General features: G+C 47.8%; 3 protein-coding genes across 6 annotated transcripts; 2 read left to right on the top strand and 1 right to left on the bottom strand.

Moving 5' to 3' along the window:
- The first annotated feature begins 6,248 nt into the window (after positions 1–6,248).
- On the top strand, positions 6,249–38,723 carry CAPRIN1 (cell cycle associated protein 1). 3 transcript variants are annotated; one of them, XM_064162969.1, is made up of 19 exons: positions 6,250–6,932; positions 7,203–7,405; positions 16,441–16,503; positions 18,255–18,341; positions 18,828–19,066; positions 19,177–19,259; positions 21,610–21,747; positions 22,588–22,640; positions 22,727–22,813; positions 27,770–27,925; positions 28,758–28,866; positions 29,702–29,763; positions 31,603–31,713; positions 32,253–32,405; positions 32,603–32,753; positions 33,867–34,061; positions 35,143–35,243; positions 36,055–36,118; positions 37,462–38,723. In XM_064162969.1, exons 2-19 carry the CDS (start codon positions 7,205–7,207, stop codon positions 37,524–37,526), a joined length of 2,118 nt encoding a protein of 705 aa, XP_064019039.1. In that variant the 5' UTR covers positions 6,250–6,932; positions 7,203–7,204; the 3' UTR covers positions 37,527–38,723. The 3 variants fall into 3 exon arrangements, with proteins under 3 accessions (XP_064019042.1, XP_064019039.1, XP_064019040.1); XM_064162972.1 differs by lacking the exon at positions 31,603–31,713 and having other exon boundaries at positions 6,249–6,932; XM_064162970.1 differs by lacking the exon at positions 22,727–22,813.
- A 6,028-nt stretch (positions 38,724–44,751) lies between these two features.
- Positions 44,752–68,299, top strand: NAT10 (N-acetyltransferase 10). Of its 2 annotated transcripts, XM_064162966.1 has the most exons (29): positions 44,752–44,940; positions 45,603–45,694; positions 46,475–46,646; positions 46,938–47,060; positions 47,432–47,493; positions 48,947–49,061; positions 49,171–49,224; positions 50,221–50,328; positions 51,133–51,266; positions 51,666–51,759; positions 52,093–52,191; positions 53,066–53,202; positions 53,683–53,807; positions 54,105–54,255; positions 54,684–54,780; positions 55,507–55,623; positions 56,041–56,142; positions 56,745–56,819; positions 57,422–57,538; positions 57,700–57,833; positions 59,711–59,759; positions 60,334–60,427; positions 60,519–60,629; positions 61,996–62,168; positions 62,851–62,970; positions 63,927–64,025; positions 64,431–64,504; positions 66,746–66,829; positions 67,869–68,299. In XM_064162966.1, exons 1-29 carry the CDS (start codon positions 44,833–44,835, stop codon positions 67,963–67,965), a joined length of 3,117 nt encoding a protein of 1,038 aa, XP_064019036.1. In that variant the 5' UTR covers positions 44,752–44,832; the 3' UTR covers positions 67,966–68,299. The 2 variants fall into 2 exon arrangements, with proteins under 2 accessions (XP_064019036.1, XP_064019037.1); XM_064162967.1 differs by lacking the exon at positions 49,171–49,224 and having other exon boundaries at positions 44,753–44,940.
- Positions 68,300–74,055: 5,756 nt separating this feature from the next.
- ABTB2 (ankyrin repeat and BTB domain containing 2) lies at positions 74,056–216,182 on the bottom strand. Its single transcript, XM_064162968.1, has 17 exons — positions 214,935–216,182; positions 131,817–131,963; positions 127,867–128,077; positions 101,282–101,434; positions 95,490–95,655; positions 92,605–92,694; positions 92,088–92,189; positions 90,007–90,103; positions 88,654–88,789; positions 86,062–86,288; positions 85,169–85,347; positions 84,120–84,225; positions 83,922–84,024; positions 83,201–83,291; positions 79,150–79,218; positions 78,222–78,335; positions 74,056–76,204 (listed from the first exon to the last, which is right to left on the bottom strand). The coding sequence occupies exons 1-17, from the start codon at positions 215,797–215,799 to the stop codon at positions 76,007–76,009; spliced, it is 3,054 nt and encodes a 1,017-aa protein (XP_064019038.1). The 5' UTR covers positions 215,800–216,182; the 3' UTR covers positions 74,056–76,006.
- Positions 216,183–267,359: the final 51,177 nt, after the last annotated feature.

The raw sequence follows: 267,359 nt of genomic DNA, 5'->3' as shown, positions 1-267,359 counted from the left end.
AAGTGGAAAGAGGGAGTCTAACATCACTCTGGTGCTTCAAGTAACATTTTCCTTTGGCCAACTAGCAATTTTCATCCTAGCCTGATTGTGAAGGTCCGTGATCACTGAAGATTCACGGTAACCACAAATTCTTTCCTTCCTGCATATTTTTCCATACAGTTCAGTATTCTTTACTTTCTAGAGCAACCATTCAGGCTCCTCATAGAAGCTCTGAATGCGTGTCACAGAAAATGCTAATTTTTCATTTCACAGCAGAAAGCAAAGCTGAGGAAGAACCAGGTGACCCAGTTATGGAAATGGGGCAGCTCCAAGACCAAAGGACATATTAAGGCAGAGAACACGCCACAGACAGTGATGACAACATGCTTGCATTGCTTTTTGAATAATTAATAGCTCACAAGCCTGTGTCCAAGGAAGATTTGCATGAAACATTATTTACATACCTCTTTTTCAAATGTCACTTGCAGCCTGTCTTACAAACCAAACACCCTGGCCCACAGACACGCGTTATTGAATGCTTTCATGTTATTACTCTCTGTTTATTTAAAGACTGTGTCTTCTTGTTTGTCTGCCTTTCTCCTCAGTTATTACCTTCACCATCACCATCACTATGATCACTTTAAACATCAGTCTGCATTTCAAGCAGGCTGAAGCACCTCAGAAAGTTGCCTCAGTAAGAATTTTACACCAAATTCCTGGGTTGGGCAAGGTTCTTGATGAGTATCCCCAAGATTGGTTCTACATCACGTGCTTTGCAGAGCTAGATTTTGATAGGGGAGCTCCTCACGGCCGCTGATGGGACACACAGTGCGAACCACTCTCTGCCAAGTAACAGCACTTTCAAAGTCTCGAGGTTCGGACCAAAGTAGCTCCTGCCACAGCACCAAGCACATCCAGCACTGCTCTAATGACATCAGCCTTCACTGACTTCCTGGTAGCGATTTGCAGTCCCCAACTAACTGGAATTTGGGGGTCCTCATTCTCCAATCTCATCTTACAGCTTCCTCCAGCTCACTGTTGGACTGGAGCTTTCCTCTTTTCTAGCACCTGTCCTTTTCACTGCTGCCAACCACAGGTCTTGGCTCTTGCCCTCAGCTCTTTCTAGCTAGGTCTGTAAATGGGGTGTGACACAGATGTGGTGATGCAAAACCAAACTTAGTGGTGGGTCTGTGAGTGGCTGACATAAGCCTGCTTCCATGTTTGGAACACTTTCTGTTACCTGTTGGGAAAACCGTTCGGTGGAGCGCTATGGGAAGATGACTCTTTGTTCACCAATATGGTTAGATGGTCAAATCCACTTTATTGCCGTGATGCAGTGACTTATATGCATTCTAGCAAGAGGCGTGCTCCACCAAGATTGGTTACAGTCAGAGGGTCCAGAGTTACATGTAAGGTGTGCATAGGTTAACTTATCACAACATTCTAAGGGTCAGCCTCCATCACCACCCACTCCACCCCCCTCGGTTATCTAGTCTCTGCCCACTGCAGCTGTGTTTGGGGTGCTCAGCTGTTTACATCTCGATTTCCTGGCCTAGCTGGGAACCAAGGACGTTCTCAGCGCAGGTTGCTCATGTTTATGAATTTATGTCCTCGACTGGTGAGAAATTCTTCCACAATTACCCAGCCAATTGCATGCCTTGATCATTTTTCATGACATTTCCCAGCCTTCATCCTGATGACAACTCTCAGTTACTAAGTAATTAAAGCACAATGTAATTAATTTTACTGTCACTGCAATCCTTAGCATGTAGCATGTTGTTATTACAAAACCTTAGTCACTAATGTCAGTGAATTCAAATGTATGCTTTTTTAAACCTTACAGCTATATGTTGGTCATCATTGCTGCAATCCTCTGACAGAAGGCCCTTCCCAGTTTCTTGCTTCCTCAGCTGCAGCAGGGTCTCGGTCTGTACATTGACAACCCTGAAAGCTGCTCAGTCACAGTATCACAGTATCATCAGGGTTGGAAGAGACCTCACAGATCATGAAGTCCAACCCTGTACCACAGAGCTCAAGGCTAGACCATGGCACCAAGTGCCACGTCCAACCTTGCCTTGAACAGCCCCAGGGACAGCGACTCCACCACCGTGAGTTCAGATTCTCCCAGGCTCCTGTTCCCAAAGAGGACTCCTACTCTGGACTGATACTGCTGCAGGTACAGCTGTACTCCAAAGTGAGTTGTAACCTCAAAGCCACATAAAAGCTATTGTTAACTCTTCTTCCTTACTAGTTTATACGTTGCCATTTTATTCCTGAAACATACTTTGGTTTGTTTCTTTTTCTAATCATCACTCTTGACTACTAAATCTGGGAACTGGTTGGTGTTTTCTGTACACCACTTGTAGAATATGATCTGCTTTTCAACTGAAGCTGCAATTACTTCTCTTCCTTAATGTTGTGTTCTCAGTGGCACCTGAAGTCTCAACATTCATTGAGTTCAGCCAGGGAATGAGTTAATAAATAGATCTGTGACAAGAGAAAGGAAATTGCATTTTAGTCTTAAAGATTCTGCTAAAAAAAACAAACAACCCAAACCAACCACCTGACCCAACAGAGAATAAATAGAAGTTATTCATTATATTATTCAATTATATTATTCAGAAGAGCTCTGAGTGTAGATGGGGAGCAGTCATGGCAATTAAAAAGAGAATGTGATGCACTATGGGTTAAGAGTTCCTGGTTTGGGGGACAACAGAACATAAAAGCAGGGTGGGAAAGCTGGTGAGATATAGAACTGGTTGTGTTTTGAAGAGGTGGGTAACAAGAAGATGGAAGGAAAGAGGGCTAGGGGACAAGATTTGGGGATACAGGAGCGTGTTGTGTGCTCTGATTGCCTGCACAGGAAAGAGGAGACACGGATCATCCCTGAAGCTCATAAGGAGCAAACATGAGACCTCACTCTGGCTTGGAAGTAGCCAGTGTAGCAATCTTCTCTCTTTCTTTCTTTTTTTACCCGGAGAAAAAACACTGGGTAGGGAACTTGTAGTACTTGCCCCTAGGATCTTCCCCAGAGGGAGCAGTAGGGCTTGGCCTGGTTAAACATCCATGAGAAGATGGGAAAAGAGAGGAGAGGTGAAATAGGAAGGACTGGGAAGATGTGTCAGGGGTAAAACAAATGAAGATCAGAAAAACCCTGCCTACTACTTCAGTGAGGAGGCTTTATGGCCCCACAAAATAGTTCTACAACAGCTAAGCCCTGATTACACGAATAAACTTGAGACTTTCTTCCCCTGCACGTTCTTTTCCATGTAACTGGTTATGTGTGTTTTAAATCTGTTTCTGGTTTTCCCTTGAGGGGCAGAAACTGAGCAACAGACAGAAAAGGTGCATTCAGACTTTCCAACTGAAGCTGATATAAAATAATGGTGAATGAAAACGCACAGAGATCTAGCATGAGAGATGTTCCCTGGAACATGAAGAGCAAAGCTAAGTGTCTTCTAAACCTGAATGCCCACACTGCCTGTCAGGAGGTGGACAACTTCCTAATCTTGAGCAATTTTGTGGTCTAAAAGCTCACATTTATGGAAACACTACATATGGGAGGACTTTCTCTCCTCCCTTGCCTTTCTATAGTGGCTAAATGAATGTGACTCCAAAATCACCAACTCCAGAAGTGACTTTTGTTTCCAGAGCCCACGAACATGACACACAAAGCCAGTTCTCTACAAATCAGGTATGATCTGCATCATTATAATAATGCTGGTGTAATTTCAACCAGCTAGCTAACATCAAAGAAGTCCTGAATCCAGATTTACAGGGAGCCCATAGCACACATGGCATGTAAGGGGGTACTTATCTCTCAGAAATGCAAAAATATCTTTCAATAGAGACCCACATACTAATGATGAGGTCATCATGCTAGACATTGCCAGGATAAATCTTATTCACATATCAGAAGTGGTTCAACACTTCCTTAAAGTAAAAAAGTTGAAGTCTCAGCTCTTCTTTGAGGGAGAAGAAATTTTACATAAGGTTCTCTCTTTCAGGCATTGAAGTACGAAGAATTTGTGCCACTATTTTCAGATGAATGGTATGAAAGAGGTAGATGAAGATATGAGAGCATGATCTGCTTAAAATTATCAGCTTGTTAAGCATTAAGTGGTACTGCAGGAGTTGAGATTCACTATGAAGTACAGTTTGTGTGAAAGCTGTTTTCAAGTGAATGTTGGAATTACAGAAGTCTTCCCCAGCTGACAAAATAGGAAACTGCATGTACTTCAGCTGCTCCCAGGCTGCTTCAAGAGGCTCTCCAGTGTGGTCAAAAACTGGGTAGACACAGCACTTTGGGACACAGTTTAATGGCCATGGTGGTGTTAGGTCAGTGGCTGGATTTGATGACCCCAGAAGTCTTTTCCAACTGAATCAATTCTATGCCTCTGAGGGTCTGGAGATCTGGATTGGAGCCTGCACAGAGTGATTACAGCATCGCACTGGTAATGAATTATGCTGTAACACAACAGTGACAGGTATTTTTGGTCACAATGTTCTAAAAGTCTTATCCTGTGGTAAATAACAAATCTCTGGGGTTTTATGTGCAATATCAAAGTCCTCTCACTGCAATCCCTATGTAAGGTAAGTACTTAATGCTATGCTTACGCTTTAGCACCTAAACTTAGCAGCAATCTCATCTCTGGCTAAAAAGATATCCAGTGTAATCATGAAGAGCTGTGATGTAGTAATTCTCATGTAACAACTGCTCACAGGAGCAGTATTTTCATCACACCACACTCAAAACACCAAAACCCCCCCCTTTTTTTTCCCCCAAATTGCAGGGGTTTTTATCTCTTCAGCAATACAGGTTTGAAACACAGACTACTTTAAGATCTTATGACTTGGCTGGAAAATCACTTGAGCTGTGGAGTACTCAGAACTAATGGAGAATTGCAATGGTAACATAAGACAAAGAAGAAATTAAGAAGAGCTAAAACAATTCCATGTTATTTTCAAGTATAGTATTTTGTGGTGAAAAAGCCTCAATATGCTTCACATGTTCATGGAAAAAATGCATTTGACTTGAGAAAAATGCAGCATCAATCCCTGTGTAAGGGGCTTGGATAAGTAAACACACTAAATCCTGTAAATACAGTAGCATTAACAAAACCTTCTTGGTGAACTGTCAAAGAAACTGACTCAAAATATTTGAAGGTATTTCTTTGAGACATCATTTATTCAAATGGAATAATTGGGTTGGGTGACTTATTACACTTGTCTTATAATCTGTTATGCAAAAGCAGTGATTTGGAAAGCAAATAATCCAATATGAAATGACAAAGCATTAAGCTACTACAGAAAATGCAGCTCAATATGTGAATATTTGAAACACAGATAAAACTCAATTTTTTACAGATGGAATGGAGGGAAAAAAAGTTTGACCGCTCAACACTAACTACTACAGCATGTGGTCAAAAAAAGCATTTTCTTGCTGCATTATTAACAGGAATTAACCCCTGGGAAGCAAGAACCATAATGGAAACAAGGGCCTGTGACTGCATGTAGGGATTTGGAGAGGAAAGGTGACAAGACATCTCTCTCTTGGCGGTGGAGAATCATAAGGTTGGCCCAGTTGTACAATAAACAATCAACTGAAAGGGCTGTGTGGACCCACGATTAAACAGATCAAAGAAAAATTCAGCTTTAAAAACTAATGCTACAAATATAACCTTAAACTGGTATGACAATCCAAACTTTCATCTCCAAATTGCAATTACTAGGAATTTCTGGAGCCTTGTATTCCTGAAGCTTCTCACTCATTCATTCTAGAAAGACAACTGAATGAATACTAAAACATTTCCAATCTTATTTACCTCCCCAGTGGGCTGAAAGCAGCGGCATTTCACTTTCAAGCTGTATCTAAGGTGTAGTATTCATTCAAAATTTTCCTTTCCTTCACAGAAAGACCTGACGCTACCTCAATACGTTCTTAAATAATTCATTACTTATTTGTTGTCAGCATAGAAGGGAAAGTCCAGTGTCAGACACAGTGCAGTATGGGGTCACATAAATGTGTAGTAAAACTACAGCCAAGTATGTTATGTAGTGCTCAGGGATCGTATTTGAAGAGAGATTCACGTACCTCTACCGCATATGCCAGTATGAAAAAACACGAGGCAACTGTTTCCAGTCATTGAAACACAGTAATTAAGGCCAAATTACACCCGTGGCACGCCATCTCCCCAGAACACTCCCACGGTTTTAGGGACGTGCCTTGAGGGCGTGAATAGGCAGAAAATGTCTTTATTATTAGAGTCGAAAGGGCCTCGCTCCTGTGAAGGAGAGCGCGGTGCGACGGGCTCCACTGAAGGGAGAGCCTTCACCGCGTCACGCTCATCGCCTCAGCGAGGCAGGGGCCGGCAGCGCTCCGCTCCTCTGAGGCGGCCACAAGCAGCTCGACAGCGCTAGCTGTTTCACAATCTGCCCAACATCCCGTGAGGGTGGTGGGGAGAACTGGCCTCGCCCCACTCCACCCGCGGTGAATCCCGGCTCGCTGCGGAGCTGCGGGCGCAGCTCGGACTGAAGCGCCACCGGGCGGAGACCTAGGGCCCGCCGCCCCGCCTGGCTATTGTGTCCGGCGCTTAGGCGCTCGCTGCGTGCCTGAAAGACCCGCCAGAGACGAGTGTGGAGACGGCGCCGGGGCTCGGGAGCGCCTCCTCCGCCTAGGCAGCGTCGGCACCGCAGTCACCTGGCGTGCAGACTCAGGCGTTCTCCGAAGACACTCGGAAGCAACGAGGACCCCACGCCGCTCGCTCCCGGGCCGCCTCTTTGCCTTACGCGCCGGCGTGCGCGCCCTCGCTCTCTCCCTCAGTAGCGCGGTGCAGAGGTAGCAGGAGCAGCGCGGGCGGCGGGGCCGAGTCGGCTTGAGGCGGCCATTCCTAAAGCGAGAAACGCGGCGCACTGAGTTCCCTTCCCCACCCCTGGGCCAACTCACTCACACGGTGAGGAGGGCTGGCGAGACCCTCTGGACCCCGGCGGGGCGGGAGGGAAGGATCTAGTCGCGCTCGGGGGAAGTGACCGTTGGTGGGGCGCGAGCCGCTGGCGGCGGGAGGGTGCCGTGTCACGTGACCCTCGCCCGGCGCGTCCCCGCTGGAGGCCGTTCCGTTCCCCGGGCGCGGGGGAGCGGCGTGCGCGCGCCCCCCCGCGTGTCCCCTCTGGCGGCCCGTTCCCCGTAACGCGCCCCCGCGCTCCTCTCTCGTTCTCGCACGCAGGGATGCCCTCGGCTACCAACAGCACAATGGCGAGCAGCAGCGGGAAAGCGGGGCCGGGTGGTGAGGCCGCCCCGGCGGCAGCGGCGGCGGCGGCCCCCCCGCAGACAGCGAGTGGTGGCAGCATCACCTCGGTGCAAACCGAGGCCATGAAGCAGATCCTGGGAGTGATCGACAAAAAACTGCGCAACCTGGAGAAGAAAAAGGTGCTCTCCTGTCCCTCTTGGCTGGCTACCGTGGGTTGACTGCCCGTCCCCACTCACCCCCAAGGGTGGGCGCTGGGCCCCTCGGACACCCACCCTTCTCACCCCGGCAGATCCCCGCTTTCTGGCGAGCCTTGCCCTCAGCGTCGGGTCGTCTCAAGGGACGTTGGACAGTCTCATCCCTATTTTCCTTTCTTCTCCTTGTACCAGCGAGACAGCGTCAGGTCCCCTCGGCTGTACCCTCCTCCCCTGGGTGAGGGGAGCCTGCGGCCTGCTCAGGTTGTTCCTGGTGTGGCCCCCAGGGGCCGCCCGCTAGAAGGTTCTAGAAGGGCGAGCGCCTCTTTCCTGGTCTTTGGCCTTTTGCCGTTCGGGGGTCCCCCGGCCCTTTCTGTCGGCCGCCCTCTCCAGCGGCCCCAGGAGCCAGCCAGGCGTGACACCTATACTACTCATCTGCGTGCGGTGTTGGCAGGGGCAGGCGGGGTCGCGGCTGTCGCCCACCTGTACTCCCTGCGGGCCGCAGCCCCCGCCGCGTTCCCCGCGAGACCACTCAGCCGCGCGGCTCCCTTCCCCCTCCCTTCCGCCTTTTGTTTCCCTCGGCGGGGCCCACTCCAGCCTTGCTTTTTGCTCGCCGCAGGGAATGGCTCTTCATTTCCCTGCTTTTCCCCGCCAGCTCCCCGCCGCCGCCTCGGGAGCATTCCCCGTTCCCCGCCCCGGAGCGGTTAGCTGCGGGCATAGACTGCGGCGGGCCGGGCTCCCTTCGGAGTCCGTGCACATGGAAGCGGGAGCTAACATGGCGGCGGCGGAGGCAGGCTCAGCCTCTCCGGCGGAACTGCATTGTGCGAGCAGCCTGCACAAAGCCGAGGGCCGCCGGCCACCCCACCCAGGGATTTTTACATCTCTCGTTTTTCATCGCCTTAAGTTCACCCCTTTAGGAGTCTTAGGTCAGCTGGAAGCGGCCTTTAAGGATTTATTTTTGGAAATAGCAGCTACTAAATCCATGGTCCTTGGATGGTTCGAGTTGTGACAGAAGAGAAGAAGGGTGTCGTGGTTACTCACGGTTTATGTGGCACCCACTCAGTGCTTGCTGTTGCTGGATTAAATTTGTCTCGGCTTTCCAGCCTATAGAGCATGAGGTGTCCATCAGTGTACGTGTAGCCTGAAGATTTGCTTCAGAACGCAGTCCTGCTAAACTCAAATTAGTGAATACTAAAATAGAACTTTGCCCTAAAAAAAAATTTGTGTTGAACCCCTAAATGTGTTTTTGCACTTAGAAGTAAAGAGTCACAATTACTATTCCAACCAGCACTTTAGATTGTAATGGCGTTGACTAGTATTCTGTATTTGTAGGGAGTGCAAATATTAGCAGTAAATTAAGTCTGTACAATACAAATGGAACAAGCTGTGCTTCACCTGTGAATATGGGTAGAGTGTAGTTTCCCTCTTAAAAAGTTGTTGTTGAATTTTCTTGGCATTTAAAAATGAAACGACAAAAAGCAGCAACCCAGGAACTTTTGAGTAAGTTTAAGAATTGGAGGGTCTTTTCTCGATCCTTGTGTGAACAATGTTGTGTGTAGATAGGACAAGATGCCTGTCTTGGCATTAATACATGTGAATATACACACACAAGAGTGGTGGTCCTCAGCTGGAGAAAGTTTTATGGTCTCTATGTCTCCAGTTGTTTCAATACAGTAAAGTAGTTTGAATTGATTGTTACATCTAACATGGAAAAGACATTAAAAGTACTTTTCTATGATGTTCAAAGCCTGTTTTAGTAACTAAGATGAGCAGATGGGCATTCTTCTCATCTAGCTTGCACTTTGGAAGTAATAGAGTAAGCATTTTCCTATTGGTGTTCAGGTCAGCTTTCCCTTCTGTTTACCTTTTAAAGTAAGTAATTTACACCTAAGTTACACATGGCTTAGTCTGCGAATGGACATTAGGTCAACTTTCATCGTATCTTAAGTTGGAAGGCTGTGTGGGAGGCAGAAGAGTGAAAATTGGTGATGCTGGTATTGTGTTGTTTTCGGGAGGAGCTGAGTGTCTACGGCTGCTGTAGCCACTTTTGTAACTGGTGTTTTATTACTTGGTAAGTTTACTTAACTACACAAATTCATTCATTTTCCTTTATTTTGATTTTTTTTAATGAGATTTTTTTTTTAAACTACCCAGAAAGTAAAATAGTACTGGATACTGCACAGACAGTAGGTAAAACCCAGTAAATTTCATGAAAAGTTGAGAATATCTAATCCTTTCTTTGTCAGCAGCTGATAATAAAGATGAGTAGAGGTGATTCTGAGAATTCTGTATTTGAGAATAGGTCCAAAAGTATACTTGGCTTAGAGACATGCTGTTGAAGGATGAAAAATACCTCTTTAAGATTTAAATGGTATGTGCATATTTTAGTTGAGAGATAGGCCTTTGTTGAAGAGATGAGAAAACCTCGAAGTAAATTATTCAGTGTCATGTTTCCTTTTAAACTGTGAGGAAAAAATTACATGACCTTCCCAAATACATTACATGATTTGAAATCATAATATGTACAGTTTAGTTCTATGACATTTTTAAAGCTTCTGTAGAAGCCAGAAGTAATAGAGTTAGTACTAGAATTAGTGTAACTTGCGTTGAAATTGAATTACTGTTCATAAGTTTGTGTGAAAACATGGTCTTTTTGTGTTCTCTTCATCCCTTTATGCTTGGAAATGATTGGAATGCTATCTTGTTTTCTTCCTCTCTTATGTAACTGGGTATTTGTGTGTACCTGGAGGGGGGCAATTGAGAGGTATTTCCTCTACAAGACCTACACACAGGCAACTTGAATCTATGTTGGCAAGTTTAGTTAATTTAAAAGTTGTGTGAACTCCTGTCTAGGTTCTTGCTAGATGTTTGATGTTAGAATCCTACTGGCTCTCCAGGCTCTCTAGGAGAAAATAGCTTGGTAAGACCATTTTCTTCTCCCTGCCCTTTCTTCCTTTTTTTGGGATTGGGTGGATGTGGTGGTTTTTGTTTTATTGTTTATTTTTTAAAACTTTGCAAATTAAGCCGGTTTAGTGTAAATCAAACATGACACAATGACAAACGGAAAAAAAAAGCCCCACAAAGTTATTTTTTCCTTTCAACAGCATGAGCTGTGTAAAAACAGTTTGTAAACCACAAATATTCCATCAGAGGTACAGAATACCTCAGTTGCTAACACTTAGTTTAAGGTAGGGGCAAGTGATCACAAAAACTAGTCTTGTGCAACTGTAAGTCTGAAGTTAGCTTAAACTGCTTGACGTGACTGAGCTTGGTGTGTACAGTTGAAGAGATGGCACATTGTAGCTGTAGCTAGTAACTTGAGATGCTGTTGCTTTATCAGCCTGTCTCTGCAAATTTCCAAAGAAATTACACATCCTGACTGGGTTGAAAAACTAGTATTTGAAAAATGCCTCTGTCATTACACAAAGAGTCTTCATTTCCTATAGGAGACAGTTACAGACTGGTAGTGAAGGCTGAGCTCAGTTTGCTGTTCTTGAAAATGCAGCTAAGGATAGCTGGGAAGCACCATGCTTCAAGTTGCCAGTTAGTGGTACCACTCCCAAGCGCTTTTGCACCTTTGTGGTGGCCACTTGGATGTTCAAGGCTTGTGAGCATCTGCAGAAGCTCTCCTTGTGAAGCTTGGTTTCAAATTTATTTTAGAGATTAAATGTAATTTTGAAACCAAGAAATAAGTTTAAAACTTTGCCTTGAATCTTTAATTAAAACCTCTGTTGGGGCAGTTTTGTATAACAAAGCTTCACCTCTTAAAAAACAAGCAGAGTTACCTGTGAAATTGTGTTTGATACTCTGTGGTTTCAGGTTGCTGTGGCTTTATGTAGTGTAGGGACTGTTTCTCATGGCAAGTTCTGTTAATTAGATACATGAGAAGTCCTACAAACCATAAAAGCTCTTCTAGTTACTTAAGACTTTCAGCTATTACTTTGATGTTTTTGTTGCTTTTCTTTCACAAGAAAATACAGCACAATGCATTAAAAGGCCATTTGGTGCTCTAGAACACTGTTCTTGTTTCAAAATTCCACTGCTGTTGTAAAAGCAACACATTTTGAACATACCTGGTGTGTAGAACAGTCTAGGGCTCTTGCACTGTAGTGAACTGATAAATTCATAGCGTTTCTCTAGGAAATGCTGTTAAAAAATGCTGTTAAAAGCATGCACAGGTGCAGAGGTTCACTCATCTGTGGCTTCATTCCATTCTGATTACTGAAGAAATGTTCTTTTTATCTGTAGTTAACTAACTTTAAAAGGTTTTAAGTTTTGCAAATTTGACATCTCCATCAGCACTGTATTCTTTTGGGGGAGAGTGGGGGCTGCTGACTCAGCTGTCAGTCTGGCTGCGTGGCTGTCCTTGCTGGCCTGTGGGAAGGGTCAGGAATGCTGGTGAGCAGAATACCCCTTTTGTGATCAGTGTCCTCTGGGATTAGCTGCAGACTCAGAGCTGGTTTTGGTCACTAACTAACTCAGTGTGGAAAAAAATATTTTTTTAATAGACAGTCAAACTTGTCAGACTTTTGAGGGTGAAAACAACCAACAAACCAAGACTATTTACAACCATTACTCAATAAATTCTGTTGGAACAGATGATCTGTAAGTATTTAGTGTTCAGGAGTAGTGATGTTAATGCCTCATATCTTCCTGGTGGTAACTTGGGACCGAAACAGCCTCTTGGGACAGATTTTAGATAGATAGGTACCCAGTAGTGAGGGTTATAGCTGTGGCAGTTCTTAAGAGATTCTGAGACTCCATGTTTCACTAAGCCAGTTTAAGATTTTTACCAATTGAGGATTTCTCTACCTGTTTTTCTGAAGTAATGAGAAAATGTGTTCTTTTTTTTTAGTCATTTCTAGGCAGTCTTGGTGAGGAGTTAACCTAATGAGTGAATGAGTGGTGGTGGAGCAATGTGTGAAAATAAAGCAGGTTAATAGACTTCTCTTCTGTAGCTTGGCTTTTGTTTTAATGTAAAATGTACTAAGCTGCTATTAAAATTTTGGGATTAATTTAGGTGCTTGATGGCTATTAATCGATGCACTTTTTGAGACCTGTCAGAAAAGACATCATAGAAGCCCTCTGCATCTTTTCTTTGCTCCTAGTGAAGTGTGCATTCCCAAATGCTCATTGAAGCTGTTGCAGAGGTTGCAGGCTTGCTTCCACCTTGCAGCTTGTCACAGTACTTGTGCTGCTGTGACTGGTATAAACCAGTGCATTGAAATTATGTGGTTAAATACAGTGCCTCACTCCTGCTCCTGGTCCCCTTTTTTAAGGGTTATTTTTAATCATTACTGTGATCCAGTTAATAGCATAGCACTGTAAATGACTAACAGCACAGCTGAGTGGTCAGACATACTTAAACACAGTATTGTCTGTGAAGCTTATGTTGTGTAACGTTTTATTTTCACTTTAGGATGATGTTTTTGAAAGAAATCAGAAGACTTGTTGAAAACTTAAGTGTGAAGGGAAGATATTTTTTACCATAATAAATTAACTCGATTTATTATTCCTATTAAAACAAAATCTAGGGCATACATAAGCAGTGAACAATCTCTGCCTCCCCCTGCCCCACTACCCTCTATGTAGTCCCAGGGAATTCCAGAATACTTGCCTTAGTGGACGTAGCTGAAGTGTGGTGGCTTATCTGCAAAACTGGAATCTGCTGTCTCATGAGCTATTTAGTAGATGATTTCTGTGCTCACTTGACCGCTTGATTTTTTTTTTCTCTGCTGATTCAGCTTTTACAGTTTGAGATCTGTGTATGTGATGAGTGAAGATGAAGTTGTGTAAGGGCAGGTAGAATTAAGGTCTTTATTGCTTGCAGACACTGCAGTAGTTGCTAAGCAGGAATGTTACTGCAGTTACTTTACAGCACTAATGCTGCTCTGAGATTGTTGTTAGTCAACAGAATGAAAAGAAAGCATTTTCCTTCTTTAATACTTCTGTGTCCTGCAGCATTTGGACTTTGCTTTGTCTTAAAGGTGATGGAGAAATGCTCACTTGGCTCTCAAAGTCTTTCTTATAACCTGTAACTATATATTTGCTTGTTCTCTGCATTGCAGCTGAAAGGGCTTCCTGTATGTTTTTACCTTTCTGATATGAATGTTTTTAAGGGAGAAAAAATGAAGAGAAGTAACTTTCTCTGTTCCTAAGAGTTAGGAATACGTACATTTTGGGTTTTAGTTGATACAATTTAATAAAAATTAACGAATTTACACTAGACTTCAGAATATTTGAGCATTCAAGGAAAAACTTAGGAACTGTTTAAATATAATATGGTAATCTGAAGATAGCCTTGCTGCATGGAAACAGAGTGCAGAAACAACTGTAGCTATTTAGACTATTTTTATCTCTTCCTCATGCCCTTAACCACCAGGATGGATTATATGAGTGTTTTGCAGTGAAATTTTGCAATACATTGTTTTCATCAAAGTTGACCTAAGTAGTGTTCTAAAGTTTATTGTTCTGTCCTGTTATTCCACATAGAATCCACATAGAATCAACCAGGTTGGAAGAGAGCTCCAAGATCATCTAGTCCAACCTATCACCCAGCCCTAACCAATCAACCAGGCCATGGCACTAAGTGCCTCATCCAGTCTTTTCTTGAAGACCCCCAGGGACGGTGCCTCCACCACCTCCCTGGGCAGCCCATTCCAATGCCAATCACTCTCTCTGTGAAGAACTTCCTCCTAATATCCAGCCTAGACCTACCCCGGCACAACTTGAGACTGTGTCCCCTTGTTCTATTGCTGGTTGTCTGCGAGAAGAGGCCACCCCCCACCTGGCTACAATGCCCCTTCAGGTAGTTGTAGACAGTAATAAGATCACCCCTGAGCCTCCTCTTCTCCAGGCTAAACAGGCCCAGCTCCCTCAACCTCTCCTCATAGGATTTGTGCTCCAGGCCCCTCACCAGCTTTGTTGCCCTTCTCTGGACATGTTCCAGCACCTCAACATCTTTCTTGAATTGAGGGGCCCAGAACTGGACACAGTACTCAAGGTGTGGCCTGACCAGTGCTGAGTGCAGGGGAAGAATAACCTCCCTTGTCCTGCTGGCCACACTGTTCCTGATGCAGGCCAGGATGCCATTGGCTCTCTTGGCCACCTGGGCACACTGCTGGCTCATCTTCAGCTTACTATCTATCAGTACCCCCAGGTCCCTTTCCTCCTGGCTGCTCTCCAGCCACTCAGTCCCCAGCCTGTAGTGCTGCTTGGGGTTGTTGTGGCCAAAGTGCAGAATCCTGCCCTTGGCCTTGTTAAATCTCATCCCATTGGCCTCTGCCCACCCATCCATGTTAGTTTGACTCTTTCTGATTATGAATTTGTGTTGGAAAAAGGATCATAAAAACTGTTACGGGTCTTTTGTAGACCCTGTTTAATCTTACTCTATTAGCAGCCTATTCAGTGTGCAGCCTCAAAAAAATTGCATCAGTGTGACCAAGGGAATTTTAGTCTGCAGCATGAGAGTGACTCGAGCAAGTGGAGACTTTAAAGCATGTCTTTTGTCCAGACAGCAACTTGCTTGTAGGATTTAAGCTACCTTAGGTGTTGGAGGCATTGGTTAACACTGCAGGCTTTGCACTAAAGAATTGCAGTGTTTGAGCTCCTCACTCTCCGGGCTTCACAGCTCTGCTACCATGTCTTAAATCATCAAAACTGCCTCTCTGATTGTCCAGCCACACCATCATCTATGCTTAGATTAGTACATAGAATAGTAAAATGACCTGATTCCCTGTTGTGGTAGATTTCCAGTATGCCAAATGATTTTTAGGGCTGGGCTATTGGTATATTGTAAACCGAGGCTGCTGCATTTGACAGCTCTTAGCCTGCCGGTGTCTATCCCCATCATGAAATTCCCAGTTTTGTATTTCTGGAGCACAGGAAGTCCTTTCTTCAACTGTCTAGGCCATTACTGGTTCTGATGAAGTGAAAAATGAAGTAGGTTAGTGTTGAATTTCCAAAGGTGGCATGGGGTGGCATCAGAAGGACCAGTCTCATCAGGGTGGTTATGTGTTTAAGTGATACTGGGCATCAAATCCTTTGTAAGAGGAGATTTCCTGTTAAACTGTACAAGACTGTGATCTTTCCAAAAGGTCTGAGGTCAAACACGAAAGTTCAGTTATCCTGAAAAATACCAGTAAAATGTTTTAGCTGAAATGTCCTGGATCAAAATTATTAAAGAGCACCAGAACCTATTGGTAGCAAATACAAATTCTGAAACAATGTCAACATCAGGGTTTTAGTCTTTCAACATTATAAAGGAAGCATTTGTTTACTTTCCTTTGCATGTTGTTGTTATACAAGATTGGGAAGATAAATGTGAAGGATTAATTTTAAACCTTTGATTTTAACAAGATCAAGGCAGATTTCATAAACACAGTCTTATAATACAGCAGTGGTGAAACCTTGGAGCTGAATAGTTAGGTGTCTTATTCTTAACAGATGTTGCTTCCTTTCTAAGAACCTTTGTCCATAACCTGGAGAATCTTCATCACTTGGTCTTGCATAAGTTTTGCCTCCTTTTTGCTAATGTCACAGATCTGCATTGTTTTGTGCTTAAGCAGATTAGAGCAGCAGATTTTGCTGGAAATTAATCTAATGATTCTTCATTACTTTCTCCCCATGAAAAATAAATCTCAATGCTCTTGAACAAAAATATTTTAGAGCTATTCATGTGAAGTGTGTTGGTGGGCACAAACAATTAGAAGCTCGTTTAAAGTCTTTAAAGCTGTATTAACCGATGCAACTGCGAAAAAGTTCTGAATCTTAGTTGCATTGACAGTTGTTTTTTGCAGTTGTAGTTTTGGTGCTGTAGTGATCTAGTGATGATAGGAGCATTTACATTACTTAGACCAGAAGTCAACTTTTATCAGGTATTATTTCTACATGATAGTTGCATGCTTATTTGATGTGTTACGGTCTGTATGTAGTGTTACAGTACTTAATTTTGTTAGCACAAGCAGAAAGAAGCACTGCACTGGTTTTTGGCTCCTCCTAATAGCGTTTTTCTTTCTTTTCAGAGCAAACTTGATGATTACCAAGAACGAATGAACAAGGGCGAACGTCTGAATCAAGATCAACTGGTAAAAAGTGGAAAAAATACTAACAAGATGAAAATATATTGTGATTTGGTGGGGAAGGAGAGGGTGAATTTCACTTGCCTCTTCTTTGTATTGAAAAACAGACCTTTCTGAACTTTGACTTTGCCTCAGTTTTTTATGACCTGAAATGTCACAGTTTTTCTGTTAAAAATGGAAAGAAGAGGCAGAGGAACCTGTTGTACTGTTTTATGTTTGTTGAGATTGGGTTGTGAATAAGCTGTGGTGAAAATTGGCATGTGTTACAACTTAGTACTGTTGAAAGAAAGAAATGACACCTTTGAGATTCTCTGTACACCATACTTTTCTTCACAGAAAATGTGCCCAGAGAGAACTTAAGCAGCTTAGTCACTTGGAGGTAGCCTGTAAATATGGTGCAGAGATGGAGTGTAGACCAAGGGCTCTGAAAGTAAGCTATGTCCTTGTGTCTCTCATGTCTGGCAGTGCAGCAGATCTAAACCTGGACTTGGTGCGTCTGTGCTACACCTCTCCTTGTTGTGGCTGGTTCTTAAAGTAGGTTGTTGCAGAGCTTGACTCAACAGCACTTTTCCAGCTCTAGTAAATATAATGCAAGTAGCAAATTGAATTTAATTGTGTGATGTAAACATCAACATTGATAGTAAGAGAGATTACCAGATGCTCAGTATTGTTGCTGATTTGTAACACTGATTAAAAAATGAAGGGAAAAGAATGTACCCTACAACTGTTGCAGCTGTTCACAATTACAGGAATGAGCTGCTTCACTTGGTCCAAGAGATCTCCACATCTCTCTGGGCTCTGCTTTGATTTTTGTGTGCCAGCTGGAAACTGGATCTGTGTGGCTTTATCTTTGATGCCACTTTGTGAAAATAAACCACACTAAGTTTTTTCTATAAACAGAGAAGGTAACTGAACTTACACGTTGAAAAGGGAAGTGCATTATGGAGTTTTTTGAAGATGACAGCTTGGTTGGATAAATGCTGAAAGTGTTTCTTACTTTCACTTCTGCTAGTACAAATCAGTTAAGAATGGTAAATTATGTAAATCATCTAATGTGTATATGTAATATGTTTAAGTTTTCTAGATAGCTATATTACTAGTGGAAACTCTTAAGGGGGAAAAAAGCAAATCCAATTAGTTAGTTGCTTTTCAAATGAAGCAGAATCTTGTCTTTTCTTTGACTTAGTTCTTAACCAGGAACATAGCCATTACTAATTTTGTCACAGCAGCAGTGCGTCTCAGCCATTTTCCCCCTCCAATTTGATTATCTTTAATTTCTCAGTACTGCAAAGTGGGTTAGGGAGTTTGGATTGCTTTGGTGCAAATCAGAATATTAGATTTAAGAAAACAGCAAATTACAAAGATTTCTGGAGAAGGGAACGTTATGCTCTATAGCATTTTGACTTGGCTCTGACTCAGTGCATTCAGTTCTCAAGTCTTTATCTCTTGAGCAGCCAGTTTGCTCTTCTCCCCTATTGCCCCAGCCTGCCAACTAGTTGTCAGAAACTAGCTAAAGCCAACTATAAAACAAGTACATTGTGCATGTGAGCATATAATATACATGCTTGTCTAAGAATCTAAAGCCTTTTCAGTATGTTGGTCAGTGAAGATCAGAATTTGAGTAAACATTGTTGAAGTCCCACTCAAAGATGCCATGTCTTGCTTAGGAACTACAAACCTTGGAATTTGTTTGCTGGAAGTATATACTTTGTTCTGGTTTTGATGATTGACTTTCTGTTTTTTAACTTGTATCTTAGGATGCGGTGTCAAAATACCAGGAAGTGACAAATAATCTGGAATTTGCTAAAGAACTGCAGAGGAGTTTCATGGCTCTGAGCCAGGATGTAAGTAAAGAGCAAGTGGTGCAGTGTGGGCTATCCAAACACTTGGGCTATAAACTTTCTCACTCCTACTAGACACAGTAGTTGCTTTATTTACAGAGGTAAAACGCTTATGATTTCTTGTATGTTTGGCTGCTTTCTTCTGTGCAGTCATTTGTCAGGGTCTCTGAAGGCTTGTTTCCAGAAGATTTTTCTAATGTCTTAGAACAAAGTGTGTGATAATTTTCTGACAAAGCATGTCATGCTATCGTCATGCAGCAGTGTGGACAGCCACCTACTGCCAATAAGAGCATTTTCTTAAAGTGATTTCAAAGTGCTGCTGCTTCTCTGTTTTGGCAAGTGGCTAAGAGGTTTCATTTCTTTATTACCATAGGATATAACCTCAGCAACTGAAAGAATTGCAAGTTCTCCAGGGTTCTTGCTGTTTTAATTGCAAGTACAGTTTGAAACAATAAGTTTAAGCAATTAAAAATCTCTTACTTGAAACAGATCCAGAAAACAATAAAAAAGACAGCTCGCAGGGAGCAGCTGATGAGAGAAGAAGCTGAGCAGAAGCGTTTAAAGACTGTGCTAGAGCTGCAGTTTATTTTGGACAAGTTGGGTGATGATGAAGTGCGCAACGACTTGAAACAAGGCACAAGTGGAGTACCAGTGCTGACAGAGGAGGAACTGACGATGCTGGATGAGTTTTATAAGCTGGTGTACCCTGAACGAGACATGAACATAAGGTCAGCTTGCAGCAGAATGCCATTCTTTATAATTATCAGTCAAGGATATATTTGTACTGAGGTAATTGGAAGACTTGGTGAAAAATTAACTCTAATAATATTTTTTTAAGGTTGAACGAGCAGTATGAGCAAGCATCAGTTCACCTGTGGGACTTACTGGAAGGGAAGGAAAAACCAGTTTGTGGAACAACCTGTAAGTAGGCCCTCTGTATTAAGAGATAACACACTGAATTTGTGCATGAAGTAAATTACGATGTCTGTTATCAGAGAACTTTGGCACTTAATTACCTTTATGAATTTTTAGAGTAGGGACTCTTCAGACCTTAGCTGGTCTGTAGCAATGTCCTACTGAAGTATGAACTTAGTACCGACTGAAATATGAACATCTTATGTATTTTTAATTTCCTTTTTTTTCATTGATACAGCATTACTCAGTATTTAAGCTTAGTGCATTCCTGCTATTTCAGCAATGTTTGGCTGCTGCTGGTGCTTAGCAGCAGTGCTTTCTTTTCCGGAAATGTGTGTGAACAAGGAGCTTTGTCGATAATGACCTAATCCATAAACTGGCATGGCCTTATTTAGTGTCATGTTCTGCTCCTGTTTATCTCCTGCCAAGAGTGTTCTGGTTTTGCCCTGATTTGACTGATGAGCTCCATGTGTCAGGGCATGGTCATGCAGATGGGCTGCTGTCTTGTGAAAATTTCCATTTCCACAAATGCATGGACTCCTACTCTAGAACTCAGGAACATAACTCAGGCAGGCACTTGTCTGTGACTTAAATCATGGGAAATTTTTGTGGTCTCTTAATTGAAAATAAATAGGAAAGTTTCATGGAATCCTTATTCGTAGGCAAGCTGGCTAACAACTTTCCCTTTAAAAGAAACAACCCAAGTATCTTTATTGTGTGGAGTAATACCGAGCTGTTGAAAGAGCTTTTTGTTTTCTATCTGTAGAAAAGGAAATGATAGCATTAGAGTCATTATCTAACCTGCTGTATTGCGCAATAATACACAGCAGATTGTAAGATGCTGTGGCCTTAATGGTAACAAGATTTTCCTTGTTTGTGGCAGAACTTCAGACTATATTATTGAAATGAAATTTTCTTTGTTAGTATTAATACTTGTTCTGCAAGAATGCAGTCTGCTGTGGTTGTGACATTAGGCCTTTGTGAAAGCAGAAAGATAGATCCAACCCGGTTTTATAGAATCATTGAATTGCTTGGGCTGGAAAGGACCTCTAAGATCAAGTCCAGCTATCAACCCAAACCCATTAAACTGTATCCCAGACTGCCATGTCCACACGTTTCTTGAACACCTCCAGGGGCAGTGACTCCACCTCCCATGGAAGCATGTTGCAATGTCTGACCAGTGTTGCAGAAATTAAGTTCTTGACTTCTATCCAACCTAAACCTTCCCTGCTGCAATATGAGGTCATTTCCTCTTCTTCCATCACTTGATACTGGAAAGAAGAGGCAAATGTCCACCTCACTACAGCCTTCTTTCAGTTAGGGAGTAGTGGGCAGCCTGGAGATCTCTCTTCAGCCTCCTTTTCTCCAGACTAAACAATCCCAGTTCCTTTGCTGTTCCTCACAAGGGTTTTTTTTTTCTCTTCTCCAGACTCTTCTTCATCATTGTTATGCTTCTTTAGACACCATAGATAGAGAAAAGAATATACAGGGGTAGTTTTGAGGAGAAGGCCAGTATTTTGTGGTTGGAGACCTCATCAGTCACTCTTACTCTGTGCAAGTGGTCTAAATATTGTATCTGGATCTCAGGGTGAGCATTTGGTGATGTCATCGGCAGCCACTGCTGGTCTGCTTTGTCTTACAGGGATGGATGTTAATGTCTGCCTGTGCTTTCCCTGTAACTGTTGATTTATGCAGCAATTCTCACCTCCTGGACTGGCATACTGAGCTGACCATTCCCAGTCTACTTTGTTTTTTGTTGGCCTAGACAGTTGGTTAAGCTGCATTGCCAGAGCAGCTGATTTGTTTTGGGTTAAGAAGTCAGAGCATCTGTCAGAGGAACTGAGTCAAGTTTGTGCTTGTTTCACTCACAAGGGCTGTTCTGAGCTACTTCACCTCAGACAAGGAATCTCCATGAAGGTGGTAGCTGTGTAAATTTGTTGGTGCTAACAGTTGTTTTATATGTTTTGTTGTTTTGAAATTGCAAACAAATTAGTTACAGCTGAAACTTCCTAAACTGAAAACTAAGCAGCCATAGATCTTTGAAATGGCAAGAATGAAAGTATGATGATTAAATTGATAGACCATATCTCACTTAGAAGTGTTTCAGAAATGCTGAGGAACACTGTGCTCTTAATACTCTGTTTGTCCTTTGGATTTTTCTGAATAGAAGTGGATTATTTGTTATTTTAATACAATCTCATAAGACAGAAGCAATTCTCTAACACTAGTGTCCATGGACTAGCTTGGAGTGGCATCTTCCCAGTGAAAGTGTAATAAAATGTATGTGGGAACCTTGGCAAAGGAGGAGAAGGTGACTGGGACTGAGTTACTGTTAAGCCTTTTTCCATCTTCCTAGATAAAGCATTGAAGGAGATTGTGGAACGTATTCTTCAGACTAGGTACTTTGATAGCACCCATAACCATCAGAATGGATTGTGTGAGGAGGAAGAGGCAGCACCCACACCTGCAGTAGAAGACACCGTAGCAGAAGCTGGTAAGTATCTTAAGACACCTGTGACTGTCGTCGTCAGTTACCTTCTACTGTCTTGTCTCCAGATTCACCGTAATGACTGAATTGCTAATGCAGGTTTTGTAATTGCAAAATCTGTTAAAGTCCTGATGTTTTTTTCTTCTGAAACATGCTGCTTCTTAATCTACCTTGTCACATAGAATTGTTTTGGTTGGACAAGCCCTCTAAGATCAAGTTCAACCATAAGCCTGATGCTACCATGGCCACTAAACTCTGTTCCAAAGTGCCGTGTCCACTCATTTCTTCGAACATCTCCAGGGACAGTGATCCCACCACCTCCCTGAGCAGCCTGTTCCAACGCATGATCACTTTTGCAGGAAAGATCCAATCTGAACCTCTCCTGGTGCAACTTGAGGTCACTTCCTCTCATCTAGTTGCTTGACGCTAAAGAGACGAGACCAATGCTCACCTCACTCTAGCCTCCTTACAGGGAGCTATAGAGTGCAGTGAGGTTTCCCCTCTGCCTCTTCTTCAGACTAAACAATCCCATTTCCCTCAGGCACTCCTCACAAGATCTGTTCTCCAGACCCCAGCATGAGGTTTGTTTCCCAGGCCAGCAGAAACTTAACTGTACAACTTGGCCATATTAAGGCTCTTATTTCAGATCTAATTACAAGCTCAGCTGCTTGAAAATGTGTGGCAAAGTTGCTTCTTCCTTACTATAAATGAGGAGTAAATGTCTGTTCATTCTGTTCTTCTTGCATGCTGATCTAGAACATTTCTTAAAGCAAATGTTTCTGATAAGCGTCTTTTGTCTTCTTGGTCCCTAAGGTGTTTTTTCAGTGATTTCTGTTTTTCTTACAGAGCCTGATCCAGTGGAAGAATTTACTGAACCAACTGAAGTTGAATCAACTGAGGTATTATTCACTGGAAAGATTTTCATTTTGTATAGCTTTAATGCCACTTACTTTTACTTTCATACCCTTTCTTATTTTTATTTTAGTATGTAAACAGACAATTCATGGCAGAGACTCAGTTCAGCAGTAGTGAGAAGGAACAGGTAGATGAGTGGACAGTTGAAACGGTTGAGGTAAGATCTTATGTACTGCAGGTAAAATTGCAATCCCTGTTTCTGCTGACTCAATTCATGATAGGTTTCAGCACTGCACCCCTCCTCCCCTAACACGTACAGAAATACATTTAAGCAGGCTTGGATCACTACTCTTTCAATTACATGTTTAGCTCATAAAGACTTCAAAGGAAAACTGCAGAGGCCAGCTAAGTTTGCAGAGACCTTACTCTTGTTCAGTAGTGGCTTGCTTGGGAAAATGGGACTTATGTCTTGGGGTCCCAGACTTAAATTTTTTACTGTTTTGTTTGTGTGGGTTTTTTGTTGTTAGGTTGTTTTTTTTAGGGCCTTTTGGTGTGGGTGTTTTGTTTTGTTTTGTTTTCCCAAGAGACTTCAGCTGCCAATACAGATCTGAAGTTTACCCACAGAATTATCCAGGTTGGCAAAATCCCTCAGGGTCACCATGTCCATTCTATAACCCTACTCTACAAGATTCACCTTAAACCATATCCTGAAGCATCACATCCAAATGACCCTTTAACACACCCAGGGTGGGTGACTCCACCACCTCCCTGGTCAGTTCATTCCAGTCTGTGACCACTCTGTCCATGAAAAACTTATGTCCAGTCTATGCCTACTCAGTCTTAGCTTGAGGCCATTCCCCCTTGTTCTGTCTCAAGTTATCTGTGAGAAGAGACGCACACCAGCCTCTCACAGTGTCCCTTTAGGTAGTTGTAGACAGCCATGAGGTCTCCCCTCAGCCTTCTCTTTTTCAGACTAACCGTCCCCAGCTCCCTCAGTTGCTCTTTGTAAGATTTATTCTCTAGACCTTTCACCAGCTTTGTTGCCCTCCTTAGAGCATGGCGTAGTTGTTGTTTTTTTGTTGCACAGCTCTGTGGGGAGGGAGCTGGAAATTAGTAATTTAATATCTATTCCAGAGTTCATATGCACATAATTTGATGTTAAACTGTGCTTGTCTGTGATCTGTGCTTACAAGAACTACAACTCTTCCAAGTACTGAACTTCTTACTGCTTCAACTGATTGTTCACTTGTGATGGCTGTGATACATTCCCAGTCTAGTAATTTAGACTCTAGTTGTAACTGTATGTCTAAGTCCATCATTGTGTTGTACTAGAAATTGTGTTCTTCACATACAGGAAGGAACAAGTCCTGTGGAGTCATTCATGTGTTTAGTTTGGAACTTGAGTTGCATCCATCTGTTAGGAATAGCTATGAGCCAGCATCTTTGAAGTGCTGCAGACTTCACTTTTTGATTAACCTCTGTGTCTGTCCTGCTAAAGCAAATTCCAAGTGGTCAGATTTCTAGGCTCTCTTCCTTGGTATTTTCAGGCTCTTCTAAATGTGAAGTGCTCATGATTTGTTTAAGTGGCAAAAAAACAGCAATCATTTTCATCTCATATGCCCCCTTGATTTTTATATTGTCTGGCTGAAATTGATACCAAGAGATTTAGTCATACATAGGGTGGGTGTGAATCTTGGTCATTACGTGAATGATCTTGGTGATATCGTGTCATGGCATTCATTCCCCTACTTAATCAATAGCAGTGATACTTCAGGGATTAAGAAATCTTGTTAAAAATTGAAGAAAGTCTCCAAAACCACATTGAAGTTGTGCTGGATTTGGCTATTCTTACAAGACACAGTGTATTAAAGGCAATACCTTTGTTGGTTTCAGTCTGTCTAGAATTACACCCAAATTATATCTGTGTTTTTGCCAAACGTCCAAAGTAGCTCAGAGGCTCAGTTCTCTAGTTTTTAATCTAGGTAGTATGAATGAAGGCACATGTTTTCCACACATCTTTGCTAGCCAACTTAATCTGGATTTTATCCACTTTGTATCCATGGAACAATGCAGAGAATATCTACATCAGGTATCCTTTCTTTTTCAACATTCTTTTCTCCCACAGTGAGCAGTTCAGAAAAAAAATTAGTGTTGCAGACTGCTTCCTTGTAGTGAAGTTGGTTTTTTTTCTCAGATGATTAAAAAGGGGAACTTGAGAATCAGTGTCTTTGAAATAACTCTTGCTGTTCTTACTGGCACCAAAATCTCATTTCTTATTGGAACGTAACTGAATTGTTCTTAGGAAAGATGCTCTTCAGCCCCAGGTAGTAGGTGTCAGTAGTAAGAGTGTGAGTGATCACATTGAATTTTGGAAGCTGATAATACTGTGCAAGAGAATGTACACACAGAGCTCCACAAGTTTTGACAAAGAGCGAGGCTGTCACAAGTCAGCAGCGGTTTTCAGTAACCCTTAAGTAGATCTGATAGCACTCCACAGAGATCTGGAGCGTGTGTTTGTAGTTTGAGAAGTGGTCATGTCTCTCAGTGCCATTTCTCTGTGGGCCTTCTGTAAGTTTTGAACTAAAGAACTTGAGAGTTGTTGAAATGTGTTTTCATTTGGATGATTCACTGATTGAATTTTGGTGAAGTCCTTTATTGGTCACAATGGTACTTTGGAGATTTTGCTGTTGTCTTGGGTTTTGGGGGGAGTTTTTTGTCATTTCTTTAGATTTTTTTTTTCAATTCTTTATATCTACTTCTTTTATATTAAGTACCTGAATCTGCTGGTATCCAAAGTTCTCCATCTTAGATTAGGGGACTTTGAGTCCTGTAATCTAAGTCAAATTTTGTGTAGGATTGAATGCATTCTGGCAGTCCCAGAACAGCAAGTCCATTCTGCTTGGTTTAGGTTTCATTAAATTTCTCTTTTTACCTTTCATTCTTTGCCCCTTGGACTTCTCTACCACGTTACTCTCCTCTGGGCAGCTGCCTGCTGAGAATGTCAGGGGGCAGAGTGGCATAAAGTGACTGCAACTTGAGTCAAATACTGTTCTGCAGAAGTTCAGCTTCCCTAAAAGAAAAGTTTCACCCTGCTGCTGTGCCCCTAGAAGTGGAGATGTGTGGTTGGGTAATAACTTGTTTTTTGAATAATGATCCTTGTATCTGAGTAGTCCCTGTACCTTTATCATGCAGCATACTTAAAGCTGTTAACTTTAGAGCTACATCCTATCTGTTGACAACTTCAACATACAGAACTTGATGGTTTTTGTAGCAGTTTCACCATACTGTGGTTATAGCAGGTCAAAGTGCCTGGTAGCGATAATCAGACTAAAAGTGTAGGCCCTAAAGAGTTCCTTTGGCCATTTAAAAAAGCTTTTTTTTCTCTTGAGGATACTGAATCGTTATGAATGACTAGGACTTGAAAAGCTGAGTGCCAGTACCCAAATAATGGAGGACGTTTTTGGTAATAATTATGTAGGTGATGAGTAGCTGCTGCTTTTGTCTTGTCATCTGCCTTGCTTTTGGTCTTTCATTTTAAGACTTTGTCACTTGCAAGAGATATTGAATTACGTTCTCAGAAAAAACAATAATTGCCACTCAGGCCTTGATTTTTCTGGAGGCTTTGTGTTTATGTTATACAGCAGAGCAGTTTTGCAGGGTGGATAGTCCTAGGATAGACTTCCGTGGGAATTATCAAATTGCTTCTTTTTGTTTGACTAACAGAGGAGATTGGTGTCTGAGTAGAATCCTGAAGAATGTGGGTTGTAGTTGAGTTTAAGTTTTTCTTTTAGAAGTCTTTTTTTTCAGTTGTTAAAATCTACAAAAGGCTAGAGTTGGGCATGGAAAGAGTCATTGGAGTTTGAGGCAGTTATGTGTGCAAAGTCACAAACAGCTGGAAGATGCTTTAGGTTTCTTTGCGAAATTCAGAGGAGATTTGTGGCCTTTGAGGGAAGATAGAAGGAAATGAAGTTCAAAGTTCAGACCTGTGATTATAGAACTGATCTAAAGCAGGACAGTTTTGTTACTTGTCCTAGCTGCTGTATAAAAATGTCTTCAGTTCCTATAAGAAACCAGATGTTTTACATAAATGTTGAACTTTGAGGTGCCTATGTACTAACTACACGGCTGTAAGCTAAGGCTTGTTTATCTGGAAGGTTAGTAATAATTGAAAGCTTATGGGAATAAAGAGAAGAGATAGACAAGTTTTTGACAGTGAGGTTCTTTTTAAAGGACAATTGTTGACAAGAAAGCAAATTGAAAATGGCTCTCAGTGTTATGAGAGTTGCCTAAAGAACAGAACTAGTCAGGGACATAAAATTGTTGCTTTGTGCAGCTCAACCATTGTGTTAACTGTCTGTCTTCAAGTTACTTGGTGATGGATGTTCTTAGATGCTCATATTCACCTTTCCTGGTTGCACTGCTGTCTTTGGTAAGGTGACATTTAAAAGCACATTGCTGTTCATTATACCTTTGTTTATCTGCACCGTATTGGAACATGCCCAGTAAATTTGAGCTTTCTTGCCTGCTATGAGTTGTGCTTCTGGGCTTTTGGTGTCCTCCCCCAAAACACAGTCTTGCAGTGTTTCTGTCACACAGTGTTGCCCATTGTTCTCTCAGATCAGCTGGCTAGGGTAACATTTGAGAACTTGGGTCTAGACATGGCCATGTAAGTATGAAATTTTTAAATCTTAAGAAAGAGAAATTCTGACTGTACTTAAAACTTATCAACCAGATAGGAGAAGCTTGTTCTCCATCTGCATATAGCTCAGAAACTTGCTCTTCTCTGGCTTTCTTTAAATTTCCAAATGTTGGTGAATTTCTGTCTCATCCTGCTCTAAAAACATCCCTGTAATTGTAGGACTGCAGTGGTTTGGGTTGGAAGGGACCTTAAAAATCATGACGCTCCAACCCATTGAACAATTTTTTTTGGTGGTGTTGTTCCAATGGGGAATTAAGTAGATGGAGAGAAAACAGTGCAGTCTGAACTTTGTAGTCCTGTGAAGTGCTCAGAGCAGTAGCTGGCCACCAGTATTGGCATGGCTGTAGGAGGATCAGGTATTTTTCTTCACAAACATTGCAGTGATTGATTGCATCCATGATGAGTTGGGCAGTAGCTCTTCTGTGCAGTTTTGTCTTAAGCTGGAATCTCAGTTGGTTGCTTGTGTCTCATTAGGTTGTAAATTCGCTGCAGCAACAGACACAAGCTACATCTCCTCCAGTTCCTGAACCTCACACACTCACTACTGTGGCTCAAGCAGATCCTCTTGTTAGAAGACAGCGAGTACAGGACCTTATGGCACAGATGCAGGGCCCCTATAACTTCATGCAGGTATGATCAATACACCTTACTGTGCAGCTGGAACCAAAGAAACAAAATAGCACTTTCTGACTGTTAATCATAAAGAGTCTGCTGTAGTTTACTTGAAGGATAAAATGTTCTTGCCAAACCATATGGCAATATCCATTCGAAGTCTGCGAACCTGTGTTCATATCAAAGAACAGTTAGACTGATTCTTAGCTTCTCAGTCCTTGTTTGTACTGCATCTACAGAGAAGGCAGCAAGTAGTGCCTGTGTGCTATAGCATTCTGCTTCAGTGGGACCAGCTGTCAAATCTCTCTTCTGTACCAAATTCTAAAGCTTGTTATATAAAAATTCTACAATATCTGAAAGGCTACTTGTTGGATTGATTCTTGAAGGTGCTCCTTCAACCTCTGAAGTCAGAAAACCTAGGAAAGAGTTGAGGTAATGGATTAAATCAGAAAAAACTTCTTCTGCACTTCTAGAAAGAACAAATAGATACCTTGGTAACAAACAATGCATGCTCTTCTTGGTTGTTTTTTTTTGTCTTCCTACAAAGTGTTAATTTAGGATGTAGTTCACCACCTATTCTGTCTTGCTATTAAAATTTCTCTTTGGTTACCTGTTTGTCAGATAAGTTCTACCCTGCATACCTGGGCTCAGGTTTTCTTGTGATAAATATATTTTTGTATATTTATTTATATTGGAATTTTTATTGATTCAAATGTATGGCAAGCCCAGCAATTGTTTAACTGTAGGTTAGGCTTCCTTTATTGTGACTTGACCATTTCTCTTCCAAATGTTACTATTTTTAAAGTACAGCAAATTTGGTTTGATTTTCTTAATTGATTTATTGTTTCAGGACTCTATGCTGGAGTTTGAGAACCAGACACTTGATCCTGCCATTGTATCTGCACAGCCCATGAATCCAGCACAGAATTTGGACATGCCACAAATGGTTTGCCCCCCAGGTTTGTAATGGCAAATCCTAATCAAATACTGGGGAAGTCTGCAAGTCATCTGTTAGAAGCAATTAATTTACTGCTATGCAGTCAAAGGCTCATCATGAGTGATCACATGCTACTGTGTGGTAGACTGTGCTTCCTCAGAAATGTGATTGTACTTTGAAACCATACTACTAGTAGACTGTGATTCTCACTTGCTTCTAGGTTTTGACTGGAAATGTGGGATATTCAGAACTTTTTTGCTCAGTCTTAGAAATTGCTGGATTATTTTGCTCAACTGGGCAAAAATGTGTTTTGCATAGAGATGGTAATAGCTTTGCCTTGCTAAAAACATAATCATCTTCAGTTCCAGAGCCTCTAATACAAGGACATGAAACTGTTAGAGCAGGTCCATAGGAGGGGCGTCTGCATGATCAGATGGCTGCAACACTCTTCTTGTAAATGCAGGCTGAGATAGTTGAGGCTGTTCAACCTGGAGAAGAGAAGGTTCCAGGGATACCTTAAAGCAGCCTTAAAATGTTTGAAGTGGGATACAGGACAGTTGGGGTGGGACTTGTTACATAGGCCTGTAGTGACAGGATAAGGGGTAATGGCTTCAAACTGGAAGAAGCTCAGTTTCGATGAGACCTTGAATGGGACTTTGAAGAGTTTGTTCTAGTGGAAGGTATCCCTGACCATGGCAGGGGACTGTAACTAGATGGTCATTAAGGTCCCTTCAAAACCACTCTGGGATTCTTTCATTTTTACAACAGCCATGCTTACTTGAGTTAGATGAGATGGTGATGCTATTCTGTAAAAGGTTTGATTATACTATGTAATAGGTGAAATTCTTTTACTTCAGTTCATGCTGAGTCAAGACTTGCCCAGCCTAATCAAGTTCCTGTGCAACCAGAAGCTACACAGGTAAAACCTTTAGTTGGTTGTGTTCTGAGTTTTGGGTTTGCTTGCTCTGCTGCACTGGGACTTAGTTGGTAGCTATGTGAGAGAGTCAAAGAGCTGAAGTTCTTGTTATCCCCATCAGCTCTGTAGTGTTGTCGCTCTAGCATTATTGGGTGCTGTTTCAATACTAGGCAGACATTGCCCATTTTCTGTACTGGAGTCTTACCAGGCATTCCCCTGTTTGGAAAACTGTCAGGTTCAAGACTGAAGTACCCGTTTCTTGAGGAAACTGCAGTGCTAATTAGAGGCCTCTTAAAATGAAGGACACGGAAGCAGTTGCAGTTTGCAGTGCTCAACTTCAGTGGCTTGGTGCAGACTCCTTCAGATTGTGCAGCTCACTTTAATCTTCAGATTGAGTCTGTGGATGTGGTTTTTCACAAACTCGCTTTCGCACATCTGCATTTAGGTTGCCATCGCTCTAAATGTGTGTTCTGTGTGACAGTGGTGAATCTTAAGTGCTTCAGTCATGCCTGAGAGGAAGACTTTGGGGCACTGCTCTGTGTAGTCTTGTGCTAGTGTGGCACTTAAGAATTCCCTGTGCGTTCTGTTTGAGATGGGCTAAGCAGCTGACATGTCAGTCTTTGCCAGTAGTGCTCTCTTTCACATGCAGTGATATTCTTAATTTAGATAGAAGCAATTTATTATATCTTATCTTATTTACAATAGAAATGCTAAAAATAAAATAGCTTGGTTAAAGGGCAGCTAATATCTTTTCAACTGGGGGTTAGACCACAACTAGACGTAATGGACTACTATACGGTTTACATTCCACACTTCTACTGTTCTGTTAAGAATTAGTCCCATGTGCTTTCTTGGGATAGTATTTTAAGACTGGAGTTGTAGAGCAGTCAGAATGAGTTAAAACTGCTTTCAATTGCTCATTCCCACAATTTCCCATTTAAGTATGACATCTCTAAACTTCCTTCTGCAATGTGTAAATGATGCATTCGTGTGTCAGTTCTTGGACAAAAGGGAATGTGTTGGATTTCCCCCCTCGAGTCCTCTACGTACCTGCTGAAATAGTTGCTCATCAGTTTTGGAGATGTATATTTTTTTTTGGCAGAGTTCTTTCTGCATGACTTTCACCTTACTGTTAAGGTGCTACTGTCTCTTAGCACCTTATTATATTGTAATGTGAATATTGTGTTATAATGTGAATTATTCCAGCAGATTGTTGTTATCTTCCTTGGCCACTGCTGCCAGTGATTCTCTTGGGAGTATTGCAAGTAGTAGCTAAAGTTGTCTCTTTCCTTTTGAATGTTCAGCAAGATGATACAAACACACGCATCAGTTAATATCAGTTGAGTCTTAAAGTCCCTGATAGCCTTAATGCAGAGTGCTTTGCTTTGGTGACCAGTTTTCTGTAGCCTTTGTGTAGTGGAGAAGAGGAGTAAAGGGAGCAAAGAAGCAAACTCAGTCCACTGGAAACCAGCACTTCTCCTTTGCTATATGAGCTTGGAGTTCTCCCATGTATTCTCTCTGTTTATTTCTCACTCTTTCCCCAGCATTAGTTGTACTGTAGTTGGAGTTGTGTAAGGAAATGAGAAGGGTGTTCTGCTGTAAAAGCAAATATATGTCCAGCTGATCCAGAAATAGCCACAAAGTACAATCTGCCAGGGGGTGGGTGGGTGGTGTGTGGATAGAATATATGTCAGGATGAAGTGGTTAAACCTCTGCTTGCTGAAGGACTTAATTTTTATGCTGGAACTAGGGAGTACCATTTGTTGCAGAGCTCTCTGAATCTTTTTTACAAAACTGTGAGCATCAGCTGACTTTTGGGGCTTTGGGGGTTTATTTTGTCAGGTTCCCTTGGTTTCTTCTACCAGTGAGGGATATACAGCCTCCCAACCCATGTATCAGCCTTCTCACACAACAGAGCAACGGCCACAGAAAGAATCAATTGACCAGATTCAGGCAAGTCAGCTTCCCATCCCTGTGGAATTATTTTCAGATGTCATCAAATGTTAGTCTGTGTTTCCCTGAAAATAAAATTCTGGAACTTTTACCTGTGAATAAGGCTGATTCAGTTCTGTTTAATTCAAAAATTTTGAGTCTGTCTGTGACCAGTAAGTCCTTCACAGTAAGACTTTTAATTTACAAGAGTGTCTCTTCAATTAGAAGTAGCATGCCAACATCAGCAAATGAGCATCAGTCGTCTTGTCTTAAGAAATGTCATTTAATTTTTAACATTGGCTAGCAGGTAGCCCAGAAATTTGCTCATTTTCCCTTCTAGCTTTTTCTAGTTGTGCTTCAAGTTCAGTAGTTAGAAGACACTAGGGGTTTTTTTCCTCTCCCATTCTGTTGTTGTGAATGAGGCTGTTGAGCTGAAGAAGAAAGTACTCGTTTATTGAGGTGTACCTGAGCTCTGGTTGCTCCATTTAAAATTAAGTTTTAAAGCTGGTGTTTTGATGTTACTCAAAAGCTGCTAAAGTGTTGTTTGTTCTATTTATTAGGCTTCAATGTCACTGAATGCAGACCAGACCCCATCATCATCATCATCACTTCCCGCTGCATCACAGCCACAGGTGTTCCAGGCTGGATCTAGTAAGCCTTTGCATAGCAGTGGAATCAATGTTAATGCAGCTCCATTCCAATCCATGCAAACAGTAAGTAGTAAATGACTACTGGATCCCTTTATTTTGGTAGTTAGTCCTTTTGTTATGCTGACACTGGAGTCAGTCATGGAATACATAAAATAGTCTTTGGTTAGTCATGTGCCTCAGGCTTTTCAGACGTCTTTACATGATGTGGTGAAGAATTGTTAAAAATGAGTTGGAGCAGAGTTATTTTTCTAACCTTGTAGGTGTTCAACATGAATGCTCCTGTTCCTCCTGTTAATGAGCCAGAAACCCTTAAGCAGCAAAATCAGTACCAGGCCAGTTACAACCAGAGTTTCTCCAATCAGCCTCACCAAGTAGAACAATCAGATCTTCAGCAAGAACAACTCCAGACAGGTAAATTAACAAAACCTGAAGTCTCAGTGGGACAGCTGATCAGGCTATGAAGTCCTAGAAGGTGTAGCAAAGCATGTCTCTGATGTTCTAGTCTTGTCGTGCTTTACCCTGACATTTTAAAAAGGAAATGAGGAAGCTAGAATCAAGAGCACAGATGAGGTCAGGCTCACCAAGATCTAGAACCTTTTGCTAAAATCAGACATAGATTGAATACAGCAGTCAAAATGTTTTCCAGTGTAGTAGATTAAGAAAAACAACTGTCAATGGTAAAAATAAGTTCTTCTGCCAGCATGCTCCAGAGCTTCCTCCTGAGGTAAGATGTGCAGTTGCAGAGAGGAATTTTGCATGGACAGACGACAGAGTGCTGACTGAAGGTGAAATAGGAGAAAAAGGATCGAGCTCTTTCCCTGTAACTGATTATGATCTTGGAATTGATTTTCCTCACAAACTGAGATTCTAGAGTGGATGAGAAGAGGGAGAACCAGGTCTTCATTGTTAATCTGTACATTTTTTGAGCTATATGCAGCAAAAGGCAGAAAGTCTGGAGAATGCTGGCATCAGAGGTGGACTGTGCAGTGCTCAGTGCTTCACTCACTGTCACAGTCACAGCCTCAGTTCTGTTAAAATGTGTCCATCAATCTTGCCTTCAGCAACACAGCTCCACCTCACAGAGAAGTTAGGTAAGGCAGACAGATGTTCCTTAGTGGCTTTCTGCCAGTTCAGAGGGAGAAAGTTACAGAAATAGGTTAACTTACTCGTGCTGTGTGGTGTTTTGTTTTTTTCCAGCTGTGCATTGTCGATTTTTAAAGGGTTTGAAACAGCACGGAAAAAATGTACCTGCATTAGCAGTGCTTGTTGCTGAGCTTGTGCTTGAGACTTCTTGACTGAATTAAACCAGCTCTGTACCACTTCTGGGTTGTTTCTAATACTGGGGAATATTTGAATGGTAAACTCAACACTCAGTCCTGCAAGTCGTTTTTCTTGGAATGGATGAGCATGTGTTGCTGTGCCCAGTGACATTGCAGAGCTTTGAGTGTTGAGTTTGAAGTGAGCACAGATGGGAATATAAACATACACAGACCTCTGTACCTTTTTCCCCTAATTCTGCTCTAGTGGTTGGTACTTACCATGGTTCCCCAGACCAGAGCCATCAAGTGGCAGGTAACCACCAGCAGCCTCCCCAGCAAAACACTGGATTTCCACGGAACAGTCAGCCTTACTACAACAGCCGAGGAGTGTCTCGTGGTGGATCACGGGGTGCACGAGGCTTGATGAATGGTTACCGCGGACCAGCAAATGGATTTAGAGGTAAACAGCTTTGACTGCCTTCTGGAAACACTGTGGCAAGGTACCAAGGGTTACTGACCTACTGTTGGTTTTGTACTCTAGTTGTATCTCTGTGAGAGACCTAAACTTGGAGTAAAAATTCCTTTAGCTAACTTGTAACAACTTAAATGTCGAGTGTTCGATTGTGCTTCCTAACAGGACATAAACAAGTGTGTTTTTTCTGTTCTGTGCCAAAGGCCTGTGATAAGGCATCTGCTGCAAATATGATCCAATGTGGAGCTCTATCCAGAATTTTACAGCCGTCAAGTGAGGTATTCAAAGGCCAGTTGATACTCAGATGCGCTAGAGTTCTGTGCCCCATCCTGTTGAGAATAGGCTGAATAATGTGGAAATAGTGGAGCAAAAAAGACCCAGGAGTCGTTAGTTGGAGAGAATTAAGAGGCACCAAGAATAAAAAACTCTCGTCCTTCCTGGAGGTGGCTGCCAGTGTTACAAAGACGTGTCTGTTAGAATGGCCAAGGGGAGAGAGAGACAGGTTTCTTCTTGGGTATTTTGGGCTTCAACTTTTGGACACTCCAGTGTCTGCTTTTGTCACATTCTTTTCCTCGTGTGGTTGGTGAGTAGAGAAGAAACCTATGTAGTAAGATGCAACTGATAGTAGTAGCAAATGCAGTGATCACTGCATGTCTGGTTGAAATGAATGTGGATTCCAAGTGTTAGATGCTTGGGACTGGAGCCATCCTTGGACATGGTTCCCAACACTCAGAAGAGTCTCTGCTTAGGAGCAGCTTCTTGCTTGAGGAATGACTCTTATGGCCTTGCAGGTCACAGCTGTTCTATCTATATCTTGGTGTTAGCTTTGGATTGTGTGTTCTGTAAATTAAATCTCAAGTTACTGCAGAAATGCACTGAATTGCTGTCTCCTCCCAGGTCTACATCTTTCTTGCAGTAATGTTGGCACTGATGTTGCAAACATTTGCTTGACTGCAGGTAGACAGTGCTTTATAAAGGGTTTTTTCCCTCTGATATACATGAAATGCTGGTACTGTTTTTCTTTGTGGAAGCATGAAATAACGGTTCTGAATTGTACCCTGTTCTTCAGGAGGGTATGATGGCTACCGCCCTTCCTTTTCCAACACTCCAAACAGTGGCTACACGCAGCCCCAGTTCAGTGCTCCTCGGGATTACTCCAACTACCAGCGGGTAAGGTTCCACCATGTTGTGACAGCCTAGAAGTGGGGGGAAAAAACCCCACGCAGCTGTCAGTGGAAGTGCTCAAATCTATTGATCATTTTCTGAGGGTTTTTTAATTACTTCCAAAGACAGAAATGTCAGGTACTAAGTGCATCCTCAGAACCTGAATTTTAAGTGGCTGGATGTAATTAGGAAGCATGTTCTGTTTGCCTGCTTGAACTCTAAATGAATTCGTCTGGTAGCCACAGCAAGGTTGAGTGACTTGTAAAGAATTTTTTTGTGAATGTATTACTCTTTTCACAGCTTTGTGAGAAACACTTAGAGGTACTTAAGTCCCTTGCAATTCTGAAACTGATATACTGACGTGTTACTCTGAGCTCTGTTCTGAAGGAAGTTGGTTTAGTTTGCTGACATCTTAGGCTGGAAAATGTCTGCATATCTCCAGACAAGTATTTGTAATCAAATGAGATAACAGATTTAGATCCTGCTGTTAGATAATATCACTTAATTTATTGACTGATCCTTCAGCAAATTAATCTGCTTGACCTCTGTGTAGTTTGAAAAATGTGAATGACATGGCTCACAACTGGAGAATTTGTTATTGTAGATTTTATTAACCCTGTTAGGTATTAATAGGAGTAAGAATTGACTTTTCTAATATAATTTAAAACTGTAATAAAATGCTTTGTGTTAGTCAGAGGTGTTCTCTTGGTTTGTATTATTTCAGAAGCCCCTTACTTTACTAGCGGTTAATAGGTTCCTGGAGCATAATAAAATGCCCAGGTTCTACATTGTAAGTTTTTTTATTTCTTTGCTTCAGGATGGATATCAACAGAATTTCAAACGTGGCTCTGGACAAAGTGGACCTCGGGGAGCTCCTAGAGGTAGGTCCTGAGTAACAAATAATAGGGGTTGGACAGAAATTTTTGATCAAACTTCTGACCTTTAGGATATAAAAAGCAACCCTGCTCCTTATTCATCAGGTTACAAGTGAAGAATAAAGTTACTTCTCAGACCCCATTGCTTTTGAACAGCCTCTTGAGGTCCATTCTGACTTGAATCATACTGTAATCCTTTGAATTCCTGTTGGAAGTTGAGTTGGTTGTTGAATGAGAGATTCTTTTAACAAGAAGTTAAGCCAACAATGCTTTTGACACTAAGCATAACAGAATTATTTAGTTGCCTTTTATTAATGAAAGCCTTAGGAAAGCAATCATTTTGGTGAGATTTATCCTGACTGAAAATCCTTATACTAGGTTCATTAGTAGCTTACAAGTAAGACTTGCATATAAAGCAGGTATGGGGCTTGAGCTGTCAGCCTTCAGAATTGTCAGTTGAACTAAAAGATGTCCTACTGCATCTGTCTCTCAAGAGCTGTCTAAGGATACAGAACTTTGTTCCATGCTCATAGTTCCTTAATTCTCTAGGGGCACGTGTTTAGCTTGAGAAGATGTCTTGTCATAGAATCAGTCAGGGTTGGAAGAGACCACAATGATCATCTAATTCCAAGCCCCCTGCCATGCCCAGGGACACCCTACCCTAGAACAGGCTGGCCTGAGCCTCATCCATCCTGGCCTTAAACGTCTCCAGGGATGGAGCCTCAACCACCCCTCTGGGCAGCCCATTCCAGGGTCTCACCACTCTCGTGGTGACGACCTTCCTCCTTGTGTCCAGTCTGAGTCTCCCCACCTCCAGCTTTGCTCCAGTCCCCCTAGTCCTGTTACTCCCTGATAAGCTAAAAAGTCCCTCCACAGCCTTTTTGTAGGCCCCCTTCAGATACTGAAAGACCACAAGAAGATCATCTTGGAGCTTCCTCTTCTGCAGACTGAACAGCCCCAACTCTTTCAGTCTGTCCTCAACAGCAGAGCTGCTGCAGCCCTCTGATCATCCTCGTGGCCCTTCTCTGAACACCGTCAAGCATGTCCACATCCCTCTTGTCATAGGGGCTCCAGAACTGGATGCAGTACATGCACTCAGTGCCTCTCCATGTCACTGACAGATGTTGAACAAGACTGGTTCCAGGATTGATCCCTGAGGGACACCTCTCCAGCCTGTCCAGGTCCCTTAGCTTCCTCAGAGTGTTTGCCACCTGTTCATCTGAGAAAATGAAACAGCCTCCCTTGTGTAATGAAGCTGTAGCTCAACTTGATAATTTTATTTTCAGTGCCATTTTTTAATCACCTGATTTCATGCATTATTCAAGAGCCTTTCTATATGTGTTTTCTAGGTCGTGGAGGGCCCCCAAGACCAAACAGAGGGATGCCTCAAATGAATGCTCAGCAAGTGAATTAAACAGATTCACAGGATTGCATTGAACGCCAAAACCACACTGGCCAGTGTACTATACATGTTACCGGAAGAGTTATTATCTATTTGTTCTCCCTTACCAGGAAGTTTGTTGTAAAGGGACTATTTTCATTACCCATAATGACAGGACTACAGTTGACAGCTTTACATTACCTGGATACTGAAAGGAACAAAACAACGTTTACTCTGCATGTTCTGTCCTAAGCATCATCTTGAGCCTTGCACATGAGATTCAGATTTCTCACCCTTGCTAAGAATAAGGCAAAAAAAAAAGGCAATTTTCTGGGTGATGCAATCTCTGTGGTTAACTGAAGTGGCAGGAAAAAAAAGGCACAAAGACTCACTTCTGCCATTTAAAAGTGCTGTAACGAATTTGGATAGTCTGCAAATTAGTGAAGACTTACATTTTGTCCGCTGCCACCACTGTAGTGTTCCCATGAAAGGATGGAAAAGATGAAGTGTGGCTTGGTAGAGCAACTGCATTTCAGCTTTTTTTTACTCTATTGAAGCACTGAACAGTTGCAGATGCATAGTGATGCCTGTCCTTAAATAGCCAAATAGGCTTGTAGCCAGTTTTGAGAGAGCAGAAGCACCCTTAGCTGCAGCACTCCTTGTCGCCAGGGGCCTGCTTCCTGTGGCTAAGAATCTGAGGCCGTTTGCATAACTGCTGCTGTAGTTAGCATGGAGTTGTTATCTTGAAAGAAAACAAAAAGAGCTCTGATTTGGCACTTGACCAAAATTTTTCAACAGATGTGATCTGGATGCCACTGTATATTTGCTGTGAAGTATTTAGGTATCTCTTTGAAACACTTCTCAGTTCCTTTGATAGCAGTGACTTTTGTAAGGATTGGTGTCCTTGATCACTCCTTACGACTCACACATTGTCTCTCACTAATACTTGACCTTGCTGTGTTATCACCTAAATAACTGATGCCGGTACTGATGGAAATCTCTCATGGATAATCATAACACTTTTGGTCACATGTCCTTTTGTCTTTCCTGCAGCCTTGAAGGTTTTAAGAAATCTCAAATGCCGCCTGCTGCTGCTGCCCTTTTACTTGCTATCTTTTGAAAAGCACCAGTATGTGTTTGAATTGATTTCCCCTTTTCAGGGAAATGACAGCCAGCAGTTACAGTTCTAATGGTATAAGCAAGACAAATAAAACATGTTTATAAAAATTGTATCCTGGAACACTGGTTTTCAACAACTGAGACCAATTTAATGTGATGGGGTTGCTATTTCCTAAGGTTTGTGTTGCACTTTGGTTTTCTTCTTCCCCTGACTAGATGTACAACCTCTTTTGCTTTTCTTCAATAGCTGTGGCTTCTGGGAAACGTTTTCTTGTCATGGACTCTGCTTTTCATCAAGGCAGTGCTGTATAAAAGAAAGGGCATAAGACTAGGAGCTGGAAAAGCAGAGTCTTACTTGAGTGTTACTGCATACTTGTCTCATCTTTGGGAAATCACTGGTGCCTGCCTCTTGTGCACATGCTCTCTCTGCAGCAGGGAGACTATTGATAGCTGCCTCCATAGGCAGTTGTGTTCTGTAGCACATGCAAGAAGAAAAGTGCTAGATATGTGAAGAATTGCTCATCAAAGAATGTCCTACCCTTGGAAAGGTGAAATTAGGAAACAGCTACAAGTTGTTTGACTGCTCTGTACGAACCCCAAGGTAGTTTTCACTCAGAGCTTCATTTCTACTTTGTATCCCAACTAAACTTTCAGAACTTGTAGTCAGGTACTTGGACTTAATGTGAAAAAATCTGGAACTTCTTCCAAACAGGTGCTAGTGTCACTTGCCCCATGTTCTGTGTGAAGAACACAAAAAGCTTCTGCTGACAACACTATGCCAGAGAGCTGGAAACACTGCTGCCGCCTGGAGGCAGCAGTTGTAGTCAAGGCCTGTACCCATGTAACAACACTGGGTGAGAAGTTGCTGTTCTGTGTCTTTTTAAGGAAGCTGTTGTTGAGATAAATAGTCCCAAATGGCACCCCAGTGCTTCTCCAGTAGCTAATTGTAGTTTGACAGCAAGCTTGCAGCATACTGAGTTGAAGATCTCTGGATGCATTAGAACATTCCACTTAGGATTTTGGGGGTTGGGTTTTGGTTTATTTGGTTTTCTTTTTTTTTTTTTTCCCAGCTTCATTGGTAAAATACTGGGTAGTTGAGGGGCCTCTTCTGCCACCACTTCTAAGCTGCCTTTTCATTCATGAAAATAGTCTTTAGAGTAGCTGCTATGCTGTACACTGATAGAGATGTGTTTTAATAATAACCATAAACCATGTAGGTAAGACGTGTTTAACCTGGGGCCTTGCACGGGCTTCTAACCTCCGTGCACTACCTAATAAACTCTTAACACTGCAAAAGCAGCTGGAGTCTCAGTAGGGCACAGATCTACAGGCAGCTGCTCTGGGCAGGGCAGCTGCTGAGCTTCTTCACTCTAACTTGGCTGTAGCGATGAGTTACAGCCAGATGGCAGCACTCCTAGATGTGTTTCTTCAGAAGATTGCAATTTGAACAATGACCGTTCTAAGTGGTGAGGTGAATCAGTGACAGTTCTGGGCAGAGTCCTCTGCATGCCAGAGCCAAGCTGTGTTCCTTCTAGTTAGGTGCTCCTTTAGGGTCTGATGCCTGTGATTGGGAGAATGAACAGAACAAAGTGCTACTTCTGAGCCTGCAGATGAACCAGTTGCACTCTGGGGGCTTTACTTGACTTTTCTTTGACTCTTCTTTCTGGGAGGTAACAGACCTGTGATGGCTGCCTTTTTCCATGAGCAGCTACTAGGAGGAGATGTACATTTGTGTTCTGGCAGGGGCTTAATTATCTAGTGTGAGGCTGTGCTAACATACTGTGGTGTGTGTGGAGAGCAAACTTGGAGCTCCAGCATCTTCCTTTTGGCTGTAGCTTAAGGAATCTCAACTAACAAATGGCTCAAGTTCACAGATGTTTCTACCAAATGACATAATGTCTGGAAAAGTTGGGTCCTTCCTAGATTTAACTCAGAAATCGTGAGCTATTTTCTCATACCTAAGGTCTGTGCTATCCCTGTGCACAGGCTGGATTTTAAGAGCAGCTCACCAATAACAGCTTTGGGATTGTCCCTGCCCATGGCAGGGTTTTGGAACTAGATGATCCTTGTGGTCCCTTCAACCCTGACTGATTCTATGATTCTATGTTGCTGTGGAGGGAGTTCTGGACTTAACATCTGTTTTCTTACTATCTTTGGTGTATAGCAACCTACAGCATACATCACTCGGAGTACTTGGAAGAGTAATGTTGGCTTCTTGTTAATAGCTAGTTAACGTTTTCCGCTGGGACTTTATACATACTCTTTGAGAACTTCATGACCTTAAGAATGTGTCTTCTGAAAAAGTCCTGCTGACCTTACTTGTAAAGCAGATTCCTTGACTGGATGCAGGTTACCTTCATGCATGTCTTTGGAGAATGGATTGAGCTTCCTTCTTTCCCCCAGATAGCACCTGAATAACTGCATTGGAGAGAGGGAAGCTACTGGACAGGCTTTAGCTGTAGAGAATTGAAAAGATGATAAATTATACTGGAGAAGAGGTTAAACTTCACATGATTGAAGGCAAATAGTGCAAAACTTTAGTGGCCCAGCAGAGTCAAATAAAAAAGCAATTGGTCAGAAAAATCAGGAGTTTGTTTGGTTTGGTGAGTTTTGTTTGTTTGTTTTTAATTAAGAGTTTTGTCATTGCCTAAGCTGAAGAGTTGACCTTCCTGGCCTCTGCAAGAACTGTACATTATAATTCACCTCTGAGATACAACCATTTGGGCTCTGGACAATGTGCCATACTCTTCAATCTTCTGCCATCCCAAGGCTCCTGTGGATACAAAGGGACCTGAGAGGACTGCTCATTAACCTGCCTTGTTAATGAGGTTGCCAGTCACATGGTGAAACATTAATTTCAAGCTTCTTGATGATACAAGATCGTTCTTGATTGAAGTGTAAGCAAAGTATTGAGACCTGCATTGAAGATGCAGATTTCTAGCTGGAGTTGAAATCTGTGGCTGCATTAGACTATGTTTTAGTCCTTCAAATTTATGCACCTGTTTTACAGTGTTCCATCTGCTGGGTATGGATGGAACTAGAATGGTTTTGGATCACTGGAGCTGGCACCATCTAAGTTCTCCAGATGCATGTGAGGTGTTCTTCACTGACTTCAGTGCCTCATCTGAAGAGCAAGCAGGAAACTATCCTGAACAATAAAACTTCCCTTTTGGACTTGGAAGATGATACCCTTATCTAAATCTAGGCTTAAATATAGTTGTGATTATTGCTGGGACTGTTACTAGAAATTCCAACATTGCAAATGGTAATTTTCTTCCGATTCTAGTTTTCTTCAAATGACAGAATTTGTTAATGTCTTTGTTCCATCATAACACCAGCATCTGGTCTCACTGGTCTTGGCTGTCCTGTAGTCAATGGCAGGGCTCAGCTGAAGGAGGTGTGACATGAACTTTGTGAAGATCGGCACCCCTGTTCATCACAAAGAAGGCTAATCAAACCTATGTCTTTCTGTCTGGCCAATGTATTTTTTCCAGGGGGAGGGAGATGGGGAAGGTTTTTCTGGCCTCCTGTTTTGCAGATGCTGCATTTACACTTAAATGGTTTTCACCCCGGGCAGCACATTTTGCAGGAGGAAAGGTTCTGTGCTTTAGAGAACTGCTGTGCCTGGTGCCTTAGGGTTTGATGTGTTCAACTCATCTAGCGTTAAGAACCTCTGCTGTAGCAGTCTTAAAGGAACCTAATGGTTCTTTCTCTGTGGGAGTAAGCCTCTGACCCTCATCACTTCTATATAAATCTTAAAAGCAGCATCTCAGCTTTCTCTCTTTTCCAGCAGGGTTGCAGAAATTGGGTGCTGATGCTTTAACTTTTGGTGTGGTGTGGCAGAGTCTGATGAGAAAACAGTTATCTGAACTGTTTGAGGGAAGTGGTGCTACTCTAACAACCACTTGGCTCTTGGAATAGAATGCAATGAAAATTCTCTGTGGCTCTGCTGACCAAGCCTTAATGGAGGGAAGAAAATTGGTTTCTGAAATGCACATCCTCAAGTCAACTGGGGCAGTGCTTGAGAGAACTGTACTGGGAAAACTTGAGCCTATCTTGACATTTTCTTCTGAACTGAATGTATCTGTGTTAGCTCTTGCTGCAGCTCTTAACCTATCAATCTGAAAGGCTAGGTTCCATTTCCCTGCCACACTTCTTCATGTTCACAAAATAATCAGGTGGGTGTAACTAGCTCGGTTCCAACGGTGGTGGCCACTTGCTCCTTCTATAAAACGTGCTCAAGTACCTAGTAGTAGATCAAGAGTCCATCTGAAATTTTGGTATTAAGATAAATTTCAGTAACTATCCAGTAGACTTTTATTAAATGAAGATGTATTTCCTTTTTTGAAGCTCTTAAGTTTTAGCATGGGTTTCAGTCACACATCTACCATATAGACCAAGTCTTCAGAATTTTAGTTAATTGTCAGATTAAATACTCTGATGGCCTTAAACATACCTGTATATGTGTCTTTGCAGTTCTTTAACTCAATGTTTAAAACAAATTGGTCCTTGGCCTATGTAAACACTTGAAAAATAAATCTGTTGCAGTGTTCTATGTCTTTCCCTTTTAAGCAACTATTTCACACCTATACCTTACAGAATTGTCTTAGTACGCTTCTGTTGCATTGATGAGTTTTTTGTCTCGGTAGCTGAGCTCTCCTTGGGTTCACCTCCTCAAAACAACACTGTTCTACAGCCTTCATGATTATTCAGTGGTTTTAGCATAATTTTGTTCTATTTTAAAATCTTATTTTTATCCCCACCTGCATTCAGTGGTATTAAACACATATTTCCTACCATGTCACCCGGTTCAAATATTCCATTGTTCAGATGTTCAAAACGTTGGCAGTATTAAAAGCTAAGAATAAATATATCTATGCAAATAGCTTGGCTCAACCTTGATATTGAAAGGTTAATGTTACAGACTTCAGGTTATTTTGAATACTTTTGCTGACAGTTGGAGAATAAATGTAGTGTTTCTGAGAACTCCGAACAGTGCTGGAAGTTGAAGTCAGACTAATGAATTGTTTTCTTGTTGCAGCTCCACATTCGTGCAGCTCAGAATTTTGTGTGGACGATTTCCAAGCAGGTATGTTTTCATCAGACCGCAGCCTTTAAATGGCTCAAGACGCTAGTTCTATTGAGAGGCAGCTTTCCTAGCATTTCTACAGTATCAGATAATAGTGGATGCTAACTGCATCTGCTCCGCTCTCGGCAGCCTTGTTTGCATGGCAATACTGTGTATCCTAACCCATTTCTCCGCCCCTCAAGGACACCCAGGCACAGTACGTGGCTGGTGTAGAACTGCAGTAGGCGGAAAGGCAGCATCTTCACCAAAATCACTAGGTAGATGCATGGTGTTCAGTCCCAAGAGGGCTGAAGGTTGCAAGCAAGATTCATTTAGCACGGAGGCGTTAAACAAAACCAAAATCGATGTTGCCGTTGCACTGAAGTTTGTTTTATCCCCTTTTAACAGTCAGTTACACCAAAGTCGAACTAAAGGAGTCAAAGTGATGTGGAAATTCCTGGCCCCTGCCTTTGCACGAAAGTCTGAGTTATTTCTAGGTGCTAACCTTTTTTGGGGTGTGTGATCTATAACTGAGGTTACACTGGTAATTCTAAAAGCAGCCTCCAAAGCTCCTGTGTTTCTCCTGAGTGGAGAATCCTCGTTACTTGATAACTCATTTCTATGCATTTGCTCTCACAGGAGTAGATTCTAAGCTCCGTTCTTGCTCCCGCCGATGCGTTTTCCAGCCCAGAGTCAGTCAGGCCTACCCGTAACATGACTTGTGCCTTCTCAGGCGAGGGCCGGTGCCGCCGAGGCTGAGCATTTGCTGCCCGCCGGCTGCGCTCCTTCGCAACCCGACTGTGGCTGCGCCTCCATGGGAGTCTTTCCTCAGGAGCCCTTAGAGTGAACGGCAGCCGCCCACCAGGGAAGGTGTTACACAGCTAAGCCTGTGCAGCAATAAACGCACCGTCGAGGCGCTGCTCACGGCTTCCTCAGCTCCGTCGCGCCTCCATGAGGAGGAGGAGGGCAAAGTCCTCCCCAGGAGTGTATCTGCGCAGGCGAACGCCAGGGACAGGCTCGGGGTCCTTTCGCGGGGCGCGGCGCACGCGGCCCGGCCCGCGCCGCCCCCACGTGGTCTGAGCCGCGCGCCGCCGCCGCCGGAGGGGCTCAGGCCGGGCCGTGAGGGGCAGAGGGGTCCCGGCGGCCGCAGCCATGCAGCGCCGCAAGATCGACAACCGCATTCGAGTGCTGATCGAGAACGGGGTGGCGGAGCGGCAGCGGACCCTCTTCGTGGTGGTCGGTGACCGCGGCAAGGACCAGGTAAGCCTCTCCCTGCAGCCGGGGCCTGCCTGCGGGAGCAGGGCTCAGAACGGTGGGTCGGTGGCCCTCGGTGGCCGCGTTCACCTCAGCGCAGGACAGGGCGGAGCAGTGGCTGCCTCGGCTCGGGTCAGAGGGGCTGCGCAGGGTGTGAGGGACTGGCCTGCAGCACCTGCCGGTGGAGCCGCGCATCAGCGCTGCATGGAAGCGGGCACGGGCACAGCGGGTTTTCAGACTCAGGCAGGAGGTATTTACTGACGCAGATGAAGGGGCTGGAGAATCAGTCTTGACAGGAGCAGATGAGGGGCCTGGGATTGCTGAGCCTGGGGAAGAGGAGGCTGAGGGGAGATCTTCTGGCTCTCTACAGCTCTCTGAAAGGTAGCGTCGGTCTTTTCTCCCAAGAAACAAGCAACAGGACGAGACATAACGGTGCCAGGTTACCGCAGGGAAGGTTTAGGTTGGACGTTATGGAAAGTGCCTTTGCTTAGAGGGTCGTCAAGGCCTGGAACAGGCTGTCTGGAGCAGTGGTGGAGTTCCTATCCCTGGAGGTGTTTCAAAACCATGGAGATGTGGTGCTGAGGAGCATGGTGACCTGGAAGTGCTGAGTTAATGGTTGGACCTTGGATTTGAGAGCACAGTTGATGAACGTGTCTGTGTTTTGGCAGGTGGTAATACTTCATCACATGTTGTCCAAAACAACTGTAAAGGCCAGACCCTCAGTCCTGTGGTGTTACAAAAAGGAGCTGGGCTTTAGCAGGTGAGATACCTCTTGCGTTTCATGCTGTGATGGCTGCTTTGTGTGAAGCAGAAGCTCTGTGACTGGTCTGATGAGCGTGGGTTGCATGATTGAGTTGTAAGGAAAAATGAGATTAGTTCTTGGAGGAGCTATAGGAAGTTTGCTTTTCCAGAACTCAGATTTGCTCTCCATAATACAGTTGCCTTCAGCACTAGGCACTTCTGCGGTGTAATTCTGTAGCTCTTTTGTCCTGAACCAATCTCTCTCTCTCTTCCTTTTAACCTCAAAAGGCCAAACAATCTTTTTAGTCCTAGCACTATTCAGGGCAGAACACAGATTAAGCCTTAATTTTGGAAAAAACATTTACAATTTTTGTTTATGCTTGCAGTCTGCACACAAGGTCAGGATGGAAGCATTACACAAAACCACAAAAGCACTGGAATGTGCTGCCCAGGGAAGCGGTGGAGTCCCCATCCCTGGAGGTGTAAGAGCATGGGTGTGGTGCTGAGTGATGTGCGTTAGTGGCAGTGGTAGGATTGTGAGCTCTTAGGTTAGAAGAGCTGGACTGGATGAAATCAGAGGTCTCCTGTAACCTTGACTGTTCAATGATTCTGTGATTCCAACCAAGTGGTTTGCAAAGCCAGCTGGTTCTGTGTGATGTTCTCCACGTGGGAACATACAGTGAAAGCAGCATGTTTGATCCAGCTGCCCTCTGCCTTCTGGTTAGATGTGAAGAGGGACCTGAATGTGCCTTGCTCAAAGCTTTTTCCAAGGACATTTCTGTGTAATTTTGTTCTCCAGCCACCGCAAGAAGAGGATGAGACAACTGCAGAAGAAGATTAAAAGTGGAACTTTAAACATCAAGGATGATGACCCCTTTGAGCTGTTCATCGCAGCCACAAACATTCGCTATTGTTACTACAACGAGACTCATAAGATTCTTGGTAACACTTTCGGCATGTGTGTGCTCCAGGTGAGGAGGGAAGCCCTGGGCTGTTACAGGTGGTTGCACTGGGACCTGCTTTCAGCTCAAATGCTGCAGGAATAGCTTTTGTTGCTTTTGTCATTTTAATTACAAGAACCTTACTCATGTTTTACAAGCTCTGTGTGAGAGAGAGAGACAGTCTTGCAGGCAGGATTTTAGTGTGATATTGGCCAGTACAAATGTGAACTCTGAATGAAGCTTTGTGGAAGTTTTAGGCTTTCGATAGGTTAATTTTCCTGATAAACTCTAGGCAACCTTGGAGTTCTATTTATTTCCTAGGATTTTGAAGCCTTGACTCCAAATCTGCTGGCTAGAACTGTTGAAACAGTAGAAGGAGGTGGAATCGTGGTGATTCTTCTCAGGACTATGAACTCACTGAAGCAGCTCTATACAATGACCATGGTATGTTCAGCATAGCATGTCTTGCTTTTCTTATGGGCTGTGATCTCACTTCCATCTTCCTCCTCCTTCGTTCCTCTGTCATTGAATGTTTTATGCTTATGTAGTTTTGCCAGCCTCTGTCTGGGAATGCTGCTGGGTTGCAAGGAAGCATTGTGAAAAGCATTGGTGGGAAAAGTCCACTTTTAACAAGCCTTGGCAAAGTGTGGGTTTTTCACAGTCCACATTCTCTCTGGGATGTGGAGCTGATAGAAAGGGAAAATGTAATTCACAGGAGTGGAAAAGAGATTGGATTGTGCCACAGGTAACAGCCTTGTAAATAATCACTGCTGCTGTTGTTGGTTCTCCAGAGTGACCTTTTCTTTTTGCTTCAGGATGTCCACTCTCGATACAGGACAGAGGCACACCAGGACGTGGTGGGGCGGTTTAATGAGAGGTAAGAGATTAAAGGTGTCACGGATCTAGGCTGTGTGCCCAGGAAAAGCATCCGGAGCCACATCTCATACTCACATTAGGGAAGCATCCCATAGCTTTGCTCTGGAGCACTGCTTCTTGGCTGCTTCAGTGGAGTTCACACATACTCTGTTCTGGGATTGAATAGAGCTTCTTGCAGGAGGAATTTGTATACAGAATGTTGGTGTTTGTTACAAGGGACAAGTGCAAACAGACCCAAATGTTTTGTGTCTCATTCTTGAAGTCCTCATGGAAGAGACCTTTGAGATCATCAAGTCCATTTGCTCACCTAGAGCTCACAGTCCCAGCACTACTGTTAAGCCGTTGCTGTCAGCATCACATCTGTGCATCTTCTAAATACCCCTAGGGGTGGTGACTCCAGCACCTCCCTGGGCAGCCTGTTCCAATGCTTGAGAACCCTTTCTGGGAGAAAGTTTTCCTAATACCCAACCTGAAACTCCTTTGGCACAACTTGAGGCTATTTCCTCTTGTCCTGTCACTTGTTGCATGTGAGAAGAGATGACCCCCACCTGGCTCCAGCCTTTTTTGAGGGAGTTGCAGGGGGCAATGGGGTGTCCCCTCAGCCTCCTCTTCTGTAGCAGCATATGCTCCATGTACACCCAAGTGCATATTCTTCTTGCACTATAAAACGAAAGTGCCACGTGTGGAGGACTCTGGTTTTTGTAGTCTTCTGCAGATGTTTTCTCTGCCTTTGCTGTATCAAACAAGCAGCTCTTAGCCAGTAAGTGAGGCCTAACTCTAGCCACAGGAAGACTGCAGAGATTGTTTCATTTGTGTGCAGGTGGTTATGTGGTGTCAGAGATTAGATGGAAAGGTTGAATAAGCCAGCACTGACTGCAGTCTTTGGTGGCCAGAGCTTATCAAAATTGCTGTGGATTCACATCTTACACTTTTATGCGGCTGCTTCCCACTTAAATCTTCTCTTGGTTGTCTGTAGTTAGCATTCTTTGGACATAGCCTGGTAAGTGGATGTTTGTTGTGGGCAGATGATCCTGATTTTGGGTTTAAACTGGCAGAGGGGAGATTTAAACTAGATGTTAGGAAAGGGTTCTTTACAGTGAGGGTGGTGAGACACTGGCACAGGTTACCTAGGGAGGTTGTGGATGCTCCCTCCCTGGAGATGTTCAAGGCCAGGTTGGGTGAGGCCTTGAGTGACCTGTTCTGGTGGGAGGTGTTCCTGCCTATGGCAGGGGTTTGGAACTGGATGAGCTTTGAGGTCTCTCCCATCCTAAACCATTCTGTGATTTTATGGTAAGAGACATACTGCCAGTTGTGTGAGGTTGTCTTAACTCAGCTGAAGAAGCTGTAGCTGTAAATACTATGTCACTGGGTTCAAATAAGAGTTTAACTGACCCCCCCAAAATGCAGTGGTGTTGCTGATGTTTCTACTGAGTTGCCTTTGCTTGACTGCTCAGGTTCATCCTGTCTCTGGCCTCATGCAAGAATTGCATTGTGCTTGATGATCAGCTGAATATCTTGCCCATCTCCAGCCACGTTGCAAACATCACTCCTGTTCCACCACAGTCACAGGTCAGTAAGCAGCTTCAGCTGTCTGAGCTCGGAGGAATTGCTCCACAGTATGTTAACGCTCCTAAACCGAGGAAGCTTTCCTTTTGCTCAGACTTGTGTCAAATAATAGTCTTGCAGAGAGGACGCAGAGCGTTCTGCAGGACCGATGCCTGCTCTGAGTGAAGTGAGTGAAACTGTCTTTTCTTGCCTCCTTGGGGTTTTTCTGTCACAGTTTGGTTGGTTTTTTTCATTGGTGCTTGCCTATATTGATTTTCCGGTACTGCTGCTTAGCCTAGTGAGGTACAGCTAAATTGCTGTGTTTGCTGTTTCAGAAGTGCATAGAGAGACTTCAAGCTGATGAACAGTTGAGAAGACATAAATAAAAAGGCCTTTGGATGGTTAGAGTATGGGAAAATGCTTGGAAATATTACAAGCTTGGAAATATTAGAAGCTGTGGTAGCTGTTTTGCTTCAGGTTACACATCTGAAGAAACAATGAATCTAAGCGCATGTAGCTTGGTATAAGTTCCTCCTTTTAGCACCTCCAGCTGTGGGCTTGGGTGGAACCACTTTTGAACACTTTGGAACTGTGTTGTGTAGCCTAAGAAATACTGACAAAGCTTCTGTCAGAAATGGTAAAAGTACTTGAAGACAACACTGATGTGAAAAACAAAGCAAACCACCTGCAGAATTGATTCCCACTTAAAATTGGTTGCCTTTTCATCCAGTTTTATTACTTGGCTCTTGAAATGTTGATACTGGTTTGAAAAGGGATCTATTGCAGCTTCAGTAGCTTTTCCCCCTACACGGCAAGTTGTGCACCTCCTATGACAGGATCAGAGAATTTTGGTACAGCCTGAGTTAAATTCTTCCAAAAGTGTCTCCATGGTCTCTTCTCCCTAGCAGTGCCACTCTCCAGCTACTGTGTACTGCAAAACCCTCTCTGCCTCCAAGCTTGGGGAAGCCAAGATACCCACTTCTTGTGTAGCCATTCTCCTGGAGATGCATCAAAACTGAAGTCTTAGCATCTCTCTGTCCATTTAAGTGTACCCAACTTGTGGTAGCATTTCCTTTCAGATAGTTTTCTCTGCCTGATGAAAGTTAACAGAAGACATCCCCAGGGCACAACTGTGCCAAAGTGTCCTTTACTAACCCCTTCATGCTAAACCCTGTGCCTGTAGGAAGATAGCCTGCGGCCACAGGACCTGGAGCTGAGGGAGCTGAAGGAGAGCCTGCAGGACACACAGCCTGTAGGAGTTTTGGTGGATGGCTGCAAAACCCTGGATCAGGTTGGTGTGGTGAAATTGGAGATACTCTGTGCTTGATGGGTCACTAGCTACTGATGTTTGCGTCCCATCTTGGCCGTCGTCATATCTAAATGTGAGCAGTGGTGGGTGCGGAGGACTTCCTTGACAAATGGATTTGGCTGGGGCAGCTCAGTGACAGTATCAGTGGTTTACTTGCTGGCGCTCGGATCAGTGGGAGGACTAGAGTGAAGACAGGTTGCTTCTGGAGAAGCCCACATTTAAAAAGATGATGTGTTCTCGAGCCTGAGGGCAGCAGGGAGCGGAGCCTGTCCAGGTTCTGAATGGCACTTGAAAAGAATCTTTGAACGTGCCCCCATTGCTGCCCTGCTCATGCTGCTTTCAGTCCAGTTTGAGTCACTGAGCAGTGCAAATGAAGACGCTGCTGCAATTGTCTGTCTTGTTTCTGAGTACGCACCGAGAAGCTGTAGTTCAGCCAGGGGGCTCCCAGAGCTCTGCACTGCAGAAGCCCTTTCACAGTAGGTCTCTGACTGCCTGGCTGCATGTCTTCCTCCTTGGAGAGCAATGTGCTTCTTGCTCTCTTGCTGAGTGTGCTCTGTGAGCAGTGGCATGGAGATGTGCTGATTATTTGCCTGTTTTGACTAGAATAACTTCAAGAAGTCAGTAGGTCAAGATTGCCACCTCTGGCACAGTATCTGGGTTTTAATGTTCATCTCCCCCACCTTCTCTTCTCCCTGTTCTAGGAAGGAAGACAGGTACTAGTGTAAGAGTAAGTAATGCTGAATTTAAACACATCTTACTTTTGTGTTTTTTCTTCCTGATCATCAGGCAAAAGCAGTTCTGAAATTTATTGAAGCCATTTCCGAGAAGACCCTGCGGAGCACTGTGGCATTAACAGCAGCCAGGGGCCGTGGTAAATCTGCTGCTCTGGGACTGGCTATAGCTGGAGCAGTCGCTTTTGGGTGAGTGAGCCCCCGCAGTCTCCCAGGTTTTATTTGTATCTGAGCTAAAAGAGATGCTGACAGAACCTCAGTATATTTGTAATTTCCACTTCTTTTCATCCTTACTTCTTTTGGTTGCTGCATCTGTTGCTGTTCAAGTTTTTCTGTTTTATAGCAGTTAGAAAAGCTCAGTCTTTAAAAATCAAAATAATGAAACACATATTATCACAGGTGATTTTTAAGGTCCTTCCAACCCAAACCATTCTATGACTGTCTGGTATTGAGATGTCTAATGGAATCTGCTGAGTTTTGGTTATTAGGTAAAATTAAGCCCTCCTGTAAAGAAAATACTCTACCTAGTATGTATGTGTGAAATGTGTTAGGAAAAGAGTTCAACTCCTGTTTTGTTTTTCTGTGCAGTTACTCCAATATCTTTGTCACGTCTCCAAGCCCTGATAACCTTCACACTCTCTTCGAATTCATATTTAAAGGCTTTGATGCACTGCAGTATCAGGTAAGGAGAGCAAACTCTCTGACTACTGTCAGGAGGGCATTTGCATCTCACTTGTGAGTTTTGATGACTCATGTTAGCTACCAGCCTTCTCAGTCCTGTTCTGCAGAAGCGAGTGATGGCAGTTATGTGTCCTTCTCTGTTTAAGTGGGGTGAAGCAGTTTGTAAAATAGTTCTTAATAAGTAATTTCTGGGTTCTGAGGCCTCTGAAGCTTGTGCTGTAAGTTTGCAGTAGAACCTGAAGTGACAGTGTGCTCTTAGCGAACTTTCTTTGATGCTGCTCCTACTTTCTTAAACCTCAGATGGTTCACACTGTTCGGTGTTATTTTCTATCAGGAACATCTGGACTATGAGATTGTTCAGTCTTTGAATCCAGAGTTTAACAAGGCTGTGGTCAGAGTGAACGTGTTCAAGGAGCACAGACAGACCATTCAGGTAACTAGCCTCTTTTGCCCTTCTACTCCTAACTGTTGCTGTTTCCAGTGCTGCAGCTGTTGTCATTTGAAGCATGTTCATCCTATGTGCTCTGTGACTGTTCTGATTGCCTTTGCTCTAAGGCAGACGTCACGGATATCACAGAATGTTAGGGGTGGGAAGGGGCCTCCAAAGATCTAGTCCAGTAGTCCAACCCCCCTGCCAGAGTAGGATCACCTAGAGCACATCACGTGGAAACACATCCAGGCAGGTCTTCCAGAAAGGGAGACTCCACAGCCTCCCTGGACAGCCTGTTCCAGTGTTCTGTCATCCTCACACTGAAAACATTTTTCCTTACATTTCCATGGAACTTCCACCCATTGCCCCTTGTCCTGGCATTGGGCATCAGCAGTCAGAGCCTGACTCCCTCCTCTTGGCATTCACCCTGTACATATTTAGAAACATTCATGAGGTCATCCCTGGAAGTTTATAAATAAGTACAGACCTTTTCTTCTGGTGACTTTGACAAAACCCTTATTGCTTGCTGTGAGTAACTTGTAATTTACAAAGCTGCCTTGGTAATTGCGTGTCAGTTATCTCTTGAAACAAGCAAAGGAAGATGAAAGAAGCAGAGAAGGAAGAGCAAACGTTTTTAGTGGTTGCACCCTCTTTATTTCCACAATCCCTCTGGAAATAGGCAGACCAGGATGGCATTACCCAATCCTTGTCAGTAACATGAACCCTCTCCCAGGTGTCTTCACGTCTCAGCCTCTGGCTTGATGGCCGTGGAGGAGAGGTGCAGCAGATAGCTTCTCAGCACTCCAGCGTTGCCAGCTCTGGCGTTTCCATGCAAGCTGTTGCTGCCAGTGACATTGTCCTGTCTCGGTCCTTGCAGTACATACATCCTGCTGATTCTGTGAAACTGGGTCAAGCTGAACTCCTTGTGATTGATGAAGCTGCTGCCATTCCTCTACCCCTGGTGAAAAACCTGCTGGGCCCTTACCTTGTCTTCATGGCTTCTACAATCAATGGGTAAGGCTTGAGCAGCACCTGTCTGCCTGGGAAGGCAGTTGTGCAAGTACCAGAGGACTATTCCTTATCTACAGTCGTGTGTTTACTACACAGTTACATCAGGTCATGCTAATTCTTGATCTGTCGTGGTACTGCTCCTTAAAATAGCCAAGAGTCAGTACTTGGACTTGCTGCTTTGTTTCAACTGTGGATTCTTAAATGTTTGACTTGCACTTCCTCTGTTTCACTACAAGGAGCAAGTACATTAACAGGATCCTGTTGTCTGTTAGGAAAGAGGGAAGAGTGACATCTTCCTTTTAGTATGGTGAGACTAAGTGCCAGTGTAGGCTGCCCTGTCCTACATGGACAAGAACATCAGAAGGCAGCCATTCTCACATCCAGCTGGGGCCCTTGCAGAGCTCTGGAGCGCAGCCTGGTGGTTCCCCATGACTCAGGATTCCTTTTGGTTGTTTGCTTCGGACTTTGCCATCTGCTTTTCAGGTATGAGGGTACTGGTCGGTCGCTGTCACTGAAGCTCATTCAGCAGCTGCGTCAGCAGAGTGCACAAACCCAAGTCACCATGACAGCAGAGAACAAATCTACAGCCACAGCTAAACTTGCCTCAGGTACTCCATTGCATTCTGGCCTGTGGTGTGCAACCGTGATCACTGGTGCTGCTGGCTGGCCAGCCCTGGGGCTCTCCCATGTGTGCTTTGAATCTGTAGGAAGGTATTGGTATGGGAAAATGAAGGAATTCTGGTTTTAGCTCGTGATTTTCAGATGTAAAGGCTTTGAAGGGATGAAGCTGATATGAGTCATGATTTTCTAATCTCTTGTGAGCCCTTCAGAAAGACGCTGACCCTGCTGGATTCTTTGCTAGCTATAGCTTCTAGCACCTGATGTTCTCTGAAATCTGTTTGCAGCTCGTACGTTGCATGAAGTCTCCCTCCATGAGTCAATCAGATATGGCCCTGGTGACCCAGTTGAGAAGTGGTTGAATGATCTGCTGTGTCTGGACTGTCTCAACATCACCCGAATCATCTCTGGCTGCCCACTGCCTGAGACCTGTGACCTGTATCCTTATTCATGTGGTGCCCTGATCAAAAGATGAAGCTTTTGGGTGAAGGAGGCTCTTTCAGTTCCATTAACAGTGAGGTTCTCCAGCTAACATGAGAACCTCAGCAGCTGATCTTTGGGCAAGTCTGTGAGGACCTCTTACTGTTGCCTCACAAGGCTGATGGTTTGCTTTAGCAGGACATTGCCAAACTGCAGTTTTACTGCATGGACGACTCTCAAGAAGGGTTGATTGAAGGGAAGCCCTTGCTGCAGTTCAGCTTTGCAGAGGAAGGATGTGAAAGCTGTGAACACGGCTCCAAGTCACTGGTGCTGTAGAGGCTAAGAGCAGCAAGCAGCCAGCTGTATTAAAAGCCCTAAACTCCTAAACCAGCAAGGGGCTTTTTCCTTTCTTCCAAGGAGACTGTTTCCTTAGCCTCTCTGGTTAGGTACTATGTAAACAGAGACACACTTTTTTGTTACCACAGAGCATCAGAAGTTTTTCTGCAGAGACTGATGGCCCTCTACGTGGCTTCACACTACAAGGTAAAGCTTGTGCTACTGCTAGCAGTGTTTCAGCTAGGAATTTTGTGGAGGGAGCAGTGCTTGCAATTTTGTTGGCCTAATTGAAATGTCTGGACAGCTTCAGTTTCTTCTTCTTGTATGCAGATCCATGTTTTACTTTCTCTGAGAAGACCTCTGCCTTGGTCTTGGATGAATCTGCTGAATTTACAGATACCTGCAATACTTTTGTCTTGAGTGCTACTGAAGGCTAAATTCTAGATGAACCTACAAGCTTGTCAGAGTAGTACTGTTACAGTTCTCTAGTGCATTCTAACCTCCAGTTAGCCAAAAGAGTACCTTTGTACTTCTGAAAAGAGTAAGAATTCATCTCAAGGTTGCTCAAAACCATGGGTGGTTAAATGTGGTTGGTGAAGTCAGGAAGTACTGAAGTACTCTGTGCTAAAAATGTTACACTTACCTGTTAATCTACCGAATCTTAATTAAGTAGCTATATAAAATCAGGAAGTTCAGTTCCATGTATATTAGAGCAAGAGGTTTCACTTAAGAAAAAGAGATGCTGTCTGGAAGGGCAACAGCCATGAGCTGGCCTGTGGTCTTCATTCGTCGACAGGGCAAGGTCCAAGTTGCTTAACAGCCTTTAATTCTGAAAATAGAGGATTATTTAGAAGCCAGCTCCTAACATTACACTGCACTTTGAAGCTCTTCTCGTAGAATACTTCAACTTTCTGGTATGTTTTTACCTCCCAGAATTCACCCAATGACCTCCAGATGCTATCTGATGCACCTGCCCATCACCTTTTTTGCCTTTTGCCACCTGTTCCACCTACCCAGAACTCCCTACCAGAAGTACTTGCTGTGGTTCAGGTAATGTTTCCAGTGGTCTTTTCATTTGCAGTGTAACTGTAACAGTGCAGACTCCTCAGATGTACATGCTGAAGAGTGTAGAGATATTTCAATCCTTGTCTGTTGGGTATCTGGCTCTGTGCTTCCTTAAGAACACAGATTCTTAGTTACTGGTTGACACTTGTAGCTCAGTCTACTGCGTTTCACCAGGAGCAGCCCTGTTTACCTGAGAAATGGCTGGCATTTAACGAGAAGAGCTGAAGTGGTGGGACAAGCTTCTGCGTTTGCTGTTGATGGAGTACAGAAAATGCACAGAGTACTTCCTGTGCTGTGTCAGGCTTCTGTTGCATCCTGGCATGATGCTGCTGCATCAGGGGCACCCACTGTGCTTCTGGGGAGGCTTTTTCTCCATTAATGGTCTTTGCCCTTTTCTGGCAGGTGTGTCTGGAGGGAGAGATCTCTCGCCAATCCATCATGAACAGCCTGTCTAGGGGAAAGAAAGCTTCTGGTGATCTTATTCCTTGGACCATTTCTGAGCAGGTGAATGATCTAGCTGTGCAGAACCATAGAACTGTTGAGGGTGGACCCTGGAGATCATCCAGTCTGACTGCTAGCTGAAAGCTTGCAATCCCAGCCTTACTGCTAAGACACCTCCACTAAACCATGTCCGTCAGCACCACATCCATGTGTCTTTTAAACCCCTTCAGGGATGGTGACTCTACTACCTCCCTGGGCAACCTGTTCCAATGCCTGAGAACCCGCTCTGGGAAGAAAATTTTCCTAATATCCAATCTGGACCTCCTCTGGCACAACTTGAGGTCGTTTTCTCTTGTCCCATTGCTTGTTGCATGTGGGAAGAGACTGGATCCCATCTGGCTCCAGTCTTCTTTGAGGTAGCTCTTGAGGGCAACGAGGTCTCCCCTCAGCCACCTCTTCTGAAGGCAGACAGACCCAGCTCTCCCAGCCATTCCTCACAAGACTTGGTTCAAGGCCCTTCACCAGCTTAGTTCCTCTCCTTTGGACACACTCTGGCACCTCAGTGTCCCTGTAGAGAATGGCCCCAAACTGACCACACTACTCAAGGTACTCACACCCAGGGTGTATTTCAGCACTCTTTTTTCTGACTTCTATCTCTTCCACAGTTCCAAGATCCAGACTTCGGGGGCCTGTCTGGTGGGCGTGTTGTTCGTATCGCAGTTCACCCGGATTACCAGGGGGTAAAGCATCTCAGAACCTGCTTACTGTGCATAGTCAGCAGTGCTGCCGTGAGAAAGGCAGCGCAGGCAGAATTCTCAGGGGAAAAGATTTCAGGTGCTCCAGATGTCACCATTTTGAGCTTGGGGCCTGAACCAGCACTGGTTGCACAGATACAGAGTGAGGTTGGGCACACAGAGCTGCTCGGGCACACAGAGCTGCTCAGGCACTGCCGCAGCAGGCTGGGGGCATTGCTTTCATCTTGGTGAGTGGCACTGCAGCATGCCAGCATTCCAAGCAGCAGTGTACAAGCAAGGTTTGGTAATGTTTGTTGAGGTGACCCATTCTCTTGCTGATGTTCTGTCATTTTCTGCTTGCCGGAGTTAAGTACCAAGAATTAATACTCAGTCCTAAACTGCCAGCTGGGCACTCTTTGATTTTGATCACCCAGGTTCTGTGGTGTCCTGCACTGTGGAGCTGCTGTGCAGCAAAGAAAAGGAATTTTTGCAGGGAGTGAGTGACCTCTCCACTGGTGATTGTTAATGGGTTTGTAAGGCGAGAAAGTTGTTGCCATTTCTTGAAAACCAGGCTGATTACGTGCTTATAGTGCCTTGCTGTTTCACAGATGGGCTATGGCAGCAGAGCTCTGGCCTTGCTGCAGATGTACTATGAAGGCAAATTCCCATGTCTGGATGAAAAAACAATTGAAAAGCCAAAAGAAATTGCAACTGTAAGCAGTGAGGTATGGGACTCAGCATGTTTTGTCTTTTCTGTATTTGTTTTTCGCTCTAACTCTCAATAATGAGGAGGGGATGCCTATCATCATTCTTGTACAGGAGAAGAGATTTCATTGACAGATTTCTGTGAAGATTGCTACTAAACCATTTCCACTTGCTTTTTCAGACTGTTAGCTTATTAGAAGAGGTTGTGACACCTCGGAAGGACTTGCCTCCCTTACTTCTCAAACTGAGTGAGAGACAAGCTGAAAACCTGGACTATCTGGGGGTATCTTATGGCCTAACCCCAAGATTGCTCAAGTAAGGCACTATTCCGTTTGCTGGTTGCATCCAGTGCAAAAATGTAACTATATGAAAGATTCTAATAATACTCAATCTGTAAAAAATACAAAGAGTAGCTACAGGTGCAGATAGTTTATCCTGCGTGTTTTGTTTCCTAGAACTGGGACAGCTTCCCGCCCACTTCTCCTGTAAGATCTTTTCTTGATGGGCTGATCCTAAGTGCATCCTTCAGGATGGTTTTTCCTCCACCTCCTAAAGGCAAAGCCATCCCCTTCTTGGTCATTTCTGTGACCCTTCTAAGCAGTTAACCAGCTTTAATTGCTCAGTTCTGCCACACTAGAGAAGAGCAGTCTGTAATAAGACGGGAGAAGTTAAATACTACTTCCTGTGACCTGGAGAAGCTTGAGCTCCTTCTGACTTCAAAGGTAGTTGTTAGTTTCCTGGTTAATGCAAATGCTTTCCAGCAACAACTGCAGCCGCTTCTTGCTTTTCTTACCATGGAGGAGCTGAATTACTGCAATATGTCACTTAGTATTTTTTCTGAAGTTCCAGCTCAATGTTGCAGCAGAGTTTTATGTAAAAGCACCCAGTTCTATGCCAAATGCAAGAATGCAAGCTTGTAAAATCAGTGCCTGGGCTTCTGAGGCTTTCTCAGCCATAGTTTGGGAACTTGTGAATCCATGGTTTGGGAGATGGTTTCACAGTAGTGCAGAATTCTTCCTGTTGCTAGGCTAAAAGGAAAACTGTCATTTATCGCCTCAAAGCTGGGTTGTTTGCTGGCCTGCCCCTACTACCTACAGAGGACCTAGGGTGCCATACAAGCACATGAGGTGAAACTGAGTTCAACAGAACTAAGAACAGCAGAGGTCAGTTTGTGGCTGACCTACTCAGGACAGTGTTAGACAGCTACATGCAGTTTGGCATTGCAGATGGAGAGGCCATAGCCTCTTTTGTTCCCTCTTGGCAAGCAGGCTGCAAAGTTCCTGCCAGCATGTGATGGTGACTTGTTTAGCTATGCGGGGGATTTCAGATGGTTATTGTGAAATAGCTTCAGTCCTTGCCAGTTATAAAGCAAATGGTGCAGATGTCTTTATTTGAACGATTCCTGTCAGGGCAGACAAGGAAAATAAAGTATTTCACTTTTTTTTTCGTTCTGTCACTGCTAGCTGTGGTGCTGTGGGTAAAAGAAGGGTGAACAGTGGGTTGGGGAGAAGCTGGGCTACTGTGAGGGCTTCCTGCTGACATTTGCTGCATCCTGCACAGCTGACATCCCATGGCCCTGGGGTGGGGGGGTTGGTTGCCAGTGACAGTTGCTCTGGGACCTGATGAAGGCAGCTTCATCTGGTCTGGGATGTTGCATGTGTGGTCTCAGCAGGTCCTCTCACTGGGCAAAATTAATTGTAGGGTCAGTACATAGCTAAGGTGGAGGAGGAAAGGGAGGATGGAAAGCAGAATCTTGCTGATCAGTCTGGGGTTCTTTCTGGTCTGCTATTTAAGACCTGGGAGTTGCCAGGGAAAATCTTCATTCATTGAAGAAGCGCAGAGTCGGAAGTAAACTGAAAATCCTCAGCCCCTCCCCAGGCTGTCCCTTTGGAGTCAAAACCTGTCTGCCAGTGTTTAGAGGAGCCCTGAAAGCCTGTCAAAGGCAGTAACTCTTGTATCACTTTTTGAAATGCTCTTTTTTTCATGTCACAATCATTTTTCACTCCTCTAGATCAGAACCTTAGCCACTTGGTGCTGTTTTCTGTCAGTGTCCATTTTCAGTAGCTGTGGGGTGTCTCTTACAGACGTTTGCTTCCAATTCACCAGTTGGTAGATTGCATGTAACCACCAGTATTACTTTAGAATCAACAGCTCCACAATCCTCAGTGCCTTTTGTGTTTTTTGTGTCTCAGGTTTTGGAAACGTGCTGGGTTTGTGCCAGTTTATCTAAGGCAGACACCAGTAAGTAGCACAGTGCTCCTGGATGAAATCAGTGGGCATCTCCATTAGTCTCTGGGAGGTGTCATTTGGACAGGAAGATTTTCTGAGGCTGCATTTGGGGTTTGTTTTTGTTCTTTGGGTCTACAGGTAAGTAAAGGAGTAAAGTTTTAGGGTAGTAAGTGTGGTTTTCTAAGGGGTTTGCTCTTTAAAAATGAGAACAAAGATGTCACTATTGAGGGTTGATAAAATACAGTGGCCCTTCAGCTGGCTGCTCCTGAGTGCTTATGCAAAATAGCAGCAGCAGTTACAGGGCTTTTGGGTAGAATAATTTGTCCCACGGCTCTGCATTTGTCTTTTATTTTTTCTGTCTCTTGAACTGTCCCTGAATTTGCAATACTGGTAGCTTCTGATTACCTCAAGAAGGCAAAATGCCTCAGCACTAGGATTTAGCAAGTTCTGGAAGGTTACCTCAGGTAGTGGGGACCACTAGCAGTTGATACATGCGTTGTTGATTTAGAAGACCTTTGCCTTCTTCAGTTGAGCACAGAGTGCAGAAGGTTCATGATGATGGTGGGACATATTTCTCCCTTGCTAGAATGACCTGACTGGTGAGCATTCCTGCATCATGCTGAAGATGCTGAATGAAGAGGATGCTGACCAGGAGCCTTGGCTCGCTGCCTTCTGGAAGGGTAACCAGTTTCCCTAATGCCAGAAGAATCTTCTGGGCCATTTATTTTAGCTGTCCATAGGAGATGTTTGTTTTATTGCCTGGTCCCACAGATTTTAGGAGGCGGTTCCTTTCTCTGCTTTCCTACCAGTTCAGCACCTTCTCTCCTTCACTGGCATTGAATATTCTACAGAACAAAAGCATCAAGCAGCAGCCACTGCCAGGTGAGTGCCCTGGCTCGCAGTCTTCAGGCAGATTGCACTTCACAGTCTGTGCATGTTTAGCAGAGTTATGAAACACATGGGTTGGATGATGTCTTGTGAAGTGCCACGAGTTGCTGTGGGTCAGGTAACAGAACAAAACTGGTTTGTTCCTGTTACCCACAAAAATACTTGTGTTTCTGAGAAAAAAGCTATGAGGGCATTTTCTGCCACTGAAAACAGGTGGGAGTGGGGTTCTGGTGGGCTTATTTTTTTCCTGCTACTTTGATTTAAGATTTAAGTAAACCAAAATAGAGAACTGCTGACTCTAGCAGCTAAATGTGTAACAAAACAAGGATGGGTACTGACAACTGCCAAATCCAGTGTGGAATTAAAAGGGAAGCCTCAAATAGCAAAGGTCAGCAGCTCACTTAGGACCTGAGGAAGAAGGTTGTCATCAGAAATTGGGAACTATAACGTGATGTCTTCCTAAGAGAGAGGCTTTAGTTCAGCTGCCTGGTACTGGGCTCACTCCAGTGCTTGGTGGGAGAAGCACACAGGAAGTGTGACAGAGGGCCAGGACAGAGAGTTGTAACAGGCACTTCTGGCTTAAAAGCAAATTGCTGTTTTCTCAGTGTGCCTGCCAGAGGGGAGTCCTCGCCTGAGTGTGGTAATTTGTGTCCTGTGGGATTTGAGCACCTATTGTGGTGCAAGAGTTCTGACTGCCGCTAGATGGGAACAACAAAAGCAGTGTAAGGCAGTTAAAAACTGGGCAGACTGTTTCTCAGCCTCCCTGGCATCTTGATAGTACTGGTCTGGTTTGGCAGCTGCAGCGCTTGTTGTACGGGTGGATGTCTGTCTGAAGAGACTTTGAATAGCCAAGCCAGCCTGAGTAACAGGGCTGTACCTGGTGTGATGAATTCTGAAGGATGCTGGGAAGTGAAGCTAGGGGGTGGCACTTGGCTTTGCCTCACTAATGTAGTTGCTATCTACAACTATCTGAAGGGAGGCTGTAGCCAGGTGGGGGGTGGCCTCTTCTCCCAGGCAACCAGCAACAGAACAAGGGGACACAGTCTCAGGTTGTGCCGGGGAAAGTATAGGCTGGATGTTAGAAGGAAGTTCTTCACAGAGAGAGTGACTGGCATTGGAATGGGCTGCCCAGGGAGGTGGTGGAGTCACCGTCCCTGGAGGTGTTCGAGAAAGGACTGGATGAGGCACTCAGTGCCATGGTCTAGTTGACTGTCTAGGGCTGGGTGCTAGGTTGGACTGGATGATCTTCCAACCTGGTTGATTCTATGATTCTGTGAAATAGTGAAAAGGAACGTGTTCCATGCTGAGATCCTGGGTAGCCATGAAGAACAGTCTCAACACTTTTGTCTTTGTGTTGCAGCCATCAGCCGTGCTGAACTAGAATCAGTTTTCATCCCCTATGACCTGAAGAGGTTAGAGATGTACTCTCGCAACATGGTGGACTATCATCTCATCATGGATATGGTACCTACCCTTGCCAGGATGTTTTTTCTCAACCAGATGGGCAGTGTCTCTCTCTCTGCTGCACAGTCGGTACGTATGGCTGTGACAATGAGCCGTGCATCCCTTCTCTTTGTGGACGTGTTTGCAATAGTTTCCTATTCCACGTCATCTTTAAAAGAAGACTTGCCTTCAGTTAGTTGCTTCTTCTGTAGTCCTCCTCAGGATTTCCCCTCCTTGTAGAGTTCTTCCACCTTTAGTGTTTGCTTTGAATAAAAGGTGTCTAGGGACCGTATTGCATGTTCACCGAAGCATGCCATGCATTGATAATATGATGGGGATGTGGGGTGGTGAGGCACTGGTACAGGCTGCCCACAGAAGTCATGGAGGCTTCAACTCTGCAAGAGTTCAGAGCCAGGCTGAATGAGGCTTTGAGTAACATGGTCTAGTAGGAGGCGCCCCTGCCCATGGGAGGGAGTTGGAGGTAGGTGACCTTTAAGGTCTCTTCTGGCCAAAACCGATCTAGGATTCTATGAACAGTGCCTTAAAAACCCTTCAAAATCTTCTGTCTTATGACCTAGACTTTAGGAGAAGGGTGCCAAGCTGTGCTGAATATGGGGTGCCACCTGCCTTCTGCAGAACCACCGTGGGCTGTTCCCACGCATCTGAGCTTCTGGCTGTAGCAGAGAAGCCTTGTGTAGGGACTGTAGAGGGTACTGTGTGCCTGTGCTTGCTTGGAAAGCCTCTGTAACTGAAATGCATGGTGTGCCCTCAGGCTCTTTTCCTAGGGATTGGCCTACAGCATAAGTCTCTGGACCAACTAGAAAAGGAGGTGGAACTTCCCAGCAGCCAGCTGATGGGTCTCTTCAACAGGATCATCCGCAAAGTAGTCCAGGTGAGAGCATCATGACAGGCTTTGTCTGGGGTCTGCAGGGCCAGCCTGGCACTGAGAGAAAGCTGAATCAGAGCTGTGTATCTTTAACATGTCCCCACTATCTGATCATAAGCGTCTTTGTAAGATGGGAAAATCCCAGTGGGAAAAGGAGGTGTTTCTGGCATTGCTCTCTGTGGTGTTGCCTGGGGTGATGGTGCCCGTGTTCTGGGTGGTGAGATGTCCTGACCACAATGCTGAGGACGCAGCCCATGTTGCCAGCTAAGCCTGAGCCACTTGTTTATGGTCACTCAGTGCATTGGTGGCATCTCACCTGTGATGGTTTGGGTGTTCCCCACCTCCCCACACTTCAGAAATCACCCAGACTAGACTCAGCCGGCTCTGGAAATTGAATGCAGCTTATATTTACAGGTAGCACAATATTTACAGTATATACAGTTATATATACAGAAATAGACAAGGTAAAAGGTAATACAGAAACACAACTCCCCTCCCAGAAACCTGAGTCCCCAGGAGGGCTCTCGACTGCCCCTTCACCTTCCTCCTACCCCTCTCAACCTTACCCCAGTCCCAAGGAATAATGGAGGTTCAGTCAGGGGGTTAGGAAGCAAAGTGGATTAGTCAAAAAAAGGGAGGGTGAGGTTAGAGAGTAAGATGCAGCTCAGAGCTTGCCAGCAGCAGAAGTGAGAGTGGTTATCTGTGTTTTTATTTCTTGTTCTTGCACATCTCGGCAAGCCTGAGTGAAGTAGACATCACCATTGTTTTCCTTTCACAGCCTGTAATCTAGTTCTTCTCACCAAAACATTCTAGCTAGCTTCAAACGAGCACATCACCTTTGGGAAATAAACGTTCCTGTTTCATTTGGGGTCCTGTGAAATAATTGGATAGTTTTGGATCTGGATTTCTCTCTCTCTGATGTCTGATAAAGTGTGTGACATAATTTCGTACTTCTTTTACAGTTGTTCAGCACAGTCCAGGAAAAGGCTGTGGAGGAGCAGATGGTGGCAACAAAGGATATTGTGATGGAGCCAACACTGAAATCTTTAAATGATGATTTGGTAATTATGAGCTTCCTTCCTGATACATGTGTGCAGGCTGCAAGGGACTCCCTTGAGCGTCATATAAACTTAATCTGAATGTTCCCTTGTAATCTGAAATTTGTTTTGGATGGGAAGAAATCCACATCACGTCTGTCACTTGATGGTAGTTAAAACCTGATAGCTTTGCATGCTTGTAGTCAACTTTTGTTAATCTGCAGCACAGATTTTGAGCAGAAGCTGCTAAGCTGTTCCTGGAGTTCTATGCTACAGGTATATGAACAACATGAAAATGCAGTGACATAAAGGAGAGAAGCTTTTCAGGACCATGTGGCATTTTGTTTAGAGGGTTCAGTGGGAAAGGTGTTTTCCTTGGTCACTGCTGCACTGAGGACTTAATGCATCTCTTGTTCTGTCTTGTTACAGGAGGAAGCTGCTAAGGAATTCCAAGAAAAACACAAAGAAAAAGTGGGGAAGCTGAAGGAAATGGACCTTACACAGTAAGAATTTGTCTGTTTAAGTCTCAAATCCAGTTTCCCCTGGTAGGTGTTTGGATGTTGGGTCACTAGCACGTCCTGCTGGGCTTGTGCACAAGGCTGTCCTGGCAGCATCGCAACCTCAAGCCACCGGTCCATGAGAAAGGGCAGTGGGTACTTTCAGCAGCAGCCAGGTGAGCTGTGCGTGAGAACTCGGGGGACTGTGTGCCTGACTGCCAGTGGGGCTAGCTCTGGTAAGGCCGCTTTGGTTTGCACTCGAAGCATTGTGTCCAGTATGAACTGAACAACTGCTCCTGTTCAAGGCCATTCACCTGCTTACCTGAATTCATTGCCTGAGAGGTGTCACACTTCCAAGGCTGAACTTGCTGACTTCCCTTTTTCTGCTGGTGTTTTGAACAGAAAGCAAAAGCTTGTGAGTTAGCACCTCACAGCTGATGTGCAGCAAGGTCTGTCTGTACAAGCTGAATTGTTAGGGCTGGCTCATTGTTGCAGTGCTGCAAACGGGAGATGCTGAGTTGATCCTCAGCTCTGTGCCAGTGCCTCTGGCATGAGCTTGAGCACATTCTTTTACCTTTACCTTGGAGTAATAAAGCAAGCTGCCTGGCTGCAAACTGCGTTTCTCTTGCTTCTAGAAATCGTCATTAGTTTCCTCAAACCAGGACACAGGTCCTGTTGTTTGCTGTCTGGCTTAGCTCTGTGTCCAGCTCCAGTGAAAATAGTACCTGGCTAACTTAATTGTTCTCTTATTTAACCAAGAAACTCAGTATCAGCACCCCAAAACAACAGGAAGAGAACAATCGGTGAGAGCTTTTTCCAAGTACACAGATGCTTTCTACCTGCTGCAAAGCTGGACAGTGTGTGGGACACTGAGTTGGAGCCATTTACTTCAAGTGTCAGCAGATGTCTCTGGACTAGTTCTACACGCCACTGATTCTCTTCCCACTTTTTGTCTTGCAAATCCCGTTCACTGTACTGACATCCCAGAAAAGTTTTGGCTCTAGTTTAATCTCTGTGAAATCTGAGAAAAGCACTAAAAGCCACTTTGTCTCTTTGATTGTTTTGAAGGGAGGGCAAAAATGGATGTGACTGGAAGAGACTTGCAAGTCAGTCACATTGGGAAAACAACAAAAGCAGAATTCTGTGACAGTTGTCCTTCCATTTTTTTAGCATTGAGAGTGTTACATAGCTGTCATTTTAGAACGTGGTCCCTTTTTTTGTCCCACAGAAATAGATTTATGTTCTTGTCTGTGAGGAGAAAGAGAAAGAAAGCTCTTCTGAACACTTTTCAATGCAGGTTACAGAAAACTTACAGAAGAGGCAGAGTGGCTTGATTTGAAAGGGCTTTGTCCAGTGTGGCTCAGCCTTGTCTGAACAAAGGCAAGGCCATTCTGAGTCTCCTGAGAACTGGAGATGGTGAGCAACCACTCAGTTTTTGCTACATGGCTGCTTTGCCTAGTTAAATTTCCGGGTACTTGAACAGTCAGCCAAGAGGCTTAGAATGTGAGCTTATTTGAATGGCAATTGTTAGCTGAATTCCTCTTTTCGAAAGAAAACTGCAGGTCTTCAGTTTTCCCTGGACTGATGCAGAGCTGCACTGTTCTGGCTTGCTCCAGGTCTAAAAGCAGCTGCTAATTCAGCTAACTTCATAAAAGCCATTGCTTTTTGCATCCTCTTCCTTTACCACCACAGCCATCCTTCTCTCTTTTTTTGGAGAGGGGAAGAATTAAAAAGAGCCCTCAAGCTTTTATACAGAAATCTATATAGTGAATATGGATCTGATTGTGGTCATCAAGCTTAGAGCTGTAGTGGCTAAAGGTCTATCTTTTCAGAAACTGAGTGGACAAAGGAGTCCATAGGGCTGCCACTGTAACCTTCTGTGGCCTTGTTTTTTGCTGCCATAACAGATGTACTCCCCTCAACACTCTGCTTTCTGATGAGAGGCTTTCACAGGGCAGTGTTGTGCTGTTTTTGTGATGAGGGTTCCTGAGAGAACGTCCTTTGACACTGACCGGTGGTGGATGGGGACAATTGCTGGTTGCTATTGACCTAGTTTGGACTGGGTCTGCTGATGGAGTTGTGACAAGCTCTTGTATCCCTTTGCCAGTCTGGTTTTGTGTTTCCAAGCGCTGAGTTGGTTGGGTGCTGAGGCAGTGGCTTTGTTTTATAGAGACAGCATAACCGCCTTGTTTTTTTCCCTCTGTACTAGGAGTTTCACTTGGTTTTTCCTTTACCTTTTTCACTTAGATACATTATCCGGGGTGACGACGAAGAGTGGGATGAGGTGCTGAGCAAAGCAGGACAGAATGCTTCTGTCGTCAGTTTGAAAAGGTTAAGCGCTTCACAGAGGCCTCTCTGGTCTTTCCTGACAGCTTTGTTTTAACGCTTTTTCACAAGAGTTAAATGCAGATAAAATTAACTTGGTGACCTTGATAGAGTCTCAGTTTTCCCGGAGAAATCGGGATGTGAGCAACTGAGAGCTCTGCTGGGTACTGCTGCTGTGAGTTCTGTCTGGCTCTGACTGTCTTCACACTCACTTGCTTATCCTAACATTTTATCCGTGGGTGTGGCTGGGGCGTGATCCTGATCGTGCACAGAAACTGGCACTATTTCTCCTTGGGCCACTTTTCAGGGAGGAACTGATTCCACAGCACTGTTTCGCTTGCTTTGGGAACTCACACTGGCCGGGACCTTATGGCAGTCTCATTGCAGGCAATGCAAATTCAGAGAGGAACAATTCTTTCAGACTTCGACTTAAGCCTGCACAATGTTGAGCCTGCATTTCTGCAGTCCTTTCCTTTTCACCCATCTTCTTTATCCTGCCTTGTCCAGCATGGATTCTTTCCTCATCTTTTCCTTGGGGATTTCTTGCCTGCTTGTTTGTTTCCCCTTTGTGAGGTGCCTGACAGCTGATGTAATTCCACGATCTCTATTCCACCCTTTGTATATTCATGGGGCTTTCGTGAGTTTCCAGAAACCTTACAGGAATCAGAAAGTCTTGTCAGTGCTTATAAAGATCAGAGCTCTGTCATGTTCACTCTAGTTGGGATCTAGTGCAGGAAGAAGATTCTGTCCTTAATTCTGTCAGTGGTAATATTTTTCTAGGTACTCAAAATTTCAGATGCCCTTTTATGAATTGCCCTTTAGGACACATAACTTAAAGTCTTGGAAAGCAATGACAAGAGCTAAAAATCAAGGGATTCAAAATGGGTTAGAGAACCTGAAGACACGAGAAATCTAGGTCATGCTCTTGTTCATGCTTTCTGCTCCACCAGTTTAAATGGCCAAGAAACTGGAAATACTTTCTCCCAACCGCAGCTGGAGGGGAAGATAATGTATTTTTGACAGATGCTTTGTTCCCCTTCCCCAGTGAGAAGAGAAAGTTGGAAACAGCAAGAGGACCCAAGCAACAGAAGAAATTTAAGAAGACCAAAGATCCAAAGCAGAAGTGGAAGAAACACCTTTAAAGCCAGTTAGTGACCTTGAATTAACCAGTGATGGGTCTGTACCGTTCTCCTTTAAACCAAGAGACCTTATCTGGGGGGCGAGAGCTGGAAGGAAGGAAAAGCCTTAGAGGCGTTTTCAAAGTTTGCTTTGTGGGAGCACAGTGACAGCTGCCAGGAGATGGTCTGTGAAGAGTCCTTTTATGAAGCTTGACTTCAGAGCTTGAGCAAGGCACTGAGCAACACTGGGGTGTGGTGAGGGTGCTCAAGCAGCATCCAAGGACGTGTAAACTTTCCTGCATCCTGATGGTTGATGTCTTTATTAAACAATAATTTGGACAACAAAGGCTAGAAATAACTTAGGCTTTGGTGTGTGACTACCTTTTAGCACTGCAGCACATCTTGATACATGCAGCTGCAGTTCAGCAGCACTGCTTCTCCTTTGCATCTGGACGGGAGGGAGTTCTTGGTGTGAAGGAGGCTGGCCGTTCAGTGAGTCCTTCAGACACAGGAGCTTACAATGAACAGAGGAGTCTTTTGGAAGACAGCCTTAGTTCTACTTGTGGAGCTGTAACAGAGGCTGCTCTTGCATTCACACCAATTTAGGTCTCAGCATTCCCATAGCTCAGGAATTTACATTTCCTAGTTCTCAAGCAGGGCAATGGGATTAGCAGGTGCTCGGGAAGCAGCTTTGGCCATTCCATGTCACTGCTCTCTGCTGACCTAGAGCTGCCGCTTGGCTTTGGTGGAAAGTTTTGTGTTAAGGTTGTCAGGAAGTCGTAACTATCATTCTGTTGTCTTGGTGATCTTCTCTTTGAGCTCAGGCGCCAGTTGAGCAGGAAAGCCACTGAATCTCCAGCTCTGCTACTCCCTGCATGGCAATAAATGCATACCAAGCTGCAGCTGGGACTTTTGTGACTGCAGTACTCCAGGTATGGTGTCTGGCAGACTCCAGAGCCTTCAAAACCAGGGCAAACCTTTGACCACAGCATATCCCTGTCCCAGACCTCAGTTCCCTGGTGCACTGTGCTGGTGCTTCAGTTTCACACCCTAGACATCTGGAACACAAAGACTTGCTTACAACAGATTTCCAGACAAGTTATATTTACTTGTGGATCTCACAGCAAATCCTTGAAGGGACAGTTCCATCCTAGGAAAAGACTATTTCTTCTCTAGGAGGGTGTTTTGAGAAGCATCTGTGTTGAGCGTGGGGCCTTGCACAGCACTGCACAGCTTGTGTGTCCCTTTGGTTAGCAGGCCACCAGATGAGAATCAGTGACCAGGGCATATGCCTGACATCGTTTGGGTCAGCTGGGCCCTGCAGGCCTTAAAGGCTGGATGAGAGCCTGATCTCACCCAGCACTTCACAAGAGCAGCACCAGCAGCCTGCCCTGAACTGCCTTCAAAGAGGTTGTGAAAGGAGCAGACATGGAAGACAAGAGGCATTAGGTTCTTCACAGCTGCTTGAGAAATCCTCAGAAGGAAAGGTGAGTGTGAATTTTCTAGTCTTGCTGGGGGAGGAGTGAGCAGCTCTACCCCCTCTTGGGGATGAGGCCTGCTGGGTGTGCTCCTGTCTGTGTGCTGTCCATGCCTGACTGGGTTCTCAGAGACCAAGGGGTGCCTTTCAGGGGACACATTCCAGCTATGACAGATGAGGGCAGTCCCAGCAAGGGAGCAGTGTGGCTGGGTAGCTGGTCCTGGAGGCTGTTCTCTAGCCCAGGAGCTCTGCATGAAAACCGTGTTTCCCATGGATACCTGAAGGACTGTGGCTTTCCAGTGCCTTGCTTAGCTCAGTGCAGCGGCCTCTCGAGGTGATCCCATTTCTCTGAGAGACAGATGCTCTAGTCACAGGGGTTCTTATGGTTGTCCTGAGCTGATCACATCCTTTAGCCGTATGAGGAGGGGATGACAAAGATGTGCTTGAGGTGATGGCCAGGTAAGGAACTGGTATTAAATGAATATCATGGCCTTGCCTGCTTCATATTCTCTGCTTGGCAAGGTTCAGCTGTGATTTAATGGGCTGCAAGTCAAAGCTTTAAACACATTTAGAGTCCTTTTAAAGCAGGTTGAACTTTGCACTAATAAAACAGTAATCATTTGGTTTCTCTAACCTATGCAGATTGCTGGGTTGTTTAACCAAGGCTGGGGGTGGTTTACTTGCTCTGGGTCTTACTGTCCAGTTAGTGACGCTATCAGAAGACATTTTTTTTGGTGGTGGTGTTGCATGTTCCTTCTTGTGCTAAGAAGATGCTGATTTAACTTCCTTAAAATGTAGAAATGGTGCAAATTACAATGCAAGGCTCCAGGGGGCTGTTAAATTCTAGTTCTACTAATGGCTTCAAAACTAAAGTCTAAGAGCAGTTTTACCAGAGAACACCCATGTACTGTTAGGGCTCAGAAATGGGTCTGTGTATTTTAAGGGCTAAGCTGAGGATCAAATGGCCAAGAAGTTCACAAGGAGTTCATATTTATGTGAACAATGTGTCAAAGTCTGTGTTTATTTACAAGGCCACGCCAGAGAGCTGTGTAACAAGGGTTTGAATTCAGCTGTCCTCTGCTTCTGCTGGGACTGTGCCAGAGCTGGGACCTGCGTGTGGCCAGTGAAGCTGTTGCTGCGTGTGAGGCTGAAGGCAGGCTGAGGTTTCTGGGCTGTCTCAGGAAATGTGGTCTCGGGCTAATAGGCAGCAGCCATGAAAACTGATGCCTGACTTACTGGCACTGTCTTGGGAAAAACATGTTGGAAGCAGTGCCAGTCCGTGGAACATCCATGAGAATATCTATGGTCCAGCAAGACTTCTTGTACCCTGTCTGTAAGGGTGGCATGGAGGCAGAACGAAACCGGGTTCCTCAAGCATGACCTGGGCACATTGTAGCTGTAATAGGCTTGGTGCCTTCGAGCTGCAGGTGTGGCCTTGCATTTCTAAGTAGGACCTGTACTTAAGGAGAGTTTTGCTTTTGGACGGAAGGTGTGGGCTCAGTGGAGCTGCTCTTCTGTGTAGGTTTAGAATTCCTGACAGCTTTTTGGGTTCCTCTGCCTGTCTAGTTCTCCTTGAACAGCAAAGTGGAAAAAAAGCCCTCAGGTGCAAAAATAAGTGAGATGTGGATCTTCTATTTTCAGTTTTTAAAGTCTAGTCAAACCAGGCTTTCCTCTGTGTGTGCTTTTGGCCAGTCAGTCTGGGTTACAGCTCCAGCTCGAGTGAGGGCTAGCTGAACGCCATCCAGCAGCAAGCTGGAAGGCGTCTGTAAGCCAGAAAGCTAAAGATTCCACACAGCAGAGTAGCCGAGAAGAGTTCTGGACCTGTGAATTTTAGAGTGGGGTTGGTTTGGAGCCCGTTTCCCTCTAGGAGCATGTTTCTGGTCTTGCTGCAGCCCTGATGCCCTGCAGATGGGGCTGCGGACGCTGCGTTGCAGCTGATGCATTGAGCTGCAGGCAAAGCCAGCTCAGCTGTGCCTTCTTTCCCAGGCAGGAGCAAGGCTTTGCGCAGCCCGGCAGCCACACGTGTTCGTGTCCCGGGCCTGTTTTCAGCCAGGTTATGGCCTGCTCCCTGGATGGCAGTGCTGTCAGCTTGCTGCGGGCTCCCTCTCTCCTGTGCCCACAGCAGCTCGTTTGCCTGCAGCGGTGGAGCACTCTGGCTAATCGGAGGAAATAAAGCGCCACAGCCCAGTACAGCCGAGCAGCTCTCCGCAGGTGGTGGCTGAATGTGACCTATTTGTCAGTGGAATCACCCTGCTTGCCCGGAGACCCGTGAGCTATTTTGACAGCTGGAGTGAGCTGACCTCTGCTTAGTATCTGTGAGGAAGCAAGCCCAGTGAGGCTGAGGCTCCTGCCTGCTGCCGTGAGCTGCTTGCGCCTGGTTGTGCTGTCAGGAGGGGTCACAGCTGTGAGGGTGCAGAGCGCTGTCTGGGAAGCCAAGGTTGGTTACTGGAGAGGGGCACGATGCAGAGGGGGCAGGAGGAAATCGTGCCTTTTCCTTTTGGCCTTTGTGGTGTTCCCTTGGGAGGCTGTTTTGGCTTCTACAGATGGACTTTTGTTTGACGCTGCCACAGCTTCTCCCCTGCGTGTTCTCTGAATCTCTCTTGTTAGCCGTGAAGCTAACGCATGTGAAGGCAACATGGAGATACGTGGTGAGGGGTGCAGGTAGCTTTCTCCTGCCTGACCTCAGCCTGGAAACAGGAGTGTTGGGTGAACTGTGCTTGCTGTCATAAGCTGCCTGCCCAGCATGCATGAAGTGGTGAGCTTGGACTGGGGTAGTACTGGGGCCGAGCTGTTGTGAACCAGACAGCAGCAAGACGGCTCCAGCTGCAGGGCTGGATGCTGCTGCCAGCAGGGCCTTTTCCCCTGCCGTCTGGCAATTTTTCATCATACATCAGAAACCTTTTTTTCTGCCCTTTTGCTTGGCAGATAGTGCTGAGTGCTGTATTCCCTTTTCTTTGCCCTGGATTAATGGATCCCTTGGACTCAAACCCACTCCTTGGGGAGGCAAAATCTGGCTTTGAGTCCTCAGCCACAGACCGTGGTGACAGCAGCTCACTGCCCTGATCCTCAGGGAAGTCCCTTTCTCTCTCTCTCTCTCTCTCTCTCTCTCTCTGCTGTCTCCTTGGCTGTCTCTGTTGCAGCAGGTGCAGGAAATAGTGTCTGGTTGCTCGGCTTTGGTGAGGGCAAAGGGCCAGTCAGTAGTGGTGCTGCATTAGCTGGGGCTTGCCTGCTGTGCAAAGGCTTGTTATGAAGCAAAAACCCGTTTTCTTTTAGGCTGAAAGTCATCAAGTATGCTCGGGCAGATGTGTGAGCTCTGTTTCCTTGGCTCCCTCAAGTGATGTAATTATGGCCAGCAAAGTGTTGTGCTTCCCCAGAGCTGGGCAAAACTGTGTTCCTATTTCAAACTCCAAAGGCAGTGCATTGTAAACTAAAGGTGGTACACAGCTAGTTTAGCAAGAAAGATCTCCCTAATCTGCTTGCTGAAGTGCTCTAAAGGGAATCTCAGGTGTTTGTGTTCCATGGTTCTTGAGAACAAGTTGGTGTTTGTGTTGGTGGGTTTCTAGGCATGCTGGTGCAAATGGCACAACGCAGGAGACAGCTTTCCCCCCCCCCCCCCCCCCCATGCATCATTCCCAGCAGGCTTCTCTTGGATGATAAAATCCAGTGCTAAGAAATGCTTGGGATGGTAATTTATTACAGAGCTGGCCAGGAATACACTGCACAGTTCCTGTTGTTTAGAGTGTGGTGGGAAATTCAAGGGAAGAAACAAGAAGAGATTCTCAACGGCTAGCTTCAGGTTCTGACTTTATCCATGGTTTCCCCTGGAATGTGCCTGGCATCCTGGGAAGTGAGTCCTGCGGAGGTAGCACCAAATTCAGTCACAGCTCAACCACCCCCACATTTGGTAGGGGTTTGCAAGAGTTATGGGGTAAGTGGGGGCGGGGGGGGGGGGGGGGAATGGGGCATTTCTGGGTCAGGTTCTTGCTCTGACAGTGGAATTAAACCTGTACACCTCTGCCTTGTTTATTACTGCCCTTGCCCCCTGTACTGTTGTACACCTGACTCTGAGTGGCTGGCAATGTTCCTAAATGTTCCTTGCTCTGGCACAAATCCTGCTACTGCCACAGACAGGCACCAGCTAGTGTGCTCTGGCCAGAGCCCCTGTAGTCTGCAGGCTTTGGCAGTGACTCTGAAGGGAAGTGCTCCCTGCTCTTTCACGTTTTGTTAGATTTGGGAGTGACTCAGGTGCTCAACTTCCGAGGACTACTTGAACAGTATACTGTGATAACATCTCCAGGTTCACAGTGGCTTTAACCTTGCTGTCTCCTAAACTGCAGAGAAGAATCCCAAGTTTGGATTATTTTTTTTAGCCACTAAGATCTCCTACTTTATCACTGCAAAGCAGGTGACCTGACTGCAGCTAGGGACAAAACAAGTTAAACTCAGTATTGCAAAACACATTTGAGCCTAGGAGGGTGAAAATTAATGCCTCTTTATGCCTAGTTTTAAGGCATAATGTAAGGTATATAGACCAAAACAAATGGAAGACACTAAAACCGCAACTGCCTTTCCCCCAGAACTATCTTTAAATATGTTTTTCTTCTCATTCTTAGAAGAGCAGAACAAATAACAGCAGCTGTGTTTTAAAATTAGGTTGTTAATGAAATCCCAGTACATTTACATAAATGACAACGTTAATGTACAATTAACAAAGCATTGGCATATTACAGCAACAAAAGAGGACCTGTGTGTTTGTACAGATAGCTGAAGCAGCTACTCGAAAATACTTTCCAGGATAAAGCCTCTGTGGTATTTTTCAGGCAGATCAGTGATGGTTGTGAAAAGCCTCTCTGGCTTTCTGGTAACAAATAGCATTATTGACGCTGGTGATCTCCAGAAGTGGATGTGGACCAAAGCACAGATTGAAGCGTGCCCTGGCCAGCTTGCCTGCCAGCTTGCTGAGCCTACATTAATTGCTCTCACCCTTGCATGCATTTTGCCTCTGAAGTAAATCCTTTAGGAATGAGGCAGTGTCAGGTATTGATGGATCTGGGAGGTGCTGTAGATCGTTCTCCTTCCCTTCATCTACCTAAACCATGGCTGTGGTGCTCTGGAGCTTGCGCCCAGCAGTATGTTTGGTTCCAGTACTAATGAATTTCCACACAGCAGTTCTCCACTGAACACCTGGTTTCCTCTTCTCCATCACGCTCCTACAGCAAATGATGGCGTCTCAGCACATGCTTCAGGGGGTGCCAACAAGGACCAGTGGGAGTATGTGAGGGTCCTTCCCTCATACTGGCTTAAGAAGCAATGTTTTTGGTTTTATACAACTGACTGTGTCCCTGCAGAGGGGATTAGTTAGAATTAAACCCCCCCACACAAAAAAGCACTGCTTCAGACTCAAACCCATAGATTGAACTGTCTCTACATCAGCTATAAGGCAGCCTAGAATGAGTCCCTTTGGACCAGAACGACCTTTCTGCTGAGAACAAAGGACAAACTGAATCTTGGGCACTTGAGTTGAGACATCTTCAGGTGCTGCTGCCTAAATGTTAGACTGCAGCCAGCCTCTAGGAACCTGTCAGATGTGTGCTGTGCCCAGGCCCCCCTGAGGTAGCAGGTCTGTGGAAACAGTCCATGGATGAGAATGTGGAGGTGGAGACTAGAGGTCAGAGTTTCTAATCCCAACTAGCTCCAGAGAGAACAAACCTTCAGGTTGTGAGTTCCTCAGGGCCAAAGGGAGACTTTTATTGCTATTTATGCTACTGGACACTGTTTCAGCACAGTGCTAGTGACTGCTACACCTGAGTCTGTTAGAAAGTGTCTTATATGGTGTTGGGTCTCACAGGTAACGGTCAGGAACATGTTCTTTACCGTGAAAGGCATTTGGGCTATAAACTTATGTAGTGAAAGGGCAGAGAGTTGTCCCTGCCCTCCTCAAGATGGAGACAGATTAAAAACTAGCACAGTGAAACCATACTAAAAAAAATACAAAGAAGCAATTTCCCCCTCCCTGTCCCAGCTTGGTTCTTCATGCTAGGTTGAAAGAGTCAGGCCAGAGTTAGTATTGGTCTCCACCTGGCTTTGAACACCTACAAAACTTCTCTCTCAATGTGCAGTTTGCATCTATGGCCACATACAGCAGCAGCCTTTGTGTTTGGAGTGGCTGAGGGGGCAGTGGCCCAGCAGATCAGGACACTCCTTCCAGGGCAGACATCTGTGAGTATCAACTGGGTGGCCGTGGTGGCATGTAGAGATGCTTAAGACAAGGTACTGCGTGCTGGGTCTAGGTGAACTGCCTCTACAGCTTTGCCCTGTGCCTGTTGAAAGGGCAGCATTCATCTTCTCTTCGGTTCAGGTTCCTCACTTGCATCCTCTCAGCTGCTGTCTGTGCTGTGATGGTAGCAGCACAGAGAAGCCAGCTCCCCTCCGTCAGTGGGATGAGGCACAGCACCCTTGCCTGGGGGGGATCTGTTGGAGGGGATTTTCAGCAAGATCCATAAAGCAAACAGGAAAGCCACAGCTTTGCCCAGCGACGTCCCTGTGTGCAGGTTGAACCAGTGCTCCTGCCACTGCCTTCTTCCTGCTTCACACCCTGGAGGTGACATATACAGAGTGCAGGCGGCAAGCCAGGGCTGTCTGCAGGTCCCTCAGCGGGTCCAGACCTTGCACTTTGCTGTTCCTGCTGTAGATCAGCTGTTTGAATGAGTCCTGCTCCAGAAGGGCGCTCATGTGTTTGAGGAAGAAGCCTTCACAAAAAGAGGCTAGTTCAGATGCATTGTGAATCTGCAGGAGAGAGAAGGAGCAGTTAGAATCGCAGGCAGGTTTGGGTGGGAAGGGACAATGGAAACTCATCCAGGCCAACCCCCTGCAGCCAGCACGGACGTCTGCAACTACAGCAGGTTGCTCAGAGCCCCGAACGACCTGACCTGCAGTGGTTCCAGGGATGGGATATCTGCCAGCTTTCTGGGCAACCTGGCCAGCATCTCACCCCCCTCCGCATCAAAAATTTCATCCTTGTATGCAGTCTAAATCGCCCTCTTTTAGTTTCAAACTAGTAGTTTTTGTCTGTCCCCAGCATTCTGATTGTCCCCTTTAAGTACTGAAAAGCTGCAGTAAGGTCTCCATCACCCCCCCTGCTCCAGTCTTTCTCCACAGGTAATTCTCAACCTTTTCTGTCACAGCCCTAAAGGACGTGCCTGAGCCTCTTCTGGCTAATGCTGCTCCCTCCAGTAACAACAGTGAAAAGCACTGATGTAGGCCCAGGGATGGTGGGTGATGCTTTCAAAGGCACAGGTGTGAGCTGGGAGGCACTGAAGCTTTTTTAATGCCTTCCCCTGCTGGCCTGCTGTTGGCAGAGCCACTGGCCTGCACTCCAGTCCCTTCCTCTTAAAGGAGCAGAGCAGCTGGCTAAGTGGCCAAGATACCTGCTTAGCTGTGCAGGGGCTGGGGGGGGACAAACAAAACACTGTGCTGCCAGATGGCATGCACAGCTCAGAGCAAGATATGGTTCATAGGATGGGACCCCAACTCCTTGGAAAGGAGGTGAAGGTTGTGGAAACAGCAGTGTTACACTGCTGAAACATCTTTGGCTTTCTGGCTGTGAGCTGCATCCTTTTGCTGGGGAAAGCTCACTAACAGCACAATGAACGTCATATATGAAGCAGCACTGTGCACACACACTCCAGTCCTGGGAACCTTGTGCAAAAAGTGATTTAAGGGAAGGCACAACTGGCCAGCAAGGAATGCTCCCTCAACCCCTCCCGCCCCCGGCACTGGTTAATGTGGAATTGTTGGCCCTGAAAGAAATCAGCCTGAGTCCCATGGCAAATGAGGGCCAGTGTGAGTGTCAGGAGTGGAAAAGCATCAGTGTGACACTACATCATTATCAGCCCTTTGTGTGCTCTTTCTGCTCGTCTTCCAGGGCTCTGAGCCTGCAAGCATAAGCAGAGTATTTCTCTCTGATTTTATTGATAATGTGGGTCATTTGCTCACGTGAGAGGGGTAGTGAGTTCTGGAGCTTAACGGATACATTTTAGCAGCAGGAGTGCTAGAAGTTGTTTACGTCTTGGTTGCTGTTCTGTGATCAATTGCCCCGCATGCTCTGGGGATCTGTCTGTCTTGGGCTTTGCTGATGCTGCTGTATCAAGCCTGCTAAGACACCTCTGCCGTGCTCTGCAGAGCTCTCACATCAATTTCATCCATGACTGCTTCAGACAAGGAAACGTACGAGGGTTGCACAGGACTTTTCAGACTACAACTTGAGTGCACTTTTGGTTGCATTTGAGGTCACAGAATGTTAGAGAGGGGAAGGAATCTCCACAGATCATCCAGTCCGACCCCCCCCTGCCAGTGCAAGATCACCCAGGAACACATCCAGGGCGGGTTTGAATGTCTCCAGAGGAGGAGACTCCACAGCCCCTCTGGGCAGCCTGCTCCAAGGCTCCAGCACTCCTACAGTGAAAAGTTTTCCCTCCTGTTCCTGTGGTACTTCCTTTGCCCCAGCTTGCTCCTAGTTCCCCTTGTCCTGTCGTTGGGCATCCCTGAGCAGTGCCTGGCTGCATCCTCCTGACGCTACCCTGCACATCTTTATCAAAAGTGATTAGGGTAGCCCTCAGGCTCCTTTTCCAAGCCCCAGCTTCCTTGGCTTGTCCTCACGTGGAGATGCTCCACTGCCTGTAGCAGCTCTGTGGCTCTGTGCTGGACTCAAGCAGGTGCCCACACTCTGCCTGTTGTGTTTAGTTCCCAGCAGGAGAAGCAAAGAGAGGCATGCTGCTCTCTTGTGATGCCCTTTGCTGCCTACCTTTGCATATTTATAGATATTAACACAGTTCTCCAGGCTAATCATCTGGGCACAGAGGATTTCACAGTGTCTCTGGAGGCCGTCCAGTTGAAACAGGCTGGCAGCTGACAGCAGCTATTGGGAGAGAAGAGAGAAGCTATTTGACATCATGAGCCCTGAAGTTTTTAGGGCAGGGAAATGGACATAAGTGTTGATTTTCCCTCTGACTGATCTCCAACTCCCTCTTTTCATTGCCAAGTCCTTGTAAAAGAGCAGAGAGGTCACAGACAGCTACCCCCTATCAGCAAAGGCTTGCACCTCCTGCAGGGAGCGCATTTGTGTTACCTTCTGTCCCCAGGACATATGAACTCCAGACTGCTTGTAGCCTTCTTTTATCTCCCTCCACACAAAATCCCAAAGGTGTGCAGTCTTTAGCTGGAAGCTTTAGTGGTACCAGACTACTTGTGACTGAGCAGCGTTATTGTAAGACAACCTAATATAGAGTGTAGGGGTCGCAAAGATCATTTAGTCCAACTCCCCTCCTAAAGCAGGTACACCTAGAGCAGGGCACTGCTGCTGGACCAGCTTTTGCTCTACACAAGTTCAGCTTGACATCGGTCTGTTCTCTACAATCTCCAGCCCCTTGCTATGGGCACCTTTTCTGTGCCACTCCAACAGTACTGCACTGCTGCTTCCTTCAACCAAGACACAGAGGACCTGGTGCAAAGGAGGCTCTGGTCTAGCTCTGGGTACCAACAACACTGTAGTGATTTCCCTTCCACTCCTACCGCATCTGATGGACGACAGTTCTTATTTCTAAGCAATTGTTATGTTTTGGAACTTTAAGCTCATTTCAAAATGTTCATTTGACTTCTGGGCTAGCAGTTTGCTCGCACCTCCTGGATTTTGCTTATCAAGCTCTTGGCAAGACTTAGAAGGAAACACTCACCTCTAAGATATCAGTGGTGGGAATTTCCATAGATTCTGTTCCTCCATAGTATAAGTACTGCATCAGCATCTGAAATGGGAAGAGGGCCAGGCATGAAGCTGGTACTGCTGAATTCACAGAGGCTGTGAATGCTGAGCTCCTCCTCCTGGGGAGGCTGCTGGCTCTCACCTCTGCTGTTGTCTTTTTTTCTTCTAGTGCTGCAAATCTGCTTTCTAATAGAATTTTCTTCCTCGGGCTCTGAAAAGAGCCCTGCTGAGGATTTTAGGCTGTGACAGTGTGTCTCTGTGCAACACAAGTGTCCTGGGATCTCGTTTTGTAAAGCCTTGCAGGCTGGTCACCCGTGGAGCTGCCAGTTAGCTGGAGAGCTGGAAATGCCACCAGCCTGTGCCTTGGGGACCTCCCAGCCACTTTCCCTGCTGACTTTCTAATCAGCTTCCAACCCTCTATGAGGGATGGAGGAAAAGGCTCTAATTGTTTGCAGGGAGAGAGAGGCAGCTCCTTCTCTTTGATCTTCAAGTGCACATGCCTAGCTAAATCCAGGCTGTGTTATCTAGGGAATGTCTAGATCCGATGGTGGGGAGAGAAGTCCTTCCAGTGTCTGGGGTGCTGTGAGCAGGCATGGGACTGCCAGATCCACTTAACTTTTCTAACAGTGCAGCAAATTCAAGCAGCTACCTTTAAAACTGCCTTATTCTATAATGGAATCACAGGGCACAAAGCTGCTTCCCAGCAGAGACCTGAGCAGAACATAGAGCTCTGGTGGCTCAGCACCCTCCATGCACCATGACTGAGAGTCTGTGGTGTGCCACCACTGCCTTAACACGCCTGGTTTTATTTACCACCAAATTGTTTGATTCTGTGAAGTATTTCAGTGTTCTAATTGTTTTTTATTTGCTGCTCTCTCCAGTGAAGCAAAACTTTATCTTCAGAAAAACTTTGATGTAAAAATGTTGTTAGGGAGGCTTATTTTGCTATACTGTAAAATCTGGATGTCCTCTATACCCCACAAATATGTTCTTATGGTCAGCTCCGATCCCTATACAGGTACTGCTGACCAACAGCTGTGCTGTTCTGTCTGTTTATAGAGAGAGGAAAAGCCTCAACCCTGTAGTGAAACAGTCACACAACCTGTCCTGCACCTCCCTTTTCCCTGCTCTCCATCCTTCTGCCAAATCTGAATTGCAGATGGAAAGCTTAAATAGCTTAACTATCACATTTCACTGCCTTGGTTTTTTCCCCGGGTGTGTGTTAAGTACCCTACTTTCCCTCCATCACTAATCAGCCTCCCTTACGTCTGTTTAGTATGGAAATGTCATAAAGGCAACGTGCAAGTCTCCATTTTGAGCCTTTCTTGAAAGAGACACTGATGATTTATGACCATCTGATGTGAGTCCCTATGAAACCTGGCAGTCTACCTGCTGTTAGTATGCTTATTTTCACAGGATCACAGGATATTAGGGGCTGGAAGGGACCCAAGCAGATCATCTAGTCCAACCCCCCTGCCAGAGCAGGGCAATCCTATCTAACACAGGAACACAACCAGACAGGCCTGGAAAGTCTCCAGAGAAGGAGACTCCACGACCTCCCTGGGGAGCCAGTGCCAGTGCGCTGTGACCCTTACAGTAAAGAAGTTCCCCCTTGTGTCGAGGCAGAACCTCTTTTGCTGCAACTTACACTCATTGCTCCTTGTCCTATCCCAGGGAGCAGTGAGCAGAGCCTGTCCCCCCACTCCTGGCAGCCTTCAGGAAGCTCTGGCAGGAAGGTTGGACTAGATGATCTTTGGAGGTCCCTTCCAGCCTCTAATATTCTATGATTCTATGATTCTATAAACGTTTATCAAATCCCCTCAAAATCTTCTTTTCTCCAGACTAAGCAGCCCCAGGTCCCTCAGACTCTCCTCATCAGCCATGCCCTCCAGTCCCCTCATCATCCTCCTAGTCCTCCACTGGACCCTCTCTAGCAGATCCCTGTCCCTCTGAAACTGGGGAGCTCAAAACTGACACAGTATTCAAAATGAGGTCTCAGCAGAGCAGAGTAGAGGGGGAGGAGAACCTCCCTTGATCTGCTGGACACACTCCTCCTAATCCACCCCAGGATCCCATTGGCCTTCTTGGCCAGCAGGGCACCTTGCTGTACCATGGGTAACTTGTTATCCACCAGGACCCCCAGGTCCCTCTCCACAGGGCTGCTCTCCAGCAGATCACCTCCCAACCTGGACTGGTGCAGTTTATTATTCCTCCCCAGGTGCAGGACTCTGCACTTGTCCTTGCTGAACTTCATCTGGTTCCTCTGTGCCCAGCTCTCAGCCTGTCCAGGTCTCTCTGGATGGCCACACAGCCTGCAGCTGTCTCAGCAAACTTGCTGAGCAGACTCTGTCTGTCTGTCTGTGCCCTCATCAATGTCACTGATGAAGATGCTGAATGGGACTGGCCCCAGCACTGATCCCTGGGGGACACCACTGGTCACAGCTCTCCACCTGGGCCTGGCAACATTGATCACCACCCTCTGAACTCTATCTTGCAACCAGTTCCTAACTCATCTCACTGCCTGCTCTTCCATCCCACACTGCCTCAGCTTGCTCACTGAAACGCCATGGGAGACAGTGTCAAAGGCCTTGCTAAGGCCAAGGTAGACTACATCCACTGCTCTCCCTGCATCTACCCATTCAGTTATGGCATCACAAAATGCTCTCGGGTTAGTTAAGCACAACTCCCCCCTTGGTAAATCCATGCTGACTACTCCTGATAACCTTCTTCTCTTCCAAGTGCCTTGAGATGCCCTCCAGCAGGAGCCTCCAGGGATGGAGGTGAGGCTGCCTGCTCTATAGTTTCCTGGAACTTCTTCCTTGCCCTTTTTGAAGACTGGAGTGCCACTGGCTCTGCTCCAGCCCTCAGGCACCTCTACTGTCTGCCACCAGTTGGCAAAGATGATGGAGAGTGGCAGACTGATAACCTCAGGCAGCTCTCTCAGCACCCTTGGGTGCATCCCATCAGGGCCCAGGGACTTGTGAATGTTCAATGTGTGTAACTGATCCCTAACCCAGTCTGCACTGGCCAGTGGGGAGCATCCCCTCCTCCAGGCTTCCTCTCCTTCATCTAGGGTCTGGGGTCTGTAGGGGAGTTCAGTCCTAGGTGTAAAGACTGGAGCAAAGAAGGCATTCAGCAGCTCTGCCTTCTCTGCACCCTCAGCTCTCAGGCTGCCTCCTCGTTCAGCAGTGTCCCCTCACCTTCCCTGGGATTCCTTTTCCTACTGATGGATTTGAAGAAGCTTTTCTTGTTCTGTTTTACTTCCTTTGCCAGCTTCAGTTCCAAGAGGGCTTTGGCCTTCCTTGCTGCCTTCCTACAAGCCCTGACTGCTTCTCTATAGTTCTCCCAAGTGACCAATCCCTTCTGCCATGAATTGTTAAGATTCCTTCTTCCCTGAGAGTTCCTTCAGCCATGCAGCTCTCCTAGCACAGCTACCTGATGTTTCACTCAGGGGCACAGAGCTGGCTTGGGCTGGGAGGAAGTGGTCTTTAAACATTAGCCAACTTTTTTGGGCTCCTTTCCCCTCCAGAGCCTTAGCCCATGGGATTGCTGCCAGCATGTCCCTGGAGAGCACAAAGTCAGCTCTGCAGAAGCCCAGGGTTGTAATTCTACTTGTTGCTCTGATTCTGCCCTGTAGAACACTAAACTCCACCATGTCATGATCACTGTCCCCAAGGCTGTTCCCAACCTTAATGTCCTCAACCAGTCTCTCTTTATTAGTTAATACAAGGTCCATCAGTGCACCTTTCCTTGTTGGTTTCTCCACTACCTGCATCAGGAGGTTATCACTGATACACTGCAAGAGCCTTTTTGGACTGTCTGTGCCTGGCTGTGTGAGCTGCCCAGCAAACAACAGAGACCTAAATGAAAAGTTCTGACAAAGACCAGAATATCCCTGAATTACAGGTGTGGTGAAGTGAACTCCGTCACTGTCTGTGCATTACCTGTGATTTCAGTCTTGCTTTAGTCTTGGCTTCCAACTATGTGAGAAGATGAAGAGGATAAAGGAAAGGGAAGTGACATACCTTGAAAATACTGTATTTCATATCACCGATTTCAACAGTCTTGCTGCCATGGCTGTCATGTTCTGTTTTATTGGTCATTAGTGTCTTGAACCTGAGAAAGGTTTGAAAAGATTTCTGTCTTAGTGGTTCAGATACTTACCTCTTACTGACAACCAGTCTGAGCAAGGGGGAAACAAAACCCTCCCTTGTTCTTCTTTGCAAGCTGAAAATGAAAACATGTCTTTTGATTGAATACATTAGTTTAGAACTTCAGGGACAACTTAACCTGTAAACCATATAACAGCTGCAAATCACCATTGCTATGCCAGTAACAGAAACTAATAATTGCAAGAGTGCCAGGTCAGCTCTCCAGCAATTGTTGCCTGGAGCAAGTGTAGCTCCAGCTAGCAGAGCCTGAGAGGAGGGACAGGAAGGCAGAGAATGGCTGGATATGTACACTGCAACAGTCACACAGGGTTTCAGGATGCATTACTGCTTAGCTTGTCATCAGAACTCTCAGAATCTTCTCACACACACAGTGGCTTGAGAAACTGATCTTTACTCTCCTACTATCCTTAACCATAGAAAAGATGTAGCTAGCTCCTGCAGACCTGAATTATGCTCTGTTGTCTATATCCTTGGCAGCTGCCTGACTGTCATGAGTGATCAAGAGCTGGTCACACAAGTGAGAGCCCGAAGGGTCAAACCTTCCTTTGATCCTTGGCTGTGAAAAGTGACTCACCTGTTAGATGCAGTCACCAGCAGGACTTTGTGTGCATAAAACAGCTTCCCTTCCACTAAGAAAGTTACGTCAGACATCTCTTTATTGTTTAGGAAGTGGGGATCTGTGCGGGTAAGGGAAAAAAAGAGGGTGAGTATTTCTGGGAGCTGTGGAAATCACAAGAACTGCAGTGTCCAGGTGAGACACTGAGCACCTCACCTAGCCGAGCTGGCAGCGTCTTGCAGACTTCAGGAATGCTGGGGATGGGGCTGCTGCCGTAGCAGTGGGTGAAGATGGATGCAAGCTGCTGGTTGATAGAGTCATTCTGTAAGGAGGATGGACAGGTACCATCTGTCAGCCTTTAGAATCAGCAGGTTTCAGAAATGCTGTAACAGTTCACCTGAGGTTTATCACAACTGCACCCTACAAGAGTAACCTCAAACAGAGGGACAGGAGCATGGTCTGCACAAGTGTCCTGACAGGATTCTCTCAACAAGAGTTTGTGAGGCCAGCCTCTGTCAAGGGAAAGAGTCCATCAGCAAAAGCTCATCCCTCCACTTCTCTAAGAGGTGAGCCCAATGGTGTGCTCTCAGCAAGACTGGACTCGTGGAACATGAACCAAATTCCACTTCCTAGTTTGTAATTGGTTTTAATTGGTCACTTTAAAGAACATTTATAATGTGTGTTGTAGTGACTGGTTCTGGAGGCTTCAAGAGCTGTATAAACTCCTCAGCTTCCCCTGTCTGTGCATTTCAGCTGCCTCCAGTCTGCAGTCAGAAGGCAGGCAACCACCCATGCCCCTCCTGACACAGACGGAACAGCCTCTTGGAAGAGAACGTCGTAGAGACGAGATCTATTCACCATGCATCAGATCTGTTCTAGACATACTTTGAAAGGCAAGGAAAAACCTTTAAAGAACAGAAGGAAAATGTTGCTGAACAAAAGCACCATTTGGAGAACTAAAAAAAACTAGTGGGAGAACCTGACTCGCCCACTGCTGTACTGGTGCCTCTTACATTCACCTGGTCTCACGGGCCAGCTGCTAAACAGGGCATTAGCAGAGAGCTTTCACTTCGATGGAAATGACTGTTTTTAAGGTGAGGGCTGCTTTTGTGGGCTTTATATACATTTAGGCAAATGATGTCAGGGCCATTGCATACCATAACTCATTAAGGACTCCACAGAGGACTTCACTTGTTCTGATTGTGCACTACACTATAGGAGAGTACAAACCACACACTTGATACTGTTACAAAACTAGTAATTACTTTGCTGGTTTTGAGGATGTCAAACATGAGCTGCAGCCCTTCGTTGACCAGTTCTTCATTATAATCCTCTTCTTTAATGGTGACAAATTCCCTCAAGAGGGTCTGTACCACTGAGTAACGAGACTGGTAGAAGGTTGTCCGCAGTGACTCAATCCACACATGGAGCTTCCATGGGACTCCTGTGGCCACAGCAAAAAGGACAGTGAGAGGTGATGATCTGATGGAGTACCTGTGAGTAGATTGTCCTGCTTCTGCTACTAGCACAAGCAGATCTTTACACACATCCTAACAGCAGATACATTTATCTCTTGATATTAAAGATGACTGAAATGGGTCATCAGCAGGTTGGCTTATCTACAACAGCAGGATTGGTGCCAAGGCTGTAAGTTAGAACTTCCTGCTGGTTAGTAAGGATCAGAAATGCCTGGCTGTCTGTCTTGCTTTACAACTAGTCAGAACTACAAAATACATCTGAACTGAACATGCAAGAACATCCAACTCTACACAAACATGGTGTGAGGTCTCTTCTCCTGCTTACCTAGTAGTCTAGCCACACAAGCTTCAAAGCTTCTCTTTCCTACCATTAGATCAAAACTGTTCTTTCACCTCAAGCCATTTAAGCTCCAAGGTTTTCTTTGGTTTTGAAGCCAGCCTCTGAAGAGACATGACCTTTGCTTTTGATGCTTACTTGGGAACAGAGGATGCAGCTGAAAGTGGGGGGCATTTCAGATCAGCAGGAATTTGTGGGGAGCTGTGACCACGTTTGCATTCGAATTAAGGCAGCTGGTTCCCATAAGCTTGGGACAGCTTGCAGGTGGCATTACAGATTCTTCTCTGAGTGAAAGGGGCAAAGAACAAAGCTTTATAACCCATGTGTAAAACAAGCACCTTACCAAGTGCCCTGAGCTCCATGGTGATGTCGACGTAGCCATGCTCTGCACTGTAGTACATGGCCTCCTGCAGAGCCTTCATCCGTGTTTTACAGAGCCTGACTTGCCCCTCGCTGGAGCTGCCCTGGCTGGAGGTGTCACTCTCCACCCCCTCAGCTAAAATCTCCTCCAGTGAGAGGACATCGTCCTTCAGTTGCTGAGGCTGGGTCAGGAGCTTCCGCAGAACATTCCTGAGGTGGAAGAAGAGAGATCACTTAAACGTCAACAGTTCAGACAGGACTATGCCAATTTGGGTTTAGAGGTCTGGAAGTAAATAATTATATCCCTCCCAAAACCTGACAGCTGGCAGCTATGGAGCAGCATTTAACCCCTTCATCATTCCCTATCCCACATACCAGAGACTGATGGGCCAGTAGCGAGGGCAGGAGCATGGAACATGTTCCTGCACCTCAGTGGTCCCAGGGCATCTTTCAGAGAGTTGGGGCAAGCCTGGCTTCTATTGCAGCTTATACCTGGACACAGGAGCATGTTTCATTCTGCCAGCCCCCAGTGTGGTAATATCTGATATTAGATTTAACAGGGTCTCTGTTGGAACTCTTGCAGTTTCCCCAGATGACCATCCTCAAGAACTGTTTTAGACAGATCTGCTTACTCTATCAGCAAATAGAAACCATAAAAGAAACAGTTCTGCATCACTAAATCCAGGGAGAATTGCTTTGGGTCGGAATTTCACACAGCAGTTGCAAGGAGGATCCTTCCTTGTTTGTATCCAGTCACTCTGGGAAGTTTGCATCGTTGGTGTCCCCACAGGCAGCTGGAGCCACCTGCAGCAGACGTTCCCCATCCCAGCAAGTCCAGCCCAGCACCCGGCTGTGCTGCTGCACTGCCGCAAGCTGGTGCTCTCTTTGCACCCACACCACTCAGTATGGCTAAAACCAGTTTAGTTTGAGCTGTAGGATCACCCTACCCTGTCCAGCTGGAGAACAAGCCATGGCTTCATGGTTAGCTGTCACAGAAGATTGTGGGAGAGGACCAAAACTGGGAAGACAACAGTGTTTGTGTAGTCTTACACTGTAAGTAACTGCATGAGGCGGTTCAGCTTTGCAGAGTTTGGGCCTCACTTGAGCTTGAGATGTTTTCTGTCTATCCTGCTGTGTGATGTACCTGGAGGTGCAGTTCTGGTGTCACTGTCAAGCAGAGCTGTGCTCAAGCAAGGTGGGTGCTACCTAATATGCTGCAGGGCAGGGCAGTTCTACTGCTGAGAGACTCAGAGAGTATCTCTCAGCCAGTCTGCAGGGGTGGTTTCAGATTGTTTCATTGGTTTGGGACACTAACTTTAGTCTTTCTGGGAACAGAAGGATTTCTGGATGAGTTTGTAATGAGTGATGTCTTCTAAATAGCTACCCTGAAAGCAGGGTTGGAACGCCCAGGCTGGCTTTTCAGCATTTTAATGACTGATTTTGTATCCAGACAACAGAGATGCAGCCAACCAAATTTTGCCATGGATTGTTTTTGCCACCGTAATGCAATTCTGTCCTGCAACATGAAGCATTATCTATCTCATAACCTACCCAGAAGTAGAACTTACCCTGCTCAAATATGGCTTAGAACCAGCTTCTCACTCTCAGTGCTACAGAACTAGACCACTGAGTGAGAAAATAAGCCAAAAGCAAAGATTTTCTCTTGTATTTTGTGCTTTTGACTAAAATATAACCAAGGAGAGACTGAGCCTAGATGTAAAGAAGAAATTTTTTTAGGCTGAGTGGTGAGACCCTGTCCCAAATTGCCCAGAGAGGAGGGAGATGTTCCATCCCTGAACTCTTTCCAGGTCAGGTTGTCTGGGGCTCTTGAGCAACCTGCTGTAATTGCAGATGTCCCTGCTGACTGCAGAGGGGTTGGACTGTGTGACCCTGAAAGACGCTTTCAAACCATTCTATCACAGCATTACTGAGGCTGGAAGAGACCTCTGAGATCATTAACACCATCACATTGACCAGACCATGTCACTAAGTGCCACATCCAGTATTTCTTTAAACACCTCCAGGAAAGGCAACTCCACCATCTCCCTGGGCAGCCCATTCTAGTGTCTAATTACCTTTTCTGTGAGGGAGTGCTTCCTAACATCCAGCTTAAACCTCCCCTGGCACAGCTTCAGGCTATGCCCCCTTGTCTTGTCACAAGCTGCCTGGGAGAAGAGCCTGACCCCCACCTTACCAAAACTTCTCTTCAGGTAGTTGTAGAGTACCCTCTGCATCTCCTCCTCTCACAGCTAAGCAACCCCAGCTATGATATAACCTCTTTCTTTTATCAGTTATAGTTGCTGAATAAAAGAAGTCTGGCATAATTTTTTTTTCTCAACTATCAGTTTAAAGAATCTTTTTGTTCCCCCAAACACTCCAAAGGCACCTGCATCCAAACCAGAATAGCCTGAGAAACTGTGGCATTAAAGATTGGTTGCTAGCAGGTGAGTTACACCATCTTCTAACCCGGACCCAGAGGTTTGGGTGTGAGACAGGTCATGGACAGTTACAGAGGGATACCTACAGTGACAGCCTTAGACTAAAAGACCTGTTCTGAACATGAACAAGGCTTTACCTGTGCCCATGTGCAGCTGAGTGGCTGAAGCAGTTCATATCTTCATGAAGAGATGAAGACATCCCATTGACTTCCAGCATGCTGAGGAGGGGGTCAGCACCCCTGCTGAGCAGTAAGCTGACCAACTCATAGTTCCCTAGGGAAAAAATGACAGAAACTTCATAATGGTTCCACGTGTCAGCTCTTGAAAAGCATGTAACATAGGACTGGTAGCAAAGCAAAACTTCCATGCTACTGCTAAGGCCTTCAGAGTATCCTGCAAGCATCTGTCAGGCTTCCTAACATCTCAGGGAGAAACTGAGGCACAAAGCACTTAAATTGCCTAAAAAAGAACAACTAGCTAGAGGCAGAGTAAAAAGAGAGTTGAATTTGTCTGGTGCTTTCGATGCAGCCCCAGCAGGGATGTGTACAACCAATTTAACCAGGATCAGACTCAGCTGCTCCATTGGTGGATGAGGTTAAGAAAAGGTTCGATGAGAGCTGCTCTGTGCTGTGCTTGCTAACCTGCTGACCACAGGTTCACAAAGCCACCTTGCAGACGAGTATGTTTGAGTGGTCCACCTTCAGCCAGGCCTCCCCTCCACTGTTTCCATTAGGTATAGCACTGAGTGGTGGCAAGAGACCAGCAGAACGAGTGTCTGTGATTGGCAGGGGAGGAAGAGGAGGCCCTTTTTCATCCCTTCAATAAAGCTTGGAGCAGAGCAAGCCAGAGACTTGTCTTCATAAATGCACAAAAGTGAAGTAAAAGGAAATAAAGGGGGGGGGAGTAAACGCAGTTAGAGGTGAAAAACAGCACTTTTAGGTACTTCTAGCACAGACTTGTTTGCAGAATGTAAACTCCTGGTGGGTAGGCAGAAATGCAGAATTTTACTTGTACTTCCTAAGTTATAAACTAAATTTCTTGATACAGCAGTTATTTTTCCCCAGGCTGATTTTTAAACCTGTTAGTTTTTGCATCTGGATGATCTTTAGATCCAAGACATGCTGAGACTGGGCAGGACCTGGTTTATGCTTCTTGACAGTGCCCTGTGCAAAGGAATTGTGTGAGTCAGCTTTGCTATGGAGGCTGCTGGCAGGAGGTGCGTGGTGGGACTAGTCCCAAAGGCAGACACACACTTAGTGCCCATCAAGCTCTCACTGCCTGAGGACAGTTAGTTGCTGCCAACCCAGACAGGGCTCCCTCTAATCTTTTAGAAATGCAGAAAACCTGTGGCCTTTGGCAGCCAGCTCACTCTGGTACCTCAGAACGCAGTGCAAAGTGACTCCTTTCACAGACACCAGACACCCACCTCAACTGGTTGTGGTTATTCTGTGGTAGCAAGAGACAACGTGCTGAGCTTGCCCTGAACTTACCTGCTGATGAAGCCAACTGGAGAGGAGTCTCAGCATAGTTGTCTTCTCCACTGTTAACAGCAGAGCCCTCAACGTGGGCACCAGCATCCAAGAGCAGCTGCAAGAGACACATGGAAGACCAGGAGCTGAGAAAAGAGCAATTCAGAAAGATAAAACAAGAGGCTGTGTGCTGGAGAGGAAAACCAGTGGCTTCCCAGTGTAGACTGGGTGCACACAAAGGCACCGTATCTCAACAGCTAACACAAAATATCTATTCCAAGGCAAATCTCTCTTGCAATTCCTCACCCAGCCTGGAGCTAAAGTCTCCACATGAATGACAACTTCAGAGTTTTCAGGGTTTTTCGCTTTACTATGCTTTTGCCACTGAGTGTTTGCTGGAAAGGTGCTCAGCTGGCAGCTTGGAGAACATTACCTCCTCTTTTTTCTTAACTTCCCTTATGAACATGGTTTTGCAATTGTGATTTCCCAACCCCAAAGAGCTTTGCAGTCAAAACCCCTCTGCAGCACAGGAAGTCCAAGTTATTTAGCTTCATGCTGTGCAGGAAGCAAGGTTCCTCCAGGGAATTACCCCTGGAAGCCAAACATCCCTCTTGGGCTTCCAGGCCCTGGTAGTTCAGTGATTTGTCACACACAGAACCTGCTCTCTTTGAACTCACTGAGCTACTCCCAAGGGAAATTAAACCTCTCCCAGATGGTGGGGAGGGGGTTACAAGGTGATGGGGACCTTTTATGGCCAGGTAGGGCTGGCAGACAGCATCAGAACACCCAGAGCACTGCTTGCTGGTGCAGAGTGGTGAGTGCTGCCCCTCTCCCATGGCAGGGAGGACAAGCTCTGCCTGTCCTGCCTGCCACAGCTCCGCATCACCAGCACTGTTGGAGATTTTCTGGCTGGAGGGAGGAGTCCAGCTGGCTTTATCATACAACACTGTCACAGCTTACCAGTTTCAGCCACTCCCAGTTAGTGATGACCATGGCCTTGGACCAAACAGCAGAAAGAGGCACTACTTGCTTACAAACATTTGTTTCTCTCTGGAGACAGCAGTTATTCCATACAAGTACTACAAACTGTGGTTTTCCACAGCCAGTTCCACAAAAGCTGACATCTACCCTTTTACTAATAGCTGCCAATTGAACAAAATGTATGGAATATCTGGAAGTTTTAGCCAAAATCAAAGACAAAAACGTCATGGGGGATGCTGTCCAACATTAGCTGTCATACTTTTCACTGCATCTCCTGAGAGAGTCATGCTTTTATCTCCCCTGCAAACTAAAGCTGTCCAACCTCTGTAAGCAGCAAAGGCTGCCCTGGCACTTTTCCAGGGGGAGCTGATCTTTATGATTATTGACAAATGGTCACTAAAATAAGCCTCTGCAACCTCCCTTCACCTTTTTTGTTGTTGTTTGTTTTATTCAGCAGAAGGTAAACAACTGACTACCTGCTGCGACTGGGTTTCAATTCCTCTTGCAGTTCAGAGTTGGATTTGCAGGACTCCACCCCATTCTGCAGCTCTTATGTTAATTCTCCAGAAAAAGGAGCAGGGAGGATGTCAAAGACTCAACTCCCAGGACAGCTTAAACCTTTTTCATGCATCTCTCAAGGATTAGAAAGGAAGTCAGAGAAGATTTGCTGCCATCAGAGCAGAAATCAGCACACACTGAATTTCTGCACATGTAAATGTATAAACCAGTTAACATCCACCGTCCGTCAGCATCCCGGTCAAGCAGTCCAACGCTGGTTTATCTAACAGCACAGACATGACTCTGCAGGGCTTTCTGAAGTGCTAAACCATAGACCAGTGTTGAAAACAAAGAAAAAGAAAACATCCTGTGTTTTGTTATCAATTACTGTGTGGTTAGGAATTACAGCATCGATTCAGGGTACCCCCCAAACACCCCATCAGAGGCATTCTCCTCATTTTCAAAGCAAGCCATTTTTCAGTGCTTTTTAGGAGGTTTCCACCAAACTGCACATGGAGCCCAGGACAGATCCATGCTCAGGAAGCCCGTGACTGAGTGTGCTATGCTTCAGTCCCTCTGGGCTTCCTGCAAACGTTCCTGACTGCAGGATTTCCTCTGCTCACCTGAACAACAGAGATGTGCCCATGCAGCACAGCAAAGGTAAGAGCAGTCCAGTGGCGGCTGTCGGGGTGCACTGAAGGGTGCCGTGGAGAGGTACTAGGAACCTGGGGGAAGGAGCCAGGCAGTTATTAACCACCACAGTCTGTCTGCCATCATCTTTGTACATGACTGGCTTTTCCCTTTGTAAGTGACAACCCCAGGGACCTGTAACTCAGGCCATTTAGAGAACACTGCCAGCACTAGTCATTCTGTCCAGTCCCCTGGGCCTTTTTAATGGGCTTATTGGTTTCTCCCAGTGGCAGCTCTTTGAGGAGGGAGACCGCCTTCACCCCCACCATGCCTATTAGACGCGCCAATGCCAATCTTAATTGGAGTCACTGAATGCTCCAAGAGGATTTGAAGGTTTTCTTCCCTCTCCCAAATTCCCAAAGTGATGATTTCTGAAAGATGTGGCTTACTCAGAAGCTTTCAGAAATGAAGCTCTTGTTAGTTTACTGATGACGGTGCTCTGTTACTCACTTTTAGATCTAAATTTGCTCCAGCATCTATAAGCATTTGGACCATGGCTTCATCTCCAGCAGCACAGGCATACATAAGTGGGGTCATACCCTTCAGGAGGAAGACAGGAAGTTATTTTTTACACTTCTCAACAGTGAAACTCACAGCCCCAGCGACTTGAAACTTAATGTACAGAATAGTGTGTGTGTGTGTGTGTGTGTGCAGGTGTGTAGGGATTGCACATGTGTGTGTTCACAGCACCCTGGGTTCTGTGTCAAGTGGGTACACTGTACTCCTTTTGGGAAGGGATGTGGACAAAATACAGGCACAAAACTGCAAGAATACAGAAGAGATCTCTGAAAATCTCAGCCCTGTATTTTGCACAATGCCTGCGCTTTCTCAAGGCTGCCCAAGAAGAAATACCATTTCTTGGGCCATTTGCAGCCAGATGACCCAAAAGTAGGAAACACAAAAATACACGAGATTAATTTATTTGGCAACTTACTCCCACTGCTAAAATCCTGTTTGCCACAATATTTCAGCATTTCAATCCCATCAGTCTCCCTCTATATTTAACCAGTGAACCATGACGGCTCAGAGATGAATTATGAGAGAAATGAGCCCATTTTAGGGAGTGCATTCCAAAAGGAGCCACGGACAGAATGGAAATGGCCTAGTAAAATCCATTCCTGCTCATACCTATGGCTTCTCCCTCCTTAATTACTGTGACTTTTCACAGGCAGTATCTCTGCTGCTCACTGGGCAATAACAGAGCTTCATCTTCAGAGAGGGACATGGCTCATAAACTAGACTTGCATCTCAGGCTAAGCACTTCTGGCCTTGTATCTGCAAAGGCATCTCTTCAAAACAGCCACGTTTCCAAGCTGCCTGCACTTGAGGCAGTTACACCATGGAGGGGAGTGGCTGGTTTTGGCTTGGGAGGATCTGCTCACTATAAACAAGTAAACTTACTGAGAGAGTTAAGGCCTTGGGTCTACAGGCACAAGCCCACATTTACTGCTGTGGTCAGGGTTCTGAAAACGCCAGACCTGTACAGGCTTACCTTATCTTTCCTTTCTTTGTTAATTTTCAGTATCAGTTCTCTATTCCCTGCACATTCTTCCACATGCAAAGGGAAGGAGAGATTGTTTTCTTAACACTTCAAATCCTGTGAAACCAGAATGCTGCTTGGTCCCCACCACAGGTGAGTGCAGGGTCCTGCTCCAAGCTCAGGTTTCTGAAGAAGTATTTGTGAGTTCTCTCCAGAAGTGTCTCTGTACACGTACGTGCACGAGCAGGTCTGAACACACATCTGAATGCTGGACATGCTCACCTTCTGGGAGTGGTGAAAATCTGAAGCCTGTACGTTAAACTGCTCCAACAGTTCTGTCTTGTGGGGGATTTGCAACAAAGCCTCTGTTGTGCTTGCCAGGTGAGATGGTCACACCTGTCTGTGATGCCTCAGAGGTGCTGCCCACTGCACAGCATGTTTGGAAGACTCATCATAACCAAAAGAAATCCAGATATATGAACTGAGCTTGCTAAGTGTTAGTGTTAAACATTCTCTTCTATGACAAGACACAGACCTGCTTTTGTTGCCGTGCTAAGCCATTTTTCCCAACTTTGGGCATCTGGCTTTGGCTTATTCCTTTAGAGGAAGGGCAAAAGCAGCTGGTTGCAGAGTTCAAATTTGGGTTCACAGTCCAACTATGGCAGAGTCCTGGAGTTTGGATTTAACTCTACCTGGGACTAGCAGTGCAATGGACACTTGCTTAGCTGCAGATGAGTTGCCCCAGAACCCTCTGGAGAGCTTCAGAGCAGCAGTGTCTCCAGAGGGAGCCTGTCTTGCTCTCCTTGGTCAGTGCCAAAACACTGCTTTCTTTGAGCATTCTGCAAAGAGCCACCAGCACGCTGTGATCCCTCTGTTCACAGTTGCCCTGGCTGGAGGAGGACATCAATGGGATGGCAATGAGACCATAAATAAGTGACAGCAGAAACTCTTCACAGCTTCCAGTGAAGTGCCTACAGAAAGCAGGGTCCTTAGGCAAACACAAGCCAAACAGCTCCCGGTTTGCTGGCTGGCTGAAGAGAGGTAAGGATCGTCTTCTGAAATGCTGCCTATGAGAAAACATCTACTCAAAGGTAAATCCTTCCTGCTGCTAAATGTCCTACTGTTTCTGAGGCATGGCAGCTCTTTCTCACTGCTGTGACAGCCACACGGAATGATGCCCCAGAGGACAGACTCTGCTGTCACTTGATGGGACTGACAGCACAAGCAGAAGAAACTAAAGACTCCCCATACTAGCAAATCCCTGTGCTTCAGTGTAGCTGTCAGGGGAACAGGGAACAAAATGAAATGAAAAAGATGGACAATCAGGCATGACGGACTTGCAACAAAGCTAACAGTGACTGGTCACAGGGCCAGTGGGGTTCTCAGTGCTCGCTCTTCTATGTTTAGACCATCAAAAACATCTAACTCACTTCACTTCTGAAAGCCATCAGACAGTAGCACCTCTTGGTTGCTCCTCGCTGACCCAGACTGGATTTGGGCTGCTGAACCAGAAGACAGTGTCACTGGCAAGACCCACATTGTTTTGATGCGGTCTTAGCTTTAAGACACCATCAGACTTTCCATGTGCAGCCAGTGTATCAACCTGTCTTCCATCAGTGTCATCCAAGGAGCAGACCTACATTCCAGACAATAAAGAAGCAACTCACTCCAGGCTCTGTTGGGCTCTTTGAATTGGTGGGGTGTTTTTTTTGGTCTGTTTGTTTTAAGTGATACATTTTCAGACTTAAGCACAAGCTGGAATTAGAAAAGCCTTGGAGAGGCAACTAACACAACCACCTGGAAAGCAACATGCCATTTGTTCATGCACAGAATTGTGTGTGGTTTTATGGTGCACCTGATCATCCATGGTGTTCACCCCATCAGGTCCCAGTGCACCGATGGCTTGGTTGATCAGATCTGTCCTCCCACAGTTCAGCATTCGGAAGCCCAGGTCCTGCTGGAATTTTTCAGTAGCAGCCTTAGCATCCAGTCTCCGGAAGGAACTGAAGCAGCATTCAGGTCTGTCAAAGACGAAATCATTCCTGGATTTCCTTTCATTTTAGCCTCATCTCCTACTGGAATCAGGCCTATGAAATGTCATGGCTTTACCCATCATATACCTTCCCTCTACATAACAATTTCTGAAAAACCTGGCTGACTTGGCTCATACTGGAAGTGGAAGGTTTAGTTCTTTGAGACAAAGTTCACATGAATGCTGCAGAGCACAGAAGATGATGTCCAGGTAGAGAAACCTCCTCACTCAGTGGAAAAAGGCAGAAAGAAATCCTTATTCCTTGCTCAGAGCAGTAGTTTCCAGTCAGCCCCTCACTACAAGGGTAGCTCTGGACCAGGCACTGGTTCTGCTACATCTTACCCAGCAACGCAGGAAGGGGATACTGGAATACACCACAGGCTAATGAGCACTGAGCAATTGGGGTTACTGCAGCAGCAACGTTATGCTGGTGGGTCCAGTGTTAGCCACTGTAAACCGGCAGCAATCAGGCTTCCTTAGTACTGCTGCTCACAGAAACCAGGAATGAAAACAAAGCCCCACCAAAGCCCAGTTGTTTTAAATAATTTGCTGTACCTAGTTTGGCTCTTGCCTCTGTGTTTCCCCTGCTTTGTGTTGGATAGTCCACACACAAAGGGATATTGCAAGGAGGAGAAAGAGGTGGAAAGTGTCCCTAGTGAAAGACCAGAGTGTCTCTGGATGAAGCAGTTACAGTGTCTGCCTACCAGACCAGCCACTACCTGGAAGCAAAAGGCTCTTCTGGCAAACACCATGCCATCCCCTTTAGATGACTATCAAATCCCATTTGGAAGGAGCCCAGGGATTACTGTAAATTCTCTGGTTATCTGCTCAGAGACTTCTGAATTCCAGACCTTGAAGTGCCTCTGCTTCGTTGAAGAACCCTTGCCAAACTGGAGGTGTTTCCCATCCCAGCTGTGGGTTGATATAGGCAGCCCTTTGATGTTATTTCAGGGTGAGTGTCGTCTCCATGAGCTGTCTGGTTTTCAGCACAGGCTCTTGGGCAGACTCTCAGAGTGGGAGATATCAGCCTGCCAAGTTCCTTTGAAAAAGACTCTTTCAACAAGGCTAAACTCTTCTGGAAACTTCCTACTGCCTGCCAGCTGAGTTAGATGCTCTTCACAGAGAAGACTCAAGATGGATCTTACTCACATTTTAATTCAGCTGGAAATTTTTTAACACTTCCACACTTGCCTTGATGGTGGGTGGCGAATGGTGAGCAGATGCTGTGGACTATACTCTGAGTAAACAAAGCTCTCTCCGCAGCCTGGTGTCCAGGCGCTTCGTACAGGGGAAGCCAGAGCTGCGTTCAGGAAGGAACCATCAAGGTACAGTCTGGGAACAGTCAGCAGGGAAGCCAAGTGACAGTCTTGGAGTCACTAGCTCTTTGGAGAGGCATCTGCACCTAAAATGTGTCTCTGAGGCTGCTGAGTACAGCAGAAGACAACTTCCCTGAGGCACTCGGATACTAGATGAGGGCACAGAGTAGAGAGCACAAGAAGACACTGAGGTAAAATGCTTGATGCTGGACATAGATAAATCCTCGAGGTAAGAAATTAATCATCCAGTTCTATTAAGGCAATTGGCACAATCTCGTGGTGCTACAATGACAGAATATGACACAATGACTTTACATAATGAGGAGGAGAAGGAGAATCCTGTGCAAAAAATGAGATTGCAACACTTGAAATCCAGCAAGCCTCAGAAAAGAAAAGTCTTGAAAGGGATGGAGCCTGTCCCTGCACATTGTTTCTGTTTTGCTGTTGGACATGATTCCACCCAATGCACTGCTGGAGCAACGGTGGCGGTGGGACAATTCACCAATAAGCCGTGCAGCACAAGCAGCACAAAAACCCAGTTGTACAGAGCTGTCAGAGACCCAGCAGGAAGGTGAACTGGGTGAGCTTGGTGTAAAGCTGCCAGGAGGCCTGTTCCCAAGCAAGAACTTAAGGTTGTCATTTGTGAGCTGCTCTCCTGAGGGACCTGTGGGCTCAGCCCATGCAGCAGTCACTGTCCACTTGCTGTTCTGACACTGTGCTTTTCTGGGATAGATGTCAAGTAGCCTTTTCTTTTAGACTGTGGCAAAAGCATCCTACCAGAGCTGGGGGAAGAGCTCACACACGCACAGCTGCTGTGCAGCAGCAATAACCACAGCAGGTTTTCCATGTGGGAGCTGTTATCCTGTGGAGAAGAGAAGCAAGCTCCTGCATGCTTCCTAGAGCCTGTGCTCCTGCAGCTGCCCAGACAGCAGCTTCCACTTACACTGAGCTATGCCCAGGGGAGACGCCACTGGAGAACTGAAGACCAAGAGACATCGAGGGGACTGGGCCCACAGAAAGGAACACGGCTGAGGTCCTCGTTTCGGAAGGGGTGATTTGAAGATCTTTTCCAGCCAGCAGAAGACTGGTGTGCTCTTTGTGTTTCATAAGTAGTAGCTAGTACTACAACTATTGACAGTGAGGAATTTAAATTTGGTCTGGTGTAAGGAAAGAATAATACTAATTTTAAAAGCAGCATATGATAATAACTTAATATTAAATCCCAACATTTATATTTAAGTAGGTGGAAAAGAAGCACACTTCTCTCTGTATTATCATTTAGCTGGTAACAAGTGAGTACTGGGGATGTTTATAAATTGTCTGGCAAACATAAAACTGATGACAGCAGGCATCATCTGCTGAGACACAAACAGTTGTTATGGAAGCCTAGACTGTCCAAGCAGTCTGCCTGGTGGTAATAGGTATGAGAGGTCTGACTTCAGGTTATCCTAATTATACTTCATTCTTCTACACAACTTCTCTTTCGGGGATTTCAAAACACTCTACCTGATGCATCACCACTGCAGGGAGCTATCATTACATGCCTTATAGCCTGTGCATCATGAGGAAAGGCGAGTTGTAATTTCCCCACAGTCCTACAGGAAACCAGGGGTAAATTTGGCTTTGGTTCCAAAAAACCTGTGCTGTGGTTTCACCTGCAGGGAACGCAGACTGCATCCATCCTTATGGAGGCACAGTCTGGGGAGGTAAAGGGTGTGAAAGGATCTTGGGTTTCTCACATAACTTTCATTCTTTCTGCAATAACAAACTGGACAGAAACTTCTAACATACTCCTGACCTGAGGCAGTGCTGCCAACCCTGCCCAATTCAGCAATGGAATTATCTTATCCCTGAATATCCCACAGAGTGTGGCTGAAGCTCTCGATACCTGCTTCTCACTTTTATTTGTTTCTTAGATCATTTTGGACTTTCTGGGTTTCTGTCAAACTTCGTTTCATGACTTTATCATTCTGGCTTCAGTTTGACATTACTGATCTGGATCCCATTTTCACAAAGGCTCTCCCCAAGTGTCTCCTTTTAGCTCATGTCAGTGGTGAAATCAAACACCCAAATCCTTGCCCTCTTTTGGGGTGTTCTGGTGTTTCTTGGGGTTTGTTTTTGGGTTTTTTTGGGGAGGAGTGGGACATGGGGTGTTTAGCTTTATTTTGTTCAGGTTTGTTTGTTTGTTGGTTTGGGTTTTTTTTAGGCTTTTATTGGGTTGTTGTTTTTTTTCTATGGTTGGTTTTGGATGTTTCCATAAAGTAAGAGATTACCTGTGCTTTGTATGTTAATATGCACAAAAATCAGTGCAGAGAAGAGAGTGGGACACTACTGAAGTGGAGGGTTTGCATTCAGTTTGGAAATCAAAAGTCTTTCCAAAGCAGAGACTGCAAAACAAAGCCTGACGAAGCTGGCTGGAAGTATCTGTGATTAGGTTAGTCTCCTCTGGTACACTTCATCAGAGTTTCAAAGCTTCTGGCAAGCATAGGGCACATATGTAGAAGTAGTTTAAGTAATGTAGCCCATATTAAGTTGCTGCAGCAGCACCCATCACCCTCACATAAGCCAGGGTAGCATGTCCTTTCACTGACACGAGGCACATGTACTCTGCCAGAGGAAAGGCAGCAGGAAAGTGCTGCAGTACTAAGCACACAACTTTCTGGACGCCAAGTCCAAGCTCAGCTGCTGCCTTCCAGTCTGAAGCCAAGGAGTTTCAATAACTGCTGAGGATCACCTGTGCAACAGACCAGCAGCACAGAATCATAGAATTGTTTCAGCTGGAAAACACCTCTAAGATCATTGAGTGCAACCATCAACCCAACACACCCAGGGCCACTAAACCATGTCCCCAGGTGTCATGGCCACATGACTCTTGGGAGACTCCACCACCTCCCTGGGCAGCCTGTTCCAACGCCTGACCCCTCTTGCAGGAAAAAAAAATTTCCACCTCTCCAACCTGAACCTGCCTCTGTACAATTTCAGGCCTCTTTCAGTCTGTCAGCTACTGCATCTCAGGAGAGCAGCAGGAACTGAGAGCTGAGATCTAGACTAGGAGTCACCTGCAGCCAACAAAACATTCAGTCATCTAACTGCACCTTTACACTCACCAACAAATTCAGCTCCCAGTGAGGTTTTGTTGGTAATACCTACCACCACCCAAGTCACAGACGGGGAGATGGAGATGTAGTGCAGAGCAAGAGCCTCCTTGGCTGCCAGAAGGAAAAGGTACAAAGCGACAAAACCAGATCGAGGACTCCTGATTAAAAGCCTCTGGCTGCTTTTATCGTTCATGAAAAACAGTTCCAGAGTAACTGTGTATTTTTGTCTTTTGAGCATGATAACACTATTACTTAGTGTTATTAGCACATCCTGATAATTCATTTAACCCACACAGGTCACAAAATTCACTCAAGGAACAAGAATTTACCTTGTACAAAGTTCAAGCAGCAACCCTCATATCAGTTCTAGTGGTAATAACAGTTAACTTCAAGGCCCACAAACCTGAATAGAACAGCTACGATGTGCTAATCAACCAAGCTAATCAGAAATCCTCATTCAATATAAGAGACATTAAAAGGTACTGCGACCTTTCATCAAGGTATCTCAAAAAGCAAACAATGATCTTGTAATTAAGGCTAAGGCATAAGAGGGCCAAATATTTGTATTTCAGCCCTCTGACACTCAATCCTCCTATATAACTTTAGGGCAACAAAGCTGCTGAAGGGTCTAGAGAGCAGGTGGAGAGTGGCTGAGGGATCTGGGCTTGTTTAGCCTGGAGAAAAGGAGACTGAGGGGAGACCTCATCACTGTCTACAGCAACTTGAAAGGAGGTTGGAGGTGGTATTGGGCTCTTCTCACAAGACATAACTGATAGAACAAGAAGAAAATGCCTCAAGTTGCACCGGGGGAGGTTTAGGTTGGACATCAGGAAAAGCTGCTATACTGAAAGGCTTATCAAAGGCTGGAACACGCTGCCCAGGGAAGCAGTTGAGTCACCATCCCTGAGTGTATTTAAAAGCCAAGATATGGTGCTCAAGGATATGGTGTAGTAGTGGCTCTGGTAGAGTTAACAGTTGACCTTGATGATCCCAAAGGTCTTTTCCAACCACGACTCTGTGTATGATTCTGTAACTTTTAGCAGGACAGAATCTTCCTACCCCAGCTGCAGTGTTTGGCCAAGGTTTATCTCTTAGAGTACCAAAAGATCAAACATATATCACCTGTACAGGATTTTGAGAAGTACAGAAAGAGTATGAAGTGACAATTAATTCTGCTGCTTATAAAGTGTAGTCCACATACTTGAGCTGCCGGGGCTCGCAATCCAGCCCAGGCAGGAGTAGTCTGGCTGTCTGCCTGATGTCGTCACTGTCCACCGTTAAACTGCGCCGGTGCTCAGCATAGGTGATGGCCACCCTCATCCACTCCATCAGTGGTGGCAGAAGCATGAAGGGTCTATGAAACAAGGGAAAACAAAATCTGTCATGGTTAACACCGCCTGCTGTCTTGTACCCAGGATGCAAAAGGACACCTCGTTGCCTCCTGGGGAGGCTGGCACAGATAAAACCCATCTAAAGAGGAAAGCTCTGTCTCTGTGCTCAGCCCCATTGGCAGGTCACAGCAGGTGGAAGGAACTGCAATGGTTCTTCTTTGGTTATCTGAATTGATTCTTACCTAAAACGGGGTCACAATGCAATATGCTGGGTTTGCACAACACATTTCACCCTGTGGGCAACTGGGGCACACTGGATGTAAGGAACCTACACAGAATCATAGAATTGTTTTGGTTGGAAAAGCCATCTAAGATCATCCACTCCAACCATCAACCCCACACTACCATAGCCACTAACCCACGTCCCAGAGTACCACGTCCACAGGTTTCTTGAACACCTCCAGGGATGGTGACTCCACCACTTTTCTGGACAGCCTGTTCCGATCCCTGGCAACTCTTGCAGGAAGAAACCTACATCTGCTATTAGCTATAGGTCAGACCCCCCCATCTCAGGTGGCCAGCGCTTTGATTGGCTCAGGAGAGCTCTCAGGGCTGCAGCTTGTATAATGATGGTGTCTGTTGTTCTAGGTAAGGCTGTTTTCAGCGTTGCTGAGCAGGGGAGCATACTTGATTGTGCACTAACTCCACTGATAGTTACGTTATCACGGTCTGATGGCTTTTCACATCCTGCATTTCTTACATGAGGAGCTCAGGCCTCTGTTTTGGTCCTAACTGACCCCCTAGACCACAGGAGAACTGTTGTAGCTGTTTTCATGTGAACTGGTTTGCCAGGGAGGAGCTTACAACTGAGCTGGAAACATCTCTGTGTGGGAACAAATGTCCATGACTTAAATTGAAAGTAATCTGTGGCAAAGCAATCTGTCTGTACAGCATCCAGCAGAAGGAGGTTGCACAGCAATCTAGAAACATAAATGAGGTTCTCTATAAAAGAGAGATATATAAATAAGGAATATAAATAATGTTCCAATAGCAACAACAGCTGTTTTGGACTGATTTATGAAGAATGAACACTGTGCTGAGATTACACAAAAATATATATGTACCATAACACTCTCATACACAACATATCTCAACATCCAGCCAGACTAATCCATTATTTGCTTGTTTTTTCCCCTAAGGACGCTTGCCACCTTGATGGAAGGCTCAGAAGTGTCAGCTGTAATTGAAAACACCTTTCTCATTTCCACTAAGGAATTTATTAACAGTCAGAGAAAGGACAAAACCAAAACCAAAGACCTCTTTTCATCTAAGCATTCGAAAGAAAATAAATGAGAGTAAAAGGTACCAATCCCTTTATGCAGTTCAGAGGAAAAAAGACAGATACCAGAAAATAGAAATTAATTTTGGCATTACTGAGAGAAGCTGAACCCATGAAAGGCGTTCTCAGAGCAGTGCATGTCTGTGTGTGCACATATGTAAGCACAGCCAGAGTAAGCAGCAACAATCCCCTTAGAAACCATTGACCAGTAATGGGATTTACCAGCACAGGTCCCTCTGTGTGACTTGGAACATCCTTCAGAGTGGAATGACTCCACTGTGTAAGACCTGGGCCACCTGTTTCCATTTTGCTGGTTGCAAGGTCTGCTCTAAACTGCTGCTATTAGCTCTTTACAAACAAGTGCACTATTTTCCATCTACTTCGTCTCTCCTCTTGAGTAGCGAAGCAACTTCGACCAACTCAGAGGTCCTTTGAAGCATCTGATCAATCCTGGACTGCTCCTGCAAGGATGTTTTTAAGAGGGCATCTGTTTACTGCTTTTACCAGTTTACTTCTCTGTCAAACAATGCTACATTCATCATCAAAAGAATCACCCAAGTAGCGCATCAGTTGAAAGACTTTCAGCTCTGGAAGCTGAACAACTTTCTGGAGGAGGAAGTTCTTCACAGTGAGGGAGGTGAAATATTAGAACAGGTTGTCCAGAGATGTGGTCAAGGCCTCATCCTTGGAGACATTCAAGGTCAAACTTGATAGGACCCTGAGCAACCTGATCTGGCTGGAGATGCCCCTGTTGACTGCAGGGGGGTTGGACAAGATGACCTTTGAGAGTCCCTTCCAGCCCAATGCATTCTGTTATTTAACGAAGTTGAACTTGAATCCCCCAACCTGTTCAGGCTTTCTAACTTGTCCCAGAGCCATGAGATGGGATGAATCCCTCCAGCACAGTCAATTTGGAGTTGACTAGCTTCCCTAACAAATAGCAGCCATCACCAACAGGCATTTGGGAGATGCTTTCCAGCAGTCTGTTCCAGAGAACATAAACCCTTACCTGGCCTGCAGCAGGGGCATGCACACCTTTTACATTCAGACATTTAAGGGAGGAGCCTAAATTAATTACCTAATTACACAGCAGAGCCTCTAATTCAGCACTGAAAGCTCACAAGATGTGGTAAGGACAGAGAGGTAGGCTAAAAGCCATCAGAATTAAAACACTCAGAGTTTAGGCAGGGTGAACGGGCCAGGAGCAATGGAAAAAACTCACCTTACAAGGGACTCTGCCTACTGCCTTTTGTGGTAGATAATCTAGCTTGGCCACATCAGAGCTTCCCTGACACTTTCATGGTGGTAACACTGCTGGGCAGAGAATCATGTGGATTTGACCATCTTACTAGGTAACAAACCAAACCTTGGTAACTGTTACACCCCACACTGGGCAGCAGAAGACTGTGGTCAGCCACCAGTTTGCACCAGAAATAACATGGATTATGAAGAAATTTCCAGTCTGCAACAAATTCACACGTGGCAGGGTTAAAAATGGCTTCTGTGCACAAGCAGACCTTGAGGGTGAAAAACCTAAACCTGGTTTGGGAGGAAGGGGAAGGAGAAAGACTTCTTTTTTTTATTATTCCCAACACATTTTTTCTGAAGACTTTTCAAAACTCTCAGCTCAGCAGATTGAGCCCAAAGAAGGACAGACTTTGGACCTCAAAATGAAACAGCAGGAAGGGTGTTTTTCTCTTACTCCTGCCCTAACTTGTCCCAACTCCAAGTTGGATAAACCATTATTCTATCAGCAGTGACTATAACAAGTCCAATTTCCACGTTTGCTCTGAAGACTTTACTTCTCTTGAAGATTTCCAGCTTGAGGATGGGTTTTCTACTCTCCCCCACAACACACACTCTTCTTTTACCCAACTATCAGAATGGGCATGCTTGCAGGAACAGCTCTGTTTTACTTTGCTCACTGACACTACAGGAGATAAGCATCATCATCCCTTGATCTGAGGAGGAAGAGATGCAGGTCAGCTGAAGGGAACTCCCAACACTGGGTTACATTGCACTAAAAATAAATGCAGTTATTCTTCCTGTAGGAAATAAACACAATTATCCTTGTGGTCCTTAACCTAGGCATCTATCTGCCTCCAGGGGGGCACTGATCATTTCACAGTCTGAAAAACACTGCAAGAGGGCAAGGGGAGAAACCTTCATGGGAAATTAACTGGAAGGTGCTGTAAGCTAAAGAATTGATTTGTCTCTACATTTCTGACTGTGCCATGCTCTGAACTGTGCATTTTTCCTCTGGAGTTCCTGATATGTAGAAGCATTTGGCAGCTCACCGAGAGTGCTGCACAATGAAGTGATCCAGCCTGGGGACTCTGGCAGCAGCTGACTAGGGACATTCTCTGTTTATTATGAGATGAATGCCACCACTGCTCGGGTCAGTTTCTTGATGTGACTGTTGTATTCAAGTGATGCCACATGTAACCTGGGGAAGGACACGGCAGTGGAAAGTGAAATGGACACTGCTCATCTAAGGTACATCTTGCAGAGAATCATATAAATGCCCGATTTAGACTGGAGATTTGGAAGAAATTCTTTACAGTGTGGCTGGTGAGATACTGAAGCAAGTTTCCCAGTGAGGTCATGGATGCCCCCTCCCTGGAGACGTTCACAGCCAGGCTGGATTAGGCCTTGAGCGATCTGGGCTAGCGGGAGCCCCTCCTGTCCATGGCAGGAGGGCTAGAACTAGATAGTTTTAAGGTCCCTTCCATCCCAACCCATTCTAGGATTCTATGATACTGCCATGTGCTGTCATCCAGAGGTTCTTTGAAATTCTCCCCTTTGAGAATTGGGCACTCCTACTCCACTGTCAAGGATCAGGTTGGAGCTGGGTGAGATGTGCTCTGACAGAGAATGGACTTCGTTGTGGGCTTTCCCCTTCGTTTGAACTAAAACATATTGTTTTAGTTAAGACATAATCAAGAAGGGCAATGGCAGCACTTGGCAGAGAATTTCTAACAAGCTGTAACATTTTCCTGCAGAATGGACTATGCTCACTCACTGGAATGGCCTGGGACAGGACTCCATGTGGAGATGGTGAGCAGCAGCCCATGAGAGGATGCTGTGGGATCACAGGCTTCCAGTGCTAACTCACTCATGCATCACAAAGAAGCTAAGCCCAAAGGTGGGGGGATTTTTAACAGCCTTGGGGCCATGGCATTTTTGGCAGAGGGAAAAAAGGAAAGACCTCCACAGGACTTAGAAAGTTATGTCAACCTTCTTCTGCATTGAATGCAAGGACAATGCACCTGGAGCTTGACTTTCAGCGGTGAGGAACCCCTGCTATCTCAGATGAGAGCAGTAGCTCTTCCCAGAAGAAACCCTACAGTGCAGTCCCATTTTTACCCTGAAATACCAGAGCTCCAAGTCTCTAACAGGAGGTGAGTGAAGAGTCTCACCTGCTCCTTTTCCTATTTTTTTTAAAGGAATTGTGCCTGTGGCTTGGGCAGGAGCACTCTGCTGGGTTAACAACTGGCTGGAGGGCCAGGCACAGAGAATGGTGGTGAATGGTGCCACATCCAGCTCGCAGCTGTCACTGGTGGTGTGCCCCAGGGATCAGTGTTGGGCAAAGTCCTGTTTAATATCTTCAGTGATGATCTAGATGAGAGGACAGAGTCCATCATCAGTAAGTATTCAGATGACACCAAGTTGGGAGCAAGTGTGGACCTGTTAGAGAGCAGGAGGGCTCTGCAGAGGGACCTGGGCAGGCTGAACAGATGGGCACAGTCCAGTGCCATGGGTTTTAACAAGTCCAGGTGCCAGGTTCTGCACTTTGGCTACAACAACCCCATGCAGCACTATAGGCTGGAAACGGAGTGGCTGGAGAGCAGCCAGGCAGAGAGGGACCTGGGAGGTGCTGGTTGGCAGCAACTGTGCATAAAGCAGCAGTGTGCCCAGGTGGCCAAGAAGGCAAATGGCATCTGATATTGTACCAGGAGCAGTGTGGCCAGCAGGACCAGGGTGGTCTTTCTGCCCCTGTACTCAGCACTGCTCAGGCCACACCTTGAGTGCTGTGTCCAGTTCTGAGCCCTTCAATTCAAGAGAGCTGTTGAGTTGCTCAAACATGTCCAGAGAAGGGCACCAAGGTTGGTGAGGGTCCTGGAGCACAGCCCTGTGAGGAGAGGCTGAGAGAGCTGGGATGTGGAGCCTGGAGAAGAGGAGGCTCAGGGCAGACCTCGCTGCTGTCAACAGCTACTTGAAGGGAAGTTGTAACCAGATAAGGGTTGGTCTCTTCTGCCAGGCACCCAGGGACAGAACAAGGGGACACAGCCTCAAACTGCACCAGGGCAGGTTCAGGCTGGATGTTAGGAGGAAGCTCTTCACAGAAAGAGTGATTGGCATTGGAATGGGCTGCCCAGGTTGGTGGTGGAGTCACCATCCCTGGAAGTGTTTAAAAGGAGGCCGGATGAGGCAATTAGTGCCATGGTTTAGTTAATTAGATGGGTTAAGAGATAGGCTGGACTTGATGATCCCAAAGGTCTTTTCCAATCTGGTTGATTCTGGGCATGTGCCATGTCAGAGCCGTTCAGGGCTCCTGCGGGGGGGTCCTGGGAGACTACCACACAAAGAGCAGAACTGTCTAAGGGAAAACCAGGTGGGAAGAAAACTAATCTGCAACGGAATGGTGAATCACGTAGGAGGGTGGTTAGAAGACAGTGTGGTGTTTGGATTTTACACCAAGATCAAAATCCCCATGGATGGCAGTGGAGTCAAAAAGAAAACAGTGACTTCTTGTTGATTGGAGATGGGAAAAGACTCTGAGGCAAGACAGAGTACCCAAAACCTAAACTGTGTCCTGCTGATGTGGAAAACAGCAGCATATTTACAGTTTGGATTCTCAAACCTAAACCCCTCTTCAAGCTGCAGAGCTAAAAAAAAAAATAGTAAAAATCTCAGTATGTAATTATATATTAATAAAATAACAGCAGAAATGATGACTTCAAATAAAGGCAAACTCTTCCCTCCCAAAACACAACCAGCTTAAGCCAGGAGCCACTCCTTTCAGATTCAACATATTTTGCTGCATTTGCTAAAGCCTCCCACGTTTAGAGAGGAAAGACAGGAATTACCATGCTGGATCTGATTCAAGAGTCACCTCAAGAAATGTTGTGTCTTTCAAAGCAAATGGTCCCAGATCCTCATTAAAAAGGAAGAAATTTAATCACAGCCAACTGGCCCAAAGTTTTCTCCTGAAGTCCCTTTAAACAACGACTGGTTCACATCTTAGAAGATAAAAGTCCTCAAATTGTAGTGGATCATTATCAAGTTACTAAGGTCTTGGCTTGGATGTGGCATGACACGAACTTCCAGAGTCATCCTTCAGTCAGACACTAATGGAATGAAAAACATCTGGATAACATTAAACTTATTGGGCTCCTTTCTCCTCTGAATCTGCCTTCACAGTAGTACAAAAATAGCTTCAATCTAGACCTGGCAGCTCTGATCTTTCTTATAACCCTTCCCACCCTTGTCTGCAAAGAAATAAGGTGCAGCATTAGACAGGTTTTACTTCACCCTAAATGCAAATCAAAGTGAAAACTAAATCCAAGCTCGCTAAAAACCCATGAAATAAGCATTAGGAACTCTGACTCTTAAAAGAGACCCTCAGGTCTGTGGCTTATTGATTACGATCACACTTTACGAGCTTTGTTTTAGCAACAGGGAGAAGATTCAGTTTTCATGCTGGAAACAAGCAGTTGTGCAGCTCTGGAATGTGCCACGTGTTTCATCAGAAAAACATATTTGTAACATCTGCATGCGGCAGCAGGAAGAGCTCTGGGTTTCCAGACTGACAGAAAATAATTAAAACCAACTTAAATTGTATATAGCTGATGACAAGCATCAGATAGATCAACACAATATGGTCATAGTTATGTGGTCAAGGATGTGACTACTTCCATCTGCCTCCCCCGGACACATACATTGCTGTTTGATCCATGATGGGCACTGGGAATAGACAGTAGATACCTCAACAGAGGAACCGTGGAGGAAGGGAAACCACTGATCATGCTCCTCTTGCTCCACCCAACTACCTGACATTCTAAAACTCTCCATAAGCTGAAAAGAACTGCTAGCAATCCAGGAGATGAACTACTCTTGTGTGTCTCTGGACCCAGCTGGAGCCTTGACTTCAGTTAATATACAGCTGTACATTTAATCACTTGAAAGCTCAGATGCAGCTATGAGGACTGACTTGCTGAACCTCAGAGTAGCCACAGAAAGCAGCACTTCCCAGTGACCTACATGTGTCATCTTGCACCTTGCAGAGGTCAGTTTTAGAGATTTTTGAAGGGCCTGGATCTCAAATCCTACCCCTGACCAGATGAGAGCATTCTCATATCATCACTGAGACACAGGTTCTTCCCACCACAGAACAGTGGCTCTGGCTGGCTCATTTCCATCAGATTTTTTTTCCCAGCTCCTGGAAAAAGGTGATTACCTTAGCTTGCAAGTGTACCATCTTCACAGAATTACAGAATGGTTTGGGTTGGAAGGGACCTCAAAGATCACCCAGTTCCAAACTCTTCTGCTATGGGTAGGGACATCTTCCACTAGACCACGTTGCTCAAGGCTTCATCCAATCTGGCCTTGAACACCTCCAGGGAGGAGTAATTTTATAAGGGCAAAATGCTATCTGGACAAGATCTAATCATGGCCCTGCAGTGCTGGTGCATGCTGAGCAGGTGGGATGGGAACACACCTCACTGCTGCCCCTCAGGACCACCCAGACCCACAGAAAGGATGCTTCACATCTGCACAGCCCTCAGAAGTGGCTGGCTGTCAGTTCTGACTTTTACAGTTCAAGTTTCTGAAAGCCCAAAGGTGCTTGTGCTGAGTTATGTAGCAGGTCACAAACTGCCTCAAACGTCACAATCAACTTGCGTGGAATAAAAACAGTTGAAAAGTCTCTCTGTGTCCCTGTTTGAAATGTGAATTGTCAGATTTGTCATTCTAAGTTAGCACTGTTAGCTATCAACAATGTGAAAAGAGAAAGGTTGTTCTTACGGATTGCCTAGGCTGAGCAGTGAAAAGAGTGCAGGAAACTTGGCAGTAGGTCTTTGTCCCTCCCTGAGCCAGCCTGATTTGGGAGACTCAGTACCGGTGCCCCAGGCCACGGCGACACAGGAAAACTTGGCATGTGCAACAACTCCTCCTGCAAAGCAGCCCTCTGGCAGGTTTTGGAGCAGGACCTGAATACAAAGTACCTGTGTTACAGAAGTGAGCCTGTCGCAGCATGCTGTGGAATAGGCAGAGATAAACACGGGCAGGGAGCCAGGATGGGCTGTCTGCTATTCTTGGATTAGCCCTGATCCTGTGGGCAGAAAAGCCCAGGGGTAACTCCTGTGGTTCATTCCAGCAGCTCTGCTGGCAAAGAGAAAACAACAGCTCACCACTATCTGCAAGCTGATTTATCTGAGGTCAGCACAGTTGCTGAGACTCCTCCATCATTATTTTGCCCATTCCCAAAAGCGCTAGCCGGCTGGAGACACCAGGCCTCTCCGCTCTGACTTCAACCTGATTTGTCAACAGCATGTTTCAAAAGCATGAGGCTCCAGCCAAAACTCATCTGCCAGGCTGAGTCACGGAACTCATTTTCAGAGCCCAGTTTTAAAATCTTGAAGGCTCAGTGTTGCCATGCTGATGAAAATTGCCCTGAAGATCCTGAGTTACCACTCTGTGAACAAAGAGCCAGAAAGAGAAACGCTTTGGGGCAGTTCTGGAATACTGAAAACTAATTAATAAGAACTGCAAAAGCTTGTTCAGCTAAACAAAGATAATCCTCACCAACACAAAAGGTTCTCCCAACGACCAGGGCAATGTTTACCATTTACCTTCCAGCACAACCCAAAACCTAACTAATATTTCCAAAGGAGAATTTTTCAAACACAAATAGTGGTATTGAGAGGCTGGACATTTCAAGGTTAAAAAAGGATTCTTTCCTTTCTGGCACTAAGAAAAAAATGGATGAGGTTTCTATTTTGGAATGGCAGAAGTGCTGCCACACTGCTGTGCCACCTCGCACTGCTGTGAGCATGGACTGCTGCAGCGGCACTCCGGCCTGATGCCAACGTCAGTGCTTCCCTAGACACAATCTAAGTGATCTTTTGGCTTTTGATGCCTTTGGAATCTGAGAAGTTCCAGAAACGAATTTATCAAGAGGGCATGAGGAACAAAGTAATACATGTGAACGAAAAGAGCTGGGTTTGAAGCTGTCTTAGGTAATGCAATGTGTGCACTAAAACCAAGCACACCCTCGCCCAGTCCTGTAACTACACAACCCACCACCGGGCTGCTGTAGAAGATAGACAAAACAGCCAACATTTAAAAGCCTTCCTCTTGAATAAAAGGAGACTGAGCCCACAGAGTGCATCATTTGTGAATGAATAGTCAGGAGTCTTCTCTCTAAATCGGTGCCAGGTAAGACACAAGTTCTGTCATTAATAGAAGATCAGAAGGAGTAGTAAAATCACTGCTGGATGTGATGGATGCCAGCGCTGCATGGGTTGAATTACAATATTGCTTCATCCTAATGGCCATATTGCATCTGTATCTTCGAGCTGCTTCTGCTTTATCCCTCAGTTACAGTCTTGAAATACTGATGAACTGCTGTGCAGAAACGAAGAGAGTGTTCTGGCTCATCCAGCGATGTTTGGTGCCATTCCACGGGACCTGGCAAAATGCACCCCAGAGTCCTGAGGGAATTAGCTGATGGAGCTGCCAAGCCACTCTCCATGACATCTGAACAGTCCTGGCAGCCAGGTGCAGTCCCTGGGGACTGGAAGGAAGGAAACATCACAGCCATTGTTAAAAAGGGTAGAAGGGAGGACCCTGGGAACCACCAACCTGTCAGCCTCACCTCCCTGCATGGGAAGATCATGGCACAGATCCTCCTGGAGGCCAGGCTAAGACCCAGGGAGGACAGGGAGGCGATTCAGGAGAGCCAGCAGGGCTCTACTAGGGGCGAACCCTGCCTGACCAACCTGGTGGCTTTCTACGATACAGTGACTATGTCAGTGGAACAGGGAAGACCTCTGGAAGTGATCTGGAGTGCTGCAAGGCCTTGGACACAGCCCCCACAACATCCTGCTGGCCAGGCTGCAGAGGTGTGGATTTGCTGGGTGGACTGCTCAGTGGCTAAGGAACTGTCTGGATGGTCGCACCCAGAGGGTGGTGCCCAGAGGCTGAATGTCCAGATGGAGAGCAGTGCCAGGCGGTGTCCCGCAGGGGTCTGTGCTGGGACCGGTGCTGTTTAATGCTTTCATCAGCGATACAGACAGGGGCTCGAGGGCACCACCAGCTGTGTGCAGATGGCACCAGGCTGAGTGTGGCTGTCCTACGCCGGAGGGACAGGATGGCACCCAGAGGGACCTGGACAAGCTGGGGAGGTGTGCCCAGGTGAACCTCATGAGGCTCAGCAAGAGCGAGTGCAGGGTCCTGCAGCTGGGCCAGAACAGTCCTCACTGTCAATACAGGCTGGGGGAGGAGGGGACAGAAAGCAGCCCTGAGGAGAAGGACCTGGGGGTGCTGGTGGCCGAGAAGCTGGACAGGAGCAGGCAGTGTGAGCTTGCAGCCCAGAAGGCAAATCACAGCGTGGGCTGCATCCACAGCAGCGTTGCCAGCAGAGCCAGAGAGAGGATTCTGCCACTTTGCTCGGTTAGACCTCACCTGCAGCACTGCATCCAGCTCTGGAGCCCTCAACGTAGGAAGGACACAGATCTGACAGAGCAGGTCCAGACGGGGGCCACGAAAACGATCAGGGGCTGGAGCAGCTCTGCTGCAAAGGCAGGCTGAGGGAGCTGGGGGTGTTCAGCCTGGAGAAGAGGAGGCTCTGGGGAGACCTAATAGCAGTCTGCCAGTGCCTGAAGGAGGCCACAAGAAGGGTGGAGAAACAGTTTGCAAAGGCCTGCAGTGACAGGACGAGGGCAATGCCTGCAAACTAGAGCAGAGCAGATTCAGACTGGATGGCAGGAACAAGTTCTCTACTACGAGGGTGCAGGAACACTAAAACAGGTTGCCCAAGGAGGTGGTTATGTCCCCATCCCTGGAGATACTCAAGGTGAGGCTGGACAGGGCTCTGGGCAACCTGATCAAGCTGAGGATGTCCCTGCTGAGTGCAGAGGGGGTTTGACTGGATGACTTCTGGAGGTCTATGATTCTGTAACACTGGAACAGGTTTCCCAGCAAGGTTTTGGAGGCTGCATCCCTGAAGACAGAGAAGATCAGGCTTGACATGGCTCTGAGCAACCTGGTCTCACTGCAGGAGGGCTGGACTAGATGACCTTTGAAGGCTCCTTCCAACCCAGTGCACTCAATGGTAAAGCCAACCCACTAACTGCTCTCCCAGTTTCTCCAGAAGGACCATGGTACCCACAGGTTTGTTGCAGAAGCTAGCAGGTGACCTCAAGCATTCCTCAAAACATGTGTATTGCTACACCAGAAGCAGGGGGAAATCTTCAGAGACGATAGTCTGGCAACTGAGAGATGTGAAGGCACTTACCTTCACCTTGACACCAGCGTGCACAGCTGCCCAGACCGCCAGCACAAACAGGAGGCCAGCAGCATAAGCAACACTGTCCTACAAAGCAAGCTGTCCTATTACCAGTGTTGTCTGTGCCACGTTCTCTGAAGCACAGTGATGCAGATTTTGCACCGAGTTTGCACACGACTACGACTCTAGCAATGTTTATACTCATGAGAGGCTGCAGCACTGGCCAGGAGGCAAACACCCAGCTGCCATGCAAGGTTATGTTTCCACATCTCTCTCTAGAAAAGCACACTTCAATAGTCTTAAATTAATAATTAGATAAACCTCCTACTGAGGGGTAAGAGATCTGATTTTTCTTATGCATAGCTGAAACCTGTTCCTTCAACAAGTCCAACCTGCTACACCTTGACCAGCAGAGAGTGCAGCACCATGGTTACTGCAGGAACACAGGTATCGAGCATTGTTGCAGTTGGAAAAGGCCTCTAGGATAACACTGGTTTCATTTGTCAACCTACGAGCACCACAGCCACTAAGCGTCAAGCTCAGCTACTCACTCATCTGACAGCTAGCATGAACAAAAGAATGATTTGTATTTCTAGTAACAAATTACAAGGATACTTTTCCTTTTCAGCCCTGTCAAAATTCTCCTGCCAGAAAGCAGATCTGAACCCACAGACACATCGGGGAATGACGTTAGAAAGGACAAGGTCAAACATGCATTATCTCTAACACCAAGTGCAATGTGCACCTACTCTTTTTCAGCTTGCTGAAAGGAACAGAATCAAACATTTTCATCTGCTCTACACTTCTGATGAATGAAGCTTTCCACCAACACCTGGAGCTCTGCATCCCAAACAGAAGAAGAGTAATCAGTAAACAAATCAATATAAGATGTATGAAACACGGCAAACAAATATCTTTCTTCCCAGAGTTTTCACCTGAAAGAAAACTGAAGTAACCAAACTGAGAAAGAAACTGATTTTCATTTGCCTTTCTTCACAGCAGGTATCCCTGAGCCCTGACTAAGAAAGCTGTGCAAAGCCCAGCACTAGGCTGAGGAAAATGCTCTTCCTATGTGTACAGTCAGAGGAAGTTCTTTAGCTACTTCGCCTTAGGGCATTTGGAGTGTCGAAACACAGAGGTCTGGCAGACTAAAAGAAGTTCCAAACTGAGTTAATTACACTATTGGAACTTCTGGCATAAAGAAGAATGGGATGGCCAGATGGAAAGTCACTTGAGGAACACCTGTTTCTGTTATGTTCTAGCACATCAGCTCTTCAGAGAGATCTTTCCTGAAGAGTTTGGCAGCCACAAGAGGGAACTGAGCACTGACTACCTGGCACGGTGCAGTGCTGCACAAAGGTAACTCTTAATCACTCAGTGATGCTGGAAGCAGTGTAATTACAATTAAGATACATTTCAGGGAGATTATATTAGTCCTGTTAGCATTTTATGCTAATGTGCTTACACTCCTCTCAACTAGCTTAACAACCTTCTCCTAGCACTGCACCATGGACATCTCATTCTTCCCTACTGAAAAATCGTAGCACGTCTTATAAGGACCCCATATTTCTCTGAGATGACCTCTTGCCTTTCTGAAGAAGAGGTGAGGAATAGCTAAGTGAATTCCTTACACTAGCAGAGTTTTCCATCAAGCCCAGACATAAAACCTTAGAGCTTCTGTCTCCTCTCTCTGTTCTCTAGCCATGATGAGACACTTCATGATCCATGGAAGAAAGAGCTTGAACGGCATCTCTTTAGTGGAACTGAAGTTCCCAGTAGAATGACTCCAGACTGAAGCTGCCACTCTCAGCAGCAGCACTCCAGATTTACACCGATGAGCAGTAAGAGCCAAGCACACCTTGGTCTCTTCCCTCTCCATCCAATGTGTTAGACCAGCATGCATGGTATCAACACAAGGTTGTTTAGCCCCAGAAGCATGCACGAAGCAGAATCAGCTCAGACATGTAACTCATTTGAATAGGATTTGTCTTGCAGAGTAGATGTGCCTTACAGAACAGCCACTTCAGCATTTACTGCAAAAACATGATGGAAACAGCATGGCCTAGTTTCAGAAGTGCCCACCAGGCCCTGGCAGCACGCGTGGAGATGGAGGACGAGGAAGTGCAAACTGCCAGGGTCTCCTTCAAAAAGCAAACATAGCAGCGACATACCGATCTGGGATACCCCTGGGAAAGCTTAGTTCTAGTCTCCACAGGGTTGAAGAGAAAGAAATTGTTGCTATTATCATAAATTATACCCAGAAATATTTGCTTTTCAGAAGAGCTGAGCCCTTAGTCCTCTCTGGTACAAAACTGTCAGGAACAATAAGAGCGAAAACCGCACGACCTGCCAGTGCTGGCTGCTGCACAGCAACAGCCCAGAACTGTGCCCTTAGTTAGTGTGGCCTTCGTTAGAGCACCAGCAAGCCCCTTCCTCAGGGAGCAGGCAGGTTCTGCAAGGGAGGCTCTGTAATTCAGTCCAATAGGAAGTAATATCAACTCCAAAGCAGCAACTGCTGAGAAAGGAGAAACTCGTTGGTCTGTTACCACCATTATTCTCCGCAATACGCTCAGGATAGAACCTTTCATCCATTTACTGCTCTTTACTTAGTTACAAGAGCACTATGTTGGTGCTACCTTTAAGGATCTAAGTCTAGGAAAAAGGGAGGAAACATGGAGACAGGCTGAAGGAGACAGGACTCCTGTAGCCTCTAGTGTACTGCATCCATTTCTGGGGTCCCCAGTTCAAGAGTGATGGGGACCTACTGAACAGAGTCCAGTGAGGCCTACAAAGATGATCAGGGGCCTGGTGTATCTCTTACAAAGCAAGGCTGAGAGCCCTGGGACTGTTTAGCCTGGGGAAGAGCAGCCTGAGAGGGGATCTGATCAATGCTCGGCAAGAGCTACAAGACCTGTGGGGGGCAAGAGGATGGGGCTGGGCTCTTTTCAGTGGTAGCCATTGACAGGACAAGAGACAATAGGTACCAGATAGAGCACAGCAAGGTCACTTGAACACAAGGAGAAACTTCTTCACTTTGACGGTGCTGCAGCCCTGCAACAGGCTCTCCAGAGATCCCTTCCAGCCCCCATCGTTCTTTGGTATTAAATGGCAGCAAACAAGCAAGTCAAGCAGAGAAATTCAGATTCTAGGTTAGTCAGACTCAGGTGGAAAAAGAAGCAAGGGGATTTTGTCTTACTCATTCCTGTGTTTCCACAATGCCTCTTTCATGACCCATGCTCTAACAGCTTTGCTTTAAGTTTCCCTGGATTATTTTTTGTTAATTCTGGACGTTAGCTTGCTGCTGAGTCTTCTCATCATGAAACAGCCAACCACAAACAATACAAAGGGCGCTTACAGGCACTGAAGATTCTGGCTTGCACCAGCACTGAGGAACCAGGCAGCTCATTGCCAGGGTTTCCTTTTTTTTGGACTTTCTCTTTTTTATTTTAACGGATGGAAACTGCAGAGCAGGAGCCAAGCACTTCACACACACAACCTCACAGCAGTTACAGCAATTACTGTAGCTGCAGTTGTAGTGATTGCAGGGTGGCAGGGCACGCACACGTGCACAGTAGCTGTCATCTCTTCATCGCTACGCAAGACAGACAAGGATCATCAATCAACGGTTTCCAAAGATTTCTAAACCCAGGGGACATGCACTAGAAATTGCTCAGGTCAGAGTCTTCCTGGGGATTTCCAGCAAGCTCTGGTGTCTACTGCAAAGTGCCTGTGAAAGCAGGCACTATTTTCTAATAGTGGTTTCCAAACAGATGTTTTGTAATTGACAGGACAAAGACTGTTAAGTGACTTATTACTTCTCTAGGTAGGTAGTCAGGAGCAACTGCTGCCTGCTGTCTGCCTAAATCATAGATTGTTTGGTGTTGGAAAGACCTTTAGAGGTCATCTAGTTCGATCCTCCTGCAGTCAGCAGAGACACCTGCAACTAGAGCAGGTTGTTCAAAGACCCAAACAACCTGACCTAGAAAGGCTCCAGACACAGGGGATCCACCATCTCTCTGAGCAACCTAGGCCAGTGTTTCTTACCCTCAATGTCAAAAAATTCACCCTTCTATGCAGTCTAAATCTCATCATCTCCTTGGTGTCAAGTGCCAGGACCAGAGGAAACGGTTCCAAGCTGCACCTGGGGAGGTTCAGGCTTGGTACTAGGAAATTTCTCTTCACTGAAAGGGTTTCTCAAACATTTTAACAGGCTGCCCAGGGCAGTGCTGGAGTCACCTTCCCTGAAGGTGTTTAAGCAATGTATAGACCTGGTGCTGAAGGACATGGTCAACGGTGACCCCTCTGTACTAGGTCGAGGGTTGGACTGGATGATCTTTGAAGTCTCTTCCAATCTCATGTACTCTGTGATTAAAACCATCACCCCTTGTCTCTTTGCAACAGGCTCTACTAAAAAGTCTATCTCCAGCCCCTTTTAAGTACTGAAAGGCCACAAGAAAGTTTTCTTAGAGCCTTCTATTCTCCAGGATGAAGAACCCCATCCCTCTGCACTTCTAGGAAACAATGTATTGATGCCTACAGATGATTGGGAAGTTACCAGGCTGATACAGGAAAAAAAACCTCTTAGGGTTCTACTGTGAGTAGAACCTCAGAGGCATAGATCAGTTGAGGCTTAAAGACACTCCTGGAGATCAGTTAGGCAAAAAAAAGTTGATTCCTGGCTCTAAACGAGGGTCAGCTAGAGCAGGTTGACTGGAATCATGTGAAACTGGTCCTTTCATATGACCTATCCCTGCTGCATCTGTAACATCTGAGACTACTCAGACTTAACTATGGAACTTAGCTGGACCCTAAGCACATAAGCAGCAGCAACATTTCAAGGCAGCCTAAGAGCCTGACTGGCATATGGCATCACAGATCAAACAGCATCAGGTTTTTGTGTCACTGTCTGCCCTGCCAAGGCTGCTGCAGTGTCTTTACCCTCCACAAAGTCTGCTCTGTGCTGTTCCATTTTGAATACAGTGTGACTCTTTTCCCTGCAATTTTGCAGAGCATTTAAACCATCTTTTTGCTCCACACCCCTGCTCTGATACAGAAAGATCAGAAGACACTTTGGAAGCTACTTTGGATGCACTTCAGCAACAGAACAAATTGCTCACAGCCAGCAGTACGAAAGACAGGCCAGTCTGTCCCAGGTGCGAGATACAGTTTGAAAAAAAAGAGCAGTGGTTGTTTATACAAACAACATAAAAGAGAGATGTGGGATGAAAATAATCTAACTCGGGGTAGGCTGAATTGCCTGATTCAGCAGTTGGATGAATTCACTCCTCTGCAATTAATTCCCTTCACCACTGACAAGGCCATCCCTCGCGTTCCAGTTGTTGCAATCTTCGAAGCATGAAGAAACGAACAATTAAAAAACTGAAGACACTCAAAAACACCTTGATGGATGCTGCTGGGCAAATGCAGGAATATTTCCAGGAAGCCAAACATATCTACTGTCTGTCATCCACTGACTTTAATGGGACTTGGGTTTAATGCACTTCAGATACCAAATTCTTTGGTACTCAGAGCATGCATGGACACACAGACATGGAGTAATGAACATTTTGCCCTGGATTTCTCTTCAGGCTTTCAGTGAGGATGCCAGCAGCACACGTGGAGCAGTCCCACGAGCACAGGCTCTGACTCTGTTAAAAAGTCAGTAGTTTCTAAGTGTTACTGGTTTTTACTGGCTAGATGTTAGCTGCTGAGGTATGTGATGAGATGTCACCAGAAAGAGGAAGGAAGGTGAAAGTTGCTCACCTAAGTGTGATAAAACTCCTGGCTTCTCCTGTTGAATGTTATATATTCTCAGCTCTCAAAACTGTGGAAAATACTCAGTAAATTGCAACTATTTAGTAGGAGTTCAACATAAGCATAATCCTGCCCAAGGTCTGCAATAGCACTGCCAGGGAATAGCTCAGGGACACAGGCTCATAGAACTGTTTCAGTTGGGAAAGATCCCTAAGATCATTGAGTCCAACCACAACCTAAGACCACCATGGCCACTAAACCATGTCCCGAACCCTGTCCACGTATTTCTTGAACAAGGTTTAGCGGTGACTCAGAAGTCTTGGACATGATCTTAAGGGCCTCTTCCAACCAAAACAATTCTGTGGTTCTATGAACAGTTAATCTCAGTCAACAGATAAATGTTGATGCAGCTTACTGGCCTCTGAAATACATCCAGTCACTCCACCTTCCTTCTAAGTCACAATGAAGTCTGAAATTAACTTGCTGAAGTCTGAAACAGGCAAAAACCTATGGTAACAACTTCTCTCCTTAGTGCTGCTGAAGGAAACTGATCTCTGCTTATAGCCTTTTTCTAATAAATCTACCAGCGTCTTTCATCACTAGCAAACAGTTGCTTTTTTTTTCCCTTTAAAACAAAGAAGGGCACATTTTTAGGTCCACTCTGAAAAAGCGATGCTGTAATGCCACGGCTCGATGCAAGGTTTTCTCCTCTTGCCTCTCATTGAATCAGTGTGTTTAAGAGTTCTCTTCCAATCTGGTTGATTCTATGAGTCTAAGATCAAAATAGGTCTGGGGGGAAAACCAACAAACCAATGAAACAGTCAGCGAGGCTCTTGCACAAGGGTAGGACTGGAACATGCTCACTGCCACATCTGGGCTATTCTGAGTGGACTTTGGTGCTGTTAAACGTCAGCACTATTCTCTCCCAAGGTAAATTAATCAGGGTCTAATTTATTATTCCTGTATATGGATTCTTGACTGGTGAAGCAGACATAGATAAAATGAGAGATATTAAAATCTCTCAGACAAGAGGTCTCAGAACTTATTTTAATGCAGACCTTTTCAAAGATACAACTCACAGAACTAAGTGTATCAAGTTCTGTTCCTGATGCAGCCTGGTAACAATGAGACGTGGCTGTAAAACAAAAGAATTCAGACATAAATATACTAAATTTGAATTACAAAAGGCTAGGCCACAGATAAATCTAAAAGACAGACAATGATGTAGCTATTGCACTTAATAAAATCCCATAAACCTGCAGTTAAAAGGAGTAGAGGGGGGAAAAAAGCCTCATGACAGATCGCTGAGAGTCTGGAAACATCCATCTGGAGAAACAATTTGTCCTGAAAAGCCTCAAGCAGCATTGGAAGAAGTGATACATCTTAGTTCAGCTCTTGGTGATGCTGAGGATGCAGCTCAAGCAAACACAGGTCTCAGGTAGCAGGCTCTGCAGGTAATTCCTGATTTTCCTTCTTCTCTTGCCAGTAGGATGCCCATACAACACACAGCAAGACTTTCTGGAAGCAACTCACATTAATACTGGGACATTAGTATTTGCTTTAACATGAATCGATATTGTTGTAGAAATTTGATCCATGAAACTAAATTCCTCCTGTCTCAAGCAGTTCCAGAAGGAACATTTATTCGTGCCAGGTATCTTCTGAACATGGGGGAAGAAATCAGCCAAGTGTGAGGGGAAGAGCTAAAAGCTCTAATTACTTCCAACGATGCACTTAGAGATCATCACGTCAGAAGATACTAATTAAAACCAAAGCTTTCTCAAAACGTGAGGAGACCATCACTGAGGATTCAGAAAGAGCCACAACACAGAAGGCTCTGAAAGATGGGCTCAGTGAGTAGGGGGTTGGTCTTTTCTCCCTAGTCACAGGCGATAGGAGGAGAGGAAACAGCCTGCAATTGTGCCGGGGCGGGGTTAGGTTGGAGAGCGGAAAAAAAGTCTTTCCTGCAAGAGTGGTCAGGCACTGGAACAAGCTGCCCAGGGAGGTGGTGGAGTCCCAATGCCTGGAGGTGCACACATGCAGACACTGCACTTAAGGACATGGTTCAGTGGCCGTGGCGGTGATCGACTGTCGGTTGGACTCGATGATCTTAGAGGTCTTTTACGACCCAAACAAATGCTATGATTCTACGATTCTAACCACTGCAAAAAGCTTGTGAGGGAAACTGCCAGAAAGCTCTGGAAAGCAGCACTGTAGGAAAGCAGAAGAGAAACTCCTTGGAGATTGTTTTTCCCCTCAGGAGAAGGCAACAGTTTGCCTCTGACGTATCTGAGGACACAACTGACTTTTGCAAAGCATGAAAATAAAGTGAGGCCATTGCACTGCTCAGTCTGGCCTGAGCATGAGCACGAATGAGTTTGAATTTAAGAGCATAACAGGCCAGGAATCAAACTTGATCACAACTGAATCCAGGGACTTTTGGACAGGACCTATTAATTTAGCCTGGTTTCCACTCTAGCCAGAATTAATTTGGATTGTACACCACAAGACAAAAAATACCAAGTTTTGTAGCCAATGACCATTTAAATCAAGAGCTCAACTGTTAGAAGAACACAGCATTTGAGCAAAGAGCACTCAAAAATAGTAGGCAAGGGCTACAATTTTTTCTTCTGGCAACATCAGATGCACTTTTCATCCTTTCCCAAGAGAGACTCTTTCAGAGCACGCATTGCTGGAAATAGTCCACAGAGACAAAACCCAAGTGGAGAGCTGAGTTCCATCCTCCTGCTGCCCAGTTAATGTGGCACATGAAAGCAGACACTAATCCATTCCTAGAACCTCCTGAAAAAATATAGTCCTTGATCATGTGGGGCAACAGGCGCAAAGGGAGTAGAAAAACTTTTAGGTCCCTCAGGTCCCCCTGCAAATCTCACTCTGTAGACATGAGCAGCCACCCAGCTGAAAGCAGAAAGAGCAGCAGCCTTTCTGAAGGTTTTCATGTGACAAGGGAGAAACTCAGAGAGCCTGGGCTTGATTACAATCACATCACAAACCAGTCCTCTACAGAAGTGGTAAATCTGGTGCTAGATGCTGGAAAACTGAACAAATCTTCCTCTTCCTTACAGGGTGGCCCATTGGTGGCCTTTGGCTTGTTGCCACATGCAAAGCTCTTCCAGCTGCAGTTCCGAATTTCCATCAAACTGGGCTAGCCCCAGATTTTCCTGTTGGCAGCTGACAAATCCTGCATCATCTCTGGAACTTCACTAGCATTTTACTGGATTTTCCCTGACAGAGTCAGACGGGCACAGTCTGTGTGCTTCCGCTGGTGTGAATCGTTTTATAAGGAGAGACATTTGGGAATGAAATAATGCACCTCAAAGTCAGACAATGTGCAAAACTTGGCACGCCTGCAAGGAGGACAGTTCAGACCCACGGGAGCTGGCAGACCAGCCCGAATTACTTCTAGAACGTTCAACAGACCAACAGGATGGGCAACAGGCCAACACAACGGATAGGTTTGTAAGCAAGGTAGCTGGAAGAGGAGGAAGATCAGCCAACGCAAGACACAAAATGATCAGCTACACAAGAGAGCAGGATCCAACTCTTCTGCCCATCTTTAAGTATTAGATCATAAGCACTTTGCTACAATAAATGCTGTACACATAACCAGAAAGAGATAGGATGAGGGCAGCCAATGTCGTGTCAATTAACCTAGGGCAGAGGAGTCCACCCATTATACTGACCTGCACTGGTGCTCTTTGAGGAGCAGACCAGCACCCACTGCGGTAAGTATCACTGTCAGAGCGTTCTTGCCTCGACACGCCATCTAAAATAAGGTAAAAGCTTTATATTCCCCTTGGGGAAAAGTGACAAAGGCAGAAGAAAACTTCATTCACCTTTGGATGGCCCTTCTCAAGTCAAAGTATCCCAATGAATTGCAGCAAACATGCTCTGCTGCTCTGGGACATGATCTCACCGTATGGAGTGCTCCCAAGCTCAGCCAGCTCGACATAATCAATGGGAAAAAACCCAGAGCAGAAACAGAGCCGAGAGAGGGAGAGTACCACACGTCTGCTCACTCTTTGTGGTTAAAAGCCACACTGTCTGACCTCTGACACCATACAATGATCTCTGAGAAACTAGGGCAGACCTCATTGGTTTCTACAGCTATCTGAAGAGAGGTTGTAGCCAGGTGAGGTTGGTCTTGAGCTCTGTGGTAACAGGCTGGACTTGATGATCTATGAGGTCTCTTCCAACCTTGGTGATACTGTGATACTGTGATGTGCTGTCTGGTAACACAAGCAAGCTCTGAGCCTTCAGGAGGTTCAGGTGTATCCTTACTGAGGACAGCAGCTTGCTCTCACCTCAGGGTCTAATTCCTTTGCCAAAGTTTCGCACAAGTGCCACTGTGTATTTGGAAAACACTTCCTCAGGTGGCCTATCTGAAACAAAAGAGCAGATAGTTTACTATCCATGCAGCAAATAAGGTCATCTAGGGTTTCCAAGAGGGTCATGGTTTGGCCAAACAGTCAGCTACTGCATTCATTGTGGAAACATTTCACATATTTGGGGTAAAATGCCTGTCTACTTTCTTTCTAACTCTGCCTCCTTCTCTTCTGCTGCTTCAATGCCTTTATCTGGAGGTTAAGTATCAGAACTAGCTATAACCAACCAGCAGACTTCCCAGAGTTTCAGTCTACTGGTATCCCAAATCACTTGCTTGCTGGGGACAAAACTCAAAGGTCTTCAATCTGCCAAACTCCAGAGATCACTGCATCCACTTCATTCCTGCAGGACAGTTTACCTACTTCAGTAGCCAACATATTTAGCACAGACAAGGCACAGAGCTTATATGAGTTTAAGCTGGCTCTGTTCAGTGGAGTGTCTTGCAGACCTAACTGCAATGTTGTGTTTTCATACCTTGTACAGTCTGCTTCAGGCTATGTTGAGAATCTCAGTTAGGGTTTAAGAAGGGGTTTATGGCATGTGAAGCCCTCCATTACACATGATTTCAGAACTAGGCTGCCTTCCCATGTAAAGACTGTGCAGACCCTACAGTGTTTTTATTTTCACAGCACTCTGCATCAGTGTGACATGCAGAAAGCTCACAAATAGAAAGCCAAGCAAAAAGGATAGTAGGTTGTCAGGTCCATCTGAACAGCTGCAGTTCCTTCCACAAATCTTCCCAAGATCAGCTTTTACCACGTGTGCAGCTCTGTGAGCCTCTCCTTGCTTAGTTTCAGAGCAGTGTTCAACAGTGCTATCACTGTTCACACAGGAACCTAGGAACGGCAGCACAGGTCAGCACTGCTGTCTGTAACTGAGTTGCAAACAAAGTGGGATTGCAGTGCACATGAAAAGGGTGTTCCAGAGAGAGCACAAATGCACAAAAGAGCAGCGTGGCATCTGCAGCTGATTGAGCATAGCTCAGGAAAGAATGAAAAGCCTTTCCTAGACACGTTGGGTCAGTCGGTGTCCCCATCTATCATGCCACGAGTCCAGCTTCTCACACACAGACTCAGCCATCGCTCCTCTTAAGCTATGAAACACTAAACTGTCTCCTCTATCAAGTGCTGCTGCCAATATTTACTCAACTGGCTATGCTAAATACAGTGCACAGAGGTCAGTACAGCAATACTCATATAATCATTATCTGGCAGCAAATGAAAGGTAGGGTTGGATGTTCATTTATGCTATACTGGGTGGCATTAATTTCATTTCCAGGTTTCAACTGTTTACACTGATAATACTCAGGTTCTGTTTTCCCTCTAATGTCAGGGGTTGCTCCATTTTAATATATCCTCTGTAATTTCCTTTATGGCTAAGTACTGATCAGAAAAAAAAAGGCAGAAATTTCCCATACACCAGCTGTTACAGGATCTAATGAGGATTTTCAAACAAAACAGAATTGCAGCCTGCATTCCAAAACCACTCCAGTGAACCATAGGAAAAGCATTGTTTGGGAGCAATTGGGGAGAAAATGGCACTCCCGATTCAACACATTTGTTATCTTCAGTGTACAGAACAAGTAGCTGCAGCAACCCCATCGTACTGAGAGCACTGAAAAGAACACAGCACGGAAGGCTTCACCTACAGTTCTGATGCAAGCAGCTCAGCAGCTTCGGCTGTACGACTGTGGGAACTGATAGTCCAACCTCACAGAATCTGGCCTCGCAGAAACTTTTTTGCACAGTGAACAAACATTAAGTGCAAAATAAACCACCCCACACCCAGCATTTGGTGAAGATCAGTGATCCCCAAAGACCAGGGCTCCAAGTTAAGCAGCCATGTCTCTTCCTATTTTATTCAACTTCACTGAATTCATGGAACTGTTGAGGTTGCAAGAGTCCTTTGAGGCCAAGTCCAACTGCTCACCTAGAGCTCACAATCCCAGCACTACTGCTAAGCCACTGCCACTAAACCATGTCCCTGTACACCACAACCACACATCATTTAAACCCCTCCAGGGGTGGTGACTCTATCACATCCCTGGGCAGCTTGTTCCAATGCTTGAGAACCCTCTCTGGGAAGGAAGTTTTCCTAACATCCAACCTGAACCTCTTTTGGCACAACTTGAGGCCATTCCTCTTGTCCCATTACTTGTTGCACGCAAGAAGAGACTGGCTCCCATCTATCTCCAGCCTCCTTTGAGGTAGCTCTTGAGGGCAAAGAGGTCTCCCCTCAGCCTCCTCTTCTGAAGGCAAACAGACCCAGCTCTCCCAGCCATTCCTCACAAGATTTGGTTCAAGGCCCTTCATCGGCTTAGTTGCTCTACTCTGGACATGTTCCAGCACCTCCATGTCCTTCTTGTAGTGAGGGGCCCAAAACTGAACAGGGTATTCAAGGTATGGCCTCAACAATGCCAAGTAAAGGGGGACAATCACATCCCTAGACCTGCTGGCCACAGGTCCTCTTGGTTCCTCACACATACATGAGTTCCCTCCTTCTGATCCTAGAGTTCTGCTCGCAAGTTGCCCTTTTGGAAAGGGTTTTGTAGGAGGATCAAACAAACAGAAAGATAATCTTTTTTGCTTTGTAAAATCATTGAGCTCCTGCCAGAGTGAGACCTTGAAGAGGCTGCTCCAGTGCAAAGTACACTAAAGCACAGAAGGATGGTTCAGCAACCAAGAGAATGAAACCAAGCCACCCGAGGAGGTAGCTACACAGAAATAGTTTGGTGGTCACACACAAAATACTGTGGCAGAACAGGCATTTTAACAGTGACAATTTTATGTTTTCCTCCTTATTTGCAGTGTCCCTTAACTTAAAGGAACTTTCCAAGACTGAATTTACAGAGGCTGCTTTTTGTGCAGTATCATTTCCTGCACTCTGGCCTGGAAATTCAGAGCCTTAAAAGCAGAAGGTAGTTCAATATTGTTCTCAAGAGGTCTTCTCACTCCTGATTAGCAAGGCTCTGGATACAAAGCCACCATCTACAACTTCACTGGTGGTGAACACAGCTCTAAGAAGCCTTCAGGGCTACTGAAATTATCTGGCAGGCTTGGTGTAGACCAGTGCAGGTCTGCATGAGATGGGCTCAACCTGCAGCATTAGACATGCATGGACTGAAGACAGTGTAGCCTGAGAGCAATAAGGAAGTGTCTCAAAAGAAAAAACAAACCAGTAGACTGCCCAGCAGGGAGCAGAGGAAAAGGCACCATAATTCCCATACAAGGGGAGAGGACAGGAAGAAGGAAAACAGGGCTAACATTTGTAGACTGCATTTTAAGAGTCAACCATTTGGATGTTACCATGATTTCACACCGACTTTAGAAGCTGGGGCGAAACACAGCCAAGCCCAAGGTGGGAAGAAGCTGCAGAGATGTCCTTTCCCAGCTCACCTGCCCACATCTGGCTGCTTTATTTTGTGAATGTGGCCTCCCCTCCGTACCTCAACACCTCATTACACTATGGAACTTCTCAGCCACAGGCTGCTTTTGGAAAGGGCCAGGATAGAGCCATGGGTCTGACATCCAACAGCATAAAAGGCATCCAAAGAGTGAGCTGCTGCAAACACTGGACAGGTTTAATCCAAAACTTGAATTTCCCATGCAGGTTTGATTTCTGAAATGAATGTAGAGCTGGATATGCATTTCAAACTGGTAAACTTAAGAAGTCTATAAAGACAGGATGCAACTGCAAGGCAATGAGTTATCAGTCTGCTTGTGAGCTAAGAAGCTGGAGGGCAGAAGTTGCCTGACCTGTCAAAGAGCTCCAGCTGTGGCCAGGGCTCTTGATGGTTCCTCAGCTCTCTGGTGCTCCAGCCTGTGAGGTGGACTGCCAAGGAGCTGGATAGGAAGGAAACCACGGAGGTTTCCAACAGAATAAAACATCCCCCTGGAAAGTTTCTGACTGCTCTAACAATGGTCCTACTTTCAGAGTTAGTTATGGTGCTGGCAGAAGGCAGGGAGACCTGCTGCATTCTCTGTGTAGGTATTTGTGTCCTATACAAATTCCCTTCTGTACCAGACACAGAGCATCAACACAAGAACGATCACAAATCCCTCCACAGCAAACAACATTGCTTTATCTGAGAACAATGACAATTGTTATTTGGTGCTATTCAGAAAGCAACCTTTTCTTTGGTAAGGTCTTTACTGCTTTAGACAACTACTTGTACTTTTGGCAGCATCTCTAGACAAGCCTCGTTGGCAGCAGCAGGCATCTGCCGATCGGAAAGACTGCATGAAAAAACAGCTCACTTTCCAGTTCCGATTCCAAGGCTTCATAAACTTGGCAACGCTGGCCACACAGCCTGGCCTGACTGCAGCAAGAACTGATGGCTGACAGGCAGCAGCCCACGGAGCTGCCCGTGCACACGTAGCCACTCGACAAAAGGGCATCTTCTCAGCTTAACACCCTAGCTGTGAACAGCTGACCAACTGACATACCGCTCGTTGTTCAGGGTCATCCTTGGAGGGTCAAGGTTGGGGTTCTCCATGGACTCCATTTGAGGACAGCGTAAGAAGTAGTAGAGAGTGTGGAGAGCATCAGGAGACCAGGAGATGGGTTGTTGCTGCCGGGGTTGCCGAATGGGGCTCATGCCTGGGCGGATGGTGCTCAAGCACTGCATGTGGTGCATTGCTCGTGATACCAAGTCACCTGCACAGAGAGAAGAATGCAAAAGCATCTCTTTACTGCTCAGCCACAGTACTCTTCATAAGAGTTTTTTTGTGTGCTAAACAAAAGCTCTTACAGCTTAAAGAAATGTCTGTTGTGTGCACATCATCTTTTTCCTCCAAAAAGCCATAAGCTGTCCTCAGGATGCCACGCTGCAGGTTATCACATGGCAAACATAACTTTCTTTTAAATGACAAGTTACTAGTTACAAAACAGAGTGAAACTTCTCTAAGTGACCACACATTCAAAACAGTTTAACAGTGATCTTTCCACCCTACTCTACTGCTGGTGCTCTCTTCTTTCCAACCACATATACCAGCTTCTTCCTGCCTACAAGACCTATTGATATCACAGCTGGAGTACTGTGTCAAGTTCTGGGCAACTCAGTTCTAGAGAGACAGTGAACTGCTGGAGAGAGTCCAGTGGAGGCTACAAAGATGCTGAGGGGCCTGGAGCATCTCTGTGAGGAGGAAAGGCTGAGGGACCTGGGACTGTTGAGCCTTGGGAAGAGCAGTCTGAGAGGAGATCTGATCAGTGCTCAGCAAGAGCTAAAGGGTGAGGAGCAAGAGGATGGGAGCAGGCTCTTGTGACCAGTGACAGGACAAGGGACAGTGGGAACAAACTGAAACCCAGGAAGTTCCATCTGAACATAAACAAACACTTCTTTGATGTGAGGGTGCTGGATCCCTGGAGCAGGCTGCCTGAAGAGTTTGTGGAGGCTCCTTCTCTGGAGAGATTCCAAACCCACCTGAATTCTGTGATCCTGGGCAAGGTGCTGTGGGTGATCCTGTTTTAGCAGAGAGGTTGGACTGGATGATCTCCAGAGGCCCCTTCCAACCTCTGCAGAGAGGCTGGACTGGATGATCTCAAGTTGTGCCAGGGGAAGTATAGGCTGGATGTTAGGAGGAAGTTCTTCACAGAGAGAGTGATTTCCCATTGGAATGGGCTGCCCAGGGAGGCGGTGGAGGCACCATCCCTGGAGGTGTTGAAGCAAAGCCTGGATGAGGCACTTGGTGCCATGGTCTGGTTGACTGGATAGGGCTGGGTGCTAGGTTGGACTGGATGAGCTTGGAGGTCTCTTCCAACCTGGTTGATTCTATGATTCTATCTCCAGAGGCCACTTCCAATCCCTGTAGAGAGGCTGGACTGGATGATCTCCAGAGGCCACTTCCAACCCCTGCCATGCTGAGATTTTGTGATATCTGTGTGGAATGTCCACTGCCCAACTTGGGAGCCCAGCTTTCACAAGACAAATCCAGCAGCACCAGTACAAATACTTCTACATTATGAGATTGCTCCCACATCTGTCAGCAGGGTTCTGATGTTCTATCCTTCTACCCAAGCACTTGTGGCAAATTAATGATATGTTCAGTCTAGAATTTCTTCTATTGGGGGCTTACCTGAGCTGCAGATTTCTCCAGAATAACAGGACCTGACTCTCCTATCAAAAAGCCAGTCTTTATCATGCTGACTGTCACAAGCTTGCCAGAAACTTGCCCATGAGTCTTTTGAGTTCATACCAGGAGCTTTCTGGGCTGCTCAAACCTCTTGGTCTTTGAAACTGAGCCAAACTGCCTCTGTGTCAGAGTACTGGTGGACTAGAGGAGGCCTGGAAAACTGTGACCTGTATTATACAGTTTCCACTCAGAAAGGATTTTAAACATCTGCAAACTTAAAAAGTTCACAAAGCAATGACCCATAGACAGCAGCTCTGCAGCCACATAAAGCTGGTCTTTGTGTAAGAAGCCTGCTTTGGGCACACCCTGTTTACTCTCTTTTCATGGTGCTGCATTACAAACTTTGCAATAAAGACTTCAGACACTACATCTTTGAGTAGTGCAACCGAATGACCACTCCACACAGCTAGGATCCAGTTTTTCCCTTGGGAGAGTCCTCTGTTGTTTTATGTTTTGCAGTCCCCTAAAGATCTCACAGGAAATCTTTCTCTATTGTGTCCTACAGTTACAATACTGGGAAAGGATGGAACTGAAATGGGTGGCCCATGCAAAGCTGGTTCCTGAGAAGTGGCCCCGAAATTAGCTGTGACGTGGAATTCCTAGGCAGCTGGGTTTTGTTTGCTGACATCCAACAGCAACGCATCAGATTTTCCAAACAGCCTCCAGCTGAACAGGTATGGGAGAGTTCAAATAATGCTCCTTTTCCTTTGCACACTCACATTCTTCATTTTTCTGAAAATGTGCAGCAACACTTTAAAAAAGAAGAAAAAAGAAAGGGGGGTGGAGGGAGGCAGCGGGGCAGAAAGTAGGCAACTGTATCAGGAGATCTATTCATTAGATGTAATGACCAAGCTGGCCAAAGCAGAGACATGGGAAGAGAAAGAGGAAGCTCTATTCAATCTTAGGTCCATGCTACAAAGGTTCTCTTGTGTTCCAGAATAAATAGAGGTGTGTTCAAGGAACCCAAAAACCTCAAATTAAGGCAGGTTGCAAAATAAATGGTGAAACCCACAAGCTTCTTGCTGGCCCTGACATTCATTAGCATTCAGGTGGTGGAGGCTGGGAAAGCGATGCCAGCCAAAATGTTGCAAGGGAAAAGTAGACCAGGAAAACACAAATCATTGCCCTTTAAAGAGGCTTTGTGAGTAGTCTAGGAATGGAACATTTCATTTGGTTAACATTTAAAAAAAAGGATTTCAGCAAGTTTTTGTTACCAAAGTGCTCTTGGATTTTTTCCTCTACTTTCTGTTTTTGAAGTAGCAAAAAATCTTTTCCTTGAATTTCTAGCACTCCTGACATTTCCACTGCACAAGCACTAACAGAGAGAACCCTCTTTGCTGTCTGAAGGAGGTGCCAGTGCTGCACTCCACAAATGTACAAGAAAACCTCCAGAAGCATCTAGGCAGTTTGAAAGTGGAGCAGGGTAGATTTAGGTTGGACATTAGGAAAAAGCTCTTCACTGTGAGGGTGGTAAAATATGGGAACAGGCTGCCCAGGGATGTGGTTGAGGCTCCCTCCCTGAAGACATTCAAGATCGGACTCAATGTGGCCCTGGGCAGCCTGATCTAGTTGGAGGAGTCCTTGCTGACTGCAGGGGGGTTGGACAAGGCGGACTTGGAGGGCCTTTCACCATCTGTGAAAGATGAGGAGAGGGCTGCAGCATCTGCCTTACGAGGAAAGGCACAGAGCCTGTTTAGACTGAAGAAAAGAGACTGAGCAGGGATCTCATTGATGCTCATTAATGCTTCTCAGTGGTGTCCAGCGACAGAACAAGGGGTGATGGACACAACCTGAACACAGGAGGTTCCACATAAAGAGAAAAATCTTTCTTTTGAGAGTAGCAGAGCAATGGAGCAGGCTGCCCAGAGAGGTTGTAGAGTCTCCAGCCCTGGAGGCGTTCCAGACCCTCCTGGACATGTTCTTGTGTGATTTACTCTAGGTGCTCTAGCAGGGGTGTGGGGACTGGATGACCTCCAGAGGTGCCTTCCGGTGCCTAGCATTCTGTGAAAAGCACCCATCTTCTGTTGCTGCTAACACCAATAACCACCTAAAGGCTTGACAAGCCACACCTGCTGCATCTCTGTGGCAAATTAAACAGAAAGCAGTTCAATGAAACAAACTGATTCCCATTAACAGTGCCTCGAGACAACTAAATCTTGCCCAACATTGGCCAAAATTCTGCTCACACTGTCAGCAGCCACTGACCTCAACAGCAGAGGGACTGCCTCTCCTGCTTCCCACCAAGCCCATGTTTGACTACTTACTCAGCTCAGAGATGCTTCCAACACAAGTTGCCAACAGAGATTGCTCCAAAGTTCGGAGTTCCAGCTGAGCATAAGCGTCAGCCTGTCCATCACTGCTCACAGAGCCATCATTGTATGGGCTGAAGTAGGCAGGCAGAGAGAGCACACCTGGGGAGGAGAGCAAAGAACAGCCCTGTCACAAGTGAAGCTGCAGGAGACAAAAAGCCAATCTTCCCTACTGCTGCACTCGGTAGAAACTGGAGCACGTTGGCACCTTTTCTTGGGGGACTTGAGGTCTTTCCAACAGTTCAAATAAAATCAAACAGTGCTGTCAATAGCACTGGAGGGGCTGAAAGAGTGAAACCAGGCTCTAGAGAGTGAGGTTGGATGTTTATACTGCCTTTAAAAACTAGAAACAAATTGCAGTTGAGCAAACCTACATGAAAAGCTTCAGTGAAGTCTCCAAGATTGTGTAAACAACAACTCAGCTGTACACAGGCAGCTTGGTTTTCAACAGCTGCAGGCAGATTGCTAAATATAAAGGCCTGATTTGGAGGTGTGGAAGATAATCTCAAGTCCATTTAAGGTAAACGGGTAGCCGCAATCTTCACAACTCTAAAAAATAAAGCCATGGGCTCTGCCAGCTCTTTGAACTGTGTGATGGTTTGGGTGTCCCTCGGCCTCCCACACTTTGTAAAATCACCCAGACTAGACTCAGTGGCTCTGGGAATTGAAGGAAGCTTTATATTTACAGCTTAGCACAATGTACAAGCAGATATTTACAATATAGATACAGTTACATACAGGAATATACAAGGTAAAAGGTAATACAGAAACTCAACTCCCCTCCTAGAAACCTGAGTCCCCAGGAGGGGCTCCCAACCACCCTTCCACCTTCTTCCACCCCTCTCCCTTACCCCAGATCTTGCCCTATGCCCAAGGAAGATTGGAGGGTTGGCATGGGGGGTTAGGAAGCAGGTGGATTAATCAGAGAGACAGCAGATTAGGTTAGAGAGAGGTACAGCCCAAAGCCCAGACAGAGAGCGACTGTCTTATCTATATTTACAGTCTCATTATACATCTCAGCAAGCCTATGAATGAAGTAGACATCACCACTGTTTTCTTTTCACAGCCTGTAATCTAATTCTTTTCACCAAAACATTCTAGCCAGCTTCAAACTAGCACAAACTGGCAGCTTCAAACGTGCAGATGGTGGTGTCTACATGTGCAAACCTCTGGAAATGCCAAACTGCACCCACCAGTGTAGAGGCTGACTGGATCTTCAGCTCTGTAAACGACCCCTCTACAGGAGAGAGGGATTAGAAAGACACTTACATCGCACACATGCATTTACCACACACACTCCTTCCATTTCAGCTTCTTGTGCACACTGATGCATGGTAACTGAACAGAACAAGGGATCTGCAGGCAGCTTTGGGTAGTTACTGGGACCCATCCTGCTTTGGGTATGTTCCAGTTTGTTGGCAAATTAGAGACCATTCGGGTGAGTTAGCTCAGAACGGAAGATGGTGAGAAACACTGGCATACAGTTTCACATTAAGATGCAGCTGGTCTCTAGAAAGTGCAGTCATTCTGGAAGAGCTGGCAGTCAAGCTGGAGGAGGGTAGATTTAGGCCAGATATTAAGAAGAAGTTCTTCACAGTGAGGGTGGCGAGACACTGGCACAGGTTGCCCAGGGAAGCTGTGGATGCTCCCTTCCTGGAGGTGTTCAAGGCGAGGCTGGATGAGGCTTTGAGCAGCCTGGTCTAGTGGGAGGTGTCCCTGCCCATGGCAAGTGGTTGGAACTGAATGACCTTGAAGTCCCTTCCAACGCCCTAAACCATTCTGTGATTCTTTCACCTTCCTCCAATCATCCTTTCCATCAGCTGTATTTGGTCAAGCATGACAGATCTGCAGCCACAACATCAGTCAGTGCAACACCTAGATAAGAAAAAAGACTCTTCCATATTTCCTCCCAGAAATCCACTAGCTGGACAGCTTATCTTCAAATTAATGAGGTGAAGTTTGTCACCCTTTGGCCACATGATTGCCCTGTGTGACACACAGGGGAAGGGTGGAAATGTGACCTCTAGAGCTGATGTGAGGTGAGGAGCACAGATGCATGACCAGTGCTGGGGTGGGAGAGAGGACCTGCCCTGGGAGATCTAATGAAACAGCAACAGAGCATCCATAGGCAGGGGAACTCTGAGAAGCCTTCTGCAGCCCACCCAGACAGTGTTCCTGTACCCTCGCTGCTACCATATTTCCAGTTGTGTTCAGCTCTACTACATTTTTTGCTTAGGGATCCATCTCACAATTCCAGCAGCACACCTTGGCTTTAGTTTTTTGTGATTTGGCAAAGCTTTGAGTTGCTGCAGCATGTCCAGAGAAGGGCAACGAGGCTGCTGAGTCTTGTGAGGAGTGGCTGAGGGAGCTGGAGCTTTTCAGCCTGGAGAAGAGGAGGCTCAGGGGAGAGACCTTATTGCTCCCTACAACTCCCTGAAAGGATGTTACGACAAGGTGGAGGTCAGCCTCTTCTCCCAGGAAACAAGTTAAAAGATGAGAGGAAATCACCTCAAGTTGCACCCTTCACCAGAAGGGTCACTGGTCACCGGAACAGGCTGCCCAGAGGAAGCGGTGAAGTCAACACACATGGAGATGTTTAAGAGACATTTGGATGAGGAATTTGGGAACATGACCTAACAGCTGTGGTTATGGTTGGACTCAATGATCTTAAGGTGTCTTCCAACCAGATTCCATGATTTCAGACATGGACACTTAAAGCCACAACTGCCTGTGCTCTTACTCTGCTGAATTCTTAATTTTGGCCTTCAGCTTTGACCATGCACAGCCAGACTGATGTATTTCAGCTTAGACCCACATTTCCTTCCCACCCTCACCGTCTGACCCTGGCTCAGTCTCACACATGGAGACACTCCACTCCTATTGCAGTGACCTCCAGTCACATAGGTGCTGTGAATTCCTGTCAAACGAAGCTCTGCCAGACGGGCCTTTGTTTCTTTGTCTCAACGTTTTCTTTTGAGATGTTATGCTGAACTGATCTCTCCTACCCTTTTCACATCCTCTTTGTATCCTGCTTGGTGGTAAAAAGCCAAGGGCTTCATCAAAAACTTCCTGGAGGCTTTGAGGATAAGGGAATAATTTATCCTGTTGTGGCTCTTCACTGTACATCACTGTTGCCCAATGGAGAAAACTCTGCCAGTGCCCTCTGCAACCTGAATAATTAGGAAGTGGAGGCTTTAGGGGCCAATAGAAGTAATGCATGCAAACTAGAAGAGCTTGCTTTAAATACACTCTAGCCTCCTATACAGAGACGAAGCCACTTCCTTTTCCACGTCCTTTAGCCATGAAAGGATGTTTTAAAGACATATGGATTGAATTTATGGCAGAGGGAGGATGAAAATAGACTGATTTGTCAAAAGTTTCAGCTGGAGACATATAATTCTACAGCAGTGAAAACAGGAACTGGCAGTTACATAATGAAACCAGGCAGGGGAGTAAAAAAAAAAAAAGAGGAGGCCCATTTTCTCTGTCAGCCTGTTTCAGTTGGTTCTGTTTTCTAACAAGGAATTGAAAACAAAGATTTGTAGAATGATTTAAGCTGGCTCACAAAATAACAGCCTTTTCTCAGTTTCTCAGCTAACCGTTCTCCAGGTGCTGTGGGTAAGAGGAAACAGGGATGATTTATTTACTTTTGGAAAAATCCCTTGTATCAGATACTTGTGTTTAGGATTTATGTTCTCATCTGCCCTGGGACAGCTGAAGAATATGCTCAGTGCAAAAGACAGATAAGGATGCTACCGAGACTCTGGCCATGTGCCAGAGCCCAGTGATGCCACTTGGGATTCTCCCTGAAATGACAGTGGAGTATGAATCAGGCTCTTATTACATCACATTTCCCAAAGGTCCCTATGTCTGGCAGGTCTTGATAGGGCTAAGCAGGCCTGGGAATGAGAAAACAAACAACTTCTGACACAGCTCTGGGACAGAGGGAGAGCAGTGACTGATCCTACACAGTGCCCCAAAACGGCTCTCCTCCCACCTGACTCAAGGTATTTGCAGCCAAAAGGTGCTGTTAGGAAAAAGTTCCTTACTGTGAGGGTGCTGGAATACTGGAACGGGTTGCCTAGGGAGGTGATGGAGGCCCCATCCCTGACGACATTCAAGGCCAGGTTGTCTGGGGCCCAGGGCAACCTGCTCTAGTTGGGGTTTGGATTAGGACTACATGCCCTTGAAAGGTCTCTTCCAAGCCAAAGCATTCTATGATGGTATAAACCAGAGGAGCAGTTTCCATTTCTATCTGCCATTCCCTTTTCCATACATTTATAGCTGTGGCAACATTGGTTTCAATCACAGCTTAACTAAATAAACAAAACAAAATGAAACAAATCAAGTCGTGTGAAAATGCTCTCTGCTTGGTGACCTCAGAATTATCAATTCCCTTCCTGACATTTGTGTTTTGCCTATAAAAGAAGCATGTGAAACAGCAGGTAACTGCTGTGCAGGAACCAACCACCACTGTTCTCACAGCACCCTGATGTGGGCTGTGCTGTGCTTCCTGCACAACCCTGGCTGGATCCTGGTATTCTGGTCACAATTTTTTTTTTTTAGTTAACCAAGGTTTTAAGTATGGGGTCCAAACCCAGGTGAAGTTAGTGAGAATCTGTTCATCTAAGCATGGCTTAGATCAAGCATCAAGAACAGGAGAGGCTGAGAAGTCAGCTCTTCAAGACTGGCCCAAGGCAACACCCTGCAGCAGCCTGACTGAAAGCACATTCGTGCCACGAAGGCAAGGCTGGTAAACAGTTTGTTTCTGCTATTTCCACAGCCTTTGAAATAGCAGCTGGAAATCAAACCACATTTACTCTACCTTGGCTAATAGATGAAACCTGTTCACAGACACTTGCTGCCAAGGATCTTAAATGGCAGTCCTCACTGGGTGAAATTCCTGCTAAACAGTTCCTCAAACTCAATTTTTTCTACTTACCTCAGCACTTTGGAATTGTTGTCTGTAATTTGGTGCTTTTTAACTGAAAACACTTCCACAGTCTGAGCTAGATCTACCCCAGAACAGAGTTTTAAGGCACTCACCAAAACCTACTACTGATTTTCTAAGCTCAAGGGCACTGCAGCAGCTCATGGTCCAAAAGCAGTGAAAGCAGCAGTGCTAGGTGAGCTGTAACATCACCCTGCCACTGAAAGAGCAGAAGCCTACTGATGGACGCTACAAATACCAACACCACCTTCTCCTTACTCCTAGCTTACTACCCATGTGCTGTCTTCATCCCACACTTGCAAACATTCGACATGGTTTCCCACACCTCTGCTATGAAAATGGTGGAATTGGACTGGAAGTTGGAAAGTAGAAGGTAGGAAGTATCTAAAGAACTACCACATTTTAATCCAGCTGTGATGGAGGACTGTGAATGACTACAAATGCAGGAGAAAGGCTTTGGGTTTGTACCAAGTCAGTATTTCCTGAGTCATTAATCCCTATCTCTGTGGTCTTCTGGACAACCAGTAACTTGGCTTGGCCCCAATTCCCTATGTGAACAAAAGCCCAAGGGAACATATCCTTGACTGGTATTACAATGACTGCCAAAAAATACAGCAAATTTTATCTGCAGCAGCAGAACACTTTGCAAGGTAAAAGATATTATTTTATGAGATGGGGATTGCCCTCATTCCCATTCCTAGACAGAGAAACAGAGACAAAAGGAAAGGAAGCAACTACCAAGCTCATCCAGCTGAACCAGCCCTTGGCAAAATCCATCTCCCCCAGTTCAAAATCCCCATGGCAATGTATCTTGCCTGGATGAAACTGGCCAACACAGAGTCATTGCCCTCTAAACCTGGATCTAGAGACTGGAAATAAATGCCATGACTGCATGGCTTTAGTCTCAGTCTGTAGAGACACACCAGACTAACATTGGTGGAGAGATAAGAGCCCCTATGTTTCTAGGACTCTTATTTTCAAGATCCAGGAAGGAGTATTAAAGAGAAAACCCCATACTGGGCTATAAATAGCAAGGAAAAAACCCACAAAGCCCAGAAGTTCCACGAGGCATGGTAAAAATAGATTACGAACACTGTGAAAGAAACACAAGCCCAGAACCCTGTGCCAAAAAATGACTGTGCTCCAAGAAGCAGAAGGCTTAGCATTAATTAGTTGTGTAAACTCTGACCAGTTTACTCAGTGCCCCAGTTCACTTAGCTGGAAAATGGGGATATTGCTTCATTCCTGTTAAGGATGGTAGACCAGCAGCAGCGTTCTTGCTTCATTTCTCATTCTCACCTTACTCCTTCATGCTTCTCAGCATCTCAGCAGTGTCCCCTTTTCCCGTAGGTGTCAACAGCACATTTTCTGTCCCTTAGCAACATTCCATCCTTCATTCACTTAGCCCTTTTTACCTGCTACAGTTTCTAAGGTTTTTGAGACATGACTACTTCTGAGGTGAGCAGACACAATATTGTGACAATGAGTAATGCCACCTCAGTGAAGCTTATGATACAAGAGGAGGAGCTTTACCCAACTGACAGGGTTGAGAAAGGCAAAATGGATTTTAGCCCGATAGAGATTCTGATGCAAATACCGTGTTGGGATAGTTATTCTGACAAATGTGGCCAAAATACTACAGGAAATGATAAAGAATCAGAGAATGGCTTGGGTTGGAAGGGACCAAGGTCATCTAGTTCCAACCCCCTGAGGAATACATACATGTATGTAACAGAAACATACGAAAGCTAAACCTTATTTAAAAAAGAGAGATACAACAGGTAAACAATAACAACTCCAGAAACACCAAATCCCTTAGCAGCATTACACGGGGATTAGAAAGCTTAGGGAGAAGAGATTTTATCCCTTTCTCCATTCCCTTGGAATTCTTTAGAAGTCACCAATGTAGTAAAAACAGATTCATTTTGAGCAACCCATGGGGCTGCAGTAACTGCAGGCACTGAGTAGAGCCCTCATACCCTCCACAATACCCTCTTCTAATCTGGTCCTTATTGTCCACTGTCCTTGCTGAAATCATGCCCAGTTCTCCAGATGTGGTCTGACTGAGCTCTTTGTACATGCCATAATGACCTCTCTTTACTTGTGTTCAATTCTTCTATTTTTACACCCCATGATCTGTGTGCTTGCCAAACACAAAGAGGATAGCAAAATTATATCCTCTGTCACTCCCAGTTCCTTTTCTTAGGCAAAGTCTAGATGGAGAGTCTGACTAGAGTAGTAGTCCGAAACAATCCCCTGCGATACCTTCTCAGCTATCCCTGGGCAATCTTCTAAAAGTGCCCACTCTACAGGACCCCTGCCCATCAACTTTTTTACACAGGTGAGCCCTTGGCATGATAAAATCTACCTGGGACATCCTTGCTGTAGTAAACATGCCATTACAACTTATGTTTAGAAATCGTGGTCACTCAATAATGAACACCAAGACTACAATCACATCAGTTAAGGACTTAAAATATCAGAGCATCAGTGAGAGCTGTTTATTCCTCCCTTGTGAGAAAGCCACGAGGAAACAAGACCTCAGCAGTAACCAAACTACTGCTCCTAAAAGACTGGTCCTTTTAAGACAAGTCAAGAACTGTCTTCAGCAGCAGCACTACCCCTCTGATGCACAGTTTGGGCTTTGTCAGGGTGAAATATGCATCTGTCACCCTGCACCAAATGGAAATGTTCACTAAGCGAAACACAGCGCAGTGTCGAGACTGCAAAACCTGACCTCAGGAGGGCAAGGCCTGGAGGCTCGCTTGGATGATCAGATGCATACCATGCCTGCGGACCACAGTGATTCAGGTTTTGAGTCACTGGCCAGACAGAACACACCCCTACAGGTGGGTGTAACCTGGGTAGTTCACATGACAAAATACAGTACATAGTAGATTTGATACCTAGGGATTAATCTCCACTCTTTCCATCAGTGTAGCATTGCTCACACCAGCATTTACATGCCTGAGCAGTTCATGAATCACGAGCTTTGTCATTTCTAGCCCAAAACTGCCTGTAGTCCAACATTAGTTTTGGTGAGCAGAAGTTTTTGGGGCAAGTATAAACACAGTCCCCCACCACTGGACAGAGCTTGACGTCTGAGAGTATTCTGATAGCTCCAAAGACCAGCAACAATTCTATCTCAAAACACAAGCGTGTCTTGGAGGTCTCTTCCAACCTGCTTGATTCTATTCTGTTCTGTTCTATTCTATTCCTCTATTCATTTTTATTTTCTCAAACATACAATTGGGAGTATTTGGTAGGTTTTTTCCCACAATACAGAAAATCAGTCTCTTGCTAATGACAGCATTTTGCAACCTTCTGCTTCCTCACATCAAAGCAGCCCAGAGATCTTGTCAACAATGGCTAATTGTTCAGAGACTCAGAAGTGGAGTTAAATAATTCCACTTATTCACAAACTGCTGATTTTTGCCCTCTGTCTTTGCCACACCTCAGCCTGTTTCTCACATCACATGTGGTACTGAAGGACCATCTCATGCCATCAACACTCCATGATATAGAGGCCACTTGTTCTATATCATGGAGGTGCTTCTAGCACCTATTTACTCTCTACTTCTGCATCTCCATTCCTCTTTCTCGTCCTCCTCATAACCATGCTCATACTCCTTCCAGGATTCAGCCTTCCAAGGCTCAACACAAGAGCAGATACAAGACCTATTTTTCAATGTACCTTTTAGGGGTAGTGACACTGTAAGAATTTGGCAGTATTTGTCAAGCCAGCAATAAAATAAACCAACTCAACTACAGAACTCTGGCCTGCATCTCTTTGAAATGCATGTCAAAGTCAAAGGCTCTTAGCTGCTGCCATTTATAGTTTGTATAAAAAGCATAATTTGTACACTTCCATTACAGCCCTAAACATAACTGCCCTCAGCAAGAATTCACACCTCAAACAGTATCTCTTTGAATTCTGTTTTCAAAAAGATGCTGTTGTCAGTGTATTATTTATAGACATTTACAAGAAGATCTAAACACCTGGTCAGGAAACCACTGGGATTAATGGACCCCCAGCATTGTTTTGGAACTAAATAGAATAGAATAGACTCATAAATAGCTCAGAAGAAAATAAGGTTGGCTCCTTTTTTTTTTCTAGAACAGCATCTTTTTGCATAAGCATAAAAAGCAGCAATGTTTACAGTGCTATACCAGATAGGCATGGCTCTTGGATGAATCTGGAAACACTACCAGCACATTTTCAGTCCCAGTGATTTTATTGGCACTTGGAACATAAATGATTTATTGGGGTGACCTCTTCCTCAGGGTGGTGAAAACTGCCTTACAGCAGAAGTGAAAAAGAAAGTATTTCTTAGACCAAGACAGGTTCTTGTTGCTTGACAATGCTGTGCACACACTGGGACACTGACAGTGTCCTGAGGAGGAACAACACTCAGCAGCTCAGGGAGCAAGCACACATGCCAGAACAGCTTTGGCAAGAGCACAGCCAGCTCTACAAATACCAAAGTGGTTCTTGTCACAGACAACAAGCACAAACAACATTGTGATTTTGTGCCCATCATTTCTACCAGAATGAGAACCAGAATAGTTTTCTTTCTGTGTTATGGAGTCCTTACTGCTGACTACAGGGTAAAGTGGCATTTCCTACACTATGGCCAGAAGTGCAGCTCAGCCCCATTCTCATCACTGCTGGCAAATTCTGTTGGACCTGAAGGGTAGGAAACAAACTCTGGAATATCTACCTGCTTATCTGTGACTGCCTGGGCGATTCTAAATACCTTTCAAAATAAGGAAGCCTATTATCTTTCAAGTAGTCGTGGATGATGATGTGCTATATTAACTTGCTCGCAGCCAGGGGCTACTCAAACAGCATGGCAACCACTCACTAGTGATGACCACAAGAAGGATACAAGCTGACCACCAACAAAAAAGCAGGCAGGTATTACCACTTTGCATCCCTCTCTCCCTGTAGCACCCGTTTCCAACAACAAACAAGCCTGCTCCTAAATGTGAAGGTGTTCCTACGGCATATGGCAGCATCTCACACACAGGTGGTAAAGATTAAGATCTCAGGGAACTTCCCACAGTTCCTAGCAAAATAATGGAAAAACTCTGAGGAAGATCCTTTCACTGATGAAAAATAGCTGGAAAATCTTCTCTTTCCTTTTTCTTTTTTTTTTTTTTTTTAATAAGTAATCTTAATATGACCTCTGTCTGTAAAAGTTCTGTAGTTGTTAGCCTATAAGACAAAATTCTTACTCTGTTGGCTCCACACTGTGCTGAATTCACACTACGCGGCCATTTTCTCTTTGACGGCAACGTGCAGCATCCACACTGCTGCAGAGCAGAGGTGCACAGCACAAAAGCACTTGAAAACCAAAACATCCATACCACACTAATAATTCCACACCACATAAGTAAGCAGTTTTTTGATCCAGCTGTCTGTATGCAACCACTATATCTGGAGCCCCATTACAAGAAGGACGTGGATGTGCTGGAGCATGTCCAGAGAAAGGCCGCTGGGATGCTCAGAGGGCTGGAGCACCTCTCCTATGAGGACAGACGGAAAGAGTTGGGGCTGTGCAGTCTGGAGAAGACTCCCAGGTGACCTTTTTGTGGCCTTCCAGGATCTGAAGGGGGCCTATGAAAAAGCTGTGAAGGGACTTTTTAGGCTACAGGGGAGTGACAGGACTGGGGGGAAGGGAGCAAAGCTGGAGATGGGTAGGTTCAGGCTGCACATGAGGAGGAAGTTCTTCATCATAAGAGTGGCGAGAGCCTGAAAAGGGTTGCTTAGGGAGGTGGTTGAGTCCCTGTTCCTGGAGGTGTTTAAGGCCAGGCTGGATGATGCTGTGGGCAGCCTACTCTAGGGTAGGGTGTCCCTGGGCACGGCAGGGGGTTAGAACTAGATGATCCTTGTGGTCCCTCCCAACCCTGACTGACGCTATAATTCTATCCTAGTTACATTAATACATTTGACTATCGCCGAGAAAAAAATATCTTCGAAGGCTTTATGGATTTATCATGGAGGACAACAAAAGCCAGAACCATGGCAAATGCAGATTTAAGGAGACTCAGCTGAGAATACTTTTTTCCTCAAGTGGTACTTCATTCCTTCCACTAAACTATTGAAGCAAAAGTTCAAATAAGAGGCTGTTCAGTTTAAAGGGTATAAACTGGTAAAGGCTGAAAGTGTGGCTTTCACTTAGGAAATGTCAAATGCAGATAGCAGTAAAGACTGGAATAGGAGATAGGACACAGTACTCTTCTGAAACCCAGGTGCTCCACAGCATAGACTTCCTTGGAGTTGAAATTTCACTTTAGACCTAGATTTTTTCCCCAAAGAAATACAGTAATAAGAGAGGAGGGAAAAGGAGCATGCAAGAGGTTTACAGGCTGGAAATAGGCACCTGGAAGAAGGACGGTGGGAAAGGACGGGGAGAAAACCCTGAAACACTCCCTGACGAAGGAAATAGTGAGAGGCTGGGAGCGTCCAATAAGGAAGAGCCAGTTCTGCTACCTTATCTTGGAGACAGTTTATTTTTTTCTTAAAAGTTTCAGGATCTTGAGGAACTGAAAATGCTCCAGATCTTTTAACCCCCCAAACATCATTTGTCTCCATTCCACTCAGCCCATTCCAGGAAAAGTGGCATAATAAACAGAGCAGCAGATGTCCAGAGCTGGGCAAGCCTCTTCTTAATACCAGTGGAACCTGATAACTCTAACTGACAAAGTCACCCAGTTTCCACATGCACCTTTGTGCGCTAAATGTAAGACAACCACAATAAAGTACAGCCAGAAACTAATCCATTTTTAAATAGTGCTTTCACACCTGAAGACACTTGGGTTTGCTGCTTCACAGTTCTCTCGGGTGGAATGACCAGGCAAACAGGCACAGAAAAACACCAGTCTCCTAACAACCTATTTTCTTCGCCTTCCATCCCTCTTCTTACCAATAAATCACTGACTCTCTGTTAGGGCCCTGCAGGCTTGACCACAGCTTCTTCACCTCAGTGGGAGCCAAATGATGATCGAGATGCCAATATATTAGGCTGGGCTGATTCAAAGAAGGATAAGGAACAAAGCATTTGTGCAGAGCAAAGACAAATGAGCATAAATCAAGCATTGAGCCATTTTCTATGATGGATTAGCACCTTTCTTTGACCTAATAATGTCGAGGGGTCTCCATACTGACAGCAACTAATGGGGAAATCTCTGTGCCATGTAAAGGCAGCAGGAATCCTGATCTCCAGCTGCACTGTTTCCCTGTTTGCATTTTGCTGGGTGGCTCACTGAGGTGTATGTAATTCATTTCCTTCACATCGCTTGAGAAATGGCACTACAGTGTCTACCAAACTACCTCTAGCGTACAGAAGAGAGGATTCACCTACTCTGAGTTTCTCCCTGTAATCCCACTTTACCAGTAAACAGATAGTATTAGCCAAGGACAGGATGTAAGAGCTTTCTCAGTAACTGGTGATGTTGCTAGTGAATAAAACTATACGAAGCCCATCAGCTTTGGATCAAATCCAGCAACCACATTTTGACCAAAACAAGACGACAGACAAAAACAGCATGCACAGAGAAAACCTTTCTGGGACATAAGCCAGAACCTCACAGTTTTGGCCATATGCAGTAGCTAGAGCTAAATTAAACAGTGTTTAAATATCCAGTATGTCACTGAGAGATGGCAAAAGCTGCATCTTATGAGAGCAGGAAAGACATCCAAGTCCTGCATCTGTTGTAGCCTCCATTATTCTCACTTCCCAGGTGCAAAAGTGTTGTTTATTACTTGTTCAAAAAAAAGAAAAGAGCAATGCTTGTCCTGTGTTCTTGGTTGCAACATGAGCCCCTGTTTTATATGCCTGGACGCTTGAGCCAGTTAAAACAAGCTTTTTATCCCTTGGCTGTTCTCACAGCGAGCTCTGGATCTGAAAACAGCATGGGACACTCAAAACACAGCTCTCAGGTTAACTCTACCTCACAAGAGACTGGCACTCGTCTAACCTGTTATCTGTGTCTAGAGACTGAGTCACCTCTCACCCTCTCTAGAGAGCTGACCTGATGAAAGAGACCTAGGGCACTGAAAATGAGCTGAAGGCTTGGTACTGGCATTACCACCTACACTGTTTTAAACTTCCACTGAACTATCTGCAATATTAGAGCAGTCGTGCTCCTGTCTCTCTTCTTTGACCCCAAAACTGTGTGTTCCTGGTCTCTGCTTTTGTCAGAAGTCGAATGTGTGCAGATGTATCATAAGATGCTTTAGGAAACAAGAGGAATGACTCTCTCTTTTGTTATCCCCTCTCAGTAGGCTTAGCTTAGGTTCCATCAATTCCTTGCCGCAGCACAAGCACTGTATAAACACATCAAAGCAAGTGCAGGCATACAATTGGCAGCAAGAACATGTTTGGGAGCAAAAGGCGATGGATGCAGCAGCTCAAATATAGTTTGGCTTAAGCTGTCACCAAAAAATGCACACCCTTACACTGCAACCATGTTCTGTAGAAATAACAGAAACTGCTGAAATACTGAAAATCATAAATTAAGATCCCTTGAATTTCTCTCTTCTGCTTTTGGAGAAAATAATAAATGATGGACTTTTAGTGATTAGTTAGAAAGCTTATTCACAGTTTTGGCACTATGAGGCAAACGGAATTTGCCAAAAGCAAGAAGAAGTTTATAAGAAAAGAAACAGAGAACTGGAAATTATTCCAGAAAATTTATTATGATCCACCTGATTGCAGCCAACATATGACATCAGCCCAGATAGCCTGAGAATACTACTCTCAAACTAGCAAGTTGCCTGGTACAACAGGCAGGGAGAAATGGTTTTGCAGGAGGTCTAGGTTCTTTCCCCAGCTCTGCAAGGGGCCAAGGGCAAGCCACAGAATCATAGAATGTGTTGGGTTGAAAGGGTCCTTTAAAAGTCAGCTAGTCCAACCTCCCTGCAGCAAGCAAGCACATCCCCAACCAGACCAGGTTGCTCAGAGCCCCATGAAGTCTGGTCTTGAGTGACTCCAGGGAGGGGACCTCCACCACCTCCCCAGGCCAATTGTTAAAAAAAATGAAAAGGTGCTGAGGTTGCACTTGATGTCACTGTCTGTCCCACTATCCCAGTACTGACCCCTAAGGGACACCACTTGTTACCCATCTCCGTCAGTCCAGGTGGATTGATGATGGCAGAGCAGTGGATGTGGTTTATCTTGATTTCAGTAAAACATTTCATAGAATTGCAGAATCAGTCAGGGATGGAAGGGACCAGAAGGATCATCTACTTCCAACCCCCCTGCCATGGCCAGGGACGCCCTACCCTAGAGCAGGCTGGCCAGAGCCCCATCCAGCCTGGTCTTAAACACCTCCAGGGACGGGGCCTCAACCACCTCCCTGGGCAGCCCATTCCAGGCTGTCACAGAGCTGGTCTAGTTACAGTTTGACAGCTCATCGAATAACTTTCTTCTCCTCTACCCATGCGATCAAAGCAGGCATGTTCCTGATTTCAGCTGGAGGGAGGTTTCTCTCATTGATAAATGACCTGTTTTATGGGAGTCTAAGAAGCCCAGACTCATAAACTCCCTGGTGGAGCTGGCATGACACCATTAAATCTGAAACAGTGTAAAGGGTGCCTTTTATCTGAAGAACTTTTTTACACATCAAACAAGGTAATTCACAGGCAGTGCTTCCTGGAATAAGGAAGTGCTGGGGCGACAGGAAAACAAAACCCAAAAGCTGCCCACACACAGCAATGCTGTCCTACCAGTTAAAAAATGAAAACTACTGTCCTGCAGACATACAAAATGTGTGGCTGCTCCTATGAACCCGTCTGGGGGAACACTGAGAAGTCATGTCTGGACCAATGCATTTGCCAAGCTCAATGCACTTCTCAGTGCCACAGCTTGTTAAAACCCTGACCTGCTCAGGGTTTCTCCTCCCCCCCTCAAAAATGCCCTACAGGGGTGGGAAGTATGGAAGAGTCTGTGCTCATTGCCACAGTATTCACCCTGGGCCAGTCAACACAAGACAGACTTGTCTGCCATGGGTAGTCACAGGATCACAGGATCTTAGGGGTTGGAAGGGACCCAAGGAGATCATCAAGTCCAACCCCATCAACACCATCGAAGTGTTGGCTGTGCTCTGTAGGTCTCAGCACTGGCCTTGGGAGAGGAGAGAGGAGCCTTCCCTCCTTAGCATTAGAAGAGAACAATCATTTCAGACCCTCTTCCACTGGGCAGATGTTCCTATAGGGTTTCAGTCTCTCAGGACATAATCTGAAGCTTCTTCTTGTACCATTATTTTCAAATGAAAGCCAAAATTTATGCAGACATAGCACTCCCAGAAAGTGAGCTTTCCTGCTTGTGACTCAGTCTAGACATGCCTGATGAGGAGACAAAGGCTACAGAATTGGGTATAACCCACAGGCTGTTTCTTCCCAACTTTGAACAATTAAGCTGTCTCCTGAAGTGGTGGCTTTACATACCATGTTCTCAGAGGCACAACTGTTCAAGCTCACAGCACTTGTTTCCTGAGAGCCAGCACTTTAATGACACATCCTGATACAGATGAAGGTGGACGATCCCCTTCCAACAGCTCTATCTCTCCTGTGACATGTGTAGTTGAACACTTCTTTATTTCCTGGCTCAACCTGTTGTGCAAAGCTGCTGTTCCTGTGTGCTTTTAGACAGCTGCCATCCTCAGCCCTGAAGGCTGCTGTCCCAGGGCATCTCAGGAAACTGTGACCTCTGAGCATCCTTGGCATTACTCACACTGATGAGGTGACTAAGTGATCATCTCAAAATGTGCTGCAATTCTGGGTAAGCACTGCAGAAGTACAAACATCCTGTGACATCAAAGAACAAACTTCTGCAAGTGAGAAGACACTAACTTCTCTGCTCACACATCTGTGGCTTTTGCTCCCTTAGCACACATCACAGCATGGCAACACAGGGTTCTGTGAAACTTGCTGACACCCTCTGGGCAAGATTTGTGTCTGTAAGATTCCTGTCTGTAAATTCTACCTGGTAATATGTCACCTCCTCACGAAGGTCTCTTCTCCCAAGGAACTAGTGACAGGACAAGAGGAAATGACCCTGAGTTACCCCAGGGGAGATTTAGGCTGAATGTTAGGAAAAAAATCTTTGTGGAAAGAGTGGTCAGGCATGGGAACAGGCTGCCCAGGGAGGTGGTGGAGTCGCTGTCCCTGGAGGTATTAAAAAACACGAGGACGTGGCAATCTGAGACATGGTTTTGTGGGAATGGTGATGTTGGGTTGTTAGTTGGATTTGATGATCTTAAAGGTCTTTCCCAACCTTAATGAATCCATGAAACATAAACCGGGTTTCTTTTATAAGACTTTCTACCTTTTTGATCTCTCCCTACCCTGTACACTGGAGTGTTCCAATGAAAGACAATGTGCAATGTGACTCAGTTTCTGAATATTCAATTCAATGGTGAATCATCTTAAACAGCTCCAGTAATCTCCCACTAGAGCTAACATTTGGGGAAAAAGAGAAGTAATAATCTTATAATCCTTTTGGGCTGGGGGAAGTTCCATGATACACCACTGAACCAAAAGCATTAAGAATCTGAGCTCAAGTTCTCATTAAATGATCAAATATCTGCCCAGGACAAAGAGATTCCATCCAAATTATCAGCAAGTTTCCTCCCTGTCAGATGAATATGAACATCCACGAATACTGAGGGCATCCCAAGACAGAAGAACATAACTCCGAAGTCTGCATGACAGAAGACTTCAGCCAGTTACAGAAGCTCTTGAGTCTTTACTGATCTCAACTGAGTGATCTCCTGCACTGACCTGAGCAAGAACTGTGTTGCATCAAACCAAAAAGAGTCCAGCTCTTCCCTAAGGTCTGTGTCAGGTCTACATCATACTGTAGCTCATATTCTCTATGTTTTTTACCTATACAGCACATAAATCCCATAAGCAAGCAGCTAACGAGAAGCAGAACGCGGGGTATGTTCCAGGGCAAAGAGACACTACCTGTTTCAAAGGAGCTAGGCTGCCTTTTTGATTTCTGCTGTCTCCTTCACAAATGAAAGTTCAGTGCATTTGGTTTATTCCAAACTCTGCATTTATAATGACACGAAGAGCACTTCGGATAGATTAGCACTGCTCTTCTTCCCATCAAGCACCGAGAAGGAAAATGCCAAAACCCACGGACTGAATTTTAAACTATCATGGAAGGTTCTGATGGAGCATGTGGGCTCACTATACAGACAGAGAAAACTGGTCATCATTTATTCAGAATTGGGCTTTGTTGAAGACATCATTGTCAATTTCTTTTTCACTCCTCAAATTTCTGAGCTTCACGTCTAACTGGGACCAACTCTACATTGAGTTAGGTAGGAAGGAATAAGTCTCTTTTCTCATCTAGCAGACTGGAAAAGAAATAACAACAAGCCAAACAAAAAACAAACAAACAAACCAACCAACCCCAACCCACATCTCAACAACAACAACAACAAAACCCAAACCCACCAAACCAAGAATTTCTTCTACCTTTTCTTCTGGATGTAATAAATAGATCTAAACCACTCTGCATGAACAATGATCTATGTAAGTCAGCTTTTAGCCTTTTAAAGCAGTTTTAAGCTTTGAACAATGCCTACATAGCTTCTTTCTTCAGCTTCTCCAGCTCCTGTACAAAAGAAAGCTCAGTGTCATAATATTTGTTTTTCAACAGGAGAAATGGAGACAGGGGCACCAAGGCCCTTGCCCAGCAGCATTCCCCAGGGCTGCGGTGGAGCTGGAAAACCAGTGTTCTGGAATTCAGGCATGCTCCAGAAAGAAGGGCAGGAGAACAGAAGGGGGTTATCAATACTTCTTTTCCTGCTTGCATGGTTACTGGTGAACCCAGAGCACATGGTGCAGTCTCCAGGTAAAACACATCTCCACCAAGCAGTTTTATGCACATACTACATGGTACCTGATGGACAACCTAAAACCTCAAGGCATTTCCCAATGTATTCAGTTTATTTCATGACTTCATCTGGAAGGCACATCAAAAAAAGCCTCCTTCAATATTGTTTTGGTTACCCTCTAGCTTACTTTCTTTGCACTCTGGAGAGACAGAGCCAACAAGACCTGCACCACTCCAAAAGAGAACAAGGAGCCTGGAAAGACCAGAGGCAGTAAGTCTGCCACCTCTCATATTCTCTCCCTTTCTTAAACAATTGTCACTGCTTTGCTTTCTTGCTTATGTGCACCAGCCTAAGGGCTTCTGCGATTTTTCCACAACAATATCCAACCCTATGTTCCAGCACAGAATTCTGGATGACTTTTCCAGTGCACACAGACTCCCCAGCTGACCCCTTTCATTTCCAAGTTATTGCACCATTAGAAAGACAACACTGATTTATTACATCGTGGATATGTCTTAAATAATCCAGAGAGGTGGTGACACTCCTTGCTCTGGATGGGGCTGATGCAACCTCTCTCTCCTGCTGGAAGGACAAGCTGGAATCAGAGCAATGTGGAGTTTTTCAGCAGGGGATGATTAAAAAAAACCCAAAAACTCGGGGGGGGGGGAGGTATTTTGAAAAAAACCTTCTCTGTTTTCAGAATCAAAGAAACTGTTTTGAGGCAGTGTTATGAACAACAGGTTATATATAGCAGGGAGAGACTTAGTAGGAAGTAAAGGCAACAGCAGGTTTAGTACACAACTCATGGGACCCAGCAGCAGAAATACTGACTTTATTGCAGTCTGCCACTAAATCCTGAGTGAAGCATTCCCCTTGGTTTTCTCATCTGTTAAGCAGTTAACAATACTGCATCCACTTATGATGCCTCAGAGATGCTTTGAAAATGCTCCAAGATGCAGAGGAAGGAAGAGCTACAACAGACAAAAGCTCTCAGTCTTCACAGAGCAGGAGTCATGATCTGCCTTAGTTTGCTGCTTTATATACTTACATAAAACACAATGCTTTCTATAAAATGCAGTACTCTGTATCAGAGGACTGGCAGCCCTGACACATGAGGAAAGGCTGAGAGAGGTAGGTTTGTTAAGGCCTTGAAAAAAGAAGGCTTAGGGCAGACCTTATTACCATGGATCAGTACATGAAGGGTATCCACCAGGAGGACGGAGAACCCCTTTTAACAAGGAGTCCCATGTAAAAGAGAGGAGTTGATGGGTACAAGTTACTCCCGGGGAGATTCTGACTGGAGTCCAGAAGAAAATTTTTCACCATGAGAACAGTTAGAGATTGGAATTACCTCCGAAGGGAAGGACTGAATTCCCCTGCATCCGATAGTTTCAAGATTCAGCTTGACAGGGGGCTGGGCCAGCTCATTCAGTCCCTCCTATTGCCTAAAAAGGTTGGAAGGGACCCCAAGGATCATCTGGTCCAACCTGGAGTTCTATGGTACCCACCTCAAAGCAAGGCTACTTCACAGTTCTGTTTTTTCTCCAAAGTACTCTTGGAGGAAAAAAAAACCACAACAACCAAATCCTTGGCAACCAGATCCAGTCATGACAGTTAGCTGCTTTTCCAAGGCAGGTGTTGCTGCAACTACAGGTTGCTGGTATTCACAACTAAACCCTTAATCCTCACCCTATACAGATCACAAGGCAGAGCACAGGAGGAGCCCAGAACGTTCTGTCCAGACTCACTATGTAACTGTGCAGGCTGAGCACTGCCATCTGTGCCCAGATGAAAATACTCATTTTTTATATTGATAGAAAACAAATTTTGAAACCAATTACTCACTAAAACTGGTCTAGAACAAATTAAGCGATAAGATAAAAAATCTTTCTCTGCTCTCCCTGGCTTTTAGAAGGCTGAAAGATGAAAGGCAGGCCCGGGCCTGCCAGTGGGAGTAGACAAATGACTTCTAAGCTCACCAGTTACACAGATAGGAAACTGTCTTTTATTGCCAGTATCTGACTAGATGGGGGGAGGTGTGCGTGGGGAATAAATGTGGAAAAGTAAAGCTCAATCTGCTGTGGGTAGACTCAAAGCCACAGAGTTTCACCAGGTATTTTCACACCATGCCTTACATGAAGCTTCACTTTGTCGGAAACCCTGAGTCCTGCAGCAAGAGCCGAGCGCAAAGCTTGGTCTGCGGCAAGGTAGACGACAGAAGGTTGCTGTTCCTTCCAGACACAGAAGCAGGGCATTACACTTCACTGATTAAATCCCCTTTGGGTCTTTTATTCAGAGTCTTTGGGATGCTTTACTTCACTTCTTTTCCACAGTAGGAACTATGGAATAAAATGGGAATTTTAGGAATTCTAATTAAATAGGAATTTAAATTAAAATTATATAAATAGGAATTAAATTGAATTAATTATTAAATAGGAATTTTAATTAAAATAGTAATTTTAACTGAATATTTGCATTTGCAAAGGCATCTAATACAGAAACACAGAATCACAGAACATCAGGGGCTGGAAGGGACCCTGAAAGATCATCTAGTCCAAGCCCTCTGCAGGAGAATATATTCTGTATGTGTAAGGCTAATGACTGCAGCACAGCTTCTCCCTCGCCAAAGACTCTTTCTGTTTCATTTAGAATTGTTTTGGTTGGAAGAGACCTTACAGATCATCAAGCCCAATTGTTAACCCAGCACTGCCAGGTCACCACTAAACCATGTCCCACAGCACCACATCTCCAGACTCTGAAACCCCTCTGGAGATGGGGACTCCACTCCTGCTCTGGGCAGCCTGGGCTGCCCTCAAGGGGAATAGTTTTTTACTACGTCCAACCTAAACCTCTCCTGGCAGAACTTGAGGCTCTTGCCTCTAGTCAAATGATGGTTTTCTGGGAGAGGAGACTGAGCCCCATCTCATTCCAACTTCCTCTCAGGGAGCTATAGAGAGTCAGAAGGACTCTCCTCAGCTTCCTTTTCTCCAGGCTGAACATCTCCAGTTTGCTCAGCTGCTCCTCACCAGACCTGTTCTCCAGACCCTTCACCAGCTTCATTGCCCTTCTCTGGACAAGCTCCAGCTCTTCAGTGTCCTTGGAGCAAGGAATCCAAAGCTGAACCCAGTATTTAAGGCACATATTCATCACTGCATAGGACAGGGGAATGATCCCTGCCCTGGTCCTGCTGGCAACAAGATGTATATCCTGGTTTCAAACACCAGATGAGCCAGGCAAAATGAGTGCCCTGTAAGAAGGGCCACAGGCAGATGAAGTTAAGAGTCAGAGTGTATTCCACAACAGAACAGGTTCCTGTGGGTGTTCAGAGAGCTGAGGCTCCAGAGAGGACAGCTTACCATAACTCTGGAATGAGTAATGAATCTGCACAGCTTGCAGACACAGCATGAGATCCACATAACTTCTTAGCAGAGGAAAAGGCCTGTCCCTGCCATGCATGAGCTATGCTCACCTGACTCCACCAGGACCTCTTGCATGGAACTAATCCTCACCACAACTGCACTTCTGAACGAAGTAACAGAGAATGCTGAGCTGTCATCTTGAAATGAAAGCTATTTCTTTCCTTTGCAGTTTGCCATGATCTCTGCCTGGTACTGAGCAACTTCAACTTCATCTAGCATTAATGACGTCACCACTGTTCAAACCTGCTTCCCCATCCCCTTGGGGGGCTCTGGCACAGTGAGTCTGAATTGCATCCAAGTCTGTGCCAGGCAGAGTTGTCGTGTCTCAAAGGATAGCCAAAGAAAAATAGCTTGCTTCATCACGTAAAAGAGTTTTGGTTGTTTGGGTTTTTTATTCCAAACCAACTTCTAAAAACAAAAGGCAAGTAAATGGTCAGTTCAGCTTCTCTGCTCCCCATCACAAGGCCATGACTAAGGGCTGTCAGGCTCACAAACAGACCCTGAAATGCATAAATTTCCTCCCCCTGCTCTTTTAAAAAGCATAACACCTTGGCTCACTCTAATGCCTCCTTTAATGTCTTTTCAACATTCATACATCCTCCCAATCAGCTAGAAAAAAATTGCTACTGCATAGCCTTTTTAAAAATAAGCATTTCTTCCTCCTTTTGCTATTTAGCATCAGCTGTCTGATCCTGCACAGGGGAAGCAGAATGATTTTTGGAACACTCATAGATCACATCACAAACTAGCCTGAAATTACTTTTTCTTGTTACTACTTTGTTTTACAGCCCATTGCTGCAAACAGCTCATCCTTCCATGTCTGAAGTCTGGATAACCACCTGTTTAAAAACAACCATGCAGCCCTGGGACAAGGCGTGATGGTTTGAAACTAGAGCAGGGTTGGCTTAGGTTGGACATTAGGAAGAAGTTCTTTGCTATGAAGGTAGTGGAGCAGTGGAACAGGTTGCCCAGGGAGGTGACTGAGGCCCCATCCCTGAAGACGCTGAAGGTCAGGCTTGATGGGGCTCTGAGCTTTGGGGACATCCCTGCTGACTGCAGGCAGCGTTGGACTGGATGACGTTTAGAGGTCCCTTCCAACCCAATGCATACTATGATTCTAACCAAACAACAGAATACCCAAGTTACTGGTTGTAGCTTGTATCACCGAAGAAAAGGCTGAGGGAATGACAAAGGCACATTTACAGTGCTCCAAAATACTCATAATATTTTAAAGACAATCTGGCATACCAGAGAAGAAAAAGTTCAATTCCATGTGCAAATGTTTTTTTTTCCAAAAATCAGCTCTTTATGGAACTGTAACTCTGACTTCCTGCAGCTTCGCACAATTGCTGGTTTCCCTGGCATAGCAAACTTTTAGAAGAGATGTTAACCTTGCTGTGTCTGGCACAGGGAACTCCAAGCTGTCTTTCCTGATGCTTTGCTTTGGAGGCTTCTCTTTTAACCTGCCACTTTCCCAAGATGCCAAGCAAGTGTCAGGGCACTATACTCACTTCTCAATTCAAAGCAATCCTACATTAGCTACAGTGGACCGTCTTTTGCTTCCTACCGGGCAAGGAAATCCAAAGCTCATACAATCTTCCACCAACTAAACCATGCAAGGCTGCCGGGCTCAGAACTTTCACACCAGGAACTAGAAGCAAAACAGCTTCTTGCTGATCTCTCTTACATCTTTTGAAAGATGAACCCCAGGGTGAGGGTGGTTCCCTTCAAGTTTCTGTAAGACAACAAAACCCTACTTGGGAGTCTGGTAATACCACATTAGAGGCTAAAATAAAGTATGACAGCTCCCAAAGAACTAGGGTCATAAAGGCCCTTCTACCAAGAAAAAAAAACAACTTGATTTTGCTCATTGCACCAAACTGAAGCCTCGTGGAAAGGGGAGGGAAAGGGTTATTCACACTCTAAATTATTTTCCAATTTTCGTGGTTTACCAGTCACATTTTTCTGCCTAACACTTCACTTCTCTGCTCTTCTGCTTCCAGACAGAGCCTTGCAAACAATAAAATGGTTTAAACAATTACAGAGCGTTTCGTTGGAAATAATTAAACAGTAATGCTTTAATGGGAATTCACATCTGGCCACCAGCAAGGCTTGCTGCTCTCTACTTGAGCCCTGCCCAGATGTCTAAATCATCTGGCCTCTTACTGGTGCCAGCTCTCTGACTTACACAGCACACTACAGCTCATGCTGGACATGCTGCTCCTGCTGTTCATTAAGAGTTTGTGTTGGTTTAAAAGACATTTGATGAGGAGGTTATGAACATGTTAGGGAGATGTTAGGTTATGGTTTGACTCAATGACCTTAAGGTCTCTTCCAAACAGATGATTTTGAGATTCTGTAGCTTGACTTTCAGCTGGCAAACAGCAATGAGACATGGAGGTAAGTGCCTCCCTGGATCTTCAACAAGTGAACCTGGCTGCAACCAGAGCACCTCCAGTAACAGCGTCACAATCCCTGGCCAGGTGGCTTGCACTAATACCATTCCCAGGGCTACAGCTCCATTTCAAAATTGCCCTCAATGGCAGCAGGCTGGCTCACTGAAGATAAGGAGCAGGATCTTATCTGACATGGAGGCAATATGCACAAGCTCAAGCCCCAGGATAAGAGACCAGAGCAGACAAACTTAACGCTTCATTCCTGTGAGACACTTTAGCCTTCTCTACTGTGCAGGAAGCATTGTGGATAGAGCTGTTAAGTTCAGACAGAAAAGCAAGAGGGGCTGTTTTAATGAACAAAGTCACTAAGGTAACAGCAGCACCAGCATGGTTGCTTCTGAAGCACTGGCAGACAGGTTGCCGTAATTTTGTAGAGGGAATTGCAGGAAGGTACAGAACATGCACGAGGCTTTTATTAATATGCAGGTTCATGTTAAGAATTGAGGGAGAGAGGGAAGGGGACAGGGATATAGTCTAATTGGATCCCGGCGTTGGAAGGGAAGATGAGGCTGTGCTCTGTATGCATGCACAGATGAAAAGAGGAAGGAAACCCACAAAACCTTGCCAGAGCTGACCACACTCGCTCTCCACAACTGAGGCTTCCAGCCACTCTTTTTACTACAAAAGGAACAAACTAAATAGAAGCCAAGCAGAGGATTTATGTGAGCTCTGCGGGTGTGGGAGCAGGACGCAGAATGACACAAGCTGGTCTCGCAGCAAGACTGTGAATCATATGGTAATCAGGTGAGAATTCCTGAACACACAATACACATAGGCAACAGCACTGAGCTTACTGATTGAGGGCTAGAAAAAGCCCACGGTACTGACAAAATGAAAGCCCCTAACAGGCACACTGAACAGCAAAAAGTAACAAAAGACACCCAGGGCTCTGTAACAGCTGCAGTTTATGTGTCTCTGAGAGAGAAGAACCTCAGCATCTACAGAGAGAACTTTGGCTCCTACTTGCCATAGCATCACAAAACTGCTTTGGTTGGAAAAGACCTCAAGATCACTGAGTCCAACCATCTATCTAAGACCACCATGGCCACTAAATCAGGTTCCTAGCTGCAACAGCCACGTTTCTTGAACACCTCCAGGGACAGTGACTCCACCACCTCCCTAGGCAGCCTGACCACTCTTTCAGGAAGAAATTTGTCCCAATAGCCAATCTAAGCCTCCCCTGCCAAATTTCAGGCCATTTCTTCTTGTTCTATCACTTCATAGATCACCCCACAGTCTTACTTCTGAAAACTGGCGCCAGAACGTAACAACGAATAAAACATGATGTAAAGTTCTTCAAAGGTGCCTTTGAACACCAAACTTACTCACTCATTAAATAAACACCCTAAATAAACTTACTATTTTTCCAGCTATTTGTCATGAAACAAAAAGGAAAGTCCCTAAAGAAGACAAGAATGAGGATTTCTCTTATTACTTTCCATGGAAAAGTCACCTATAGAGTAGGACTTCCAGCTTCCTGGAAGAGCAGCACTGTCAGCCCAACTGACTCAGTCCTTTGGAATCTTGAGCTGTTTCCACCCACTGGTTCATCCTTTCAGTTGAAACCTGTACAAGCCACACTCCCCCGTGCAACCTGTGAAGCTTCCAGATTCTGCTGTGGGCATTCAGACACAGCATCGACATGGAATCGGTAACATCACTTGTGCCACTTGGTATCTATGGGGCAAATTGAGCTTCAAGTACTTGTTTTCAGCCTTTACCCTGGCTAAGCCTTTCAGCAGCCTCAAAAGATACTCTCTCCCAGTTTCTCTTCAGCTTTCAATAATAAAGGCCAAAATCAGTGACCAGACAAGAAACATCATTCAAAGCCAAAAAGCCTTTTTTTGTAAGACAACCCCCCAGTTTTAGTACCTTTTCAGGTTCAGAAAGCAACCATAATAGAAAAGAGCAGCAAAACTTCAAACCAGGCAGGAGATGCCCAGCTGACTCGGAACCCAGCTCTGACCAGGACCTGGACAACCAGTGCCATGCGCTTAGGAGAAAGATAAAGGCCTGGATGTCACCACAGCCCCCCCACAACTCAGAGAAGAGAAAAGAAGTGACACTCAAAAAAATGCACAGAATATGAGAGCTTAAACAGTAAATGCCAGAGCAGGAGACGAAAATAAATCACAGATGAAGCAAATCTAGTGAAAACCACAAGTATAATAAAAACCAGACAGAAAAACACAATGTAGCTGGGTCACTAGCTATGAGTTTTCTCTGATAATAGTTCCATTAAGTCCCAGAAAATAAATCTCGTTGTGGAACCTACAAGAACAGCCTTTCTGAATTACAAGAGTGCATACATGGCCACATGCATGGACCGAGAAGTGGGATTTAGGAAACAGCATGTCTGTGACTTCTACAAACCAGTGTAGCTGTGCAGTTTGGTCTGAAGTAACAACTGCACGCACTGAGGGGAGGCAGAAAGGAAACACGCTCCATAAAAGCATGCTCCACTTCTTTTTATCAGCCAAACCACATACACACTACCTCTGTGAGCCCCTACTATAAGGCCAGTGTGACCAGCAGCTCCCTGGAGCCTCAGGCTCTCCTATTTGAACATTCAAGAGTCATGGAAGACCTACAGGAAAAGCCATGTCCAGAAGCTACAAAAGCAAACAAATCTCAAATTGTGTGCTCCTTGCAGCAGTCTTGCCCTTCCCTGTGAGAGGTCATGCACAAGCTGGGGCTGAATCTGTGGTACTTCTACGCTTCATCCGTACAACCACTGTCAAGTCAAGGGGCATACACATGCTGGGGACACTGTGGGGTAAAAGGTGGGACCCACTTCTACGGACAGCAGTTAACTTAGCTGTTCTGCCAGACTAAGCAGCCATAGTTCCACTTTTCTGTCCAGACAGCTCCTCTTCTCCTCTCCTCGGGCCATTTCCAGCCACCTTTTAAACTTATTTCTTCTTCCATGGTTCTCACAGCTGCTTGTCCAAGCTCATCTCAGGATAAAAGCTCTTTAGGACGGAAAATGCAGTGCTGTGTTTCTATAAATCAAGAGCTACTACACGGTGTGAAGAGGTGAGTTTTTGATTTGGTGGGAAGCTTACAGAATCAAAAGCAGAATGACTGCACTGCCTAGACTTGGAAAAGACTTTTAAGATCATCGAATCCAATCATCAACCCAACACTGACAAGTCCTCGACTAAACTACATCCCTGAGAACTACATGTCCACTGTTCTTAAATAACTGCTCTTAAATAACAGTTCACCTTTTAATGAGCTGCTGCCATATGTAGCTAAACTGCTGATGGTCCCTTCTCCATTGTGACAAAAGTACACTGGACTATTAGAGCAGCCAAGCTGGTGGAGGGTCTAGAGAACAAGTCTTATGAAGATGGCTGAGGAAAGTGGGGTTGTTTAATCTAGAGAAGATGAGAGGACAGGAGACCTCATTGCTCTCCACAACTCCCTGAAAGGAGGTTGTAGTGAGGTGGGGGTTGTCCTCCTCTCCCCAGGATCAAGTGACAGAACAAGGCCTTGGGTTGCACCAGGGGAGTTTTAGGTTGGAGACTAGGCAAAACTTCTTTCCTGCAAGAGTGGTCAGACATTGGAACAGGCTGCCCAGGGAGACAGCGGAGTCGGAAGCCCTGTAAGTGTTCAAGAAACACGTGGCCATGGGACATGGTTTAATGGCTGAGGTGGACTCAAGGATCTTAGAGATCTTTCCCAACTGACACAATTCTATGATTCTGTGATTACAATTCCACCTAAACTGAGGCACAGTGGGATAGCTGGAAGCACAGAAGATCCTAGAGCAAATATATTTCAGCAGCCCTATTAATTGCACTGAATTGTCACACTGAAGATAGCCCACTGCAACTCAGCTCAGAGTGTTGAGGTTTTCTCATGCAGCAATGAACAAAAGACCCACTTCTCCCCTTGGGTACACCAGGATGCTGTGACACTTCTGACTTATGCAGCTGAAGAACCACCATCAGTATGAACAAAATGAGACTAAGACTCAGGCACTATTCTGTCAGATGAAAGGCTCTGCAGAAAAGCCCAGGAGGTAGCTGAGCTGTACGCATCATTATCGGCAGACAAGCTCGTTAAAGCTTGAGCAGCCTCCAGATCTCTGGCCTGAAAGACACAACAGTAATAATGTGCATTGTAATTTGGTAATTATCCTTATTTTCCCTGTCCAGTGACTGGTTAAACTTAATGCTTTTCTTTCCTCTCAAAACCGGGAGAACCCCCATCCCTCACAGAATCATATATCATCATTTAGGTTGGAAAAGAGCTTCAAGATCATTAGTTCCAAGCATCAATCCTACTCTACCAAGCTCAATCCTACCCTACCAGTCATACAGACGCCCATTTCCCCTGCACTGGGCATGCAGCCAGTGCTGCGCTCCTGGACCAGTTATTGTCAGGCCAACTTATCAGACTTGCTTTTGATGGCCTATATCCACTTCTCTCTTACTTACACATCACAACTCAGAAAAACTTTGGTGAAAGCAAGTGAATATCCCAGCAAAGCTTTTTCTCACCTTGAAGAGACAGAGTGTGAGCTGTATCTGTAGGAGGAAATGGTGAGAGGCTTACAAAGTTAGCCTTGGATAACCTCACTGACATCCAAGGCTTGCCTGGCTTTTAGATCAGATCAAAATTTGACTGTGCAGCATTTGCACTAGAAATAGTCAAAACTCAGATATCCTTAGAAGTGTTTTTTTATCTGTGCTTGTTTTAACCGAGAGTCTTTCTTTACAGCCCCTGTCTCTATTGTTAAATCATAGAATCAACCAGGTTGGAAGAGACCTCCAAGCTCATCCAGTCCAACCTAGCACCCAGCCCTATCCAGTCAACCAGACCATGGTACTAAGTGCCTCATCCAGTCTTTTCTTGAAAACCTCCAGGGACGGTAACTCCACCACCTCCCTGGGCAGCCCATTCCAATGGGAAATCACTCTCTCTGTGAAGAACTTCCTCCTAAGAGAAGTTAAGTAAAGCAGTTTAAGATAAGATTACTAATATTTAGTAAATTGATTTTGAGGTCTTCCAAAAGCAATTGCTTAAAACGTCTCAGCCCATGCAGAGAACAACAGAATATTAAATGTCTGACCTGTAGAGTCAAGCATTTCTATAGAGAATTAAGAAGAGATAAGAAGGGAGGGAAGAGGATAAAGCATAATAAGCAGAGCGGGAAAATACCCAGCCTATTGCTTTGTAGGGTTTTTTGAGAGGCAAATAACTGACCTGAATGAACACACAAATACCTGCTTACTGTGTTTTGCATCATGAATAATACATACATTCCCCTCTGTGCTGAAAAGAAAGCTCTCACTTGAGCTTTCAGTTACTATGCAGCTGGAGAGTCTGAAGATTAAATGACATCCTTAAGTTACAGTGGGAAATGATGCACAGTTTTGTAGCTTGTCAGTGAAATAGGTTTGTGATTTAGCCCTTGTCCCAGCACACGAAACGCACGGAATGCATCTAAAAGATGTTCACTACCTAGAAGACACTCACTTCCACGTAAGGAGAGGTCTTAGCAAAGAGAGGCCACGTGTTTAAGAGCCATTCTGATCCAAGAATCACGACAGCTTCCAAGCTCCAAGCTCACAGCTTAGGGACAAAGCTCCCACACACGAGGAACATTACTTGCTGGTCATGTGCAGGACTTCACACCGTATCAGCACACCACATCTCACCACATCCATGGGAATCTAGCATAAGCTCCTAGCTGAGAAGAACATCTAGTGCCAGCAGGAATGAGAGCTTTGCTCCTTGCATTTTCCAGTCTATTTTATGGAACAACACTCACCTCCCCACTGTCCCTCCAGGCACAGGGCAGGGTCCACATCCACAGCACCTATTTTTCACTGATACAGAGAACACCACAGGCAGGCTAGGGAATACACTGCAAAGAAGTTCACAGCACGTGTGTAAAAGTGAAGGCCCAAGAGTAATGACTAGATATAGAATCATAGAATGGTTTAGGTTAGAAGGGACCTCAAGGATCATCCAGTTCCAAACCCCTGCCATAGGCAGGGACACCTCCCACTAGAACAGGTTGCTCAAGGCCTCAATATATAAGGAAGAACTGTTTTCCACTGAGGATGGTGAGACCCTGTCCCAGGTCGCCCAAAGGGGTGGTAGATGGAACCGTTACAGGTCAGTTTGGACAGGGTTCTGTGTAACCTGATCTAGTTGCAGGTATCTGCAGGGGGATTGGACTAGATGAGTTTGTAAGGTCTCTCTGAACCCAAACCAGTCTGTGATTCTGTGATATATTGTGAAGAGCTACAGGCACTTCACAGGAGCAGAGGTGATCAATACCCATAGGATTAAAAGCGCAGTTTAGTTGGGGTCACTTTCTGCGCAGACAAGAGTTCCTAAATGCCTCTGCTCCTAGTCACCTAGGTATGACAAACTTACCCAAATGGAACAGATATAGGAACGGCAACAAGGATTAATTACCACATAACTAATTGATGGGAAAGTCTAGATGAAATGATAAACCAGTGGAGAGATTAAAAAAAAATTACTGTGACATAGATCCTGAGCAAAGGGATTCATTTGTCACCACTAACATACACAGAGAACGACTGCTTCTCACTCCGACATATAAAGTTCTATTTAATTATGCAGTACAGCCGTGGACACCTGAGATCAAGTCACTATCAGCTACATTCTTACAAGGCCAGGCTCTGATACCTGATACCACCTCAGCATCTGTTCCCTTGGCAGAGTATCTACTTAGCATGGTAACCAACTCACGTAGCATAGAACCATAGAATCATTTAGGTTGGAAAAGACCTTTCGGATCATCAAATCCAATCATGAACTCATTACAGTTGTGTCCACCACTAAACAACGTCCCTGAGCACCACATCTCCACAGCTCTGAAACCCCTCCAGGGATGGGGACTCCACAGCTGCCCTAGATTTATAGCTGCAGGAAAAAACAAAAAGCGAGGAGGTGGGAGGAAGGAAGAGATGCATTTAATTCCCAGATATGCCCATCCATTTTATGAGGTCTGTGAGGAACAAGGAGCTCACTGACTTGTGGCCAACCATTTGACCATGCCCTCCATGTAGCATGAGATTCCCATTTGGACCACAAAGTGCTGGACTCTGCCAGACAAACACAAGCAAGCTATGGTGAGGTCACAATATGAGGCACTTTCTCTCTGCAGTGGAAGATTCAACAACTTTCACCTCACAGGGTCTCAGAAAGGAATAACAAAGGGGCTGCGAGATGAAACCAGCCCAAATCAGTAATGAACTCCAGGTTTGTTTTGAACTGAGCTCATTCTGAAATTGTGTCCCTCACACTAAGTGACTCAGGGGACTGGTCTGGAATCAGGAATGTTTTGAATTGCTATGTTCTGGATTTCATTATACCCCTCTGTGCAAATGGATGCATTTGAGAGCCTGTACCTTCATTTGTAAAAATCCTGTTATAGCTGGAAAAGCAGGAATCAAACCGACCAGGACAGAATATGTGCAAATGTCCCTGAGTCAGCACTCAAATTCCTGCACCAAGTCTGGAAGGGGCAAGGAGAGGAAAACCAAAGACAAAAGGCCTTTTTTTCCAGTACCAGCAGCACACAACCATGTGTGGTAGGGGAAACAGGCTTGGTCTTTGCTTTTCAGAAACTGGTTTTCTTCCTACATGAAGCAGCTCATTGTATAATTCCTTCAACTCTGTTCTTATCTGTGGTTTACTGTTTCTCACCTTCCTACCAGCTGGTGCTTAACTGCTGCTATCTCACCAGTTAGGGAGAGGTTAGAGTTTTTTCTTTTGACAGACCTGTTGCTGCAAGTCTGCAGTGTTCCACATTCTTTCTACTCAGTTAATTTACTAACACACGGTAATCATCTTCCAGAAACGACTGGTGTAGCTCAAAGGACTTGTTCATTGAGATGTGTAACCAAAGCTTTTAATCTGAGCAAACACAAGGGAAAAAAACATTAAAAAAGAAAAAAAGGCATAGCATGTATTCAAGATGGGACTTGACCCAGAGCCTTAGGCCGGTACACCTCCTCCACACTGCTGACAACCAGGTGATAACAACAAAGGAACACACAGAAGCAGAACGCTAAACTCTGCAGTACAAGTGGACCTCAAATGTGACTGCAGTTATGCAGAAGATGTGCTTCTGCTCCGTAAAGCCATTGTTCCTTTTGGCTTGCTCCCAGCAGTAGGCACAGTGGTTTTATGGACAACTCAAATACAAGACCAAACAAAAATTTAATGAAGATATTGACAGCATATGTAGCATACATTAAAGTAATTTGATTTAAAAGACAACCATTAGTAATTTTCTTTCTACAGCTATCTGTCTTCCCAAGAAACACTCAGGGGACAGCAACTAAATAATAACTTCATGGTCCTTAAGGACCTTAAGTAAATAGATGTAGTTTGTACAGTAACAGGCCAAAGCACTGAAGCAAAAACTCTGATAGCTGACTGGGCTCACCATCAGGGTGGGGCTAAGTGACAGATTTCAAGTGAGAACAGCAAGTGTCGCTGGAAGATAGAGGGAAGTTTGGCTTTGAAGACAAAAATAGGATGATATTGATGTTCGAAGAACAAATTAAGAAGCAAGGCATCCTGGTCTTCACCATCTCCCACCCAATCGGGATTGCTGAATTTTCAAATCTTCTACAGAGCAGCTCACACTGAAAACAGTAAATGGCTGTTCTGAATCAGGAAATTCAAGACCTAGCTTTGTCTGACTCTTCATACTTTCATTTGTGAAGTAGAGGCAATAAACACCTCCCTAGTTCAAAGCACTGAAGTGCTTTGAGATACCCGTAATGAAAATACCAGGTAAACAACAGTTGCCATCTGCTGTGTGATCACTGTAGAACACCACAAGGTTGCTCTCAGATTTACAGCTCCTTCACAGATCCTTCATTTTAATTTTTGTGTTACAACTGAAGTAGCTGATGAGTAACTTACTGAATGCAGAAATGCTATTGTACTCCTTCAAGTATTCCTTCCTGGTTCTCTTTCTCCATCTCTACATGTGTTAGTAGTTAGAAGCAGTTTGCTGAAGCTCAAAGTTGGACAGAGGAGGGAAGGAAAGGAGAAAAAGTAACTTTCCATGTTCAAAACACCACAAAAAATCTAAAAAGACACCCCTTGTGTCTCTACCTACACTCACTTGTTGTCTCTATAAAAGATATTTAGTTAAGGCCAAGAAACATCTATCCAATAGTAGTAGCAAGTAATGGAAAGAGTTCCTATTATTTATACCTGTGCTTGAGTAAAAATAATGGTTAAAAAATGAAAGCACATAGCTTTCAGTAAAACACATAAATTGTGCATTAGCACAGATCAGGAGGAGTTGCCTCCGAACTGTAATGATGAGTACAACATCTACAGTAGTTACTCCTGTAACTTTGCTTTTGTAATACAACTGTGCCGACGAGATGGGAATCTCACAGGAAGGCTGAGCCCTGCATTCAAAGTGCTGCTCCCTAAGAGAAGCTCTGAGGACAATCAAGGAACGATGCACACAACTACTAAACAGAAAGGAAGGATTCCAAACCTGCTGCTAGGAATCACTGCAGGACAACAATAAAGTTATCCTGCCTCCTGATTTCCTTTATGCCCGAGACCTGAAGAAGGTAAAGGAGATGGCTGGAAAGAGCTAAGGCCAGGAACAACAAGCCAAATGAAAAGAAACACATTGCGGGTGAAAATGCCACCAGGACAGGGAATACCATCTGTGAAATGCCAACTCCTGTCATCATCACTGTGACCAAAAAAACACACCATGTGCACACAAGTATCAAAATACAGGCAGCCACATACTGTTAGACACATCACTTCAGAGTCATAAGATGATGGGAACCACAGCAACAAGACACCAAATTGGTGCCTACTGGAAGACAGACTCATATCTCATCCACCTCCTCAGACGCGTGTCGGCTACACAAGCTCCTAGAACCACTGGCAGCCTGCCCAAACAGCACTTAGCCAATTCAATTAGCATTAAGTCCCAACATATCTAATGAATGGCACAGCCAAGTCACTTCTTCCTATCTCAGCATTTCTCTCTGGAACAGTGTCAGTGACGGGATGCAGAGAGCAGAGTCTGACGCACAGCTGGCAGGGTGTGGATATGGAAAGCCAAAACAGCCTGGACAAATTAGCTACTCTGCTCTCTCCTCCAGAATGGTCCTGGGTATAGAACTGCCACCTTGGCTGTAACCTGTGTAGAGCCTACACTAGACTTTCTCATGGCAAACAGTGAGAACACCAACAACAGCACTCCGAAAGCTTCTGAGTGCCATACATTTTATATTTTTATTTTGAAAGCGTCAGAGTGGTAGAAGATGAAAGGGACCCCTGGAGAACATTGAGTCGTCCCCTGCCAAAGCAGCATCATCCAGGGCAGGTCACCCAGGAATGTGTCCAGATTGGTTTTGAAAGCCTCTAAAGGAGACTCTGTGATCTCTCTGGGCAGCCTGCTCCCAGGCTTCAGCACACTCACAGCAAAGACGTTTTTCCTCATGTGGAGGTGGAACTTTCAGTGTTTCAGTTTGTTTTTGTTGCTCCTCCCATCGCCAGTTGGGGGAAGAGACCAACACCAGCCTCATTCCAACCTCCTGTCAGACAGCTGAAGAGAGCAGTAAGATCTCCCCACCTTAGCCCTGTCTTCTCTGGACTAAACAATTCCACGTTCCTCAGCCAATCCTTGTATGATGCCCTCCGAAGCCCTCACCAGCTTTGTTGCTCTTCTCTGGACACACTCCAGCATGCCTCAATGTCTTTCCTATCCTGTGGTGCACAGACTTGAACACAGTACTCAAGCTGTGGCCTCATCAACACTGCTGCTCAGTTTAGTGTTGTCTGCAAACCTGCTGATGGTGCCCTCAACCCCCTCATCCAAATCACCCATCAAAATGCTAACCAGAACTGGCCCTGATACCAAGCCCTGGGCAGAAGACACACCTCTTGTGAGTGGCCACCAGCTGGATTTAACTCCTTTTATCACAACTCTTTAGGCCCAGCCAGTTTTGGATCCAGCAAAGAATCTGCTTGGCTATGCCATGGGCTGCAACGTTCTTGTGAAGAATGCTGGCAGAGATGGTGACAAAGGCTTTATTAAAGGCCACATAGACACTGTCCACAGCCTTCCCTTCAACCATCCATCCTTGGATAATGAGAGTGCTGACTGATGAGCTGGCCAAGCTGCTCTCCATCATTTATCAAGAGTCCTGGCTCAGTAGAGAGGGGTTGGTCTCTTCTGCCAGGCACCCAGGGACAGAACAAGGGGACACAGCCTCGAGTGCTGTGCCAGGGCAAGTTTAGGCTGGATGTTAGGAAAAAAAATTCTTCAGAGAAAGAGTGATTTGCATTAGATTGGGCTGCCCAGAGAGGTAGGAGTCACCATCCCTAGAGGTGTTTAAAAAAAGACAGAATGTGGCACTTAGTGCCACAGTTTAGTTGATTAAATGATGTTGGGTAATAGGTTGGGCTTGATGATCTCGAAGGTCTTGTCCAACATGGTTAATTCTGTGAACCACTAGGCGGGTCACCTGGGCACAGAAGCAGATGAGGTTGGTCAAGCAGGACCTGCTTGTCAGGAACCCACGTTGGGCCAATCTGATCACGGTAAGACCTCTGGTACAGGTTGCCAATCATCCACACCCCTGTTAGACCGGCCACCTTCCAGCAGGGCCTCAGATCTACTGCTCAGAGGCACCTGGGGAGGTGAGGCTGCCAAGGAGGGCACTCACCTTCTGCCACGGCCATGAACTTGTCTCCACTCAACGCTTTCATTTGGCTTCTGCCTTCCACCCGACCCGGGCAGACCTCTTGACTCCGGGTGCTCTCCGCTGCGTGCTGCCGTTCCTGCCGCAGGGAGGACGCGGCCTGGCTCCACCAGGCTAGCTCCCTCTCACACTCCCTTATGGCCCTCAACTTTTCGACCTCCTCTTCCAGTTCGGCCACCAGGCCGAGCAGATCGCTCCCCTGCTCACAGCCGCACAGGGGTCGCTCTGCACTCCACCGCTGCAAGGAGAAAAGCTTTGGCACTTCTTGCAGCCAAAGGCCTCAAGCCCTACCTGTTTATGTGGCACCACTGGCCGGGGCTAACAGCTTTTGCCCTGCTTGCAGCCATCGCTGCTGCCAGCCCAGCGCCCGAGCCCGCAGCGCGCTGGGGCCGGGCCAGGTGGCTCGGCAGAGCCCCCCCGCAGGCGGGACCGCAGCGGCCCGCGCCCCGGAGCGCCGGAAGCGCCTGCTGGGGCTGCGGCTCCGCCCGCGCCTCGCCCACCGCCCCCGCCAGGGTGCCGAGCCGAGAGCCTCCCGCGGACGCTCTCCAGTGCTTCCCTGTCCCTTTTGAACTGCGGAGCACGGGACCGGACACGACGCTCCAGATTCTGCCCGCTCTCACCAGGGTAGATTAGAGAGGGAGGAGAACCTCCCTCTACCTGCTGGCCACACTCTCACTGCACCCCAGGATACCGTTGGCCGTCTTGACCACGAGGGCACATTGCTGGCTCCTGGATAACTTACAAGAATAGAGCTAAATGCACCCTAGCCCAGACCACACCATTTTTCACAGTTACTCGCCGTGCAGCACAGACCCTGATAAAAAAAGCTTCCTCTGTGTGCTCCTCAGTTGCGTGCGGCCCCGCACAAGAGCAGCGCAGGTGCTTCAGCAGCACCGACAACTTCACTGTTCTCATCTCACCGGGATTGCTTCCTAAAACCTAGTTATCTCAAAGTTTATACCCCAAACCAGAAACGTCCTAAGACATGATGGCATGAAAAGGTTGAAATTCCACACCTGCATCTCTCCGGATTTTAGCTCCCCTCACAAAGCCTCCGCTAGAGATGCCCTAAAAGCTTCATGCACTGCTGTAAAAACAACGTGCTGCTAAACATAAATCATGGACCGAGATGTTAAGAGTTGTTTTGATAAAATACTGACCGGGGAAGGGAAAGGAACCAGGACTGCCATTCTTGGACTATCACTGTATTACAGGTTGGCAATAAAATCCTGCAAGGTTCATCAGCATAGGCAATGAGGCTTGGCAGAAGCATTATTTGTAAGGCCACATGTGATCTTATCATCACAGATGTAAAAAGAATGCAGGAGTTTGCATTAAAGGGCAGGGTTCTGCACTTTGGCCACAACGAGCCCAAGCAGCACTACAGGCTGGGGACAGAGTGGCTGAGAGCAGCCAGGAGGAAAGGGACCTGGGGGTACTGATAGATAGTAAGCTGAAGATGAGCCAGCAGTGTGCCCAGGTGGCCAAGAGAGCCAATGGCATCCTGGCCTGCATCAGGAGCAGTGTGGCCAGCAGGACAAGGGAGGTTATTCTGCCCCTGTACTCAGCACTGGTCAGACCACACCTTGAGTACTGTGTCCAGTTCTGGGCCCCTCAATTCAAGAAAGATGTTGAGGTGCTGGAAGGGCAACAAGGCTGGTGAAGGGCCTGGAACACACACCCTATGAGGAGAGGCTGAGGGAGCTGGGGTTGTTCAGCCTGGAGAAGAGGAGGCTCAGGGCAGAGCTCATTGCTGTCTACAGCTACCTGAAGGGAGGTTGTAGCCAGGTGGGGTTGGTCTCTTCTGCCAGGCAACCAGCAATAGAATAAGGGGACACAGCCTCAAGTTGTGCCGGGGGAAGTATGGGCTGGATGTTAGAAGGAAGTTGTTGCCAGAGAGAGTGATTGCCATTGGAATGGGCTGCCCAGGGCAGTGGTGGAGTCACCGTCCCTGGGGGTGTTCAAGAAAAGACTGGATGAGGCACTTGGTGCCATGGTCTAGTTGACTGGATAGGGCTGGGTGATAGGTTGGACTGGCTGAGCTTGGAGCTCTCTTCCAACTTGTTTGATACTATGATTCTAGAAAGTCTTATCTTCAGACATCTAAGTGCTCCTAGCTAAACGAGTAACTTTGATACTTCCCAGGCTTCATTAAGGCTTCATAACTATAATGTCTCACCTGTGAGAACAAACTGCACTGTTTTGTTTGTAAGGGCCACTTCATCCAGTTCTCTGCTCAAACCCAGTGCCTGACAAGTTAAAAACCATAGCCAACGCTGCCTTTTTAACTCTAGAGACCAGAATTCAGGATTTGCCTGGTCTAAATAAACTGCACCATCAGAGTGTTTTGATTTTAGGTGTCCTTCTTAGTTATTTAACTGGCAACAATACGATTATTGCTGTTATTTTTGATGTTATCTTCTAGAAAAATGCTTAGCTGACTGCTGAGCATTGCAGAGATGCTTGTGATAAGTCTCAACAAGTTAGTTTAATCACTGGAAGTACAGTCATTGCAATAGCATAGCACTAAACATGGATTAATAAACCCTGCTACAACTACTGGGATACATCTGCCTGAAAGGCATTCCAGAGCACCACAGCCATCTTTCCTCAAATATTCAGGTCAACTCAGCAGCACAGGAACACCTCAAAGCTAGGAGAAATCAAAATATTTAAGAAACAAAAAAGATGCTCATAATTAACTGGGAAGTTAAACTAATTTTCTTTGAGTTTTCCTACTTGCTTTCTCTGTTGTTTCTGAACCTTCCAGTAGTTGTTCTTACAACTTGAGATCAAGAGGACCTTGGAAGCCTGGGACAAACTGTTTTTGTGTTTGTGAACTGAAAAGGTGTGTGCACGGAGAAAGAGTCAGGGTGAGGAGGTGGTGTTTGCCACTGTGCCGCTGCCCTCTTGAGTACTCCAAGGGCAGCTCTGCCACGCTAAACATACTGATCCTGTCCGTCAGCAAACTCTCCTCATGCCTCTGCTGGCATGGGAAGAGGAAAGTGCAGAAGATCCACATCAATGTTGACTGTGACTCTCCAATGCTTCCTTCTCAGTCAGTCTAGACCCAGACTGCTCTACAGATCTTACAGCACGTAGGGAAAGCTTGGTGTGTTTCCACCGAACGCATCTCTGAGTTGAGCTCCTGAGCAATGCTGATCTATCAGTAACAGCAGCTGAGTCTCTCAAATTACAGTCACTGAAACAGAGAAGACTGACAGGGTCTCATCTTTATCTTGGTTAAGGACTTTTCTCGTGTTTCAATCAGTGCAGCTTCCAGCACATGCTTGCAAGTCTGCTTGGCAGAGCAACAGATCCACTGTCAGAAAATTCTTCTCCCTTGGTATTCAACCTTAAGTTCATTTTTACTTCCTCTTTTTTTCTGCCAATTACCTCTCTGGAGCACACTAAGTAAATCCTTCAGCATTTACTCTTTAAAATAATATGGCATAATTCACTCCAGGGGAATAGCTCTCACCAAACTACATCTATTTAATCTTGTGTTATAATTTCACCCCTCCAGCCAGTCCCTGAGTTGTTTGGGTTTCTCTTCTCTGAGGTCATGCCAACCTGTTAGCTGTTTTCTGGTGACTCAAAGCTGAGAGCAGTGTCGTAGGTCTGGTCAGTTCTGAGCCACAGTGAAAAAAAATCTCATTGGTTCAAAGTCCATTCTGAGCCACAAAGAACAACAGCACATCCAAATACTTCCTAAATGGAAGCTAATTCTCACACCGTCTCTCTGAGGAGGGGAAGTAAGAGTCTGACTTGTTCTACAGCTTGGGAACAAAACATTTTATCTGTGGCCACAAAGCAACGTGAGAACAGTGCCTGAAATCCAGCATTTCCCCCTTAGTCTTGAGTTTAGACCATTCCTGTGGCTCCACGAAACAAAGCAGCCATAGTGTCAGGCCATGTACTGAAGAGAACATGTTTCACCTTGGGTTTTTTATTTTATGTAATTTCTGTATCTTCTATACAATTTGCTTCCTTTGCACTGCCACTCTGAGAAGGGCTTTGTTTTATGCCCGATTCCTGTGTGTCCACTTCTGTCATCTGCCTCCTCCCTCAAAGTTCAACCTTCTAAAAACAAGTATCACAATCCTTCTGTATCACCATATTAATGACAACTGCAGATGAGTCTGGTTTAGCACCTTTGATCTATTGAGTAGACAACCATACCTACATGCTTGGTAACTAAATCAGATTTGAATAACCTGAGGCAGTCCATAAGGTATGAGTGTACTTCGGTTTCCAGGGAGCTCTGACAGTGTGAACACCACTGCTAACTGGACACAGTTAAAATCGGTGCCTGATGCACCATATTTCTTTACTGTAAATATTGATCACACTCAGGAGTTGAAAAACAATGGGGGGTGTGGGGGCTGTTGGTGGGAAAGAAGCTGAGAGAGAGATAATCCTGGGATATTATGCCAAGACTGGGGAACTTTCAGGTTTCTGTATTTTGAGGCTATGCTCCACGGATTTTGGAATGTCTCACTATTCCAGCAGCTAAAGCCAATTTATTTTGTAGTGAAAATGGAAACTATCCTGTAACATTTTCATTTTACCAGTAATTGAATCACAGAACAGTTTTAATTGGAAAGCACCTTAAATATCATCTACTTCCAGCCCTCCCTTGCCATGGGCAGGGACACCTCCTGCTAGACCGTCTTGCTCAAGGTCCTACCCAACCAGACTTTGAGCACTTCTAGGATTGGAGCTTCCACAGTTTCTCTGGGCAACCTGTTTCAGTGCCTCACCACCCTCCAGAGGAAGAAATTCTTCCTCATGTCTAATCTAAGTCAAGCTTCTTCCAGTTGGAAGCCATTACCCCTCAACATGGAATTGTTTAAACAAAAAAACCCCAAATACAACGGTCAAAGAAACGCTTACCATTATGTCCCAAGAATGACACCATGACATCACACAGCTTTCTGCCCTTCAAGCAGGTTACAAGAGGTGTCTCATCTGTTGCTTCCCTCCTCAGTCCCACATACTCTTCACAACAGCTTACACGCACTGATTTGTCAGCTCTCACAAGACAAATAACCCTGCATCTTCCAAAGCCAGCACTTCTCCAGTCACGTCCCCTTTCCAAAAGTTCCCTGGTACCCCCAAGAAGATGGAGAGGCATCAAGTTCTGGAGATTTACTCAGTGTTGCCTCTGTTCTCTAGATAGTTTTGCAGAAATTGTAGAAAAAGCCTATACACCTTCCACAGAGTATAAAAAGTTGGAAGGGAAAAAACAAATACAATTGGAAGTGAGGACGGATGCTAGAAAAGTTCCTGCAGGAACTCCTGCATACACAACCCTTCCAATGGAGGCAAAACGAGACATTTGAAGAAGCATCAGAAGTGATAAATCCTCTCAGTTCTCAGGAGGCAGTCATCGTGCCTGTATCTGGACAGGGAGGAATGCCATTTGAGGGGAGATTTCATTTATCCTGGAACCTAACCTTTCCTTGGGGAATCCCCTTCACAAAGTTGAACACAACACCTCTGTTCATTGACCACTTTTCCCATCAGTTTCTTTGCTTTAGGGAGTCCCTTCCCTGCTCAGCCCTTTCCTCCTATTCCCTCTCCTCTCCTCTGCACCATCGCCAGGGCACTTTGTGAGCTGTGGTACTTTCTTCTATCCTGTTATCCTTGCAATATAAAGTTGATGCGCTTGGCATACAGCACTGCTGTCTGTTTAGATGAAAACCACCTCATCATTTGCAGGGAAAACATACGGAGCCACAGCTGAGCATGGCAGCCCCTGGTTTTGAAAGCTGCAGTATGTCCCTACTGGGAATAGCCCAGTACCATGCTTATTACTTTAACCAGAAAGAAGGGAATGGCTGAGGTTCTGCTGGCTGCTTCATGCTGTGGAGGCCAGTGCTTGTTCCTCCCAGCTATGTAGGGTGAACATTTTACACATACTCCCATTTCTACTTAATGCCTCTTCTATCCTTTCAAATAATTCTCTCCGCTCTGGCCAGCGTATGACTTATAGCAGCGCATGACTTATAGCAGCACAGCAGAAACGAGTGGATTACACAGCTAATGAATGAATCAAACCAAGCCAAGAGGCTGGCTCATATGATTGTTTTCTTTAAATGGTGTTTCTACTCCTTAGATATTTGTACTTATATTGAGGTTTCAAAGAGCCAGACAGATGCTGCATTGTCTTAAAAAAACATGGAATTTTTCAGTGCAGATCTGCCTTTGCTGGCATCTTTCAGCAGTGTTGGCTTCATCTCAATTAGCTGTGATGGATACAAGGACTTCTTTGTGACAACAAATATCAAACTTTGCACAGAACGACTTTGGGAACATTCTCCCTCTCAAATATAGCTAAAGCATCTTGCATTTCTAGCCTAGTACTTCCCTTGGAAAACATCCATGGTGATGAAATTATCTGCTCAAATTTTGCCCTTTTAGTAGTAGTATCAGCCTGAACTTCTCAGCTGGGTAAACAATATACCCTAAAGGGTGCAGTACCTGGAGACTCCAGCAGATTTTGCCCCAAACTTGCATCCCAACAACTATCTTGGATAAAATCTTTGGTTTCGCATCCGCCAGAAGAATCTCTCTCAACATCACACCCTATTAGGCTTATGAATCACAGAATGACAGGGACCTCTGGAGATCATCAAGTCCAAAATCCTTGCCAAAGCAGGAACATAAAAACTAAAGTAACCCCCTTTTTGCGCATGCATTGAGGTAGTTTAGCATAGTGAAAGGGACTTGGCTCCTTTCTGGTCACGATTGTGACAAAGTATGAAACAAACAAATTTTAAAAAAAAATAATAATAAAAACAAAAGGGTTGGACTTGATGATCTGTGAGGTCTTTTCCAACCCTGATGATACTGTGATACTGTGATAAGTAGCAGTAGCTCTTCTAGTAGAGAAGAGGCAATTCTGTGCTAAGACAATGCAAAAAGTCACTGGAAATCTGAGTAGCTGAGCTAAGTTCTGCTATGTCCCAGTCTCAGTTAAGACACTAACTTCATATGACAGTCTGCAGGGCTCCACAATGGACAGATAGTTTTACTGATTGTGTTGGTATTAGGGGATGTGTCCCTCAGGTCTGCTGGTTTGCTGTCTTAGGAGGAAGGAAAATTCTGACAGGTGCATTTCCTAATAGCACTTTCTTCCCAGTAAACTTCTGAGCTTTTTTATACAGCTTTTCACAGAAACATGCAGGTTGGAAAAGCCCCTCAGGATCAGCAAGTCCAACCAATATCCCTACTCTGTCAGGTTCACCCCTAAACCACATCCCCAAGCACCACATCCAAATGACCCTTAAATACATCCAGAGTTGATGACTCAACCATCTCCCTGGGCAGCCCATTCCAGTGCCTGACCACTCTCTCTGTGAAAATATTTTCCCTAATGTCCAGTCTAAACCTACCCAGTCGCAGCTTAGGCCATTCCCTCTTGCTCTATCACTAATTACCTGTGAGAAGAGACCAGCATCAACCTCTCCACACTGTCCTTTCAGGTAGCTGCGATGAAGTCTCACCTCTTTTTCAAAGTAAACCCAAATCATCATTTACAGCCACACAAAGCCAGTGGTTGGGCTGGATTTACAAAATGTCATCACACGAGCTTCTGTTTTGTGTGACCAAAACCACAGATGGTCTTTATTCACTCAGCTATGAAAGGGGTTCTTTCTCGAGAGTAGAATTGACGGTAGTGGTTTAAATACAGTTTGGACACACAATTCATATGGTGGAGGTTGAAGTAAATCCAGCTACAGCTCAGCTCTATTTCATTATGCCACGACAACTCGAGGTAGTGTTCTTAACGCCAGCATTTGCCTACTGAACTATGGCTACTGACAAATTAATTGAAAAAGGTGAAGCATTGTTTTGCTTTGATTGCAAGCTTCGTCAGGCTTATAATTAAATGCAGGCAAATTGAAAGTGACAACTCATACTGACATTTTCCAATGTGCAGTGGAAAATATTTTAGAGTTCAAATTTTAATCCTAATCCTTAACCCTATACTCCTCGTTCGTTGAATACTCATTTTTAACTGAAATTAAACTGCACTTTTGTGGAATTAACTATTTGATGAATGCAGCCTACCATTACTCAGTGTTTCTTCCCTTCTGTCAAAGAAAGGTCAACAGAGGGAATTAAGAGACTTAGCTGAAAATTAGTTTAGAAAACTATTATTGTAATCTTTCAGGCTCTCCCTACATACAGGAGAGAAAATACTGTAGAAACAGAGCAGGCTTTTGCATGTAACTTTGTAGGGCGAATGAAGTTCCCAAACAGGACGCTGTCGTTCGCTTCAGCACACATCCAGCACCAGCTTCCAGACTTGCTTCTCTCCACTCAGAGTTCTACAAATTATTCCAAATGCATAACTCCTGCAGACCTAAAACCTGACACTCGTGGGTTTGTTTGTTAGGACTGCTCAGGAGAACAAAATATTATCTCCGAGTGGTCTCACGTGTAGATGGAAAGAGAGACAGAATCAAACAATTTCATGCACGATACTGCAGGATTTGCTTGATTAGACTTCACTGTTCTGAGCTGAAGAGCATCTCAGCAGCTTAGCCATAAATACTGACCAGCATTTCGCTGCCCAGACACTCAATTGTTTTTATTTAGCAGGTCTGGTGAGCTTTGGCCTTTTCGTATTAATCATTTTCATTATTAGCTACCAGCACTGCAGTGGCAAAACCTACTTCTATTCTCGCAAATTTATGAGTGACTGAACACTGCTCTGCACTTTATGCCATGTGGAAAAATAAGTGGCAAATAGTATTTCTCCCTTTCCCTCCCCACAAAGCCTGATGTTTCATTTCATCTGGGCATTTTATTGGTTCTAACATCTGGATTGGATAAATTTAAAGCACAGTTTCCAATATCGGTGTTGCTTAAAGGTTACAATATTTGACAAATCCTATTTGCTCGACTGTCAAATTAAATTAACATGGGCAGTGGAGGGGGAACAAAAGAATAAAGAGGCTAAGTTTAGTCCCTTGTGCTCAGAAAGTGAGACAAACTTAACCCCTCTGAAGGGGAAGCACCAGCCCCACCAGACAAGCCTGCTGGAGTGGGAACAGGCAACATGACACAGATCTGGAAAGTCTGCTGGCTGGCACCTCAAAGATTAACTGGCTTGTACCAGGCCATCAGGGTCCTAGAAACTGAGCAGCACTCCAGCTGCTGAGAGCTTCCCACCTGACGTATTAATGCTTTCTGTTGTACCACCGACTACAGCCTGAACCACAAGCCAACAGCAAACATGTAAGCCAACAACTACATGTAATGCTTCCTCCAAGGGTTCTCACTGGCATTCTGTCAGAAACTTCTGAACCATACTGGGAACTCACCAGTGGGCCAGGAAGATTAGCCAGTCCCACATATGCACAGGTTATTGGGAGAGTCAAGTCTTGAGGGATTCTCTTCACATCACTCTTTTGAAGATTCTTCCTACATAGTTGCTCACACAGAATATTTTTTATCTTCTCCCAGTGCTGAGGGAGACACCAGGTTCAGCAGCCAAATGGCCCAGTACCCCAGTGGAGGGCACTTACCATCAAGAAAGGCACAAAAAGCCCAGAAAAATAGTGAAAACACAAGTCAAAGTCAGAGGGCTGGTCTACACACACCAGCTTAATTCCCAAGAGATGCTTAAATCCTGTGTAACGATGACTAGACTCATAATGGCAATGCTGCTGTCACCAACACTGACTTTTCTCTGTTAGGGAAAATATCCTGGATCATAGACTGCATCAGAATGGCACCTGAAGGTCTCTGCAGGGGCCAAGAGGGAGAATGCTTTGCTATGAATGGCATGAGGCTCTGCAATCACTTGAATTTCTGAGATTAACTCAATGAATTCTTACAAATTCAAAATCTTCAATCTTCAAACAGACAGATCTCAGAGGTGAGACCAGGTGGTCCCACTCCACTCTACCCTTCCTGCAATTGCATTTTTGCCTCCATTGGCTTCCTGCACCCTTCTCAGGTATGGATGGATGGACGGACTCCACACTGAACTGCAATTCTTGTTCAAAACAGACTACAACTCACATATGCTTCATGACTGTCCCGGGTTAGGGTAGACCCCTCCCCGGTAGAATAAACTCACTACAACATGGGTTTTTTGGAAAGTCAGCCAAAAATGAAATTGTATTTCTTATAGTTTAAATATAACAGTCTAAGGAGAAATAAACTATTAGAGAAATATAATAACCTTAATGAAGATGGGGAAGGGGTCAAGCGGTGTCGAAGCAGCAAAAGCAGCAGCAGCCAAGATAGCAGCGGCCGAAGCTGAAGCGGCAAAAGCAGCAAGGGGAAGGTACAAGCTGTGCTTCCAGACGTAAAGCTCTCGATGCTCCAATGAAATTATATGAACTTATCCATTGTTGCCATTATATAGCCTATCCCTAGAATGTTCACCTCCACTCAGAGCTTCTCTGTTCTGAGTATCTTTTTTGTCTGAGCTAGAAATCTGGCTCAGATGGCTACAATGCTGCTCACCTAAATAGAACAAATTGTGCTCAGCACCCAAGTCCATGACTATCTGTGAAAGAAACAAGACAGTTCTTTAAACCTTAGCAGTAAAGCATTTTGACAGGAAGGACTGAAAACATATGCCAAGATAGACTCAATTTCTTCTGGTAGTTCAGCATAACAAGACTGTCAGCCCAGCTGAGCTTCAGTGACCCCTACCATGAGGTAGAGGCAGCTTTCAATTATTTACAGTGTGTCTGACTGTCTGGCTTCCAATATTAACTTCCACATTTTGAAGGCTTCAGAGGCAGCACGTTCACAGCTATTATGGCATTTCTTCCAACTATCTGCAAGGAACCTGTGGGGAAGTGGCTTCTTTAGCTCTGTGCAAATCACTATTAAACCACAGTAACATCTTCATATCTCAAACACTTGCACGTTCACAGGACATGGGTTACATAGACCCCTTAGTGAACAGCCTCATAAATTTGGGTTTTTATTGTAGGCAATGAAGGGAACCACACAGCTTGGTTACCCAGATTTGTTGTTGTTAATAAAGTCTGTATATTTACAGAGTGAAGCTTCTCGTAACTTCAAGCAAAGAGTTAAGGGAAGTTACTTCACACGGTATGGTCCATGTGAAAGAAGAAAACAATCAACTCCAAAGTGCAAAGCGGGCTGCTGCCACAGTCTGCACCGACAGTGAAATGCTGGAAGGCAATGTTTGCTCCTTCCAGCTGGCAATCTGGAGGATGCTTGTGCATATCTTAACTGTCTACCGACAGGAAACATGCATACATGTCTATGTTTAGGTGATCACATGGGTAGAGTTTTAAAACTACCTCTTTATGGCAAAACTAAGGGAGTCATAGGCAGACAGAAGAGCAGAGAACACATGCAAGCAGTGACGCTGTGCCCTGAGACACAGTAAAGCAAGACATGCCTGTCGAGATAAACCAGCACAAGTTTTACATCTTATCTGTTTACAGACATGTACATATATATGTGACACCACAATGACAGTCTTAAGTATTCCTAGATACAGTCATCATGATGTCAAAATGGTACCAAACCTCTCTACAAGCCCTGAGAAGCATTGGCAATCATCAGCTGAGATCACTTAAAGCTATGGCCACTCCTTGGGCATTTTTCTATGTTTATAATAGTGACACAATATGAGAGGTTATTACTTTGTGCCGCTTCAACTCATCATTTCCCCCAAGACCTGAGTCATCTGAGACCTCCAACAAACCAATACTCATTAAACTGCTTTAGAAACCAATCTTCTCAATATGATAAGATTCAGATACCTCACTCTTGGGTGCAGAGTTCAAAATCTGAGCCATGCCAGCTATGGCTGAAAGCACAGCAGCACACCACCACTGCCCACATGCCAATGGGGACCACACAGTTACCAGAAGCTGTTTTATAACAGGCATGTTTCACATAAAAACCCATCAGGGTCTTTTTATTGGGAGGCTTAGTTTGGATATTTGGAAAACTTTCTCCACTCTAAGGGTCATTAGGCGCTGGAACAGGCTGCCTGGGGAAGTGGTGGAATCACCACCTCCAGAGGGGTTTAGAGGACATTTGGATGAGGAGCTTAGGGACACAGTCTAACAGCTGTATAGAGGGAGATGTTAGGTTATGGTTGGACTCAATGATCTTACACAATGTAAGAGGTCAATGGCTAGCTTCTGTGTTGAGAGCCTTTTGGACAGTGTCTAGTGTCTTTTTCCTCAGACTCCATGCTAGAACTAGTGCAGGCAACATTTTGAGACCAACACATCAGATCAGATTTTTCTTTCCCAAATAGAATAAAAAAGCTGACTTCAAAAAGAAGCAAGATCCTGCTTATTTCCTTACCTGCAGTTTCTTGTCTTTGCAAGGGGTGCTGCATTCTGACCTGCTGGGAGCTCCTGCCTCTCACAGATACTGTGTTTCAGGTCCTTCACCTTAAGTTCCTAGCTGTCGAATTTTGCTTTATGCGTTGAAGACCTGCCAGAACACTCTGCTGCATGCCTCACTGCAAACCTCCCGTGCCAAGAGGCATTATTCCAAACCTTAGAGACCAAGAGACCTAGCTGACACAAGTAAGGACACAACAAAGCAGTGGAATAGTTGTTCAACATTTACTTCTCCAAAGGGTTGCTCCTACCCAAGAATCTGAGCCAGGAACAGAAACACTTCAGTTAGGAGTAAAACAAAGTGGCAAGCGCCCACAAAACAACAGTATCTGAAATCGCTGAGGACGTAGGACATCACAGCGTGTGAAGCAGATCACTGGAGCCAGTGCGTGCTTTGACATGATGGATAATGCTACACAAGGGTTCTCAGGAGCATTAGTAAAACTCAACAATCATTTATCTGCCCAGATCAGCAGCTCTTGGTAGAAGAGAATCTCCACCTCCATTAGATAAAGATTAATGGAAGGAGAAAAACAACACATGGCAGCATTCTTTTAATGGACTATTTATTCCAGAGTAATTTCTTTTTTCCATTTAAAATCAGCTTTATTTTAGATCACTCAGAGAGGTAATCACCCTTCCCCAAAGCAAGGGGAAAGAGCAGAAGCACAGAAAGCATTATGGCTATTCATCAAAGGCCTAAGCAACACAGCTATAGAATTTCAAGTTTCAGAACTTAGGAATGACAACCACCTCACAACCACTGGTCCTGAAAGCTATTAAATCTAAACTTGGAAAATGAAGGAGGGAAAAAGCCTCAGAACACCCAACAGGTGAAAAGACCTTTTCAGATGTCAGTCTGACAAGAAAGTTTGATTTGGGGTCTAATTCTAAAGGACCACATTCTTAGCATACAGGCAGGTTTTATGCAAGCTTTATAAATGGCTTTCACATTTATTTTTCCTCTACATCACTGGCAATACAATACAAAACCGTCTGAATTTAAAATATGCATTTCGTTTCCACCACAACGGATTTTTCATTCAAGCAAATGTCATTTGGAATATCTAGTGCCTCTAAAATGTCTTGATCTAAAGTGAAGTCTCACTGCAGGTCAATACCCTTTGTTTTCCCCCCGCCCTTTCTCCAGTGAGAGTGGTTCTTGCCATTCAAGTTCCCATCATTGTGCACATCAAATGTCCAAAGCCATTTGTGGGACAGCTTGAAAGCTCAAACACCAGGCACCACGAGCAAGTGTCAACACCACTGTAGATTCCAAAGCTCTACTGATTAGTCAACAGGGTTTCTCATCTCAGCATGTGAGGCTGCTGTGTTTGGAGGAATGGCTTACTTGGTAAGCTGTAGCAATATTCCCCCTGGAAAAGTCTGAGGGCAGTTCTTTGAAAAGCAGAAGCTGACCCAAGTGTCAGGCCAGAAACTTCAGCTACTTGATGCCATTTTCAGTTGGGAGTCCAGGAAAAATGCAGGGCATTTGTAATAACAATAAGTGCACAAATACGACACTAAATTGTTGCCTCTTTACCCTTTGAAAACTTCTGCTTCAAACCTGGAGCTTTTTGAAGCCCAGAGCAGGTATTGGTGTAGTACATTCCCCACAAACATAGTGGTTTATTTGCAATAACTACTCTAACAGTGTTTGGCAATCCCCTACCTACTGCAGCAACAGAAAACCACAGCCTCAATACTGTACAACCAAGCCTTCCAAGATTTCACCTGTAAGCAGCTGCCTGCACAAAGAACCTCAGTCTGGCTCAGAGTCTGACTTAAGTTTTGCTATTTCATTCCCAATTTCTCTTTGACACCCTCCCACTGATTTTTTAAAACAACTACCAGTTGATTTCTCATATGCACACACCTAGAACTATCATTCTGGCCTCTACCACTTAAAAGTCTCTTCCAACCAAAACCACTCTGTGGTTTGCTGATCACGCACTGCTCTGATAATGGAGTATCTATAAATATGGAACCAAAACCAGCAGCCTAGAGAATAAAGAAAAGCAGATTGCCTACTCTCCATTTTGGGGTTTTCTGAGGGGCTTTCATTGCCCTTTCTAGCAGCTATTGTAGGCTTCTATGATAATTTATCTTTGTTTAATACTAGTTTAGCAAGTCCAACAGTCAGACAAAAACGCTTTCTTTTGTTTATTATTTGCAAGATGAATCACACTCTTTTAAAATGGCTTTGAACTTACAAATGAAGCAACACACACACACAACAACACAGGCTAAAATCAGCCGTAGCTGTGACGAGAATTAAATCAACCTGCATCAAAAATTTAATATCTGGATTTCAATTAAGTGTCAATTGTTCACTCTTAAATCATAATCCATCAAAGAGTTAAAAACCAACATCGAACAAACAAAACAACAACAACCAAAAAAAGCCCCAACCAAAAATGGAGAGCTCAACCTTTGCTGCCAGTTCAAAGGTCACCAAGCTATTAATCAGTAGTTAGCATTCTGCCTGACATGACTAAAACTCAATAATATAAATGAGGAGCCTGAAAGGATCCCATTTGTGTGCTATCAGTTTCATAATTTACAACTCTGAAAGAGCTAAAATAGTTGAGCTATCACAGTCTGCATAGAAGGATAACCTGGCACCATTCATTTCATTCTGCCATTTGCCAAATGTAATCACAAGGCAAAGAGGCTTGTAAATTTGAGTTCCAGGAGCTTTTGTCCACATCCCCTTTTATATTTTCCTCCATGGTCCTGGCATTTAGTGAATGAAACAGCACCAAAAGTATCCAAATGTTTTAATAACTTGAATGTCCACCAGTGGCACCCAGTCCTGCCCCACTTCTGCTCATCTCCAGAAGCCATACCACTCTGTATTTAAGCCTTTCATCCACAGATCCTCACTCACTGAGCCAAGCCTGCTTTTCTCTAAGATGATTAAAAGACAAGGGAGCTCTGGAGTTGTCAGTAAAGATGCAGAGATGACAGAAGCTGCTTAGCCCATGGCAAGTTTTACATTCCTTTTGGTTTTAGTGGGTATATACTTCAGAAAAGCAGAGTACTGTGGCAGTTCTGATTGTTTCCACTGCTTTCCTATGAGGAGAATAAGATTTTTCCCCCTCACCATCTTCACTACGTACAAAATGCCAGATAAAAGAGTCATTTACTGCTGGCAGGTTACTAATCAGCACACAACATAATAATTCACCAGATCTGTTTAATACTATGCAAATTATTCATTCCTAAAGGAACACAAAGGAATATTAGGAAACAGAAACAGTCTCTCCCTTGTTAGTTAGAAAAGATTAAAAAAACCTACTCTTTAATTTTCAGTTTCTCAATTAAAAAACTAATACTGCAGAATTAATGCTTGAAAGCCAGAAGACATTGTTTAAGCCTAATCATCAAATGGTCAGTGCACTTGATCTTGAAAGTAGTAAACCAATTTCTTATCATGTATGCTCAGTTTGAGTAGGTGGCTGATAGTGGACAAAACCAGTCCCTTCTCAGACACACTACCACTGGATGTTTGCTTTTGTGTAAGAGCTCAGTATTTAGCTAGCTCATGAATAAACAAAGTAATCCAAAAACATTAAATATGACTATAATCAATGTAGATGTTCAGATCCAATCTACCACACAATTCAGGCTTGGAAAGATTTAGCTGGCTCAGAGAGACCAATTCTTAAGTAAATTGCTGCATGCACGTGCCTATTTTGGTTAATCTTTCCTCCCGGCCACTTTACTTAAAAGTATAAGCAGACCTAAAAGAAAGGTGGTGCTCCAGTTCCAGAAGTAGATAGCCATATGCTGGATGAGGATTATGATTATTTGTTTACATTCAAGAGTTGCATTCAACCTAAAACTGAATTAGCCTTCAGCCATAGCTAGATCCCTTGGATATGAAAGGCTCCACTAATCTGAAGGAATCATTCCTGATTTGAAGCACTGCTAAGGCAGAACAATTAATACCTGTGCTTTCTAAAGAGATGTCACTTGCTCCACAGAAGGAAAGCATTCATCTTTCACATTTTGTTACTTCACAGATAATCCCTTTAGCTTTTGGGTCGACATACTTTATAGAAATTCAAAATAACTATCCACGAGACTTATTTCATACTGCAGCCTTTTATGGAGCTCTTCAAAGAGCATTGTTATTCCAAAGAGATAAGAGAGTTCTTTCGTCACATTGACACATAGAATTTATTATGCTTTAATGGAAGCTTCATCATCTGTGGCAGTTTTGAACCTAAGGAGGTTGTGCCATTAGAGACAACAGACCTGCTATTTTTAACTGCAAAAAGTTACACTTCAAGCAGTTCTTTTCTCTGGTCCTGACATACTCTGATGTTGCATAAGACATTTGCTCTTTTCTTCCATGCAACAAGAACATCCAAATTAGAGTCCTCATTCAAAACGCTTTTTAGTGCAAAAAACCCAAACAACCCAAAAACAAACAACAAAAATTTCAAAAACTTGAAGACTAAGGGAAAACCAAGAGCTTTTCAGCCTTGGTTTTGAAACTTGATATTATCTGCTTCTTTTCTCACCCTGAGAAATAATGACCTACAGATCAATAAAAAACTAGATCTAAAATGACAGCTTCTTTAGTGTATGGTTCAAAGCACAGAGCTCATGGAAAAAGAATCACTCCAAGTGAAAATTAACCTTTGTGAATATCACTTTTAAGCCCAGATCCGTGTGGTCTCTCCATTAAGAAATACTGGCTAACAAAACAAACACTTTTCACTCAGAATCAGCTTCTAAAATGTGCCTTACTTCCTAATCCCCTTTGTGATGCTCAGAAGCCTTTGGAATGTGGACATCAGTTTACTACCACAAAACTCAGTGCAAAAGGAATTTGGGCAGTTACTGATACAATCCAGCTTAGCCAGGGATTCCTTCCTCCCTCCGTGTCTGCACAGTCAACACTTTTAAAAGGTAGTCTCATTTTCCTTTCCTTAAAAATACATACTCATGACAACATAAATTTTACTGTTTTCAGTCCATCAAATTACAACTCTGTCCTTCAACTGGAAGGAGTAATCATTAACTATCTCCTTGTGATACAAGGAAGGAGACTACTGTCCTGTGACACCTCTGCAGGCAGCTGTGGCCAGCCTCCTGGACATCATGCAAACGTTTTCATGCTACCTACAGCTTATTCCATATGGCGTCAACTCACTCTGCTCCTGTAGGGTTTCTGTCCTCAGGACAGTACTTCTGCAGCTGTAAAGCTTATCCTTTAGATGATACAGACCGAAGAAGAATCAAGTGAAGCTTATAACCAAGGTTTTGGTCAGCTGCAGTCACCAAAGATGAGGAGTGTCACTGCAAAGTGATATTTTGTGCTGGCCTCTGTGCACAGGTCTGCACAGTCAAAATTTGCATGTGTAATTGAAGACTGCAGAGCCATTTTACAGAAACGTGGACTAGTGAGGCTTGGAAGGGACCTCTGGAGATCATCCAGTCCAGCCCCACTGCTAAAGCAGGGCCACTCACAGCAGCTTGCCCAGGATCACAACGTTCACGTAGGGTTGGAATCTCTCCAGAGACTGAGACTCTGCAACCTCTCTGAACAGCCTGCTCCAGGACTCTGGCACACTCAAAGTAAAGAAATTTCTTCTCATGTATACATGGAGAACCTCCTGCGTTCCAGTGTGTGCCCACTGTCCCTTGAGCTATCACTGGGCGCCACTGACAAGAGTCTGCCCCATCCTCTTGACGCCTGCTCTTCAGATATTTATAGCCATTGAGAAGATCTCCAATTCATAGGGACAGATCCATTAATATTCTCAGCATATTTACACTGGAGACCATGTCCTGGAAATGAAGATGTGTCCATGAACCTCACATTCCCATGTACAGTAAGAGATTGGTTGAGGGCTTTATGGCTCCTGCGACACTGACACGTATTATAGGTGAAAAAAGCCATCTGTCACTCAGTGCTTGCACGATCCATCCCCAGCCTACATCAAAATGTGAGATGTTAAGAAGGAACAAATTCTTTCCCAGGAATTCACCAACACTGAAGCTTTGTTAATCACAACTCCTTGGATTTACATAATCCCAGAGCTTGAAAAATGTGGAAAAGCACATAGGACCAGGGGGATGTTTGTGGAAGTATCTCAAACGAGTAATTCTGTAACCTGCTGACACTGTGTAAACACATCTGTCTCGGGGGACCTTTTCCAAAACCTTTTGGTGCATTTTTGCTCTAGCCAAGTAATAGAACACAAACCAAAACATTCTGGGATGTTAACAGAACACCCATATTGTTCTGTTTTATACAAAAACCATGTTCAGTTAATAGCAGGAATTAGTTCCTTCTAGCCATAGGAGCTAGGCTAGTTGGAAAAGAATACAGCCAATAAAATTCCCACAGCAGTAGTAATGTAGTTTAGTTTGTTTTATGAAGCAAGGATCAATGTGACAGAGTTCACGTAAGTGAGGTTCTGGAAGACCCATCAATTGTTTTATTCTCATTAATATAATTGTCTGGAGGGAGACAGCACGAGGGGAATTGTTTAGAGACCTCCAGGATGTTTGCTGTGTGACTGAGCTCAGCTTCAGCTCCTTCGAGGGTCCCTTCCAACCTGATGCATTCTATGACCTTCCATTGATCTGCTGCAGTTCCTGTGATGCTTCTACAAAAAGGCTGCAACTTCACACGAGGCAGATATCGGGGCTGGACTTGCAAAGATGCCAAACCTGCTTGCAAGCTTATCATACCTTACAACCACAAGGGGTCTTCAAACCACAGTGCCACCCTGCTAAGGGCTTTGGCAGAAGAACTGTCAGGGGTTAACAGAGGCAGAGAGGTTAAGTGCTAATTAGCATCATCAGAATGGTATCCACACCCATTTTTATTTTATTATTCCTTATTGTTATAATTTCCAACACTGGATACCAACTACCACCTTCAAGAACAATTAAGCTTTTTGATGCTTATTTAAAAGCATCTCTTTTTCCTGTACTTGCATGATGGGTTAAACAGAATCTTAACTCTTGTGCCCACAGAGCTACATTGCCTATCACTTGAGAGGATCAAGAAAGGGAATGGGCAGTGGGGAAAGTAGGATTAAGCCCTGGTTGTGCCACATAAGCAACAGGTTTTGGTATCAGGGGGCAAGTAAGGGAGCATGTAAACAAAAATCAACAAACCGAAATCTGGAAAGCAAGAGCTTCCACAAGCAGCTACACAGCACAGCCAAGCAAGCAAGTGGGACTAGAGTACAGCAGTTTAGTACAGGCACAGTCATTTAGGTTTGGGCTAAAACTCATGATTAGATCCAGAGTAAGCTTACTACTTGAATATACAATTCACATCTTTGTCCGAAGATGAAATGAATTTGGGAAAGTGCAACGTACTGGAATACAACAAACAAAAGTGATGTGTACTTTCTTGCAGAGGGGAAAAATAAACATTCAGGGAGAGGTATTCCAAATATTAGTCATTTAAAATGCCCTATTTTTGATAAAGATTCACAACTAAAATTTCACCACCGCATCTCCCTGAGGTCGCACAGCTCCACCAGCTCTTCCAAACACAGCAACGCAGCGCAAATTTGAGTCAAGAGATGGCATGCAGCAATCAATTAGGAGCTGCTCACTTGATACGCTTCCAATTCTTCTGCCTGGTACTGTCAGCATAAGTCTGTTTGGAGTAGAAATCCATTTTGGAAACAGAGCTGACATTACAAACCGTCAGCATCTATTTGAAATGCAATTACTAGTTGAAAGGTGCTCATTACAGCTAAATGATTCCCCTTTGATAGGACTAGTACCTGCAACGAGCACTGGTATTCAACACTCCCGGTAGTGAGCAGCTCTCTTAACTGCTAATTTATCTGATAACATAACTGCTCTGCTCAGATACACTGTAATTACATTTTGAGTCTATAAAGAATAAGCTCTCCCAGCTCCATCTGTGGAGAGAGAAGTGCTTTACGCGGACAGGGATGGGGATTTCCCTTTTCTCTCTAGCCAGAGGGGGAACTCTCTAACAGGGGACTGCCTTCTGAGAACTTGAACCCACTGGTTTCCGTCGATGGTGTGCCATCCCCTGTCGCACTTAATGGGAGGACTGTCAAGGCTTGTTTCCAACACCTCATTTACAAATCATCCTGGTGTTTTTGGTTTCGGTTTCCACCCCACCCCAAGCATTTGCGCCACTGCTTTCCCGCCTCAGCAGCCCTGAATGATCCGTGTGTTCTTACAAATGTTGTAATTAAAAGACCTGCTGGAGTTACTATAGTAACGGAGGCCTGCAGAAATCAATTGTCTAAACCAAAGCAAACCCCACAAACAAAAAAACCTAACCAACCAACTCCCCAACAGACAAACAAGGAGTTGATTGCTTGGCTTTGATAGTTTATCTTTGTTCTTTGATATATTATCTTTGGTATTAAGAATATTCAGAAAGATATTTTTCTCAGCTGCAGAGGTCAGTTATATTCCAAGGCTTGCAGCATTAGCATTCACCAGCAAGCCATGACATAAACGCAGATGAATTTCCATGTGCTGTTTTCTGAGGACAGCCCTAACAAATGCACAGCAGCTCTGCTTACACAGTTTTAAGAGAGATTTCCTGAATTTTTACTGCCTCTTACACTTACGATTAAAACCTCACATATAAAAACTCTCAATGGTGATGCACATCTTAGTAAATATTCTCCAAAAATGAAACCCAATACAAGTTACAAGAGCAAAACTCAACACTCCTTTCAAAACAAGGCTGGATGGTGCAGTTAACTTGTTTTTAGTGCAATGTTCTGTTTGGGTTTGGTTCCACTAGAACCTGACTCTGCAAGTTTCCATTTAAAGACTCTTTCCACTTTGATAAATTACTACAGAGCAATGAAAACCTCTCACTCAGCAGCTCCATTCCTTCTCATGCTGTGTACAGACTGAGCCAGGGCAGCCAGGTTCTTAGAGCACAGATCAAGCCTGGCTTGCTTTTCTGTTCAAGAATCAATGTAAAGGAGAATGCGTCTATGCTAATCAATGTACGTTAACTATGCTGACAGACAGTATAAGCCCCTGCATGCTAACATTGCACTGCGTTACCTTAGAAAGACTCCAGCACAGAAAAGGAACGTGCAAGTCCATTTGCCCCATTACTTTAACTTCTCTGTGTTTCAAAGTCACTCAACTTACACTCAGTGGAAAAAAAAAATTAGATCAGAAATTTTCACTAGGAAAAACACTCCACCAGATATTTACTGAGAAAGAAAAAGACCATAACAGTCTGGATCAGCGGTGGCTGTACAGGATGAGGTTGCATTTACCATGACCTATCCTATGAAACCTAAACACTGGAGTTACTTGCTTTGGGATCCCAAATCATCATAACAGCATAAACACAACTCGCTGCAGTTGCCACCCATGTTGGAAGTGCATAATTAGCACTCCAGAACCTTTCCTGGGAAAGGATGAACACAACTCAGTTCTCAGAGCCAATGTACAGAGCCAAGTCTGGGCTCTATTGCAAGCAGCCACGTACAACACTGTTTCAGTTTGCAGTGATGAAAACAAAACATTTCCCCCACCCCCATGAGACAATCACCTTTCATACACTACTTCATATTATTTATTGGCATCTGCTTGAAAAATATCTATTTTATGGGCATTTCTCTGCAGATGTAAGAAGAAGCAATCTATCTGAACATCACAATACCGAACCCATCCAAAGATCAGAAGGTTCTGTGTGTCTCTGGTGTAACCACTACCCTGGGGTGGCATGACCCCACTTGGTCTTTATTATCAGTCATGCTTAAGCTACAGGGACACCCTGCAGCCTGAATTCCTCGATTTTGCAGCTCTAAGTCTACTGGAAACCCATGTTTTCCTTAGGAGAGGACTTAAGTGCCCAGGCAACCAGGTAGATCAGGGTGGAGGTGGAGAGATGCACTCTCAAGTCCCATCTTGTCTTGCGGTAGGAACATCAGGAAGGTGTTAGACCAGATCTGCAAGGCACACCAGAGAGTAAATCCACCCCACAGCTTATGCATAACCAGCAAGACCAATGATTTAAAATTGTATTTTTCTCCAGAGGAAGAGAAATCTTGGAACAAACTACCCAACGAGGAAATTCAGCCACTCATAGATCAGTTACAATTCCAGACTTTTAGCACAGCTTAAGTAAAATCTGCACTTTAAGTAACAAGTTTACTAAACCAGATAAATTTATGGTCATATATATTTATGGAATGAACACAAACTTCCAGGCAGAACTTTAGTTTTACTTAATAAACTTGGTTATTTAAGGCAACTGCTTTTTATTGGTCTGAAAACAGGTTTCTTTGTCGATAAGAGATATGAGCCCGGACAGTCATTTCAGATATACTGTTGTAAGTAAGATGAACATCAGATCCAGTTTATTAAGTCAGAAGCTGAAAGTAATAAATCACAACTTTTTAGTTTATAAATAGGTTATTCTGAAGAACTTCCTCAGCCCTTCGTATTTTTGTATTTGTAATTAAGATAAGAAACGTGATTCATAACATGACAGAACCTGTTTTTAACTAAGTGTCATGGGTTGAGACTTTAAGAATGCCATAGAGTTCCTTAAGGTCCTCCAGAAAGAGACAGAGAGAGTCCAGGAGTGGACAGGAAACTGTAATCTTTTAGTATTTCACTCCCATAATCCCTTTATCTTACCCTATTTAAACTGCCAGCAAAGGCAGCTCTCCCTCTTTCTGCCCTCCCTCCTCCGGGGAAGGAAGGCTCTCTTAACTGGTAACATGGGGCAGTATCCTTAGGTCACTGTTTTATTTCCAGCCCGAAGGACCAAAATCTGTCTCCGTTTGAAATGAATCAAGTAGAATTTAGATAGTAGGGGAAGACAGGCTCTGAAATTACTCTTCAGGTTATTAAAGAAGACTCTGCACAGGATTGGATTGGATAGAGATACAGAGTATTACTGGAAGAGTAAATGGAAGGTGCTGTCAACAACTACAAACTGCAGTGCAAAGCAGTGCAAAAGCCTATGAAATGCACAAAAATCCATGGCCTGGGTTTAACAGAATCCCATCAAACCAAAACCTTCTCCAAACCTCCCTCCAACCAGACTGAAACCAGAGCTCCAGCACTCCTTTTCTTCCCCCACATGAGGTTTATGATAAGCCCCAATGCTCTTTTTGGAGGACCTTATGGAACTCCATAATTTTCTTAAAGCCATAAATCCCAACCCATGACACTAAGATAAAACAGCTCTTGTTTAATGTAACACAAAACTGTGTTCTAGGCCTAAAAAGAAGCCATAAATGCAACAAAGGATCAGTTTCTTTTTTTATAGTGTCTATCAGTAGACAGCAATGAGCTCTTCATGCAGCCCCACACATGCAGTAGGCGTACAGGAGCAAAATGCACCAGCAGAATCTCCCTTTGTCTTCAGCATCTACCATAGGACAGTAAAAAAAAAAAAAAAAAGAAAAAAGAAAACTCTCCTTTTGGGAAGGACCAAATGGAAATGGGATGAGATTTCACTTTACACATGAAAAGGAGTTTTGTAACCAGTTGATATGTGATGCACTGAGAATTTGCTCAGTTTGAGAAAGTGGCCTGATTCTTGACTCGCTCTGCTGCAGGATGTCTCTCCAGCAAAGCTCACTGCAAGAATCTAATCATAATGATGTCTTTAAATGCATGGTTAACACACTGTGGTCTGAGCCTTTGTCTGTAAGTCTCAAGCAGACCACCCTACCTTCTTGTAAAGGCTGCTCAGTATCAGAAGGAATGTCAGGAAGATTACATCCCATTTCTTGTTTGGAGATAGACTGAAGTGCTGAAGATGCTTTGCTGTGTCATGTCACCTGCTCCACTGTCTGTGGGCTGTAAATTCAGGCACTCCCAGGGTTGCTATAAAAGAAACTCAGAGAGCATGTGCAGGACACAAATATTTCAACTCTTGACAAGCTGAAAGAAGCCTTAAACTAGCAGCATCAAATAGTTATCAATTACTAGTTATTGATATATACTACACAATATCAGCTGAGACACATCTGAGGATTTCCTTTCCAGTTTCGCCACTTTGCTCTGTGTGTCATTTTAACTAAATCTCGTGTGCATATGTTTCAAATATTTGTAAGAATCACAGAATGGTTTGGGCTGGAAGGCATAGAGTCATAGAATCAAGCAGGTTGGAAGAGACCTCCAAGATCATCCAGTCCAACCTATCACCCAGCCCTATCCAGTCAACCAGACCATGGCACTGAGTGCCTCATCCAGTCTTTTCTTGAAGACCCCCAGGGACGGTGCCTCCACCACCTCCCTGGGCAGCCCATTCCAATACCAATCACTCTCTCTGTGAAGAACTTCCTCCTAACATCCAGCCTAGACCTACCCCAGCACAACTTGAGACTGTGTCCCCTTGTTCTATTGCTGGTTGCCTGGGAGAAGAGGCCACCCCCCACCTGGCTACAATGCCCCTTCAGGTAGTTGTAGACAGTAATAAGATCACCCCTGAGCCTCCTCTTCTCCAGGCTACACAGGCCCAGCTCCCTCAACCTCTCCTCATAGGATTTGTGCTCCAGGCCCCTCACCAGCTTTGTTGCCCTTCTCTGGACATGTTCCAGCACCTCAACATCTCTCTTGAATTGAGGAGCCCAGAACTGGACACAGTACTCAAGGTGTGGTCTGACCAGTGCTGAGTGCAGGGGAAGAATAACCTCCCTTGTCCTGCTGGCCACACTGCTCCTGATGCAGGCCAGGATGCCATTGGCTCTCTTGGCCAACTGGGCACACTGCTGGCTCATCTTCAGCTTACTATCTATCAGTACCCCCAGGTCCCTTTCCTCCTGGCTGCTCTCCAGCCACTCAGTCCCCAGCCTGTAGTGCTGCTTGGGGTTGTTGTGGCCAAAGTGCAGAATCCTGCCCTTGGCTTTGGTAAATCTCATCCCATTGGCCTCTGCCCACCCATCCAGCCTGCCCACGTCCCTCTGCAGGGCTCTCCTACCTTCCAACAGATCAACACCTGCTCCTAGCTTGGTGTCATCTGCAAACTTACTGATGCTGGACTCAATCCCCTCGTTCAGATCATCAATAAAGATATTGAACAGGACTGGGCCCAGTACTGATCCCTGGGGAACACCACTAGTGACAGCTGCCAGCTGGATGTGGCACCATTCACCACCACTCTCTGAGCTCTGCCATCCAGCCAGTTCTTGATCCAGGACAGAGTGAATCTGTCCAAACCATGAGCTGCCAGCTTGGCTAGAAGCTTCTTGTGGCAGACAGTGTCACAGGCTTTGCTGAAGTCCAAGTAGACTCCATCCACAGCCTTCCCCACATTCACCAGGCAGGTAACCTGATCATAAAAGGAGATCAGGTTGGTGAGGCAGGACCTGCCCTTCCTAAACCCATGCTGGCTGGGCCTGATCCCTTGGCCATCCTGTAGGTGCTGTGTGATGGCACCCAAGATGACCTGTTCCATGCCCTTGCCTGGCACTGAGGTCAGGCTCACAGGTCTGTAGTTTTCTGGCTCCTCCTTACGACCCTTCTTGTGTATGGGAATCACATTGGCCAACTTCCAGTCTTCAGGGACCTCTCCAGTGAGCCAGGACTGCTGATAAATGATGGAGAGTGGCTTGGCCAGCTCAGCTGCCAGCTCTCTCAGCACCCTAGGGTGGATCCCATCCGGTCCCATGGACTTGTGAGGATCCAAATGACGCAGCAGGTCCCTTACTGCTTCCTCATGGATTAGAGGGGGACTGTACTGGTCCCTGACTCCATCCACCACTTCAGGAGTCCAGCTGTCCTGGAGACAACCTGTCCCACTAGTGAAGATTGAGGCAAAGAAGGTGTTAAGCATCTCTGCCTTTTCCTCATCCTTTGTCACTATGTTCCCCTCTCTATCTAGTAAGGACTGGAGGTTGTCCTTGGCCCTTCTCTTGCCATTCATATATTTAAAGAAACACTTTTTATTTTCCTTGGCAGCCGTGGCCAGCCTGAGCTCCAAGTGGGCTTTTGCCTCTCTAATTTTTCCTCTACAAGACCTAGCAACTTCCTTGAACTTCTAAAAGATCATCTGCTTTGAATCCCCCTATCATGGGCAGAGGCACCTTCCAGTAGCCCAGGTTGCTCAAGGCCTTGAACACCTCTAGGGAGGTGACATTCGCAACCTCCCATGGCAATCTGTTCCACTGTCTCACCACCCTTGTGAAGAATTCCTTCCTAATATGCAACCTAAATCTCTCCTCTCCCAGCTTAAATCCATTGCCTCTCATCCTATCACTACAAGCACTTGTAAAAAGGCCTCTTCCATTTTAAGTTTGCAGTATTTTTCTGCCTAAATAAGGTGCTACGAGGGTTATTTAGTAGTTGCAAAACCCTAACAGAAGGTACTCTCTAAAAATCACAAGTTTATAATAACAATAAGCTTTGTAGCTCCCAGCTAACCCTAAGGGTTAGGGTTAGTTCTCCACCTCTTACTACACTGCCCGCAGTGCTTGGTGAGCTGCACAAACAGCTCATGAACCAACAGAGCTTTTCAGTAGAGCTGAAAGGGAAAAGGGAGAGGGTTTCCTCGTGTGTATGGCATGTTCTAATTCTGCTCAGCAGTATAATGTTTAAAAGAAGACTGATGACGACTTGTCTGAGGTAGCCACCGAGAGTCATCATGGATGTGATACAAACTGAATCCAAAAACAGATGACTGTTTCAGAAAGAGACCTTCCCATTATCTGCAGTATGGAAACCACCTTTGCTTGTCAGAAAGCAGAAGTCAGGTCTCTGCTGGGCTGAGCAATCATTTGTCACCAGATGGGTGCATGTAAGTTGTTGTTGGATGTGATCTATGGAGATATGCACCAACATGTTTCTGTAATAAGTACGCATGGTTGTTTGCTTCTCTGCAACATGGAAATGCTGCTCAAGTGTAGATGACTGTGCTGTGAGAAGCATTCCTTCAATCAGTTCATAGTGACACCCTAAATTTGCTTCTAGCAGAATGCCTCAGCTGAGCTGAATGTAAATCCTTCCAGTTAAGTGGGTACTTGTATTTTCACTACTCTCCTTTTCTGACTCTTCCAACCTTCTAGGCTAGAGATAAGCAAGCTATTAGACGCTGCGGAAAGTCTCCTTCTCTAGAGGCTTTCAAGACCTGTCTGGATGTGTTCCTGTGTAACCTGCCCTAAGTGATTCTGCTTCGGCCCAGGTGTTGGCCTCGATGATCTATGGAGGTCCATTCCAACCCCTACCATTCTATGTTTCTATTCCAAACAGCAGGGATTTTTTTCCTGCAGTAAAGCCTTGAAACTTTTGTTATGTACTATGAGCACCAAGCCTTCTGTGAATAAAATCACTACTATAGAATCTCATTGCCCATGTCATTGTTGCCCGTTTCAGCTCTCCACAATCACAAGCTCTGGCTGCAGAAGGAACACAGAAGCTCCAGAACATCTAGAACTCTGACTCTGTGTCAGCTCTGATACTGACTTTTAAGGATAGACTTGGACAGTTCAGTTATATTTCCTAAGCCACACCAAACAATGGGCATGGTGCTGTGCTGTTACCGCAGTATTCATATTCAACTTAAGTGAAGCCAAGTCTTGCCAGGAAAATTAAAAAAGGTGAGTTTAACATAAGCAAAGCTATACCACAATGTGTTTGGGGTATCTTGTTTGGTTTTGGGGTGTTTTGGTTTTCATAAAGGAATATACTTTTTCCTTTTTCTTTCCAAAGAGATCTGTTTTCCAACAGAACAGCCCTAGCAGTGAATGCAGGCCCATGTTTTCAAGCCTTGGCTGTAGTTTGTGACATCAATTCACCCACAGCCCTCCACATACTGTTACAGTCATAAAAATAATACAGCCAAAGCCAGAAAGATTTGCAAATATTCTGATTGCACTCAGTCATTAAGTATTACCAACTGGCCATTCAGACAACATGAAAGTAGGAACAGGGATGCTTCTTCCCTGATAGCGCTCAAGGCAGGATGGACAGGGCCTTGAGCAACCTGGTCTAGTGGAAGGTGTCCCTGCCCATGGCAGGGGGTTTCAAATGAGATCACTTTTAAGATCCCTTCCAACCCAAACTGTTCTATGGTTCTGTGATTCACCATTAGGAAAGCAGAAGACACCCCTAGTTCCCCCTTCCTCAGCTCTGTTCTTCGTGAACTCACTCCAGTGAACACACTATTATTACTGGTATGATGCCATATTGAAACAATAAAGCACTTCAGTTTTGGGTTCCCCACAGTTTTCTTACAATAATTTATGTCTCAGTTGTGCTTCCCTTTTGGTTTTGCTCGGGTTTTTTTTTGGGGTGGTGTGGTGGTGGTGAGGAATAGGAAGGAGAGGAATAACGTTGAGTAAATTTTTCGCAGTCTCTGCTTCCTTTTGCCTTACCAAACTGCAGTCTGTATTCACACACCAGCTCTTCCACAACGTGGAAAAGCAAATCTTCTTTTCAAAAGAAATTTTGTAACTGTATTTTATTCACAAGAGCAAGTTAGATTTGCCATAAGCATACGGGCATTTTATGTTCAGCAAGCACAGGTTTAAAGTTAAGCTGCTCTAAGTAGACTGTTCCTGCTACCAGTTAAACATGTTTCTCACCATGCATTGTAACAGCATTCCTCCTGAAGCTGTTTAAAGTGCATTTTATTACCAATGTCTCAATTGTGTTATTTATGATAAAACCGCAAAGATGAAGCCCCTCATTTTCAAAGGCAGAGCTGAAGTACTACCCAGTTCATCAGCTGTAATAGATTAAGAACAGCTAAGATGCAAAGAAACTATTAACAACAGAATGAAGGAGAAAAGTGCCAAACCAGATCAAAGTCAGTGAAAAAGCCTGGAAAGACCTATTTAGCTAGGAATCTAAGCATCTTCTCAGACAAGCAATAAGAGATGCCACTGCAATCAGAACACAACATACCTTCATCCTAATGGGAGAGGGGATATTCTAGACACAGACAGATTTTCAAAGATCTTTCCAACTACTTGGGTCTATATCCACATTTAGGAAGCAGTGCTTAATGCCAGTTGGCCAGGATAGCCACCTCCTGTTCTGACCCCAAATCTCTCAAGCTACTGACTTGTATTTGCAACGAAAATGTTTTAATCTCTCAGATTAACTTATTCCAAGATGTGCCCAACAAAAGAGAACTCTTTTCCTTCACAACTCAAGTCTCACTGACTCAGCTTCATTGCTTCAATGGGCACATCTTGAGGAATGCTTTTCAGTTTTTATACTCCTAGAAGAAGTCACCAGAGACCATGAGAGATGCTTCTCTGATCCCACAGTTGTCAGCACTCAGCACACTGGATAAAACCTGACAAGGTCCTTCTTAATGCTCAGGAAGAGAAAGAAATTAGCAGGAAGGCTCAGTTCTGAAATGAGAAATGTTTAATTAATAGGTTTCAGCATAATTGAAAGGTGGTTCCTCCCTAATCCTTTTGCTAAAGCCCAGGATTAGGACAGACCGGGAGAAGATCACTCTTTCTGTCTGGCTTTACAAGCAGTTTACCTGTGCAAAGCAGCAATTGAGACATCACAAACATCCCACTGGCCAAATCCCAAGACACAGATGACTGGTCCCATAGGGTGTTTGCACGAGGTTGAATCGCTTTATAAAAGGCTTTTACTAGCAGAGATCTCAGATGACTTGAAGTCTCAGCAGTGGCTTCCTGAATAACGTGGCTGCCCAAACTCATACCAATAAAATTTTTATATCAGACCAAACTGCCACCTAGTATTTTAGTATCACATATTACATAGGGAAGCTGTTTTAGAGAGCTTTAAATGCTATATATTTGCTCTAGTTCCTCAGGTCCCCAGTGATTCCTAACTGCCAAGAGCAAATGGTAGCCAGTTGTACAGTTACAGAGAAAAATATAAATAGTTCTCAGGTCATTTTTTGGGACTTTGCTCTGAAGCGTAAAGACAAGAAGACTCCTGGAGCCTCTTTTTGACTGATGTGCCCTATCTAGCCTGAAAAAGCACTGGTCCATTTCTTGACCTCTACTATACAGAGAGCTTTTCTGTAGCAAATTTAAGGTCAGACCCTGATTTCAGGTATGTACTTTCAAATTAGCAGAGCTGTATCCCACAGCACATGGAAGAGCAGGCAAGCCTAGCTGTCAGACCTCTTTGGCTTCTGAATGCTTGTGTGCCAAAAGCAAAATAGGTGGTCACATCCACAGAGTGGAATGAATGAGTTACTCAGAAGACCACTTTTTACTCACACCACTGTGCACTGAATGGGAACGCTGAAAGCGTCTGTATTTTCGTAATGCCAATGCTCTCAGGATGATCTGCAACATTAGCTGCAAGTATCTGTGGAAACTTAGACACTGGCTGCACATTCTGAAAGTTAAGTAAAAACAGAACCATGGGAGAGAACCCCTAATTACCACATAGCAAGGGTCCTGATTAAAACCATCAGGGCAGGGATCCTGGGTTTCATTAAATAAATACACCAAGTTCAGCTTTATTGTTATTTTAGCTGATGAAGGAAAAATAAAATCTACCTCTGCACGCATGAAATTGCCTAAATTCAAAGGCTCACTGGCAACAGGCTGAGCAGCACAGGATTTTTCTTTTCCCTAATGTTTGTACGTAAGTAGCTCACTACTGTCACTTGGGTTAACATGAAATACTGAGGCACAATTACCCCCTGGCATTTTCACATCTATGTTGAGCCATTTCTTTGCATTTCACATGGCAGGGTGTAACATTACAATAATATTTCAGTAATTTTTTGAATGAAAAGCAAAAGAACTAGAGAGCGTTTTGGTATAACAGACACCACCACCTCATAGATTCTCTAGCTTACAGGGTTGGGCTTTTTCTCTGCTTTCTGGTTATCGCACTGAGTATTCAAAGTTGATCGTCAAGAGCTTGAGCAAACAACCTTAGAGAGGTCATTTCTGGGTATCAGTTTCACAGAGGGTTTACTTCAATTAGAGAAAGACACGAATTTGTACGTTCCTCTTGCTACTAGCAAACTCAGTTTAGTTGCACTACTGAAGACACGAGAATACCATTTTCAGAGAATCATAAAATAGTAGGGGTTGGAAGGGACCTTTGGAAATCATTAAGTCCAACTCCCCTGCCAAAGCAGGATCACCTCGGGCAGGTCACACAAGCAGGCAAGTCCTGAAAGCCTCAAGAAGACTCTACAACCTCTCTGGGCAGTGCATTTCAGTTTTTCTTCATGTTGAGGAACAACTTCCTGCGTTCCAGTTTGTGCCCATTGTCCCTTGTCCTATCACAGGACACCATGAAAAGAGACTAGCCCCTTTATTTTGACACTCGCCCTTCAGACATTCATAAACAGTAACACATTTCTGGGGTGTACGAATACTTGCAGTCTACGCCTCACTGGTAACTAAAATGCATTAGTAAGGATTCCATTTGCTGACATTTTTAGAGTGTGTAAGCACACCAAAAAGATGTCTCTGCTCTCTTTTTCATCCAGCCTCTGAGAGGACCCTGCATCCAAAGCTGAAACTGCTGGCTAATAGGATCCAGTCTCTTTCAGGAACGTTTCAGCATGATCTGAGCATTAAAGTGACAAGCCTGATCAGTTATTTTTACCAACTACTTTAAGAGCTCAAGATTTGTTAAGAGGTTTATTCAAGAGCCGAAGTTAACACAGAGTAACTTTCAGTGTCCTGGTCTCTACCTTACTTTCTCTTCAAAAAGGTTTGTAACCTAGAAGCAAAATAAATGGAAGATGGAAGAAATGTCAAGCGGGCACGGTGAAACTGGCACAGTCACTAGCAGAGTTATTTTAACTGGTACATGAGTCTCTTCAGCTGCTTACCTATGCATTATTAGTCCACTAATTTTTCTGTGTGGTGTTCTGGTTTTTTTAAGGGTTATAAATGGCTCAGACATAATCCTGTGTCTGCTTTCCTGGGCAGCTGGTGGAAGGAAGAAGGGACAGTTAGCATTTAGTCGCATTTTCCAAAGAAGTATTGAATAAGTTTTTCATTTGTGAAGCTCCACATCATAACATAGTAGGTAAACTAAAATATTTGTTTCTCAGGTTGTCCACTTGGACAGATCAGTGTGACTCACTCTTTCAAGGGATCATCTCTGTGACTGTAACTCTCAGAAAAGCTGTCAGTGAGAAAGAATGACAACAAATCTAAGCTGCAGCCTGCTTAACTTGAGCAGGTTCTGCAAAGCCCTCACTTACCAGCTAAGGGTAGGAGACTGGCTGAGACAAGGTCCAGGAGCTCCTCCTAACCAGTGTTTCAGTGATTTTAACACAACCAAGTAGTTACACTTTGTAGTCAGGATTTCCATCTCCTAAAGCATTAATTTATATTCTCCCTCCCATTCTTTAATTCATAACCTCACAGTCCTTTCACAATGAATCAAAGATACTTAAACCCCCCAAAATGCTAAGCCTGGAGAAGACTGGGATCTTCTCAGTGAAAGAGCTGTCAGGCATCGGAATGGGCTGCCCAGGCAGGTGGCTGAGTCAACCTTCCTGGATGTGATTAAAGGCCATGCAGTTGTGGGCTTAGTAGAGTAGCGTTAATGACTGGACTCCATGATCTCGAAGGGGGCCTAGAAGAAAGCTGGTGAAGGACTTTTTAGGGTGTTGGGTAGTGATAGGACTAGAGGGAATAGATACAAACTAAAGGAGGGTGGATTACATTAGATGTTAGGAAGTTCTTCACCGTAAGTGTGGTAAGAGACTGGAACAGGCTGCCCAGGGAGGTGGTGGAAGCCCATCCCTGGATGTTTCTGAGGCCAGGATGGATGGGCAACCTGATTTAGTTGCAGGTGTCCCTGCCCATAGCAGGGCAGTTGGAACTAGATGATGCTTGAGATCCCTTCCAACCCTGACCATTCTGTGATTCTGTCTTGTCCAACCTAAATTATTCTATGATTCTACAGGGTGGGGGTCAAAAAAAGATGGGGCCAAACTCTTTTCAGTGATGCTCAGCAACAGCCACAAACTGGAACCCAGAAGTTTCCATCTGAACATGAGGAAAAACTTTGCTGTGAGGATGCTGGAGCTCTGCAGCAGACTGTCCAGAGAGGTTGTGGAGACTTCTCTGGAGAAATTCCAAACCCACATGGACATTGTGATCCTGGGCAACCTGCTGTGGGTGACCCTGCTTCAGCAAGGGGGTTGGACTGTATGATCTCCAGAGCTCCCTTCCAACTCGTACCATGCTGTGATTCTGTGAAGCTGTGAACCATCGGCCCATGCAATTTCCCCGCTGTCAATGGGGACACTGACTACAACAGAGCACGTAACCGTGATATGAATCACTAAGAGCCTTCCTCAAGCACTGCTTTTGTCTTAGCTTATTGTAAAGCCAGGAAATGATAGAGGGAAAAGGAAGGTAGGAGCACATAATTCACTGCCCATAAAAATAAATCCAATATTTATTAGAGGCCTGAACATTCTGAGCAGAACCAAGTACTTAAGGAATGCTTAATGCCTTCAGCACTGCTGCCTGCTCTGAGCATTATCAAAATGCAGCTGATTACTCAGCATTAGGAAGCTGGGGCCAAAGAATAATGTCTCCCAAAGCAGCTAATTGGAAAAACAAAATAATCTGTGAACAGCTGCGTGATTGCTGCACAAGGGCTGTGGGAAAGCAGTGCAGGGAGGTCAGATTCTGATCATTACATCATTGTACCTTGAGACAACCTCTACTGCAGGCAGAAGCCATTAGAGATGTAAAATAAGCTCAGAGCTCAGCCCACAGTCTGTAGGACAGCAGAATAGAGCTCATTAGCACAGCTACACAACTGCCATTATTCAAACAAAATTACTACCACGTTCCTCTCGACCTCAGCTACTTGCCACACCAAGCCATGCATATGTTGAGAAGACAACTGAGACCCCAAAAGGTCTCATTCTGGTTCACCTCATGAGCTTCTACTGTTAGATCCAACTAAAGCTGCCAGTCACATGAACTCCTATATTAAAGGATGCCACAAAACCTGACTGAACCCTTCCATTAGAGTGGAAATGCTGTTCAAGTGTCTTCCTTAAAAGCTGAATGAAAGCTTGACCCTGTGGTTATGATCACATTATGGATTGCAGGAGTTTTATTTTGCTCCTGTGCAATCATAGACTGAATGATTTGGTCAGAAACTTGCCCTTTCTGAGAAGTCACCTCCTGATCCCTCCCCTCCATCTCAAAGCTAATCTAGGCTTTAGCTGATCCATTAACTTACAGGTATCAAAATTTTCTGCAAACAAACAAACATTATAATAACTTAGTAAGCTCATCTATCCCATGAAGACAGGCTGAGAGTTGGGGTTGTTCAGCTTGGAGAAAAGAAGGCTCCAGAGATCGTTAGAGCAGCATTTCAGTACTTGAAGGAGGCTACAGGAGGGCTGGAGGGGAACTTTTTACAAGGGCTTGTAATGACAGGATGAGGGATAGTGGCTTCAAACTGGAAGAAACTCAATTTAGATTAGACATTAGGCATGTTCCATGAGGCAGTGGAACATGTTGCCCAGATACATTGTGAAGTCTTCAAGCCTGGAGTGTTCAAAGCCACGATGGATGGGGCCTTGAGCAGCCTGGACTAGTAAGAGGTGTAGTAGGAGGAACTAGATCATCTTTAAGGTCCCTTCCAACCCAAACCATTTCGTGATTCCATGATTGACACTATTAGGGCTACACAAGGGATATATAAGACACTTTGGCAATGCATGTTAGAGTTCAATACAGAGTAAGTTCACTTGTAAAATGAGCACCAGGATTTTTGAGAGGAGGAGAGATGGAGAAATTGGTTAATTTTCCTTTTCCTCCCCTGAAAGACTTGCAGGAAAGTAAGAGCTTCTGCTCTGGCAAGGACTGAGCAAAGAGAAGGAGCCACTATCCCAGGACAACAACATACATGTGGCAACTATGGAGCAAGATGAGAGTTCACATCAGTTCTTCAGTTGTGCAGGTATTTATACAGCCACCTTCTGTTCTTAAACATGAGATCCAGTGCTTCATGAGGAAGCCATTTCCCTCCCTATTATAACTTAGTTTGATAATCTTAACCTGTAGATTTGAGGACATAACATCCCTGACATTCTGAAATGAATAGATGCAAAGTAGCTTTTTTAAACAGTAAATTAAGGTCAAGCCAAGTGATTAATGTGGTACACTGATTTTGTTCCAAAATCAGCAGCTGCTTTATATGAAATGCTTCATTTCTCTTCAACAGCAAATCACAAAAAGTAGAAATCACTCCCACACAAGTCTTTTAAAGTTCATGAGCAGCACAAAATAACCTGCTGTCCCTGAACAGTACAAGTGTCCTCAGATGAACCACTCCTATACAACGAACACGATATGCTTTTACAAATATTCACTTAATGAGCTTCTGAACAGTTCAGAAAATGGCAAGTTCGAAAAGCAAACCAATGCCTATGAAAGACAAATAAAATACAACTTTTCTGTTGTCTTCTAGATATCACTATAGGTGGCAGTCAGATGAAGCCAGCCCACACACGCTTCATGGATATTTTATAGCAACTGGCTCAAAGGACTTGGCAGCAGATCTCGTACCTCTATGCAGAACACAGATTGAAAATACAAGTGACAGTAGCTTCTCATGACGGTGGAGTAGCAGAACAGCAGATTGTTCAAATCAGCCTCACTCAATCACACCAGCACGTCTTTGTTATGTATTCTCATCAGAGAAATACTTGGCAATGCTCAGATATAAATCATCAGCAGCTTTTTGGATCACTTCTTTTAATGTAGAATCATCACAAACTTTTTTGGAACGAGGGTGCTTTGCTTTTCAGAAACATCATGTGCTGCTCAGGCAGATGGCTTGGCTAGGACACTTTGCAGTTTGAAAGTGGCCTCCAGTCAGATGTAAAATGAAAAACAGAAATCAGCAAGTGTTTCTGAGATCACACAACAAAAATGAAGCAGTTGTTGGAAGACACAGGGTCATGAAGTAGCCTGCCTCGTTCACTGATCTCAGCCCCAGGGTTAAATGCTGCCTCAGTGATTTGATTTCTAAGCGGGATTAATTGGTAGCTTTGCTCTCATTCTTGGCAGTTACGTCGCCACTGCAGCCAGCAATATTTGGCACTGGAACAGGCGGACTTCACCTTGCTCCTGTTCACAGTTCCACTCTTCCACACAGCCTAAAAGAGACTACACACGCAAGTAAGGCAAGCAGGAAACAGTTCTTACAGCCAATAAAAGCTAAGGTTGGAAAGTGCCCAGGGAACAAACCACCCCTTCAGTCAGAACTTCAGAACTAAAAAAACACAGATAAGTCTGTGAGAAAAAGTTGGAGTTTGGGTTTTTGCCAGAAGAAGATTGCTGAACTCCTGTTCCATCAGCCCAGAATACGGTAGCACCATGCCATTCAGGGCTGGTTTGCTGTTCTTTTTAAGCTATGTAGTAACTCATACCTAAGGAGAAAATGATGAAGAAATTATTCCCTCACACCATTTGTCAGGGAAGCGTGATTTGAGCAGTTGTATGGTACTCTTTACACACTAGAAGCTTTGTAAAGAGGACAGTTCACTGCCTGAAGGTTACTGTGCTTGCTCTCTCACTGACAGGTAACAAAACTGCCCTCCAAACCAAGATACCCCGGTACTCCCCGTTTCAGCCCTGAGTTCAAAGAAAACACATTGATAACTCTGACCCTGTGCTCCACCCAGAACTAGAATGCCATCCAGCTCTAACCTAGCACCCTCTGCGTCCCTGTCTCTTGACAAGAGGCAACACATACAAACGTGGAAAGTTCCATCTAAACATGAGGAGGAACTTTTTTTTACTGTGGGGGTGTTGGAGCCCTAAAGCAGGCTGCCCAGAGAGGCTGTGGAGTTTTCTTCTCCGGAGAGACTCTAAGCCCACCTGGCCACTGCAGGCTGCTGTGGGTGGCCCTGGTTCAGCAGGCAGTTGGACTGGACGATCTCCAGAGGTCACTTCCAACCCTTACCCTTCCTGTGATTCTGTGACAGACCACAGACAGAGCCTGTTACAGCTATATTCTGCACTGTACACACCAATCAGCATGCAGAACCCAGGCCTTGTTCCTTGACAACAAAACCAAATCCCAGAGGTGTGGTGAAGAAGTGAGGCAGGGGCTGTGCTGCTTGACATGCTGAGACCCAACTCCCCACGGTCACTCCATATGCGTCAGGAGCTTGATTCAACACTGCTCTGCTCTACTTTCCGAGCAGCGTGGTCATTGAATGAGGGTTGAATCAGGCCCCTCAAGTATAAATGGATCATCTAAAGTTAAGCACACTACTCTATGTGGAAAAAATGCAAACCCTACTTTAAAACAGGAGCATAGAGAGAGAGGCTGAAAGCGGGCAGCAGAGAGACCAGCTCTCCTGTGCAGGAGAACAGATAGCCTGTTCTCTGCCTCCCTTTTCACTGCAAACCTTCCACTAGCTGTGTGTGTTTTGGACCCCTTCCCACCCTACCATCACTTCCTGTCTGAGTCTGCAGCCCATGGCAACAGCAGAAAACTGGAGTGCAAGCTTGCAGATGGTGGTAGGCCAAATGCCCTCTGCCAAGTGACTATCTTCTGCCGCAACACATTATCCGAGACCTGGCTATATAGCAAGAGCTACCTTCCTGCTAAGACATTATATGGATTTTCATTTACAAGTTGTGCTTGCCTTGGGGCAGCTCTGGCCGTCTGCGGTCTACACAAACAATCGTGCAGCCCTTATGTACACATCATCATTCTTAAAAGGAAAATTATATTCTGAGCTGCTCTCAAGGTAGAAGAAAATGAACCCAGTTTTAGCACTCAATTCCTGCAGGTTTAAAACCAAAGCAAAACAGTCCCCTACCCACATGCACCAGTGCTGAGGTGCAGCAGATGCATCATTCCACAAAATAACTGACGACAAAGCTGCATCTCTGTGTCTGCAACAAAAATACAAGACCCAAGATTATACACACAGAGAATAGGTTCCAGAAAAAATCCCAAGGAATTTCCATTGAGTAGTGTTAGACATGAATCTTTTCTGAGTGGCTTTAATATTAGACTGCATCTGGCATTGCCACAAGAGGGCTGGGGGAAGAAGGACACGCAGCTTTTAGAGGAATTCCATTAACAAGAGCATGCCAGGCACCCATATTGCACTCACTGGTGTGGCTATGAAATTCAGTATAAAAATGGTTTAAACCCCTCCTGTCCCAGCACATGCTACAGGACATCCAAGTTTTCCATGGAATAAATGGTCACCACGGAAGCTTCTCCCACCTTGAGGTGTAAAGCCTTGAAATGTATTGCAAATTACTAAACCAAAACTACTTCAGACCAACATGTGGCCTCAATCCAAGTGATTCCAGCGCAAAAGCCTAGGCAGCTGCTTCAGAAAAGAATCCAGTCCTTTCTGATAAGCAAAGTAATGCCTATGCTATTGTTAGCTTTATTCCATGATGAAACTCTCTGGTCTCTCGGAACTGGCAAACAAGCCCATTGGACACCCCCCCCCCCCCCCCAAGCCTGTTTCACAACTCTGATCAATTTTCCTGAATTTCTGCCTTTTACTTCTATCTTCTACCTCCTAACAGGTAGAAGCACTGTTCAGAACTAAGAGTCACAAACCCACCCTGGAACCTTTCCAGGTCAAATTGCTTGGAGCACTGAGAGCCCTCATCTAAGCTGCAAGGGCTTAGACTAGATCACCTTAAAGGTCACTTCCAACCCAAACCAGCCTGTGATTTTACGGTTGTATTCTGCATACTGACCAAAACTCCACTGAAGGGAAGGCAGCTGATGCGTTTGGCTCCAGCAAGGTCAGCCTTTAAGCACTTCTGGCATGGATTTTGAGCATGCTTTTGGGGGCACTTCATAGAATCACAGAATCAACCAGGTTGGAAGAGACCTCCAAGATCATCCAGTCCAACCTAGCACCCAGCCCTATCCAGTCAACCAGACCATGGCACCGAGTGCCTCATACAGGCTTTTCTTGAACACCTCCAGGGACAGTGCCTCCACCCACCACCTCCCTGGGCAGCCCATTCCAATGCCAGTCACTCTCTCTGTGAACAACTTCCTCCTAACATCCAGCCTATATTTCCCCTGGCACAACTTGAGACTGTGTCCCCTTATTCTATTGCTGGTTGCCTGGAAGAAGAGGCCACCCCCCACCTGGCTACAGTGTCCCTTCAGGTAGCTGTAGACAGCAATGAGCTCCGCGCTGAGCCTCCTCTTCTCCAGACTGAACCCCAGCTCCCTCAGCCTCTCCTCATAGGGTTTGTGTTCCAGGCCCTTCACCAGCTTTGTTGCCCTTCTCTGGACATGTTCCAGCACCTCAACATCTCTGACAACTGTTCTGACAAATGTCCTACCTGATGATCTTACTGTCATCATCCTCAAATATCCTCTAAGTTCAAACAAAACCGTTACTCAGTCAAGCCATTAATTTCCATATATATTGTCACAACATAAAAGAACTTTTCATATCACTTATTGGGGAAATAACAAAAAAAGTAAAACACAAAATAAATACCCCCAAACACCCATGAGCCCTTATCCAAGCTTTAGAAGTTTGTGTATATTTCATTCTGTAGTCAGTAGTTTATTACAAAGAAGTAATAAAAATTGTGTCTTGGTTGCCCACTGTGAGAGTTTTCCATCTTCTTCCCCCCACTCAAACTATCACTTCAGTAAGAGTACCCAAAAGGCACTTTATAAATCTGATACAACTGAAAAGTACTGAAAACCATACTAAGACCACAATAAAACTGCATCTGTTCAAGTCTGGAGAGATTTTTTTAATGATCTTTAGACTAAACAAAACTGCTACTGCCAGCTGAGTGCAAGGGCAGGGGGCAAGATAACGTTCAAGCTGAAGAGCAGAAAATCAGTGTACCGTTACCCAGACATCGCATCCACCCCCAGAGAGGAAGTATATTTCATTATACATTGTCTCTTATGTTATTACAGCATACCTCCATCCGCAGCATTTTGGTCAGACCTGTGGTATTCTCTAAGGAATTGGCACAAAAACTGAAAAGAAAAAAAAAAAGGAAGGAAGCTTCTCAACTTTTTGTGATGCAGAAACAGGCGAGCCCTTCACACCACACACTGGTCCATCGGTGGCACTATGGCTCACATTACTGAGCCTTCCCAAATTCAGCACACAGTAACACACTTCACAAAGACACTTCTGAAGTCACCACCCCAGAGGAATGGCTCCTCACAACCCTCCCAGCATCTTGACACCACTCCCCACACTTCTGGGAAGATACTGAGCGGTCTGAAGAGCATTCTCTGTCTCACCATTGCCATCAGGAATCAGGACCCCCTTACCTTCAAGGGCTTTGACTAAAAGTCAGGCTAACATCTTACAATGAGTCTGCAGCGGCCTACCCCATAATAAGTTACTGATTAAGCTGCTGTTCCCACACCATGAAATCTGGTACAGATGCAAGACTTGGTGAGAAGAAACCGGCCTGGTACCAAGGGTCCATATGTGCCCCCTCTGACGAAGGCTTCCACTGCTTAAGAGCATCATCTGGGAACCAAAGAACGGAGCTGCTCTCACCAGAGACTGATGTTTTGGCATTGCTAAGGAAACAGTGGACTCAAGTGAACTTTGCTTGTTATAATATCATTGTAATGCCCAAACGCACCTCCTGGCCTCAGGCTACCTGCCTCCAGGGCAGTCCATGCCTTGGGCCTGCCTCCTTCGGCGGAGAGCAACCCTGAAGCACTGCTCCTTGAACACGTGTCATGGTGGTGGGCAGGAACAGCAGGGAGAGGGGAGCTTGGTCAGTGGCAGGGGTGAAGTTGAATATAAAAGGAGATCTCCCTAGCAACAGGTGACAGTTCAAGAGCCCCAAGAACACCAAGGGCTTCTGCTCAAGCTCTCAACTTCACCTCTGCACTTCACTACAACAGCAGAGGTCTCTTCCAGCAAGAAGAAGAAAGAAGGCTACAACAAGAAGAGGAGGAGGACCAGCAGGACCAGACCTTGGGACCAGAGAGAGCTCTTTGGGACCCTTGCATTGTTGGTGGCTAAAGGAACTCTTCCCCTTTCCTCTCCTCAGTTCACTTTTCCCCCTTTCTCTTCTCACTCATCTCTATTTCTTAAGGCCAAACAATAGAATCATCCAGGCTGGAAGAGACCCCCAAGCTCATCCAGTCCAACCTAGCACCCAGCCCTATCCAGTCAACCAGACCATGGCACTAAATGCCTCATCCAGGCTTTGCTTGAACACCTCCAGGCATGGCAACTCCACCACCTCCCTGGGCAGCCCATTCCAATACCAATCACTCTCTCTGCCAACAACTTCCTCCTAACAGCCAGCCTAGACCTCCCCTGGCACAACTTGAGGCTGTGTCCCCTTGTTCTATTGCTGAGTTTCCCTGCTGACTGAAGTAAAACCCCTTGGCATGAGTTGCCTGTGGTTGGCACTTTGAAGTCACACTGATGAACCACCACGAGTCCACTGTTCGGACCATGACACACTATTTCAGGTTAAAAGAAGCTATAAGATCATCAGTGGGTCATCTAAGTGGAATCAAAGTTAAAGATGAGTGGACTGTATAAAAGCAACTAGAAAACCAGGGTTTTACTTTTGTCTCCTAGGTTTGACATGATTGTGCATTGCACAGAGATCTGGGTAGTTATTTAACCAAGACTGAATTCTACTCAATTCTATTAAAACATCAAAAACCTGAAGCAGTTTGAAGAAAGAATGAGGCAAAAACTGGCCTGTTTTCTATTTCAGCTGCATGCCAGTACTCAGCTGTTGCCCTTCATCTGAAATAGTAATATGCTTTGCTGACATGCAGTAAAAGATCAGAAGAAAATCTATTTACTGTCATCTTGGAAAGAATCAAGAAAAAATAAAGAACGATATAGGAGCAAGAAAATAATACAATTATGCCTCTGAATGTCATAATGTCCAAGTCTCAGCACAAACACAGACTCACAATCTTTGTTCTCCAGGTCTTAGGCAGCAGATTGGGCTAGAAATGAAGTAACAGAAGTACCCAGTATGGACTGTAATGTTATAAACACTGAACAATGTGACAAGCAGATTATATTTTCCATCGTGTTCCTCTCCCCTCGTCCCTGAAATATCACAAACCACATTTACTTTGACCTTGCGCAGCCCCACAGCAGATTTATCATTTGTTAGAAATCTAAGGCATGAACTGGAAAGCTGGTCTGAAATGTTTACTGGGGTGCGGTGCTCGGCCCCTACTTCACGATGATACCACAAATACCCTTCATCATCTCAAGCATTTGGTGCTACTATGCAAACCTTACAGTAATTACTTAGGCAAAAAAAAAAAAGGAGGAAAACTAGAAAACATGCTTAAGTCAAGACTTCTTCAATTTTTGGACAGGGAGCATCAAATACAGTCTCCTGACAGACTGCTGTGGCAGAAAAAACCACAAACACAGTCACTTTGATCACCTGGAGACACCTCTAACATTCTGGGGTTTTTTAATAAAATAAAAAATAATCAGGGCTTAAACTCCAATTTCACTTTCATAGAGTTGCCACGTAGCTGACTCGCTACTTGTGCCTAAAATAAACAGATTAGTGGAGGTGCATATTCCCAGTATAAGTCAGTGCAGAGAGAAACCTTCACATAAAATACATGTATGATGCACACTGATCCCAAATGCTTTGCCTTCTACTGTCTCTATCACTCCACAGCCTTGAAAGCACTCTGCACAGATGACTACATGCAACCCTGCAGCACCCTCTGGAAGCTGCTATTTTGATCAGTTTTGCTCAGGTTAAGCAGCCTGCTGAACAAAGACGTTTTCAGGAAGAAATGGTCCAGTAATAATAATTACCTCACCAGAACAAGCTGAACAAGTGCTTACAACTAGCCTTTGAGTTGCCCGGATAAAACCCACACCAGGAACATTAGACAGCTTTTGCTCGGTCAACAGGAAGAAGGTAAATACATTCACAGCAATCCCTGTGAGCTGATTTAATGATTCTCAGAGGTCACTGTCCAGTATCTCAGCTCTACTCAGTATCAGTTTCAACCAAATATTAAGATCATAGTAAAGACCAATCCAAACAAATATCCCCCAGAAGATGACCACAAAACACATCAGCTAGACTATAGTTAATGAAATCACATCATTAAGTAGCAGGTTTTGAGCACATGAGGAGGAAGTTTAAAATTCTAAGGGATTGTCACCTACAAATAACACATAAATAGGCTTTAATAGACAAGGACTTTATAGCTCAGACTTCCACTTAACTTGAATGGAAATGACTGATCTCTAGTTTCCACCCTTGAAGACATTACTAGTTACAACAGACCTCTCCCTCTTATTTTCTCACTATCAACTCTCTCCCATGTATCCCACGCTCACAAAAGCTGCAGCCACCACCCTAGCAGGCTGCAGGCAGACATATTAATTATGGGTTGACAAACAACCCTCAGATGTGCCCTGCCCATGGCTGGTCTGTCCCAGTGCTGGTCTCACCTTGCCCCAGTTGCCAAGCATACCAAATCACACCCACCATAGCCAGAAGTTTCCTACAGACCAGAATGAAGTCATAACCAAGCTGGAACTGTGAGCTCAGCCAGAAACAAGTCTGGATGTGTTTGGCAAAGGAACAAACCTTTCCACATTTGTGCGTCCTTTCCTCTTTCTATTATTGCTTTCTTGTGACAAGGCCTGCACTAACAAGAAGACTCCACTTACAAGGCTTTCCTCACTCATAAATGCACTATCCAGAATGCTTCAATTGAGTTAGATGCTCTCAACAAGGTCCAGGAGCTTTTTTAGTTTTAAATGCAAGAGAAGGAATCGGAGCTTTGTCAAAACATTTTTGTCCCAGTTTGTAAATTAAGGAAGCGTCCTGGAGGCACTTACATTCAAAATAACATGTAAACTAACCCCATTAAAACAAGGAGAAATTACTGATTTTACTCTTTTGTTCACAGCCTGAATTCTCATAGTTCAATGCGAGCAAATGGACATTTCTTATTCAGACTGCTGCTGGAGCACAACGGCACCTCTGCAACCGTTTGCATGTTTAACAGCACAACAGCAGATGTTAGCATGCACCTCCCTGGGCAGCCTGTTCAGATGCCTGAGAACCCTTTCTGGGAAGAAAGTTTTCCTAATGCTCAAGCTGAACATCCCCTGGCACAACATGAGGCCATTCCTCTTGTCCTCTTTCTTGCTGCATGTGAGAAGAGGCCAACCCATGATGCATGACTGTATCATACACCTCCGTGTAATTACGAACAGAAAACAGAAGGGATACTCCAACTCGCACAACGTTTTTTGGGGTTGTTCTACCCTCTAGCAGCCATGTTGTTCAGTAGCTGCTTGTCATTTTTGCTGCTTTTGTGTCCTTTTCTTCCCAGCTTGCACTGCTTTATTTTTCCAATATTCCACCTAGACTCTGTATAAAAAGACTTTGCCTTGGAGGCATTAACACATCCAGGGAGCTCCACAGACACAACTCCTCACGGTCACCGGCTCAGGTGACATTCCTCCTTCCAAGGCAGAGAGCCTGAGTCCCAAGTATGAAGTCAGAAGTCACACTGACAGCAGAAAATGCCTCATAGAAGCAGCAAACAGTTGATTAAGGAACAGCTTGATGGAAAGGGTGGCTAAATCAGCAAAGCACCAAGTATTTCTTTTAAATTAGTATCAAAATTCTCCTCAGACATTCACCCTTCAGACACAACATGATGTGTTGATTATAACATTTGCTACAATACAGAGTATAAGCTTTCAGCCTCTTTAAGAGCAGCGTCTGGACTATGGCCTTTGATGGGAGATTAGGTACTGAAGACATACACACCTAACCTGCAGTCTCTGAAGACTTCACGAGATTTATATATTCAGTTACTGTTTCTCAGGCTGCAAAGAAGGACACTGTCCCGACCTAATAATGAAAACAGTATTCAACAGATCATGACGCCAGAAAGGTCTATTATGATAATTCAGTGCAATCTTCTACACAGTACACTGCCATGGGTTTCATCCAGAGATTGCTACGCTCGACTGAAGTTAGAAACTTAACCTCCAAGTGCTTTTTATCTCTAACATCAAACTCAGGGCTATAAATCAAAACATTTTGCTTGTATGCCAACTTCACAATTTACAAGCACTCCATTAAAATGCTCTTACTAGAAAAGAAAAAAAAATGACAGTAAAGCCAGTTTTCCTGTTCCTTATACTGCAATAAATCCAGTTATTTTACCACTAGATCTACTTCAGATTTAAATGAAAGTAAAAGAGACAATCATTTGAAAGCACTGTGGAGAATGATGTCAGTACTACTCATTTACAATCCCTAGAGAGAGAATAAGTAAGTTATTTCAAGTGGTTTTTGCATTCCTATAATACCATTTCTGTTCTTACAGATGCAAGAAAAGCCATTTAGAAGATGCATTGACTTGCATCAGGTAAAATATTAGTGACAGACTGCCACAGGAAATTGCAGGATGCTTCATGTGTGGTTTGATTCAATTTCTGGACTTAAAAAATGCATTCAGTTACTGACAGCATTGATCTGAAAGATGGGAACAACAAAAGACGCAACAGAAGCCAATCCTTCCACAGCCAGTGGGAGCGTTATCATAACTGACCATTTGGTGGTTTGAATATTTATAAGTGTTTTCCTGCACAGCCCACTCCTGTTCCCGTTGAACACCAGCTTCCATTCATTTGTGGCATTTCTTCCAAGGACATTTCTCTCAAGGAAAAAGAAAAAGCTGTGAGGGACTGACTCTTCTTCATTTTACACAGAGAACCTGTGTGGCAGGAGCACCAAGTAGAAAATGTCTAAAGCACATGCCTTACTTCACAACAGCACAATATTTTACTTCAGTTTCCCTAAAGTTTCCTCTTTTAGGACCTGGTGACAAATACTGCCATGGTTCAGAAAGAATGAGGGCAAGTGTTTCGGCAGAGGACAAAACATCCTCATACCTTTAAAGTCTTCCATCTAAAAGCATTTAGTTAAAAATATAGATGCATATGTCTGACTTTTAAAGTCACAGTTCTGTCTTGTACCAGTGCCAAGAGCACATCCCAAAGGGCTATTCAGATTTATTTCACACAACTTCAGTAACACTGCCAGCATAGAGAGGGCAGCTAGAGTGCACAAGAGAGGTTTTGTGAGCACTCTAAGAGCAGCCATCCTCTTATGCTTTAATTTGAACCACACTGATCCAGTGGTGACAGTGGTGAACGCACCCATATACTACCTGAGTTGTGACATTATTGCTTCGGTGTGGGAGAACTGCAAGCAAGCAGTGCACCCAAGGAGCAGAAGCTGAGTCAGCCCTTTTCTGACAGTTTCATTACTGAGTTCACCTGAGGTACATTTTTTTCCCCCTCAAAAAAACCCTGCTCCATTACTTGTCTCTTGTGATAAGATTATCTTTTCGAGAGGACCAAACCACTTGGCATTATAAAGAGTTAAATCAGAAAGGTATTAAGCATGGAATATCTGACCTTGGTAACCATAAAGACAGCAGAAGTCATGAAACTCTGTATAGTACACAGAAGAATTTTCTAAATTGAATGTTTCTTTACATTTTCCTTGGAAAAATATGGTACTGCTCAGTGTGAAAATGCAAGATAAACAATGCATCCTCTTCACAGAGCTGTCGTGACTTAAGCCTTTCAAATTGCTCCTCAGTCTCCGAGGAAGATGCCAACATTCCTTTATCTGCTTATTTCCTTCTGTTTTCTAAACAAATTACAGAGGTAAGCATCTTAATGCTACGTTATTCTCATTACTCATATACTCAACTTTGCAAGCCAAGCACAAGCTCTTATTTAGTGCAGAGGTTAATTACAACACAGGTTTCTGATGAGCTTGAAGGAGGTCTAAGAAACATGTAGTTGTAAGTTTTTAGTCAGAAGCTGAATTTCACTATTGCAATTTTTTTACAAAGTGTTGTTTTCCCTCTCCAAGCTGTACTTGGGAACAGCATCTTTAATACAAAACTGACAGACATTGACTATAATGTAAGTGTTGCTGAAAGCAGCTTGCAAAGCACATTTCATTCTATGGTTACAGAGAAGCATATTTACATGCCACTGAAGAGTGAAAATGCCCAAAACAGTAGCTGGTATAAAGTCAGGAGATGTTTTGGTTTTTTTTTAGGACAAAAGGGCTTGGTTTCCCATAGCCTCTGCACCCTGTATGAACTGGTACCTCTTAAGAATAAAAGCAGGATAATTCTTTTTTTGGTGAAGCTGTCACATCTGCTTTACGTACACACAAACCATAACTAGGTTTAATTCACACGAAAAGAAAAAAACAACCAACCCACTCACCCAAGCCCTATTTTCACTGTAAAGCCTGCAAGTATGAAAAGAAAATGTAGAATGGATCTTACCATTAGCATTTTTCCCACAGATGAGATGCTCATAAGGTTGCAACACTCCCCAAAGTTCTGCATCATTGTTGATAACCATCTCCAGGATTTCCGCTGAGATCTCCCCTCCTCCACCATCTGGGCTCTGACTCGCCAAAACCCTAGCCCTGATCTCTTCTACAAGGTTTTCCACGCAAGCAGTTAAAGAGATGGCTGCATACTCATGAATCCTGACTGAGATCCTAGTGTCTACCATCCACCTGAAGAACCTCCCCACTGAAAAGGTGAGGCCACATCGAGCTGATTTACCTTTCCTCAGTCTGTCTCCTGCACTCATGCTGTACAGAGAGAGAGCTTTGACAGTCGCCAGGACACAGCTTTCTGACAAGGACCAGCTCTGTATGAGCTTGATCGCGCTTTGCACCTCGAACCTGGTGCACTTGGAATGCATGACGCTGAGCCGCTGTGCTTCCCTGGACACCCTGATCAAGGCGCGCCTCAGTAACTGCGAGAGCCGCCTGACAGCTTCCTGAGAAAAGCTTCTGGTACTGCCATCTCCTTTCCCTTTTCTAAGTATTCTTCCAATGTCTTCATCAGTCCAAGGATATTCCTCTAGATCCGGCAGCTTAGGACACTTGGAGAAGATGTCTGCAACCTCGGGGTCTTCCGCCAGAACAGTGTTCACGGTATCCCAGCTGTTATTCCTACTGTTCATGGAGCCCGAGTAGCACCACCAGTTGCCTCTGTGCTGAGAAGAGGTAAAGGCTTGGGAGTTGGACTTGGAAGAAGAGAGACTAAGAGATCTGCAGGAATCCCCTGCCCCATAACCAGAGTCCAAAGTTAAATCCTCCAGGGTCTTCAGCGTAGAGCTGTATATGCCAGCCATAGGAAAGACGGGCTACGCCAACCGCAAAGAGCACGAAAAGTGAGGCTGGTGCAGATGCCTCCCGCGCTTACCGAGCCAGAGCCGCCTGCCCCACCAGCAGCTCGGGAGGATTTGCAGCACAGTGGGAAGGAGCCCTCCCCACACGCCCGCTCCGCCGACGAACTAACTCCATCCCGCAAGGAGGCTGTGCTCAGCCATCTTCTGCCTCGGGAGGGGGACGTCTGGCAACAGCTGGCGGTGGGGAGCCGAGTCCCGGGCCCGACGGTCTGCTGCCCGCGCGGGGCGGCGGGCGCGGGGCAGTGCGCAGGAGCCGCTCGGCAGGACCCTCGGCAACGGCTCCGGCTCGGCTCCTGCGCGCGGCTCTGCCGGGACGCCGCGCACTGCCGCATGCAAATGACCTATGAGAAGAACGCACCAATCAGCGACGCCGACAGAGACGGCCTACGCCAATGAAATCCGACCTGGGCGGTCACTGTGTGAACAGCGCGAGAGGGCGGGGTAAGGGCCGGACGAGGCGGGCGGCGCCGCGGAACCCAGCCCCAGGCGGCTGCCCTTGGCACCGGCTCCGCTGGCCTGGCGTAACTGCCCGCCCTCCCAACTGCGCACGACTGGGCCAAATGCATTTTGTTTTGATGCATTTATTTCTTTCTTATAAATGTTATTTTAATACATTTTGATTCATTTCTGTACATTTTACTTTAATACATTTATTTCATTCATACGAAATAAGAATGGGACCTCAAAGGGACCTCAAAGATCATCTAGTTCCAACCCTCTGCCATAGGCAGCGACACCTCCCACTAGAACAGGTCATGATCACAGAACCATAGAATTAACTAGGTTGGAAAAGACTTCTAAGATCATCAAGTCCAACCTATCACCTAACACCTTCTAACTAACCAACCCATGGCACTAAGTGCCTCCAGAGGCCACCTCTCTTACCTTCATAAGTAGGGCAGTATTCAACTTGGTGGTTCCTACTCATGGAGAACTTTAATGTTTGGACTTTCCAAGCAAGTTTTCAGGTTTGGTTTTGTTTTGGTTTTTTGTTCCCACATTCCTTTAAATTGCAATCCTGAACCCTAGACAATCAATTGTGCATCCTGTGCAGGTTTGGCAGTTACCTACTCCCCCACCACGGTTAGTAATCAAGGGATGGATTGTGCTGGTTTGAGGCTAATTGGCACTTGCAGCCTGGAGGGCCAAGCAGAGCCTGGGCTGCAGTAGCAGCAGTGTGGCCAGCAGGGCCAGGGAGGGGATTCTCCTCCTCGGCTGTGCTCTGCTGAGACCCCACCTGCAGTACTGCATCCAGTTCTGGAGCCCCCATTACAAGGGGGATGTGGAGGTGCTGGAGCGTGTACAGAGCAGGGCCAGGAGGATGCTCAGAGGGCTGCAGCAGCTCTGCTGTGAGCACAGACTGAAAGAGTTGGGGCTGTGCAGGCTGGAGAAGAGGAGGCTCCCAGGTGACCTTCTTGTGGCCTTCCAGGACCTGAAGGGGGCCTACAAAAAAGTTGAGGAAGGACTTTTTAGGCTGCCAGGGAGTGATAGAACTAGAGGGAATGGAGCAAAGCTGGAGGTGGGGAGAGTCAGAGTGGAGGTGAGGAGGAAGTTGTTGAGCATGAGAGTGGTGAGAGGCTGGCAGGGGTTGCCCAGGGAGGTGGTTGAGGCCCCATGGCTGGAGGTGTTTGAGGCCAGGCTGGCTGAGCAGGGTAGGGTGCAGCCTGCTCTAGGGTATGGTGTCCCTGGGCATGGCAGGGGGGTTGGAACTGGCCTGATCCTTGTGCTCCCTTCCAACCCTGACTGATTCTATGATTCTATGACTTCCATTTCCAAGAGGAGTTCTGAGCAAGATCCTGACCGATGCAAGACCTAAGAGTAATTATCTGTGTCAGTCAAAAAAAAAAAAAGAATCAATAAAAATAGATTTTGTCTGGAATAGAAAAGCAGAGCTTTGGTTTTAATATAGAAATGTAAAGCAAGATTAAGATCCAAACTGTTCTACTCACTTGAAAACCTGGGAAAACAGCACTCCTTGGGTGCAATTCCCTGGCAGTGCCATGAGATTCAAGGGTAAGGCATCTTTTTTGTCTGCTTCTCTAAATCCATAAAAATAGACACACACACAAAAGCCAGCAGAGCTCAGACCTATGGGGTGGTGATTTTTTCCTTTGCAAGTGCTTTTCCAAGTCCTCCACTTCTGGCAACCCCTGTGCAAACAGCAAGGTACAGCTACCTGGTGGCTGCTCCACTAGTAGCGATTATTGCTTAGAGTCAAGCACCTTCCCTTCTGCTCTGCCCCTGACATATTACTGCAGTTTGCTTCTTTCTTTACCTCTGATGCTTTTATATTTTTCAAGCTTTGGCAAACAGCTGAGGAGTGTGTTCCATTGTTGTCTTTTTGTCAAGCAGTGCCTGATAGCTTGGCCTTTGAGAGGAGAGCCTCAGAGAGAGGGAAAAGCAGTGACATGGAGCTCTGCTGAGCTTAGGTATTTACTGAGTGTATGGCCTTAAACAGCTGCACAGGGGTAAAAAGACACAGTAGGCTCCCTTGTTTCAGAAGGCTCAGCTCAAACATTAAGAAACAGAGCTCTGAAAATGATCCCTAATTAAAGTTTGTGAGAGAATTTGTTCCTCCTCTTGCCAAATGCACACTCAGAAGCTGTGTGATACAAGTAGAGAGTGTCTCTTCAGCCTGTGTACACTGCTGACATTAATAAGACAGGCAGACAAAGAAAAAAGTGAAACCATGAAGGAGATTTTTCACTTGGTGATGCTCACAAGAGAAAGATTTTCTCGGGACACAGCCTTATTTTAGATGCCAAGAGAGCTCAAACAAATAACATTGCTCGTTGCTGTCTACAGCTACCTGAAGGCACACAGCAGAGAGGCTGCTGCTGGTCTCTTCTCACAGGTAATTGGAGACAGAACAAGAGGGAATGGCCTCAAGCTGAGACTAGGGAGATTTACATTGGACAATAGAGAAAAGTTTTTCATGGAGACAATGGTCAGGGACTGGAATGAGCTGCCCAGAATCAAGCAGGTTGGAAGAGAGCTCCAAGCTCATCCAGTGCAGCCTCTCACCCAGCCCTATCCAGTCAACCAGACCATGGCACTAAGTGCCTCATCCAGGCTTGGCTTCAACACCTCCAGGGATGGTGACTCCACCGCCTCCCTGGGCAGCCCATTCCAATGCCAAAGAAGCCTCCACTTCATGTTCCTTGCTATGAATTATCCTGTGTTCAGTCTGACCTCACATTATCTTCTCAAGCTTTCTGTGGTGGAAACCTGAGTGACTGGCACATGGATGTGCTGGAAGGTGTCCAGAGAAGGAGCCATGAAGATAACCGAAGGGCTGGAGCTGCTCTGCTATGAAGAGAGACTGAGGGAGTTGGGGCTGATCAGTCTGCAGAGAAGGCTCCCAGGTGGCCTTCTTGTGATCTTTCAGTATCTTAAGGGGGCCTACAGGAAAGCTGGAGAGGGACTTTTCAGGATGCCAAGTTACTACAGGACTGGGGAGAATGGAACAAAGCTGGAAATGGGAAAATTCAAACTGGATGTTAGGAAGAAGCTCTTCAGCATGAGGGTGGTGAGAGCCTGGAATAGACTGCCCAGGGAGGTGGTGAAAGCCTCATCCCTGCAGGTGTTTAAGGCCAGGCTGGATGAGACTCTGGACAGCCTGATCTAGTGTGACATGTCCCTGCCCATGGCAGGGGAGTTGGAACTAGATGATACTTGTGGTCCCTTCCAACTCTGATTCAATGATTCTTAGCTTTGTGCTTAGCCTCTGCATTACTCTAACAAGCCACAAAACCATTCACAAATTTGTTGACCAACAATTTCTATTCCCTGTGCTTTGTGCACAAAACATTCCCACTGTTGATCCTAAACCCACATTCTACAGTTACATTTTCCAAGACTTAGATTTGTTCTTTTATTTCTAGGCCATTTTCCTTTTCTCCTGTAATGTTATGTGCAGTCTAATAAATAGCAATAGTAGGAGAGCACAACTGATTTCCCCAGGCTGATCTCCATCTGTTCAGAGTGGAAAACATGTGGACATGGAGCTCAATTACTCGGAAGGTACCATCTGAATCAGCTTGATACCTCTGACTGAAGGTAAAAAGGGAGCTGCTGAAAAGAGATAACATTTTCCTCCAGAGAACCTGAGTGAGAGTTTCCTTAAAGCTGTGCAGCATTTGGTACAGCAGGTACACAGGAACATGGAAAGGTACAAAATCTACTACAGTTGGAGAAGAAGTTTTATCATGTTATCCCTGTCCCCTGGAAGTCTGAATTATGTAAATCCTATTTGGATTGGCAGCCAGTCACAAGCCAGTCACTTGGTGATCCCCAAGGGTCAGTGCTGGGCCCAGTCCTATTCAATAGCTTTATTGATAATCTGCACCAGGAGACTGAGTCCAGCATCAGTAAGTTTGCAGATGACACCAAGCTAGGAGAGGCTGTGGATCTGTTGGAGGACAGGAGAGCACTGCAGAGGCACCTGGCCAGGCTGGATGGGTGGGCAGAGACCAGTGAGATGAGACTGAACAAGGCCAAGGGCAGGGTTCTGCACGTTGGTCACAACAGCCCCAAGCAGTGCTACAGGCTGGGGCCAGAGTGGCTGAGAGCAGCCAGGCAGAGAGGGACCTGGGGGTGCTGGTACCACAGGCCATTGGAGCAGCACTGCAATCCAGGGACCTGTCCTCTGAGCGTGTGCTGCAAGGAGAAGCAGCAGCTCTGCAGTGCTTCGGCTGGACAGCAGCACACACTGACTGCACCCCAGAGCAAACCACACCTAAAGCACACACACACAAGCAGCCTTGCACAGCAAGCACAGCCTCCACCTTTGCATCTCGCCAGACCCACTCTAGGTGCCCACGGACCCCTTTACGAGGGTCCCTGACCCCTCTACACGGCCACAGGCCTCCTTTAGATACCCACAGACCCCCTCCAGCTCACCCCTGACGCCTTTAGATGCCCCCAAAAGCCTTTTCGATACCCCCAGGCCCCCGGGCCCGTGGCTGGGGGGGCCGAGCCAAAGGGGACACCGAAACCCAGAGTGAGACCCCCCAGAGCCTGCCAGAGCGCAGAGGCTGAGCGCTTCCCGCCCAAACGCCGCTGGCCAATCAGAGCACGGCCTGGCTTTCCCGCTCTTTCCCCTCACGGCGCCGGGAGGGAGGGGGGAGGGAGACAAAACGGCCGCAGGGGGCTCCGTGGCGGCTCCCAGCGCTCCCAGCTCAGCTCCCAGCGCCTCCAGGTATGGATCCCAGTACCTCCCAGTGCTCCAGGACAACGCACAGTGCTCACAGGATGGCTCCCATGCTCTCCTCTGCTCCCAGGCCGACACAGATACCGCCCGGACCGGCCCAGTCGATCCCAGCCCCGTCCCTATCCCTCCCAGTCCCGCCCAGATCCCCGCCCAGTCCCTTCCATTCCTCCCCATCCCTTCCAGTCGATCTCAGATCCCCTCCCAGTCCCTTCCGTTCCTCCCCATCCCTTCCAGCCCCTCTCAGTCTCTCCCAGATCCGATCCCAGTACCTCCCAGATCCACTCACAGTCAATTCCAGTCTCTTGCAGATCCCCTCCAAGTCCCCGACAGTCTGCACCCCGCACCCTGTCCCTGCCAATCGCACCCAGTTCCATCCCAGTCCTTCCTAGTTCAGTCCCAGTTCCTCCCAGTCCCTCTTAGTTCCCCTCCCTGGGAGTGACTGGCAGGGAAATGGGATTGGGATGGAATCCAGAATGACTGGGAACGACTGGGGGGTGACTGGGAGGTAGTGGGATGTAAATGGGAGGGGACTGGGGAGAGCTGGGAGGCAGTGGGATGGAAATGGGAAGGGACTGGTAGAGACTGGGAGGTAGTGGGATGGAAATGGGAAGGGACTGGTAGAGACTGGGAGGTAGTGGGATGGAAATGGGAGGGGACTGGGTGGGCTTGGGAGGGAAGTGGTCCCAAACTGGGACAAACTGGGCCCAAACTGGTAGGAACTGGGCCCAAAGTGCACACCAAGTGGGGGAATTGGGCCCAGCGCAGCCAATGGGAGCGCTTCCCGCCTAAGCCCCGCTGGCCAATCAGAGCGCAGCCTGGCTTTCCCGCTCTTTCCCCTCACAGCGTCAGGGAGGGAGGGAGAGAGACAAAATGGTGGCAGGGGACACAATGGCGGCTCCCAGTTCAGCTCCCAGTGCTTCCAGGATGGCTCCCAGTGCTTCCCGGATAGCTCCCAGTGCCTCCAGGTACGGATCCCAGTCTCAACAAGTCCCCTCCCAGGCCCGTTCCAGACCTCTCCAAATCCCTCCAGTCCCTCCCAATTCCCTTGCAGTCCCTTCCACTTCCCTCCCTCTGCATCCCAATTCCTCCGCAGTCCCTTCCAGTTTCCTCCCAATCCCTCTCAAATCCCTCCAGTCCCTCCCAGTCCTACCCAGTTCCCTCTCACATCCCTCCTGGCCCATCCCATTTCCACCTAAGTCCCTCCCAGTTCCCTCCCAGTTCCCTCCCACATCTCCCAGCCTCTCACAAATCCCCTCTAAGTCCCTCCCAGTCTCGTCCCAGTTCCTTATGCTCCTCCCAGTCCCTCCCAGATCCCCTTCCAGTCACTTCCAGTCTCTCCCAGTTCCCCTCCCCGTCCTGCCCAGTAACCCCCAGATCCTCTCCCAGTCCCTCCCAGTTGCCCCCAGTGGCCTTTCAGTTCCACTCAGTTCCTCCCAGTCTCTCCCAATCCCCAGGCAGTCCCAATCGGTTCCCTCCCTGTGCCTCCCAATTGCCTCACACTCCCTCCCAGTCACTCCCAGTTCCTCTCCAGTCCCCCTCAGTCTCTCCCAGTCCTACCCAGTTCCCTCTCACATCCCTCTTGGTGCATCCCATTTCCATCCTAGTCCACCTCCAGCCCCTCCCAGCCCCTCCCACATCTCCCAGTCTCACAAATCCCCTCCAAGTCTTTCCCAGTCCTGTCCCAGTTCCTTCCATTCTTCCGAGCATATCCCAGTCCCCTCCCAGTCCCTCCCATTCCCTTCCCAGTCCTTCCAAATCCCCTCACAGACTCTTCCAGGCCCCTCTGAGTACCTATCAGATGCTCCCACTCCCCTCCCCCTACCTCCCAGTCCATCCCAGTCACTTCCAATCCCCCCACTCCATCCTTGATCCCTTCCCACTCCATCCAATTCCACTCCTTTCCCAGTACATCCCACTCCCCTCCCAGTCCTTCTCTGTCCCTTCCAGTCCTCTCCCATTGCCCTCCCAGTCCCCAGTCCCCTCCCACTCCGACCCAATCCCCTCCCAGTCTCTCACAATCCCATTCCTCTCCTTTCCCACTACATCCCACTCCCCTCCCAGTCCCTTCTAATCCTCTCCCATTTCCCTCCCAGTCCCAATCCAGTCCTTTCCAGGTCCATCCCAGTCCCCTCTCAGTCTCTCCCAGTCCCTAAGTGCCATTCCAGTCCTCTCCCAGTCACTCACAATCCATTCCAGATCCCTCTCCATTCCCTCCCAATCTACTCCCACTCCATTCCACTATCTCCCAGTATATCCCAGTCCCCTCCACTAACTCCCAAGCCCCTATCCCTCTCTCCCAGGCCCTCCACATCCCCTCCCAGGCCATCCCAGTCCCTCCCAATCCCTCCACTCCATCCCTCATCCTTTCCCACTTCCCTCTTAGTCTCCTCCCACTCCTCCCCAGTCCCTCCCAATCCCATCCCACTTCCCAGCTCTCCCTCCCATTCCCCTCCCTGCCCCTCCCAGTCACTCACAATCATCCTAGTCTGGAAGGGGACTGGGGCATACTGGGATGGACCGGGAAGGACTGGATTGGGACTGGGACGGTCTGGGAGAGGACTGGGAAGGAATGGGACAGGACTGGCAGGGACTGAGGACTGGGAGGGGACTGGGATGAGTCCTTTCCCAGTCCAACTCCAGTCCCTCCCAGTCCTCTCCCATTTCCTTCCAGTCCTCTATCAGTCCCACCTAGCCCCCTCCCAATCCTTCCCAGTCCATCCCACTAGCTCCCAGTATACCCCAGTCCCATGCCACTCCAACTACCTTTCACTACCTGCCCAGTCCCCTCCCAGTCACTCACAATCCTTTCCAAATCCCCTCCCTGTCCCATCCCAGCACCTCCCAGTCTCATTCCCCTCCCTGACACCTCTCAGGCCCCTTTCCAGTCCTCTCCCAGTTCAGCTCAGTCCTTCCCAGATCCCTTCCCAGCCCATCCTACTCCCTCCCACTCCATCCCACTCCCTCCCCGTTCCTCTGAATCCCACCCACTCACTCCCAATCCCTTCCCAGTCCCTCACAATCCCATTACACTCCTTGCCCAGTACATCCCACTGCCCTCCCAGTCCTTTTCAGTCCCTCTCAGTCCTCCCATCCCAGCACCTCCCAGTCTCATTCCCCTCCCAATCCCTCCACTCCATCCTTGATCCCTTCCCAGTACATCCTAATGCCCTCCCAGTCTATCCCAGTCTCTCCCAATCCCCACACAGTCACAACCAGTTCCCTCCCAGTCCCTGACAATCCCTGACAGTCTGCACCCTGTGCCCCATCCCTGCGCCCCATCCCTGCCCGTCACACCCAGTTCCATCCCAGTCCCTCCCAGTTCCTCCCAGTCAGGCTCCCTGGGAGGGGTTGGGAGGGAAATGAGAAGGATTGGGATAGAATTTGGAGGGCCTGGGAAGTTGTGGGATGGAAATGGGAGGGGACTGGGCGGGGAACTGGGAAGGAAGTGGGAGGCATTGGGAGGGAGTAGGAGAGAACTGTTAGGGACTGGGAGCAAGCTGGGAGGGAACTGGGAGGTACTGGAAAGGGATTTGGAGGGACTGGGAGGGGAGGGCTGGGGACTGGAATAGAAGTGGTAGGGACTGGGACAGACTGGGAGGGGACATGAAGGTGTGTTGGAGGTACTGGATGGAATTGGGAAGCACTGGGATGGGACTGGGCAGGAACTGCGAGGAAACTGGGAGGGTGTGGGAGGGAACCGGCAAAGACTGGGAGGGACTGCAGGGGACTGGGAAGAACTGGATGGGGAGTGGGAGGGACTGGAACAGAAGTGGGAGGGGAATGGAAGGGACTGGGAGGGAACTGGACCCCAACTGGGGCAAACTGGGCCCAAACTGGGACACACTCAACCCAAACTGTGGGAGAGTGGTCGCAAGCTGGGGGGAACTGGTCCCAAACTGGGGCACACTGGAACAAAACTGGGAGGGACTGGTCCCAGACTGGGACACACTGGAACAAAACTGGGGGGGGCTGATCCCAAACTGGGACACACTGGAACAAAACTGGAGGGGTCTGGTCCCGAACTGGGACACACTGGAACAAAACTGGGGGGGGCTGGTCCCAAACTGGGACACACTGGAACAAAACTGGGGGGGACTGGTCCCAAACTGGGATGCACTGGAACAAAACTGGGGGGGTCTGGTCCCAGACTGGGTCACACTAGAACAAAACTGGGGGAGGGACTGGTTCCCGAGTGGGAACTGGTCCTAAACTGGGGCACACTGGAACAAAACTGGGGGGGCTGGTCCCAAACTGGGACACACTGGAACAAAACTGTGGGGGGTCTGGTCCCAAACTGGGACACACTGGAACAAAACTGGGGGGGGGGGGGGGGAGATGGTCCCGAACTGGGACACACTGGAACAAAACTGGGCGGGGCTGGTCCTGAACTGGGACACACTGGAACAAAACTGGGAGGGACTGGTCCCAGACTGGGACACATTGGAACAAAACTGGGCGGGGCTGGTCCTGAACTGGGACACACTGGAACAAAACTGGGGGAGGGACTGGTCCCAGACTGGGACACACTGGAACAAAACTGGGAGGGACTGGTCCCAGACTGGGACACACTGGAACAAAACTGGGAGGGACTGGTCCCAAACTGGGACACACTGGAACAAAACTGGGAGGGACTGGTCCCAAACTGGGATGCACTGGAACAAAACTGGGGGGGACTGGTCCCAGACTGGGACACACTGGAACAAAACTGGGGGAGGGACTGGTCCCAGACTGGGACACACTGGAACAAAACTGGGGGAGGGACTGGTCCCAAACTGGGACACACTGGAACAAAACGGGGAGGGACTGGTCCCAAACTGGGACGCACTGGAACAAAACTGGGGGGGACTGGTCCCAAACTGGGATGCACTGGAACAAAACTGGTGGGGTCTGGTCCCAGACTGGGTCACACTAGAACAAAACTGGGGGAGGGACTGGTTCCCGAGTGGGAACTGGTCCTAAACTGGGGCAAACTGGAACAAAACTGGGGGGGCTGGTCCCAAACTGGGACACACTGGAACAAAACTGGGGGAGGGACTGGTCCCCGAGTCGGAGCTGTTCCCAAACTGGGGCAAACTGGAACAAAACTGGGGGGGACTGGTCCCGAACTGGAACACACTGGAACAAAACTGGGAGGGACTGGTCCCAGACTGGGACACACTGGAACAAAACTGGGGGCGTTGGTCCCGAACTGGGACGCACTGTTCCCAAACTGGGGGCACTGGTCCCGAACTGGGACGCACTGTTCCCAAACTGGGGGCACTGGTCCTGAACTGGGATGCACTGTTCCCAAAATGGGGGCACTGGTCCCGAACTGGGATGCACTGTTCCCAAACTGGGGGCACTGGTCCCAAACTGGGACGCACTGTTCCCAAACTGGGGGGGGCTGGTCCCGAACTGGGACGCACTGTACCCAAACTGGGGGGGACTGGTCCTGAACTGGGACGCACTGTTCCCAAACTGGGGGCACTGGTCCCGAACTGGGATGCACTGTTCCCAAACTGGGGGGCTGGCCCAGCGCAGCCAATGGGAGCGCTGCTGCCCGAGCCCCGCAGGCCAATCAGAACGTGGCCTGGCCCTCCTGCTCTGTCGGCACCGGGAGGGAGACCAAACGGCGGCAGGGGCACATTGGAGGCTCCCAGCGCCCCCAGAGCAGCTCCCAACGCCTTCAGGTAAGATTCCCAGTCCCATCAAGCCCCCTCCCAGTCCCTCCCAGTTCCCTTCCAGACCTCATCGAATCCTGCCCAGTCCCTCCGAGTTCCCTTCCAGACCTCTCCGAATCCTTCCCAGTCCCTCCCAATTCCTCTGCAGTGCCTTCCAGTTCCCTCCCAGACCTCTCCCAGCCCCTCTCTAATCCCATCCCAGTCCCTGCCCAATCCTGCTCCAGTCTCTCCCAGACCCCCTCTCAATCCCTCCCAGTCTGTCCCAGTTCTTCCTAGGATCACTTTCAGTTCCCATTCAGGCCCCTTCCAAACTCTCTCATTCCAGTCCTTTCCCAGTACAACCCAGTCCTCACCCAGTCCCAATCCAGTCCTTAAAAGGTCCATCCCAGTCCCCTCTCAGTCTCTCTCTGTCCCTCCCAGTCTGCTCCCATTTCCTCCCAATCCCCTATCAATCCCACCGGGCCTCACCCAATCCTTCCCAGTCCATGTGACTAGCTCCCAGTACATCCCAGTCCCATCCCAGTCCCTCCCAATCCCCTCCAACTTCATTCCAGGCTCTTCCAACTACCTTTCAGACGCTCCCAGTCACTTTTCATTCCCGTCCAAGTCCTTACTAAGTCCCCTCCCACTCCCAGTCAGTCAATCCCATTCCCCTCCCAGTCACTCACAATCCATTCCAGATCCCATTCCATTCCCTCCCTGTCCCCGCCCACTCCCTCTCAGTCAACCCCATTCCATCCCTGACCCCGCCCACTCCCCCGCCCACTCCTTGTCAGTCAATCCCATTACATCCCTGTCCCCCCCACTCCCTGTCAGTCAATCCCATTCCCCTCCATGTCCCTATCCACTCCCTGTCAGTCAATCCCATTCCCTCCCGGTCCCCGCCCACTCCCTGTCAGTCAATCCCATTCCCTCGCTGTCCCCGCCCACTCCCTGTCAGTCAATCCCATTCCTCCCTGTCCCTGCCCACTCCCTGTCAGTCAATCCCATTCCCTCCCTCTCCCCGCCCACTCCCTGTCATTCAATCCATTCCCTCCCTGTCCCCGCCCACTCCCAGTCAATCCAATTCCCTCCCTGTCCCCGCCCACTCCCTGTCAGTCAATCCCATTCCCCTCCCTGTCCCCGCCCACTCCCTGTCAATCCCATTCCCCTCCCTGTCCCCGCCCACTCTCACTCACTCCCATACCATCCTTGTCCCCGCCCACTCCCTGTCAGTCAATCCCATTCCCTCCATGTCCCCGCCCACTCCCTGTCAATCAATCCCATTGCCCTCCCTGTCCCCGCCCACTCTCAGTCAATCCCATTCCATCCCTGTCCCCGCCCACTCCCTGTCAGTCAATCCCATTCCCTCCATGTCCCCGCCCACTCCCTGTCAGTCAATCCCATTCCCCTCCCTGTCCCCGCCTACTCTCTGTCAATCCCATTCCCTCCCTGTCCCCGCCCACTCCCTGTGAGTCAATCCCATTCCCTCCCTGTCCCCACCCACTCCCTGTCAGTCAATCCCATTCCCTCCCTGTCCCCGCCCACTCCCTGTCAGTCAATCCCATTCCCTCCCTGTCCCCGCCCACTCCCTGTCAGTCAATCCCATTCCCCTCCCTGTCCCCACCCCACACCCTGTCAGTCAATCCCCTTACCTCCCTGACCCCGCCCACTCCCTTTCTGTCAATCCCAATCCCCTTCCTTTTCCCCCCCCACTCCCTCTCAGTCAATCCCATTCCCTCCCTGTCTCCACCCAGTCCCAGACAGTCAATCCCATTCCCCTCCATGTCCCCGCCTTCTCCCTGTTAGTGAATCCCATTCACTTCTATGTCGCCACCTACTCCCTGTCATTCCCATTCCCCTCCATGTCCCCGCCAACTTCCGGTCAGACAATCCCATTCCCTCCCTGTCCCCGCCCACTCCCTGTCAGTCAATCCCATTCCATCCCTGTCCCCGCCCACTCCCAGTCAATCCCATTCCATCCCTGTCCCCGCCCACTCCCAGTCAATCCCATTGCCCTCCCTGTCCCCGCCCACTCCCTTTCAGTCAGTCCCATTCCCCTCTCTGTCCCCGCCCACTCCCTGTCAGTCAATCCCATTCCATCCCTGTCCCCGCCGACTCCCACTGAATCCCATTCCCTCACTGTCCCCGCCCACTCCCTGTCAGTCAATCCCATTCCCTCCCTGTCCCCCCCACTCTCAGTCAATCCCATTCCCCTCCCTGTCCCCACCCCACTCCCTGTCAGTCAATCCCATTCCCTTCGATGTACCCGCCTACTCTCTGTCAATCCCATTCCCTCCCTGTCCCCGCCCACTCCGTGTCAGTCAATCCCATTCCCTCTCTCTCCCCCCCCACTCCCTGCCCACTCCCTGTCAGTCAATCCCATTCCCCTTCCTTTCCCCCCCGACTACCTGTCAGTCAATCCCATTCCCTCCCTTTCCCCGCCCAGTCCCAGTTAATCCCATTCCCCTCCGTGTCCCCGCCCACTCCCTGTCAGTCAATCCAATTCCCTCCCTGTCCCCGCCCATTCCCTCTCAGTCAATCCCATTCACCTCTATGTACCCACCCACATTCTGTCAATCCCATTCCCTCCCTCTCCCCCCCCACTCCCTGTCAGAAATCCCATTCCCTGCTGTCCCCGCCCACTCCCTGTCAATCAATCCCATAGAATCCCCATCCCTGCCCCCACCCTGTCAGTCAATCCCATTCCCCTCCCTGTCCCCACCCCACTCCCTATAAGTCAATCGCATTGCCCTCCCTGTCCCGCCCACTCCCTGTCAGTCAATCCCATTCCCCTCCCTGTCCCCACCCCACTCCCTATCAGTCAATCCCATTCCCCTCCCTGTCCCCGCCCACTCCCTGTAAGTGAATCCCATTCCCCTCCCTGTCCCCGCCCACTCCCACTCAATCCCATTCCGTCCCTGTCCCCGCCCACTCCTGTCAACCCCATTCCGTCCCTGTCCCTGCCCTCTCCCTGTCAGTAAATCCCATTCCCTCCCTCTCCTCTCCCACTCCCTGTCAGTCACTCCCATACCATCCCTGTCCCCGCCCACTCCCTGTCAGTAAATCCCATTCTCTCCCTGTCCTCTCCCACTCCCTGTCAGTAAATCCCATTCCCTCCATGCCCCCCCCACTCCCTGTCAATCCCATTCCATCCCTGTCCCCGCCGACTCCCTGTCAGTCAATCCCATTCCCTTCCTGTCCCCGCCCACTGCCTGTCAATCCCATTCCGTCCCTGTCCCCGCCCACTCCCTCTCAGTCAATCCCATTCCCTCCCTGTTCCCGCCCACCCCCAGTCAATCCCATTCACCTCCGTGTCCACGATCACTCCCTGTCAGTCAATCCCATCCCCTCATTGTCCCCGCCCGCTCCCTGTCAGTCAATCCCTTTCTCTCCCTGTCCCCGCCCACTCCCTGTCAGTCAATCCCATAGAATCCCCATCCCTGCCCCCACCCCATCACTTAATCCCATTCCCCTCCCTGTCCCCACCCCACTCCCTAAAAGTCAATCCCATTCCCTCCCTGTCCCCGCCCACGCCCTGTAAGTGAATCCCATTCCCCTCCCTGTTCCCGCCCACTCCAAGTCAATCCCATTCCCCTCCCTATCCCCGCCCACTCCTGTCAACCCCATTCCATCCCTGTCCCCACCCACTCCCTGTCAGTCACTCCCATACCATCCCTGTCCTCTCCCACTCCCTCTCAGTCAATCCCATTCCCTCCCTGTCTTCGCCCACACCCTGTCAGTCAATCCCATTCCCTCCCTGTCCCGGCCCACTCCCAGTCAATCCCATTCCCCTCCCTGTCCCCATCCCACTCCCTGCCTGTCAATCCCATTCCCTCTGTGTCCCCGCCCACTCCCTGTCAGTCAATCCCATTCCCTCCCTGTCCCCGCTCACTCCCAGTCAATCCCATTCCCTCCCTGTCCCCGCTCACTCCCTGTCAGTCCCATTCCCTCCCTGTCCCCGCCCACTCCCTGACAGTCAATCCCATTCCCTCCATGTCCCCGCCCACTCCCAGTCAATCCCATTCCCTGCCTGTCCCCGCCCACTCCTGTCAACCCCATGCCGTCCCTGTCCCCGCTCACTCCCTATCAGTCAATCCCATTCCCCTGCAGCTCCCTGTCAATCAATCCCATTCCCTCCCTGTCTCCACCCAGTCCCAGTCAGTCAATCCCAATCCCCTCCATGTCCCCGCCCACTCCCTGTCAGTCAATCCAATTCCCTTCTATGTCCCCGTCTACTCCCTGTCAATCCCAATCCCCTCCGTGTCCCTGCCCACTTCCGGTCGGTCAATCCCATTCCATCCCTGTCCCCGCCCACTCCTGTCAACCCCATTCCATCCCTGTACCCGGCCACTCCCTGTCAGTCAATCCCATTCCCTCCTGTATCCACCCACTCCCTGTCAGTCATTCCCATTCCATCCCTGTCCCTGCCCACTCCCAGTGAATCCCATTCCCTCCCTCTCCCCACCCACTCCCTGTCAGTCAATCCCATTCCCTCCCTGTCCCTGCCCACTCCTGTCAACCCCATTCTGTCCCTGTCCCCGCCCACTCCGTGTCAGTCAATCCCATTCCCCTCCTGTCCACGCCCACACCCTGTCAGTCATTCCCATTCCCTGTCTCTCCCCCCCAACTCCCTGTGAGTCAATCCCATTCCCTCCCTGTCCCCGCCCTCTCCCTGTCAGTCAATCCCATACAATCCCTATCCCCGCCCACACCCTGTCAGTCAATCCCATTCCCCTACCTGTCCCCGCCCACTCTCTATCAGCCAATCCCTTTCCCTCCCTGTCCCTGCCCACTCCCAGTTTGTCAATCCCATTTCTTCCCTGTCCCCACCCACTCCCTGTCATTCAATCCATTCCCTACTTGTCCCCGCCCACTCCCAGTCAATCCCATTCCCTCCCTGTCCCCACCCAGTCCCAGTCAATCCCATTCCCTCCCTGTCCCCGCCCACTCCTGTCAAACCCATTCCGTCCCTGTCCCCGCCCTCTCCCTGTCAGTCAATCCCATTCCCTCCCTCTCCCCACCCACTCCCAGTCAATCCCATTCCCTCCCTGTCCCCGCCCACTCATGTAAGACCCATTCCGTCCCTGTCCCCGCCCTCTCCCTGTCCGTCAATCCCATTCCCTCCCTGTCCCCGCCGACTCCCTGTCATTCAATCCATTCCCTCCCTGTCCCCGCCCACTCCCAGTCAATCCCATTCCCTCCCTGTCCCCGCCTACTCATGTAAAACCCATTCGTCCCTGTCCCCACCCTCTCCCTGTCAGTCAAGCCCATTCCATCCCTGTCCCCACCCACTCCCTGTCAGTCACTCCCATACCATCCCTGTCCCTGCGCACTCCCTCTCAGTCAATCCCATTCCCTCCCTGTCCCCGCCCACTCCCTGTCAGTCAATCCCATTCCCTCCCTGTCCCCGCCCAGTCCCAGTTAATCCCATTCCCCTCCGTGTCCCCGCCCACTCCCTGTCAGTCAATCCAATTCCCTCCCTGTCCCCGCCCAGTCCCAGTTAATCCCATTCCCCTCCGTGTCCCCGCCCACTCCCTGTCAGTCAATCCAATTCCCTCCCTGTCCCCGCCCATTCCCTCTCAGTCAATCCCATTCACCTCTATGTACCCACCCACATTCTGTCAATCCCATTCCCTCCCTCTCACCCCCCACTCCCTGTCAGAAATCCCATTCCCTGCTGTCCCCGCCCACTCCCTGTCAATCAATCCCATAGAATCCCCATCCCTGCCCCGACCCTGTCAGTCAATCCCATTCCCCTCCCTGTCCCCGCCCACTCCCAGTCAATCCCATTCCCCTCCCTGTCCCCATCCCACTCCCTGCCTGTCAATCCCATTCCCTCTGTGTCCCCGCCCACTCCCTGTCAGTCAATCCCATTCCCTCCCTGTCCCCGCTCACTCCCAGTCAATCCCATTCCCTCCCTGTCCCCGCCAACTCCCAGTCAATCCCATTCCCTCCATGTCCCCGCCCACTCCCAGTCAATCCCATTCCCTGCCTGTCCCCGCCCACTCCTGTCAACCCCATGCCGTCCCTGTCCCCGCTCACTCCCTATCAGTCAATCCCATTCCCCTGCAGCTCCCTGTCAATCAATCCCATTCCCTCCCTGTCTCCACCCAGTCCCAGTCAGTCAATCCCAATCCCCTCCATGTCCCCGCCCACTCCCTGTCAGTCAATCCAATTCCCTTCTATGTCCCCGTCTACTCCCTGTCAATCCCAATCCCCTCCGTGTCCCTGCCCACTTCCGGTCGGTCAATCCCATTCCATCCCTGTCCCCGCCCACTCCTGTCAACCCCATTCCATCCCTGTACCCGGCCACTCCCTGTCAGTCAATCCCATTCCCTCCTGTATCCACCCACTCCCTGTCAATCATTCCCATTCCATCCCTGTCCCTGCCCACTCCCAGTGAATCCCATTCCCTCCCTCTCCCCACCCACTCCCTGTCAGTCAATCCCATTCCCTCCCTGTCCCCGCCCACTCCCTTTCAGTCAATCCCATACAATCCCTATCCCCGCCCACACCCTGTCAGTCAATCCCATTCCCCTACCTGTCCCCGCCCACTCTCTATCAGCCAATCCCTTTCCCTCCCTGTCCCTGCCCACTCCCAGTTTGTCAATCCCATTTCTTCCCTGTCCCCACCCACTCCCTGTCATTCAAGCCATTCCCTACTTGTCCCCGCCCACTCCCAGTCAATCCCATTCCCTCCCTGTCCCCACCCAGTCCCAGTCAATCCCATTCCCTCCCTGTCCCCGCCCACTCATGTAAGACCCATTCCCTCCCTGTCCCCGCCCACTCCTGTCAAACCCATTCCGTCCCTGTCCCCGCCCTCTCCCTGTCAGTCAATCCCATTCCCTCCCTGTCCCCACCCACTCCCAGTCAATCCCATTCCCTCCCTGTCCCCGCCCACTCATGTAAGACCCATTCCGTCCCTGTCCCCGCCCTCTCCCTGTCCGTCAATCCCATTCCCTGCCTGTCCCCGCCCACTCCCTGTCATTCAATCCATTCCCTCCCTGTCCCCGCCCACTCCCAGTCAATCCCATTCCCTCCCTGTCCCCGCCTACTCATGTAAAACCCATTCTGTCCCTGTCCCCGCCCTCTCCCTGTCAGTCAAGCCCATTCCATCCCTGTCCCCACCCACACCCTGTCAGTCACTCCCATACCATCCCTGTCCCTGCGCACTCCCTCTCAGTCAATCCCATTCTCTCCCTGTCCCCGCCCACTCCATGTCAATCCCATTCCATCCCTGTCCCCGCCCACTCATTGTCACTCAATCACGTTCCCCTCCCTGTCCCCACCCCACTCCCTGTCAGTCAATCCCATTCCCTGCCTGTCCCCGCCCACTCCCTGTCAGTCAATCCCATTCCCTCCTGTCCCCGCCCACTCCCTGTCAGTCAATCCCATTCCCTGCCTGTCCCCGCCCACTCCCTGTCAGTCAATCCCATTCCCTCCCTGTCCCCGCCCACTCCCTGTCAGTCAATCCCCTTATGTCCCTGTCCCCCCCCACTCCCTGTCAGTCAATCCCATTCCCTCCCTGACTCCGCCTACTCCCTTTCAGTCAATCCCATTCCCCTCCCACTCCCTGTCAGTTAATCCCATTCCCTCCCTGTCCACGCCCACTCAGACTCATTCCCATTCCCCTCTGTATCCCCGCCCATTCCCTGTCAGTCAATCCCATTCCCCCCGTCCCCGCCCACTCCCTGTCAGTCAATCCCATTCCCTCCCTGTCCCCGCCCACTCATTGTCACTCAATCACGTTCCCCTCCCTGTCCCCACCCCACTCCCTGTCAGTCAATCCCATTCCCTGCCTGTCCCCGCCCACTCCCTGTCAGTCAATCCCGTTCCCCCCCGTCCCCGCCCACTCCCTGTCAGTCAATCCCATTCCCTCCCTGTCCCCGCCCACTCACTGTCAGTCAATCCCATTTCTTCCCTGTCCCCGCCCATTCCCCGTCAGTCAATCCCATTCCCTCCCTGTCCCTGCCCACTCCCTCTCAGTCAATCCCATTCCCCTCCCACTCACTGTCAGTCAATCCCATTCCTTCCCTGTCCCCACCCACTCCCTGTCAGTCAATCCCATTCCCTTCCTGTCCCCGCCCACTCCCTCTCAGTCAATCCCATTCCCTCCCTGTCTCCACCCACTCCATATCAGTAAATTCCATTCTCGTCCCACTCCTTTCAGTCAATCCCATTCCCCTCCCACTCCCTGTCAGTCAATCCCATTCCCTCCCTGTCCCCGCCCACTCCCTGTTAATCCCATTCCCTCCCTGTCTGCACCCACTCCCTATCAGTCAATCCCATTCCCCCCCTGTCCCCGCCCACTCCTAGTGAATCCCATTCCCTCCCTGTCCCTGCCCACTCCCTTTCAGTCAATCCCATTCCCTCCCTGTCCCCGCCCACTCCCTCTCAGTCAATCCCATTCCCCTCTATGTCCCCACCCGCATTCTGTCAATCCCATTCCCTCCCTCTCTCCGCCCACTCCCTGTCATTCAATCCCATTCCCCTCCCTGTCCCCACCCCACTCCCTATCAGTAAATCCCATTCCCCTCCCTGTCCCCACCCCACTCCCTATCAGTCAATACCATTCCCTCCCTCTCCCCGCCCACTACCTGTCAGTCAATCCCATTCCCCTCCCTCTCCCCACCCGACTCCCTGTAAGTGAATCCCATTCCCCTCCCTGTCCCCGCCCACTCCCACTCAATCCCATTCCCTCCCTGTCCCCGCCCACTCCCAAACAATCCCATTCCCCTCCCTGTCCCCGCCCACTCCTGTCAACCCCATTCCATCCCTGTCCCCACCCCACTCCCTGTCAGTCAACCCCATTCCCTCCGTGTCCCCGCCCATTCCCTGTCAGTCAATCCCATTCTCTCTCTGTCCCCGCCCACTCCCTATAAGTCAATCCCATTCCCCTCCCTCTCCCTGTCAGTCAATCCCATTGCCTTCCTGTCCACGCCCACACCCTGTCAGTCATTCCCATTCCCTGTCTCTCCCCCCCCACTCCCTCTCAGTCAATCCCATTCCCCTCCCTGTCCCCACCCCACTCCCTGTCAGTCAACCCCATTCCCTCCGTGTCCCCGCCCATTCCCTGTCAGTCAATCCCATTCTCTCTCTGTCCCCGCCCACTCCCTATCAGTCAATCCCATTCCCCTCCCTCTCCCTGTCAGTCAATCCCATTCCCTTCCTGTCCACGCCCACACCCTGTCAGTCATTCCCATTCCCTGTCTCTCCCCGCCCACTCCCTGTCAGTCAATCCCATTCCCTCCTTGTCCCCGCCCACTCCCTGTCAGTCAATCCCATACAATCCCTATCCCCGCCCACACCCTGTCAGTCAATCCCATTCCCCTACCTGTCCCCGCCCACTCTCTATCAGTCAATCCCTTTCCCTCCCTGTCCCTGCCCACTCCCAGTTTGTCAATCCTATTTCTTCCCTGTCCCCACCCACTCCCTGTCATTCAATCCATTCCCTACTTGTCCCCACCCACTCCCAGTCAATCCCATTCCCTCCCTGTCCCCGCCCACTCATGTAAGACCCATTCTGTCCCTGTCCCCGCCCTCTCCCTGTCCGTTAATCCCATTCCGTCCCTGTCCCCGCCCACTCCCTGTCATTCAATCCATTCCCTCCCTGTCCCCGCCCACTCCCAGTCAATCCCATTCCCTCCCTGTCCCCGCCTACTCATGTAAAACCCATTCTGTCCCTGTCCCCGCCCTCTCCCTGTCAGTCAAGCCCATTCCATCCCTGTCCCCACCCACTCCCTGTCAGTCACTCCCATACCATCCCTGTCCCTGCGCACTCCCTCTCAGTCAATCCCATTCCCTCCCTGTCCCCGCCCACTCCCTGTCAATCCCATTCCATCCCTGTCCCCGCCCACTCACTGTCACTCAATCACGTTCCCCTCCCTGTCCCCACCCCACTCCCTGTCAGTCAAGCCCATTCCCTGCCTGTCCCCGCCCACTCCCTGTCAGTCAATCCCATTCCCTCCCTGTCCCCGCCCACTCCCTGTCAGTCAATCCCCTTATCTCCCTGTCCCCGCCCACTCCCTGTCAGTCAATCCCTTTCCCCTCCCTGTCCCCGCCCACTGCCTGTTACTCAATCCCATTCCCTCCCTGTCCCCCCCCACTCCCTGTCAGTCAATCCCATTCCCTCCCTGACTCCGCCTACTCCCTTTCAGTCAATCCCATTCCCCTTCCTTTCCCCCCCTCGCTCCCTGTCAGTCAATCCCATTCCCTCTCTGTCTCCACCCAGTCCCAGTCAGTCAACCCCATTCCCCTCCATATCCCCGCCCACTCCCTGTCAGTCAATCCCATTCCCTTCTATGTCCCCGCTTACTCCCTGTCAATCCCATTCCCCTTCGTGTCCCCGCCCACTCCCTGTCAATCCCATTCCCTCCCTGTCCCCGCCCACTCCCTGTTCGTCAATCCCATTCCCTCCCTGTCCCCGCCCACTCCCTGTCAGTCAATCCCATTCCTTCCCTGTCCCCGCCCACTTCCTGTCAATCAATCCCATTCCCTCCCTGTCCCCGCCCACTCCCTCTCAGTCAATCCCATTCCCCTCTATGTCCCCACCCGCATTCTGTCAATCCCATTCCCTCCCTCTCCCCGCCCACTCCCTGTCAGTCAATCCCATTCCCCTGCCTGTCCCCACCGCACTCCCTATCAGTCAATCCCATTCCCCTCCCTGTCCCCGCCCCTTCCCTGTCAATCCCATTCTCTCTCTGTCCCCGCCCACTCCCTATCAGTCAATCCCATTCCCCTCCCTCTCCCTGTCAGACAATCCCATTCCCTCCCTGTCCCCACCCACTTCCTGTCAATCAATCCCATTCCCTCCCTGTCCCCGCCCTCTCCCTATCAGTCAATCCCATTCCCTCCTTGTCCCCACCCACTCCATGTCAGTCAATCCCATTCCATCCCTGTCCCCGCCCAGTCCCAGTCAATCCTATTCCCCTCCCTGTCTCCACCCACTCCCTGTCAGTCAATCCCATTCCCTCCCTGTCCCCGCCCACTCCCTATCAGTCAATCCCATTCCCCTGCAACTCCCTGTCAGTCAATCCCATTCCCTCCCTGTCTCCACCCAGTCCCAGTCAGTCAATCCCAATCCCCTCCATGTCCCCGCCCACTCCCTGTGAGTCAATCCAATTCCCTTCTATGTCCCCGCCTTCTCCCTGTCAATCCCATTCCCCTCCGTGTCCCCGCCCACTCCCAGTCAATCCCATTCCCTCCCTGTCCCCGCCCACTCCGTGTCAGTCAATCCCATTCCCTCCCTGTCCCCGCCCACTCCCTGTCAGTCAATCCCATTCCATCCTTGTCCCCACCCACTCCCTATGAGGCAATCCCATTCCCCTCCCACTCCGTGTCAGTCAATCCCATTCCCTCCCTGTCCACGCCCACTCCCTGTCAGTCAATCCTATTCTTTCCCTGTCCCCGCCCACACCCTGTCAGTCAATCTCATACAATCCCTATCCCAGCCTACACCATGTCAGTCAATCCCATTCCCCTCCCTGTCCCCACCCACTCACTTTCTGTAAATCCCATTCCCTCCCTGTCCCCGCTCACTCCCTGTCAATTAATCCCTTTCCGCTCCATGACCCCCCCATTCCCTGTCAATCTCATTCCTCTCCCTTTCCCCGCCCACTCCCTATCAGTCAATCCCATTCCCCTCCCACTCCCTGTCAATCAATCCCATTCCCTCCCTGACCCCGCCCACTCCCTGTCAGTCAATCCCATTCTCTCCCTGTCCCCGCCCACTCCCTGTGTAGTCAATCCCTTTCCCCTCCATGACCCCCCCCCCCCGCTCCCTGTTAATGCCATTCCCTCCCTGTTCCTGCCCACTCCCTGTCAGTCAATCCTATTCCCCCCCTGTCCCCGCCCACTCCCTGTCAGCCAATCCCATTCCTTCCCTGTCCCCGCCCACTCGCTGTCAGTCAATACGATTCCCTCATTTTACCCTCTCACTCCCTGTCAATCCCATTCCCTCCCTGTCCCCGCCCAGTCCCTGTCAGTCAATCCTATTCCCCTCCCTGCCCCCTCCCACTCCTTGTCAGTCAATCCCATTCCATCCCTGCCCCCTCCCACTCCTTGTCAGTCAATCCCATTCCCTCCCTGTCCCGAGCCACTCTTCCCAGTGTCCGTTCTGAGTCTCTCCTTTTCCAGAGTCAGTCCCTTCCTTTCTGACTTCCGTACCAGAGAAAGGCTACTTTTTTTTCCCGTGGTGTGAGCAGGAATCCATGGAAGGTCTGGAGTGGGCTGCAGGGTTGTGTAGAGGTGCAGAGGAGGCTGTGGGTGTGTAGAGGTCTCAGGGCTGTGAAGAGTTTGCAGGGGTCTCTAAGGGTCTGCAGAGCCCTTGGAAAGGTCTGAAGTTGTCTGTAGATGTCTCTAGGGTGCTGCAGGGGTCTGCAGGCACCTCTTAAATGTCTGGAGGGGTCTGTAGCTGTCGTCTGTAGAGGTCTCTAGAGCTTTGTAGAGGAATGTGGGTGCCTGCAGCTGTCTCTAGGGGGGTGTGGAGGTCTGCAGGCACCTTTCAAATGTCTGGAGGGGTCTGCAGAGCTCTGTCAGGGTCTGTAGATTTTGGCAGGGTTCTGTAGGAGTCTCTGGGCAATTTTAAAGGTGTGGAGGGGTCTGCAGGTGCCTGTTGAGCTTTGTCCATGTCTGTGGTGGTGTGTAGGTGAGTGTGGGTGTCTGCAGAGGTGTGAAGGGGTCTGTAGCTGTTTGTCAGGGTCTGAGAGAGTCTGCAGAGGTCTGTAGAGTTGAGTAGGTGTTTGGAGATTTCTGTGTGGGTCTGTAGGTGCCTGCAGGCATCATTGAAGGCTCTGGAGGGGTCTGTAGATGTGTGCAGGGGTCTGTTAAAGGTGTGGAGGGGTCTGTAGGTGTCTGCATTCAGTGAAGGAGTTCTTTGGCTCCAGGACACTTTTGTCCAGTGTCTCTAAAGTGTGACTGTCCCAAATGAGATAGAGGTGCACTGGCAGCGTGTTTGCAGATGGCCCCAAGCTGAGTGGTGCTGGAGAGCAAGCAGAGGGGCAGGATGGCATCCAGGAAACACCTGGGCAGGCAGGGGAGCTGGGCCCAGGCGAAGCTTGTGAGGTTCCAGGAGAGCAAGGGCAGGGTGCTGCGTGTGGGCGGGAGGAAGCCTGCCTGTGCCTGCGGGCTGGGGGCGGAGGCGATAAAGAGCAGCCCTGGGGGTGCTGGGGAGAAGCTGAGTGCGAGCACATGGTGTGAGCTTGCAGGCCAGGAGGAGCCTGTCGGTGTCTGCAGGGCTGTGCAAGCAGCTGTAGGAGTCTGCCCAGGTCTGTAGGTGTCTGCAGGGGTCTTCTAAAAGGCCTGGAGGCTTTTCTGAGTGTGCAGAGGTGTGCGGGGGTCTGGAGGCATCTGTAGGTACCCTTAGGGGCCTGGAGGGCTCTCTGGGTGTCTGTGGAGGTGGTTAGGGGTCGGTAGAGGTGTGTGTGGTGCTGTAGGTGTCTCAAAAGGCTGTGAAGGTCTTGAGGTGCCTTGCAAAGGTCTCGAGGTGTCTGTAGGGGTCTGCAGGGTTCTCTGGCAGTCTGTAGAGGTCTGTGGGGGTCTCTAGGGGCCTCTTAAAGACATGCAGGGGTCTGCAGGGCTCTATGGAAAGGTCGGGAGGGGTCCCTAGAGGTCTCTAGGAGGCTGGAGGGGTGTGCAAGTGTCTGTAGCATTCAGCAGGTGTGTGGAGGTTTCTGTTCTGGGCCCGCAGGTGTCTGCAGGCATCTTGTAAAGGTCTGCAGGGGTCTGTGGAGCTCTGTCAGGCATCTGTTAAGTGTCTGCAGGAATCCATTGAAGGTGTGGAGGGGGCTGCAGGGCTCTGCAGAGGAGGCTGTGGCTGTGTGTAAGAGGTCTTAGGGGTGTGAAGAGTTTGCAGGGGTCTGTAAGGGTCTGCAGAGCCCTTGGAAAGGTCTGAAGTTGTCTGCAGGAGTCTGGAGATGTCTCTAGGGCACTGCAGGGCTCTGCAGGGGTCTGCTGCTGCGGGAGGAGTGGGCTGGCGGAGCCACGCCCCCTCCCTGGCCTTTCTTGCCTGGCTCTGGTTGCTGCCTATTTGCATAGCCACACCCCCTGCCCCCTTGCTGTCTAGTCCCCGCCCCTTTCTTTCTGAGCCACGCCCCCTTCCCTGTTCTGTGTCTGGTCCCCGCCCCTTTTCCTTAGCCACGCCCCCTCAGAACAATGCCTATTCCCTGCCCCCTCCATAGCCACGCCCTCTCCCCATGCTGTGTCTAGTCCCCGCCCCTCCATAGCCACGCCCTCTCCCCCATGCTGTGCCTGGCCCCGCCCCCTAGGCCCCGCCCCCACCCCAGTAACTAATTATATGGTGACAGATTTGGAGCTTCCTTTGGAGGAGGAGTTCAGGAGGTGGCTGCTGATTGGTGGATTGTGATGGGCGTGGTTTGCCGCTTGTTCTGCCTCCCTCATTTGCATACATTTCAATATCAGGCTCTGCCTTTGAGTACCTTGGAGATGGGTTGGGGGTTGGGGAGGGGTTACCGGGAGGGTCAGCAGCTGATTGGTGCATCCTGTGGGGGCTGTGGGCATGGTCACCCCTGTGCCCCGCCCCCTCATTTGCATAAATGAAGGCAGGGTCCACCTGGCGGAGTTTGGTGCTTTATTGGGGGGGGGAACTGGTTAGGACGGGGAGGGTCAGCAGCTGATTGGTGCGTCCTCTGGCGTGGGCGGGGCCTGCCCCTGTCCCGCCCCTCCGAAGCGCTCGATAGTCTCCAGCACAGCCCCAGCAGCTCCAGGAAGGAGGAGACCTCCCCCCGCAGGCCTCCAGCCCCCCGGGAGACCCAGAGCCTATGGGGGGAGGGCTCAGGGACCCCCAGACCCTCCTAGGGACCTCTCAGGTGCCCTCAAACCCGCCCAGGGACCCCCACTCACCTCCTTGTATGCCCCCACTAATCCCCCAGCCCCTCATCGTCCCCGCCCAGCGCTCCCCAGTGCCCATTCAGGCCCTCAGCTTGTCCCCGCAGCACTGCAGCCTGGCCTGGGGGCGCTGCTGAGGCCCTCACCGAGTCGCCTCCGCTCGCCGCAGCCTGTCAGTGGCCATCTGCAAGCTGGCACTGCCTTCACCAATATGGCGCTCAGCGCGACGGTTGGTGTGACTTCACCAATATGCGCCTAGAGCGACGGTCTGGAGGTGACCTCACTAATATGGCGACGAGCGCGACAGGCGGGAAGTGACCTTACCGAGATGGCGCCGAGCGCGACGGTCTGCTGTGACCTCATCAATGCGGCGCCGAAACACCGCTGCCGGTAGCAATCTGGCACTGGGCGCGGCAGGCTGGCAATGCCCTCACTGAGTTAGCACTGCACACGGTAGAATGACAATGCCCTCACTGAGTCGCCGCCACTCGCCACAGGCTTGCAGTGGCCCTCTGCAAGCTGTCACTACCCTTACCGAGTTGGACTGACCTTACCAAGATGGCGCCGAGCGCGACGGGCTAGATGTGACCTCGTCCAGACGGCGCCGAAACGCCGCAAGCCGGTTGTGACCTCACCGATATGGCGCTCAACGCCGCGGTCCTGGCGCTGCTAGCAGCAAGCTGGCAATGCCCTCACCGAGTCACCACCGCTCGCCGCAGGCTGGCAGTGACCCTCTGCAAGCTGGCGCCTCCCCCCGACAGGTGGCACTGCGAGCTGCTCCTAGGCTGGCAGTACCCTCACCACCACGGCGCCGCCGGCAGCGCAGGCTCGGCGGTGACGTCACCAAGATGGCGCCGAGCGCGACGGGTTGGACGTGACCTCACCAAGATGGAGCCGAGCGCGCCGTGCTGGCGGTGACCTCATCAACACTGCGCCGAAACGCCGCAAAACGGCGATGACCTCACCAATATGGTGCTCAACGCCGCGGTCCTGGCGCTGCCCGCAGCAAGCTGGCAATGCCCTCACCGAGTCGCCACCGCTCGCCGCAGGCTGGCAGTGACCCTCTACAAGCTGGCGCCGCCCCCCGTGAGCTGGCACTGCCCGCTCCTAGGCTGGCAGTGCCCTCACCACGAGGGCGCCGCCGGCAGCGCAGGCTCGGCGGTGACCTCACCAAGATGGCGCCGACGTCCCGCCTGCGACGCTGACCTCACCAAGGTGGCTCCGGGGGCGGTTCCCGCCGCCCCTCCCCTCTCGCATGCGCAGAGCGCTCAGGCCAGGCCGCAGGGAGGGGCGCAGGGGACAGAGCCACTCTGAAGGCTGCCCGGGGGGCGTCTGGGCCCCGGAGGTGGTGAGTGGGGGTCGGAGAGGTGGGGGAGAGGTCTGTGTGGGGTGGGGGTCGCCGCTGGGGGGGGCGGGGGACAGTGGGGGCAGGGCCTGGAGCGTCCCCAGCGGCCTGGAGGGAACAGGGAGGGGAGGAGGGGGAGGGGCAGGGACACATACCCGGTGTGGGGGGGGGAGGGGGCAAGGGCCTGGTTTTGGGGGGGGGGTCCTGAGGGGTCAAAGTTGGGGGCGAGGCCGCGGGGCCTGGGCCTGGGGGGGTGGGAGAGGCTGAGGCCTTCAGGGTTGGGGGGGGAGAGGCTTGGGAGGGGTTTGGGGGTCCCTGGGGAGGGATTTGGGGGTCTCTGGGGGGGGGGTCTTTGGGGGGACCTGGGAAGGGATTTGGGGGTCTCTGGGGGGGTCCTTGGGGGTCTCTGGGGGGATCCCTGGAGGGTTCTTTGGGGGACCTGGGGAGGATTTTGGGGGTCTCTGGTGGGGGTCCTTGGGAGGAGTTTAGGGGTCCCTGAAGGGCTCTTTGGGGGGGACCTGGGGGGTCTTTTGGGGTCTCTGTGGGGGGGGTCCCTTGGGGGAGGGTCTTGGGGAGGGGTTTGGGGGTCCCTGGCGGAGGGTCTTTGGGGGTGTCCTTGGGTTGGATTTGGGGGTCCTTGGGTGGCTTTGGAGGGGTCTTGGGTCTGGGGACAGGTAAAATGGGCCTGGGGTCATGCAGCAGGGTTCAGGGGCATGAGAAGGGGCATTGTGGGCATCTAAGTTGGCCTGGGGTCCTCTGGAGGTTGCCTCCCTCTTTCTGTCTCTGTTGTTTGTGCCTGGGTGAGAGTTCTCTGCTGTGTTTGTTCTCTCTTTTTGCAGGGAGCTGAACTGCTTTGCCCCAGCCCAGCTGCAGATCTGCACTCAGCCTCAGCCCCAAGCCCTGGCAGGGTGGGATGCTTTGGTACCAGGCCGTGGAGCTGTTTGAAATGCAATTCCTGCTTGCAGCTGGTTCAGAAATGGATTTCCTGTGGCTGTGGGGGCAGAAATGTCTCTGTGGTGAGTTGCTGCCAAGTGCCAGCCTTGCTTAAAGCCTTCTCTTAGGCCTTTCAGTGTGCTGATGGTTGCAGAGGAGAAGCTCAGGGTGTGAGGGAGTGAAAACTGAAGGGGGTGTTCAGGTGTGGGGAGAGGCCTCTGCCCTGGAGAGGCTGCTGGGCAGTGCTGCTGCAGCTAAGGTCTCCCTCGGGGAGCTGTTCCCCTCAGGGGCACTCTGGGGGCACTGTGCAGGAGGTGGCAGCCAGAAGGCAGAGCTGCCTGGGCCTCGTTGCTGTGCTGGCCAAAGCAGGTCACTTGTGCAGCTGTGCCACTTGGTGCTCAGGGCTGTGCTTGGGCAGAGAGGCAGCTGTGCCAGCAGCCTGTGCCGCAGTGCAGTTGGTGCTGGTGCAGTGGAGCCTTTGCTGCTTGGCTCTGGGCTGATGGCAGTGGAGCCCCAGAGGCAGCGGTGCCAGGGCAGCTGAGCAGGGGCTGGGCTAGGGGCCGAGGCTGTGCTGCCTGCAGAGGCTTTTGTGTGCCTGTGTCGGGGTGGATTTAACATCCTTTTACTGCTGGGATGTGCTCCTGCTGCTGCCTTTCTGCTGCCCGGCTGGGAGGGGTCCAGAGGGACTGGGAGACACCAGGAGGGGTTGGGAGGAGTCTGGGAGGGCATTGGGATGGAGTGGGAAGGGATGCATGAGGGCCTGGGAGGGAATGTGAGTGACTGGGAGGGGAATGGGTAGGGCTGAAGGGGGTTGGGAGGAAATGGGAGAGGACTGGAAGGGACTGGGAGACTGGGATGGACTGGGGAGGGGCTGGGAGGGGAATGGGATGGAGGAGGAAAGGACAGGAATGGGAATGAAGGCAATTGGGAGGGAACTGGGAGAGGACAGGGCCAGACTGGGAGGGATTGGGATGGATTCAGTGGAAGTGGGAGAGACTGGGATTGGGAGGAGACTGGGAGGGCATTGGGATTGAGTAGGAGGAGTGGGATGGACTGGGAAGGGCCTGTGAGGGGATTTGGAGGGACTGATGGGAACTGGGAGTGGAATGGGAGGGACTGGGAAGGGACTTGGAGAGGCTGAGAGAGGCTGAGCCAGACTGGGAGGTGTTTGGGAGGCAGTGAGAGGGATTCAGTGGAACTGAGAGTGACTGGGAGGGATTGGGAGGAGAGGGAGGGGTCTGGGAAGGCATCAGGGATGGCCTGGAGGGATCGGGATGGGGAAGGCCTGGGAGGTAGTGGGAGGGGACTGGGAAGGGGCTGGGAGGGGAATTGGAGGGACTGGGAGAGAGTGATAGGGGATTGGGAGTTACTGAGGGGACTGGAAGGAGACTGGGATATACTGGGAGATAGTGGAATGGACAGGGAGGGATTGTGAGGGGCTGGGTGGGACTGGAAGGGGACTGGGCTGGACTGAGAGGGGACTGGACTGGCAATGGGAGGGAGTGGGAAGGCATCTGGAAGGGATCAGAAGGAATTGGAAGAGACTGAGAGGGAATTTGGCATGGGAGGGTATTGGGAAAGGCTCTGGGGGGATTGCAAGAGACTGGGATGGACTGGGACGGAGTGGGATGGGCTGGAATGGGAGTGAGAGGTGTCAGGGAGGGGAATGGGACTGGGAGGTCCTGGGATGGGACAGGAAGGGGAATGGGAGGGACTGATGGGAACAGGGAGAGGAATGGGATGGACTTGGAGGGACTGGGAAAGGACTTGGAGAGGCTGAGACTGAGCCAGACTGGGAGGGGTTTGGGAGGCACTGAGAAGTACTGGGAGGGAGTGGGAAGCCTGCAGAGGAACTGGGAGGGGAATTGGAGGGACTGGGAGAGAGTGATAGGGGATTGGGAGTTCCTGGAGGGGACTGGAAGGGGAATGGGATATACTGGGAGGTAGGGGAATGGACTGGGAGGGAGCTGGGTGGGACTGATGGGGACTGGGAGGAAATGGGAGGGGACTGGGATGGACTGGAAGGGATTGGGAGAGAGTGGGAGGGGATGTGGAATGAATTTGGAGAGACTGGGAGGGACTGGAAGGGATTGGGAGAGAGTGAGAGGGGATGTGGAATGAATTTGGAGAGACTGGGAGGGACTGGAAGGGATTGGGAGAGAGTGGGAGGGGATGTGGAATGAGCTTGGAGAGACTGGGAGGGACTGGAAGGGATTGGGAGAGAGTGGGAGGAATTCAGAGGGACTGGGGTGGAGTGGGAAGGAATAAATGAGTGACTGGGAGGGATTGGGAGGGGATTGCGAGGGACTACTTGGAACTGGAAGAGGAATGGGATGGTCTGGGAGGGACTTGGAGAGACTGAGCCAGACTGGGAGGGGTTTGGGAGACACTGAGAAGGGCTGGGAGGGGACCAGGCTAGACTGGGGGGGGATTCAGAGGAACTGGGGGAGACTGGGAGGGAGTGGGATGGAATGGGAAGGGATTGATGAGGGACTGGGAGTGATTGTGAGTGACTGGGAGAGCCATGGAGGGGAACAGGAGGGGCAGATGGGGAGTGGGATGGGATTGGGAGGGACTGATGAGGAGTGGGAGGAGACTGAGAGGTAGTGGGAGGGAAGTGGGAAAGGATGAGGGAAGTGGGAGGGACTGGGAGGCAGTGGGAGGAGACTGGGAAGGGACTGGGGGGGGATTTGGAGGGACTGGGAGAGAGTCATAGGGGATTGGGAGCTGATGGAGGGGACTGGGATATGCTGGGAGCCAGTAGGATAGACTGGGAAGGATTGGGAGAGACTGGGAGGGGACTGGGATGGACCTGGCAAGAACTAGATTAGGACTGGGAGAGAACTGGGATGGGCCTGGAAGGGACTGGGAAGGACTGGGAGTGTGAAAGTACTGGGAAAGGAGTGGAATGGGATTGTGAGGGACTGGGAGGGAGTGGGTGGGATTCAGAGGAACTGGGAGAGAGTTGGATGGACTGGGAAGGGATCTGGGAGAGACTCGAGGGGACTGGGATGGACTGGGAAGGGGACTGAGGTGGCATGGAGGGGTATGGGACTGGGTGGTACTGCGAAGGGACTGAGAGGGCAATGGGATGGACTGGGAGGAACTGGTGTGGAACTGGGAAGGGGGGAGAAGGCCAGAGAGAGAATGGGAGGGGAATGGGTTGGACCTGGTTAAAGACTGGATTGGGACTGGGAGGGTATTAGGAGAGGCCTGGAAGGGTCTGAGAAGGACTGGGATGTACTGGGAAAGGCCTGGAATGGGATTGTGAGACTGGGATGGAACTGGGAGGGGATTGGGAGGGAGTGAGTGGGATTCAGAGGAACTGGAAGAGTCTGGGATGGACTAAGAGTGGGCTGGGCTGGGAAGGGATCTGAGAAGGAGTGAGGGGACTGGGAGGGATTGGGAAGAGGACAGAGAGCTGTCAGGGAGGGGAATGGGACTGGGAGGTACTGGGATGGGACAGGGAGGGGAATGGGAGGGACTGATGGGAAGTGGGAGAGGAATGAGATGGCCTGGGAGGGGATCTGGAATGGATTGTGAGAGAGTGGGAGGGGACTGGGAAGGGATTGGGATAGACTGGGAGCTAGGGGGATGGACTGGGAAGGATTGGGAGGGGGCTGGGTGGGACTGATAGAGGATTGGAAGGAAATGGGAGAGGACTGGAATGGGACTGGGAAGGGACCGGGATGGACCTGGTAAGGACTGGATTTGGACTGGGAGGTACTGGGAGAGGACTGTGAGGGAACTGGGATAGGCCTGGAAGGGACTGAGAAGGACTGGGAGGGACTGAGAGGTGGCAGGGAGGGGACTGGGCCAGGGAGAGGATTGGGGGGAATGGGAAGGGGTTTGGAATGGATTGGGACTGGGAGGGGACTGGGCCAGAGTGGGAGGGGAGTGGCAAGGTAGTGGGAGGGTGTGAAAGGTAGTTGGAGGGCACTGGAAGGGACTAGGAGGGGATTGGGATGGACTGGGAAGGGACTGGTGAGGATTGGATTGGGACTGGGAGAAGCCTGGAAGGTACTGAGAAGACCTGGGAGGGGACTGGGATGTACTGGGAAAGGAGTGGGATGGGATTGAAAGAGACTGGGGTGGGACTGGGAGGGGGTTATAGGGAGTGGGTGGGATTCAAAGGAACTGGGAAGGACCGGGAGGAGACTGGGAGTGGGATGGACTGGGAATAGACCTGGGAAGGAGAGGGTGGAACTGGGAGGGGACTGTGAGGGATTGGATGGGACTGGGAAGGGGCCTGAGAGGTGGCAGGGAGGGAAGTGGGACTGGGAGGTACTGGGATGGGATAGGGAGGAGATTGTAAGGGACTCATGGGAACTTGTGGAGAAATGGGAGGGAATGGGAAAGGACTGGAAGGGGACTGGGATATACTGGGAGACTGTGGGATGGACTGGGAAGGATTGGGGGAGGGCTGGGTGGGACTGATAGGAGCTTGGGAGGGACTGGGAGAGACTGGGATGGACCTGATGATGACTGGACTGAGACTGGGAGGGACTAGGAGATGACTGTGAGGGAACTGGGAAAGATCTGGAAGGGACTGAAAAGGACAGGGAGGGGAGTGGGATGTCCTGGGAAAGGAGTGGAATTGGATTGTGAGAGACTGGGCTGGGACTGGGAGGGGACTGAGAGAGAGTGGGTGGGACTGGGAACAACTGAGCTGAACTGGGAGGGGACTGGGAAGGGGCCTGAGAGGTGCCAGGGAGGGGAATGGGACTGGGAGGTAGTGGGATGGGGCAGGGAGGGGAATGGGAGAGACTGGTGGGAAGTTAGAAAGGAATGGGCTGGACTTGGAGGGAGTGGGAGGGGATTGGGAGGGAATGTGATGGGGTCTGGAATGGATTATGAGTGACTGGGAGGGCACTGAGCCAGAGTGGGAGGGGATTGGAAGGGATTGGGATGTACTGGGAGCTAGTGGGATGGACTGGGAAGGATTGGGTGAGGCTGGGTGGGACTGGGAGTGGATTGAGAGGAACTGGGAGAGGTTGGGAGGGACTGGAGTTGGACTGAGACTGGGAGGGGACTGAGGTGGACCTGCTAAGGACTGGATTAGGACGGGAGGAAAATGACAGAGGAGTGGAAGGGACAGAGAAGGTCTGGGAGGGGAGTGGGATGTACTGGGAAATGACTGGAGTGGGATTATGTGGGACTGGGAAGGAGACTGAGAGGTGGCAGTGAGGAGAATGGGTCTGGGAGGGACAGGGATGGTAATGGGAGGAACTGGTGGGAACTGGGGGAGGAATGGGATGCACTGGGCTGGAGTAGGAGGGCATTGGGAGGGAATGGGAAGGGATCTGGAATGGATTGTGAGTGACTGGAGGGGACTGGGCCAGAGTGGGAGTGGACAGGGAAGATACTGGGAGGGGAATGGGAAGGCAGTGTGAGGGTGTGAAAGGTAGTTGGGGTGGCCTGGAAGGCCCTGGGAGAGTATTGAGAGGGAGTGTGAGGGGACTGGAAGGAGACTGGGATATACTGGGAGCTAGTTGGATGGACTGGGAAGGATTGGGTGGGGCTGTGTGGGACTGATAGGGGATTGGGAGGAGATTGGAAAGGGCTGGGAGGGGAGTGGGATGTGTTGGGAAAGGACTGGAATGGGATTGTGAGAGACTGGTAGGGGATTGGGAGGGAGTGGATGGGATTCAGAGCAGCTGGGCAGGACTGGGAGGGCATTGGAATGGACTGGGAGGGAGTGGGATGGACTGGGAAGGGATCTGGGAGTGAGTGGAACTGTGAGGGGATTGGGAAGGTAGTTGGAGGGGGCTGGAAGGGACTTGGAGGGGATTGAGAGGGAGTGGGAGGTGACTGGTAGGGGACTGGGATATAGTGGGAGCTGGTGGGAGGAACTGGGAATGATTGGGAGGGGGCTGGGTGGGAGTGATAGAGGACTGGGAGGGACTGGAATGGGACTGGGAAGGGACGTGGGGGGACTGAGAGAGACTGTGAGGGGACTGGGATGGACCTGGTAAGGACTGGATTGGGACTGGGAGAGGCCAGGAAGGGACTGAGAAGGACTGGGAGGGCTTGGGTAGGACTGGAGTGGGATTGTGAGAGACTGGGATGGGACTGGGAGAGGATTGGAGAGAGTGGGTGGAATTCAGAGGAACGGGGAAGGACTGGGAGGAGACTGAGAGGGCATTGGAATGGACTGGGAGGGAGTGGGATGGTGTGGGAAGGGATCTGAAGGGATCTGGGAAGGAGCAGAAGTGGGAGGGGACTGTGGGGGATTGGGTGGGACTGGGAAGGGGCCTGAGAGGTGGCAGGGAAGGGAATGGGAGGGACTGATGGGAAGAAGAAGAAGAAGGAGGTAGAGTGGGAGGGGATTGGAAAGGAATGGGAAGGGATCTGGAATGGGTTGTGAGTGACTGGGAGGGGACTGGGAAGAGACTGGCAGGGGAGTGGAAAGGTAGTGTGAGGAGGTGAAAGGTAGTTGGGGTGGCCTGGAAGGGACTGGGAAGGCATTGGGAGGGAGTGGGTAGGATTCAGAGGAACTGGGAGAGACTAGGAAAGACTGAGAGGAGACCAGGAGGGCATTGGGATGGACTGGGAAGGGATCTGGGAAAAAGTGAGTGGAACTGTGAGGGGACTGGGGGGGGATTGGGTGGGACTGGGAGGTGCTGGGATGGGACAGGGAGGGGAATGGGAGAGACTGATGGGAAGTGGGAGAGGAATGAGATGGAGTGGGAGGGAGTGGAAGGGGACTGGGAGGGAAGGGGAAAGGGATCTGGAATCAATTGTGAGTGACTGGAAGGGGACTGGGATATACTGGGAGCTAGTGGGATGGACTGGGAAGGATTGGGATGAGGCTGGGTGGGAGTGATAGAGGACTGAGAGGAAGTGGGAGAGGACTGGGAGGGAACTGAGATGGACCTGGAAAGGACTGGATTGGGACTGGGAGAGGTCTGTGAGGGAACTGGGAGAGGCCAGGAAGGGTCTGGGAGGGAAGTGGGAGGGATTGAGAGGAACTGGGAAGGACTTAGAGGAGACTGGGAGGGCATTGGGATGGAGTGGGAAGGGGCCTGAGAGGTGTCAGGGAGGAGAGTGGCCTGGGAGGGCATTGGGAGGGAATGGGACGGGATCTGGAATGGATTGTGAGTGTCTGGGAGGGGACTGGGCCAGAGTGGGAGGGGACTGGGAAGGTAGTGGGAGGGTGTGAAAGGTAGTTGGGAGGGCCTGGAAGGCATTGTGAGGGACTGGGAGGGGACTGGGATGTACTGGGAGCTAGTGGGATGGACTGGGAAGGATTGGAAGGGGGCTGGGTGAGACTGGGAGGGGATTGGGAGGGAAGGGAAAGGGATGGGAAGGGTAGTGGGAAGGGGCTGGTAAGGACTGGATTTGGATTGGGAGAGGCCTGGAAAGGACTGAGGAGGACTGGAAGGAGACCAGGAGGGATTGGGTAGGACTGTGATGGGATTGTGAGGGACTGGCAAGGCATGGGAGGTGACTTGGAGGGACTGAGAGGTAGTGGGAGGGAAGTGGGAAAGGATGAGGGATGGAGTGGAGGGATTGGGAGGGACTGGGATGGCCTGGGAGGGTATGTGGAGGGCCTGGAAGAGAGGGATAGGGGCTCGGGCGTTGGTGGAGGGGACTGGGATATAGTGGGATGGAGTGGGAGAGAATGGGAATGGATCTGGAATGGGTTGTGAGTGGAATGGCAATAGAAAGGGACTAGGAGGGAGTGGGAGGGGACTGGGAGAGGACTGAAAAGGACTGGGAGGGCAGTGGGATGTACTGGGAAAGGAGTGTAATGGGATAGTGAGGGAGTGGGAAGGGATTGGGAGTGAGTGGGTGGGATTCAGAGGAATGGGGAGGGAGTGGGATGGAGTAGGATGGGCTGGGAAGGGATCTGGGAAGGAGTGAGCTGAACTGGGAGAGGACTGGGAAGGGGCCTGAGAGGTGTCAGGGAGGGGAATTGAATGTGACTGTGTGGGGATTGGGAGAGACTGGGATAGACTGGGAGGGATTGGGAGGGCATTGGGACGGACTGGGAGGGAATGGGATGGAGCGGGAAGGGATCAGGGATGGACTGGAGGGATTGGGAGGGACTGGGATGACCTGGGAGGGGATGTGGAGGGAGAGAGGGATAGGGGCTTGGGAGTTAGTGGAGAGCACTTGGATATACTGGGAGATGATGGAATGGAGTGGGAGAGGATTGGGAGGGAATGGAGAGGGATCTGGAATGGATTGTGAGTGACTGGGAGAGGACTGGAATGGCACTAGGGACTGGGAGAGACTGCGAGGGGACTGGATTGGGGCTGGGAGGGAAATGGGAGAGGACTGGAAGGGACTGGGAGGGGAGTGGGATGTACTGGGAAAGGAGTGGAATGGGATTGTGAGAGACTGGGAGGGGATTGGGAGGGAATGGGAAGGGATCTGGAATGGATTGTGAGTGACTGGGAGGGGACTGGGTCGGAGTGGGAGAGGACTGGGGACTGGGAGGGACTTGGGAGGTGACTGTAAGGGGACTGGGATGTACTGGGAGCTAGTGGGATGGACTGGGAAGGATTGGGTGAGGCCGGGTGGGACTGGGAGTGGATTGAGAGGAAATAGGAGAGGACTGGGACTGGGATGGACCTGGTAAGTACTGGATTAGGACTCGGAGGGCAGTGGGAGAGGACTGGAAGGGGCAGAGAAGGAGTGGGAGGGGAGTGGGATGTACTGGGAAAGGAGTGGAATTGGATTATGAGAAACTGGGATGGGACTGGGAGGGGAGTGAGAGAGGGTGGTTGGGACTGGGAAGGAGACTGAGAGGTGACAGAGAGGGGAATGGGACAGGGAGGGACAGGGAGGGTAATGGGAGGGACTGTTGGGAACTGGGAGAGGAATGGGATGCACTGGGCTGGAGTAGGAGGGCATTGGGAGGAAATGGGAAGGGATCTGGAATGGATTGTGAGTGACTGGAGGGGACTGGGCCAGAGGGAGCATACTGGGAGGGTAATGGGAAGGTAGTTGGAGGGGTCTGGAAGGGCCTTGGAGGGGACTGAGAGGGAGGTGACTGGAAGGAGACTGGGATATTCTGGGAGCTAGTGGGATGGACTGGGAAGGACTGGGAGGGAGCTGGGTGGGAGTGATAGAGGACTGGGAGGAAATGGGAGGGGACTGGAGTTGTACTCGTAAGGGACCAGGAGGGACTGAGAGAGACTGGGAGGGGACTGGGATGGACCTGGTAAGGACTGGATTGGGACTGGGAGAAGACTGTGAGAGAACTGGGAGAGGCCAGGAAGGGATTGGGAAGGACTGGGAGGGGAGTGGGAGGGATTGAGAGAAACTGGGAAGGACTTAGAGGAGACTGGGAGGGCATTGGGATGGAGTGGGAGTGGGATGGAGTGGGAAGGGGACTGGGAAGGAGTGAGTGGGACTGGGAGGGATTGGGTGAGACTGGGAAGGGGCCTGGGAGGTGTGAGGGAGGGGAATGGGCCTGGGAGGTCTTGGGATGGGACAGGGAGGGGAATGGGAGGGACTGATGGAGGTGGGATGGGATTGGGAGGGACTGGCGAGGCGTGGGAGGAGACTTGGAGGGACTGAGAGGTAGTGGGAGGGAAGTGGGAAAGGATGAGGGATGGAGTGGAGGGATTGGGAGGGACTGGGATGGCCTGGGAGGGGATGTGGAGGGCCTGGGAGAGAGGGATAGGGGCTCGGGGGTTAGTGGAGGGGACTGGGATATAGTGGGATGGAGTGGGAGAGATTGGGAATGGATCTGGAATGGTTGTGAGTGAGCGGAATGGCAATAGAAAGGGACTAGGAGGGAGTGGGAGGGGGACTGGGATGGAGCTGGAAAGGACTGAAAAGGACTGGGAGGGCAGTGGGATGTAGTGGGAAAGGAGTGTGATAGGATAGTGAGGGACTGGGCGGAAATGGGAGGGGACTGGAGTTGGGCTGGGAAGGGACTGGGTTGGACTGAGAGAGACTGGGAGGTGACTGGGATGGACCTGTAAGGACTGGATTGGGACTGGGAGAGGAGTGCGAGGGAACTGGGAGAGGCCTGGAAGGGGCTGGGGAGGACTGGGAGTGGGAAGGAGTGGGATGGACTGGGAAGGGATCTATGAATGACTGAAGTGACTGGGAAGGATTGGGTGAGGCTGGGAAGGTGCCTGAGAGGTGGCAGGGAGGGGAATGGGACTGGGAGGTCCTAGAATGGGACTGGGAAGAGAATGGGAGGGATTGATGGAAGTGGGATGGGATTGGGAGAGAATGGGAAGGGATCTGGAGTGGTTTGTGAGTGACTGGGAGGGGACTGGGAGGCAATCGGAGAGGAGTGGGAGTGAGATGTACTGGGAGAGGAGTGGAATGAGGTTGTGAGAGACAGGGATGGGACTGGGAGGGGTTTGGGAGGGAGTGGGTGGGATTCAGAGGAACTGTGGGAGACTGGGAAGGACTGGGAGGGCATTGGGATGGAGTGGCAGGGAGTGGGATGGACTGGGAAGGATTAAGCGGAACTGGGGAGGGGACTGGGAGGGATTGGGTGGGACTGGGCAGGGGCCTGAGAGGTGTCAGGGAGGGGAATGGGCCTGGGAGGTGCTGGGATGGGACAGGGAGGGGAATGGGATTGACTGAGATGGAGTGGGAGGGGACTTGGAGGGAAGGGGAAGGGATCTGGAATGGATTGTGGGTGACTGGGAGGGGACTGGGCTGGACTGGGAGGGGACTTAGAAGGGACTGGGAGGGCCTGAAAGGTAGTTGGAAGGGACTGGGAGGGACAGAGAGAGACTGAAAGGAGACTGGGATGGACCTGGTAAGGACTGGATTGGGACTGGGTGAGGACTGGGTTGTACTGGGAAAGGACTGGAATGAGAGGGCTTGGAAGGGGCCTGGATGGGAACTGAAAGTGATTCTAGGAAGAACTGGGACAGACTGGGAGGGACTGGGAGGTGGTCTGGGAGAGACTGGAGCAGGATTGGGCAGGGACAGGGATGGGATTAGAGAGGGGCTGGGAGAGGTCTGGGAGGGAACTGGAAGGCACTGCAGAGGAATTGGGAGGGACTGGGAATGATTCGGGGAGGTCTGGAAGGGAACTGGGAGGGGGCTTGATGGGACTGGGAATCTTACCTGGAGGCGCTGGGAGCTGCTCTGGGGGCGCTGGGAGCCTCCAATGTGCCCCTGCTGCCGTTTGGTCTCCCTCCCCCCTCCCTCCCTCCCTCCCTCCCGGCGCTGACAGAGCAGGAGGGCCAGGCCACGCTCTGATTGGCCAGCGGGGCTCGGGCAGCAGCGCTCCCATTGGCTGCGCTGGGCCAGCCCCCCAGTTTGGGAACAGTGCGTCCCAGTTCGGGACCAACCCCCCAGTTTGGGAACAGTGCATCCCTGTTCGGGACCAGTCCCCCCCAGTTTTGTTCCAGTGCATCCCAGTTCGGGACCAGTCCCTCCCAGTTTGGGAACAGTGTGTCCCAGTTCGGGCCCAGCCCCTCCCAGTTTGGGAACAGTGCATCCCAGTTCGGGACCAGTCCCCCCCAGTTTAGGAACAGTGCGTCCCAGTTCGGGACCAGTCCCCTCCAGTTTAGGAACAGTGTGTCCCAGTTCAGGACCAGCCCCCCCAGTTTTGTTCCAGTGCATCCCAGTTCGGGCCCAGCCCCCCAGTTTGGGAACAGTGCATCCCTGTTCGGGACCAGTCCCCCCCAGTTTTGTTCCAGTGCATCCCAGTTCGGGCCCAGCCCCTCCCAGTTTGGGAACAGTGCATCCCAGTTCGGGACCAGTCCCCCCAGTTTAGGAACAGTGCGTCCCAGTTCGGGACCAGTCCCCCCCAGTTTTGTTCCAGTGTGCCCCAGTTTGGGACCAGACCCCCCCAGTCTGCGACCACTCCCCTGCAGTTTGGGTTGAGTGTGTCCCCGTTTGGGCCCAGTTTGCCCCAGTTGGGGTCCAGTTCCCTCCCAGTCCCTTCCATTCCCCTCCCACTTCTGTTCCAGTCCCTCCCACTCCCCATCCAGTTCTTCCCAGTCCCCTCCAGTCCCTCCCAGTCTTTGCCGGTTCCCTCCCACACCCTCCCAGTTTCCTCGCAGTTCCTGCCCAGTCCCATCCCAGTGCTTCCCAATTCCATCCAGTACCTCCAACACACCTTCATGTCCCCTCCCAGTCTGTCCCAGTCCCTACCACTTCTGTTCCAGTTCCCAGCCCTCCCCTCCCAGTCCCTCCAAATCCCTTTCCAGTACCTCCCAGTTCCCTCCCAACTCGCTCCCAGTCCCTAACAGTTCTCTCCTACTCCCTCCCAATGCCTCCCACTTCCTTCCCAGTCCCCCGCTCAGTCCCCTCCCATTTCCATCCCACAGCTTCCCAGGCCCTCCAAATTCTATCCCAATCCTTCTCATTTCCCTCCCAGCCCCTCCCAGGGAGCCTGACTGGGAGGAACTGGGAGGGACTGGGATGGAACTGGGTGTGATGGGCAGGGATGGGGCACAGGGTGCAGACTGTCAGGGATTGTCAGGGACTGGGAGGGAACTGGTTGTGACTGTGTGGGGTTTGGGAGAGACTGGGAGGGATTGGGAGGAGGCTGGGAGGGCATTGGGACGGACTGGGAGGGAATGGGATGGAGCGGGAAGGGATCAGGGATGGATTGGAGGGATTGGGAGGGACTGGGATGGCCTGGGAGGGGATGTGGAGGGAGAGAGGGATAGGGGCTTGGGAGTTAGTGGAGGGGACTGGGATATACTGGGAGATAGTGGAATGGAGTGGGTGAGGATTGGGAGGGAATGGAGAGGGATCTGGAATGGATTGTGAGTGACTGGGAGAGGACTGGGGACAGGGAGGGGATTAGTAGGGAGTGGGAGGTGACTGGTAGCACTAGGGACTGGGAGAGACTGAGAGGGGACTTGGATGGACCTGGAAAGGACTGGATTGGGACTGGGAGGGAAAAGGGAGAGGATTGGAAGGGACTGAAAAGGACTGGGTGTGGAGTGGGATGTACTGGGAAAGGAGTGGAATGGGATTGTGAGAGAGTGGGATGGGACTGGGAGGGAGTGGGTGGGATTCAGAGACACTGGGAAGGAGTGGGATGAGTGAGATGGACTGGGAAGGGATCTGGGAAGGAGTGAGCTGAACTGGGAGAGGACTGGGAAGGGGCCTGAGAGGTGTCAGGGAGGGGAATGGGACTGGGAGTTGCTGGGATGGGACAGGGAGGGGAATGGGAGGGACTGCTGGGAAGTGGGAGAGGAATGAGATGGAATGGGAGGGAGTGGAAGGGGATTGGGAGGGAAGGGAAAGGGATCTGGAATGAATTGTGAGTGACTGGGAGGGGACTGGGGACTGGGAGGGGATTAGGCGGGAGTGGGAGGTGACTGGAAGGGGACTGGGATATTGTGGGAGCCAGTGGGATGGACTGGGAAGGATTGGGATGGGGCTGGGTGGGAGTGATAGAGGACTGGGACGGGACTGGAGTTGGACTGGGACGGGACCGGGAGGGACTGAGAGAGACTGGGAGGGGACTGAGATGGATCTGATAAGGACTGGATTGGGACTGGGAGAGGACTGTGAGGGAACTGGGAGAGGCCAGGAAGCGACTGGGAGGGGGAGTGGGAGGGATTGAGAGGAACTGGGAAGGACTTGGAGGAGACTGGGAGGGCATTGGGATGGAGTGGGAGTGGGATGGAGTGGGAAGGGGCCTGAGAGGTGTCAGGGAGGAGTGACCTGGGAGGGCATTGGGAGGGAATGGGAAGGGATCTGGAATGGATTGTGAGTGACTGGGAGGGGACTGGGAAGGTAGTGGGAGGGTGTGAAAGGTCTTTGGGGTGGCCTGGAAGGCATTGGGAGGGGACTGGGATGTACTGGGAGCGAGTGGGATGGACTGGGAAGGATTGGAAGGGTGCTGGGTGAGACTGGGAGGGGATTGGGAGGGATGGGAAGGGGAGTGGGAAGGGGCTGGTAAGGACTGGATTTGGATTGGGAGAGGCCTGGAAAGGACTGAGGAGGACTGGAAGGAGACCGGGAGGGATTGGGTAGGACTGGAATGGGATTGTGAGAGACTGGGAGGGGATTGGGAGGGGGTGGGATGGACTGGGAAGGGATCTGGGAAGGAGTGAGTGGGTCTGGGAGGGATTGGGTGAGACTGGGAAGGGGCCTGAGAGGTGTGAGGGAGAGGAATGGGCCTGGGAGGTCTTGGGATGGGACAGGGAGGGGAATGGGAGGGACTGATGGAAGTGGGATGGGATTGGGAGGGACTGGTGAGGCGTGGGAGGAGACTTGGAGGGACTGAGAGGTAGTGGGAGGGAAGTGGGAAAGGATGAGGGATGGAGTGGAGGGACTGGGAGGGGATGTGGAGGGCCTGGGAGAGAGTGATAAGGGCTCGGGAGTTAGTGGAGGGGACTGGGAGATACTGGGAGATAGTGGGATGGAGTGGGAGAGATTGGGAATGGATCTGGAATGGTTGTGAGTGAGTGGAATGGCAATAGAAAGGGACTAGGAGGGAGTGGGAGGGGACTGGGATGGAGCTGGAAAGGACTGGATTGGGACTGGGAGAGGACTGAAAAGGACTGGGAGGGCAGTGGGATGTAGTGGGAAAGGAGTGTAATGGGATAGTGAGGGACTGGGAAGGGATTGGGAGTGAGTGGGTGGGATTCAGAGGAACGGGAAGGGAGTGGGATGGAGTGGGAGGGAGTAGGATGGGCTGGGAAGGGATCTGGGAAGGATTGAGCTGAACTGGGAGAGGACTGGGAAGGGGCCTGAGAGGTGTCAGGGAGGGGAATTGGACTGGGAGGTGCTGGGATGGGACAGGGAGGGGATTTGGAAAGGATTGTGAGTGACTGGGAGGGGACTGGGCAGGTAGGGGGAGTGTGTGAAAGGTGGTTGGAGTGGCATGGGAGGGGCCTGGGATATACTGGGAGCCAGTGGGATGGTCTGGGAAGGATTGGGAGGGGGCTGGGTGGGACTGATAGAGGACTGGGAGGAAATGGAAGAGGACTGCGAGGGACTGGAGTTGGACTGGGAAAGGACTCATCCCAGTCCCCTCCCAGTCCTCAGTCCCTGCCAGTCCTGTCCCATTCCTTCCCAGTCCTCTCCCAGACCGTCCCAGTCCCAATCCAGTCCTTCCCAGTGTCTCCCAGTATGCCCCAGTCCCCTTCCAGACTAGGGTGATTGTGAGTGAGTGGGAGAGGCAGGGAAGGGGAATGGGAGGGAGAGCTGGGAAGTGGGATGGGATTGGGAGGGACTGGGGAGGAGTGGGAGGAGACTGAGAGGGAAGTGGGAAAGGATGAGGGATGGAGTGGAGGGATTGTGAGGGACTGGGATGGCCTGGGAGGGGATGTGGAGGGCCTGGGAGAGAGGGAGAGGGGCATGGGAGTTAGTGGAGGGGACTGGGATATGCTGGGAGATAGTGGAATAGATTGGGAATGGATTGGGAGGGAATGGAGAGGGATTTGGAATGGATTGTGAGTGACTGGGAGAGGACTGGAATGGCACTAGGGACTGGGAGAGACTGCGAGGGGACTGGGATGGAGTTGGAAAGGAGTGGATTGGGACTGGGAGGGAAATGGGAGAGGATTGGAAGGGACTGGGAGGGGAGTGGGACATACTGGGAGCTAGTGGGATGGACTGGGAAGGATTGGGTGAGGCCGGGTGGGACTGGGAGTGGATTGAGAGGAAATGGGAGAGGACTGGGACTGGGATGGACCTAGAAAGTACTGGATTAGGACTGGGAGGGCAATGGGAGAGGACTGGAAGGAACAGAGAAGGAGTAGGAGGGGGGGTGGGATGTACTGGGAAAGGAGTGGAATTGGATGGAGTGGGAAGGGATCAGGGATGGAGTGGAGGGATTGGAAGTGACTGGGATGGACTGGGAGGTAGGGGGAGGGGAGTGGAAACGTCTGAAAGGTACTCGGAGGGGCCTGGAAGAGTCTGTGAGAGGATTTGGAAGAACTGTGAAGGGAAGGGGAGGGACTGGGAGGGGACTGGGATATGGTGCGAAGAATGGAAGGAACTGGGACGGGACAGGGCGGGAATGGGATTGACTGACAGGGAGTGGGAGGGGACAGGGAGGGGAATGGGATTGACTGACAGGGAGTGGGAAGGGACAGGGAGGGGAATGGGATTGACTGACAGGGAGTGGGTGGGGACAGGGAGGGGAATGGGATTGACTGACAGGGAGTGGGAAGGGACAGGGAGGGGAATGGGATTGACTGACAGGGAGTGGGTGGGGACAGGGAGGGGAATGGGATTGACTGACAGGGAGTGGGAGGGGACAGGGAGGGGAATGGGATTGACTGACAGGGAGTGGGAGGGGACAGGGAGGGGAATGGGATTGACTGACAGGGAGTGGGAGGGGACAGGGAGGGGAATGGGATTGACTGACAGGGAGTAGGAGGGGACAGGGAGGGGAATGGGATTGACTGACAGGGAGTGGGAGGGGACAGGGAGGGGAATGGGATTGACTGACAGGGAGTGGGAGGGGACAGGGAGGGGAATGGAAAGGGATCTGGAGTGGATTGTGAGTGAGTCGGAGGGGACTTAGTAGGGACTGGGAAGGGAATGAAAAGGGACTGGGAGGGTCTGAAAGATAGTTGGAAGGGCCTGGAATGAACTGGGAGGGGACTGGGATGTACTGGGAGCTAGTGGGATGGACTGGGAAGGATTTGGAGGGGGCTGGATGGGACTGATAGGGGATTGGGTGGAAATGGGAGAGGACTGGGAGGGACAGTGAGAGACTGAGAGGGGACTGGGATGGACCTGGTAAGGACTGGATTGGGACTGGGTGAGGACTGTGAGTTGTACTGGGAAAGGACTGGAAGGGGAGGGCATGGGAAGGGCCTGGATGGGAACTGAAAGCGATCCTAGTAGGAACTGGGACGGATTGGGAGGGATTGAGAGGGGGTCTGGGAGAGACTGGAGCAGGATTGGGCAGGGACAGGGATGGGATTAGAGAGGGGCTGGGAGAGGTCTGGGAGGGAACTAGAAGGCACTGCAGAGGAATTGGGAGGGACTGGGAAGGATTTGGAGAGGTCTGGAAGGGAACTGGGAGGGACTGGGAGGGGGCTTGATGGGACTGGGAATCTTACCTGGAGGCGCTGGGAGCTGCTCTGGGGGCGCTGGGAGCCTCCAATGTGCCCCTGCTGCCGTTTGGTCTCCCTCCCCCCTCCCTCCCTCCCTCCCGGCGCTGACAGAGCAGGAGGGCCAGAGCCACGCTCTGATTGGCCAGCGGGGCTCGGGCAGCAGCGCTCCCATTGGCTGCGCTGGGCCAGCCCCCCAGTTTGGGAACAGTGCGTCCCAGTTTGGGACCAGCCCCCCCAGTTTGGGAACAGTGCGTCCCAGTTCGGGACCAGCCCCCCCAGTTTGGGAACAGTGCGTCCCAGTTCAGGACCAGGCCCCCAGTTTGGGAACAGTGCATCCCAGTTTGGGACCAGCCCCCCCAGTTTGGGAACAGTGCATCCCAGTTTGGGACCAGCCCCCCCAGTTTGGGAACAGTGTGCCCCAGTTCAGGACCAGCCCCCCAGGGATCAGGGATGGAGTGGAGGGATTGGGAGGGACTGGGATGGCCTGGGAGGGGATGTGGAGGGAGAGAGGGATAGGGGCTTGGGAGTTAGTGGAGGGGACTGGGATATACTGGAAGATAGTGGAATGGAGTGGGAGTGGACTGGGAGGGAATGGAGAGGGATCTGGAATGGATTGTGAGTGACTGGGAGAGGACTGGAATGGCACTAGGGACTGGGAGAGTCTAAGAGAGACTGGGAGGGGACTGGGATGGACGTGGAAAGGACTGGATTGGGACTGGGAGAGGACTGGGAGGGAAATGGGAGAGGATTGGAAGGGACTGTAAAGGACTGGGTGTGGAGTGGGATGTACTGGGAAAGGAGTGGAATGGGATTGTGAGAGAGTGGGATGGGACTGGGAGGGAGTGGGTGGGATTCAGAGGAACGGGGAAGGAGTGGGAGGGAGTGAGATGGACTGGGAAGGGATCTGGGAAGGACTGAGCTAAAGTGGGAGGGGCCTTAGAGGTGTCAGGGAGGGGAATGGGACTGGGAGGTGCTGAGATTGGGACAGGGAGGGGAATGGGAGGGACTGCTGGGAAGTGGGAGAGGAATGAGATGGAATGGAACGGGATCTGGAATGAATTGTGAGTGACTGGGAGGGGATTAGGAGGGAGTGGGAGGTGACTGGAAGGGGACTGGGATATTCTGGGAGCTAGTGGGATGGGCTGGGAAGGATTGGGACGGGACTGGCTGGGAGTGATAGAGGACTGGGATGAAATGGGAGAGGACTGGGAGGAGACTGGAGTTGGACTGGGAAGGGACAAGGAGGGACTGAGAGAGACTGGAAGGGGACTGAGATGGACCTGGTAAGAACTGGATTGGGACTGGAAGAGGACTGTGCGGGAACTGGGAGAGGCCAGGAAGGGACTGGGAAGGACTGGGAGGAGACGGGGAGGGCATTGGGATGGAGTGGGAGTGGGATGGAGTGGGAAGGGGCCTGAGAGGTGTCAGGGAGGAGAGTGGACTGGGAGGGCATTGGGAGGGAATGGGAAGGGATCTGGAAGGGATTGTGAGTGACTGGGAGGGGACTGAGCCGGAGTGGGAGGGGACTGGGAAGGTAGTGCCAGGATGTGAAAGTTAGTTGGGGAGGCCTGGAAGGCATTGTGAGGGACTGGGAGGGGACTGGGATGTACTGGGAGCTAGTGGGATGAACTGGGAAGGATTGGAAGGGGGCTGGGTGAGACTGGGAGGGACAGAGAGAAACTGGGAGGGGATTGGGAGGGAAGGGGAAGGGATGGGAAGGGGAGTGGGAAGAGGCTGGTAAGGACTGGATTTGGACTGGGAGAGTCCTGGAAAGGACTGAGGAGGACTGGAAGGAGACCGGGAGGGATTGGGTAACACTGGAATGGGATTGTGAGAGACTGGGAGGGGATTGGGAGGGAGTGGGATGGAGTGGGAAGGGATCTGGGAAGCAGTGAGTGGGACTGGGAGGGATTGGGTGAGACTGGGAAGGGGCCTGAGAGGTGTGAGGGAGAGGAATGGGCCTGGGAGGCCCTGGGATGGGACAGGGAGGGGAATGGGAGGGACTGATGGAAGTGGGATGGGATTGGGAGGGACTGGTGAGGCGTGGGAGGAGACTTGGAGGGACTGAGAGGTAGTGGGAGGGAAGTGGGAAAGGATGAGGGATGGAGTGGAGGGATTGTGAGGGACTGGGATGGCCTGGGAGGGGATGTGGAGGGCCTGGGAGAGAGTGATAGGGGCTCAGGAGTTAGTGGAGGGGACTGGAATATAGTGGGATGGAGTGGGAGAGATTTGGAATGGATCTGGAATGGATTGTGAGTGAGTGGAATGGCAATGGAAAGGGACTAGGAGGGAGTGGGAGGGGACTGGGGTGGACCTGGAAAGGACTGGATTGGGACTGGGAGAGGACTGGAAAGGACTGAAAAGGACTAGGAGGGCAGTGGGATGTACTGGGAAAGGAGTGTAATGGGATAGTGAGGGACTGGGAAGGGGTTGGGAGGGAGTGGGTGGGATTCAGAGGAATGGGGAGGGAGTGGGAGGGAGTAGGATGGGCTGGGAAGGGATCTGGGAAGGATTGAGCTGAACTGGGAGAGGACTGGGAAGGGGCCTGAGAGGTGTCAGGGAGGGGAATGAGACTGGGAGGTGCTGGGATGGGACAGGGAGGGGATTTGGAAAGGATTGTGAGTGACTGGGAGGGGACTGGGCAGGTAGGGGGAGTGTGTGAAAGGTGGTTGGAGTGGCATGGGAGGGGCCTGGGATATACTGGGAGCCAGTGGGATGGTCTGGGAAGGATTGGGAGGGGGCTGGGTGGGACTGATAGAGGACTGGGAGGAAATGGGAGAGGACTGTGAGGGACTGGAGTTGGACTGGGAAAGGACTCATCCCAATCCCCTCCCAGTCCTCAGTCCCTGCCAGTCCTGTCCCATTCCTTCCCAGTCCTCTCCCAGACCGTCCCAGTCCCAATCCAGTCCTTCCCAGTCCATCCCAATGTCTCCCAGTATGCCCCAGTCCCCTTCCAGACTAGGGTGATTGTGAGTGAGTGGGAGAGGCAGGGAGGGGAATGGGAGGGAGAGCTGGGAAGTGGGATGGGATTGGGAGGGACTGGGGAGGAGTGGGAGGAGACTGAGAGGGAAGTGGGAAAGGATGAGGGATGGAGTGGAGGGATTGTGAGGGACTGGGATGGCCTGGGAGGGGATGTGGAGGGCCTGGGAGAGAGGGAGAGGGGCATGGGAGTTAGTGGAGGGGACTGGGATATACTGGGAGATAGTGGAATGGAGTGGGAGTGGATTGGGAGGGAAGGGAGAGGGATCTGGAATGGATTGTGAGTGACTGGGAGAGGACTGGAATGGCACTAGGGACTGGGAGAGACTGCAAGGGGACTGGGATGGACCTGGAAAGGACTGGGAGGGGACTGGGTCAGAGTGGCAGAGGACTGGGGACTGGGAGGGACTTGGGAGGTGACTGGAAGGGGAGTGGGATATACTGGGAGCTAGTGGGATGGACTGGGAAGGATTGGGTGAGGCTGGGTGGGACTGGGAGTGGATTGAGAGGAAATGGGAGAGGACTGGGACTGGGATGGGACTGGAATGGACCTGGAAAGGGCTGGCTTAGGACTGGGAGGGCAGTGGGAGAGGACTGGAAGGGACAGAGAAGGACTGGAAGGGGAGTGGGATGTACTGGGAAAGGAGTGGAATTGGATTATGAGAGACTGGGATGGGACTAGGAGGGGAGTGAGAGAGGGTGGTTGGGACTGGGAAGGAGACTGAGAGGTGACAGAGAGGGGAATGGGACAGGGAGAGTAATGGGAAGGACTGTTGGGAATTGGGAGAGGAATGGGATGCACTGGGCTGGAGTAGGAGGGCATTGGGAGGAAATGGGAAGGGATCTGGAATGGATTGTGAGTGACTGGAGGGGACTGGGCCAGAGGGAGCATACTGGGAGGGGAATGGGAAGGTAGTTGGAGGGACCTGGAAGGGACTTGGAGGGGATTGAGAGGGAGTGGGAGGTGAGTGGAAGGGGACTGGGATATTTTGGGAGCTAGTGGGATGGACTAGGAAGGATTGGGAGGGTGCTGGGTGGGAGTGATAGAGGACTGGGAGGGGACTGGAGTTGGACTGGGAGAGACTGAGAGAGACTGGGATGGGACTGAGATGGACCTGGTGAGAACACTGGGAGAGGCCAGGAAGGGACTGGGAAGGTCTGGGAGGGGACTGGGAGGGATTGAGAGGAACTGGGAAGGACTTGGAGGAGACTGGGGGGCATTGAGATGGATTGGGAGTGGGGTGGAGTGGGAAGGGGACTGGGAAGGAGTGAGTGGGACTGGGAGGGATTGGGTGAGACTGGTAAGGGGCCTGAGAGGTGTGAGGGAGGGGAATGGGCCTGGGAGGTCTTGGGATGGGACAGGGAGGGGAATGGGAGGGACTGATGGAAGTGGGATGGGATTGGGAGGGACTGGTGAGGCATGGGAGGAGACTTGGAGGGACTGAGAGGTAGTGGGAGGGAAGTGGGAAAGGATGAGGGATGGAGTGGAGGGATTGGGAGGGACTGGGATGGCCTGGGAGGGGATGTGGAGGGCCTGGGAGAGAGGGAGAGGGGCTTGGGAGTTAGTGGAGGGAATTGGGATGCAGAGGGAGGGAAGTGGAAGGGACTGCAAGGGAATTGGGAGGGACTGGGCAGGATTCAGAGAGGTCTAAAACGGGCCTGGGAGGGGACTTGTTGAGACTGGGATCCGTACCTGGAGGCACTGGGAGCCATCTGGGAAGCACTGGGAGCCATCCTGGAAGCACTGGGAGCTGAACTGGGAGCCGCCATTGTGTCCCCTGCCACCATTTTGTCTCCCTCCCTCCCTCCCTGACGCTGTGAGGGGAAAGAGCGGGAAAGCCAGGCTGCGCTCTGATTGGCCAGCGGGGCTTAGGCGGGAAGCGCTCCCATTGGCTGCGCTGGGCCCAATTCCCCCACTTGGTGTGCACTTTGGGCCCAGTTCTTACCAGTTTGGGCCCAGTTTGTCCCAGTTTGGGACCACTTCCCTCCCAAGCCCACCCAGTCCCCTCCCATTTCCATCCCACTGCCTCCCAGTCTCTCCCAGTCCCTTCCCATTTCCATCCCACTGCCTCCCAGTCTCTACCAGTCCCCTCCCATTTCCATCCCACTGCCTCCCAGTCTCTCCCAGTCCCTTCCCATTTCCATCCCACTGCCTTCCAGTCTCTACCAGTCCCCTCCCATTTCCATCCCACTGCCTCCCAGCTCCCCCCAGTCCCCTCCCATTTCCATCCCACTATCTCCCTGCTCCCCCCAGTCACCTCCCAGTCGTTCCCAGTCCTTCCGGATTCCATCCCATTTCCCTGCCAGTCACTCACAGGGAGGGGAACTAAGAGGGACTGGGAGGAACTGGGACTGAACTGGGAAGGACTGGGATGGAACTGGGTGCGATTGGCAGGGACAGGGTGTGGGGTGCAGACGGTCGGGGACTGGGAGGGGATCCGCAAGAGACTGGAATTGACTGTGAGTGGATCTGGGAGGTACTGGGATCGGATCTGGGAGAGACTGAGAGGGGCTGGAAGGGACGGGGAGGAACAGAAGGGACTGGGATCGGATCTGGGAGAGACTGAGAGGGGCTGGAAGGGACGGGGAGGAACAGAAGGGACTGGGATTGGATCTGGGAGAGACTGAGAGGGGCTGGAAGGGATGGGGAGGAACGAAAGGGACGGGGATCGGATCTGGAAGCGACTGGGAGGGGCTGGAAGGGATGGGGAGGAACGAAAGGGACGGGGATCGGATCTGGAAGCGACTGGGAGGGGATGGAAGGGATGGGGAGGAACGAAAGGGACGGGGATAGGATCTGGAAGCGACTGGGAGGGACTGGAAGGGATGGGGAGGAACGAAAGGGACGGGGCGGGGATCTGGGCGGGACTGGGAGGGATAGGGACGGGGCTGGGATCGACTGGGAGGGGTTTGGGAGGGACTGGGCCGGTCCGGGCGGTATCTGTGTCGGCCTGGGAGCAGAGGAGAGCATGGGAGCCATCCTGTGAGCACTGTGCGTTGTCCTGGAGCACTGGGAGGTACTGGGATCCATACCTGGAGGCGCTGGGAGCTGAGCTGGGAGCGCTGGGAGCCGCCACGGAGCCCCCTGCGGCCGTTTTGTCTCCCTCCCCCCTCCCTCCCGGCGCCGTGAGGGGAAAGAGCGGGGAAAGCCAGGCCGTGCTCTGATTGGCCCGCGGCGTTTGGGCGGGAAGCGCTCAGCCTCTGCGCTCTGGCAGGCTCTGGGGGGTCTCACTCTGGGTTTCGGTGTCCCCTTTGGCTCGGCCCCCCCAGCCACGGCTCCAGGGGTCTGGGGGTATCGAAAGGGCCTTTGGGGGCATCTAAAGGCGTCAGGGGTGAGCTGAAGGGGGTCTGCGGGTATCTAAAGGAGGCCTGTGGCCATGTAGAGGGGTCAGGGACCCTCATAAAGGGGTCCGTGGGCACCTAGAGTGAGTCTGTCGAGATGCAAAGGTGGAGGCTGTGCTTGCTGTGCAAGGCTGCTTGTGTGTGTGTGCTTTAGGTGTGGTTTGCTCTGGGGTGCAGTCAGTGTGTGCTGCTGTCCAGCCGAAGCACTGCAGAGCTGCTGCTTCTCCTTGCAGCAC

This window comes from Pogoniulus pusillus, chromosome 24, assembly GCF_015220805.1.
Source record: "Pogoniulus pusillus isolate bPogPus1 chromosome 24, bPogPus1.pri, whole genome shotgun sequence".
NCBI classification, from domain to species: domain Eukaryota; kingdom Metazoa; phylum Chordata; class Aves; order Piciformes; family Lybiidae; genus Pogoniulus; species Pogoniulus pusillus.
The sequence above is the reverse complement of the archived record's forward strand: the minus strand, read 5'-3'. Positions and strand labels throughout refer to the sequence as shown.

Coding starts and splice junctions, on each gene's coding strand:
- CAPRIN1 (XM_064162969.1), top strand. CDS start 7,205: ATGCCCTCGGCTACCAACAGCACAATGGCGAGCAGCAGCGGGAAAGCG. Junction 7,406..16,440: donor GCAACCTGGAGAAGAAAAAG/GTGCTCTCCTGT, acceptor CTTTCTTTTCAG/AGCAAACTTGATGATTACCA. Junction 36,119..37,461: donor ACCTCGGGGAGCTCCTAGAG/GTAGGTCCTGAG, acceptor TGTGTTTTCTAG/GTCGTGGAGGGCCCCCAAGA.
- ABTB2 (XM_064162968.1), bottom strand. CDS start 215,799: ATGGCTGGCATATACAGCTCTACGCTGAAGACCCTGGAGGATTTAACT. Junction 92,190..92,604: donor GAGCAAATTTAGATCTAAAA/GTGAGTAACAGA, acceptor TCCTTCCCCCAG/GTTCCTAGTACCTCTCCACG. Junction 84,025..84,119: donor GACGCTGCCAGCTCGGCTAG/GTGAGGTGCTCA, acceptor TTACCCGCACAG/ATCCCCACTTCCTAAACAAT.
- NAT10 (XM_064162966.1), top strand. CDS start 44,833: ATGCAGCGCCGCAAGATCGACAACCGCATTCGAGTGCTGATCGAGAAC. Junction 54,781..55,506: donor ACGTGGCTTCACACTACAAG/GTAAAGCTTGTG, acceptor TTTACCTCCCAG/AATTCACCCAATGACCTCCA. Junction 64,505..66,745: donor AAGGAAATGGACCTTACACA/GTAAGAATTTGT, acceptor TTTTTCACTTAG/ATACATTATCCGGGGTGACG.